This window comes from Strongylocentrotus purpuratus, unplaced genomic scaffold (assembly GCF_000002235.5).
Source record: "Strongylocentrotus purpuratus isolate Spur 01 unplaced genomic scaffold, Spur_5.0 spur5_contig_867, whole genome shotgun sequence".
In the NCBI taxonomy this organism is placed as follows: Eukaryota; Metazoa; Echinodermata; class Echinoidea; order Camarodonta; family Strongylocentrotidae; genus Strongylocentrotus; species Strongylocentrotus purpuratus.
In genome coordinates, this window is record NW_022145576.1 from 1,991,646 (window position 1) to 2,235,438 (window position 243,793).

General features: G+C 38.8%; 10 protein-coding genes and 4 long non-coding RNA genes across 17 annotated transcripts; 6 read left to right on the forward strand and 8 right to left on the reverse strand.

The window, feature by feature from the left end:
• Positions 1-50,407: 50,407 nt before the first annotated feature.
• Positions 50,408-70,232, reverse strand: LOC100891755 (zinc finger protein 436). Its single transcript, XM_030975440.1, has 4 exons — positions 69,641-70,232; positions 63,538-64,370; positions 62,353-62,442; positions 50,408-51,490 (listed from the first exon to the last, which is right to left on the reverse strand). Exons 2-4 carry the CDS (start codon positions 64,130-64,132, stop codon positions 50,520-50,522), a joined length of 1,656 nt encoding a protein of 551 aa, XP_030831300.1. The 5' UTR covers positions 64,133-64,370; positions 69,641-70,232; the 3' UTR covers positions 50,408-50,519.
• A 19,060-nt stretch (positions 70,233-89,292) lies between these two features.
• Positions 89,293-102,539, forward strand: LOC105444785. Its single transcript, XM_030975448.1, has 10 exons — positions 89,293-89,424; positions 89,567-89,686; positions 89,854-89,973; positions 90,466-90,585; positions 90,751-90,870; positions 91,047-91,166; positions 91,752-91,865; positions 92,162-92,239; positions 99,980-100,040; positions 101,191-102,539. Exons 1-9 carry the CDS (start codon positions 89,418-89,420, stop codon positions 100,021-100,023), a joined length of 843 nt encoding a protein of 280 aa, XP_030831308.1. The 5' UTR covers positions 89,293-89,417; the 3' UTR covers positions 100,024-100,040; positions 101,191-102,539.
• An 8,716-nt stretch (positions 102,540-111,255) lies between these two features.
• LOC105438557 lies at positions 111,256-118,325 on the forward strand. Its single transcript, XM_030974999.1, has 5 exons — positions 111,256-111,295; positions 111,841-111,935; positions 112,709-112,812; positions 113,958-114,086; positions 116,136-118,325. Exon 5 carries the CDS (start codon positions 117,375-117,377, stop codon positions 118,323-118,325), a length of 951 nt encoding a protein of 316 aa, XP_030830859.1. The 5' UTR covers positions 111,256-111,295; positions 111,841-111,935; positions 112,709-112,812; positions 113,958-114,086; positions 116,136-117,374.
• Positions 118,326-120,380: 2,055 nt separating this feature from the next.
• LOC105437750 (uncharacterized protein K02A2.6-like) lies at positions 120,381-124,575 on the forward strand. The gene is made up of 2 exons (XM_011664721.2): positions 120,381-120,430; positions 121,032-124,575. The coding sequence occupies exons 1-2, from the start codon at positions 120,381-120,383 to the stop codon at positions 124,573-124,575; spliced, it is 3,594 nt and encodes a 1,197-aa protein (XP_011663023.2).
• Positions 124,576-128,355: 3,780 nt separating this feature from the next.
• On the reverse strand, positions 128,356-131,570 carry LOC115920210. The gene is made up of 2 exons (XM_030975455.1): positions 130,827-131,570; positions 128,356-128,759 (listed from the first exon to the last, which is right to left on the reverse strand). The coding sequence occupies exons 1-2, from the start codon at positions 131,418-131,420 to the stop codon at positions 128,430-128,432; spliced, it is 924 nt and encodes a 307-aa protein (XP_030831315.1). The 5' UTR covers positions 131,421-131,570; the 3' UTR covers positions 128,356-128,429.
• A 200-nt stretch (positions 131,571-131,770) lies between these two features.
• On the reverse strand, positions 131,771-136,003 carry LOC115918369. Of its 2 annotated transcripts, XR_004062254.1 has the most exons (4): positions 135,733-136,003; positions 132,969-133,071; positions 132,329-132,423; positions 131,771-131,789 (listed from the first exon to the last, which is right to left on the reverse strand). It is a non-coding gene; the product is annotated as an uncharacterized LOC115918369 (long non-coding RNA). The 2 variants fall into 2 exon arrangements; XR_004062253.1 differs by lacking the exon at positions 131,771-131,789 and having other exon boundaries at positions 132,188-132,423; positions 135,733-135,998.
• Positions 136,004-136,099: 96 nt separating this feature from the next.
• On the reverse strand, positions 136,100-145,441 carry LOC100891941 (zinc finger protein 271-like). The gene is made up of 4 exons (XM_030975009.1): positions 145,354-145,441; positions 143,241-144,092; positions 141,586-141,675; positions 136,100-137,820 (listed from the first exon to the last, which is right to left on the reverse strand). Exons 1-4 carry the CDS (start codon positions 145,439-145,441, stop codon positions 136,232-136,234), a joined length of 2,619 nt encoding a protein of 872 aa, XP_030830869.1. The 3' UTR covers positions 136,100-136,231.
• Positions 145,442-152,929: 7,488 nt separating this feature from the next.
• Positions 152,930-184,735, reverse strand: LOC100891787 (zinc finger protein 271-like). Of its 2 annotated transcripts, none has more exons than XM_030975469.1 (4): positions 184,535-184,724; positions 174,175-174,996; positions 172,349-172,438; positions 152,930-153,477 (listed from the first exon to the last, which is right to left on the reverse strand). In XM_030975469.1, exons 2-4 carry the CDS (start codon positions 174,929-174,931, stop codon positions 153,473-153,475), a joined length of 852 nt encoding a protein of 283 aa, XP_030831329.1. In that variant the 5' UTR covers positions 174,932-174,996; positions 184,535-184,724; the 3' UTR covers positions 152,930-153,472. The 2 variants fall into 2 exon arrangements, with proteins under 2 accessions (XP_030831329.1, XP_030831335.1); XM_030975475.1 differs by lacking the exon at positions 152,930-153,477 and adding an exon at positions 165,993-168,449 and having other exon boundaries at positions 184,535-184,735.
• Positions 184,736-194,296: 9,561 nt separating this feature from the next.
• On the forward strand, positions 194,297-195,339 carry LOC115920215. Its single transcript, XR_004062261.1, has 2 exons — positions 194,297-194,502; positions 195,229-195,339. It is a non-coding gene; the product is annotated as an uncharacterized LOC115920215 (long non-coding RNA).
• A 1,482-nt stretch (positions 195,340-196,821) lies between these two features.
• Positions 196,822-202,212, forward strand: LOC115920062. The gene has a single exon (XM_030975017.1). The coding sequence runs from the start codon at positions 196,822-196,824 to the stop codon at positions 202,210-202,212; it is 5,391 nt and encodes a 1,796-aa protein (XP_030830877.1).
• A 4-nt stretch (positions 202,213-202,216) lies between these two features.
• On the forward strand, positions 202,217-204,059 carry LOC115920216. The gene is made up of 2 exons (XR_004062262.1): positions 202,217-203,222; positions 203,949-204,059. It is a non-coding gene; the product is annotated as an uncharacterized LOC115920216 (long non-coding RNA).
• Positions 204,060-204,154: 95 nt separating this feature from the next.
• On the reverse strand, positions 204,155-238,785 carry LOC115920212 (zinc finger protein 271-like). The gene is given in 4 exon segments (XM_030975482.1): positions 204,155-206,867; positions 209,941-210,030; positions 211,123-211,347; positions 238,685-238,785. Coding segments are annotated over 4 exon segments (3,024 nt in total). The 5' UTR covers positions 238,746-238,785; the 3' UTR covers positions 204,155-204,219.
• On the reverse strand, positions 216,111-222,708 carry LOC115920217. The gene is made up of 2 exons (XR_004062263.1): positions 222,679-222,708; positions 216,111-216,229 (listed from the first exon to the last, which is right to left on the reverse strand). It is a non-coding gene; the product is annotated as an uncharacterized LOC115920217 (long non-coding RNA).
• LOC115918234 (zinc finger protein 271-like) lies at positions 232,175-243,231 on the reverse strand. 2 transcript variants are annotated; one of them, XM_030975499.1, is made up of 5 exons: positions 242,620-243,231; positions 239,001-239,444; positions 238,460-238,600; positions 236,147-236,206; positions 232,175-232,345 (listed from the first exon to the last, which is right to left on the reverse strand). In XM_030975499.1, exons 1-5 carry the CDS (start codon positions 242,666-242,668, stop codon positions 232,341-232,343), a joined length of 699 nt encoding a protein of 232 aa, XP_030831359.1. In that variant the 5' UTR covers positions 242,669-243,231; the 3' UTR covers positions 232,175-232,340. The 2 variants fall into 2 exon arrangements, with proteins under 2 accessions (XP_030831359.1, XP_030831352.1); XM_030975492.1 differs by lacking the exon at positions 242,620-243,231 and having other exon boundaries at positions 232,180-236,206; positions 238,783-239,121.
• Between the last annotated feature and the right edge of the window lie 562 nt (positions 243,232-243,793).

Genomic DNA, 243,793 nt, shown 5'->3' on the forward strand with positions numbered 1-243,793 from the left:
CCAAGACAACCCGCCACAATACCCTGGACATCCCGCCACAATACCCTGGACATCCCGCCACAATACCCTGGACAACTCGCCACAGCCTCATCTTTGATGAAATTGTCATTTTTCATGATTTTTCGTGCTTTTATAAACACAGTTATGACAGGAAACATGGAAATTGTGATTATTTTGAGAGCTGTTCTAAAGAATAAAGATGATTTTCCTTGCGCTTGCAACAAGAATCTATTTTGGACGAACCCAAGCCAGGCGTACGACTACGAGTTACGACTACGATCGCCGTATAACTTCTCGATTGTTTAAGCAACGTACTTAGCAATTTGGTGTGATGGACTGAATATCGATTTTCGAGCAAGCGAGCTAAAAGTATAAGGTCCCATTTGAAAAATTACATGGTGAATATTAAAGACAATCTAATGAAGAAAGACTGATAAGTTCTTTTATGTAATTATGAGTAACATTATAATTAAAACATCTGAGAAAGAAAAGTCGGCACTTATCAGAAGGGAAAAGGACATGTACAAAGTGATGAGGGGGCACTTTAGGGGAACCTGAAAAAATGGAGGCACAGTGCCCCCCCCCCCCCCAACCAAGAATGCCGCCTCTGACTGTGGGCAAAAGCGCGAAACTAACCCAGAAAATCTAGAAATAAATTTTATTTCGCGGGTCAACTGCCCCCTCCCCCATCAGTACGCCAGTGCTTCCAGTAGGCCTATCCTTCCATGAATTCCTACCATTAAAAATTATCAGAAGGGAAAAGGACATGTACAAAGGATAAGGGGGCAATTTAGGGGAACCTGGAAAAGTGGGAGCACAGTGTTCCCCCCCCCCAAACCAAGAATGCCGCCTCTGACGAAACTCACCCAGAAAATCTAGAAATAAACCACATTCCAATTTTATTTCGCGGGTCAACTGCCCACCCCCCCCCCCCCCATCAGTACGCCAGTGCTTCCATTATCCTACCATTAAAAAAAATCTGGGACAGAAAAATGCAGCTGTTATAGACCTCTAGATCAAAAGTATATTATTGTTACAAGGGAAATCAACTTTATTCTTTATTCTTTGTAATGACTGTGTTTATAAAAGCACGAAAATCATGAAAAATGACAATTTCATTTCATTTTAGATCTAGAAATCATGATGGGAAAAAGTGTGGCGAGTTGTCCGAAAAGGCTGTGGCGAGTTGTCCAGGGTATTGTGGCGGGATGTCCAGGGTATTGTGGCGGATTGTCTTGGGGCGGGTTGTCTTTGTGGCGAGTTGTCTGGACCCCGTCTGAACAATGGTCGTGTTCGCTACGCCTACCTTTACCCCGACCGATTTATACCTGGATTTATCCAGAAGTAACGCGCTGACACGTCTAGAGGGTAGCGTATTAAATTTGACCGTGTGGATGCTCTCACTTTGCACTCGGAGTATCTTCGCCCAGAATTCGAACGGTTTAGATGCGGAAGGTGGGTTGAGGTCGACTAGTGCGGACGCCACCACTTCCAGGGGTAGATCCAGGATCCCCTTTTACCTTTAACGAAAATCACATCAATAATGTTCAGTTTACTCAGAAATGTGTATCAGAATGTAACATAGAGCATCTTAAAATGCACGACCCTACCCCAAACCGTAAAGACTTCGCGTTTGCAATTTCGTACAAATCACACCCCCTCCCCCTCCCCCTCCCCACCCCTTTAAAATCCGTGATCCGCCCCTGACTTCTGGAAGTTACACTGAGTAAGACTGGGTCGGCGGTAGGTCGTGTTAACTTAATCGAGGCTAGTTGGTCCGAGTAAGAGGGTGTGGACAACTAAAGGTGTAAGTCAAATATTCACGAGGTATTTACTGCTGCAGAGATTAACTTACGCTGACTAGGAAGCCACGGTCTAAACCTGGCTTATATCAAGCAGACCTAAAGAACAGTGTTCATTTTTAAAGGACATATAACTTTCTTTGTGTAAATGGCACCAGTTATTCGAGGTGTGTATTAATATACTTAGTCTATTTCACAGTTAAACAGAGAAGGAAACCGTCTTTTAGATAGCATTACTCTCATTATCATGAACGGGATTATTTATGAACATGAAGGAATAGATTTATGGTGAATTCATAACCCCTCATTACGGAGATATATAGGGCGTCAAGTCCATCCCGTGATTCAAGGTATAGATTAGATTTACGGTTGATATCAGATACACTTCAAGATTTTATCAACAGAGTAGATTTCCAAATGTGGGTAGTGGTCATTCAGCAATAGTGTTGTATGTACGAGCTGGCAATAGGAAGAAGATATCCAAATATATCAATTGGCAATTTAATAATTCGTTTTGTAAAGATGGATATTTTTGCAAGAAATGCCAACTAATATGAATGAATACACAGTTTCAGCAGCGGATCCAAGAATTTCAGAAAGAGAAGGCGAAGCCGTGGTGCACGCGAGGCTACTGGGAAGAGCCGCTTGATCCTCCTCTCAACTCTCTCTCTTCAAAGTCACTGCATCTCCCTCTTCTTTCGTTTGTATCTTTACCCTTTTCTCTATCTAAAACGTTATTAGCTTCTCAGTGTTCCATGAACCTAACTATACTCCTCCCTCTTCTCATTCTGTTCTCATTTCCGTTGTTTTGAAATTTTAGTCTATCAGGTGGTGCATATATATATATATTTTTTTTCTTCTTCAATATATATATTTTTTATTGATTTCAACGACATTTTCATTACATAGATTGTACAATTGGTGAAAACAGAAATGAAATCAGTTGTAACATAAAACAAATAACCCCATCCAGCCAAACACAATACTACCCCCACCCCCCCCACACCCCTACTCACCATGCGACAAAAACACCACCCGACCACACTTCCACTACACACTGTTCCTAGCCTCCTCAAAATAACCCAAATACATATGTTATCTCTTAACTGTCATATCTCTCTCTCTCTCTCTCCCACATACACACACAAACACTCCTATCTCCCTCTCTCTATCTCTCTCTCTCCCACACACACACACACACACAAACTCTCTCTCTCTCTCTATCTCTCCCTATCTCACTCTCTTTTTCTAACTCTCTCTCTCTCCCTGTCTCTCTTTTTTCTCTCTCTCCATACCCTGTGTAGCTTTTCGAGAAATGAGTTTCTGTTTCCTATGAATGGCTAGGACAAATAATTCATACTTGGGATCCTTGAAATTGAAAGTGGAAACTATATTCAGTTTTAATTTACTAATGGATTAGTAATGACAAAATACAATATATATTTCGAATCGTCACGACCGATTAGAAATTCATTATCAATAATTCATGTTCAGGTAATACACCGACTGCAGTATACTGTAACGTGATATACAATCATACTTAGAATTACCGTGGTGCATAAAGATAGAATTAAATTGAAATGAATTGAAGTCGAGATATACGGGAAAAGGAAGGATGTCATTAGCATGTTGCGTGCGGTTATTGATGCAACTATGTGCGCAGACGCAAGGCGTTTCTTGGCGCTGAAGATTTTACTTACTTGTAACAGGGAGGTGATAGGGAAGGAGTGGAATGAAGCCGCCCTCTATTTACCCCATGCTCCAAGCCGCAGGAAAGTTATGCGCTAATCTGCAACTGTTGACCAGGTGGTGAGATATAAGAGCGCATGAAATATCATGGTTTAGAATTCCTACATCAGAAAATGGTATCCCAGCAAATGTTCGCTGTCCATTTCAATGATTTCTCATCAATTTTTGAATGTGTAATGGGTTGAACAATTGAACGCAAACTTTTGCAATTTCATACCTTTTTTTTCCAATCGCAGAAATACAAAAATAAACACGAAAACACGCATTAGCAAACTTATAGTTACTAACTTACAAGCTCATGCATTCTTAGCGCGGTCAGGTAAAACAAACGAACCAACCATCTCTGATTAATTTAATACTAAAGTTGCCTCGAATGTCATAGCTGAGAAGATGAAGAACACTTAAGATTACTAATTTACTAAATTACCTAATTTACCCAGATCAAGTAACTTTTTTAAAGAAACGACATGTCGGAGAGGTACCTTGATCAATCATGGATATGTTATTTACCACAATGCAAAATCTGCCTGCTATCATTCTCAGTTTGGATTCTAAAAGAGAATTAGATTCAGTTAGCCATCCTATTGTCTTACAAATATTGGCCTTTTAAGAATTTCGGTTCTAACTTTATAAATCAAATTAAGGTGCTTTATACAGAAAGCTATACCATTAACCAAGGATCATCTACAAGTTCTTTTACCAGTTAAGAGATAAAAGTGACCCCATATCCCCTCAATTAAAAAAAATACTTCCCAGTAGTTACGATCAGAGATCATGAAGAAATTAAACTTATATTGTTTGCTTATCATGTTACACTTTTTATCTCTGACATTGGTTGTTAAAAAAATAATCTAACACATCCGGCTTAATTTGTTAATGTGAATATCTCTTAATATCAATTTAAGGAAATATAAGGCAATGTAGGTTGGCTCACTCAGACAAAACGAAAGTAACTATTTGGTCCATTTAATTGAACTAGAACCTTGCATGTATCATATTTTTAATTTTAGATACGACGAAATATAATTGAAGTAAAAAAAAATGATATGAATATGGGGAAAATCCATTTATTATCTTTAAAAAGGTAATATTCAAATAGTGTGATAAAAGATAAACTTGAGTTCTGGTAATGCGATTGCATTGTGAAAGATAAGATGTGGAATGGATCAAAAAAGGTTGATCTTCTACATGTAGCATATAATATTGGTGTGTACTGCAAGGTTCTGGAATCATCAAAATCATCATAAATTTGGCAGAGACTTGGTAGAGTAACAATCACTTACACAGAAAGATGTATATGGGACAACACACATGGTATCGGGGCTAGTACTACCCTGATTTCCTTATCTTTCTATGCTCATTACTCAGCCAGTATACACTTTCTTCCAAAATTGTTTGGCACATGACATTTATTTGTATTCTTGAACATTCAGTGTAAGTTTCGTTAGATTCTGTGAGAATTTTTTTTCTTTTTTTTACCAGAACTCAAGTTTATCTTTAAATCGTAGGGTATTTCTAATTCTGTTTATCTTGCTATCGTGTTACCTACGCCTCCAGGAGTGATAAAGGGATCATTACCCGTTTCTGTATTAGTTTGTAGGGGGCGGTCCTGACATAGCCAAAGAGGGTAATATAAATGAGGGTAGTGGATTAAAAATAAAATGCATAAAGTCAGTGATACAAGCCCCAACACGTGAAATATGTTACAAGATACTTTGCTTCCAAAGAACTAAGGCTGGAAAAGTATTTTGTCTAATGGTATAAGGTTCTTTCGATAAACATTTAGTTTAATTTGTAATCATGATGTTGACGCTCTACACAAGCGAAGCTACCAATCCAGACCAAAGAACAGCTGCAACATATCTTTCAACAAAAAAACTTATGTTATCACAATCAGACATTTACAATTGAATCTTGGCATCCCCCCCCCCAAATAAAGGAAGCCTATATCATCCAAACTGGGCGCTTCGATGATACGAAGGCGATTAAAGCAATGCCACTTCCGGATTCACATAACTACGTATAAACACACGATAACTGATCGATGGCAGCCATATTATCATCACTTTTAATGATTAAGTAGCCATAAAATGAGTGAATTCAGACCAGACAGTAACTTTGATCTGCAGTATATATCGTCTGAATTCATTAACGCTGATATTGATGATATCAATGGGCAAGCTTTCAATTAATTAATTCTGAATTAAAAATACGTGTTTATATTCAAACGACGTAATGCCCCCCTCCACCCTTCCATCACTCTGGGATCGGAGGGACTGCATTCATGTTCCCAAAATCTCCGGTAAAGGGGAACTTTTTGGGCGACAAAGTCCCGCCCAAGATTTGTCTAATTGTAAAAAAAAAGGGGGTGTATTTGACTTTCCCACCGGAGATTTCTCTAAAAAGGGGGTGTTTTTTCTCTTTCTCTCTCTCTTTGGGTTCCTGAGAAATTTAAAAAGGGGGTTATAAACTATTAAAAAGGTGGTGTTTTTGTCTCTCTCTCTCTCTCCCTCTCTGTGGACTCCTGGGCAATTTTAAAAATGTTGGCACTCCTGAGATAGGGGGTGCTTTCAAAGGGAGGGAACAAGCATACGCGTACCCTAAATAACACTGAGTGGGGAGAGGGGGGCCGGGCGTAATGTACCATCGCAATTTTGAGAACTTGCTTATCAAACTAGACGGCAGAGATTGGAATTGGAAGCCGGTGGAGAAGACGAGTGTTAAGAGGCTAAAAAGGCTAAAATAGGTATTAATATTGACAACAAAGAGTGTTGGGAAATTTGTTTCAATTAGCCTTCACTGACCAATATACGACAAACACTGCGCGATGTTTGATTTGATGTGATTTTGTTGATCAGTGTGATTTGAGCACGAATGATGACCTGCAATAGCGATCGCAATATAGTGTTGTTAAATTAAGTGATCTGCCGCGAAGCATGGCAGAGCACCTATTGATTTCGTCAGAATCTTCTTTTTTTCCCCGATTCTTTCTGAATGAATTTTGTGTTGTGAGTATCTCATGTACATGAAACTCTCATGGCATGTGGCATTATGTAAGGTTATTGTGCCTAACCAAGAGATTTTGTTTTTACCAATGCGTGACGTCATCTATGAGCCATTTTGTTAATTTCTGATATTGGCCATATTTCATTCATACATTGTCATTTTTTAATGATTAAGTATAAACAAAAATCTTAAATATTTTTTTCTCGATTTCTGAGGTCATTAGCTTTCAATTGATATAATTATTTGGATAGAATCGCTGCTTTAAGCTATTACTCAAACAAAACATTAGAAGACGAAAGCCATATTCTCAAAGTCTGAAGGGAATTGGACGGAGGTTTTTGATAAATGATGAATAGCGGAGTGTTAATACAGATTTGATTCAAGTAACATTTATCTTCAAATATTTACAAACTGTTTATATCTTGTAGTTTATGTTACTGTGCTCCCAAAATTGTTCACATCTTCGTTTCCTTATTTTCTTGTAACCATGATTTGTTTTTTCCATTTGATATTTCATACTTTGGTGTATATACGGATTCAGCTCTTACCTAGCACAAGTGGAGAGCCACAGTGTTACCAAACACGCCTAGGTAAGATGGCTTCTATATCTCAATATGAATGAATGTTGAGGAAAAGTGTATGCGAGATGAGAGACCAAAAGCTTCAGACTGTCGAAAGTTACGGTCTCTTAGAGGTTGATCTTTTAGTACTGTTCAGAGTGTAAGTGAATCAAATATTTGAGGGGCGGGGCAATGAATAGGTTTCAACCGTTTCCAGAAGACGGTGGAGTGACAGGGGGTATACATGATTGAAACCCTTGACATTTTCATGGCTCTCCCCCATGAAAACCGGGATGCCCCTGCTGATAAATATTTAGGAAAAAAACTCCTAAGAATATCCTATAAGTAAAAGTACCTTGTTTATTGTGACTCAATACGTGGACTTTTATGACCTAATTTGCCTACGATGACAATGGAAGATTAAACCATTGTGCATGCCTTGTTCCCCAGAGAAACTTTTGCTGCACTCACTTGTTGTTAATGTAGTATTGTACCTATCGCATATTTATTCTTCGGTGGGGGGGGGGGGTCCCTTTTCTTTCTTTTCTTTCGAAAAAGCATCTTATACAATGTGAATGTATACTGTAGGCAATCACTATTTTGTTATGTTTGATTTGCTGCAAAGATACCGCAGACAATCCATGCGATCCAACATTCCCTGCATGTCCAGAAGGCTCACTGAACACCACCCAGGTCACCAATGCTACCGTGACGGTCAACTCAGATGACGGGAATGGAGGGACTAATACATCGACTGTGGATGCCACGGAGGCGGCTAACAGCATTGTTCACTGTAACACCTATACGTGTTGGAGTCTGGCCTATATCCTAGTAGCTGACTACTCTACCCAGTACTGCTTGGGGTTTGCACCAGTCCAAGGTGATGCGATGGACGTTGGATACATCTTTATCGATGCAGTCGTGTCTGTAGAATACACAGGTGATGTATACAATCGTAAACATAAGTGCATGGGTTGTTTGATGTAAGCGTTTCTTAATTGCCTAGCCAATCTTAATAACTAATCTACTCAGTTCTTCTTGATTGTTAAACCAAGGCAAAGCTATGTTGGTGGACGTTGGAAAGTCTTTATCGATGCAGTCGTGTCTGTAGAATAAACAGGTAATGTATTCATTTATAAAATTAAGTGCATGGGTTTGTTGATGTAAGGCCTTTTTTTAATGGGGATGACCTTTATAGCCTTTTAAGCTAACGAACGTGTTTGTTGCGTATGAATACTAGCCTTCATATATAATGGAAAGTAAAATTTAAGTTTTTTGCCCGATATGAATGTAGCAGGTAGGCCTTTAATTAAACAAAACTTATCAATAGCACTACACTTACGGCTACTTGTTCTACCATTGCTGTTGATGTCATTACTCTTATTATTGTAATATCGTACTTGATCACATTATCATTATTAGTATCCATATCTATGTGGTTATAATAACTAATACTGCTACTATCATTAACAATACTGTTATTAGTGTGATAATCATCATCATCATCATCATCATTTTATTACATTTGATCATAATCTTTCATCGTGACTAAAAATGCGTATCTTGGAATTTGTCGACTTCAGCTACCTGGCCCGCCTTTTCGTTAACCCACACCTATTTGAAAAAGCCTAGCGAAGTCCGCGTATGGAATGTACAGTTTCGTAGGATATTGGAGGTAAAAGAGATGAGGTTTGACAAATCTTGATTCATCGAGTTAATTCAAATTTATGGTTAATAACTTAGGAATAGAAGCTAGGACAATACTCCTCCGTGATAGAGTTATAGACAACACAACGAAACGAAATATGCGTAATTTACAGGTTCTATCTTCATATTATTTATCGGTGCTCTTTATTGATGTACATACAGGAGGTTCAGGAAGATCTCTGTTCAAAGCAAGCTTCGACGGATTTTTTGTTAGGTCTAAGTATGAGGGTAACCCCCGCTGCACTGTCTTTGGCATCGATAACACGCCGACTATACTCACATATCCACCAGATGGATCTAGGCTATCGACATTTTCTGACTGCACGTCATCTACAGACTCACCAGCCAATGAACCCACCACGAGTGTACAGTTAGAAACGACTTCTCCATCCCTCACCTCCTCATCTTCGCCTCCATCCGACCACACCTTGACCGCATCAATGAGTTCTCCTCCAGATATCACTGCAGTGTCTACACATACATTTACATCTTCTACACCTGGTCTAAATGCTTCATCTACACAGCAGACTGAGGTAACATCTCTCAAGAGCCACGCTACTATGACAAAAGAGCTTTAATTAGGGAAGAGTCGTGAGTCCCTACTCTAAGCACGACAGCATAATGCTAGGAGTCCACTGGGCCAGACCAGTTGGTGCCAGTTCGCGCCAAAGATTATGTGTTTGGCGCGTAGTGGCTCGCTGTGGCGCCGAATTAATGTCCGCTCGGCATGTGTCGCCAAGTGGAATAAACTGGACGCCATATGGCGTGCGCCAAATGCCACCCGGCTTGCTCCAAAATGTTTCGCCAGTTTGCGCCAGTTCGCGCCATTACACGGCCATTTGATTCCAAAATTCACCCTGTTGGCGCCATTCGCGCCAATAGACGGCTACTTTGCGCCACTTGGTGATTAGTTTGTGCCAAAGGTCGCCAAATTGGTTTGAACTTGCCGCCGCTTGGCGCTACTTGCCGACTATATAAATACCGGCCATCGGCTACCTGGTTCAGACCCTCCTCAGCTGCAGTATGAACAACATCTCTATTAAATATTTTCAATTTTGATAATGTTGGAGTGATGATGCTGCTCCATTAGAAGATGATGAGAGATGCTAAGGTGGCCACTGCCTATTTGGCCATGTGGCGCGAAATCTCATTGGCGCAACTTGGCGCGCGCCATTACATTCCAGTGGATCCCAATAGGCGGATTGTTTGCGCCAAAGGGCGATATGTTCGCGCCATTTGATGCCACTTGGCGGACACTTGGCGCTGATTGCTCGATGCAAGTGGCGCGACGAAATATTCAAACATTTTGAAATTTTCTTGCCGCCACATTCAAATTTGGTGCCGTTACGGGCCACCACGAGCCAGTTGGGAGGCAGTTTGAGCCACTCATGCTAGGAGTCCACTGGGCCGGCGCCAGTTTGCGCCAGTTTGCGCCAATGCAATTTACTGTGGCGCCTAGTGTCGCCAATAAGGTGCCTAGTGGCGTGTAGTGGCTCAAACTGCCTCCCAACTGGCTCGTAGTGGCCCGTAACGGCACCAAATTCGAATGTGGCGGCAAGAAAATTTCAAAATGTTTGAAATTTTCGTCGCGCCACTTGCACCGAGCAATCAGCGCCAAGTGTCCGCCAAGTGGCACCAAATGGCGCGAACATATCGCCCTTTAGCGCAAACAATCCGCCTATTGGAATCCACTGGAATGTAATGGCGCGCCAAGTGGCACCTTGTTTGCGCCACTACGCGCCAAATAATTCCAACAGAGGCGGATATTAATGCATGTATTTTTTTCTTAAATTACTATTTACTTTTGCTATTTAATAATTTACCAAACAGCAAAAGTACTTAGCAGTTTAGGAAATAAATTACATTTATGAATATTTGGTAGACATTTTCTTATTTAACTGCTAAACATTAATAAATATTGCATTCTACAAATAACATTTCAGTACCACACCTTTATCATTTATAGGACATATTAACACAAAGAAATAATTGTCATGAGTGTTGGGCTTTATAACAATGTAATAAAGTTGAGGTTTTCATAACACAATTCAATATGACAAATGTTTTCATTCTCTTCATCATCATGGGGAAGAGGAGCTGGATCTGGGATGTCTAAAGTGCCAGCTTCAATGCACTCCTTCAGTTCACTGTTGTTGTAGATCTGGGCATCAGACTGATGGCCAACCCCACCCACATCGATCCACAGCAACTGGTACTTTGAATCTACCAGAGCCATCAGGACAACCGAGAAGAACTGCTTGTAGTTGAAGTAAAGGCTGCCTGATTTGTTGGGCTTCTGGAGACGGATGTGCTTTCCATCATAGGCTCCCAGACAGTAAGGAAGATTCCATCTGGCTTCAAAATCACCTGCAACCTCAAGCCAGCCTTCATTGGTTGTGGGGAGGGAGATGACTTCTGCAGCATACTCATCCACTATCGCTCTGGCTACACCAGGGACAAACTTCTGGATGGTTTCCTTGCCCACTCGGAAGTTGTAAGACAGCTCGGCATAGGTGGCCCCAGTGGCGAGATGGCGCAGAAGACGGACAACTTGAGACCAGGGGGAATGGCCTTCCTGAAGTGGGTGTCCTTCTTCTGCAAGTGGGGTGTAAGCCTGACCAACAGGTCATCAAACATCTCTGGGGACACCCTGGTGTAGTTCTTGAACTTCCTCCTGTCTTTCTCCCTCAGCTCTTCCATCATAGTGTGGTACTGTTCACGTTCGGCTCTCAACTGTGGGTGGAGCATGGGTCTAAACCACCAGTTGTGCTTTCTTTTCTTCTTAGGAGGCTCTTCTTCTTCAGGATTGGCCAGCATAAGTTGATAGGCAGTGGCCACCTCAGCATCTCTCATCATCTTCTGATGGAGCAGCATCATCACTCCAACATTATCAAAAGCCTCAGACATATCAAAATTGTAAATATTTAGTAGAGATGTTGTTCATACAGCAGCTGAGGAGGGTCTGAACCAGGTAGCCGATGGCCGGTATTTATATAATCGGCAAGTAGCGCCAAGCGGCGGCAAGTTCAAACCAATTTGGCGACCTTTGGCACAAACTAATCACCAAGTGGCGCAAAGTAGCCGTCTATTGGCGCGAATGGCGCCAACAGGGTGAATTTGGGAATCAAATGGCCGTGTAATGGTGCGAACTGGCGCAAACTGGCGCAACATTGTGGAGCAAACCGGGTGGCATTTGGCGTACGCCATATGGCACCCAGTTTATTCCACTTGGCGACACATGCCGAGCGGACATTAATTCGGCGCCACAGCGAGCCACTACGCGCCAATCACATAATATTTGGCGCAAACTGGCACCAACTGGCGCCGGCCCAGTGGACTCCTAGCATCAACGCCACTAGGCACCTTATTGGCGACACTAGGCGCCACAGAAAATTGCATTGGCGCAAACTGGCACCAACTGGCGCTGGCCCAGTGGACTCCTATCATCACATGCAGAAGAATCGATTCGTAGCACGAAGCGCGTACAGGTCCATATCCATTCAAAAATAACACCAAACCATTTCACATGTAACATCAACATCTGGCCTGCCCTGCCCTTCTTTTTGTTAAAGCATGCACATTCCCTGCGATTTATGCGGTGTCTCTTCCAATTCGGGAGACTTCATATTTCTTCTTTAATTTTAAGTAAGTCACATGTTAATAATTTTGAAATAAATACTAGGAAATTTAACAATCATGTTTTACGTGTTAATATATGACAGGGGGTTCTGTCAAAAGCATGCATAGTCCATGTGCATTATGATGATATCCATTGAAAACAATAGAAAGGTTTCGAGAAAAAGAAATTGTTGTTAGTTCTGTAACGCTCTGCATTCTCGCTCTCGTGTAAAAATTATACTTTCAAGAAAAAGACTGACACATTTTCGCAAATTCTTTAAAAGCGATTATAGCATTTTGTGCCTTTTTTTTAATATTTTGTTATGTTTTATACACACAGCAATCTCCTCCAGCCGAGTGTACTACAGAAGTAAGTCAGAGAAAAATTGTCTTGATAGTATTGAAGGTCTTTGGTATAGGTCAAAGGGATTACATCGTCTTTTTTTATTATCTCCGAAATAGAGAACTCTTAAAAATGAATGCTTTGGTGATCATTGACGAAGATGCATTAATGTTATACATTTGGGGGGTATTTATAGCTGTAATGGATAAGATGTACAGGTTATGGTTAATTCTTTTAAATTCGTAAGAGAAAATGAGCAAATTAATTAAAGGCTCAACATTGAATCTAATATACAGACAAGGTCATTAAAACAAAAACATCATGATGGATGAGATCTAGTTAGAAATATTTTGTTTGAAACTGGTTTCTGGAAATCCTGAAGGATTATAATAAGCGAAAGGATACCCGTTATCCAATTAGACTCATGGACGTCTAATTGGAAAAGAGAAATGTAAAGCGACCTGTATGGGTAGCAGTTCCATACATTGAACCGAGTTAACATCTTCTCTAGATAACAAAATTACTTTACCTATATTAAAAATATAAAAAATCTACAACATTTGTACCAATATAAAGGTGGCGTGGTTTTCAATCCAAGGTTTATGGTTCTAATTACAGCCCGGCACTGACCTCTTTGGCAAGACATTAATCCACATTTGCCCTTCTTCACCCTGGTGAAAATAGGTCCCCGGAAATCACTTGGGTGATGGTAAGAGGAGGGCCCTCGGAATGAACAGTGTCGATGCTGATGCCGCTGTGTCTGTAAATAGATATGAATATATGTTTAATAATAATATTCGGCTTTTATATAGTGCCTAATATCAAAATCAACGATGTTTCTAAGCGCTTTACAGATATAATATTACCGCTGTCAATTTAGGATAATATAACAAGATAATTTTTGCGAGTTATTTTGAGATCCTGGGAATGCGAAAAATAAAATATAAGATATGTGTTATACACCATACATCCCTACCTTATGTATTTCTTTAACTAGATTGAGCATTAAAGCTTCCGTTGCTCTCTTCGTCTTTTGCCACAAGTGTGTCATTTTGCACAAAACAATATGGGATCAAATAAATTGAATAATTGTTCTTTGCAACCCAATGGCTTTGCAAAAGTACCCGTTTCCGGTCTTGATTAACTCTATGATGAGTTTTTTCCCACCGGTACAGAGTATATCTTGCACTGTAAACATTTACTCTTAATAACTATGAAGCGTTCGGTATATCAATCCCACGATAAAGACATTGTGGCACAGGGATATCATTTGTGTAGCATGTAAAGAGTTAATAGCCAGTTAATTCTTGATGTTCTCATTACTTTCCTGCACATTATGTAACCGAGAATGGTCTGCTAGACGAATCTCAGATATTATAATAACAATAATAATAATAATAATTACAACAACAATGATAAAATTGGGTTGTGCATAGCACCCATGTCTGCTATACTTGACCTCCCTGACGCTTCACAACTAGAAAATCATTAGAAGATAGAGAACATAGCGCGTACCATATTTCATGCGAAATCCAGTTGAGCGTGATAACTTTGCTAAGATATATACCCCATCCCACTTTCAACAATCATGAAGGCTATATATATATAGGAATTATTTATATTGGTTATATTAAAAGATATCAGATTTCTTAGCCAAAGGAAATTAAAAGGTACTTCACCAAGAGAGAAACCAGGAATCGACTCGGATTTGTATGTAACTTAAAAGTCCGTAAATTTATCACAACACTATTAGTTTTCAACTTTTTCAAACGATCTCGTATACACCGCATTTTAGAGTGTTGTGTCAGAAACTGTAAAATCAAAATATATCATAATAATGGCGTCCATCTGTTTGATATAGGATAATCTTCAGCTTCTTCTGAACCCTGACATCATAGAGCAGAAGGTCCTCGATATTGGAATGAATCTCAGTACAGGACAATCAATCGAAGTCAATAGTAAGTTGATCATAATTGTATTTTTGTGCCTAAAGATAAAGAAAGCAGGAACTCTAGAATTAGGAGGTTGGGATTTGCCATAATCTTGGGGGTGTTATTAACATGCAGGGTGCATCAAAAAAAGAAAATGCATCGATATTTTAATTACGAAAATCTCAAAACGTGCTTTTAACACTTTCGAAGTAATGATTTATTGTTGTTTGCAAACCTTCATGTAAATGTCCCTGTGATCTACGCTAAACTGCCTAGTTTTCACGTGAATGCATGTCTTATAAAGAGTTGATACCAATGGCAACTATGTACTCAAAAGAGAACGAACTGCAAATTGGCGATTGATTAGAGGACTTTCGATTGATTTGGATCAGTCGCAACTCTCTATAAGACGGGGCCCTAGTAAATTTCAATGTTAATAGATTAAGAAAGTGCAATTCAAAAGCATCGTTTACAATAAGCGTATTTTTGTTTCTCAAGATTTTATGGCAAGCTCACAAGTTGACTGTAATGAACCAGCTTTTGTTTTAAACATGTCAACATATCAATTATAATAAAGGTCATTATAATTGTTGTAAAATTAATAAATGTTAAATTTGTATTTAACGAGATTTATGTAAAAAAAATCATTCTAAATTGTAATATATTTTTGGCATGTTGTTGGTGTTATACACTACCAATGAGACTTTAAATGAAATTTGAATCTGAATTTGAACTGCGATCTTAATCATAGAAGAGATGTTTTTTACAATCTATACTTTAAAAAAAGTGAAGGATTCGGTAAATTTGATTGAGATAATCAAATAATGTTAATCAGCTTCTCTACATCCCTCAAGAGTTTGAGGGATGTAATTTGAGGGATTTTTGTAATATGTTTTCTTCGTGATATGTCATATTTGATCAGTTATTTATTTTCAAGTTCATACCATTATATAGCTACACATTTTATGTTCTTTTATCACTTTTTATCTGTATTCATTCTGTTCTCCATTCCCATAATACTGTTCCCTCTTTTCACGCTAGATATCTATGTATACCGATCTGTACTCAAAGATGTGTGTGCTACTGAATGGACGGGCACCAGCCTGAACGGGAATCGATTCTCTTTGCCCGTAAACTATTTCTGTGAAAAGAATAACAAATTCAAAGGTATGGTGTCATGATGACATGGATGACAAAATCTGCTTTTAATCATTCGATTCATGTCACTAAAATGATCTTTTCACTTGACGTTCATACATTCTCCTATGATCTAACCCGCAAACATCCTCATTTCTACCCACATAACCCACCCACACCAATAGAGGTTAGTTCAGTATCAATATAACAATACAAATAATGCTATTATACTGTCAATGATGATAATAGTTACATCTGTATATTGCTTACTACTACGTTTTCAAGTCCTTCGCATTGTAATTATCATTACCTCGGTCACTGGATTTGCTAATCCATACATTCCAATTTAACCAATCCAACAACATTAACGTTTGCATCCTACCGGTACCCATTTTTAACAACTAGCTGGAGAGTGGCAAATGTAGATTAAATTTAAACCTCCAGCCAGCTACCTTCTTACCTATACCTCAAAGATTAGTCTAGTATCAACGAAACAAAAGAATGTTCGTTCACTATCCAAACACCTACACACCCACATTCTCACCTACATCAATACAGACGCAGATGTGTAGGCCCTGACATTTGAAACTTATAGCCACCTTATATACGAACTTGTAATAACTTTTTGTTATTTAAAAAGAAAATGAAGGAATTATTTCTCTCCAAATATGTATTATAATTTTTGAGGTACACTATCATAGTGCTATTTTTGTCAGAAAGAGGTAATGATGTGCATTCCACTGTTTTGCTCCTTATTTGAATACTTTAAGTGGCATACTTTTGATTTAAACGTTTATTTTATATCTTTTATTTTTATTTTTGTAACGGCAGAATATCTTGTTTAAGCCATGTTATATCTCAACCTAATAATTATCAGCTATGTTATCTTAGCAACGTTGCGCTTTAAACATTATTTGTTCATGCACAGTTCCCACTATGTTTTATATCTTGATGTTACCCACTGAATTGTATTATCTGTAAACAATTATTTTACATGGTGAATAAATAAAACAAACAAACAAATCTTAGTTCAGTATCAATGGAAAAAATTAAACGCATTTTCAATTGCATAATTGTTTTTGTTGACGGCATGACCATTCTATCCTCTTTTGTCTTCTCCCTTTTCCCTGTTCATTTTACTTCATAGTTTTTAGTTTGGATTGGGTCAATTAAAAAAGTTCCAATCCTTAAAAAAATGGAATGAATATTAGAACATTTCTAGAAAGAGGATAAAATTTTAGTTATCGATTTGAGTGATCTTAAATGGATTATAAATGGATTCTACATGGATTCTACACCCTCTGCAGATGGAAATGACCAGCAGCCTGTCACTATAGGGATTGTTACGTCCGCACGTCTTGCTGACCTCCTTAATAACGTGACAGCTAACAACGCCACCACCGGCAATAATGATGTCTACCTTCGAGTTGCAAGTAATGTCATAACGGCAACTGTATTCATTGATCACAAGTTGGTGTCTATTCCATTTAGGTTTACGCTCATCCACTCTACAGTGAGTACCTCGGGATCTTCAATCTATTCAATCTCGCTGATTTCTTTTTATCTGTCATGTAATGTAAACCCTTCTGTCATGCATTTCCGTACCATAGTGACTGGTACCTTAAAACCCTCATCTCGATTGAAATCAGTAATTCATATCTTGACATTTGTTTTGAATTTTGGTTATGTTTAGATACCTAAATATATATTTCTTTCAAAATATATCCTAGAATAATCAAGCTTATAATGGTAATCAAACATTTTGAATAAAATGAATATATTTCGACAGTTATACATGTTTTTTTCATTATTATAAATTTTTTCTTTTCCATATGGCTCTGAATAGTCTCATTGGACAACGCCCCCTATCATGAAAGTCCAGCAGCCTATACATGTTAGCCTATGGACTTTTACCCCCAAAATCGTTAAAAAATCTTTTTTTTTTTAAACGAATAGCACATCCACCCCGACGTACGTTGACACTAGCTCTTTCATTGGAACCCTCATATTCCATTGACTTTTGAAAGTTCACCCACCGTAATTTGGTCAAAATAGGTCGCTAGCTCGCTATTGCCTATATAACACATGGGAAAAAAGTCGAACTTTGGACCCAATTTGCCACGCGATTGTAAGAATCATATTCTACAGGAAACTCTTTATACAATTGGGCAATTCCACGGTAACGGAAGGACACTCAGACAAGATTTTTGAACTTCAGGTTCATACTAAAAGAACTGTTTTATTAGTATAAGACGTGAAACAATACAGATATAATACCTATATAAGTGCCTTAATTCTCCCCCCAAAAAATTGTCATTATAGTTAAGTAGTTTAAGAATGTGCATATTAATTATCTCGGTAACGGAAGGACATAAAAATGGACATGGTTTTTCCAGTTAATTAGTGTTTATCCAAACTTTGTGAAGTTGATGAAGCTTTCCACTTGACTGAAACACATTTTGTTCCCCATAGTTTAATACATACAATAAAACATTTCTTTTAGTATGAACCTGAAGTTCAAAAATCTTGTCTGAGTGTCCTTCCGTTACCGTGGAATTGCCCAATTGCAACTTGCAAGTGTACTATTAGCATTTATTTATCACTTTTCCTCCTATTTCACTGCAGATGATTGGTCAGGAATACTTTTCACCAACATGCAGTTTCTGGGACATAAAGACCAGGTATTATTTTGAAGGCAATAAAATCATGTTATCAGAAATGATTTTCGAAAAAATTTTGCCTTTCATTTGATTTCTATATGTACTTCTTACATTAATAAATTGATATATTCACACTTCATATAGTTATCATTCCTCATTGTTTCATGAAGTGGAGATGTCTTTGTTGCTAAAATATGATAAAAAAAGTACGACAGGGCAAAATAATCTCCAGAATATTTTGGGAATGTTGAATTGATATCATAAGATTCGATAGATCGTAATTCTTTTTCTTCTTCATCATGTTTTACATTCTCAAAGGTTCATGCGATTATGTTGCGAATTTGACATGTATTTTCTTTTACGAGCTAAAATAAACCAAATATGTTAACACAAATGCAACTGAATTTTTTTTTTTTTTACCAAAACGCAAATATAATCATATTTTCTTAAAGTTATTTTGAAATGAAGTAAAATGTAATACGACAAAAACGTACGTTGTCCCTTTCCACATCGTAATCCTTGATTTGTTTATAAGCTAAATACAAAGATGATTTTGTTTCTGTAGAATAAACAAAATACTGCTTCAGAAAATGACTCGTGTTATTTTTTATCTAAAATAATACCAATTGCTATAGCCATGTATGGTGTTGCAAGAATTACATCTATTCCTAGCGATGTGTTTACTTTGGCACTTTCGTGCATTTTGTTTTTCTGTCAACTCCCGAATACTAGATTATATAATGTGGTTCTTATATTGGAGTGTAATAGATTATGACTTTATTTTTTAGAAATCGTTACAGAGAACAAAATTCATCACTGTATCCAAACAAAATAAAGTAATTTTTTTTAATCTGGTCATATTTCTCATCTGCCATGTTTTTTTAAAGGAAGTGGAGTTCTACCGGCTGTCGAGAAACCTCGACGGACAACGTGAATATGACGTCATGCTACTGTGATCACATGACCAGCTTTGCCATTCTCGTGAGTTTGCTGCCGAGTGAGCTGGTAAGATATAATTATGATGTATATATTTGAGCTTATCACAATTTGAATTAACGATTTTTTAGCATTATAACGTTTAAATGTTATATTGGCGAGTTAATTGTGAGAATATTCATATCTTTTAATAAGAATATAATCGAAATGATCCCTTAAGATGCAACGATATTTCAAAAGTTTGAAATATTTCCCATTTTCCTGGAATGTGCTTCTCCTAAAAGCCTCTTTCTCATGATAATAATTTTTGGTAATGGGATACATTTGTACAAAATGAGTGAATTAGACTTACAGATATAAAGTCCATTGTAATATTTTGTCTTCGACAAAAATATACATATCAATTCTTTACGAAAAGTATTAATAACTTTAAAAGCTATTTGTTAAACAATACGTTTCAGGATGGAGATATCATCAGTGATATTCTAACCTGGGTTGGCCTTGGATTATCTGTGACGTCACTCGTTATCGGTCTGATTACGTTCTTTATTCTCAGGTAAACATATCAAGGAATTTGTAATTCAAAATGGTTGACAACCCAGTATAACTTTTTGATAATTTATGTATCATTTTTCATGTAATTCAAGTCTAAAATGGGTAGTGCTTTATTTGAGTTAAAATATACTTATTAGACTAAAAGAAATTACGTAGCAAGAAGAAAATATAAAGACAATGAATATTCTTCATTCTAAAGTTTATTTGTTGGTGTGATATATGTATTCTGTTTGAAATGAAAACAATTAAGTGTAATGAAATGAGATAATCGGGCACTGACCGTGGATTACCACATACTATAGAAGGTAGGGTTTATTGCACTCACTTCGTGCACTTTGCGTATGGAAAATCAGAATTTAGGGTGCAAGGCATGATACGATCAAAATATATTTTTCCTCAAATTAATATATTTAACCAAAGGTCGAAATTCTACAGAGTTGTTTTGTAATCCTATAACACAGTAGTTCCAAGGAACAAATCTGTAACTAAATAAAGGTGAATTAAACATCTTCTTTTTTTCTTTGTGCCATGGATATAATATGAATAACATGCTTTGTAAACCAATAAACGAACGCAAATTTCTTTAACTTGGATAAAAACTCTCTGTAACTCTTCGGGTGTAATTTTCACTTTATACATAGACGATCGTTGACAGCTGACCTGATTATAATTCATGCAAACTTGATGGTCGCCATTCTATTTGTCGATATCACCTTCTTTGCCGGCATCAATCCTATTGAAATTGAGGTAATCTTGATTATTTTGTATTCAGGGGTTTCTGGAAGGCTATCCATATCCCATGTTTTCATAAATGAAGCCGTGTGCTACCAGTAATATATATACATTCAAAAATGATATTGAGCAAATACAAAAAAATGGACACTACTTCATCTTAAAAATGTTCATATAAACCATCAATAAAATATATTAAAGTATATTTCAAATTAAAGAAATATTTATACTCTACCAACATCAATTAAAATCAAGTTTCGAATTTTCACGCTTGGATGGGCACATTCATTTAACGGTAAGTAGGTCTGATTAAAAAAAATGCAACAGCACAAAATAGAGCAAATAGCCATTCAAATGCTAATGAACATGTGAATCTGTGGGACAGTCTTGCTCAAAAGTTTAAAGGAAAAAGAGAATGAGAAACGATGAGGACGGTCGATCTCTGGATGCCAGATGTAGTCTCAGAACTGCATGGTTTTGACAAGCACGGTCAAGATGCCTTTCCTTTCCACCCGAGATCGTGGACGAGCTGTGGGATACCTCCAATGCTCATCACAATTTGAGTGGTCAGATGCCCCATTTTTGAAATTTTCTTTCAGATACTCATTCATTGTTAAATTTGTATACTCTCTCAAGCATGAGTGATATTAATCCAGTTGCATAACATCTTAAAAAGGATTAATTTATGTTTATTTGGGTATATAAAAGGTAAGTTTAATATATAAAATACATATTTGAAATCTTAACTACAAATTGTGTTCACTTTCTTTTTTGGTGGATATATAAATGCTGAGTGTGCCAATATAGTTGTTTCTGGTGTCTGTCTCCGTGGTCTAGCTATTAAAGGATTTGGCGTACGCAACCAAAGACCTTGGTTTGATTCCCGGCAGAGACGATTTTTGAAACCTTTGCAGTTGATTCCTTTAAAGGAAGGCATTAGGGAGGAACAACGAAAACGCGACGCAAAATATTTCTGTCATGTAATTTGTTTATATGTTCAGTATATATACATATATACCTTACAGCGTCATTAGACGGACATGTGTAGTGACAAAATGAGTCATTATTAAAGTAGACATGGTCAATGATTGAACGATATAATTACTGCCCTCTCCTAAAGCACGTTTGCAGGCAGAGGGAACTTATAGGCCTCCAAAGAAACAATTGGTGCATTCATTTAATAGTCATTAGTTTAATTAGTTATATTGTTTTGAATTAAGGGTGAGGGTTAGGTTGTGATTAGGGTAAGGGAAATATGCCAGTTTTTATAATGTACTGTTAATTTAGCATTAAGGGTTATACATGTTTATATATATATATCCTGTTTATACAACATGTAACGCATATATATATAAATATATGTACATGAACATATAATTCACTTTCATTGGATAATCTTTCGTCACGGTAATATAAAAATAATGGTTAAAAGCAAACCTAGAGATTTCACTTCTACACTATTTAAACAATAGATATAAAACCATTCAAAGCTAAGAAGTAAACTCTCAAGAAAGGTTATTTCGATTGTTTAGATCAGTGTATATATGTTACACTTTTCTAAGCCTTTACAGAACTATAAAAAAAAACGTCGAAAATGACATAGTATACATTTTTGTAAAAATAACACTTGTCCATTTTATCATCGCTTTATTGCTCCCAACCATTCCCTTGAAGACAGGGACCTCATGACCATGGGTTTCGTTACAGCCCTCATGATTACTCCTTGCAGTCATTTTCTAGTTCGTTTAAATGATTAAAGGAATTAAGAATTACAAAAGCCATTTAACATTACATAATATAATATCTTATCTTTTATGTGGACCTCTTGCATAGTCTGCATGCAAGGCATATGCTTTCATCCTGCACTACTTCTCCCTAGCAATGATGTTTTGGATGCTCGTCGAGGGTGTACATCTCTATCGTCAGATCATCCAAGTTTTTGATTTAGGAAATCCTCGAACTTGGGTTTATGGAATCTTAGGATGGGGTAAGATAATCATTCACAGCATTTATATGGTGCCATATTTCTGCATCAAAAACTGCATTCTGCATTAACAAAATAATTCCGTTTCTTTGAATATCAGCCATGGAAAAACAAGACGACCTGATGTACGGTTGATCGTCAACGAAACGGAGTTAAGTCCTTTGTTAACTATGTGTGTTGCTACGACAGGCAGCCAGTGAAAACAAAAAGTTTAATCAAATTATGGAAATGCAAGCATTACTTTAAACAAACAGAACGTTGTTAGTCCTGACTCATTTCTCCTGATCGATGTGTTATATTAAAAGGCAGAAAATGAACTTTCTAGAAAGGCGATTTTCTCTTTAAAATTCAGATACCGCCCGCCAAACGTATTTTTAGTACCCTCTCTTCAAATTGTTTTAATCACTCATGCGTGAAATATGCATCATATGAGTTGCATCAAAAGAAAGAGGAATTCGTTTTCACTGGCTGTCTGCTGTAGCAACAAACGGAATTAACAAAAGACTTAACTCCGTTTCGTTGACAATCAGCTTTAGATGAAAGACTGAATGTCAACGAGACGGAGTTAAGTCTTTTGTCAATTCTGTTTGTTGCTACGGCAGGGAGCCAGTGAAAACGAATTCGTTTGATGAAATTATAGAAATACAAGCCCTACTTTTTTCATGATTGAGGTGTCATATGAAAGGGCAGAAACTCAATTTTTAAAAATGTGATTTTCTCTTTGAAATTCAGATACCGCCCGCCAAACGTATTTTTTGTTTCCTCTCTCCATAGTCATTTTAATCACTCATGCATGAAGTATGCATCATATGAGTTGCATCATATGAAAGAGGAGGATCTAAGCTTTTCAGATATGTGTCATTTATTAATTATAAATGTGACTAAGTTATGATAAAACATCGATAATTCTCGGTTTCGTTTTTTCTGGGACGCACTGTATAATCAAACTATCACATCCGCCATTTGCAATATATTATACTATTTCCTTCTTTCGAAGGTGGTCCAGCCGTGATACTCATCATAACTGGAGGCGTAAAGCATCAAAGCTATGGCTATGAACAAAGGTGAGTATAATTTTATTTTAAAAACTATTATTATCAATGTATATGATAGTCCACGGAAATCAGTTGCATTGTAATATCATAGTTTAAGTGTCAAATATTTACAATGGTACCCAAAATGAATGCAATGAATTTAAACTTTTGCATAATTGAAGTAAATAATTTATCTTTATCAATCCGATTTAAATTACAGTTGCTGGCTAAATCCAACAGATGGGACAATATGGGCATTCACCGGGCCAGCTATGGCAATCGTACTCGTAAGAAACTCGTAATATATTGTGCGATTGGTTTATTTGTTATTTTGGGGTTCTTAGTATGTGATGTTTTAATTTTTTAATTTATTTTGGTCGTACTGCAGGTTGGAAAGCCTGGATTTTAGTTTGATTTCCCTTTTCTGACGAGTTGGGTAATTCCCTCCAGAATACTGATATGAGAAGATTCGAGTAGTGTTTTGCACATTATCTTGTTGTTTGACACCACCTTTTATAATAGTTCAATTTTGCATTTTAAATTGTACAATAGCAGCACTCTTAAACAAAGTCTATAATTTTCCTCTCAATTGAAACTAAGCAGCTCTTTCAATTCACAAGCTGCAACTTTTCAAAAATAAAAAATCTGCCGTATTTTGATATATACTACGTAAGATTCAAACTGTGGAAGTACTGCAAATGCGCATTTGAAAAGATGAATTTACATTATGAAATAGAAGTTCATTGTTGCAAAATGCTCGTTATATCTGTTTGATTGCAACTCCTATTGCTGTGAGTAAAGTAGATTTTTTAAAGAAAAATAGGCATAATTATATTTAATCGAAATATAAATCTCGTTAAGTTTCATATTTTATGCCGCTATTTTAAATGTTAAGACCTACGTTTTTATATCGTCGCATCGTGATATCTGAAAACAATTTTTATTCTACGCATGATTGCCGGCAAAAGAAAACCAAGTTAACTATCGACAATTCCTTATTACTGAAATGTCAACGTTTGAAGCTTGCCTTGTGTCTGCGATGATATTGATTAGAATCTCATCATTAGCAGAAAAATTATCAAAAATGTATAATTTATTTTACACTTCTAGGTCAACGTAGTTATTCTCCTACTGGTTGTAAAGACAGTTGTGTCTGCATCTCGAGGTCAACTTGACAACGATAAGATCAAGCAAATCAAGTAATAACCTAATTACTTTTTAAGAAATGTTTTCATTTACGATATATTCTTGTTTCTTGTTCAGAAAGTATTTTTTTCGGAGTAAATCATCTACATTATGACTTTGTATACTTACTTATAAATTATTATGAACGCAGGTTTACGCCTCTATATTCAGTTCAAAATTCCTTCTTCATGTAAATTTTGTCAAATCATTTTGTTTTTATTCAGAGCTGATCTTTGGAACCCTCCGTTTCTCCTCGTATTGCTTGATATACATTGGTTATTGACTCATTAATCGTTGAGGAATGTATGTGAGTGTGTATGTAGATTGTGGTGGGTTTGGAAGGGTGTGTGCGTGTTTGTGTGTATGTATGTGGTGTGCGCGTTTGTGTGTGTGTGTATGCGTGCGTGTGTGTGTATGTGCGTGTGCGCGCGTGTGTTTGTGTGTGTGGTTTTTGATAGGTGTGTGTGGGTTTGGATATATGTGTGTATGTTTGGGTTTGGATAGTTGTGTGTGTCGGTATTTTGTTAAACTTGTGTATAAATTTGGATAGGTGCGTGTGGGTAACAATGTTTTTGTATATGTTTGTAAAAAATCACTGTGTAAATTCTGTTTGTCACTGCTTTGCAGAGCTGGACTTCGGAGCACTTTGTTGCTCTTCCCCCTACTTGGTATCGCTTGGCTATTGACACCTGTAGTGGCAGTTTTCCCTCACGTCAAGGCGTTGGAATACACCTTCAACCTGCTCAATTCTCTTCAGGTATCTTCTAATATCAGTGCTAACCTGGCGTTGTAATCCAACACTATGATGTCAGTGTCATGATGATTTTATTTTTCAATGTAAACAAAATGGAAACTAAAAGAAAGAAAGAGAGGGTGAGGCCGATGAAACGAAGATAATCCTACCTTTTCTTTAAAGAGAAGGTTGAGCTCTTTGGCTCTGTAGAAGTGAAAACAAATAATTTGAAATATTCAACATACCATTTCACAATAAGGGAAAATATCATATTGAAAATCTTGAAAAACCATCAAATTCCTAATAACTAAATATATCATAACTTTGGACCAAAGTTTGATCCTACTAATTTCTGTAGTGCCGTACCATGTTTGTGTGCACTGATTTTCCATCTGACAAGAATTTTCGTTTGTTATTTTCGAAAAACGTCACAGGCAATCAACGCAGATTAGGTCCTAGATAATTTCTGCCTTCTTGATGTAATGGTCTGCTCAGTACTCAAATACGATTTTAACCATACACGGGCATGTGTGTCTTCAACATTTTTACTTGTATTTTTTAAATTTGTTTTACTACTACGAGACGTTCATATCTAAGTTTAGTGCTGTGCATGTATCGTACTAACGTAGATAATTTCTGTTGTATCCTTGCAGGGGTTCTTCGTCGCATGGCTCTATTGCTTTCTCAATTCGGAGGTATGTAATGAAATCATAGCTGGCATCAGACATTCAAAACAATTTTATTTCGGGAAATTTGCTCTGTAAAGAAGTAAAGATGGGCCAAAAGTGTAAACCTTACGCCCCACAATATGCTGCTTGTAATTCGTGTTTAGTGTATAAAGGCAAGTTAATTTCATCGTGTATTTTGTATTAGAAGTAGGCTATATATAAAAATAATATTCGAATATTGATCTCCCAACCGCCTATTTAAAGAAAGAAAATCTTCAAAACTGCGAGTGTCCGATAGTCCATAGTAAATATGTGCAACTCCTCGAAACAGGCAGGACAAACAGTGCACACGATATGGCGCTTCCGATTTAGCCTTTAACATGAAATCAAACAGAAAGTCTCTATTATTGTGATTTTGTATTATTACAACAGGTTCGAAACGCCATCAGAGAACATGTTCGCAAATCTCGTGAAAGCAGGGCTTCGATCACCAATCCCAGTACAGTTTCAACAACTGAAGTAAATAAAGTTTAATTTTACACTCTATCTAATTATGCAATAATTATATTTTTTTCTTTCTATTGCAATAATAGCATATATCTGCCCAGTGTTTTTGTACGCGCATGTGTGTAACCGCTCGATTCTGATTCGAACAAATCGCGCATCGAACATAATTTTTTTTTTTTTTTTCTGGAGTGGGGGGGGGGGGGGGGGGGGGGGGGGGCGTTTGTTATACGTGATGATGCTAGAAAGAGGGAAACAATACTGGGACAATTTTAGTCTGATTAATGTTTTCATGAGCCTCAAAATGTTATTTTTCGCGTGAATTAGTGTGCTGGTATGAGAATTATTGTTTTTTCAGTGTTAACTGAAAGTGCAAGAAAGAGGGGAAAAATATTGGGAAATTTAAAGTCTCATTAATCTTATTCATGAGCCTCGAAATTTTTATCTTTCGCATGAATTATTATTGTGCTGGTATGAGAATCTTTGTTTGTACAATGTTAACTGAAATGACACGGCCACATTGTCTTATGACACTTCTCTCATGAGTTTGTTGGGGCGAATGAATAACGACGTTTTGTATAACAAAGGCGTTTGTCCAGTGAAATGCTGCTCCCCAAATTGAATGTGTGAAAATTGGCATTGTATGGTTGATTCATATGAAAAAATATGTTGGCTACATTCAAATGTAAAATTGTTATATTCACAAACAAACGTGTGTAGAGGTGTCGTGTTCTTTTATAGTATTATTATTGTTTTAGTATTCAGGATCTAATAATATGCATTTTTATTTTTATTGCAATCATATATGGTTACTTTCTACCCCTCTTCTTCTTCTTCTTTTTTTGGCGGGGGGGGGGGGGGAGATATTACTTTTTTTATTTTAATTATGTTTTCTACCATTTTGTTTTGTTATCTACCATTTTGTTTTGTTTTCTACCATTTTTGTTTTGTTATCTACCATCTTGTTTTGTCAGGGAAGTGCAGCTAAGCCTGGTATGAGGTTGATCCGAGTCGCTCCAGCTCCAGTAGGTCTAACACAAAACCAAGCCGGTGTCTCTAGTCACTCAACCTAAGGCCAAAGCAGTAACACCACGTCCTTATAAGAGGTGCCCTAAATGAGTACCTCAAATACGTGATTGAGCATATGAAGGTTGCGGGTACGAGCTCCTACAAAGCAACGGTGTCCTCTTTAAAGACATTGATCTACATTTGTCACGCAACACCCGGATTTACTATATAAGTTGGTAGGCCTACCTAAAAGGATTTGCTTAATTAAATTCACTATGCGGTGATGATGCTTACTGGTGACAGTATTTCCAAAGTCTTTAGAAAGCGAATAAAGACATTGTATCATAAAGAACAACATATTTGTTGCAATTAGTGTTATGCAGTAGTTGTTTGTACGGTAATCTTTTCATGATTTTGATTGGAGGTTTAATTATTTAGCGTTTTTATTCAGTTTGAGTTCTTTGATTAACTTTTTCTTTTGAACTTGTTGTTTAATTCAATTTACGAGAGGTTAATGTAATAATTACGGTATGTTTTGTAATCATTTATTTGTCTACTTCTCTATAACATTTCTGAGCCGAAACTATAATTTTGATTTAAATCATTGTTATGTCTCTGGAGTCTTTTTTTTCTCCAGTCTTTAAACATCTTCTGGATATTTTCAACGGAGTTTCTTTATAAATTGTTTGTATACTATAATATAAAATAATTATGAAGTATTTTTTCGTTAATGTATTCGTTCTCCTAGTGTTTTTAATTACTCGCCTGAAGCCTACTAAGCCTATGTTTATATTTACTTCCTATACCATGTTTTTTAAACTTCTATATACCGGTCAACCTGTATGATTTTAGACATTCTTGTCATTGCGCCACTACATGTTCTCATATTTTGTTCTTTTCTCAGTTTTATACTACATGGTTTCAGTTTACCTACTTGACATTTCATGCAATAGTTTTTAAGTCAGAATTAATTCCTCATGTTTATGTTTAGTATCGTGTCATGACCTAGTGTCATCAAAAAACAAAAAATAAATAAAACAATTGATTTCCTCCTTGTGCCTTGTCTTTGTTAGCTGTTTTTAATGAAATGCAATACATTCTATTACCTTCATGCTATATTTTGCAGGTCTTCTGGTGCACCAGTTGGTCGGGAAGAGGAACCATTAGGTTACAGTGATTAAGTTTGCTTTCCTCTTCCCCGGCAGCCAACTGATACACTCAATAGACCTCCAGGAAGATTGTGCATTTATAATTGACATTCTCGTAATGTTTGTTTAATCATATTCACATCGTTATATTTCTTGTGAATTGCCGAATAAATAATGATAATAATAATAATAAAACGTGGAGTCTTATTACCATGACAATTATACATTTGATATATAGATTTATATTTAGCTATGTAAAGCGATATTGATCTGAGAGTCAATGGTGTGGTGTTGTTTATGTTGTTGAGGTTAAATCGGATTATTTATAATTTTTGGCTGTTTAAAATGTTGTGCTAGGGGGAACCGAACAAAATAACAATCGCGTTATGCAAAAATATTGAAAAATCCTTGTTAATGAAGATTTTGTTTTCTCCTTGTGCATGTTGTGACCATATTGCTTCGGTTGTCTCATTTTTGACAGCACAAACGTAAGCTAGTTCTTATATAAAGCAGACGGCAATCGGCGAATCAGACTACACTTGATAGTTATTTTGTATGTGAGATTGCTTTGCTAAATATAAAATACAAGAATCTTTCCATATCTTTAAACTATCATTGATATCTGATAATTAAACAGTTAGTAAAATAAACCTGCCAAACTACATAATACAATGAAATACTTGACTGAAAGTAGGCGAGTTTGATGTGGTGCCCAATTGCATCTCTCTGTTAATAATCGAATAGTCCATGGTGTTCATGAATATTCATGTTTTTACTTACCTCGGCAAAATGCATGCCTATACTAAATGGAAAAATTACGATGGGGGTGGATGAAATGACATAATGAACAAATCAGAACTGATCTGTGATAATTAATGCTTCTTATCCTTCGTGTGCTTCACGTATAACCTTACAATCGCATGGCAAATTGAGTCCAAAGTTCGACTTGTTGTACATGTGTTATATAGGCAATGGCGAGCTTGCAGCCTATTTTGATCAATCTACGGTGGGTGAACTTTCAAAAGTCAATTGGACATGAGGGTTCCAATGAGAGAGCTAGTGATAACATACGTTCAGTTCATTCATTTTCGCACGGCACCAACTTCAGCCAAAGGCTGTTCTTCTGTAGGTCTATGCGCAATATAAAAATTACATGTACATTTATAACATAACACATATCATAACATATGAAATATAAAAAAAAAACAATAAAAAAAAAACAAGAACACAAGTATACAAAAAAAAGGAATATGTACGAACCAAGATACCACTATCTCCACCCCCCCCCCCTCGTCGGCAATAATTCTTCCAAAACAGCGTTTATTTAAGATTTTATAGTTATATAAGTAGATATTTAAGCGGTGGGGTGGATGTGCTTTTCGTTTAAACAAAAAAAAATTGTTAACGATTTTTTTTGTGTGTGTAAAAGTCCATACGCTAAAGTACATGTTAGGCAGCTGGACTCTGCCGCTAGGGGGTGTTCTCAAATGAGACTAAACGGAGCTATATGTACGTGTATAAAAGGTTGCTAATTATGTCATGGGTTTTCCGGCCAATTTCGCAAATTTACCTATCTAATTTATTGTCCTATTTTGTGTTGTAAGGTAGGTCAGCAAGTCAACATTTGTCCTACCTAGTAACGACTTATGTATGAAGTTTGAATTCTGGCTCTTGAAACACATTTGTTTGTAACAGGTAAATGCAATAATTCGTAATGAGGCACCTAACCAAAACTTATGCATTAAATCTGATGACATTACGAAAATGGCCTATTGAATGAACGTTTTATCAAATAGACTGAAAAAGCATCGAAATTAGTCGGAAAACCTGTAATAAAAATAGCAGCTTTTTCTAAGAAAGTATGAAAATTAAAGTTCTATTTTCCAAAGCACCATATTTTGCTTAACATGTAAAATTGTAGTGTAATAGTTTTGTTAGGAAGAAATAAAGAAGTAAACAAATTCGTTTCTTTGAATGCTGTGTGGTTGATGCTTATTATTAGATCGGTGTTAATGATTGAAATTTTTATTTTTACCATGATAGTGGGTAGCCATGTCATACGTAATGAAGCTAACAAGAGAAATTTAATTACCGAATTGTCATTAATAATTACTGTACAGGTATATCATTGCATTAATAATAAACCGAATTTTGATTTATTTCTTAATGAATAACAAAAATGTCATAGTGGTTCATGTTTAAACAATGCTTATAAGAAATAATGCAGTCCCGTTTTCAGGATCTGTTCATGTCGGAAATGTCTGACAATTGAGTTTGCAAATGTGTTTTTTCGAAGTAATCAGAGGGTAGAGGTTACGTACAAATCTACGAAAGTATGCACAATTTCTTTCGATTGTTATTTTAAGGACTATCTAGACAAATTTGGGAGAAGTAATAATTATCAACTAGGATAGCAGAGACAGGTAGGCTGAAAGAAAGGCATGGAAATGGACCAAGAATTGACAAAATGGCTCCTGAACGGACATGCATGAGTGATTTTTTTGAGGAAAACAAGTTTTGTGGGATGCTATGACGCTACATTTGTTCTGCTTTCACACTAAAGAAGTTATTATAGAGGTTGGATAAGCAAATCAGTTTGATGATTCATATTTTATGTCCTATGTGGTGTTCTAAATGTCCAGCAATAACTTACACTTAGTCCTATTCCATTCACCTGAACTGTTTCATAACTAGTTTTTTATTTGCTATTAAAACTCGCCTCTCTTTCAAAGTATGCATGGCGGCTGTGTTAGACACGGAGAAAGGGGTGTGGGAGAGAGAGTATGAGGGTGGAAAGAGGGGTGCTGGAATGAGATGGGGAGTGAGAGGAAAGTGTGACGTGTGAGTGAAGTTGTTGGAACGAACGAGGGTAGTTTAAGGACTTTCGGAAGTTGTGTTGATGCTCATCTTAGCTTGTAGGGCCAGCTTATTACGTATTTACTTTAATAGTCTATATCGATCCTGAACTAATCTCAATAGACTGTTGCTCTTAAAATGTATTTTATCATGTATCAAAATTGATTGGCTTTTGGTTGGCTGAGAGGTCGTCACGTGACCAGACGTATTTCAACTATTTTAAGATTGCTCTGAAAAAGTACTATTTGGGAGAGAAGTACTATTTGGGAGTTGCCCTTTTTCCTAATCGTAATTTAGTATCTTTCTTATATTTTTTAATTCTTTTTTAATAGAAATTGTAATTTTTGAAATTTTAATTTGTTGAAATTTCAATACATATATTTTTTTTGTGTGTGTGTGTCTTTTTTTACAATTTCGATGCAGGATTTAAAACAAATATGCCATGCCCTTTTTTCGAGGAACTGATTGAAACTGTGGGCCTCGGCGACTCTGATAGTACCATTTGCTTCGGGACTCCCCTCAGCAAAGAGTACTATTGGAGTCACCTCTTGCGCCTACTTTTAACCAGAACCTCTCAAGACAGTGTTGAAGGCTGTTGAAAATTCAACGATAGTACAGGATTTCAGATGCCTCCAGTGGGCAACTCCCAATATATGTCACAGCGCTCACGCCGTGCAATCTAGCTGAGCCGCAGTCAAATAAACTGTGCTGCACTACTGCCGTACCTGTATAGCGCCAGCTTTTATTTGTCAACATTTGTCAAGTCGCTGGTTGCACAAAGCACAACATCAACCACTCCTTGCGGGCAACAAGTTTTACTTTGCTTGATCATGCAGGGCAAGCATCGAGTGACATCATGTCCGTTTCAGGCCATTGTTCCGAAACATCAATCAAAACTATGTTCGTACGTCCACTATCAGGCAACCAAGGCGTGAACATTTGAAACTCTTTCTAAATTCATCTTCGACTCATTATTGCACAAAGCCATGCCAAATTTCACGCTCCAATGTCTATGCAAAATATAAATGGCGCCCTCTAAAGTTTTGGGAATCGGCTTTCTTTCTGTGGTCGTATCTTTATTGTGTCTTGGCAAACCCGTACCATTTTTGGATTTAGATACTTGAAGATATGCCCTTTCCAGCCATATACAAAATTATATACCCTAACACTGATCAAATTTGAGAAAATTACTCTCCAAATTCGCCATTTTCAAGAAAATTCCGAAATAACTTCAACTTGCTCTAAAATTACGATCCTTATATAGTACGTCAATGAAACTTAGCAGATACATGTATCCATATACGTATTCATCATGCACGAAATCTCATTGGTTCAAGCTCACTGTATTCTACGTTCTCCGGAATCTCTCATGCGTGACCGTCCAGGCGCCATTTTGTCCATTCAGGCCGTTTTAGTGGCATTTCTTTCGCCCTACCTATCTCCACTACTACAGAAGCTACATACTTCTTACAAATTGCTCTGGATAGTCCGAGAAAAGCTGTTTAGTTTGAACTATATCAACACGTGTGTCATTGCACGCACATCGATGTGACACGATTGCATGTCTAGTTTTACATTTCTTTATGTTATCTACCATTTTGCATTTTCAGGGAAGTGCAGCTAAGCCTAGTACGAGAATGATTCGCGTCGCCCCAGCTCCAGTTGGTCTAACACAAAACAAAGCCGGAGTCTCTAATTACTCAACCAAAGCAGGTGCCCTAAATAAGTACCTTGAACACTTGAACACTTGAATCTTTTTACTAATACTGAATTAATATATACTATTTCAAGATTTCTATAACAAAAAACCTTACAATAAATTATAACTCCCGTATACTCATACAGGTTTTTTGTTTCAGACATATTTACATCAGCATATTCTCATTTTTATTTTCAGTACTATCACCATCACCATCTCCATCATCATCATCATCACCATCACCATCACCACTTTATCATCAACCCCCCCCCCCACCTACCCCCTCCCCCAACTCAAACTCACACGTATCACGCTATCAAGCAACCTGTTACTGTTAAACCCCTCCTTAATCTGCGGATTTCTTAATAAATAATTCTTGGTATTGTGTTCTCATTTACATATCGTTTTAATGCCATCTACTATTATTTGTATTGTTATTATATTTTGTACACGTTCACAAAAAAATATTATATTTTGTATATGTTGTATGCTGAAATGTGATTTAATTTCTACATCGCAGAAGAAAATAGATACATTTCAATTAGATTCAATCTCTATTATCACCATCTTCATCATCAAAATCACCATCATCACCAGCATCATCTCCATAATCATCACAATCACCACTATCATCATCATCATCAGCAGCAGCAGCATCATCATCTCGATCGCCATAACCACCATCACAATCATCATCACCGCTATCATCAACATCATCATCACCATCATGATTGTCAACATCATCATCATCATCATCATCACCAGTAACACCATACATATAGCATTCCTCTTTTATCTTTCAGTTACCAATTCGCACTCCAATAATTACATATAAAGTCTGATAATTGATTGATAATTTTTATTTAATATCTAAGTTTAGTGACTTACAAACATGACAAAAAGAATTGAAAAGAATGTACCATTGCGTCAGTAATCAGTTAATCAATAATCATTTCACATTTCACATTTTAACTGTCTACGTCTTAGATGATTATATACATTCGTAATCTTACAACAGACAGAAGAGTATACACTACCAGCAATATCAGTAACTTGAAAACTAAAATATACTCAGATGGAAGAAGCTCGCTATATGTGATTGAATGTCAAATTAATACTTCAAACAGTTATTCTTTCTTTAGTCTGCCAGGTTGCTACGTTCACTAACAAAGTAATATGTCAGCTTGTACTACTACGGCTAATTTACTATTCTATTTAGCATCTCGTTTCTGATTACAAACATAATACAAGGAACTGTATCATTTGATATCATCATTCTGATCATCGGTAAATTTACCGCTTTCCGATGATGAAAATGATATCGGCATAAATTCAATCCTTAGTTCAAGAGAGTTAAAAAGATGAAGAAAGTTTAGCATGCATGCTATTATATGTTCTAGTCTCTGAACAACCTGTTCAGTTTTGTAAAACCAAAAGATGTGTTTGGAAGATGACAAATATTTTATAATTGTTCTTACCAGTGAACTTGTAGTCAGGAATTAATGTTTTAGACTGATGTCCAAAAAGTTCAATGGTTGATTTCACCTCAGCGATGAAGTCTTACGTTTAAGCTATGGTCACAACCCCCAAAAGTAGCCTGCTCGGCGGCCGGGCGGCGATTTTTTTTTTGCCAATGTCGCCCGTTAGGGCATCGCTCGGTCGCCGCTGAGGTTTTAGCGTTAAAATTCGGAGACGCCTGCTCACTTTTCACTCGCCGACCTAATCGAGCGTTCGTCGTCGAGCGTTTTTAGGTCGAAAATCGAAGCTGCTGGGTCAAATGCTGTCGAGCGGTCGCCGCCCGGTCGCCGCTGGAAGATCAGTCTGTCACTGGGCGGCGAGTTCCAAATCGGTCGGCCGCTATGATTTTTGACCTAAATCGCTCGACGGCGAACGCTCAATTAGGTCGGTGCCCGGACGGCGACTGCCCGGTCACCGAGCGTATGTTGGTGCCCCGCCGATCACCGACCGGCCGGCGGGCAACTTCTTTAAAATCAGCCAGTGGCCGGTTGGAGACCGCTCGGGAATCGGTGGGTCATCAGTCGGTCACTGCCGGACGCCGCCCAGAGAAGCTCCGCGATTTCGCCTACTTTTGACCTTAAATCTACCGGCGACCGACGGGAAATCGACATGTCATCGCCCAGGCATCGCCGGGGCTCTACAGCCTCCTCGTCTTCTCCAAAAATCGTTGGGCGATGCCTAAATTCCAGCGGCGACCGAGCAGGCTACAAATTGGTCGGTGGCCGCTTTGAGTTGTGACGATAGCTTAAGATCGACAAGTCCGGAAAAATAACAATGACATAACACTGCATGAATAAATGACAACATGAAGGAAAATTACCTCCTATAAGGCTTACCTATGTTGAGTAGGGTCATTACATAGTAATATGCAAACAAATTTTATAGCAATTGACAATACGATAATAATAATGATAACAAAAAATTAACACATAAAAATAATAATGACCTATGCTTCATTAGCGCATTTCATCTTAGTAAATAATATCAATGCCTTAAAATAATAACACAACAACATTACAGATGAAAGATTCCAAAACAAAACATACCAAACCCAACAGTGGAATACAATCGAAGGCTACGCATAAACAAATCAAACTTAAGAGATATTTATAGATATTCTTTAGTAAATAGTTTGCTGTATTGGGATTTTTTTTTTAAAATCCGTCTACATTTTAGAAGTGATTTATATATATATATATATCATGCAGCACGACAAGTTTATTTGAATTTGTTCCAGCTCTAAACACTTTCATAACTATTGTTTAACTCCATATACGTTTTTCTTTATCTACCTGTTTTGTATCTGTTTTTGTACAGGTCTGCATTGTCAACAGTATTTGATTGTTAGTAGTGAGTTATCAGTGTAACTTTGAGATTTATGGTTTAAAATATCTTGACAATGTTATGATAATATATTTCCTTTTTAATAGGCATCACCTACAAATGAGCTACACTCCGAAGCAAATTTATTTTTGTTTTGTCAGAGAGGCACCATGAACATAAATACACACTGTACAATTTATATTGTTAATATGTGAAGCTTTATAAACATATTCAGTCGGTTATCCACTACATGCATCATTTCAAGATAGTCCCACAACTATTCAAATAACGTTTTTTCCGCTCGTTCTCCTGTTTTTGCAATTATTTCCCCCAGTAAAATGATTACAAAATAACACAAAAATGTACACACACTTGTATTTCCACACTTCCATACTCAGACTAGAAAATAATACCGATCTGATTATATGCAAGTCCTATTTATAGGCACGTTTAATTATAAATGTGACTAAGCTAAGATAAAACATCGATAGTTCTCGGTTTCGTTTTTTTCTGGGACGCACTGTACAACAAAATATAAGAAACCAAAATAAAATGCCATGTAATCGAAGACTATGCAAAAACTAGCCAAACTGACAATGAACATGAAACTTAACAGATGATTACAAATATTTTCCAGTACATATTTCTTGTATTGAGACTCGTAAATGTCGGAGATTTTTGTATCTCTACACATGGTAGAAGAGATTGATAACATGCATCACGACAGGTTAATTCCCATTTTATCTAGCTTCAAACACTGTCATAATAATTGGTTTAATTACATGTATACGTTTGCTTTATCCATTTGTTTTGTATCTGTTTGTTTTTCATTCATTTCAATTTTACAACGTTTCGGTATCACTTTCAAAGAATTTATATTAAAGCAATCCCATTTTTCACAGTGATAACACACGACAATAACATACTTTTACATTGATAAAGTTGTTTTATTTTCAGACCCAATGATTGTACTTTGCATTTAGTATACGTAAACCAAAATAATCTTGCAAATTTGGTCATGGAGTTGATAAGAATTAATATGATAATTTGTTTGCTATTTCAATAGTGTAGAGTCGAAATACAGGGGTGCGTATTGTTCGGTATATAGGATAGCTTAGTGAGCAACAAACAAAATAAATCAAGAGAACTGGTGGCATAGCTACGGGTGAGGGGGCAATCGAGACAAAAACGAAGAGAAAAGTGCAATTTTGGACAATTAAATTATTTAATTGGTTTTCGTGTTCTTATTACTATACAATTTTTACGTACTTAAAATAGTTGTACTATAGAGAATTGTATGACCGTGAATTTTTTTTTTAAAGTGTTGTCCGGTAAAGGTCTCCGTACTTTAGAAGACGACTTTTATTAGCAGTCGTCTTTCTTGACCGTGAAATTGATTACAAAAGAGTAAGTGTTATGGTCCGGTAAAGGTCTCCGTACTTTAGAAGACGATTTTTATTAGCAGTCGCCTTTCTTGACAGATAGATAGATAGATAGAAACGTTTTTTTATTAAAAAAGATCATCGCAGCCAATGGCTGAATTGCGATCCATTTCACAAGGTTATATACAATACAATTGCAATTCAAATTGAAATAACACAACATATGACATAAATCAATAATCAAACATATAGACATTTCATAAAAATTCATTGATCAGATTCAAATTTTTGTTAAAAAAAGAAAGAGAAAGGGAGAGGTGTAGGAGAGGGAGAGTTAGAATGATGACAAAGAGAGAGAAGGAGAGAAAGAAGAGAAGGGGGACGGGAGAGAAAGACGGAAAGAGATAGAGAGGGAGAGAAAGAGAGAGAGAGAGAGTTGAAGAGAGGAAGAGACCAGACAAAGGGTACCTTATCATTACAGATGAGGGGAGATGGCAAGAAATATTCAGTAAGGCAGAAATTGAGATAAAAACTATCAAAATTTATTCACATAGTTCAATCATGGACTGTGAAATTCTAAAAATATTGGTATTACATTTTATTCAAAAGATTTATAAAGTAAGGAAGAGAGCTGCACTGGAAGCGTTTTGTTTTACATTGGTATTGTTTAAACTTTGATTGAGATCTTAGAGAATAAGTGCTTTGTTGTCTAAGAGGTAAACATTCTTTAAATTGTTGGTGTTTGACAAGTGCATTTGCAAAGTCTATACATAACTGCTTACGTCTTGCTTCTAATGAACATAGATTGCACGTTTCCAATGCTGCTTCATAATTTTCATACTGACGTCCTAAAATGATTTTGCAAGCTCTTTTCTGAATACTGTACGTTCTAAAATATATACATGAGTTTTTGTTAAATTACCCTTAAAAACCGGTACCCCATAGTCTAAAATCGAACGAATGTATCCTTTATATATAAGTAAAAGGTCATCTACAGGCAATCCATACTTCTTAAGGCAACGAAACATAAATAACTTCCTATTACACCTTTTTGTGAGATCGGATACATGACTATCCCACTTTAGGTTTGATTGTAAAATAATTCCGAGGACTTTGGCTTGATGAACATAAATTAATTCTTTGTCGCCAATGAAAATTGAAGTTTGTTCATCACAATTTTTCATGAATGTTATAACCATAGAGAAACACTTGGACGGATTCAATGTCATATTATTTTTAGCTGACCATTGGGCATTGGTATAGATCAGTGATTGCATTTTGTAGTTTAGACTGAGATGTTACTTTTCGGCTTTCTACAATCGTTAAGTCGTCAACATATTTATAAATTGGTAAGTTAACATCATGACGGTAGCTCCATACCGGTGCCTCAGTCAGTATTAGCTGTTTCCCAATAAATGGAAACCACAGTCATTATATTACACTTAACACTTTTTATTTGTATATATCTCAATATAGAAAATTCCTTAGCGACAACAAAGTTGTTTACTTCTGTTTTTGTCCATACGACTTGCTCTGTTTCTGGATGCGTATAAGCTAAACTGTAATTTGTCGACACAAATTTATTATATTTTTAATATCACTAATGTTGGGTGAAATTTCGATAAATATAGAGTGGATATACAGAACTTGTTAAATGTAAATTTAGGACATCATGATGTTCTGATTTCTAGATTCTATAAAGTAAGGTGGTAATTTGCAAATTGACCTGTCTATAATAGTGTCTATTTCAGATTTTGGTATTTGATTCTCTTTAACCTGATTTCAATTATTATTTTGTTCAATTTATTTTATTTTCCATTTCTGATAATAAACTCACGATAACAAACATTTACAATACAAAGTCAATTCAAACAAATAAAACAACAGAACATAAGTATCAAAATGTGGGGGGTGGGGGGGGAGAGGCAAACAAAGGCCAAAAGACCTATCAAAGGCTTGTCCCCAAACTATATAAATAATTAAATATAAATTAAGCGATACAACAGGAAGACAGAAAACAAGACAAACGTACCGCTTTGCAGACTCAGAGGGTGTATGATTGAAAAAGGTTAGATTTATATATTCTTTTAAAAGTAGATAAGGAATGGCGGTTCTTTATATCCGGTCCAAGGCTATTCCACCATTGAGGACCACTACATTCGATTGTGGTACGGGAAAATTCATACTTATATTTTGGAATTCAAATGTGGTTGGAATGTCTAATAGAGTATGGTATAAAAATATCAATTTACGGGAAAACAATCATTTTAAAACATTGGCAGCAGACCGTGCCAGTGGCGGATCCAGGGGGGGGGGGGGCCCGGGGGGCCCGGGCCCCCCCCCCCTTGAGAAAAAAATCATGTAAAATCACGTGATTTTTACCTTTATTGGTGGTTGGGCCCCCCCCCCGGCGCTCAAGGGGGGGGGGGGGGGTGCAAATTAATTTTTTTTTGAGGATCAAAAAAAAAAATGTGCTCACTACCCCCCCCCCCCCCCCCCCCCCCCCCCCCCACTGAGCGAAATTTTTGGCCGGCGCGTTTTTCAATTTTTCAGGAGCCAAAAAAAAAATAAAAAAAATTGTGCTCTGTAACCCCCCCCCCCCCCCCCCCCCCCCCCCCCACTGAGCGACTTTTCGGCCGGCGCGATTTTCAAATTTTCGGGAGCAAAAAAAAAAAGTTGGGCCCCCTCCCCTAAGAAATCCTGGATCCGCGCCTGGACCGTGCAAGTACGAAAACACAAAAATGGCTAATTGCAAGTTGTGTATATCTACTTTCAACTGTTTAATTTAATGAGGAATCTACATAATAATCAGGATGATAAAGGGTCTGTTTGTTTCTTTCTTTGTTTCTATGTTTGTTTCTTTTTCATTTTGAGATTAGGTCCTTACTGCTCAATCGATGGTTGTAAACTATGCCTAAACATATTTAGGTTATATTCATCAAAATGGTTATATACTTTCAAATGTAAACTCATGTGCCACTAGGCATACATAATGTATCTGCGAGACATTTCATCAGAATCCTCAATATAGGACATCAAGGACGTAGTGGTAATTCAGTGTACGTCAGGTTGTTGTTGTTGTTGTTGTTGTTGTTGTTGTTGTTTTTTGGGGGAGATGTGAGTATGGGGTATTGTTATAACGAGGTTTGATTATATATATATCTTTTTTTTTTTTTTAAATAATTAGCCGGATGTCTGTTGTTGGCCTTAATCCACCATATCTTATTGGTTTATATCCGGCAGTAGTTTCCTTTCAATAAAAAAGGAAATCCTAAAAAGCTAAATCGTTGTTAAACGTTGAAACAATAGTATTTGTTTATATAAAATCTTTCTATTTGTCAAGGTCGCGTGGTCAATAACTGGTCACTTAAATGAATTCAATTTAAACGAATTCCTTATGATAGTTGGTGTCAATTTTGATATTGTTTTCAATATTTGCCTCTTAGAAGTTGTTATTCAATATTCAAACAATTACATAATTTCGCTTACAATTTAGCAAATCAATGGAACATCAATAATACACAAATTATTTATTAAAAATAACAAAGCAAATTCGCAGGAAATTTCATATTTTGTACTTTCAAATGTTCGTTTATTATTATTCTGCTAGTCATTTCTCTCTTAAATAAATAAATCAAATTAGAATCTCTATTATCATAACCATACTTATTACGAAAAAATAATCATTTTATAAAGAGACCAACAAGGAATCGTCATTATTAAATCGATATCGGTTTGCGAATTCATTTTGAGTAATAAAACAATATCTATCTCTATTTTAAGATTGAAAGCATGTAAAACTAAGTCCTTTAAATATTCAAAGATTCAGATTCAGATTCAGATTCAGATTAATTTTATTGGTCAATTTGGAAATTCATTTGTTGGCATTACATAGGCACATGAACAATATACAATAGAAAATAATATACACAAATAGGTAATATACAGTAGCAAATGTACAATGACAAATTACACATTCATATGGAAACATGTACAATGACAAATTCATATGGAAACATTAAATCGTTTTTACATAGTGGAATTATATAAGAAAAGTAAAATAGATAAATTAATGGACATCCAACACTATTGAAAATGTACGATTGCGTAGAATTTGGAAGTAGTATTGTTGTTATATTTTATTATTATTATTTTATCATTATTATCATCATCATTATTAACGTTATCATAATTATTATTGTTACTATTATTATTATTATTATCATCATCATTATCAACAGTATTTATTGCATGTATCATTCTTTGTCACGGTTTTATAGCTGAATCCTTTCTTCTTTCTTTCCTTCATGAATTAAACGGTATATAACTACAACTTGGAATAACATATGGCATCATAGGGTATTAATTATTTATTTGCTCGTGATACTGGTACATTCGGTTGAAAAGGAAAGGGTACAATGCAAATTGATGACTAGCGAAGTGGCAAGATACAGGCTAATTCAAATTGACTGGAGTTTTTCATTGTATTTACGAATGGAAAGCGGGACAAAGGAATTAAGGAATCGTGAGGTTCGAGCGTTCATTGATCTGTACCGCTTCCCCGATCGCATTAGGGTATAGCAGTGATGAAGGGGGTGGTTAACATTTTCCAAAATCTGGGATACCTGTTTCAATATTGTACACACGCATTCCTGTTTCAGATCTGTCACTTCGCCAGTCATCTTGCTAGCATGATTGGATATTCTCTGCAGTTTCTTAAAGTTATCCTTTCTGCACCCACCGTACCAAACCGCACAACTAAAAAGCATTACACTTTCTATTACTGACTTGTAGAATAACATCAGAATGGTTCTGTCAACATGGAACGAATTCAGTTTTCGTAAGAAGTACATTCGTTGTTGAGCCTTTGCATACAGAGATTGGCATTGGTCTTTCCATGAGAGTTCGTTATCAATTATTGTACCAAGGTACTTAAAACTCTTGACACTCTGTATATCCTCTCCTTTAAGCATGATTGGATTTGCTTGACCTTTGTTTGTACTAAAATCGAAAGTCATCTCTTTCGTTTTAGCTATGTTTAGTACCAAGAAATGTTCTTTACACCAATTCTCAAACAAGAATAGCTCCTCCCGATATTGGCGTCCATCGTTGCCTTTGATCATGCCAATGATAGCTGTGTCATCAGGATATTTGACAACTGAGACATTGTCATTTGACGAGATACAATCGTTTGTATACATGATAAATAATGGTGCTGACAGCACACAACCCTGGGGGAACCTGTACTCGTAGTAACGTAATCAGACAGAACGTTATGCAATTTTACCCTTTGAATTCTGCCCGTTAGAAAATCATGAAACCAGAGTATTAGAGAGGATTTTACATTCATAGCGGTAAGCTTATTCATCAAGAGATGGGGCTGTATTGTGTTGAAAGCCGATGAAAAATCGACGAATGTTGTACGAACATAACGACCCAATGTGTCAATATGCTGTGCAACCAAGTGAATTAACAATAACACAGCATCATTAACAGATTTGCGTGGTTGGTAGGCAAATTGTAGAGGATCTATTTCAGGCAGTATCTGTGGGAGAATGTGCTTCTGAAGAATAATGCGTTCAAAACATTTCATCACCAATGAGGTGAGGGATATTGGCCGATAGTCATTGGGTTCAGATGCTTGGGGTGTTTTGGCTGCTGGTATTATTGTCGATGATTTCCAGCACAATGGGACATGGTTTTGGTTCAGAGATTCTTGGAAAAGAGTGACAAAAGGGTGGCTAATTGCCAGGCACATGTTTTGAGTACTTTCCCACAGATACTGTCCGGTCCCATAGATTTTCTTGGATTAGTCTTTTTGAAGTACCTGACAACATCATTGTACTGACATACAGTGGGTGTATCATTGAACTGTTTCAAAGTATTTACAATCCTATTACTTTCGGCATCAAAAACATTTGTCATCAAATCTTGCATAAAACGTATAAATTCATTGGCTGTATCATAAACAGAGCTAAATTCTGACACTGGTGGAGATTTCTGCTTCTTTTTATAACCTGTCATCGTTTGCATACACTTCCAACCTTCACGTGGATTATTAGATCTGAATTTACTCTCTAATTGTTCTCTATATTTTCCTTTCGCATCAACAATTTCTTTCTGAATGCTAAGATTAATGTCCCTGAGTTCATCATCATTCTGGTGTGAGAAAGCTCTGTTTCTTTGCACGAACAAATCCTTCCAATTCTTCCTGACCCATGGTTTTTGGTTTGGGAAAACCTTTATTTCTTTATCCTTAATGTGTAAATCTTTACAGAACAAGATATAACCGTTGACAATTTCAACTGCTTCATCCAAGTTTGAAGCGCTATAAATAAGTAGATCCCAATCTGTGATGTCATAACATGTCTGAAGGTTTTCAGACGCAACTTTGTCCCACACTTTGATTTTCTTTATCTGAACCTTCTCCCTTTTGATCAATTGCCTATATTTTGGTAAAAGATGCACGGTAAGGTGATCTGACTTGCCAATACTATGACGTACGTTTGCCTTATAAGCCTCCCGTATAGAGCAGTAACATCGATCCAGGACGTTGTTTCCTCGTGTTGCGCAGTCGACAACTTGATGATAGTTCGGTAGGGTATTCTCCAGGCGACAGTGGTTGAAGTCCCCTAACACCATGATTGGTGCGTCAGGGGATGCCGTTGCTAGGGAGTTGACCGTGTCCGCAATCGTAGCTGATGCGCTCTCTGCATCTCCATCGGGAGGGACATATACAAGCAGGATATGGACTTGTCCGAATTCACGTGGGAGATAGAATGGCCGGAATGATATACATAGAAGTTCAATATTTCGTTCGCATACTTGAGATCTGATAGTAAAGTTTCTACACCACTTTTCATTCATGTAGATACATACCCCGCCGCCTTTCGACTTCTGTGTCGTTGCCTGTGATCTATCCAATCGGATGAGCTGAAAACCGTCGATGTCGATAGCGTCGCTCGGGAAAGATGGAGTGAGCCATGTTCGGTGAAGCATAATAAACAAGACTCCCTAAAATCACAATTGTATCCTACTAGGCCTCTTATCTCATCGATTTTGTTAGGAATAGATCTGAGATTCGCCATAGTGATAGTCGGTAATGGGGGCTTGTTGCCACGGCGACGCACGCGTTGTCTAACGCCACCTTTCTTCCCTCGTTTACGTCGGCTATGGTTCGGTGCACAACTGACGTTTTCATCTTGGTCTCCTCGCAGGGGCACCCAGGCCGGTAAATCAGGCGGTTGGAACCCCGGAGAATCCACTGTGTTGAGCTCATACATGAACTTGGGTTCATATGAAATCCGGTTTCCATGACCATAACAATAACATTTGGGCGATATAAGTATAGTTATCACGATAGCAGTAATCCATGACACAAACCAGACGTGTACAGACATATTAAAGATGATAACGAGAAACAAGACGACACGTGAACGTACAAAAACAGTAAATTAACTCACTTTTTACTACAAAAACAAGAAAGCCAACTGGTCGCCACTGAGCAGCGCCCTCTTAATTTGGTGTACAATGATTACCCGAAATATCACTAGAAATGGCTTGTTGCATTTCATCTTTGTCTCAGTTTACAAATCAATTGTACCATGTATGTTGGTTGCATATGCAACATTATCATTAGACAGTATACATGATTTGTTTTTTAAATCTGCTCTCAAGCAATGATTGGTATTACTGGAGAGAAAAAACACGAATTGATCTGAAAAGAAGAGGGGAAAATAAATGTTGTATGTTTTCTTAGATGTATTGCAGTTCACTGGATAATGACTGCTTACATGTGCTGTTTGTGCCCTTGTTAAGTTTTTTTTTAAGTAGAAAATAAAAAATTTCTGCTTTTCAAGTTATAACTTGAAAAGCAGAATTATTTTCTACTTTAATCGTGGCTTTATAACTAAATTACTTTTGTTTAAGGAATCTGATGTAAACCTTTAAAAATGTTTTGAAAAAAGAAAAAAAAAAACTCACATAGATATCTGTCACATGAAAATCGTGCAAACCTTGTTACAGCTTTTTTTCAAATCAGATGTTCTAAACTTGTCATGAATGCATTTAATTTTTATATTGTATGCTTAGAAAGTATTCAGCAGTTGTTGCATGAAAATAATTTGCACTATACATTCCGACAAGAATAATAGATTGCTGTAGAGTCACGGTTGATTTGAAAAGAAAACAGGAATGGTGCAAGCATGTTTTCTTAGACATTAACATAAGTGTTGCAGTTCACTGGATTATGACTCCTTGCATATGCAGTTTGTGTATTTGTTTTGTTTTTAATGTTTATGACTAGAAAATGATTTTTCTCTTCCAATTTAAAATCAGGGTGGCTAAATAACTGAATGTTGTTTTTGTGGAACAAGATAGAACCCTCTAAGCCTTGACAACTTTTGCAAAAGAAGAATATTCACATGAAAATGTGTTTACTTAATGAAAATCTTGCAACATTATTACAGATATTTTTCAAATCAGAAATTTAGAAATTGTCATGAATATGTTGAATTTTGATGCTGTATACTTGGAAAATATTCAGCAGTTGTTACCGTGTAAAGAGAATCTGAATGAAAAAAATTGCACTATATAACCCAGCAAGAATAATAGATAGCTGTTGATTTGAAAAGGAAAAAAGGGATGGTGTTTGTGCCTTTGCTTTTTTCTTTCTTTTTTTTCTTCTTTTTCTTATGGTGAGAAATATTTTTTCTCTTCAAGTTATAAGCTAAGTGGCTGAATATCTAAATTATGTTTGTTTCAAGGAATCAGATAGAAAACTCTAAATACATGTATAATCAATTGTAGATTTCTCAGGTTCATTGTTCTTGTTAAAGATTTCATGAGTTTATCATACTTGCATGCTTAAATGATTTTTTTCCTACTTCTAGCAAATCGCTCTGTTGTTGTATTATTTCTTCTTAAGATATAGTATACAATTGCAATGTAATTGTGTCTTGCTTTTTTCACATCTGTGATCATATAGTGCCTGTCTTGATGAATGGTGAATAGTTTGATGAATAAGACATAAGAGCTTCCAAAATTAATATTACAACATAAATGCTTTCTCAGTGAACAGTAAAATGTCTTGTTGAGGAGACTACCATTACTTGTTTTTTTAGGCGTGGTTTTCTTAGTTTCAGTATTTTTTATTTCTTTAAATAATTGATAATAAATATTGTATGATTCAAATAGTATTATTCTAAAAAGATATGTGTTTAATTTAATATTTCACATGTATATGTACAATTTTACAATCATTACAATCATTACTATACATATGTTTGTATACTGTTATTGTATTATGCAGGGCTACCTTGAAAAGCAGGTCCACTAGCAGTCTTCCAGGGGATCTGAATAAAATTACCTTGTTGAAAAAAAATCATAAATAAATAAATAAATATTACTTAAAGCCCCACTGTACTACTTGTAGCTAATTACTACTTGGGTTTAGTGCGAGCCCTATATACACAGGGTTTTATGTTATCCCAGGGGTCTCAGTCATGTAGAAATACTGTAAGCACGCATGACCACAGGTTTTCCAGACACGTACCTCCTATAAACAAGGATTTCTTCTCAAGCCAAAATACACACCCTTAACAGGTTTTTTACAAAATTTTACTCCTAAACAAGTATTGCAAACTTGTAACCCCTCGAGTGAGCGTTTTGAAGTGCGATAGGGATTACCATTTAAGTTGTTGACAATCATATAAAATGAATCAAACTGCACTTTTTATGTAAAATTCACAATATAAAAATGTATTTCAATAGAAAAGGAATAACATCAACCTGTACACTTCCAAATGGGTTTAATACACAGCCATCAGCCAATCATAAGTCCTTTCTTTGAAAAACAGAAGTACATTTCAAATTTGGTCTATATTATATAAATACGTACATGTAGTGTATACAAAAAGTACACAATATACAATGAACAGCTACTATTCTACTATTCAAAACAAAATATAAATGTATAGCCCGGTAATACCTGAGGAACACATGTACAAAGTTACCGGTAGGCAAGCAGCAAGTCAGAGTCGGGGTCTAGCAAAATATCCCTAAACGCATACAGCAGGATTTTGAAAAAGTACTCTTTTTCTTGAAAATGGACGTTTTTTAACCCCTTAAACGCGGCACCGCGCAGACCCCATGACTTTTACAAGCCGATTGCCTGTTTGATTATCAAGACATTTATGATTGGAAATCAAAGTTTCAAAAAACGTTTTCCTAAAGTTTTTATAATACTAGTTTATTGGGGAAAATGAGTATGGTAAAACCCGTCACTCAAAGATGATTACTTTTTTGAGGCACTTCTCGATCACTTTGAAGCCCAATAATTTCAGGGCATCAATTTCACATCATATCACAGACACTGATAACGCTTAGGGCCATGCATCTCAGATTTAACATTGTTAAATGATGCCTTTAAAGGTAATACAAAGTTTTTGTATGGGGTCATGAATTTGGTTCAAATGAACATATTGGAAGCATATGCGACCCTACAATATGCAGTCATCGTTGTCGCGGTTGAAATCGAGTCTAAAGTTATGAAATTGTAAATAATGTTTTATAGCTCCCTCTCAAGGTCAAGATATTAATTAAGCTATAAAACAATGTTTCTTGACTAAAATCGGCCGATTAGCTATTCCTGTTTGGAAATTATATATCACAACTACATATTCTGAGATTTTCATGGAAAAGTGTTTTAGGGGCTAAATTTTCTAGTGCTTATACTACATCCACAGGGGAATCCAAATACATCAAAATTGTAAAGAATCCCTATCCACCCAATTTTCAAAATTTCCCAAAACTATGTACAGTCAAACCTGCTTTAGTGACCACCTGTCTACAAAGACCACCTGTCTACAAAGGCCACATTTGTTGTTTCCCTTGAAAAAGGTTTCTCATTGAATCATGTACTAAAGGAACCTGTCTACAAAGACCACCTGTCTACAAAGGCCACTTTTTGTGTTTCCCTTGGGTGATCGCTAAAACAGGTTTGACTGTATTACCTTTAAGAACGCTTTTCAGAGAAACCCTTTCTTACAGTGTGAACTGTGTCTTTGTACGTACTCAATGGGATTGCTTTTCTGATAAAATCTTTTCTCACATTGGGTGCATTTTATGGCTTCTCTACTGTATGTGTTACTATATATGACAATTGAGTACACTTTTCATAGAAAATGTTTTCTTACGGTGTAAATATTCATATGGTTTTTCTCCTCTATGTATAGTCATAGTGAGATGAGAATTAACTTTTCTGATAAAATTCCTTCTTACAATAGCAACATTCATATGGCTTTTCTTCTGTATGTTAGTATGTGACGATTGAGTTCATTTTTCTGAGAAAACCCTTTGTTACAGTATGAACATTCATATGGCTTTTCTCCTGTATGTGTTAGTAGATGACAATTGAGTACGCTCTTCTGAGAAAATCTTTTCTTACAATGGCAACATTCATATGGCTTTTCTCCTGTATGTTTTCGGAGATGACGGTGAAGAGTACTTTTCTGAGAAAATCCTTTCTTACTGTGTGAACATTCATATGGCTTCTCTCCTGTGTGTGTTAGTAAATGAATATTGAGTGCACTTTTCTGAGAGGATCCTTTCTTACAATAGCAACATTCATATGGATTTTATCCTGTATGTGTTAGTAGATGACGATTGAGTACACTTTTCTGAGAAAACCCTTTGTTACAGTATGAACATTCATATGGCTTTTCTCCTGTATGTGTTAGTATATGACGATTGAGATCATTTTTCTGAGAGAATCCTTTCTCACAATAGCAACATTCATATGGCTTTTCTCCTGTATGTGTTAGTATATGACGATTGAGTACACTTTTCCGTGAAAATACTTTCTTACAATAGCAACATTCATATGGCATTTCTCCTGTATGTGTTACTATATGACGATTGAGATCACTTTTCCGGGAAAATCCTTTCTTACAGTGTGAACATTCATATGGCTTTTTTCCTGTATGTATTTGTATATGTTGATTGAGTACATATTTCTGAGAGAATCCTTTCTTACAAAAGCCACATTCATATGGCTTTTCCCCTGTGTGTGTTCGGAGGTGTTGGGTGAGATTTCTTTTCTCAGAAAACCCTTTATTACAGTGTGAACATTCATATGGCTTTCTCCTGTATGTGTTAATATATGACGATTGAGTACACTTTTCCGTGAAAATCCTTTCTTACAATAGCAACATTCATATGGCATTTCTCCTGTATGTGTTACTATATGACGATTGAGATCACTTTTCCGGGAAAATCCTTTCTTACAGTGTGAACATACATATGGCTTTTCTCCTGTATGTATTTGTATATGTTGATTGAGTACATATTTCTGAGAGAATCCTTTCTCACAAAAGCCACATTCATATGGCTTTTCCCCTGTGTGTGTTCGGAGGTGTTGGGTGAGATTTCTTTTCTCAGAAAACCCTTTATTACAGTGTGAACATTCATATGGCTTTTCTTCTGTGTGTGTTAGTAGATGACAATTGAGTGCACTTTTCCGTAAAAATCCTCTCTTACAGTAGCAACATTCATATGATTTTTCCCTTGTGTGTGTTCGTAGGTGTCTGATGAAATTACCTTTGTGAGAAAAACTTTTTTTACAGTGTGAACATTTATACGACTTTTCTCCTGTATGTGTTCGGAGATGACGTTTAAGATTATTTTTCAGAGAAAAACCTTTTTTACAATAGAAACATTCATATGTCTTTTCTCCTGTATGAATTAGTATATGACGATTGAGTGCACTTTTCTGAGAGAATCCTTTCTTACAATAGCAACATTCATATGGCTTTTTCCTGTATGTGTTAGTATATGAATATTGAGTGCACTTTTCCGTGAAAATCCTTTCTTACAATTGCAACATTCATATAGCTTTTCTCCCGTGTGTGTTAGGAGGTGTTGGGTGAGATTGCTTTTCAAAGAAAACCCTTTCTTACATTGTGAACATTCATATGGCTTTTCTCCTGTATGTGTTCGGAGATGACGTTTGAGATTATTTTTCTGAGGAAATGCTTTCTTACAATAGCAACATTCATATGGCTTTTCTCCTGTATGTGTTAGTATATGACGATTGAGTGCACTTTTTCGAGAAAATCCTTTCTTACAATTGCAACATTCATATAGCTTTTCTCCTGTGTGTGTTAGGAGGTGTTGGGTGAGATTGCTTTTCAAAGAAAACCCTTTCTTACAGTGTGAACATTCATATGGCTTTTCTCCTGTATGTGTTCGGAGATGACGTTTAAGATTATTTTTCAGAGAAAATCCTTTTTTACAATAGCAACATTCATATGACTTTTCTCCTGTATGTGCTAGTAGATGACAATTGAGGAGGCTTTTCTGGGAAAATCCTTTCTTACAATAGCAACATTCATTTGGCTTTTCTCCAGTATGTATTAGTATATGTTGATTGAGTACACTTTCCTGAGAGAATCCTTTTTTACAATAGCAACATTCATATGGCTTTTCTTCTGCATGTGATCTCAAGTGGAGATGGGGATGACTGGCCTGACATGATCTCTTAATGCAACATGGACACTGATGTAGCTGTTCTCCAGAATGTATCCTTAGGTGAATGTTGGATCGATCTGTTGTGGGAAACACCTTGCCGCAATGTGAGCAAAGATGAGATTTACCTCCACTGTTGATTGACATTCCACTCTCTACCGTCTCTTGTCCTTTGTCAACAATATCACCTGGTGGCGAGAAAGAGAAAGCTCATGTCATCAAAACCTCAGATACAGTGTAAGAAATTACATGAGTGTCCTGTCACTTCATATTGAGACAGAAGTTTTTGGATTATGTTCTGAACTTCCGAGAGAAAGATGAATATGCCAAAATGGATTCAATGGGTTCAAGCATGTAGGCCGTCTAATTGGTCAAATGACACCACATGACAATGCATCTTTGTTTCCAACCATGCCTACCCTGCAAAAAAAGTTCCCCAAAAATTCTTGAACTACCATATGGTTCCATCTACATGTATAATTATGCTAGAAACAGATCACATGTTATTGCCTCCTACTCACCTTTTTAAGTAATAAGTGGAGGGCCAAAGTCAAATATCATGCTTGGTTTTTTGAGCTGGTTGCCACTACCAGTATACCACATGAACTAGAAATATCGCAATCTGTATTGGTGCTCAATGCAATGTATCCCCCTGCAGTGACAGCGAATTTGTGTCATCCTTAAGTTCGAAGCCTAGGGGCAAAGACCCCCTATGGTCAAGACTAGGAGCAGCATCACCGAAATAATATGTGTGTAAAAGACATCCACCACAATATTACCTTTGACCCTATAACAGACGAAACACAGGTGGCAGCATCAACAAACACTAAAGATTTGTAGATTATACTCGGACACACCTCCATACAACATTCGAGAGAAATCCGTCAAGAAATGTGGCAGTTAGTACGCATAAAAGACATATGACCTTTGAACATATAAAACATGGAATAATGAGGGCAGCATTTCTCAAAAGTGTAGATGTGTAGATTAGAGTATAATGCATCTTTGCAGAAAATTTGAAAGAAATCTGTGAAGAAATGTGACAGAGAGCATAAAAGATATGATCATTGACCATATAAAAGACGGAACAATGAGGGCAGCATCGCCCCAAAGTAATAGGTGTGTAGACTGTAGTAAGAAACACCTCCATACAAAATTTGAAAGAAATCCGTCATGAAATATGACCTAAAGAGCGCACACTAGACACCCACCAAAATATAACCTTTGACCCTATAAAACACAGAACACTAGTGGCAGCATCACCAAAAATAGTATAGAGGCAAAGAGTTTACTTTCATACTCAATTTGAAAGAAATCTTGTCAAGAAATGATGCAGTTAGACCGCACGCAAGAGAGTGCACACAAGACATCTATCAAAATATGACCTTTGACCCTATCAAAGACGGAACACTGGAGGCAGCATCACCAAAAAGTTATAGGCTTGTAGATTAAAACAAGATACACCTTCATTGAAATTTTCAAAAAAATCCCTTGAGAAATGTGGCCTATAGAGCGTTCACAAGAATATGACGGGGTGGACGCTGCAACAGGGTAACACTGCTCAATCCAAAGTACCCCACCGGCATACAACTAAGCACACCTTGTTTATTCAAAAGATTTTATAATAATACACAATATTTCAGAGTTGTCTTTTTTTTAATTTGTAGTGGTCACCCCTAAGTCCATTACGGTAAGTGGATGCAAAATAGACAAAAGACAAATGGTAATTGGCAAGATGCACTTTCTTTCTTATTACTTGTTTGGAAAGAGTGGGCTAAAGGACATGCTACAAGCTTAAGCTATGGTCAAACACCAAAAAGTAGACTGCTCGGAGGCCGGGGGACGAGTTTTGAGCCAATTTTGCCCGGGCATCGAGTTTGAATTTGAATTTGAATTTGAATTTGAATTTATTAACAACAACACATCACAATAATGACAGTACATATGAACAATCATACAATGCAAAAAAATAATACTGATACATGTATACATAACATAAGAGTAATGTTGATTGAACAGTAATGGTTTTAAAACGATATTTTTTAGACATACATCTGCATACTATTAAATGTACAAAAGATATATACGTAAATATGTTTATTACTATGTTTAGGTGAAGTTGTTAATGGGAACTAGAAGTTTGCACAAGTGCTAGTCGAGCCTAGTTCCATTCTTTGGCAAGATTTTTTTCTGTTAATTTGTTTTTACATATGAATGTAAAACTTGTTTGTTTTGTATTTACATATATACAACAAAATAATACAATATCATGTAACTTTTTTTCACTAAAATGAAAAAATAAAAATAAAAAAGCTTAAGCGTTAAAGCATTATGATGAAAGAAGACAAATCTTTGAAGAAATAAAATCATCAATGTGTTCATGAAAATGAAAAGGATGTATTAATAAAAATAATCATACACATGTACGTACATGCACAAATCCTGTAAAAGCTTAAGGCCGCTATAATCGTTAGCAAGGAAGTGTATACATATATAAAAGGAAGACAAGTAATATAAAAGGAAAAAACGAAGGGGGATGGGAATGGGATTGAGCCCACGTCATTTACATAGAAGTTAGGTGGAAAGATGTCTCCGAAAAGATAACCTTGATGTTTTCAATCTAATTTCTTCTGGCATATCATTCCACAGCTTTGTTCCTACAAACGAAATACAAAATTGCCCTTGCGTTGTCTTACATTTTGGTTGATAAAGTAAGCCACTTTCTTTTCTCCTAGTTGCATATCTGTGCTGTATCATCTGACAATATCCACTAAAGAGTGTGGTACAAAACCTTTTACCAAATCGTACATAAATGTTGATACAAGAAGTTCATGAAGTTGAAAAATATCTAAAATGTTCAGACTTTGGAGTCTGTTCTAAGTGGACTGAATGTAATTGCTCTCATTGCCATTTTTTGACTTAAATATATACAATTTAGATTACTTTTGTAAGTGCTCCCCCATACTTCTACTCCATAAGAGAGGTGAGGCTGTATAAAAGCCTTATATAATAACACAAGTATATTCTTGGGAACAAAATGTCTCAGTTTAAACAGAATACCTACTTTCTTTCTTACGCATTTGTTTATTGTCTGAATATGTTCTTTCCATGAAAGGGGTGACAATCAATTTCAATTCCTACAAATGATGCAACAGATACCTCTTTAATATCTGATCTTGATATTCTCACAGATCCCTTTTTGTCTATTGATCTACCTTTGGATTTCATAATCATATAGTTTGTTTTCTGTAGGTTAATTGTGACTTCATTTGCATTACACCATTCCTGCACCTTCATTAAATTTTCACTTACAATTTCTAAATCAATTTCTTTTTGTCTAGGATTAAAAGTATGAAAAAGATTTGAGTCATCAGCAAATAATCTGAAATTGAAAAAGTTTGTGGAGTAAGGTAAGTCATTTATATATAGTAAAAATAATGTTGGTCCAAGAACGGAGCCTTGAGAGACACATGTTATATTCAATTTCAAAGACATTTTGGCCCGTATTCTGAAGTCGTGTCTAACTCCTGTTTAACTAAACAGTTGTCTAAGTCCTGTCTAAGTCCCGTCTAACTTTAGACACGAAGTCGTGTCTAACTTTTTTTGTATTCTGAAGTCATGTTTAAATAAAGTTAAACACGAAGTCCTGTCTAAGTCCTGTTTAACTTTAGACAACTGCGAGGGATTGTTTAAGTCCTGTTTAAGGGCGCGATTCTGCTGCTTTTCAATGTCGACAGTACACTCCACTTGCTGACCCTGAACTTGCGGGGGAGAACGATGGTACGTGCATTCTCTAAAATTTCAAATACGTTTTGCAGGATTTTTTCTCGTGTAGCCTAATTTTTTTTCTCGATAATATTAACTATTCTTATCTACTGGTGACATCTTGGAAATTTCATAATCTATAATAAACTAACCATTCTATTGGAGAAGTTTCTTTTCTGGTTCTTCCGAGCACTGAGGCACTGATAAGTAGTGTGTTTGTCAAACTCAGTGTACAGTACGTGAACTACGTACGTACGTACACAAAGTACATGCAGTCCAGTCATTACGTCACAATCACATCACCATGGTACCAGCACGCGCACAGCTACCGTAAATAACGTTGTATTAACCGCACTTTTTTTACCGCCGGTAAACATCAAAAGTTGGGGGTGCGGTTTATACACGTTACAGACATAAATCATGCTGCAAATTGTGAGAAGTCCGTCTCTACTAATGTTGTTTTACTTATTCCATTGGTGGTTAGAGCATGTTATAAACAAATGATATGAAAACGCCAGTTTATTATTTAATATGTAAACTAAATTTGATAAAAATATAAGTGGAAAGACGGCACATTCTGGCCGAGAAGCCACGCTATCTAGAGCGGGTATTGGCAGCCCATCGCGCACCGAAGCCACCCCTAGCCGTCCCCGTGCCCAGACAAGTCCGATCTCCTCTTAATCCGTAACCAACTGGAGAGAAGGACAAAAGAGATAACATGTACTAGACATTGATTGACACTATCCAAGTCAAAATGTTCCCTATGTTTTGTCCGAGATGTCCATTGTTTCATCTTAAACATCGCTAAGACTCACCGACCTTTTGGGCTGAGTTAATCTCCCAATAACAATAAAACGATATGGCTGTCCACGTCCGCCGGCGTGCGTCCCGCTCGATTGATCAAGCTAACACAATAGCAGGCTTTCTTTCACAACCGCATGCTTTGATATCGTTACTGCTTTTAGAATGCGCTTGTTTATCATGACATGTTTTTTTCCTGGCGCGATGCGCTGTACTAAAGTGAATCAGGGATAACTTTGAATCTTAATTTTAGTCTTCATATTTTATTGATAATATGAAGAATATTCTAACAACTTCTTTTATCATTATTTTGCAGGTATCGGAAGTCGATAGGCATTGTTGAGTTACACGAGGTTGGAGCAATTTAGCCTCGACATAATAAATAGAGCTATAATGTTTTTATTAGGATGATTAACCCCATTATGAGAAACCTTTCATATTAATGCTAACAGTAGAATTATTTTATGACATGTGGCGAACATATTTAAAACAAATTGAGAACTATATGCATGATCCATGTGATAAATGGATTGAAATGCGATAATGAACTTAAAGAAGAGAGGGAGAGGGAATTAATCTGTTAATGACAGTGAGAAGAACATGAAGAAGAGATTGCTTAGACTACATTTGGTATGTTTCAAACTTATAAACGTAGATTATAGATTGAAATGAAGACACGTATATTATGTACTTCTTCAAGGAGAGAGAGAGAGAGAGAGAGAGAGAGTGAAAGAACAGAATGTCAGATGATAGGAAAATGCCGTTATGGTTTTGTTGAAACCTACGGTACAATATTGATGGATTGAAACTTCAAAGAGAGAGAGAGAGAGAAAAAAACAGAATGAAAGATAATAGGAAAATACGGTAATTATTTTGTTGAAACCTACGGTACATAAATTGAAATGTGGAATAAATGTGCATGCAATTTAAGGAGATAAGATGGTACGAGTCAAAGATCAGAGCAAAATGTTTTGGTGATATCTACCGATAGGTGTATTATCAGGGGGGTGGGGGGGGGGGGGTGCTCGGTTATCATTTTTATACAAGTCACAACCAAGAGGAAACACCGAATATGAATTAAATGGTCATCTGGAATCAATCAGGTAAGGCAATGATCGATATTATATCATACGTAGAAAGCAAGAAGTCGTCAGCGTGCCTGGCTACGTGCTATAATTATAATGCATGTCGATCTCGTCATGTACGGTACTAAATGATGACCCAAGTTTACACACCGTTACAACATGGTGATTTCCCTCGATTAATTGAACATAATAAACCGTAGACCATATCTATTTCTTGACGGATTAATCTACCTTGCAATCAATAGCATTATATTTGCGGCGCGATAAGTAATTTCTTACACATTTCACTGGCTCTGTTTGATTGCAAATCGTAGCGGTACTTGTACATGCAAGCATGCCATGGTATGTATTGCACAATATCCGCCAAGCTAGTTGCGCTGGTGGAGCCGGAGACGGCGCCCTTTTTTTTTAAATTATAAAAGGGTTACTTTTCGATAAATGTAATAATTTCTGTCGGCTACCAAAAATATTACAACTCTTCAATCAAATCGAAGAAATAGTAGCTTAATATTTGTCACTGTTAATAATAATAATAATAGCTTTATCTTAAACTGTCAATCGAAAATTAAGAAGCGAGTACCGGTACGATAAGGTATATGGACATACACCGGGGTTTATATATTTTTTTTTAAAGAGAGAGAACGGATGTGTCATAATAGCTTTATTTTAAACTGTCAATCGAAAAATTAAGAAGCGAGTACCGGTTTGATAAGGTATATAGACATACACCGGGGTTTATATATTTTTTAAAGAGAGAGAACTGATGTGTCATAATAGCTTTATTTTAAACTGTCAATCGAAAATTAAAAGAAGCGAGTACTGGTATGATATATACCGGGGTTTATATATTTTTAAAAGAGAGAGAACTGATGTGTCACAATAGCTTTATTTTAAACTGTCAATCGAAAATTAAAAGAAGCGAGTTCTGGTATGATAAGGTATACGGATATATACCGGGGTTTATATATTTTTAAAAGAGAGAGAACTGATGTGTCACAATAGCTTTATTTTAAACTGTCAATCGAAAATTCAGAAGCGAGTACCGGTGTGATAAGGTATATGGATATATACCGGGGTTTATATATTTTTTAAAGAGAGAGAACTGATGTGTCATAATAGCTTTATTTTAAACTGTCAATCGAAAATTAAAAGAAGCGAGTACCGGTATGACAAGGTACATATATGGATAAATACCGGGTTTTATATAATTTATAAAGAAAGAGAGATGAGTTTCGTATGTTTAGATCTCTCTATATTTTGTATTTGTTTGTAAATTGAACATTTTCAGCCTGCGAGCTGCTTGTATGCTGTTCTTTTGCACTAAACCAAACTAAACCAAACCAAACCAAATCTATTGTTCGTTCGTTAAACAATGCGCACAAGAAAACAACTTCGCTACTTAAATCACTTCCTTTGTAAGGATGAGCATTAGCGGTGTCCATTGATATCGCTCGCGGATCCTTTGATGACTGATCTTGGCTGTCACCATCTCCAGCTCGAAAAGTATATAAGACGGGATGATTGCCTTGTTAATCATGCGTTCTTTCACTCTCATCGGTAAAGACATCATTCTCTCCGGATTCAAGTTCATCGATCTGCCACCAAGCTACCTATCAACCACCGTGATTCAATCGTACTACCCATAGCGACAATGCCTGCAAGGCGATCATTCTCAGCGGCCATCAAACTCTCCGTCTGCCGGTATGCAGAAGAGTTTGGTAACCGAGCGGCAGGACGGCAGCACGGGATTGACGAGTCGGTGATTCGGCGTTGGCGAGAGGGAATCGACAAGATCAAGGCGATGCCAAGTAGGAAGAAAGCCAGGAGAGGGAAGACTGCGAAGTGGCCATCGTTGGAGGAGAAACTGGTCGAGTGGGTCCACGAAAAGCGGAAGGAGGGTCTCGCCCTTTCAACTGTCGAGCTCTGCATCAAGGCACGGTGCATTGCTGAGGCCGACGGTATCGATGACTTCCCTAGCTCTCGGATGTGGGCTCATCGCTTCATGAGTCGCCATGACTTGTCCATCCGCCGTCGCACTCACATCGCCCAGAAGCTTCCCGACGACCTTGACGAGAAAATCACAAACTTCCAGCGCTTCATCATCCGGCAGAGGCGAGAACATCAATACCCGCTGAGCCGTATCGGAAACGCCGACCAAACCCCGCTGACCTTCGACTTGCCACGGGCAAGGACCGTTTCCAAGAAGGGAGAGAAAACAGTGACGGTGGTGACCACAGGTCACGAGAAAGATCGGTTCACTGTTATGCTCTGCTGTACGGCTGATGGGGGGAAGCTCCCTCCCTACATTGTTTTTAAGCGCAAAACAATGCCTAAGGTGACCTTCCCGAAAGGTGTCATCGTTAGGGTCCAGGCGAAGGGGTGGTTTGACGAGGAAATCACCAAGGACTGGGTTAGGACGGTGTGGGCTCGGCGAGATGGCGGCATCTCGAGAAAGCGAAGTCTGTTGGTCCTTGATGCCTTTCGTTGCCACAAGTCGGAGCCAACGAAGAACGTCCTGCGGCACCATAACACCGACATCGCCATCATCCCTGGGGGGATGACATCGTTGCTGCAGCCCCTTGATGTCTCCATCAACAAGCCTTTCAAGAGCGGCCTGCAGCAGCGGTGGACTTCTTGGATGATGGAGGGGGAGAAAACTCACACCAAATCGGGGCGGACACGCAAGGTGGATCTGCCAACCATCTGCCAATGGATAGCCGACGTGTGGGATTCGATCCCAACCGAGATGGTGAGGCGTTCCTTCCTGAAGACCAGCATCTCAAACAACCTCGACGGGACTGAGGACGATCTCATCTGGGAGGACAGCGACGACGGAAAAGACGACGACGAGGCATCGGATGGAGAGCTACGGGGAATCTTCGAGGACTCCTCCGACGAAGAGGATTTCTACGGGTTTTAAATAACCGAATACCTACCGGTACACCCAAACGGCCCTTTTCAGGGCCACAAATGATCAAGAAAGATACCAAAATAAACACTTTTGTTTGTCCTTTCACTTCTATTTTTCCCGCTTTCTCTCTCGATCAGTCTCTTTTATCGGCATTCATTTCCTTCATTCATTTCTTTCATTCCATCGGCTTACTTTTTGTTATAAAAGCCTTATCAAACATCAGCGATATTTAATTGTTTTTGCTTTCCCATTTTCTCTTTCTCTCTTTCTTTCTCTCTCTCTCTTTTCTTTCTTTCCGTCGGCTTACTTAAGTTATAAAAGCTGTATTAAACATCAGCGATAATTAATCGTGACACTCTCTCTCGTTCTCTTTACTTTGGCATTGATTTCTTTCTATCCTCCCGTCGGCTTACTTATTCTAAATGCCTTATTAAATATCAGCGTTTGTTTTCGCTTTCTCTCTTCGAAGTCTCTTCCTTTTCTCAAACGCTGTTGGTATCTGCAATTTTTTTCATTCATTTCTTGCTTTCCGTCGGCATGCCTCTTGTCGCTTCCCTCCCTTCGATCTGTCTCATTTTGTCCTCAAATGCTGCCATGGGGGTATCTGCAATCAGTTTCTTCATTCATTTCTTTCTTTTCGTCGGCTTACTTTGTGTCATAAAAGCCAGTAAAATCGGCGATATTTAATTGTTTTCATTTCTCCCCAACCCACGATTCGTCTTTTTTTTTTGTTGATATTTAAGTGGCACTCATTTCTTTCGTTCCGTAAAAGCCAGTAACATCAACAATTTAAACTTTTTTTTTTTTCCCGCTTGCGAAAAAAAAAATAGAAGGAAAAAAAAAAAAAAAAAAAAAAACATTTTTTTTTTTTTTTTTTTTTTTTTTGAGGGCGAAAAAGAGGGGTGCGGTTTATACACGAGGGCGGTTAATACAACGTTATATACGGTAGCTGTGTGCGTTAATTTATTTATCCGGTGCGCGCACGCATGCGCATTGGGTCTTTCGTCAGAATTAACGCCTACTGGGCATGCGCAGAAGTCATGACTACGAGTTAAACACAACTTGCGCAGAGCTTAAACTGTTGTTTAGTTAAACACCACTTAGACAGGACTTAAACAGTTGTTTAGTTAGACGAGACTTAGAAACAACTTCAGAATACGAAATTTAGTTAGACAGGACTTAGACACGACCTCACGTCTAAGTCCTGTCTAAGTCGTGTCAAACTAAACAGTTGTTTAACTTAAGACGTGGCGGCTAATATAGACACGACTTCAGAATACGGGCCATTGTCTTTATATTGTATAAACTGTGATCGTTTACACAAATAATCTTCAAACCATTGCAAGGCTAACCCACGTATTCCATAGTGTGACATTTTTTTGAGGAGAATGCTGTGGTTTATAGTATCAAATGCCTTTGAGTGGCAACCGTGCGGCGACCGCCTGGGCACCCCTTGTTTTTAGGGCGTCGCTCGGTCGCTGCTGAAGTTTAAGCGCGGAGTTAAAATTCCGGCGGCGCCTGATAACTTTCACTCGCCGCCTAAACTAAGCCTGGTGGCCGGGTGCCGACCTAATTGAGCATTCGCCATAGAGCGATTTAAGTTAATTACGGCCGTCGAGCAGTCACCGCCTGGTCACCGCTGGGAGATCAGTCGGTCACTGGGAGGCGAGTCCAAAATTGGTCAGGACTCGGCAGCCTTTGATCTAGCGGCTTCGATTTTTTACCTAAATCGTACGATTAGGTCGGTACCCAGCCGGCGAACGGCCCGGCACCGAGCAGTGACCGGTCAGTGACGGGACGCCGCCCGGAGAAGCTCCCTGATTTCGCTCAGTCTTGGCCTAAAATTGACCAGCAATCAACGGGAAATCGACAGGGCATCGCTGGGATTCTACAGCCTGCTCGACTTCTCCAAAGATTGTTGGGCAGGCTACTAATCGGTCGGTTGCCGCTCTGATTTGTGACCATAGCTTGAGCTATAAAGATGCATGAAGTCTGACAATGAATGAGTTAACATCTGCATGAACTGAATTATATCAAAGCAAGCAGATTATGGTGATAGGTCCTGATCAGAACTCATTGATAAAGATAATGATGACTACTTCGATAAATTGCTCCCAAATCGTTCTGTTATGAAAATGGAAAATGTATTTGAAATTTGTTGCAGATGTAAGTCAGACATTGACGATATATGCTAATGAGCCTGCCTCGACTATTTCATCTTGCTATTGGGATTGCTCGGCCAATGATTTTTTTTGAAGCAAGCAGAAACGATAACATCTGTAACCCAATAATTGCACTTCTTTGAAGTGAAGCAGTGACAACAGTGTTTGACTGACACAACTAAAATTTTTCTGGTGAAAATTGGTGAGGTCTTACCACTAAATACATCTTGCAATATGCACATATACTTTATCGTTTATTCGTTATCATTATCAATGTGGTCTGACCAGGCCTTAAAAAACCTCATTGTACTATAGATTAAACCTACCTTCTGAAGTAGAATGTTCAGATTCCTCGTCTCCATCAGTACTTGACACAGGATTATGGGTTGTACTACCAACTTCATGACTGATTTTACCTGAAATAAATCATTAGTGTCAAATTATTTAAAATCAGTCTTTTTTTATTAAATGTTAGTGCAGTCCTTCAAGTTCCATCTGTACGTGTACAAGGAGATCACAGCAAACAAAACACATTCATTGGTCCATTTCTGCACTTACAAATACGGCAGTCACACCCTCAATGGAAAAGAATTAGTAAGTTTAAAATTGCTGTTGAGGCGATTTATTAGGTATCTTTAGTATTTTTCATTCTGATGATCTGCAATGCACAATCACTTTGTGTTTAATAGCTGATAAAGTAGATACTTGAAACCTCTTAAATGTCAAGGGACTAGAGACTGCTAGAAGATTTTGTTGGAAAACCAGGACAAGTGAATATGAATAACTCACATTGACTGTGTCTTGATACATATCATCAGTTAAATTCTCATTATTTTTAGCACCACTTAAAAGAACTACACAACGAAAATTCACTAACAACTGATAATTAGAACAAATTACATATGGATGGAAAGATTTTCTCTTGAAAAACATGAATGATTTGCTGAGAAATCATATAGATATCATGGAAAGGCGTAAAATGCAATTTTTCAAGACCCTTCTTAGACCCCCAAGCGCCCCTGAACATAAGCCAAACACACGGGCATAGCGAGCTCTGAATAGTGACGTCACACACTGGAAAAACAGCTCGGTACCGGAGTCGCGTGTGTATTAGTCTGCAGCTAGCCAGCCGTGTCCCGTGTGTGACGTCACAAATATTGACGCTCCACGAAGGACCGCTAAAGGCAGAAAATCTGGATCTCAAAACTAACATTTTTGAGAGTTGATTACTGCGGGCCCCAAACATGTTTTGAAGAGGAGAGTTGTTGGATTTGATCAGTAAGGCTTCCCCTTCTCAATGATATGAGTTTTGCATCAATTCAAAACACTTTTGATTCTTCGTGTGTCTACTTTAACAGATTGCTTCAAGAGAGCCCAAGGGGCCTTGCCAGTCATGTCCTAATTCTGAACGTCTGTATTTACATTACCATTTGTTTATTATGACCACTTTTTTGCCTCCCTTGAGCAGTCTTTGTATACAGGTTTCACTGGAATATCAATTCAAGTAATACCTTCTAGACTTGATGGAACACCTTCCTCTTCACTTTCTTCTGTAGGTTCTTGCTTGATGTTGGTTTCGAGGGGCAGCTGATTGATTTCCTCTCCAACAGTTGAGAAGGCCTCTGCTTCTTCCTTGATGAGAACTTCTATGACTGACGGAATGAATACATTCATGGGTGACAGGTAATGAACGGCATTGCTATCAACCTCTTGCTTGATGAGAACTCCTTCAACAAATGGAATAATTTTTGTTGAGCTCCTATTTGGAGTTGGCGAAGTATGTAAGGTCCAACTCTCTGCTTTTTGCATACTGTGTTCTGGGACTGATGGGGCAGTTTCATCTCTGGAGGTCTTACCTTCCATTTCTTGCTTGTTAGTATGTCCGAGGGTTGTTTCTATGCACATATCTGTAGAACGCAGTGAACTCAAGGTCCTGCTCTGAACTTCTTGCTTGACATTATCTTCTGGGACTGACTGACCACCTTCTGCTGCACTCCTATCCATTGTTCTGAGAGGATTTGATGCCCCTCTGGGCCCTCTCTCTGCTACTTGCTTGATCATATCTTCTCGGCCTGACTGAACACCTTCTGCTGCACTCCTATCCATTGTTCTGAGAGGATTTGATGCCCCTCTCTCTCTGCTACTTGCTTGAAAATATCTTCTGGGACTAAATGGACACTTTCTGCTACACTTCTATACGTGGGTTGGTGATGATCAAGTGTCCCTCTCTCCATTTCTTGCTTGACTTCTGGGAATGACTGAACAGTCTCTGCTGCCATCAGATCTGCAGGCTGCACTGAATTCAAAGTCCTCACATCTGCTTCTTGCTATAAGCCTACATTCCCTGAAAATAGCGAGAAAACAAAGGTGTTTTACAGCATATTCTTGCAAATGGAGATAATTAAGCAAAGCTTTCTTGTGAGAAATCAATCATACTCTGAGCACTACCAATATATTAAAAATGTATAGTAGTAGAACATAGTGGAAGAAGTAGTAGAATTAGTAGTAGTAGTTTCTTCTATTATACACATGGCGTACCACAAGGTTTTATCCTAGGTCCTCTACTGTTTTTAATTTATATTAATGATCTTACACATTCTTCTAAAAACGACACTGTTATTATTTGTGACAAGTTCACTAGCACAAATCGGCGCCTTCAACTGCACCTCGCAGTTAAATGATAGTCCTTTCCCACGGACTTGGCTTGACGCCGAGTTGGCAGTAATAGTGGTAGAAATAGTGGTAGTAGTAGTGTTTTACACGGCATTAAAGCGAATACATAAAGAATCAGAAAAAGACAATAAACATGTAAAGATGAAGATAATGCAACCACTGGAATGCCAGGGACAGATTAAGTTATCCTACATAGTTATGTAATAACTGTGGCACAAAGTCTTCTGTCCCAGTTTCAGTGGACGTTAACATAAAATGATGATAAAATACATAAAATACACAACATACATAAAGTTGGATGTCCTGACTTTTTACAAGAACATGTAATATAAAACCCCAATATCACATCATCCACACTTCCACATACTTAAGGTTGGATTCGAACCCAAAAATCTTTGGTTTAAAGGGGTCCTAGAGGGCGCGGAGGTTAGCTCACTAAAATCCTTCTCAATGACTGAAGGTAGAGCCTTAAAATATGGAATCAATTTAATATCAAAGAACTTTTGATAAAGATTAACATATTAGATATGCACAAATGTCACTTTTAACAACTAGAAAATATAAAGAAAAAAGATTATATCTTTTTAAATACAGATTTTTACAAACTGCACATTCGAAGGTAGATAGAGTACGATGTTTCTGTCAATCTTGCGTTGGTTTGAGGCCGATAGCTACAGCCATCTCAAATTGAGAAGAAAAATTGTTCAAGCCCAAAATAGAAGTCTTGCGACATCATAATATGAATATGTATGAGCTCCGGTCCACATCACACGCCAGACAAATCTCTTGTAGTCTCAGACACAGTACCTTATTCTCAAAGCACTAATATCGAGTGTCGAGCTTGTGCAGTAAATCATGCATGAGAAATGTTAAAAAAGATATTTCAGTAAAAAAATATCTACGTGAGCAGTCTATACTCCGATTGAGAAGTGGATGAAAGGGGTCGACGAAAGGTCATGATGTAGTCGATGATACATACATGTAGTTAGTATTACGTATAGCTAAACAGAGAGACAGATCTAAGTTAAGTACGCATGCAATGCGATATATGCATGCATATATGTACATAGTATCATTCCTGATTAATGTGTGGATCTCGCTATGACTTGGATTTTGGAGGTCGTTCTACATGTAGTTGATTTGTACACTAAACTGAAATTATAGAGGTCTAATACTCATCAGTATACGGAAGTGTGAGGTGATCCTGTTGAAACTTCCCGTCATTTCATTGAGTGGTGCTTCGTTCAAAAATGAACCTGAACTATTTTTGCTAGCATGGGGGGTGGACGCACATATAAATTTTATGGAAGCATTTGGTGCTGAGAGGACCAATGCTTGTCCAATCTAATCTTGAAAGAAGTGATTGAGGATGAGGAGATGACAGATGTAGGAAGACTATTCCAGGGGGATGTTTCACAAAGATTCTAAGTTGAACTTATCTCTAAGTTGGACTTAAAAATTATGGAAAGCCATTAGCATCTTTGAAAATATTTTGTAAAAGTTATTTTGAAAGGCATAAAATGTTGATTCAAATCATTTATATTTTCTATCATCAAGGAGAGTTCATGTTCTGGATGTGGAATTTATAAAAAGTCCAAAATATTTGAATTTCTGCTTTTGAATATATTTCGTTTTAAGGCTCCAATGGCTGTCCATAACTTTTAAGTCCAACTTAGTGTTAAGTTCTACTTAGGATTTTTGTGAAACACCCCCCAGGATTCTACTACTCTCTGACTGAAGCTGTTTCTTCTTAGGGTAGGGTGTCTGAACGATTTTTCAATTTTCGATTTGGGATCGTTTTTCACCATTTTTGTTTGATATTTGAATAAAAAATGTAATCAGAATAATACATTTCAAATTTCAAGTCTCGCCAATGTTTCTATCAAAAGATACAGCCCCTCCAAAACGCTGGTATATTCATATCATTTTGGTCAAAATCAACAAAAAAGACGTCCACGCAAGAGTGATGTTGTTTTGCTAAATTCAGACAAACAGCTGTATCGCGCGATATGCAAGCGTATGCATATAGTACGCATGTTGCCATGCCAATGCCCGACTTGCAGCTTGAGCCACGCTGTCTCCGCGATATGTGCCATTGACTAGTATGGGTGGCCGTTCGCGCCATAGAACCCGGAAGTGAATACACGTTGTAGTCAATGGCAATATCGCGGAGACAACGTGCACGTTGTCTCCGCGATATTGCCATTGACTATAACGTGTATTCACTTCCGGGTTTTTTGGTGCGAAAGGCCATCCATACTTTCATTCACTATACGCGCAGATGTTACGCGATGTAACCATGGTTTGGACTGAGCAAAGCTCACGCCTCCCTAATTAGCTGATTCCAAAAATGTGGGAAGGGTATTTTCAAACTGTTGTAACAAATGATCCCTTGGGGCTAGCGAAAAAAAAAGCACCTGGATATTATCCTTACGTCTAGCCCTACTTAAGCCGCGGGGGCGCAGCTCAGGAAAGTGGCAAATTTTGGAGCTACATGTAGGATGCAAACAACATTTCAATCGCTGTTTTGACCAAGATATTTTTAGAATTCTGGGGGTGGCCCTCTATGAGGAATATGGAGAAAAACCTGCTCTTTCATATGAGTTTCACCTTCAGGATCATTTGTTATAAAGGTTTAAATTTCAAATTTTTTCATAAAATCATTGACCAATTTTGCATGGTCGCGCAATGCACGTAGACCACATAGGGATGCGTACAATCTCTATGGGAAGGGTTTTAGCACACAACATCGGGTGCGCGATCAGACACCCTACTTAGGGCTGTGTTGCTCCTTTGCTTATACAGCTTCTGGTGGTGTCCCCTTGTAGCTTCATGAGGAAATCAAGTCATTGGAATAACAATCTAAGGTAAATATTAATGAATTAAATCTAGTTCTTTCCTTCTTTTTTTTACTCGTGGATCTAGTTATTGTCGTACATACATTGATGGTTCGATTTCAACTTCAGCCTGTATTGCGGCTTGCGGTTTCGGTGTGTGCGACCGATTCAAGGCTAGCCGGTGATGATGAATGTACTTTCGCGCAAAGTTTTGAATTTGTTGTCAGGGCAATGATGCGCCTATTCCCTCGGGCCCGTCTAATTCTCAACGTAATTTTGGGGACCATGAAATTGATTGTTTCAAGGCTCTTGCGTACGGCCAGGCGTAGATTGAAAGGCCTATAGAGTAAAACCACCAAACTTCGGACATTGCCAAACTTCGGACAAAAATTACTTCAACGGCTCGAACGCAAAATATGAGCCTAGCTCAGGCGGGTAACTTGCATGCATTTGATACTACTACTAACCTACATCGTTAGTACAGAAAGTTAGGGCAGGTTGCCGTCTGCAAAACTCACAAAAAACATCGAATTCAGAGACAGATTTCAGGTTACCTGGATTTTTACAGTTCCTTAACAGGGGAGTTAAGGTATAGAGCCTCCAATATATCGATTAAAAACAAATCCTTGGCATATTTCAGGTGGTTTCTGCCAAAATTATGGGAGCTTATGAGATACTTTTTCACTCTATCGCGAAATTTTTCTAATGGCGGCCGTTTACCACGGACCTAGGGGTACTATACAGGTACTCCTACCAGAAGATGGCGCTCTTCCAAACTTTGGACAGGCAAAATTGAGTGTCATTTTGACTACGAAAAAATAGCGCTTTCGTAAGATTTTAGCACCAAAATATTGTGTGAGTGTTGTTAAAAACACCTTTCTGATAGTTCTACCTAAAATAAATCTACCAAAAACGAGAAAATAATATTTTTTTCATGAAATCAACGCAGTCAAACTTACCCCCGTCGAACGATTTTTGATCCGGTTTCCAAACCTCCGATGAATGCGCACTATAGCGCATGCGCTATACGTGCGCTGTACGTGCGCTATGCGCTATACGTGCGTTATACGGGCGCTACAAATGAACGTCCGAAGCTTAGCAAGTGCGTCCGAAGCTTGGCATGAAAAAAGGTTCGGCGGGTAAGTAAATAATTCTAGTTTTCCATTTCCTTTACTAATTTTCTTTTCATGACATACATAAACAGTATTTGCACAATAATAGTATATTTGATCTTTCACTAATTAAAAAAAGAATTTAATGTTTTCCCCCGGTTTGTCTTAAGCAGTAGGGGCGCTGGTCCGAGAATGAGGATCGTCCTCATAAACAAGGATATCCTCATAAACGAGGACAAAATGCGTCCTCAAAAATAAGGGTTGTCTGCATTTTCGAGGACGTTTTTTTTCATCAGCGCTCTGGGGGTTTCATGTTACAGAACGGCCTGCTGGCGATGCCAAAAATGGATTCCCTGGGGGAAAATAACCCTAGTTCACCATTTACTTTTATGGGTTGTCCGTCTTCCCAAGGATTTATTGCTTATAATGTGAAGGCCTCTGTACAATGTCAATGTAAAATGCATCAAGAAAATCATTGCAGAATCCGTTTTTTGGATCGCCAATGTGCCAATCTAAAATATGAAACGTCTCCAAAAATGCAGACGGTCCTTATTTTTGAGGACGCATCAGTCCGTGTTTACGAAGACGATCCTCGTTTATGAAGACGATCCTCATTCTCGGACCAGCGCCCCTAGGGCTAGAGCCTAGGGCCCTACTGTTAAGTGTCCGAAGTTTGGCGGTCTTTAATTACTCTAATTACAAAAGAGCTGGATATCTCCTATTTTATGGAAATTCTAGAGTCGGCAGATGGGTGAGTTGTCTTAGTGAAAGAAAATGCTTTCTTTTAATGTTTGTTTTATTATAAACAAATTAGTAATTAAAAAGTTAGATTTGGGCATTGGCCTCCCTACCAGGAAGCTCCGACGCCGACGCCTTAGGCATCAGAGCTTCCTGGAGTAGCCTAGGCCACTCAAGGAAATCATAGAGTCAATGCTAACTCCAACTTCCAAGGAGCTCCGACGCCGAGTTACATAGAATCTATGTTTACTTACGTTCATTCTTGGCGTAATATGGAGGAAATGGCGGTTCCCATCAAATTCTTTAACAAATTAATTTGAGAACATTTGAATGTGATCTCCTCTCAGGTTGTTCACGGATCCGAGTATTTATCGCTCATTGAAAGCACACGACCAATAAGAGGAGGATAGCCACCAATAATGGGTCCTATAGTGTCTCTAAATCGTATAATCGAAAAGGAAAAGGAGAATTTTGCACGTCTAGGCTGACGGTATAACAACAATAGGAAATCTAATCTCTTACTAGTAAGGGATTAGATTCGCATGTTTTTAAATTTATCTTATGATATTTAAACTAGGTCTAAATGAAAAATAATCGCATGGGGTGAAATATATGAAAAACAATGGAGCGAATTTGCGACAGATCGAGCGACCAAGCGGGGGTATAGCCTCTGGGCGGAAGCATTTGCAACGGGATTTGCAAGTTGTACCACATAATAGGCGCATTTTCAGACACTTCCTGGAAAAATATGACGTAAAATTGATTTCTCCTACCCCCTCCAAGAGTAGGGATCTTTTGCAGTTTGAGAACCACATTTGGCGCATATATCCACCGGCACTTCCTTGAAAAAAGCGAGGCTTACTCATTGGTTCATCATAAAGCTCCGTTTAATCTCATTTCACAACGCCCCCTATCGTCAGAGTCAGCAGCCATACATTTTAGCCTATGGAATTGTAAACGAAAATCGTTTAAAAAAAAATCCTTTTTTTTGTTTAAACGAAAAGCACATCCACCCCGACTTATATACGGTATCACTATATATAGCTCTTTCATTGGAACCCTCATGTCCCATTGACTTCTGAAAGTTCACCCACCGTAGTTTGATCAAAATAGGTTGCAAGCTCGTCATTGCATGTGAAACAAGTCGAAATTTGGACTCAGTTTGCCAAGCGATTTTAAGATTATAGGTCAAGCACACGGCGAAGAATAAGAAGCATGAATTCCCAATTGAAACCAATTGAAAACCAATTGAATTATCAATTGGTTTCAATTAGTTCCAATTGGTTTTAATTGGTCTCAATGGCAGGTTTCAACGGGACTTTAATAGGACTTCAGATGGTTTCAATTGGTCCAGATTGGCCCTATTGGACCTATATTGGTCGACCCATTGGCCCCATTGGCCTAGCTAGGCCTCATTAGACTTTAATGGGACCCCAATTGGTTTCAATGTTTGGTCTTATGTTGGACTTTAATTGGTCCAATTTATTGAAACCAATTGAAAACCTTTTAAAGTCTAATGGGGCCGATGGGTCCAATTGAAATCCCATTAAACTCTAATAGGGCCAATTGAAACCAGTAAAAACCAATAGGACCCTTAGAAACCAATAGGACCCATATTGCTCCGATTGTCTCATTTTCGCTCGCGTGAACATTGCCAGCACAAACCACTGACCTATACCTCCTGAACGGATCATCGCCCATTCTTATTCACTATACGTTACGTACTAAAAGGCTGTATTGTCTGACCGTTCATGAATATTCATGTTTTTGCTAAACTCGGCAAAATGTTTGTTTTTACTAAATGGAAAAATTACGGTGGGGGTTGGATGAAATGGACATAATGAAATAGGCAGAAGTGATCTATGATAATTCATGCTTTTTATGTTTCGTGTGCTCGACCTATATAATCTTCAAATTGCTTGGTAAACTGAGTCCAAAGTTAGACTTGTTTCACATGTTATATAGGCAATGAAAAATTACGGTGGGTGAACTTTCAAAAGTCAATAAGACATGAGGGCTCCAATGAAAGAGCTAGTGATAACGTACGTCGGGGTGGATGTGCTTTTCATTTAAACAAAAAATGAATTTTTAACGATTTTTAAAAAAAAACGTCCACATGCTAACATGTTAGGCTGCTGATCATGCTCTGACGATAGGGGGCGTTGTGAAATGAGACTAAACGGAGCCATATGAATGCTAAATAGAAACCAATTGGACCAATTATAGAAACCAATAGGACCAATAGAAACCAATAGGAACAATAGAAACCGATAAGACCAATAAAGCCCATACAATTAATAGGACTAATAGAAATTAATAGAAACCAACGGATCTACGTATCTCATGCATATTCATTATTCCTTTACACGTGTCACAGAAAAATACATTTATCGTGATATTTTGTTCAGCAAATTATGACAATTCACATCAATTTTGTAATTTCTATTTTCCTTCGGCAATTATTAACCAATAGATTATTTTGTCTCATCATGTTACAATTACATTCACGTTTTAGCAATAGATATATTATGATTACTAACCAAGAAACAATATGCATGTGTACGAGCCTGTGACACTTTAAATATTACTCTTGAATTCACTTTAAATGATATGTGATGGAGTTAATGCAGTTGAGATTATAATATACCTAATTGGTGGAAAGTTGCCAATATCGACTATGAAATAAGTATCAGTAATTTATCACTGGTTCTTCTACCTGGATCGATTTACCAATCCCCATTGAATGTCCCCATTGAATCCTAATTGAATACCAATTGGCAATTGGTCCCCATCGGAATCAATTGGCAATTGGTCCCCATTAAAACCAATTGCTAGTTGAACAAATTTGACCCACATTCGGCCAAAAGATCAATGAGGCATTTTGTGTACCTCCCACACAGACGACGAACGATCGAGTGCACTAGAGCGTAACACCAAGGTGCTGGACTCGTCGATTTTTATGAAATAGGGGTTTATCGTAGAAAACTGGTGAGAGTGTGAATGTCAACACCGCTGTGCGAGCGTGACTTGTCAACTCTCTCTCTCTGTTCATGTCCATGCTCTATCTCTCTCTTCCCTCTTCTTCTCCCGAAAAAAAGAAAACAAATCAGGAAATTATATATGTTAGTCTAGTAGATGCAGATGCACATCACAATGCATAAGTCCATTGTAATCCCTCCGTCTAAGATGGGCGGGATCACCCTGCAATATGAATACGCGATTCCTTCACTAGCAGATCGACCATGAATATTAAGATCTGCTCATAAAGCGAGTTCAGAGTGCCATTAATTAGCTAAATTTCAGGAAAACTAAAGAATTCAGTGTCTCGTGAAAGATATAATCTAATCCCTACACACCTTTTTTGTAAAAGATCGTCCATAATATCTAAATTCCCTTCAGTAAATTGCTGAAATCAACATAAAATGTGTCTTTTCCATCGCCGCGGAGCTGAGTCAAATGTGTGGTCGAAATACGCACGGCTGCGAGCACGGTGTGTATGCCTCATTGTCCGTAGCCTCTTGTCGATGCCCTCGCGCTGTTGGAGTCTCTAAATTCTGACGAGCGAAGCGAGTCAGAGAAACCGAGGCGCTTGCGCGGAGGGCCTCTTGACAAGTGATCTGAATTTCTTATGTTTTACATTGTTTGGCGAATATTCCGACCCAGCAGAGTTCGGTGAAAGTCATCCAATCAGAGAGAGCTACTATGACGTAATATCTACCGCTCTGTGCGAATTCCCTCCGTGAGAGCGACACTGGCCGCCTAGTTGTAGTCTGCAAGCACAAACCCTGGTCAGTCCTAAAAGAGAGTGTGCACTATAAGACTACCATATACCATGTACTATAGCTGCTCCTGACCTATATTGGTACAACCAGTAGGTACCAGCAGATAGCTGGGCTAGGCTTCTCTCAAGGCACAATGATGTTTTGATAAAGTGTCAAATTAGGGTCTGTGCTTGCAGACTAGCCTAGTTGGGCAATCCCGAACACACACGTACACACACACACAATCGCTGCGGTCTAGACATGCATAATTCAGTAGGAAATCGGGTCTCATGAATATATAATTCAGATCACTTGTCAAGAGGCCCTCCGCGCAAGCGCCTCGGTTTCTCTGACTCGCTTCGCTCGTCAGAATTTAGAGACTCCAACAGCGCGAGGGCATCGACAAGAGGCTACATTGTCCGCTGTGTAAAAACTTCGCTTACGCACAATGCATAAATTACGGAGGTCGATGCGTAAATTTCAGAAAGCTTCTTTTTATTGGATTGAAATTGGCCCTAATTTTTCGACAACCAATCAAATTATGTGTTACATCAGACGGTAGGGGATTACATATCCTCTGTTTTGGCGCCCGAGCTGGCCCAATAACAAGTCGCAGTTTCGATCATTAGCTACTTGAAGTACACAACCCCAGTGAAAAAGGCGAATTTTCATGTGACCTCCATAGAGAATTCACAAAGAAAATGATTGTTGTCCCCTTTTGAAGACGAAAAGGCCCTAATTTCCAGTGAACAAATCACTTCGAAATTGGTTTCAATGGAAAGAACAGTAATTGAATATGTGATTTCCACCCGAGCTGATGTGAAATCAAAGTTTCTTTTCATTGTAGGAGCATTTCTTTGCACACTTAGCGCATTTTCAAAGAAGATTTCACGTGTTGTAGACCGCGGAGCGAGTCCGCGTTTAGCAGATGCCCGAAATTTGTTCATATGGGGATTCAACTTTTCGTCTTGGGATATCATAGATCACTTCTGCTTGGTTCATTATGTCCATTTCATCCAACCCCCACCGTAATTTATCCATCATAAAGCAAACATTTTGCCGAGGTAAGCAAAAACACCCGCAAAAACATTAATATTCATGAACGGTCAGACAATACAGCCTTTTAGTACATAACATATAGTGAATGGGAATGGGCAATGATCCGTCCAGGAGATGAGGTCAGTGGTTTGTGCTGGCAATGTTCCAGCGAGCGAAAAAGAGACAATCGGAGGCAATATGATAGAAGTTAGAGAAAAGTGATCTGTCACATCGCGAGACGTGCAGGGTGAGTCAGAAAGAATGTCCCACTTTTTAAAAGTTGTATTGTTTGAAGTATGAATATTTAATTAGGGGTTTAATGATATGTCTTGATAGAGTTATCCTCCCAGTAAATTTAGGTACCATTTTCATTTAAATCCCTTCACGCATGACATCAGACAGTCTTTACAAGACTGCCAGATTTGCGCCAACTTACTGGGTGATGAATAAAACAGTGCATTGAACAAAGACCCCGGCCCCCCACTCAGTGTTATTTAGGGTACGCATATGCGTGTTCCACGACCCCCCCCCCCCCCTTTCAGCAAAAGTCCGGTGTGTAAAGTCAATACGGCTCGACCTTTTTCTTTTGTATACGAGCCTTTTTCAGCACCTCCCCCCCCCCCCCCCCCCCCCCCCCCCCCTTACAGCAAAAGTCCGGTGTGTAAAGTCAATACGGGTCGACCTTTTTCTTTTGTTACGAAAAGGACATTTTGGCAACACGCATGGGGTCCGTCCGTTCTCGGAGTGGGGGGGGGGGGGGGGGGGGGGGGGCGGGACAACGACAGGCAGACAGACACACACACACATACACACACACACACACGCACGCACACGCACACACACACACGCGCGCGCGCACACGCACACACACACACACACGCACACCATCACAGATAACACACAAAATACAAATGTCTCAGAATTGTTTTTCTTTTTTTTTTTCTGATTAAGCATTGATTTTTATCAAGATCCCTGGCATTTCCCTGACAATTTTCCCTTTAGTACACATCACTACCACCATTATCATCATCATTGTCATCATCTTAATCTTAATCATAATCATCATCATCGTCATCATCAAAATTGTTTTTGTTTTTTATTTACCGACGTTTGCGGTATTTGTCTGTGAGTGTGTGCCTGGGTGCGTGTGCGTGTGTTTGTGTGCGTGTGCCTGTGTGCATATGGAAAACTTACGCGCATCTGCTCTGCGCCTCGTCGCTTATCCTGTTAAGCACGGGGAACGTACACCAAAAAAGCCATGTTTTGATATAATTGCTGGTATTACGGGAAAATGGAAATTTGTTCAAAAAATCTTCGGACGGTTTCTTATAATTTGAAATGTCGTCTTAAAAATGATACTAAATTTGGGATTATTCTTTCAGGGGAAACGGTAGCCATTTTCACCTAAAAGTTTTGACTTTTTCAGCCTGCCTATGGAGATTGCACTGTTTTCCCCTTTTTTTGTCCGGTTTCGCTCAGTCAACCAGTCGGCAAATCTTACACGAGTGACGTATAAAAAATCTTCGGACGGATTCAGAAACCTTGACATCCCACCTTTACGTTGGTATAACGATTGTTTTCATTCGTGGAGAGGAAACGGTAGCCATTTTCCAACCAATAAAAAGTAGCTTTTCATACTAAACCAAGGTGACTGGGATAGTGTAGCGCTATAGCTACTCACAACGAGTGCGCCCGTACCGTACAAAACAATGCACAGTTATAGCTTCCGTGCAATCGCTGTAGAGGTCAATGTGTGTATTTAACGCAGTGCGTATTATACAGAGTGTGTGCGTTGCGCTCAAAATCTCGGAGACCGCATCATGTCTATACATGCGCACCCGAATGGGTCATTGCACTCCAACTAGAGGGAAGTCAGTATAATCATTGGAAGAGGGAATGAGTTAGATTTCGTCTACGGTGTGATGGCAAACCTCTGCTTATGTAGTCTACCGTAATTTTGCATTTATTTAACTAGGTGAGTTTCATTTCTAATTCTAGTTTGTTAGTGTTAGTAAGTAGTCAACGAGAGCAAGCGCTCGCACCCCCGCTTTGTCGCATTGAACTAGTCCGATCAGTGTACTTTCACGCAAGAGTGCACTTGAGCGCTCTCTCTTCGTGAAAGCGGTTGTTTAGTGCGTATTCTTTTATGCGCGTTTAGGGCTAAAAGTTTTCCATATGGTGTTTGTGCGTATGCGTGCGTGTGTGTGTGTGTGTCTGTCTGCCTGTCTTTGTTCAATGCACTGTTTTATTCATCACCCAGTAAGTTGGCGCAAGTGAAATCTGGCAGTCTTGTAAAGATTGTCTGATGTTCAGTCATGCATGAACGGATTCAAATGAAAATGGTACCTAAATGTACTGGGAGGATAACTCTATCAAGTCATATCATTAAATCCCTAATTAAATATTCATACTTCAAACAATACAACTTTTAAAAAGTGGGACATTCTTTCTGACTCACCCTGTATAAATTATGTTTCGTTGCTGCACATTAGGCCAAACAAAAAATGTTTGGTTGTCCTCGACCGCCCGCTCGTCATTTTCGGGCTGCTCGTATTTTTATTTTTTTTTTAATTCATTTTGTGTGTGTCTTTTTTTAATTTTTATTTATTATTTTTGTAATATGTTTTGTTTTTTGTAATATTTTGTTTTCCATAAACAAAACAAAAATCATTGGAATTGTCAAGCATTTAAACAAAGTCTATAAAGCACTTTGGTTAAAGACCGGTTTAATGTACAATGAATATTAAGACCAACACAGAAAGTATTTTGGGCTCTGAAATACAGCACCTTTTAATTCTCCATTGTACTACTTACAGCTACTTGCGCCCTCTATGTAGCAAACAATGCCTAATTTGATTTGATTTGATTTGATTTTATTTATTCATCATCAATAACATCAGTGATTAAACATTTGAATACATCGGGAATGGTACATGTTCATAAATGAATATTATAGATCATATTAAAGAAAAACCTAACAAAGTATTGATATGCTAGACATATGTCTTTTCTCATAGAATATAGAAGGTGATGAAAAGGAGCCAAATAATAGCACATGTGCTAGTCGAGTCTGGCCCCTGTTCTTAGCACACACTTGGCAAAAATAAATATATCATTATCAAAAAAAAAACTTGACAGTAGAAGTATACATGTTGAGTAATACCGTAGCACAATTTCTACACTCCAAATATAATTATGAAGAGGATATACCAGGTTAAAAAGTCATAGATACATGTATCTACAGATTATTTATACAAAAAATTGCATTTTTTTGACAAAAAAAAAAACAACAAAAATGTAATATGGAGATTATTTACAATATATACATGTGTACTTGCATAATTCAATCACTTATTCATCTAGTAATCGTTGAGATGTTTACGAAAAGTGTTTCTAGACCCTTTGTTTTTGATTTCATCGGGAAGTTCATTCCATAATCGGGTTCCTACACAAGTTACTGAAAATTTGCCTTGTGTTGTTTTATACAGTGGTATACGTAGATGGCCCTTTTCTCTTTTTCTTGTATTGTATCTATGCTCAATTTTATCACAATAATCCGTCAAACAGTGAGGTAAATTATTATGTACTAGGTCATACATAAATGTACATAGAGACAACTCATAGAACTTGTTAATATCTAAGATTTTCAATTCGTAAAACAATGGTGCTGAACGACTCGTAAAATGGCTAAATGTGATTGTCCGTATGGCCATCTTCTGTGTATACAGTATGCAATTTAAGTGAGACTTGTAAGTGCTCCCCCACACTTCAATTCCGTATGATATATGAGGTTGAATAAAGGTTTTATACAACAACACTAGGATATTTCTAGGCACAAAATGCCGTAAGCGGAAGAGGATTCCTACTTTTTGTCTGATGCATTTATTAACCATTTGTATGTGGGGTTTCCAAGTCTAATCGGTGACCATTGGTCCCCCATGATCCTCTTTATCTTATATGAACTGAGAGCTGATTTGATGAGATAAGCACCTGTCCAGTGACCTTGCAGGGTGGTCTAATCCCTCCTGTAAACTAGTACAGATGGGCTTTAAAATGATTTTAAGAATGCTCAGAACCTGATTTGAATGAACGGCATTTTGACATAGAAAAATAAAAATGGCAATTAAGTTAAATAAATACCTAATTGCGTACTGAAAAGCTAGACCAAACTGGCAACGGGACGCATAATTTTGATCCTTGCAAATGCATGAAATGGTATATTTGGCATTTAAGATTGCTCCCCACCCCCCCCCCCGAAAAAATAATAATAACAACAACAAAAAATGAATAAAACAAAAACAAACTTGAGCCCGCCCCTACTCCAGAAAAGCAATCGAGGACAACCAAACAATTTTTGTTTGGCCTTATTCAAAAAGACGGTGGTCTGGTACTCACCTCTCTATAGTTGCTGTAAATAAGCATTGTTTAATGATGAGAGGAAAAGGGGACACTTATCGAAACGGATAAGACAAATTAACAAAAAGAAAAGGAGCACGTCGTATCAAAGTACATGTCACATTGCTCCCTCTATATTGCTCCCTTCATCCTCTCTTCCTGTCTCTCTCTCTCTAACCCACCACTTCTCTCCCCCCCCCCCCCCCCCCCCCCCTGAGGGTACGCATATGCGTGTTCCCTCCTTTTGAAAACACTATGGCCCGAATTCACAAAGCAAGGTTTGAGCTCAAACCTCCTTTTGTTTCGCCAAACCTCCTTTTGTTATTTACAAACCTTGTAAACCTTGCTTTGTGAATTCGGGCCTATGAGTCCGGTGTGTAAAACGGGCTTTTGTGTACTACGAGCCGGACTTTGATGCGTGAAAATTACTCCTTTACCGGACATTTTGGTAAAACGCATGGTATCCCTCCGATCACGGAGTAGGGGGGGGGGGGGTCAGTTCTTCTCTCTCACTGTGTCTCTTTCCCTAAACCACCTGTAAGATACTAATCTCTGTTTGTGAGGACATTTTTTGTTTCAGTTGACGATCGGAGTGTGACGTCAGTAGCGATGGTTTTTTGGTTGAATTTTTGGTCTGCCGAGTGGGGGCGTAACAATTTAGCTGCAAATGATTCTCAATTTTGGGAAAAGTCATCCTTCTGATTGCGATCAATATTTAGTATTTCCAGACAAGCCCAATGTTGTTGAACCGCCTTTTGTGAACGGTATCGCATCATGCTTGAAATTGTCGCTATTTATTGAAGTGCAGTCAGTCCGATTGGTTGGTTATACGCTACATTAAGTTCAACAACAGTGCTTTAAGTCAACATGAGCGATATGTCCCATCAAGAGTCCGTCAAGCCCGGGGATTCAGCATGCCAGACTGGCAAGAGCAGCACAAGCAGTACCTCCAGAGCTAGAGTCAAAGCAATGGTGAAGAGAGCGGCCTTGGCAGCCCAGGCAGCAGCTCTCAATGAACAACAAGCTCTTGAACTGGAGGAGTTTAAGCTGAAGCAGAGAAGGAGTAAGCTTGAGCTACAGACAAGACTCAGCATGGCAAAAGCTGAGGAAGAGGTTTTCTCCCAGCATGGAGAGAGCATGACTGCTGCTGCAGATGAAGATGTCTCCCAACAAAGAGGGGCCTTGACGACGGAGCCCAGCATGGCTACAGATTTAGAGAAGGGTGTCTACCAGCTGAGACAGCCCTCACAGGTGCAACCTAACAGGGTCAGCACTACAGACAAGGACTTCTCCCAGCGTGGAGAGAGCATGACTGCTGCTGCAGATGAAGATGTCTCTCAACGAAGAGGGGCCTTGACGACGGAGCCCAGCATGGCTACAGATTTAGAGAAGGGTGTCTACCAGCTGAGACGGCCCTCAGAGTTGCAACCCAACATGGTCAGCGCTACTGTAACAGACAAGGACTTCTCCCAGCATGAAGAGCCCTTGAAGTATGATACCACCACTAATCAGAGTGAAACCACAGAACAGAATGGCTCCATATTAACTGGGTCAGAAGCAAGTTACGGAATCGCCATAGGGGCCGGTATGCGATGTGTACTTCCCATAGGTCCAGTGCATGTTCAGGCAGCAGATGGAGATATATGTGTTCTTACCTACGCTCTACTGGACTCTGGTTCGACCACTTCCTTCTGCACAGAGAGCCTAGTAAGGAAAGTGTCATCACAGGGGGAAGAGCGCATACTTTCCATATCAACCTTGGACAATCCTGATGGAGGGATCCAGACTCAAGTTGTGAGTCGTATGGTCGACACAGGTCTCATGACAGAAAGAGTGAAGCTTCAGAAGGTTTCTACCAACAGGAAGACCGACTTATTGAGCGATGACATGGCCAGTATGCGAGACTTAGAAGGATGGCAGCACTTAGAGGGGCTGGATCTACCATTTGCCTGCGGACAAGAAGTAGGACTCCTGATAGGGCAAGATGCGCCATTTGCCCTGATGCCCTTAGAGAATGTACGTACTGTACTTGTATGGTCCTTGCATGGCCCTGCTGCTGCTATTCCAGACAAAGGAATGTCGGTGAAGGACAGAAAGGCACTTGACATACAGAATGAAGGGAAGTGCAAAGAGATGGAACAGTACCAGTTTCACATACCCTTCAAGGAAAAACGACCTACATGTAGCTTGACAGACAACCGATGGGTAGCAGAACAAAGGTTGCAGAGTCTCAGAAGGAAGCTAGGTAGAGATCACGCTCTGCACTACAAGTACACTGAAGGTTATGCCGAGGTGGTGGAAGAGCAAGATTGTCAACCAGGTGATGTAACATGTCGATACCTCCCTCATCATCCAGGTTTACGATTTGGTACTGGTGGTCGACGAGCACTCACACCGCAATGTTTGGCCTTTGGGAAGAGTCCTTCAGACATGGCCAGAAGAGAAAGGCTTCGATCGACAGTGTGAGTGAAGACCCGAACCAGCGTACTGCGGGGAGACCAGTAACAAAGCTCTATTTAATATGGAGGCAGATTCTTAGAGACATTTTAGTGTTTCTAAGATGAGGGGTCAAGCCTAGCGCTGTCCCGTGCCAATTGTAGAGGTATTTGTGTTTTGTGTTCTTAAAACCAGAAAGCGGAACTGACACTGGCGTACCTATGGGGGGGGGGGGGCAGGGGGGGCAGAGTGCCCCCCCTGACGGGCTCCAGGGGAAAAAAAGAAAAAGGGGAAAGAAAAGAAAAGAAAGGAAAGGAAAGAAAAAGAAAAAAAGAAAAGGGAAGAAAAAAAGGAAAAAAAGAGAAAAAAGGAAAAAAAGAAAAAGGAAAGAAAAAAGGAAGAAGAAGAGAAAAGGAAGAAAAAGGGAAAAGAAAAGGAAAGGAAAAAATGGGGAAATTTAAAAAAAAAAAAGACCATGGCCGTACGCACCAGGGGGGGGGGGCAGTTGACCCCAGATATTTTGAAAACGTACAGTTTTTTTTCCTGAAAATGTAGTGTAGGCCTATACCAAATCCTTCAATTCTACTTTTGAAAATGCAAAAGTACCCTCATGACCAGTTCGGTCGCCCGAACTCCCTTCACTCTTTTTGCTTTTGAGATTCTTCGAAAACTTTTAAAAATAGGAAAATATAAGTGATATAACAAATTCGAAACTCTTCGCTGGCGCGAACTGCTTGCTAGCCTATTTTGTATTAAATGTTTTCACTGGCTCGTCCCCCTGAAAAAAGAAAAGGATTAGCATTGCCTAGAATACAATTGTGCCTGCCCCGACGGGCCCCGACCTGCAACCATGGCAACAATAACACACAGTGTATGTACCAAATGTTACTAAAAGAGAGTAATTCATTTTTCTCGCTCGCTACACTTGCTCGCGAATAAAATGAATAGATATTGCTTTGGAAACAATTGTGCCCACCCTTGACCTGCAACAATATCATTAAAAATGGAAGAGTTTTTTCGCCCTCTCGCCAAAAAGGAATTGAATCGCGTTAAACGCGATTGCGTCCATCCTGACCTGCACCAATAAAAACAAGTTTATTTATTAATTTCTATTAAAAGAGAATTTTGTTTTTTGCTTGCTCGCTATGCTCGCTCGCCAAAATGGAATTGACACCGCTAACGTGCCCGCCCCAACCTGCAACAACCAGTTAATAATTATGTACCAAACGTTATTCAAAGAAGTTTTGGTGTGCTCGTGCTCGCCAAAACGGAATTAACATCACCTTAGACATGATTGTGTAAGCCCTGCCCTGCAACAAGAAAATTTGAAATTTATGAACCAATTATCATTACAAAAATTTTGCTCGCTCGCTACGCTCGCTCGCCAAAATAGAAATAACACCGCTTTTAATAATCACGTCCCTGACATGGAACAATGAACCCAAGTTTATGTACCATATTTTCCCTATAAAAGAGAAGTGATTTTTTTCGCTCGCTCGCTACGCTCGCTCGCCAAATTAGAAATAACACTGCTTTTAATAATCACGTCCCTGACATGGAACAATGAACCCAAGTTTTATGTACCATATTTTCCCTATAAAAGAGAAGTGATTTTTTTCGGTCGCTAGCTCGTGGAATTATGTGCCCACCACTAACCTGCTACAATATCATTAAAAAGAGAAATATAGAGGGTTGCCTGCCCGCCAAAATGGGATTGACATTGTCTTAAACACGATTGTGCCCGACCCCGACCTGCAACAATGAAACGAATTTTATATAGCAATTCATTGAGAGAAAGATGTATTTTGGCTCGCTAGCTAAAATGGGTATAAAATTACCCTAAACACAATATTGTTCCCGCGCCCTGCATGGGACAATTGAACCAAGTTTAAGTGGCAATTATTAAAAAAGAAGTGATTTTTTTTCTTGCTCGCTACGCTCCTTTGCAAGAAAATGAAATTAACGTCGCTAACAAGTGATTGTTCCCACCCCCAACTTGCAACAATACCAGTTTATATACCAAACGTTACTTAAAGATTTTTTTTGCTCGCTCGCTCGCCAGAAGTGAAAATTAGCATCGCCTTTTTTGTTTGTTTCGGTCGCTTGCCCCCCCTGACGGAGTACCCCAGGTACGCCACTGGGAACTGACATTGATCCTTTTTCGCGTATTAGAGTAACATTGATCAGTCAAGAAATTGAGGAATTTTTGTGCGTCAGCATCATGGACAAGGTGTCAACATTTGAGCAACTTTCAGAGAATTTTTAGAGACTTTGACAAGAAATTTGAGGAAAGGACAGCGTTTTAGAAGAAGTCCTAAGCAAGAGAAGAGAAAAAACTGTTGCCAGAAAAGGTTGATATTTAGTCAGAAGAGGAAATACATATTATACTGATCCTCTAATAACTCAGAGAATGTCAAAGAACAAGATTTTTGAAGAAAATGGATTATACCATAATGCAAGACTGACATGGTGTACTTTATGTTAGCATGATATTGGAAAGTAACGTTTTTGTTTTTCAACCTTCTAAACAAACTCTATATTCATTAGATATATGGTAAATGTGCTTTTCCTTTATATTCATATGATGAATGCATTTGTATGTATTCTATATTAGGTTTATTTCCAGAGGAGAAAGCTTAAAGTTGCAGAATACATTCAATTCAGTTATACGTGTTGATGATATGTCATTTATTACTGTTTCCATGACAACCAAATTACATGGCATTGGCTATTTGGTAGAATATGTAATACCAGGATCGATAATGTCATATATGCAGATTGTGGATAGAAAGATTGAAATGGTATATGCAGATTATGCATTTGTCTATGTAGGGACTTGGAATTGTTGACTAGGAAAGTTTATATTTTCTAGCAGATGATGTCTTGTGAAGATATAATTGGGTACAACAACATGACTCTATGTGTACTGGAATTGTTATGTGAATTCAATTCAGTTTAAAACAGTATCTGTGAAATCGTACATAGTGTTGATTATAGAATCAATATTTCCTTTTATTGGGTGACACATAACAAGATTTCTTTTTTAGTTTGTATGGGATTGAAAGAAGTGGTTGTAGTGGTAACAGTTGCCAACAGAGATATTTCAAAGTGAAATTTTGGTTTTCGTGATATACGGTTTTCATATTCTAATGTAGGAATTTATAAAGTTAATATTGAAGCATGTTATACATTGATACAGGTAGTATGACAACCAACTTTGTTGTAAGTTTATTTGAAAGGGAAATTGTAGTCCTTTTTGGTGTTGTAACAAGGAAATCTAGACATGAACAACTTTTTTCTTTTTCGTTTGCAAAGAAAGTTGTTTGGTAGCTTAGGTGTTCATGAAAAAGAAAATTAATGTAAATTAGATTATTTGTTAATTGGTGTATGAAGGCATTCAGTATAGATAGCTATGTTTTAAATTTTGGGATTCCTTTGGAATTTTGGATAAAGTATATACCTGTAAGTCCAGGTTGAGAATAAGAAGAGATTAGAGAAGTAAATGTTCAGTAAAATCTTCACATTTAGGGGCCGGAATGTAAGATACTAATCTCTGTTTGTGAGGACATTTTTTGTTTCAGTTGACGATCGGAGTGTGACGTCAGTAGCGATGGTTTTTTGGTTGAATTTTTGGTCTGCCGAGTGGGGGCGTAACAATTTAGCTGCAAATGATTCTCAATTTTGGGAAAAGTCATCCTTCTGATTGCGATCAATATTTAGTATTTCCAGACAAGCCCAATGTTGTTGAACCGCCTTTTGTGAACGGTATCGCATCATGCTTGAAATTGTCGCTATTTATTGAAGTGCAGTCAGTCCGATTGGTTGGTTATACGCTACACCACCCCTCCCCCCCCCCCCCTCTGTCTCTCTATCTGTACGGCTCGCTCTATTCACCCCTCCCTAACCCGCACTCTCTCTCTCCCTAACCTACCCCTCTCTCTCTCCCTAACCCACCCCTCTCTCTCTCTCTCCTAGTCTCCCTAACCCACCCTCCCTCTCTCGACCCTTCTGTATTCCTAACCAACACTGTCTCTCCCCCTCACACAATCTGTCTCTTTTCCTAACCCACCCCCTCAGCCCTCTCTCCCTAACCCACCCTCCCTCTCTCGACCCCTTTGTCACCCTAATCAGATCAGGGAGGTGTTTTAACTCTCATATCCCTGCCCTAACCCAACCCTTTTTCTCGACCCGGATCCCTAACCCATTCCTTTCTATCACTCTCTCTCTCTTTCCATGACCCATCCCTCTCTCCCTAATCCACCCTTCCCTCTCTCCCTTACCCATCACTCCCTCTCTCCCTAACCAACCCTCTCTCTCGATCCCTTGGTCTCCCAAACCCACTCCTTTCTCTCCCCCCCCCCCCCCCCCCCCCCCCCCCCCCCCCCCCCCCCCCCCCCCCCCCCCCCCCCCCCCCCCCCCCCCCCCCCCCCCCCCTCTCCCCCCCCCCCCCCCCCCTCTCTCTCTCTCCTAAATAACATACTCCTTTCTCTCCCTTACCCACCCCTCTCTGTCTCTTGATCCCTCTCTCTCTCTCAACCCAACTCAATAAGATTTGTACACAGTGTAAAAATAAAAAATATTTATTTTATAAAACAGAAAAGGAGCAATGAAATTAATACTTTGTTACAAAGTTCAAAGATGCATTTCTGAAGGTTTTAAGGAATCAAAATTAAAAGAAAATTTACACGACTTTCAATACAAGTAATAGACCTAAACAGGATACTTTACAGTAAAACAATCACCAAAACATGTTTTGATCGTGACGCAAGGGGTTCCATGGGGCTAAACTCTCTTCAAATACTTATGAGCTTTCAAAATTAATATTACAACATAAATGCTTTCTCAGTGAACAGTAAAATGTCTTGTTGAGGAGACTACCAGTACTTGTTTTTTTTCAGGCGTGGTTTTGTTAGTTTCAGTATTTTTAATTTCTTTAAAAAAAATTACCCTGTTGAAAAAATCATGAATAAATGAATACATATTACTTAAGCCCCACTGTACTACTTGTAGCTACTTGCTCCCTCTATATAGAAAACAATGCCTAATCGGTGACCATTGGTCCCCCATGATCCTCTTATTCTTATGTAAATTGAGAGCTGAGTTGATGAGATAGCCATCTGTCAGTGACCACCCTGTTGGTTTTATCCCTCCTAGCCAAACTAGTACAGCCGGCCTTTAAAACAGACATAGAACACTCTCATAAAATAGGGCGCACATGAAACCCAAGTACAACTTGGGTTTAGTGCGAGCCCTATACCGTGTAAGTCAAAAAAAAGTTTACACCTAGAAAGTTGCTAATTATTTTAAAAATCTTCTATGAACAGTAAATTATTATACATCTTATGAAAGAGTGTTTTATCCCAACTCATGGTATCATTTTTTGTGTGGCATGTATTCATGCTTCGATGAACAGGAGGCATTGTTTGCAAGAGTGCAAAAATCAACTTGTGCCAAAGTGATACCAACAGTATGTATTATGTTGGGATTAGCAGAGTGAGAGAATGAACTGAATGTATCAAATGAAATGCATTGCATTTGCTATTTGCAGAAGCAAAGTCACACACACACGCCCACAAATCGTCGCGGACTTTACGAACCGGCGAATAGTCAAATTTCAATGAAATTTTCAATTTTGTAATTTTTACATATTTTGATAGTGCTTACAAGGATGTATCAAAATGCCAAATTTCAGGACATAAAAGTGAATATTACTGAAATTATCAATGTTTTTGTATATTGACCAACATGATGTCCTAAATTTACCAAAAGTGAAAAAAAAGGGGTTTTACGAACCGGCGAATAAAATATTCGTCGGTTCGTAAAAACCGATGGGATGCGTGGCGCTGTAGTGTATATGCGTTATCGACTACACTTAACTAGAAAAACTCGCGGGTTTTACGAAGCGACGAAAATACAGTAGGCCTATTTCGTTACTGTATCGTCGATCTGCAGAGCCTGAAACATTTTTATTATTTTCTGTTATTTCATCGGAATTGCCTGGAATAAGTTCGTCATTGTAAAAAGGGTGAGCTTTAAATGATTATGTCACATTATTATAGTTTTGATTAACCTCACATTCCAAATTTCAACACTATTAGTATTAAGACTTAAATATAATATTTTCTTCGCTGATTGAAACAATGTTTGTAGCATGGTCCCAGATGCCTTAATTTATGTTAGTAGGTGCAAGCAATCGGCGCTAATGCTGTTTCGCATCGACATCCGGCGAAAGATAATTACTTAACTTAGGGTTAAGTTTAGATATATAGATCTAAGTTTATGGTTAGGGTAAGGGTAACCTTACGTTACATTAGGTAGCCTTATACTAGACTATGTAATCTTAACTCTAGATCTAACCCTAACTTAGATCTAGATGTAACTTGGATCAGTATTCTAAGTTTCAAGTCTGAGCCTGGCCTGGGGCCGCCGATTTTTCTAGAAATAGAATCTACAATTTTACATTATTTTTTGTATGGATCTAACGTTAGACTAAGGTTAAAAGTGTTAAGTTAGTTAGATTCTAAGTAGATCTAGCGTTAGTCTAGATCTAATAGAATAAACAAATAGGGTCTATATGTCAAGACTCAAGTCCTAGATCTAATTGTTACTCAAGTTCGATCTAGTTTAGCCCAAGTTAGACTCTAGAGTCTACTTGAGTTAAGTTTAAGCCAGGGCAAGGGACAGGAGATGGATGTAACGTTAACATTAACAGTTACTCACGTAGATCTAACGTTAGATCTATGTTAACTTAACATCTACCAAAGATCCTAGATCTACATCTATGACAAAATGGCATGGGTGAATTCAATTTAATTTGAAATAGCGTCTATTTAAAAGAGGGCGATTGACTAACAAAAGTTAGGGTTTAAATCTAACTTAGATCTAGATCATCTAGTGCAACCTAACATAGATTCCAGATGAACAATAATCTAACGTTAAATCTAAGTTAGATCTAAGTTAGCTTCGTTGGTCAAAGTACTGTGAATAGATTTAGATCTTACTAACTAACGTTAGATCTATATCTAATTTAGATCTGTTAGATCTAACTGTTAAGTTAGTTCCCGCTTAAAATTTAATATCATAGATAGATTTACAACAATAACATCTAGACATTTAAGTTAAATGTCGATGTTGTATCGACGTTGTATCTAATAAAAAGAATTGTATCTATTTGCTTGGAGATCTGATCTAATTTAAGTTAGACCCAGACTATAGATCTAGAAAGTTAAACCTCTACGGGCTCTAGATCTATGAGACTCTGGTCTATTTTTTTATTTTTTTATTTCAAGTGATTTTCTTGTGACATAGATCTAGTCATAGATCTAACGTTAGATGTATGGTCAACTCTTGCCTTGGTAAAATGTCAGGTTTAACTGTTATGTTATGAATTTTTTTTCTTTCTGCTGTTCCCTTATTTTCAGAAATGGATGTGTTGGTAAAGTGGAAGAAAGATGGGAGCCAGAATATTGTCAGTGCTGAAGACCTGCATCTGGATGGGAAGCGCTTAATTAAGAAGGGTGCAACTGTTCAGATGAGGGGGAAGTATTCTTGGTGGAAAGGGAAGGTCATCTCCATATTTCAGAGAATTGGTTAGATTATTAGTATGAATAATTCTTTTGTATTAGACAAAATATGAAATTGATATGAAAATCAATTGCGAAAGGTAAGATGATTTAAAATACCATGAAAACAGATTTATTTTCCATAAAAAATTTATATGAAAAAGAATTGACAGTGTGAGAGAATGAAGTATAGTAATTAGGATTAATGTCAAGTGATACTACGAATGGTGATGACCCAATATCTGATGACGATACATCATTTACCACAATGACTGGGAACAAATCATTTTTAGCTCCAATTTGATTATTGTTTAAAAATAAGAAGGACAGCACATGTTAATAATAAAAAAAAAGAAAGGATAGGAATGTATTAAATAAAAAAATATGTATGATACACATTATTAGGATTTTGATTGATTTACATTATTTTACATTCACAGTGCCAGAACGAAATCAAGGTCCCATAGGTCCAAGTGACTCTACTGGAGTGCTTCCACAAGGTCCCAAGGACTCTGCAAATGACGGTGAGGACGAAGATGATCTTCCTCTGACAATGCTTGGTACGAAACATTCTTATCTTCAATTGGATTATTGTTTCAAGCCTCAAATAAGAAGGATAGCACAAATTAATCACAAAAAGAAAAGGAAAAAGAGAAATGTATGAAATGAAAAATCTGAATGATAAACATCTATGGGACTTTGATTTACAATATTCTACATTCACAGTGCAAGAACGAAATCGAGGTCCCATAGGTCCAAGTGGTTCTACTGGAGTGCTCTCACAAGGTCCCAGGGACTCTGCAAATGATGGTGAGGACGAAGATGATCTTCCTCTGACAATGCTTGGTAAGAAATGTTCTTATTTTCAATTAAGAAGGATAGCACAGATGAATCACGAAAAAAAAGGAAAGAAGAGAAACGTATGAATTGAAATATCTGAATGATTAACATCTATGGGACTTTGATTTACAATATTCTACATTCACAGTGCCAGAACGAAATCAAGGTCCTATAGGTCCCATAGGTTCAACTGGAGTGCTCTCACAATGTCCCAGGGACTCTGCAAATGACGATGAGGACGAAGATGATCTTTCTCTGACAATGCTTGGTAAGAAACATTCTTATTTTCAATTTGATTATAGTTTCAAGCGTCAAATAAGGAAAGCATAGATGAATCGCAACAAAAAAAAAAAGATAGAAGCGAAATGTATGAAATGAAATATCGGAATGATTAACATCTATGGGACTTTGCTTTACAATATTCTACATTCACAGTGCCAGAACGAAATCAAGGTCCCTTATGTCCAATTGGTTCAAGTAGAGTGCTCTCACAAGGTCCCAGGGACTCTGCAAATGTTGTTGAGGACGAAGATGATCTTCCTCTGACAATGCTTGGTAAGAAACGTTCTTATTTTCAATTTGGTTATTGTTTCAAGCCTCAAATAAGAAGGATAGCATAGGAAGTATTCTTGGTGGAAAGGGACGGTCATCTCCATATTTCAGAGAATTGGTGAAATTATTAGTATGAATAATTCTTTTGTATTAGACAAAATATGAAATTAATATGAAAATCAGTTGCGAAAGGTAAGATGATTTAAAATGCCATGAAAACAGATCTATTTTCCATAAACAATTTATATGAAAAAGAATTGACAGTGTGAGAGAATGAAGTATAGTAATTAGGATTAATGTCAAGTGATGCTACGAATGGTGATGACCCAATTTCTAATGACGATACATCATTTACCACAATGACTGGGAACAAATCATTTTTAGCTCCAATTTGATTATTGTTTATAAATAAGAAGGATAGCACATGTTAATAAAAATAAAAAAAGGATAGGAATGTATTAAATGAAATATGTATGATATACATTACATTCACAGTGCCAGAACGAAATCAAGGTCCCATAGGTCCAAGTGATTCTACTGGAGTGCTCCCACAAGGTCCCAAGGACTCTGCAAATGACGGTGAGGACGAAGATGATCTTCCTCTGACAATGCTTGGTAAGAAACGTTCTTATTTTCAATTTGATAACAGTTTCAAGCCTCAAATAAGAAGGATAGCACAGATGAATCACACAAAAAAAGGAAAAAGAGAAATGTATAAAATGAAATATCTGAAAACTTAACATTTTTAGTACTTTGATTTACATTATTTTACATTCACAGAGCCAAAACAAAATCGAGGTCCCATAGGTTCAAGTGGTTCTACTGGAGTGCTACCACAAGGTCCCGGGGACTCTGCAAATGATGGTGAGGACGAAGATGATCTTCCTCTGACAATGCTTGGTAAGAAACGTTCTTATTTTCAATTTGGTTATTATTTCAAGCCTCAAATAAGAGGGATAGCACAGAGGAAAATTTACCCCCCCCCCAAAAAAAAAAAGAAGAGAAAATGTATGATATGAAATATCTGAAAGATTAACATCTTTAGGACTTTGATTTACATTATTTTACATTCACAGTGCAAAAACGAAATCAAGGTCCCATAGGTCCAAGTGATTCTACTGGAGTGCTCCAAAAAGGTCCCAGGGACTCTGCAAATGACGGTGAGGACGAAGATGATCTTCCTATGACAATACTTGGTAAGAAACGTTCTTATTTTCAATTTGATTATTGTTTCAAGCCTCAAATAAGAAGGATAGCACAGATGAATCACAAAAAAAAAGAAAAAGAAAAAAAAATCATTGAAATGAAATTAGTTATAGGTCCACAAATATGCTTTGAAACAGAATGCTATCACTGCAGTCACATAATAGGATTGTGTTCGATAGTGTGTGACAGCAGTGAAAGCATTTTCTCAGTCTTTCATCCTCTTACAAAAACTGGCAAAAACTTTCTTTTTTACCCGTCACCTTCACTTGCAATGTACTCAGTTATGCGTGACATTTATGATGCAGGAAAAGTATCATTGCAAAGGTGAGAAGTTCCTCCTTAATTATGTTACATTTAAATTGCCAGAATAAATGAGCTTGGAATATGGCCCCTGAAAAATTGGACTATCTTTATTATGATACGCACTTTTATATATATATTACATATTGCAGAGATGTTAGAGAGCTTTTTACTCAGATTTGGACATGACAAATATGAGCTCTTGAAAAAATGTTTTACTCTTTTAATTTCACATGGCAAGTTATATAATGAGATTGATATGTTTGTGATTACAGAGTTATCACAAGATCTGATTGAACTTGAGACATTTATGTCTATACCAGACATGCCAGGTGATGATGACGCCAGCCAGGATGACGCCATGTCAGTTGATACAGAATCAGACACAGGTAAATGGATATACTGGGGAAAACCATAAATGTGTGTCATGTATGAATAATCAATTATCATCAAACCTTACTATACAATCTGCATATAGTGTGTAAAGATTCAGGCAAGTACTTTTGATAATTAATAAGCACCAGATTGATTTTAATTTGTTAACAACTGAATATCATTGCTTTGTTAGTGAAGTATTAATTTGCATTTTGATACTTTGTTCAATGGTTTTAATTTATTGCATTTCTATCTTTGCAAACACCTTTCATCTTGTTCACATTTTAAAAATCTTATATTTGTTTTAAAGATCTCCAAGTTATCAAGTCTTTGGGGGAAGTTGACAAGCATCCCGGTGACCAGTGTTGCGGCAGTCTGCATTGCAAAGGTAATGTGTTTGCAGCATGCATCAGGTGTCAGACTTTGATGTGTTTTGAACACTTTGACAAAGGTGAAGAGTGTAAATTTCATGCTCAATTTGAAAGGGAAAACCCCCCTGAAAGTTTTGTCATAGAGGAATCAGTTGGAAATGACATCAATCCTTTGTTGGATACATCCCAAAATATACCAGTCAAGACTCCTAAGTAAAAAAATCGCCTTGTTAAAGATGCTAGGAACAAAGGTAAATCCTATTTCTCTGAAAAATCTGACAAGTTTGTGGGAGGGCGAAAATTTGTAGAGTACAACAAGTGTGACTTGTCACGAAATCACAAAAAGGTTTCATGTGGTATCTTCACTGAGGAAGACAGGCGTGAAATAAGGTATGACTATTACAGAGCTGCCAACTAGTACGGATTTTCCGTAATTGGTACGGAAATCAACGGCAATTACGGAAGCACGGAAACCCCTTCAAAAATTACGGATTCCCCGATTTCTGGACATGCCTATGTATTAACACATGCATTATGCATATGCGAGTGTTTTAGCGGTAATGATCGCGATACTTCCCGGGCCTCGGCCCGGTGGTTAACTTTTGAGCGCACAGAAATATCATCCGCGCCTCAGCCACGACCACTGCACACACATGTAGCTACCATCGAAAGATATGCACACCGCCCTGCCTATATGGGCTGCGTGTGCTAGCTTTCAGCATGCAATATATATCGGGGAGACGGCAAACTCGTCCCAAGTCCATTTAGCCACCTTGCAAACCAACCCGTACGGTACCATGTCCATGTGTAGTTTATAGCAGGTCTACAATTTTTTTCCCCTTAGTGATGGGTTCTCATTGTTATGATAATAAAAGTACGACTCGACTAATGATGAAGATGATGATGACGATGATAATGATGATAATTGTCATAAGGAAAATGAATGTACTTCCTTGATTAAACTTGAATTTATATTCAACAATTATTGTCATTGTGTTTTATTTCACATTATTTGTTGGATCATGTTTATTCATTTCATTTTATTCATATACCCCTTTTCATTGTTGATAACAAAATATGATACACGAATAAATTTTGAATGAGCTGACACACAAAGTTTTGACCGATACGAAAGCGCATGCATGGTGGATGTGCTGAAACAAGTGGCACGATATTTATCTGGGCGAAATATGCATTGGCCGAGTGTTACACTACCGCATGTGCAGCAGGTCGGCCGTGGTCGCGTCAAACTTCGAGTAACCGACGGAGAAAAATGACTTCAACTTCATCGAAGAAGCGTTCTAAAAAACTGCAAACCTTCTCAGGTGATTACACCAAGAAATGGTCATGCATTGTTCCGTCGAAAAGGAATACAAACAGTGCCTGTTGTACACATTGCTCATCCGATTTTGGAATTGGTCATGGCGGTTCGAACGATATCCAGGTACATCTGAAGTCGGTGAAGCACCGGACTGCAGCGGCGGAGGCAAGTTCCAATTCCCGCAGTCATGACATCGCCCAGTTTTTCGTCGCAAAGGACAATTCTGTCACGAACGCCGAAGTGAAGTTTACTCAATTTTTGATAGAGCACAACATCGCGTTTTCAGCAGCAGACCACCTTTCACAACTTGTCAAAAATGCCTTCCCTGACAGTAAAATTGCAAGTAAATACGCGTGCCGTCGCTCCAAGGCTACAGCAATCGCAAGAACTTTGGGACAGGAAACAAAAGGTAAATAAATATTGAAAATTGCATTTTAGATTTAAAGGGAATCTACTGTCGTGGGAAAAGTGACAAAAGTTATTGTGAGCTTCCAGATTAATATCATGGCATGCTATTTAGGAAGAATATTATAATAAAAAGGCCCACTGTCAATGATTGCTCTTAAATTGTTCTCATACATGTACATGTAGTCGTAATAATAATATGACAATAAACAGCTGAAATGTGCGGGCCGCACAGTTGAATGTAGTCCCATACATGCATTTCTGTGTGCAGTGCATGTGACTCTCATCATAATTGAGTTAATTTCTTATTATTTTGGTCATTCCAAAACCTTATAGCATACAACAATTCTTAGTTGAAGTGTAATCAACCTTTCCCAATCACTCAGAGAGTTTCTTCCACAATTAAATTTCACGACCACGACAGTAATTTCCCTTTAAATTGAACATGTGAAGTACATAATGGGAATGAAAGCCAGGGCTCTGTCTCAAAAAGAAATGACAATTATTAACCTAAAAAAATTATTGTGTGTAGATTAGTTGTAGTCTGTAGAATTTGAAGTTAGATTAAAAGTAAAGACACTATGATTATCACAATTGTTGTGTTATTGTTAAATAAATGCTCAGGTCAGAATAACATAATTTTATATTGCTTGCTTACTTAATGGTTGTGTGTATCCCTTCTCGCCATGCCCATTGTAAGCATTTAATAAAAAAATTATAAGAAATAAAATTCAAATTTACACAACAATGTCCCCTTTGACTTTTTTTGGTGCAGTCAATTATCAAGATTTAGATCATGTCGCTACAGTACAGGTGTTGATATATGTACTATGTTTGCCAATTGTGCCGATAGGCTTTAACTGTGCACAATATTCCCCCCCCCCCCCCCCACTAAACGCAAGTGGTATGCATCTGTTCTCAATGGGAAATGCACATGTATATTAAATTTAAAAAAAAAAATTTGTTCTGTCATAAAAACCAATGATCAATATAATTAAGTTTTTACCTGTTAATTCCTCACTTCTGTAAGGGAGACCTTGCCCTGTGCATGTTGAACACGTTATAATGCTTAGTAAAAACAGATATCTAATGCATGAACTAGGGAATGTGAATATGCTTATCCACATTTATCAACAAATTTTATCTGACCTGATCGTCATAATGTACATGTTTTCCCTTTTTACATTGCAGGGGACATCATCCGCAAGATACGTGAGAAGCCCTTCTCAATTTCGACAGATGGGAGCTCCGATAGGGGGGCAGATGAGCAACTCTACCCCATACTTGTAAGATACTTCGATGATGATGCACAACATGTTGTGACCGTTCTCTTAGAAATAGCGACAACAAAGGGGAGTTCCACAGGGAAAAATATCTTCCAACTTCTTGATCAAGCACTCACAGAGAACAAAATTCCATGGAAAAATGTTACATGTTTTTCTGCTGACAACGCGGCTGTAATGATGGGAGTGCACAACGGGGTTGCTGCTTTTGTGAGAGAGAAGAATCCTGAAGTGTATGTTAATGGCTGCGTATGTCATTTGCTTCACCTAGCAGCTGAGAAAGGGGCCCAGCAACTTCCATCAAGTCCAGTTGATCTCCTGATACCAATCTTCTACTACCTAGAGAAATCTAGCAAGAGGCACAAGGCATTCCGTGAAGTGCAGTCATGCTGTGATGTCAAGCAACATGCAATTCTTAAGCATGTGTGTACCAGGTGGTTGTCCTTGGAGCAGGCCTTGAACAGACTTATTGAACAATGGGTTCCTCTGGTTGAGTTCTTCCGGAGTGAATCTGAAACTTCATCATCTTCTGCGCAAAAGAAGAAGAGTGTCCAGTCGAAGACTACAGCTAAAAAGGTTCAACCACAACCCCAACCCCAGAAAAAGAACACTGGAAATGCCAAAGTTTCTGTGACCAGTTCTAAGCCTGTGTCTGGAAAGGCAAGCACAAGTTCTGAATCATCATCTGGAACAAAGAGAAAGATTGAAGACTCACATCAGAATAGAGGGAAACAGCTAAAACCTTCTAGTAGCCATCAAGTCCATCAACCATCCCAGAAGAAGAGCTCTGGCTATATAATTCCCCATATTGCCAAAACTTCAAGCTCAAAGCCTGCATTGGGAAAATCAAGCACAACTCCTGCATCTGTGTCAAAGGCATCAACGAGTAAAAGTTCCCCTGTGGTCACAAAAACTTTGTCTTCTCATGGTACAGCTCCAAGTACATCTGCATTTCCCTCTACTTCTTCTATTGGGAAGAAAGCCAGTGATGTGACCAAAAAAGACCTCCCTAAAGGAACCAAAGTTGGATCAGGAAAGGTGAAAATGCCACCCCCAAGATCAAGTTGGGCTCCATCATCACAGAAGACAGGTCAGGTGTTTGCAGGCACAGAGCATGCTGTGAGCAAGACCTCCCAAGAAGTCCCAGCAACGTCTAAGGCAGCTGCTATCTATGACAAACTGACAAATGATGAGAATAAACTATATTGCTTATTTCTCCAGCACAACATTCCTTTGTTCACTGTACTGAATTTAGAGCTCCAAGAAGAATCACCCAAGATTCATGTTCTACTTGATAGACTTCAGGCCTTTCTTCAAAATGTTTTGACAAGATTTGTTAAGCCTAAAGTGCTGATGGCATCGTCTCAAGAGTGTGACTACAAAACAAATGACAATCAGCGTGAAGACAACGACTTGGTGATTGGTTCTAAAGTGAGAGAGTTGCTTCAAAGCGGAAACTTCAGTGATGGCCAGAAGAGGAAGTTCTTCTCATCCGTGAGACAGTACTATATATCAGTCTGCAACTATGTTCTGAGCAAATTTCCGTTGAAGGATCCACTTCTCATGCATGCTAGAGTGGCCAATCTTGAAAGGCGACAGGAAACGCCCTTTGTGTCAGTGGAGTATTTTGTTTGGAGATTCCACTTCATGGAAGATGATATTGAAACACTTGAACAGGAATATGCCTCCTACCAGAGTGATCCTTCCGTGGACAAGATTGATGCTTCAAAAGCAGACTTGGCATGGGATGCAGTATCTCAGCTCAAAGATCCCACCAGTGGGCAGTTTCGCTATGCTCATCTAGTGCAAGTCATGATGCTGATTCTTTCGATATCACACAGTAATGCTTCAGATGAGAGGCTGTTCAGCTTGGTGAGGAAGAACAAGACCGAGTTTAGGGCCAGTTTGAGTACTGCAACATTGAGTGATGTTCTCACTCAGAAGGCAACATGCCAGTCCAAAGGACAAAACTGTCATGACATGAAATTCAGCGATCAACTGCTAACCAAATGTAAGGGAGCTGCAATGGCTTTCTGCAAACAGTGATAAACTATTATAACCAAATGTAAGGGAGCTGCAATGTGTTTCTGCAAACAAGCAAGCTACAGTGTGACTGGACATTTATGATTTGCACATATTATTACATGCAATTCAGTGATAAACTCTTAACCAAATGTAAGGGAGCTGCAATGTGTTTCTGCAAACAGTGAGAAAGCAAGCAAGCAAGCTACAGTGTGACTGGACATTTATGATTTGCACATATTACCCGGCCCCCCCACTCAGGTTTCGAAATGACCGCATGCGTGTTGCCAAAATGTCCGGTAAAGGGGTACTTTTCGTGCGACAAAGTCCGGCCCGAGAATTGTAAAAAAAGGGGTGTATTTGACTTTTCACCCGGAGATTTCTTTAAAAAGGGGGTGTTTTTCTTTTTTTCTCTCATCTCTTTGGAATCCTGAGAAATTATTCCGAATTTAGGGGGGTACATTGAGCATTTTTCCCGATTTAGGGGGGTCTCCAAGGCAGGAAAAGCCCGCGAAAAGCCCGCGAAAGGGGGGTTCGGAAATGTTGGCAGTCCTCAGATAGGGGGTGCTTTCAAAAAGAGGGAACGAGCATATGCGTACCCTAAATAACACTGAGTGGGGGGGCCGGGACATATTATGACATGCAATTCAGTGATAAACTCTTAACCAAATGTAAGGGAGCTGCATTGTGTTTCTGCAAACAGTGAGAAAGCAAGCAAGCAAGCATACAGTGTGACTGGACAGTTATGTTACTTAGGTAAGAGTTGTTCCATTATGTTTGTAGAGCCTCTATGTTAATTGTAAAAACCTGAAGTGAATATACACACGTAAGTGAAACAGGGTAATGATACATCAATCCTCTAATAACCATTGTTTTTTTTATAGCACTTAAAATGATGTTATAAACAGAATGTTCTTGTTTTTACTTCAAGTCCTGTCATTCAGAGTGATGCTATTACCATGGTACTAGTAGTTTGTGTTGTGGTGTTGTGTGCAGCTCTACAATGTACGTGCAAATGCAGTCTTCTTGATGTTGAAAGCGCCGCGCTTGAAATTACTGATTTCCATCCAAAATTACTGATTTTTAGCTTTCAGATTACTGATTTTGGTTTCAGAGGTTGGCAGCTCTGCTATTATGGAATGGGCAATCTAGCTCTGCAGAGAGAATGGATTGCACGACATGTATCTCACAAGGCCCATTCACATGTGAAAAGTCGTAAGAAACAGACAATGAGGTATACTCTTCCTCGACCTTCTTCATTTTCTTATCCTGGAGAAATTGTCACTGTTTGTCGTAAGATGTTCCTGAACACTTTGGGAATTGCCGAAAGGCAAGTGCGAACTGTACTTGGAAAAACAAAATCTGGCACTGGTGTCCTGGGGAGGGAAAGAAGAGGTGGGACACAGAAACCTCAAATCCAAAAGCGACAAAAAAATCATTGAACACCTACAGTGCTTCCCACGAGTGGAGTCTCATTACTGTCGCTCTTCCACAACATGCCAGTATCTTTCTGGGGAACTGACAAAACGAAGGATGTTCAATATGTTTGAAAATGAAAACCCAGGGTGTGCCTCTTACTCCCTGTACAAAGAGGTTATGAGAGAGCTCAAACTCAAATTTCATCGACCCAAAAAGGACAAGTGTGGGATTTGTGAAACTTTCCGCAAGTCTAATGAGGTTGAAAGAGACCAGATCAAAGTGAAATACAACATGCACAGACAAGAAATTTCAAAAGTAAGACAGATAAAGTCAGAGAGCAAAACTCGTGCCCAGCATGATGACAAGCATATGCTGCTGCTGTGTTTGATCTGCAGCAAAACATGTACTTACCAAAATCAAATAGGGGTGAGTTGTTCTACAAGAGAAGATTAGCATGCTACAATTTTACTATTTACAATTTGGCTAATCATGCAGGAAGTTGTTACCTTTCAAATGAAACAGTAACAAGAAGGGGAGCTTGTGAGGTATCGACATACGTCCTTGACTACCTCAGCAATTGTGATAAGGAAGGAAAGACGTCAGTTGACTTCTTTTGTGATGGCTGTGTTGGCCAAAACAAAAACTCAATTGTCCCATCGATGGTACATAGGTTTGTATCCGAGGCCAAAAGTGTGCAAGTGGTAACATTCTACTACTTTGAAACCAATCATGGCCAGAGCGAGGGTGATAGCATGCATTCCACCATTGAAAAATGTCTTGCTCGCTCTGAAGAAGTTTTCCATCCTTGCCAGCTCTCTTCTATAATCAAGGAGGCAAGAAAATATCCATGCCCATACACAGTCAGACATGTTCAAACCAATGACATTTTGGACTGGAAGACATATGGCCATAATTTAGGTATCCTGAAGTGCAGACAGGCGGATACTGGTGAGGCAATTGATTGGACGACCTTCAAGCAGATTAGAATAAGCAAAGAACTTCCTACCTCAATTCTTTTCAAAACATCACATAATACTAATGATTTCAGTATTCTTTCACTAGGCAGATCCCGCAGCCTGCGTTCTACCACTCCTGCAGTTCACATTGTTCCTCCTTCCCAGCTCTACCAAAGCAGACCCAAACTATCTGCTGGGAAGTATAGCGATCTTGTCAGTCTATGCAGAGGCACATATCCTGTCATTTCCCAACCGGAACTAGTTGATTACTATATTAATCTACCTCATGAATAGATTACAGTCACTACCATGTCCACCTTTTAACTCTACTTTTTGTTTTTGTTTTTGCAGGACGAGGATCACTACCTGAGTTGGACAATCATCTACATGTATAGACTTTCGATGACTGCTGGTTTGTATCATATGGTTTAAGGGAATGCTCTATAGATTTGTTTTGATTTGTTTTAAATTATTAATGCTTAGGCCGATGTCCAAACTAAAATTCCAATAGTATTGCAATGCAAGGCTGGAAGTCATTGGATATAACTGCTTGCATAAACTTGCACACTAATATTTTGCACCTTAGCCATGTTAGTAGCAGAGGGCTGGAATTCTTTTACACAGTTATGGGATCTAGAGTCAACTCAGTATCACTGCTTCTATTAACTATCACTGCTTTTGTCATCTTGCACACTAATATTTTTGCACTTTGGCACAGGACTACAATTCGTTGACTTGGTTATGGAGTCACAAGCCAACTTTGAAGAATTGCTCTGCCGCAAAATATACGATATTTTGAAAATACCACTGCTTATATATTAACTTGCACACTAATGTTTTGCACTTTAGTACAGGAATACAATTCGTTGACTCGGTTATGGAGTCAAAAACTAACTTTGAAGAATTGCTCTGTAACAAAATATGCAATATTTTGAAAATAACACTGCTTATATATTAACTTGCACACTAATGTTTTGCACTTTAATTAGCACAGGACTACAATTCGTTGACTCGGTTATGGAGTCACAAGCCAACTTTGAAGAATTGCTCTGTAGCAAAATATACAATATTTTGAAAATAACACTGCTTATATATTAACTTGCACACTAATGTTTTGCACTTTAGCACAGGACTACAATTCGTTGACTTGGTTATGGAGTCAAAAGCCAACTTTGAAGAATTGCTCTGTAACAAAATATACAATATTTTGAAGAAAAAAAAAACACTGCTACCCTCCCTGGTCATAAGTATTGCAACATAGCTAAAATGCATGCATTTTTGTTTTTATTTTACAAGCCTTTCTGTATATTGTTATATTTCATTCATAACCATAGTGTTGTCGACAATTTGTGTATATTTTGAAAGGGAAGACTTGTCCCATTTCATTCATGAGAGCAGTAAATGATCAGACCCGGTCATTTTTTAAACAAAGGGGAGGATAACAGAACAAAGGCAAACAAACAAAAAAAAAATTGGGGGGAGGTGGGGATTATCAGTGAGCGAAATCATGATGATCTCGATTTTGTGTTAACCTGATGTCCTCTGTGTCGATTCTCTTACAGTAAGCCAGTATGCGACATTCCAGGGGGAACGTGAAGTGCTATTCTTGCGGTCATTACTTCTCCCACAAGAGAAGTTTGGAGAGACACATTCAAGAGAGACATCGAAGAAGGGAGGAACACAAATGCAGAGGGTGCGACAAGTCTTTTTTTTAGGAAGGACAACCTGACGAGGCACGTACAGAGTCGACACGAGGGGAAGACAACAGAAGACAAGCGGCAAGACGCACCTGTGGTAACCCCTGTAGCAGCAGGTGAGCTGAGTATTCATGCTTCGAAGGAAACACTCTCTTCAGAGAACGGGAATGCATCGAGGCCGACCGGTAAAGATCTCAGCATGCTGTTAAAGGAGAGGGAAAGTGAGACCTCGTCGGTATCGTCAGAATCAGAAGCTGAGGTGGAGGACTGCCCAACCCCAACGTTTCGGAAGATCCAGATGGGAAGGCCAATGCAGGGGTTGGATCTGCGACGCACTCTTCCGGGCACCCCTCTGCAGGTAGAAGAGAGGTCTTCCTCAACACAGTTCTCGGGGGGCAAGAAGCTCTTTCAGGAGGAAAAGGTACGAGAGTACAGCGTGGTTTTCCTGCATGGGTGTGAGAAGGAAAGTTCGCCGGCGCCTACAAAGTTGCATCACCTCGCATCGGATCAGTCGCTAGGTTCTCCGATGTCCGTACAGGAGCTGGAAAGGGCCCTGGTCGGCCGGGTTAACAGCATTACTGAAGTCACCACAAGACGATCTTTTTGTGATGGGATTCTGGTAGTGGAGGAAGAGATCAGGACCAATTACAGTATTAACTTGAAGGCTGGAGCAATCTTACCAGAAGTTTAACTCATACATGTATATCAATTCAGCTATCATTAATATTGCAATTACTTGGAAACCTGTTTTCTTGTATTTTATGCTGCAATTAAAGTTCATGGCGGAACTCATTTATATTCCTCTTATAGTGATTAAATTTTCCTTACATGTAACTATTGATGTTGTTGTTTTTAGTTTTCACGGCGCTATCATTGAAAATATGAATATTTACGCCAGAATGAATTCCTATGATCTATTCCACCAAAGATGATAATGCGTGTGTATATATTACTTGTACATAACTCTTACCTCATGTTTAACTGCAGGCTTATTCGAGGATAGTGGTACTGCGTACATACTGATAGTACAGGTTGAAATAGTTTAAATTTGGAAAGGACTTGATCTTTTCCCATCTTGTTCTTGTACAATTACATGTAATTATTGCTATACGTGAAAGTATTCCAGCGGATTTTTCGGCCTTTAATTGCAAAAATGTATTTATAGATGTTGTTCGCAGGACAGAATGATTAATTGAAATAAATGTATAAAAGTTTTATCTATGTAATTTTGCCTCATTCTTGCCAAAAGCATGTATTAAGACGATTTTGTGTTTTTGGTCAGAGGACTGCCCAGACTTGGGGCGGGGTAGTGTAACGAAATCGTTATTTACATTACCTAGCCTTTAGAGGGCGTTAGTTATTGTAATTGTTTATTGTTATTGTAGATGTCGCTATGGTTACGTCGCGCACTGCGATGCGCATACGTGGGGTTAATCTTGTGGGCAGTTTGTGTTGAGCTGCGGAAGAAGGAAGTTGTGCCTCAATTTGTTTGGAAGTTCAGATTATTAAAGTTCTTGGAAACATTACTTGATCTGTAAGTGCATATTATTTCCTGTGTTGGTAACTTAATTTAGTTAAGTGATTGTAAGCTGATCTGAGAGTGTCTGTTGCACAATATATTTTTGTGAGAACGTCGAGTACAGAGAAAGAGCGGGTTCTGACTGAAGAAGTGACGCTACCCAGAGAGTGAGAGACCCGTTTTCGTTACAATATGATAAGATTGGCTGATAAATCAATACCTTCTCTTACTGCTATTGTGAACACCAGCTATGTACATTATGTATATTATACTTATGTAAATATGTATGGTAATGTTATATCATATAGGATAGACAATTATTTTCATTGCAAAATCTGTTAAAATTCAGTATTTTACACATAATATGTAGAAAGAAGTATTGATTATTGAAATTTCAGTATATCCAATTTGATCCAAGATTTTGTGCTTGCAGTTTTTACATATATTTATGAAGATGAAATGATAAAATTGGCTGATAAATCAATATATTCTTTTACTGCTATTGTGAACACCAGCTATGTATGTATATTATATTTATGTAAATATTTATGGTAATGTTATATCATATAGGATAGACAATCATTTTCATTGCAAAATCTGTTTAGATTTAGTATTCTATCAAAAAATATGTAGAAAGAAGTATTTATTATTGAAATTTCAGTTTAACCAATTTGATCCAAGATTTTGTGCCTGCAGTTTTTACATATATTTGTGAAGATAAAATGGTACGATTGGCTGATAAATCAATATATTCTATTACTGCTATTTTGAACACCAGCTATGTATTTATATATTTATGGTAATGTTAGATCATATAGGATAGACAATTATTTTCATTGCAAAATCTGTTAAGATTCAGGATTCTTACACATAATATTTAGAAAGAAGTATTTATTATTAACATTTCAGTATAACCAATTTGATCCACAAGATTTTGTGACTGCAGTTTTTACATATGTTTATGAAGATATTAAAATGATAAGATTGGCTGATAAATCAATACCTTCTCTTACTGCTATTGTGAACACCAGCTATGTATGTATATTATATTTATGTAAATATTTATGATAATGTTATATCATATAGGATAGACAATTATTTTTATTGCAAAATCTGTTAAGATTTAGTATTCTTACACATAATATGTAGAAAGAAGTATTTATTATTAACATTTCAGTATAACCAATCTGATCCAAGATTTTGTGACTGCAGTTTTTACATATATTTATGAAGATAAAAGGACAAGATTGGCTGATAAATCAATACCTTCTCTTATTGCTATTGTGAACACCAGATATGTATGTATATTTATGTAAATATTAATTTTATATCATATAGGGTAGACAATTATTTTCATATCTATGCATGTAGCAATCTTACGTACAACTTGCTTTGCAATGATGTGTAACTGTCAAATATATCAGTTGTTTTAAGATTAGGTAATCCGATTTGTATTTACAATCTGCTAAATTATCTAAAGTGCATGGCAACTATGTAATGTAACATGAACAATTGCATTGTACGTTGAAGACTATTTGACGATTAAAGATAATGCGATTTATCACATGTTTGTATGTAAATTGTCTTACAGAAAAAAAAAGTGTTTCTCGAAATATGACTTGATTTGCTGTCAATGTTGAAAATGTCAGATCACAAGAGTTAGCAAAAAGTTGGATGAAAAATAAGGAGAGGGTATGACATTATATGATTGAAAAGAGAGAGAATGGACGAAAAACAATTATTTTGGACCTCCGGCCATCCTCAAAAAAAGGATCATTAAAAAAAAAAAACGGCCGCTCACAGATAAGCAGGGGGAGGGGGTCATAAAAATATTTTTAAAAAAACCCAAACAATTATAACGAAAATATAAATAGATATGCCATTGCAGGTCTTATTGTTGGGAGGACAATATCCTTCAGGGTTTTGCAAAACATGACAAAAATTGGGGGAAATGTAATTTTCCCCATTTTGGGGGCCGCGTCCCCCTTCCCCCAACTGACAAAAATGGTGGGGTGACATTGCATGGTATGATGTCCCTACCTTAAGAAAGAAAACAAAAACGTGTCAGCCATCCCCCCCCCCCCCCGATTGACGCCAATATCTGAATTAGCTATAGGAAACAACAAATAAACTGCAAATAACGATTTAAATGAGAAAAGTAGGCCTAATTAATGTGTGTGTCTTTTTATGTTATTAAAGTTTCTAAGCATTTACCCGAAGAAAACGGTTAAATAAAAGTTTATCGAGATAAACATGAACGTGAAACTATTCGCCCCTTCGTAAAGGCCGCATTTACGTTGCAATATGCGCACGGGCAGGGCACCGAGTGGCATTACGAACTGGCGAATGTGTACATTCGTCACTTCGTAATATACATGCTTATGTGTATTGTGCGCGCAACCGTGGCTATACGTTGGACATTACGAACTGACGAATGATTTATTCGCCGCTTCGTAATGTCAGCGCTTCAGTACATAATACGCGCAAACGTATAAAACGCGTGGTATTACGAACCGGCGAATGTTGTTTACACATGGACAGCAGGCTCGCTAGTTTAGTTTGCTATAATATTTGTAAATCACTTAAAAGAGCAACTTTTACACTCCTCACCTTTTAAATATTTTTGGATTAGGAGTAACGTAACCCCTTTTATTTGGCGATGTAGTAAGTGCAATTTTCTTCAAACGCGATTATCTCCGAATGATGTTTGCGCACTAAATATTAACATTCGCCGGTTCGTAATGTCCGCGACGAAATGTTCGTTTACATTTGATATTCATTATTTGATATATGTGTGGCATGATTAATTGTGTTAGGGATGTTATTTGGATCTGCAAAGTCCTACCGGTAATTAATACCCAAATCCCAATTGTTTTATTCAAACATCACATAAGCAACTTTGGCACAAGTTGATTTTTGCACTCTCGCAATCAATGCCTCCTGTTCATCTAACCATAAACACATACCGCACAAAATGATACTAAATGATTCGGGATAAAACACTCTTTCATAAGATGTATACTTATTTACAGTTCATATATGATTTTTAAAATAATTAGCAATTTTCTAGGTGTAAACTTTTTTTTTGACTCACACTGTATACACAAGGTTTTATGTTATCCCAGGGGTCTCAGTCATGTAGAAATGCTGTAAGCATGCATGACCACCGGTTTTCTGGACACGTACCTCCTAAACGAGGATTTCTTCTCAAGCCAAAATACACACCCTTAACAGCTTTTTCACAAAAGTTTACTCATAAACAAGTATTGCAAAATTGTAACCCCTTCGAGTGAGCAATTTGAAGTGCGATAGGGATGGATTACCATATAAGTTGTTGACAATCATGTGAAATAAATCAAACTGCACTTTTTATGTGAAATTCACATTATAAAAATGTATTTCAATAACAGCAATAACATCAACCTCTACACTTCCAAATGGGTTTAATGCACAGCCATCAGCCCATCACAAGTCTTTTCTTGCAAAAAAAGAAGTACATTTCAAATTTGGTCTATACATGTATGTAGTGTATACAAAAAGTACACAATATACAATGAACAGCTACTATTCTACTATTCAAAACAAAATATAAATGTATAGCAAGTCGGAGTCGGGGTCTAGAAAAATAGCCCGAAACGCGTTACTCAGGATTTTGAAACAGTACTCTTTTCTTGAAAATGGACGTTTTTAAACCCCTTAACGCGGCACCGCGCAGACCCCATGACTTTTACAAGCCGATTGCCTGTCTGATTATCAAGACATTTATGATTGGAAATCTAATTTTCAAAATACGTTATCCTAACGTTTTTTATAATACTACAGTCTATTTGGGAAAATGAGTATGGTAAAACCCGTCACTCATAGATTATTACTTTTTTGAGGCACTTCTTGATCACTTTGAAGCCCAATATTTTTAGGGCATCAATTTCACATCATATCACAGACATTGCTAACGCTTAGGGCCATGCATCTCAGATTTAACATTGTTAAACGATGCCTTTAAAGGTAATACAAAGTTTTTGTATGGGGTCATGAATTTGGTTCAAATGAACATATTGGAAGCATATGCGACCCTACAATATGCAGTCATCGTTGTCGCGGTTGAAATCGAGTCTAAAGTTGTGAAATTGTAAATAATAAACTCTTTATGTTTTATAGCTCCCTCTCAAGGTCAAGATATTAATTAAGCTATAAAACAATGTTTCTTGACTAAAATAGACCGATTAGCTATTCCTGTTTAGAAATTATATATTACATTACATATTCTGAGATTTTCATGGAGAAGTGTTTTAGGGGCTAAATTTTCCAAGGGGCATCCAAATACATCAAAATTGTAAAGAATCCCTATTCTACGGAGCCCGGGAAGGGACATGGTAAAAATATTTTTATCTCGTTAAAACGAGATAGTTATCTCGTTTTAATGAGATAGTATCTCGTTAAAACGACATAGTATCTCGTTTTAATGAGATAGTATCTCGTTAAAACGACATAGTATCTCGTTAAAACGAGATAGTTATCTCGTTTTAATGAGATAGTATCTCGTTAAAACGACATAGTATCTCGTTTTAATGAGATAGTTATCTCGTTTTAATGAGATAGTATCTCGTATAAGTCCATTGCATACTGGAACCGGGTGGTCCCTGTATTAAGCCTATGGGAGTGAGAGAATTCAGTAGTCCACGGGTTAACAACATAATACCCGCGAGGCTAGACTAGACTGCGCGCGCTGGCGCTAGCGCGCTCGCTGCTTAATGCAGTAATAGCGTATATAGCCAGGCGGCCATGCCATGCCAGGCCTTGTACGTATGTACTACTAAGTTACGTCTACGGTAGATCGACTGAATTCAACCAGAAGTTGCCGGTTGCAATCGCGAGGATTGAAGGTTAGTTCACTTCTTTTACTTATTTATGGCCGGGTCATTCAATGTAAAAGTGAACAAACAGCTAATTTAACCGATTTGCTCTTTTTCGCGATCAGTTCTAGATCTGTGTAACGTTAATTTTAAGACTGCTCAATTAGCAGACTGCAGTCCCCATCGGAAGCGCCCTGTTCTGGGGCCCGACGCTTCAGGCTCTCCGCGGTCTGGGTCTGGGACCCTGGCCTTGGGCTTGGCCTGCTGGGAAGGCTGTGGTCATTTTGCAAGCTAGAGACAAAGTAAATTAGATCTAGACGTTACTTTTTTACGTGCTCGCATTGCAGTAGAAGTGTGGAATTTTCGTATGTATAGATCTAGACTAGTCTAGATATACGAGGAAAAAGCAAGCAAATGTCAGAATTGTAAAAAAAAAAAAAACCTCATATTCCACGGCTATTGATGTCTAGTGTGTAGAGTCTAGATCTAGATTCAACTATGCAATATGCAATACACCGCAACTTAGTCTTAGTATAGATCTAGATCTATTTCAGCGGCGCGGCGGATCCAGGATTTTTCAAAAGGGAGGGCCGAAGTTGGACCGAAATATCAGCCTCTATTTGGCGTTGACGTTGACGGTTGGATCCGCTGAGATTGCATATCTGGCTTCTCTAAATGCCTCTGAGCTCTGTCATTTTGTCAAAAGAATGCCCCCAGAAAGATGGTTATTCCTGTCTAGGCCGAAGTATGCTCAGCCTCAGGGCCTCATCAGGCACCAGAAAAATTCGCTGACCAGCGAAAAAAGTGGAAAAAATGATCCTTAGCTTTTTCAAGTGTCTGTTTAGATCTAGTCTAGATCTACCCAAAATATTCCTTGACAAGCAAACAAAAAGGAGAAGGGGAGGGCCATGGCCGATTCCCCCCCCCCCCCCCCTTGATTCCGCCACAGTATAGATTCTATGACTATGTTGTTCAAATTATTTGCTAGGTACCAGTTTACTAGTAGGTTTATTGTCACCCTTAGTCCTTACACTTCTAGCCATGTAATAACATTAACAGTAACTGGGATTTTGTCAAAATGTTTACATTTACGTATCTAGAGGCTAATAAAAAAACATCAGTGCAACACTGTTGAGTATGTTGAAGCACTAAAAATAGAGGATTTATTTATTTAATAAATTTACTGTCTTCATATTAACTTTCATTGCTAACATGTTGAGCTATTTGATAAAATTATTTTTTTATTTTTTTTTTCTCAGTAAATTTACAATATTTTAATGTTTAATGTTGCTGAAATAGTTACTTGACAAATGCAAAGTAAGATTAATAAACAAAAACCAGTGTGCATGAAAAGTTTATTTAACCAGTTCTTTGGGGGGAAAAACACTGTTGCCTGTGCGTTTTAGATAGGTATACACCATGGGGCTAACGTAGTGAGCCCCATGCCTGCAGGGGTGGTTTATTGTACTAGTAACTACGAGTGTAGAAAATCAATAAGTTTTGAAATATTATAAATAAGGACTAGACCTAGACTGCATGCATGGCTGGAATACTCCCCCAGGGAGTGGAGAATGTGCATACATTGTGTGCGGGCAATCCTGATTGAATCCGATGACCGGGGACGGGGTAATAATAATCTGTAAACTGCTTAGATACATTATTAATGTCTTACTCTTAAGCACTATAAAAAAGCGGATTATTATTATTATTGATTGTGTTTTCAATATTTTAATTTTGTATTCATTGTATTTCTTCAGTAACTTAATGCCTGGCTAAAACATCGACAAACTTAAACTAATGTCATACATAAGTGTTAATACATGTGTAGGATCTACATCTATATAAGTTAGTTGGGAGTAGACTCTAGACCCTATATCATACATGTATGTATATGGTCCATCCATGCATGGACCACATACTCATCTCCCATCTTCCAAAAAAGAATAGCTAATGATTTTGGTAACAAAAAAATTGCCTCACTAATCATCACTGCTTCTTTGTTTTCTGTCTTCAGCGTGTTCTTCGGCAACACTGAGGCAGCATTTGAGAAGAAATATCCCTCAGGCTCAGCTCACCAATTGAAGGACAACCCATAGGAAAGTGAAAAGTATGCCGCAGACCTGCCGCAGACCTGCCGCAGACCTGCTGCAGATCTGCCGCAGACCTGCCGCAGACTTTTAGTCTGCGGCAAAGAGTATGCCGAAGTATGCGGCAGAAAGAAATTTTGCTGCAGACTTGCCGCATACCAGTATGCCACAGGAACAGTCTGCGGCAGGATGAAATTTTGCTGCAAACTTGCCGCATACTAGTATGCCACAGGAACAGTCTGCGGCAGATCTGCGGCAGATCTGCGGCAGGATGAAATTTTGCTGCAGACTTGCCGCATACTAGTATGCCACAGGAACAGTCTGCGGCAGATCTGCGGCAGGATGAAACTTTGCTCCAGACTTGCCGCATACTAGTATGCCACAGGAACAGTCTGCGGCAGATCAGCGGCAGGATGAAACTTTGCTCCAGACTTGCCGCATACTAGTATGCCACAGGAACAGTCTGCGGCAGATCTGCGGCAGGGCGAAACTTTGCTCCAGACTTGCCGCATACCAGTACGCCACAGGAACAGTCTGCGGCAGGTCTGCCACAGGAAATCCCATTAAAGTCTAATAGGGCCAATTGAAACCAATCATCTCATGCATATTCATTATTACTTTACACGTGTGACAGAAAAATACATTTATCATGATTTGTTAAGCAAATTAAGACAATGCACATCATTTTTGTGACTTCTATTTTCCTTTTGCCATTATTAACCAATAGATTATTTTGTCTGATCATGTTACAATTACATTCACGTTTAAGCAATAGATATATTGATTACTAACCAAGAAACTATGATTACTAACCAAGAAACAATATACATATTTAGTATATATATGTGTACGAGCCTGTGTCACTTTAAATGTTACTCTTGAATACACTTCAAATGATCAATGTGATGAAGTTAATACAATTGAGAATAGAATATACCTAATTGGTAATATATATATATATTGGTATTACCTAATTGGTAATATCGATATTGCCAATATCGATTATGAAGTATCAATCAGTTTATCACTGGTTCTTCTACATGCATACTTTATTGCCACGTACTGGATATGAAAGAGTATGCGGCAGGTCTGCAGCAGGTCTGCAGCAGGTCTATATGAGATATGAATATTCATGACGAAGAGAATATATACTGAAAGAGTATGCGGCAAGTCTGCAGCAAGTCTGCGGCAGACCTGCCGCAGACTCTTCATCATACTGAAAGAGTATGCGGCAAGTCTGCGGCAGACCTGCCGCAGACTCTTCATCATACTGAAAGAGTATGCGGCAGGTCTGCAGCAAGTCTGCGGCAGACCTGCCGCAGACTCTTCATCATACTGAAAGAGTATGCGGCAAGTCTGCGGCAAGTCTGCGGCAAAACTAATTTGCATGTGAAAAAGATGACTGTCTGCGGCAGGTCTGCTGCAGATCTGCGGCAAGTCTGCCGCAGGAGTATGCGGCAGGCTCATTTCTTTCCTATGGGAAGGACAAGGGTTCTATCCAGAGTTTCCAAGTAAGATAATTCCTCTTATAATCCTATTCAGTGTAAGTGTTAAAAAAAGAAACTGAATTGAAATAAGAAATTAAATTAGATAGAAGAATAGGCAGCAAGATGAGGGGTAATGGAATGTAAGTTCTAGGAAAAAGTTTTGAAAACACTTGTAACGATTTCTGGATCTGGATGTATACGATGCTGGACCAGTTGGTATATGATTGCAGCAGATGAGAGAGGGTGCAAAGAATAGATAGTTGAATCGTAGGTGGCTCTTCTCAATCTTAGACTTGAACACCTTTGATGATGGACAGACTATTGATTACTTATTAGAGTACAGACTCAGTAATTTTGAATCCAAAGGACCTGTAGATGGTACGTACTGAACTGATAGACTCTTAGAGCTGTAGCGTACCTTTAGGATAGACCTAAACAATCCAATTTTCTGGGCATTAGTTGGCACATAACCTTATTCTTGAAACTTATGACCTAATTCTTGTGCAGCCCTGATATGGGTATTAATTGCACAGGTCACTTACTGACTTTTTCTTAAATTCTCTTTTTAGGCACAATTTTTGTAGGGTGTTTTCTGCAGCTGTGACCCATGCATACACACCCTAGCCTCCAGCACAGCATTGACCACCCAGCTAATCTCATTCAGGTATGACTTTCTGGGATTGATTTGAAGCTCAATGAACAGAAGGCTCAAGATTAGCTATTGTCACCTTCATCAGGGGTGGGTTCATTAGGATCAGGGGTGGGGGCTAAATGGAAAAGGGAACAGATTTATCAATTTTTTTGGTCAAAATGCATGATCACATGTAACCAAACTTGGCAGGAATCATTCAAAATTCTACCCATGGATGTACAATTTTTAATCATGCATGTAACTCAATAAATGTCTTAGGATTGTTCTAAAGATAAAAGAAAGGGGCTAAAGTGTGGTTCGATTCACCTCTCATTCCATGTGTATACCTTCACCATGTACAAAGTCTATGGCACTAGACTATGGAAATGGTAAGCTGTCACTGGCAATTCAATGCCAATGATGAAATAAATGGCAGTGCTTGGAGTGGTGACATTAACCATAATGCGATTGAAGTAAATAATGAAATGTTTCATGTATTTAAAAAAAAAAATGCATTTTCAGATTGTAACCGATATATGTATGACTATAGGAATCATCCATGAGGATAGGAGCTCAATGTAACTTAATTCAAACTCTCTGCAAGTGAGAATCAGCAACAGGTAAATTATTCACAAGTTGCATATTATAGTAAGTTCATACATGTACCTCTTCAAAAAACAGAAAGACTAAACATTTTATTATATTTCAAGAAATGTAGGTAATTGTTAGTCACTACCTAAGCCCCCCCCCCCCAAAAAAAAAATGCATCATTAGTCGTCACTGTTCCCTCCTTTTTTCATTTTCAGCATTTTCCTTGGCAACATTGAGGCAGCATTTGAGAAGAATTAACCTTCAACTCACCAACCTGCTCTTAGGCATTTTCTTCAAGGATGCTATCCACAGATGCCAAGTAAGTGGAACAGATATACGAGGTGTGTCAGAAAAGTTCCAGGACTGATATCACAAAAGAAATATATACCCAAATTACAGACTTTGAGTTTTCCCTTTCGAAGCAATCCCACTGGAGTCTTACACAATGTCCCATCTTTCTCTGCCATGCCTCCATGCACTCCTGAATGATTTTTCTTGGATCCTCTGCAGCTTTTTCCGTCCTCATGGCCATGTTTACATCTTCCACATTTGTAACTCTTTGTGCGACCAACCATGAAACCCCTGTGTGCCCCATTATTTTAGGGAGTGACAATTTTGCCGCATTCTGCCAGACACTCCTAATTCAAAGGGCTGTAACTTTTTCTGCAATCGTTATGAAGAAAAATTGTGTCCAGCAAAGTTGTCTAGTTTTGTATTGGCTTTCCAGTCATATATATTTCTCCCAGAGAAACAAGAATTTGGTCATGCAATTTCAAGCATATTATTTGGTTCCAGAACTGAAACATTCAATATAACATTACTACAGTGTTTAGATACCTATACAAGTGGAGAATAAAACTTGTTCATGACAGTTCCCAGAGTAGCCCAATGGACTCGTGTTGGGTAACAGTTTTTTGTTTGTTTTGTTTTGTTGTCGTTGTCGTTGTTCTTTTTTTTTTTTGGGGGGGGGGTTATTTGAATTAAATGTGTTATTATTGTAGAGATAGGTAATGCAAGGTTGTGCAAATGGTAATGTGGCCCCAATGAGGTCCCATATCCTTAGCAGCTCCACAGGGAGCATGTGAATTCATCTGTAAGCTCAGGTGAGCATTAATCCCCTTATTTTTCCCAGTGCACATGTGCACACTTGAATTGTTTCCTTGGAAACATGGAATGCACATGGCAACTATTACAGTTACAGTCCTCTTCTTCTTCTTCCTTTTTTTTTAAATGAGACTTTTCCTTCTTTTGAGATGCCCCTCAAAACTCATGATGCATCTTACCAAATTCTCTTTCCATTCTATCTTTGGAAGATGTATAAGCATTCTTTCTTTATTAGTTAGATGTTTGAAGATTTGTGAGAAGGATAAATTAAGACTTGGACATTATGTTTCTTCATTGATTGTAAACTTCCTGATTTTTGCATGTAATATTTATAAATCTTATTTTTTAATTCCCCTGCAGATAGCTACAGATTGTGTTAAGGATATGGACTCCGAAAACATGGCGAAAGGTGGACAGAAATCCTTAATAGATTTCCTGAAGGAACGACAAGTGGAGGAAGCTTTGCTCAGAGCCATGGAGAAAGATAAGGTAGCTCTTTGTGTATACATACTGTTCATATCTCCTTTTTTAAAAGAATCAAAAGTATTGGAAAAGGCACATTATTATGTGACAGAAATGATGTAAGAAACTGGTAATGCCTTTATAATACTCCAGTGCTGCAAACAGATTTCATGTGTGCAGGCTAATGTCTGTTTGTTTCTTTCAAAAGTAATACCAAAGCCAAAAGAAAGTGCTCTGCATATAAATGTGCTTACTGTCATATGTTGAAGTGTAGAGATAAACATTTAGCTATGGAGATTTGTCACAAGAAAGTCAAGCATCCTATTTCTTTTGGTGATTGCAGTATTATACCTCTGCATATTCCATTGTTATGGGTAGAAAGATATGTGACCGTTTGGTATAAATTTTAGAAGTTTTTAAAAGCAAAGTGAGATCAGGTGAGCCTAGTGGTTGCTCAACCCCCTTGTTTGGTGAAATTAGCAAAAAAGGGTACTTCCAAGGGGGCATCTCGAAAATAGTACCATAGGTTTATGTACATCGAGCACTTTGTCAAGTACTTTAGGTAGGGTTGATGTTGCTACATTCTTCTTTAAGTAGATGGATGAAAATTCTCTAATTCAACAAAGATTTTACAGGGCAAATTGGAAAACAAAACTTGAAAATTAATGATAAAACTACACCCAAAATCTCACAGAACAAAAAACCTAAGTGGTATCGACAATTTATAGCTATAAGGTGAGGTAAGGGACTCCATTGTAGTAATTCATTTTGATGAGAATTTTATTGATAGCCAATGCTTACATGTGATGCTGGTCCAATATGTAAAAGTCAATGTCATAGATCACTCAACTTTGGTGAAGGATGTCTGTTTTCCAGATATTTACAAAAATCAAGATATTTTGCTGATTCCAAGAAATGTACCAGTCTTTATGTGTTGTAAGTAATGTAATGTAAGTTTACATACAGACAGGCAAATATTTAGGCTTAACCCTAAAGAGGCCGAGTTATTTAGGCTATCTCACAGCAGGGGGGGGGGGGGGGGGGTCGACTGCGCAATCGCCACAAAAATCGGCGTGCACACGATGCTTGTGACATAATCTACAAAATTGTATATTTAATTTTTCTGAATTTATTGAATTTTATTTTATATTAATTAATTATGCTAATTTATGCATGGAATCAGACATTTTGCTCTAAATCACTTAAAGGTCCAAAAGTGCTAATTTTGGTCTAAACACTCTACGTAGTATTTTTAGCAAATGAACTTGAAAAAAATTCCCGTATCAATCTGAATTTCTTGTGTATTTTATTGTCTTTAAAATTTCTTATGTATTTCTTTGTTTTTTTATTGTTTTTTTCGACAAAATTTGTCGGTGACACTTTTGCGATCATAAACAACATAGAATTAATTAATTTTAATCAATAGAAGTAAAAATATTCATACATCTATGAATTTTCTCTGAAAACACAATTTGTATTGAAAATGTACATGAAATCACGTTTTTTTAGCAGTTTTTGGTCCGACGTGCAAGTGCCAAATGTTGTGTAACTTCGGAACCGCGCGCCCAGGCATTGCAAATTTGGTGTCAAAAGATGCGCGAGGTTTGAAAGAAAAAAGTCCTGAAACTTCGCGGTAGAATTTGTTTGCGTTGCAGACATATCGCACGAAACGTCCCCCGGCCCTGTTAGGGTTAAAGAACAGATAAAAACAGCAGTGGTTCAATGGGCAAATAATTTATTCAGTTCACCCATGATCTTATGTATGTAGGTCAAAGGTCATAGCTCATCAAATATGCAAAATAGCTAATTATATATGCAAAAATGTGGTTTCCATTCGATAACGTAAGTAATGTTGTTGAGTATATAAGTCAAAGGTCAAAGGTCACAGCTCATTAAATTGCAATAATTGCTAGTTATGTAAATTTGTACCAGGCTAGAGGATGCTACGCTTTGCGTTGCCCTTGTTAAAGAGTAATTTGGGGTTTATTGAAGTATGGTTACCATGTGTAATATAGAAGAGCATTCGCTTCTAATCTCCCATCTGAAAGATGTTTTTTTTTTTTAATTCCTTCTCAGATTGACTGCCATGCCTTGCTTGAAATGGATGATGAATGCTTGAAGGACTACCTCCCTGCCTTCGGTGATAGACTCGCTGCAAGGGCATTCTGCAGGTGTCAAACTAAAGACGAAAACCATCGTCAAGCCTTCTGGAAAGGCTGAGAACAAGACTTTCAAGAAAAAAAAAGTCAGTTGATGACAATCCCCCCTCAAAAAAACGTAACAATGCACACAAAGATACACAAAAATTAGAAGTAGGGTGGATGGATTTTGACTATGCAACAAAGGAATTAAAGCAAGTGAGGAGTCAAGGCGGAGGAGGGACAAGAGAAATAAGAGCAAACAAGAGCGAAGGACTAGACAACCTTCTTGCAACTGCAAAAGGGCTATTTTTCCCTGATGGTAAATCCAAAAGGGGTAAAATTGAAGACTACGAAGTGGACATTCAAGATTTTAGAGGATGTGAGATGGGGAATTCCACTGTAGGCGAACTGTATGAAAATGCGAAATCACGTGTTTTGAGACTATACCTGTGCACCAAAACAAAAAATAGAGACCAACCATCGACAGAAACCTCTTCAGACAATCAAAGTGAAAACCAGCCAGAAGAAGAAAGTGATTCAAGTGACTGTTATGTTGTCCAGTTTGGGAGAAAAAGTGATGAAGGCACACAATCTCAGCTAGATGAAACATTACCATTAAACCTTGAATATGTTGGAGGTTGCATGATAGATGATGATTGTGAATTACCACCAATACATTTGGGATTCTCGGACTTTGAAGGTCAATCTGTAAACCCACAACGATCCACTAATATTAGTGCCGAAATTCAACCTCCAAACCAAGCACAAGCCACTGACAATGGTGCTCACACTCAACCAAGAAACCAAACACTAGCTACTGACAATCGTGCTCAAACTCAACCAGGAAACCTACAACAATCCACTGACAATCGTGCTCAAGCTCAACCAGGAAACCTACAACAAGCCACTGACAATCGTGCTCAAACTCAACCAGGAAACCTACATCAAGCCACTGACAATCGTGCTCAAACTCAACCAGGAAACCTACATCAAGCTACTGAAAATGGCGATCACACTCAACCAAGAAGCCAACAACAAGCTGATGCTCAAATTCAACGTGCAAACCCTGCCATAAGCTGCCATAGATTATGATCTTCAGTTAGATGATGCGGGAATTCCTTCAGATACAAAAGCTCTGCAAATCCGTTTACATCGAAGCAATATCCAAGCTGAAATGATTGCACTTTTCAAGACGCCTGAGATCCTTAGTATCCAGTTGAAGGTAACTTTTGTAGAGGAGTTAGGAGTGGATGCCAGAGGAGTATCTAGAGAAGCATATAGTGCATTTTGGAACTCCTTTTTTAATACATCTGCAGATGGCGAGGATTACAGGGTGCCTTCATTGAACCCTGAATACGGTTTGGAGGAATGGCTGTCCATAGGGAGGATTTTGTCAAAGGGATACTCTGACCATAACATTTTCCCTGTGCAATTGGCCCCAGCCTTTCTAATAGCCGTCATGTTTGGAGAGGAGACAGTGTCAACTGAGGACTTACTTGAAACATTCCTCCTGTTTCTTAGTCCACTTGAAAGAGCTACAGTGAAGCAGGCTCTACAAGGAGATGTTCTGTCAGATGACGAGCAAGACATATTTGAAGACATTCTAGACCGTGAGGGATGTCACTCTATCCCTAAAGGGGAAAATGTCCGGCCCACAATCTACCAACTGGCCCACAAAGTTATCATACAGAAGAGTATGTATGCACTGGAGGGCATGAGAAAGGTGGTCAGAGATGCCCTACACTCAGCTTTTCCAGATGTTAACTCTATCAAGATAATGTATGGCTCTCTAAAACCTACTCCTAAGAAAGTCTGTGATTTACTTGCCGCAAATCCTCAAACAAGGGAGGAGGCCCAGTCGCTTAGATTTTTGCAGCAATACATCCGAGCCCAAAACGAAGAAGGTCTAGGCACATTGTTGAGATTTTTGACAGCTTCGCCTGTAATGACTGCCATACAGATTTCTGTACAATTCACAAATACCACTGGATTAGCTCGAAGGCCAGTGGCTCACACATGCGGACCAATGCTTGAGCTGCCAACAAGTTATACTTCATATAGAGATTTCAGATCAGAGTGGCAAGCGGTACTTTCAAGTGGCTACCTCGCCATGGACATTGCATGATTTTTTTTTTGTGTTTGAGGCTGTTCACACCGCAATGAGATAGCGCGGTCTATCGTAGCACCCCCTTTTTTCTAGCGCGTGCTAGACCGCGCTATCTCTCGTGGACCACCCCCAAGAGGTGCTCCAGTGGCACGCCGTTTTGGCTCGCCGTGGCTCGCTGTTGGGCGGACCGAAAAGACGTTGTACCTTCCACACCGCAGAGATAGCGCGGTCTAGCGCGCGCTATCTCTGCCGGTGTGAACAGCCTCTTTGTTGTTTTTGGTTTGTCTCGCGCATACTTCAAAGTTAGGAAAATTGGTGTTAACCTGTATTTTCGAAGAGATGTTTTTAAGTGTTTAAATAGATCTTCAACATGTATTGTCAATCGATATGACACAAACTTTGGAGGAAATGATCCTTAAAATGTCAATACCAAATTTCTTTCATGATTTAAAATATAAATATGAAGTATGGTATTTCATAAAGAAAATTCATAGCTTTCATTTGACTCCAATATCTAACTTTAGTTTATTGGCAGCGGAATGTTAAACATTTGATTGTCTTGCTTTAAAACTCGTCCAGATGTCTGCATGAAGTACGAATAGTTTCAAATTATTCTGTAGCAGGTCCCTAACGTCCCTGTCATAATAATGGCCTACCATCAATGCACAGTACACGTTGCATGGTGTGACATGCATTACATGTAATAGCAAGTTCACCTTTACTTGCACTTTTTTTCCCTTCTCTAATGATTATTTTAGTTTTCTTAATTCTTTTTAAATTCCTTGTTATAGATTCTTTTAAATGCTGTGACATCGCTCAATGGCAGTGAATACGGTTTTTAGAACAGGAATTTTTTAATCAAAATTCATGACGATTTTTACAATGCATTATATGGTTGCTAATAACATTGCCTAGGTTTTGTCAGTTATTCCTCCAGCTTAGTGAAGTTTAATTTAACCCATAGAGATACAGAGCTTTCTTCAGGTCTGAATTAATCAGCTTTCACTCCTCAAATTGGCAACAATTATTATCTTTTTCCTCTCATAGTCTGAAAAAAAAATTAAAATGGATATAACATTAATCAAAATGAATAATAATTGCAAAATTTAATGTAAAATTGCCAATTTTCACATGTAAATAGTGATTACATATTTTCATTGCATTGCCAATTGAGTTTAATGATTAGTTAAAGTTAAACTGCTCGTCAGCATGCCCTTATGATAACTCTTTATATGCACCCATAATTCTTATGTTGGTACTCCTGTTTCCAGATATGAATATATTTGTTATATTACAGGTTACTTTGGAGGAATGGGCTAGAGTGGAATAACCGTAACCCTGAAATTCTGGGAAAAAATAATTTCCTGAAATCATCCATTTTGTTCACGGTCAAGAACAAAGTAGCAAGTTTTGAGTTTGCCCTTGTAGTTTGTTATATATGGTTTAGAGTGGCAGTGCGCCCTCTTGTGTTATGTACTGACTTGACAACCAGAATGAAGATTACTAGAATAAAGCACTAACCAGTTGAAGTTGTAAACTTTAAACAGACTTTATTGCCTATTATGTAGAGTCAAACAAAAGCATAAAACATGGTGTCAGAAGTGTAGTGACCATGGACTCATTCCTGAAATCGGCGTACAGCCAGGAAGAATAATTTACAGAGTCGAACTGTTCACGTTCCGAGCAAGTTTGCAGCAACCGAGTACACGCGAAGTCGTCGTACAGTGGACAGATTAGCGAATGGTTCGTAGTATAGCATCCATAAACGCGACGTCGTTGAGCAGCGGTGAATATGACTTATGAACATTGTCGCAATAGACTTGACTCGTCAGTCGATGTAATGTGAACTATCAATAATAATAACGATGTTTAGTTATTTTGGTTGTTTTACGTGTGCATTGTTTGGAATGAAATGGTGTGGATTTATGGAAAGAGTGCATTAATATCAGAATTAATACTCGATAAGTCCAATCAGTCTGGTTCATTCAGTGGGTTTAGCAGTATAGTTTACTCCGTATTAGAATTTGCTGATTTGTTACTGTAAGTGTAATTGTATAGGCGGTAGAGATAACCATGTCTAACACTGAGGCAGTACAAGATCCTCCCCAGAGGGGAAGTGAAGAGTCAGAAGGAGTAAATGAAACTGGGACTAACCAGGGTCAGGTCTTGAGTGATAACAATACTGATAATGATAGTGTTAGGACCAGAAATAGGCCGGGCAGTACAAGTAGAACAAATGTGCCACTCCCAAGACCTCTTTCGGTAAAAGGGGATATGAAGAAAAACTGGGGTATTTTCACCCAGATGTGGGACAGTTATGAGGTCATAACTGGGTTAGAACACGAAAGTAATAAAATTTGTGTGGCACATTTCATAACGGCACTAGGAACTGATGCATTGGAGATTCAACAAGGCCTCCCTTTCAGAAATGAGGAGGAAAGAAAGTTATAAATGCATAAGAAAACTCTGGTCTGAATATTGTGTCGGGCAAACAAACATTACTTTTGAAAGATATCAGTTCAATAAGTGTGTTCAGAATACTGATGAGTCAGTTGAGAATTATTATGTGAGGTTAAGGTCTCTTGCAAGTACTTGTGAGTTTGGTACTCTAACTGATGACCTCATCAGAGATCGAATCGTTCTAGGGATTAGAGACGATAATACAAGAAAACGTCTTTTGCAAGAGCCAAATCTTACTCTGTCTAGTTGTTTGGATATCTGCAGAGCTATGGAGTCGTCCAAAGCTCAGAGCAAAGCCATGGAGGAACCAGTATCTGCCTATGCAGTGTCCCATAAACCAAAGGTTTGGAAGCATAGTGGGGGTAAGGGCAAGAAGCTAGCTCCTAAATTGATTAATTGTGGTTTCTGTGGTAAGCAGCATGAAAAAGACAAATCAAAATGCCCAGCTTATGGCCAAAAGTGTAAGCTGTGCAAAAGAGAAAATCATTTCGCTGTGAAATGTAGACAGAATAAGAACAAGGCTCACAGAGTAGAGACAATTGAAGAGAATGAAGATTCTGAACAAGAGTGTGTATATGTTTCTCTGATAGGCACAGATGAAGCATTTCAGGTATCTGCTGATAGTAAGAGTCCAAATTATCAGAAAAAGATCATTGCAAAGTTTAGAATCAATGACGAAGACGAGATTGGTATGCAGGTTGATTGTGGAGCGACATGTAATGTTATCCATCTAGAAGATGTTCCATCTGGGACAGAGTTAACTAGTACAAATCAGGTTCTGATTGTGTATGGTCAAGGAACAGTACCAGTTGCAGGGAAATGCAAGTTGCATCTTAGGAATGTAAAGAATAACAAGAGGTACTTAGTTCCATTTGTTGTTGTGAAGGGCGAAGTCACAAGACCACTGTTGGGAGCTAGTACAGGCCAGCAGATGAAGTTGATCAAAGTACAGTATGAAAACATTGAAGTTGTTCATGCAGTAGCTAATGATGATATTCTGATCCCATACAAGGAGGTATTTACAGGGTTGGGTAACATGCCAGGAGTAGTTCATTTGACCTTAGAGGCTGAGGCAAAGCCAGTAGTGATGCCCCCTAGAAGGGTCCCTCTTTCAATTAAAGAAGATTTGAAAGAAGAGTTGTGTAGGCTTGAAAAGCTGCAGGTGATTGAGAAGGTAGAAGATCCTAGTGATTGGGTATCTAGTCTTGTAGTAGCTAGGAAACCAAGTGGTAAATTGAGAGTATGCATCGATCCGCAACATCTTAATAGGTCGTTGAAGCGTGAGCATTACCCATTGTCAACGATTGATGATGTCCTACCACAGTTAGCGAATGTGAAAGTTTTCAGCAAGGCCGACTTGAAGGAAGGTTTTCTACAGTGTAAGTTGGACGCAGAATCATCCAAGCTTACAACATTTCAGACACCTTGGGGTAGATATAGGTTTCTTTGCTTACCCTTTGGTCTATCACCTTCGCCTGAGCTCTTCCAGAAGCGCCTAGATCAGTGCCTTGAAGGCCTACCAGGAGTATTCGTCATAGCAGATGACATTCTCATAACTGGACAGGGTGAGACACATGCAGAGGCCTGCATAGACCATGATCGTAACATGACTAGTTTCCTTCGCCGATGTCGCGAGCGAGACATCAAGCTGAATTCTAGCAAGCTTGAGTACAAATGTAAGGAGGTGCAGTTCATTGGTCACCGACTGACCAAGGAAGGTGTTCGGCCCGATCCTAGCAAAGTCGCAGCTCTCGTTGACATGCCACAGCCAGTAGATATACCTGGAATCCAGCGATTTGTGGGAATGGTTCAATACTTAGCAAAGTTCTTGCCATCATTGTCGGGGCTCAGCGAACCGTTACGTAGGTTGACCCACAAGGACACTCCCTGGAACTGGGGAGAAGAACAGTCTAGAGCATTCATCGCGATCAAAGGACTTGTTACAGAAGCACCGGTTCTCCGATACTTTGATCAGCAGTTGCCGGTAGAGGGTCAAGGTGATGCCTCACAAAAGGGCCTGGGTTTCGTGTTGACTCAGAATGACCAACCGGTGACATACTCAAGTAGAGCGTTGACTGAGGCCGAAACTAGATATTCTCAGATCGAGAAGGAACTTCTTGTGCAAGTTTTCGGACTTGAAAGAAACCATCAGTACGTGTACGGTAGAAAGGTGATCCTTTGGACAGACCACAAACCGCTAGTGACAATAACGCGTAAACCGTTGGCTTCTACACCAAAGAGACTGCAAAGATTACTATTGCGAATGCAACAGTACAATGTAGAGATCTTCTACAAGCCGGGTAGAGAGATGTACCTAGCAGACACCCTGTCGCGAGCATACTTACCGAACTCCGAGCAATCGCCGACAGAGAAAGAAGTTGAAAGCATTCACATGCTTGAGGACATAGCGGTGTCGCAGAAGACGTTAGCGCTCATCAGGATTGAAACGCAACAGGATGAAAGCCTACAAGCGGTAAAGGGACTGATCCTTGAGGGGTGGCCCGAAGACAAGTCTCGTCTGCCACCTGGGACTTCTCCATACTTTGACATCCGTGATGAACTAACGTATGATGAGGGTATAATCTTCCGCGGACAGCGTTGTGTAATTCCTGTCAAAGTGAGACCTCGTGTGAAACAGCGACTTCATAGCGCACACACAGGAATACAGGCCACACTCGCAAGGGCCAGAGAATATGTATTTTGGCCAGGGATGACAAGCGATCTTACAGACTATCTCTCACACTGTGAAGTCTGTGCAACCTTTGCTCCGAAGCAAAGAAGTGAACCTCTGATCAATCATGACTTGCCGAAACGTCCGTGGCAGAAACTCGGTATAGACTTATTTGAGTTGAACAACAAGAACTATGTTTGTGTTGTGGACTATTTCTCAGACTACTTTGAAGTTCTTCCTCTGCCACACAAGAAAGATACCAGAGCAGTCGTCAGGCGACTAAAGAGCATTTTCGCATGTCACGGTATCCCAGAAACCATTATGTCGGACAATGGTCCCCCATTTAACTCTCAAGATTTCGCGACCTTCATGCAGGAGTATGAGATTGAGCACATCACGAGTTCCCCATATTATCCCAAGAGCAATGGGAAAGCGGAGAGTGCCGTCAAGATTGTGAAGGGTCTCTTACGTAAGACAACTGAAGCTCAAGAAGATTTTCAGCTAGCTCTTCTAAATTGGCGTAACACACCCACAGCAGGACTTGATAGCTCGCCAGCTCAACGCCTGTATGGTCGTCGCACTCGCACTCTTGTACCAACCGCGTCCAAGCTTCTGATTCCACGCACACAAAATAGAGTTGTCGCAAAGAAAGCGGAAAAGCAGAAGCAAAAGCAGTACTACGATAAGAGCACGAAAGAGCTACCACCATTGAAACGCGGAGATATTGTTCGTGTTCAGCCGCAGTCTAACGCACAGAGTAAGCGATGGCACAAAGCGAGAGTAGAGAAACAAGTTGATTCCAGATCATATCTAGTCAGGTCAGAGAATGGCAATATAGTTCGACGAAACAGGAAGCACTTGCGCACATGTAGTAGCACATTCAGTGACCAGTCAGATATATTCTCCACGCCTACTAGCGTAACTCGCGAACAACCAGAGCCATCAACATCCGAAGCGAAGCGTAGCGACACAAATTCACCAGATCACGTAGCGAAGTCTCCTCGTCGCGAAGCAAATAATGATATTCGCGAACCCCAGCTCGCTGAAGAGACTCAAGAACCACCAAGACCAGCTCGCCGTAGTACCAGAGCTCGCCATCCACCAGCTCACATGAAAGATTTTGTTGTTTATCATTAAATAAACATTATGTGTAACTACTTTATATAGATGTAGACAGACAACTATATATTTGTTTCATTAAGAGAAAGTTAATTGTTTATACAGGAAAGTCACCTGTTAATTAACAAGAAAGAAAGTTAGTATGTTGTTTATATTGATTGGTTGATGTTGTTTAGACAAATCAAAACAAAAGTATTTGATTTTGGATCTATTTGAAATTTGATGAAGATGATACATAATCTAAGCCAGTGTTCCAAAGGACTAATCGAGAGAAAACAGAATTTAAGCTCATATGTATTGTCTCAAAAGAACAACAAAACCACTCAAGTGTAATTATGCATCCATGCTGAAGTTGATTTATTATGATACTATTTCTATAAACACAGATATTTCCAGAGGATTTATAATTAGATTTATGTGTACTGACATGGGCATTCATACATGCATTTCAGGCCGACAAACTAATATACAGGTATTAACTTCTTAAAGAAGGAAGGATGTTATATATGGTTTAGAGTGGCAGTGCGCCCTCTTGTGTTATGTACTGACTTGACAACCAGAATGAAGATTACTAGAATAAAGCACTAACCAGTTGAAGTTGTAAACTTTAAACAGACTTTATTGCCTATTATGTAGAGTCAAACAAAAGCATAAAACATAGTTGTCTTTTGTTAGGTATTTTTCTTTTAAAATTATTGTTACATTTCCAGCTCACCTGAGCCAAGGACTCGCATCCTGTCAGTTGTGCGCTGTCCATCCTGCCGCATCTGGGAACTTTTTTTACATTTTTATCAAAATTGAATTGTTCAGTTTGAAGTGATGATATACATGTGGGGGCTTGACAAGAAATAGCGTCAAGTTAATTAATTAGCATGCTGAGAAGAGCATCTATCCCCACAGGGCTCTTGTTAATGATGTTACATTTTTCTGACATTGTTTTGTTTCATAATTTTTCTGTACTAGTTACATGTATTGTATTAATTATTAACTTATATCAGTGCCCGATGCACTTGTTTTTTAGTTCATGGTTATTACATGAGAAGAACGGTTTTGTCCATTGATAAGTCTTTTTAGTACTGATCTGCTCTATTCTCTTAGTAAAATTGACCGTGTCCAAATACGTTGGAAAAGGAAAGCCCTAGGATAGATCTTCAAACTTGTTTACAAATTGCTTCCTACGTCATTATGCGAACACATTTCTTTAAAAGGATGTTCTTACGGGCTCAGAAATTCCGGCCATAAACTATCTTTAGGAAAACTCAAAACAAACAATGGGATTTATCTATACGGGTGTCCAATTATACAACGTGTTGCCTGAAAGAGTATCTTTTCTCAAATCGTAAGCTCTTTGAAGCAGAGGTAGATGCATTGTACCATTAAAGTGTCAGTCTCCCCCCAACCTCCACCTCCCTCTTTCTCTTCCTCTCTCTCTCTGTCTTATGTTCTCCCCTTCTCTTCCTCTTTCTCCTCAGACTTCCCCCTATATGCTCTCGCGTCCTCTTCTTCCCTCATCTTTGTTCTCCTTTTCCCTTCAGTTACTATACAAATGACACAGACATCTTACATGTATTGTTAGGTTTTCTTGTTTTTATTATGTTTCTCTCATTGTTATCGTATTCATTTCATTATCATGCTTAATTAATTATGCTTATTATTACTAGGTTGTTTCTCTGTGTAGTTCTATTCAATGTAATTTCTGTATGATTTATGTTTAAGTTTTTTACCGTGGTTAAATAAATTCAATCAATTATTCAATGAAGACTTTTTTTAATTGGTCCCGACAGATGAGCAAGCTCCCATTACATAATAGGTATACTATTATGTTCCCTATGGCTAGCCATCTTTGTAGAGCCACCCAGGTGGAGTAAAACTAAGAGATCAAAATGTCATCTGTCCATAGTGCTTACAAAATGTGAATAATTTAAAAAAAAAAAAAAATTTGGTGGGTATATTGTTCATGCATGGGGACCCCCATATTTAGCCAAAATCAAAGGTCATGTAAGTATTTTAATATTCCAGCTGTCACTTTAAGGACAATTATACCCATACATCATTAAAATAAATATTTAACTTTTAAGCAGATTAGTGAAAGTTTGAGCAAAATTAGATGATCCATTCAAGAGTTATGATTTCTTGAAATTTGATAAATTCCACGTCGCCCTCTCTTGATAAGAATTTGTGATGTCATAGGCGAACAGCAATAATATACAAAATTTAGGGGAAAAAAAATCACAAAAGGTCATTTTTCTTGGTAATCAAAACAAAACTTGACCTATCTCATTCAGAAAGCATACAAAAGATATTAACCTCTACATATTTCAATAAGATGTTGAGGGATTCCTCACTGATTCCATGTTCTGATTCCTGAAATCAAAGGACTGTGTTTGTATAAATCAGTCTGTTGTCGAAGTGTTATTTTTGTTTACTTGCAATTAAAGTTATACCTGTCATTCATCTTGCTCGTTTCCCAAATGTCTTATGTGACAACAATAGTGTTGGATGTCCATGTTTTTGCCTTCTGTGTCAATTTTTTCTTCTTCTTGTAACGTTGCTTTTCATGTGTGTGGGTGCCTATTTTCACCTTTACATCTATATCTATTGAAGATGAAGTACCACTGTGGAGCAGAGAAATAACTGTTATGTAACAATTAGATGGAAATTTATAGAAATTCGAAGACAAGTAAAAAAAAAAAAAATCACAATTTCAGACATGTAATTGTTCAAATTCAATAAAATGTCTTTTCAACAGAAATTTCAAAGCATACAATTGGTAAATCCTTACATTAGCAATAACTGAGTGAAAAATCTTTTCCAGCACAAATTGACAATGCATTGATCAAGAATGTGTTTGTTTTTTAATTCTTAATGTAATGCATCACTTTTTATGTACCTTCATATTAACTTGTTCTTGGCAATTTGATAATAGAATTCCCCCCCCCCCCCCTGAAAATAACATTTTGAGTCTCTGCCACCACAAGGCAATTCAGGTAATTCCCTAAATTGTGGATTGATGTTTATTGTAATTTTAGTTGTCAATATTGTGATGGTGGTTATTACGATGATGAAGATGTAACAAGTCGACTTGCAACCATTGTATCTTAGCTTCCTAACTTTAAGGTATATATATTGTACTTGAAGGGGACTTCCAGACGATTTTAAAGCTTTAGTGTCTGGTTGTACATGTACTGATCTCCTTGACAAAGAATACAAAGTGCACAATTCTTGAGCAAAAAGAAGATGCAGTATTTTGAAAATTTGTAATGATGACACAGGTTCACATTAGAATGCAAATACATCGGCTCCTCGAGGAAGCATGAAGAAGAGAAAGGTACAAGTTCAAAACACACAAATTCAAACGGGTGAATTGGTTCAGAAAGTAGTAATGCAGTAAAAACAAGAGCAACGCTAAGCGTCGCATCCCCTCGCCGAGTACAAATTACCTATACGTTAAAACAAGTTACCTCCAGTAGACTTACTATTATATTACTACGCAAGGAAGTTACTAATACCTGGAGATTGGATGTACAGAAAGTTTACTACTTTATGGAATATCAAATTTCATTAAAATCTGTCAAACATTACTAAAGTTATCGAACAGAAACCATTTTCGCATATTTAATGAGCTATGACCTTTGACCTACATACTCCGAAATCGAACTTAGGCTGTACTTTGATACCATGTACTTTCATATGAAATTTCATTGCGAGATCTTTTTGCGTTAAAAAATTATCACGAAAAATGTCGAGGGGGGGGGGGGGCTAAATTTAGCCCCCCCCCCCCCCCCCCCCCCCCCCCCCCCCCCCCCGGGCTATTGAGGGTTAAGATATATTTTGCTTCAGGGGTTTCAGCTTAATTTCCTGAATGCATATATTTAAAGCAACACAGTAATCTCCTGCTTCAGATGGATGTACAATTCTAAGGCATCCTGGACTTCCATTGGTTGATCAAGGTTGTCTCTTTTCATAATATACACACACAAGTCATATACATCTTTGTCGCATGGTACGGTAGATCGGAATACAGCATCACTTATGCATGCAGCCAGATCGTCATCATCAACATTGGTGCAAAGCTGATCTTCAGTACCCCAGATTTGTGGAGTATGATACATCATCATTGGATGGCCACTTGGTACATGGAGATTCACAGAGGGTCGGATACGGTGATTGTTCCATATATCAGCCATCTTGTCTAGCTCTGTCTGTAAAATAATTTGTGAAACAATACTACCATGGTGAAATTACTGTGTGCAACGAATCTGATAAATACAACTTTAAGTTATTAGTAATCCAATTACGGCAATATAGAACTACTTGATTAAGAACCTGATATATTATACAACTTTAAGTTATTAGTAATCCAATTACGGCAATATAGAACTACTTGATTAAGAACCTGATATATTATGGCCATATTCTTGGTCTAAGTCCTCTGCAGTTAATTGTATTGTGCACTCACAATATATTGTACGGTACACATATGCTACTGAAATGCCCCAATTTTATGCCCTAAAAATTCTGATGCATGTAACTTTCAGATTAATTACATGGCAAATTTTCATATTTTTGTTCCAGAGCCCACAAATGTTGACAATAAGTGACAATACTTCACCTTTTCAATTCCATTGAATCATGCTTCGTCTTTTATCCCAAACCTTCAAATGTGACACCGGGCTGCCTCAGAGGAGCGGCTGCCATGTGAGGAATGTAATTCACATGGATAAGAGTTCTTTGCATATCCAGCTTTTGTGGCAAGTAAACTGTTCCAAAGCATTACATTATTCAACATGCCTTTACATAGTTAAGTCAGATTTAGATGTAGTTCCAAAGCACATTTTGAGGTCTGAACTCCTTGGATCTTTAGTTCCAGTGAACCCCCATTTTTGGTGAGCCCCCTAATTTTGCCTCTGCTGTACTTGTGGCACATATACCTACATGTACATGTACCAGCATGTGGGGTGAATGCCCCCAACCCTCATAAAATAAAATATATTGTAAATGTAATAAGAAACACAATTTTTTCAATGACTAGATTCCAAGTTCTGTCACAAAGATGCATGGTAACCAGTGCTTTTCTAAATCATTAAGAAGAGTGAAATGCCTGGCCAGAAAAATTAATTATCATTTGGGCATCACTAGTAAAGTAAGACATCATTTGGGCATCAAAAAACATCATTTTGGTACGGTAAGCAATAGGCACCATTTGGTGATCAGGAGGCATCAATGGTCATCAGAATAGGCACCATCAGAAACTGGCATCACAGTCATCATTCAGGCATCACGGCATTATTTGTTCAGAAGAAGGCATCATTAGTCATCACTGTGAAAGTTTCTAGGACAAGGCTTTATGATGCCTCCAAAAATTTAAGTTTTAGTCACTAAAAAAGCCTTAGAGAGGAAGCCTTTTTGATAGCACAACTATGAACAGGTTATGAATGGAAGTTTATCTGACTTGACTCGGGACGTGTACATATACAAACAACATCATGGGGGGGGGGGCTGGAGCAACCACGCCCTTTCTGATCTCGGCCGTGGATCGATGCAACATTTTCCACCAATGTACAGTCTGATGCAAACTACAAGACCGTATAATAAATTTTTCAAAAACTCTATTTTTAACTAATTATGCAAATTTATGCAGAAAATCATATTTTGCCATCTAAATCAATTTAAAAAGGTTGAACATTCCTTATGACATCTGTAACAATTTTCTTAACAAAAAAAAATGCAGTAGCAAAATATTTCTTTGTCAAATAATGTATTGTTTAATGAATATCTTATGTATTTCTTTGTTTTTGCAACCTTTTGTTTTATTTGTTTATATTTTGTATAATTCTACTTAAGAAACTTTGATAATTCAGAACAATTTACATGTATTTGTCAGTCAGGGTCAAATGTTACATTGTATGGGTCGGAGCAGGTCAGGAGAAAAAAAAAACCTAAATGATTTACATGTATGACCATTTTCCTGATATCATTTCTCTAATGCCAATTTGATGACTTCTGATGCCAATGATGACTTATGATGCCTGATGCCAAATGATGGCTCCTGATGTCTGTATGATGTCTGATGCCAAATTATGCCTTTTGATAACTGTTTGATGCCTATTTGGCCTATTTGCCATTAAATCTAATGTTATTTAGAACTATTATTTCAAGGGTTTCAAGGGTTCCAATTGCTGCCTTTTTGATGACTCTGATGCCTCCATTGCATCAATGACTTGTAAATCAGTCATCATGATGACTGTTCTTTCTGGTAGGGTGCTCACCTGTAGAATGCTCATGAAACAGAACTGAACAAGATTCTTGTCTAGAAAGTCTCCAGTGAAGTCCCCTCTGTCTGACAGCCTTCTGAAGGTCTCAATCCAAAAATGTGTACATTCCTTCCGCAAAAATGCCCACCAGTATTCAATCCTTTGATTGCTAGTGCTTGATCCTTCGATGTACACTCTTCGTTCTAAGTCATAATTATGATGAAAGAAGTTTTGAAAGGCACAAATGTGTCCATTTTCGGTGCCACGATCAGCACGAACTTTGCAAGGGAAGCCACCACATTCCATAACAGTTTCCAAGAAGTATCCTCCTACTAATTTTGGATCATTGTTTGTATTATACACATTCAACCACATTACTTTTCGTGAATAGCCATCTATGCATCCACTGATGCATAATCCAAACGGCTTTAGTTTATCATATCCATCAACGTGCCACACATGATTTGGTCCTTTAGCAAAGTAAGAACGTCTGGTTAGTCGTCTAGCTGTTCTGGCTGCTACGCCTTCTGGATCCAGATACTTTAAAATGACACGAACATCCTCCTTTCTCACATGCATACCATTCTGTCTGCATTTAGCATGCATCATGCGGTATCCGTGCAACTGACCTGACCCTTGAAGCTCATGCTCAATAAACTGTACCACATCAGCTAAGTTAGTGTAATGTCGGCGACGAAAGTTATTCAGAGCTAATATCCTCTTGAGATGTCTTTCACTAAGTTCTATGCCATGTTCTTGTGCTAATTAGATATAAATGATTTCCTTATAGGACATTCCCAGGTTAAAGTACAAACTGATCAAATGATCACGGCCAGCCATTGACTGTGTTCAGCGGAATGCTGACGCTGATGCTAATGCTGATCTTGGCTTTGATTAGTTCTAAGCTTTCCAACCAAGTCAACCGACTATTGGAAATCAATCTGATGTCGATGTGCCAGAACATATGTATGAAGGAACCTAGAAAGATAAAAAATAACAAAATATTATAACAATATAACAATAATGCTATTAGTAAAATAATAACATTTTAGTCATACTCATAATAATCATAATAATAACTAGAAATATCACTGAAGGTGATTAATACCCCCGCCCCGCGCAGTTATTCATTGCGTCACAGTATGTTTTGTTTTTCAGTTTTTGGAATAATATGCCGTTACCATGGCAACACACATTCTGTCACTGTCCCAAAATGTGTCCTACACATCTACACTTCAAAGCAAACATGTGTGCCAAGTTTAATTTGAAAATGCATTTTCCCCTCAATTGTTGGCATAATATGTCGTTACCATGGCAACACATTTTCCCCCATTCTTAAAAAAGTTTCTTGCACATCTACACCTCAAGGCCAACATGTAAAAAAATTGATAAATCTGTTCCCTTTTCCATTTAGCCCCCACCCCTGATCCTAATGAACCCACCCCTGATGAAGGTGACAATAGCTAATCTTGAGCCTTCTGTTCATTGAGCTTCAAATCAATCCCAGAAAGTCATACCTGAATGAGATTAGCTGGGTGGTCAATGCTGTGCTGGAGGCTAGGGTGTGTATGCATGGGTCACAGCTGCAGAAAACACCCTACAAAAATTGTGCCTAAAAAGAGAATTTAAGAAAAAGTCAGTAAGTGACCTGTGCAATTAATACCCATATCAGGGCTGCACAAGAATTAGGTCATAAGTTTCAAGAATAAGGTTATGTGCCAACCAATGCCCAGAAAATTGGATTGTTTAGGTCTATCCTAAAGGTACGCTACAGCTCTAAGAGTCTATCAGTTCAGTACGTACCATCTACAGGTCCTTTGGATTCAAAATTACTGAGTCTGTACTCTAATAAGTAATCAATAGTCTGTCCATCATCAAAGGTGTTCAAGTCTAAGATTGAGAAGAGCCACCTACGATTCAACTATCTATTCTTTGCGCCCTCTCTCATCTGCTGCAATCATATACCAACTGGTCCAGCATCGTATACATCCAGATCCAGAAATCGTTACAAGTGTTTTCAAAACTTTTTCCTAGAACTTATATTCCATTACCCCTCATCTTGCTGCCTATTCTTCTATCTAATTTAATTTCTTATTTCAATTCAGTTTCTTTTTTTAACACTTACACTGAATAGGATTATAAGAGGAATTATCTTACTTGGAAACTCTGGATAGAACCCTTGTCCTTGTCCTTCAATTGGTGAGCTGAGCCTGAGGGATATTTCTTCTCAAATGCTGCCTCAGTGTTGCCGAAGAACACGCTGAAGACAGAAAACAAAGAAGCAGTGATGATTAGTGAGGCAATTTTTTTGTTACCAAAATCATTAGCTATTCTTTTTTGGAAGATGGGAGATGAGTATGTGGTCCATGCATGGATGGACCATATACATACATGTATGATATAGGGTCTAGAGCAGGCCTTCTCAACTAGTTTATTAGAAGTGCCAAAACGAAACGAATTTGTAGTTGAAGTGCCACCCTGTATGGTTGACTGAGCTGCGAGGGAGCGTAGCGACCGAGCCGAAAATGGTTGGGGTCCAGGGGTGAAGCCCTAACGGGGGTAGCAGGGGGCAGAGCCCCCTGAAGCTGGTGGCTGGTGGCTGGTGGCTTTCTAAAGGCCCTAATGGGGCATTTTTAGCACCAGTTCATTCCACAATATAATCAATCATAATTTCATATTGATGTGACAAAATTAGTACAATTCCTGGGTACAATTACACTGGAGGTATATTTATATGTAGTGTTTTGTCTGCAATAAACATAGGAAATGTCAAAATAAAGTGAAAATCAAAAAAAAAAAACAAGATGTTTCCAGAGATTGGCAATGTTAAAATTGGTATCCCATCGTAAGCTAATTGTTGTTCAGACCTTAGGTTTAGATTCGTATAAAATGGTAAAAAACAATAAATTCCCCTTTCTTCATGTTTGTTAAGCAGGCATTTTGGGACCAAATTCGACTGCAACTTCTTGATTTAGCTGAGTATTTGATTCTAAAATATATATTTTCTTTCTTTCCGTTTTTTGTTTTGTTGTTGCAACAGTCGCGCGCCACTCCGACTGACCGCAAGCGCCACAAGTGGCGCGCGCGCCGCCAGTTGAGAAGGCCTGGTCTAGAGTCTACTCCCAACTAACTTATATAGATGTAGATCCTACACATGTATTAACACTTATGTATGACATTAGTTTAAGTTTGTCGATGTTTTAGCCAGGCATTAAGTTACTGAAGAAATACAATGAATACAAAATTAAAATATTGAAAACACAATCAATAATAATAATAATCCGCTTTTTTATAGTGCTTAAGAGTAAGACATTAATAATGTATCTAAGCAGTTTACAGATTATTATTACCCCGTCCCCGGTCATCGGATTCAATCAGGATTGCCCGCACACAATGTATGCACATTCTCCACTCCCTGGGGGAGTATTCCAGCCATGCATGCAGTCTAGGTCTAGTCCTTATTTATAATATTTCAAAACTTATTGATTTTCTACACTCGTAGTTACTAGTACAATAAACCACCCCTGCAGGCATGGGGCTCACTACGTTAGCCCCATGGTGTATACCTATCTAAAACGCACAGGCAACAGTGTTTTTCCCCCCAAAGAACTGGTTAAATAAACTTTTCATGCACACTGGTTTTTGTTTATTAATCTTGCTTTGCATTTGTCAAGTAACTATTTCAGCAACATTTAAACATTAAAATATTGTAAATTTACTGAGAAAAAAAAAATAAAAAAATAATTTTATCAAATAGCTCAACATGTTAGCAATGAAAGTTAATATGAAGACAGTAAATTTATTAAATAAATAAATCCTCTATTTTTAGTGCTTCAACATACTCAACAGTGTTGCACTGATGTTTTTTTATTAGCCTCTAGATACGTAAATGTAAACATTTTGACAAAATCCCAGTTACTGTTAATGTTATTACATGGCTAGAAGTGTAAGGACTAAGGGCGACAATAAACCTACTAGTAAACTGGTACCTAGCAAATAATTTGAACAACATAGTCATAGAATCTATACTGTGGCGGAATCAAGGGGGGGGGGGGGAATCGGCCATGGCCCTCCCCTTCTCCTTTTTGTTTGCTTGTCAAGAAATATTTTGGGTAGATCTAGACTAGATCTAAACAGACACTTGAAAAAGCTAAGGATCATTTTTTCCACTTTTTTCGCTGGTCAGCGAATTTTTCTGGTGCCTGATGAGGCCTAGACAGGAATAACCATCTTTCTGGGGGCATTCTTTTGACAAAATGACAGAGCTCAGAGGCATTTAGAGAAGCCAGATATGCAATCTCAGCGGATCCAACCGTCAACGTCAACGCCAAATAGAGGCTGATATTTCGGTCCAACTTCGGCCCTCCCTTTTGAAAAATCCTGGATCCGCCGCGCCGCTGAAATAGATCTAGATCTATACTAAGACTAAGTTGCGGTGTATTGCATATTGCATAGTTGAATCTAGATCTAGACTCTACACACTAGACATCAATAGCCGTGGAATATGAGGTTTTTTTTTTTTTTACAATTCTGACATTTGCTTGCTTTTTCCTCGTATATCTAGACTAGTCTAGATCTATACATACGAAAATTCCACACTTCTACTGCAATGCGAGCACGTAAAAAAGTAACGTCTAGATCTAGTTTACTTTGTCTCTAGCTTGCAAAATGACCACAGCCTTCCCAGCAGGCCAAGCCCAAGGCCAGGGTCCCAGACCCAGACCGCGGAGAGCCTGAAGCGTCGGGCCCCAGAACAGGGCGCTTCCGATGGGGACTGCAGTCTGCTAATTGAGCAGTCTTAAAATTAACGTTACACAGATCTAGAACTGATCGCGAAAAAGAGCAAATCTGTTAAATTAGCTGTTTGTTCACTTTTACATTGAATGACCCGGCCATAAATAAGTAAAAGAAGTGAACTAACCTTCAATCCTCGCGATTGCAACCGGCAACTTCTGGTTGAATTCAGTCGATCTACCGTAGACGTAACTTAGTAGTACATACGTACAAGGCCTGGCATGGCATGGCCGCCTGGCTATATACGCTATTACTGCATTAAGCAGCGAGCGCGCTAGCGCCAGCGCGCGCAGTCTAGTCTAGCCTCGCGGGTATTATGTTGTTAACCCGTGGACTACTGAATTCTCTCACTCCCATAGGCTTAATACAGGGACCACCCGGTTCCAGTATGCAATGGACTTATACGAGATACTATCTCATTAAAACGAGATAACTATCTCATTAAAACGAGATAACTATCTCATTAAAACGAGATACTATGTCGTTTTAACGAGATACTATCTCATTAAAACGAGATAACTATCTCGTTTTAACGAGATAAAAATATTTTTACCATGTCCCTTCCCGGGCTCCGTAATATGTTGATTGAGTACACTTTTCTGGGAAAATCCTTTCTTACAATAGCATCATTCATAGGGCTTTTCACCTGTGTGATTTAGGAGGTGTAGGGTAAGATGGCTTTCCTTAGAAAATCCTTTCTTACAATAGCAACATTCATATGATTTTTCTCTTGTGTGTGTTCGTAGGTGTCTGATGAAATTACCTTTGCGAGAAAAACTTTTCTTACAGTGTGAACATTCATATGGCTTTTCTGATGTGTGCATTCGGAGATGACATTGAAGATTATTTTTCCAGGAAAATCCTTTCTTACAATAGCAACATTCATATGGCTTTTCTCCTGTGTGTGTTAGGAGGTGCTGGGTGAGATAGCTTTTCTGAGAAAACCCTTTGTTACAGTATGAACATTCATATGGCTTTTTTCCTGTATGTGTTAGTAGATGACAATTGAGTACGCTCTTCTGAGAAAATCTTTTCTTACAATGGCAACATTCATATGGCTTTTCTCCTGTGTGTGTTCGGAGATGACGGTGAAGAGTACTTTTCTGAGAAAATCCTTTCTTACAGTATGAACATTCATATGGCTTCTCTCCTGTGTGTATTAGTATATGTTGAGTGAGTATACTTTTCTGTGAAAATCCTTTCTTACAATAGCAACATTTATATGGCATTTCTCCTGTATGTGTTACTATATGACGATTGAGATCATTTTTCCGTGAAAATCCTTTCTTACAGTGTGAACATTCATATGGCTTTTCTCCTGCATGTATTAGTATATGTTGATTGAGTACATATTTCTGAGAAAATCCTTTCTTACAATAGCCACATTCATATGATTTTTCTCTTGTGTGTGTTCGTAGGTGTCTAATGAAATTACCTTTGTGAGAAAAACTTTTCTTACAGTGTGAACATTCATATGGCTTTTCCCCTGTGTGTGTTCGGAGGTGTTGGGTGAGATTTCTTTTCTCAGAAAACCCTTTATTACAGTGTGAACATTCATACGGCTTTTCTCCCGTGTGTGTTTGTAGGTGTCTAATGAAATTACCTTTGTGAGAAAAACTTTTCTTACAGTGAGAACATTCATATGGCTTTTCTCCTGTGTGTGTTATGAGGTGTTGGGTGAGAGCACTTTGCTGAGAAAACCCTTTCTTACAATAGCCACATTCATATGATTTTTCTCTTGTGTGTGTTCGTAGGTGTCTAATGAAATTACCTTTGTGAGAAAAACTTTTCTTACAGTGTGAACATTCATATGGCTTTTCTCCTGTATGTATTAGTATATGACGAATGAGTTCATTTTTCTGTGAAAATCCTTTCTTACAATAGCAACATTCATATGGCTTTTCTCCTGTGTGTGTTCGGAGATGAAGATTTAGAGCACTTTTCAAAGAAAACCTTTTCTTACAATAGCAACATTCATATGGCTTTTCTCCTGCATGTGGTCTAAAGTGGAGAAGGGGATGACTGGCCTGACATGATCTCTTACTGCAACATGGACACTGATGTAGCTTTTCTTCAGAATGTATCCTCAGATGAATGTCGGGTTGATCTTTTGTGGAAAACACCTTGCCGCAATGTGAGCAAAGATGAGATTTACCTCCACTGTTGATTGACATTCCACGATCTACCGTCTCTTGTCCGTTGTCAACAATATCACCTGGTGGCGAGAAAGAGAAAGCTCATGTCATCGACAGCTCAGATACAGTGTAAGAAAGTACATGATTGTCCCGTCACTTCAAATTGAGACAGAAGTTTTTGGATTATGTTCTGAACTTCTGAGAGAAAAATGTATATGGCAAAATGGGTGAATTGGTTCAAGCATGTTGAAATGATTTTTTTTTCTTCAAAATAAAAAGGACATTAATGTATTTACAATTTTTCCACTTACAGAGCAAAGGAAGAACCTTGGATTTTTTCTCGTACCCATCATGTTTGAAAAGAAGAAACGAGGACCAGTGGGCAAGCACAGGATGGGAGATGCATTTATTGACTGTCAGCTGGTGAGACTGATAGATGCATACTAAAAGTATTGACCTCTTAAGCTATGGTCACAAATCTGACCAGCGACCTACCGATCAGTAGCCTGCTCGGTCGCTGCTGGAATTTAGGCATCGCCCAGCAATTAGGTCGGTGCCCGGGCGGCGACCGCCCAGGCACTGAGCATATTTTGGACGTCGAGTGAAAAATGAGCAGGCGCCACCCAAATTTTAACTCCGCGTTAAAACCTCAGCGGCGACCGAGCGATGCCCTAAAAACGAGCGGTGCCTGGGGGGCCGCGGCTCGGTGGCCGGGCAGCCGCCGGGCAGAATTGGTTAAAAACTCGCCGCTCGGCTGCTGAGCAGGCTACTTTTGGGTAATGTGACCATAGCATAAGAAGGGAATTGAAATCCAGAATATTTAATGAAACTCACCTGCGAATTTTAGAACAAAATTTGATAAACGATATTCAAAAGATATATTTTTTCAAAGCTTTGATTGCATTTCATATAGTTTTTTTTACTATTCCTCATGGATTAGCAGCTGTGTGCTGTCATGGCCACACCAGTCCATTGGTTTTGTGCATAAATTTTTTACAATTTTTCACTTTGGGTGATTTATAAAGCTGTTGATCTGACTTATTGAGAAATGTGTGCGAACCTATATTGGTCCAAAAATTTCATTAACAAGTAGGGCTGCATGATATTACAGTAATATTTAAATATTGCGATACTGAAAAATCAATCAATAATCAATACTGGATTTTGTTAATATCCTATATATATCCCCTTTGGTGGTTAAAAAAATATTGTTATCCAATATTGCAATTTAGAATGATTGAAGCTGTTCACTACTTTATTCTGACAGAAAATTATAAGAAAGACATACAATTATGTAACGACTTTCATCGCATGCTGTAGGTATCTGCCATGTGGGGAAACAAATCACATGTTTTATAAATATTTGTAAGAGGATTATTCTCTGGAAGATGATATATTGTGATAATCGAATAATGAAAATTGCAATATCGCATAACCCTATTAACAAGTACAGGGATTTCGTATTTTTCATTCAGAAAAGCATTTCTGCAGATTTTTTTTTTGTTCAAAAATTTAATGTAGTGCAGCATGACTTACACAGTTGCCAACTTACAAGTGCACAGCAAGTGTATTGTCCCTCTAGTTTTATTCTCATCCCATGCCACTGCAATCCAGTTACAGTAGTGTAGAAGTTTGTGTGTATTATTGTTATGATTAGTGGGATACTTTTTCTGAGGGCATAATTTTGTGACTCTGTAATAACTATTTAATAACTATTTCTTATATGGCGCTTTTCAGGACCTATCAAAGCGCTTTACAGATACATAGATTATTACCCTGGTCATCGGATTCAGGCTTACCTGCACACAATGTATGCACATTCTCCACTCCCTGGGGAGCATTCCAGCCAGGCATCATTTCTACAAGCGCACACTTGCTAATCTAAGCACATTGGCTTTCGCATCCTACCGTCTCTCTTTTCTCACATACTCTCTTTCTTTGTTCTTTTCTCATCCCTCTTCTTCTTCTATCTCTATTTGTTCACATTCTCTCTTTCTTTGTTCTCTTCTCATCCTATCCCATTCTTCTCTTCCCCTATGCCTATTTATTAAAATGACACTTTTTTAATGACACATATTATCTATGTCTGTAATTTTCATTTAATATGTTAGCTTCTTACTTAATTTTGTTCTTCCTAATTTATTCATATGAAACCTTTTATATCATATATCTTTATGCTTGTTATTTTATTTGATGCAATAGTTTGTTATCTAAGTTTTGTATTTTATGCATGTATGTCATCTTTAACTCTTATCATGCCACAGGGCTAATCCCCATTGTGCTAAGCCCCAAATCCCCCTGTGCCAGGTTGTTTTGGAGATAATCTGATTAACGCGATGGTTCTTTGAATAGCGAGTGCCAATTACACAGCACAGTCCAATGAGCATGAACAATAACTGCTATTACGAATGCTGCATCGCACGCACATGGCACTCAAGCAGTAGCTCTCTCGCATGTACAAAACACTTTAACGATAGCGTGCATGCAGCCTTATGGCAGGCTATGAGTTAAGTAGTTTTCCTATGTATTTACTGATGTATATGTATTTGAGATCTGTTTTATGCTTTTTACACAAACTTGCTGAAAAGCAGTCTTTTTAGACTGATGAGAGTTTACCGTGAATAAATAAATTAATTCAATTCAATTCAATGTCCCTTTTGCAGCCAACATCAAATTCTGTACAACTTTGAAGGAATAATAAGCATGTCATGTATGTCGACTCTTATCGGTGAAATTAGAACGTTAGCAGTGTCCTAATATTCAAATTATGCAAGGAAACCCGTTTACCTGCTAGACTTCAATGTCAGACACTATTGAGTGACTGACTGGCTTTTTTTCTTCTTTGATAATTAACATCCATAAAATGAGCTGTAAAGGGTACATGAGCATTTGTCTACATCAATAACTCACTTCTTGTAATGGCCAAAATTTAACTGATTGAATCTTTGCTTAGCATAAAACGTACAACCATTCGGTACAATTACTTACTGGCTCTATAGCTCTTAAGTCGATTCAACAACTAATTGTTATTTTCCCCCTTAAAGACATTTCAAGCCCCAACTGCAATTTAGGGAAGTTTTAATTTAGTATAATCTTTCAAATGCCGTTGTAACTTAACCTTTTCATTTTTGGGGACTGCAAATTGGACATAGTATCTTCAAGTCAGTTGCTAATTACCATATTCATGAATACCTATTAATTAGCATATGAACAAAATGCCATGTGCTTCAAAAACCATGTGCAACATTTTCGGTTGTTGAGGCTAAAAACAAGTAAAATTATTAATAAATAGAGAATTAATATCATATTTCCTGTTTTTTACATATTTACCAGATGCCCATCTTATTTACCGGACGGTATTTACCAGTATTTACCGCCGGTAATTACCGCCACCGGTAATTATCGCCCAACCCTGTCCTGATCAGACCTTATTGATAAAGATAATGATAACTACTGCGATAAATTGCTCCCAAATCGTTCTGTTATGAAAGTGGAAAATGTATTTGAAATTTGTTGCAGATGTAAGACAGACATTGACAATATATGCTAATGAGCCTGCCTTAACCATTTTATATTGCTATTGGGATTGCTCGGCCAATGATTCTTTTTTGGAGCAAGCAGAAACGATAACATCTGTAACCCAATAATTGCACTTCTTTGAAGTGACGCAGTGACAACAGTATTTGACTGACACAACTAACATTTTTCTGGTGAAAATTGGTGAGGTCTTACCACTAAATACATCTTGCAATATGCACATATACTTTATCGTTTATTCGTTATCATTATCGGTGTGGTCTGACCAGGCCTTTAAAAAACCTCATTGTACTATAGATTAAACCTACCTTCTGATGCGGGATGTTCAGATTCCTTGTCTCCATCAGTACTTGACACAGGATTATGGGTTGTACTATCTACTTCATGATTGATTTTACCTGAAATAAATCATTAGTGTCGGATTATTTAAAATCAGTCTTTCATTATTAAATGTTAGTGCAGTCCTTCGAGTTCCATCTGTACGTGTACAAGGAGATCACAGCAAACAAAACATATTCATTGGTCCATTTCTACACTTACAAATACGGCAGTCACACCCTCAATGGAAAAGAATTAGTACTGGTAAGTTTAAAATTGCTGGAGGCGATTTATTAGGTATCTTTAGTATTCTTCATTTTGATGATCTGCAATGCACAATCACTTTGTGTTTAAAGGTATTACAAAGTTTTGGGACATTTGGAAATTGGGTGAATAGAGATTCTTTACAATTTTGATATATTTGGATGCCCCTGTGGATGTATTATAAGCACTAGAAAATTCAGCCCATAAAATACTTCTGATTTCAAGAAAAATTGAATATAGAAATATACCGGTGCTCCCGGTAAATTTGGATAAATTTCAAAAGCGCCTACTGCCGTACAGTGGTAGCTGCGACCATCAAATCTCAGAATATGTAGTTGTGATATATAATTTCCAAACAGGAATAACTAATCGGTCGATTTTAGTCAAGAAACATTGTTTTATACATGTAGCTTAATTAATATCTTGACCTTGAGAGGGAGCTATACAACATAAAGAGTTTATTATTTACAATTTCATGACTTTAGACTCGATTTCAACCGCGACAACGATCAATGAATATTGTAGGATCGCATATGCTTCCAATATGTTCATTTGAACCAAATTCATAACCCCATACCAAAACTTTGTATTACCTTTAATAGCTGATAATGTCAAGGGACTAGAGACTGCTAGAAGATTTGTGTTGGAAAACCAGAACAAGTGAATATGAATTATTCACATTGACTGTATCTTGATACATTTCATCAGGTAAATTCCCATCATTTTTAGCATCACTTGACAGATTGCTTCAAGATAGCCCAAGAGGCCTTGCACGGTCATGTCCTACAAATGATGGACATATGGTACTGTGGTTTGTAGAGTCTGAAGTACCTTGCGCACTAGGTAATGCGTGAGCCATTCATCACGTGAGTCACAGAGCCACGCCGTATTCACGCTACTTCATGCATCAGCATCTTGTAGCGTTTTACACGATCCCACATCTTCACCTCAGCCATTCATATTGTACGAAGGTGCGGTATGAATTCGTGAAACATTCATAGCGCTGTGTCCATTGACGAGGGGCAAGCTAGCTGAGCGTGGCGTGACATGCATCGACAAACTTGGTATCTAGTATTTGTCACTGTACTGATCATTGAGCGATCGCGAGTACAAGATTTGTTGGCAAAAGTTCGAGTTCGGAGACGCCTATGTTCAAATTTGAATTACGATAGATTGTTTTTGAGTGTGTGTGTACATGTTTTTGGAGTACTGTTTTAAGCCTTCTTTCATAAACATGATTACATACATGTATGTCTTTATCAAAACGATTAAACGAAACCACTCATTTAAAGTTAACAATTAAACATTTAGCAAAAGAAACCTTAATGACTCGGGGATATTTTGTACACAGGTTTCAATGGAATATCAATTCAAGTAATACCTTCTAGACATGATGGAACACCTTCCTCTTCACTTTCTTCTTTAGGTTCTTGCTTGATGTTGATTTTGAGGGGTAACTGATCGATTTCCTCTCCAACTGTTGAAAAGGCCTCTGCTTCTTCCTTGATGAGAACTTCTATGACTGATGGAATGAATTCATTCATGGGTGACAGGTAATGAATGGCATTGCTATAAACCTCTTGCTTGATGAGAACTCCTTCAACAAATTGAATAGTTTCTGTTGAGCTTCTATTTGGAGTTGGCGAAGTATGTAAGGTCCAACTCTCTGCTTTTTGCCTAATGTGTTCTGGGACTGATGGGGCAGTTTCATCTACACTCTGTTCAGTATGTTGCAAAGATTTTGAGGTCTTACTTTCCATTTCTTGCTTGTTAGTATGTCCTAGGGTTGTTTCTATGCACATATCTACAGAATGCAGTGAACTCAAGGTCCTGCTCTGAACTTTTTGCTTGACATTATCTTCTGGGACTGACTGAAAACCTTCTGCTGCACTCATATCCATTGTTCTGAGAGGATTTGATGCCCCTCTGGGCCCTCTCTCTGCTACTTGCTTGATCATATCTTCTGGGACTGACTGAACACCTTCTGCTGCACTCCAAACCGTTGTTCTGAGAGGATTTGATGCCCCTCTCTCTGCTACTTGCTTGATCATATCTTCTGGGACTAAATGGGCACTTTCTGCTACACTTCTATATGTAGTTTGGTGATGATCAAGTGTCCCTCTCTCCATTTCTTGCTTGACTTCTGGGAATGACTGAACAGTCTCTGCAAGATTTGCAGGCTGCACTGAATTCAAAGTCCTCACATCTGCTTCTTGCTTTAAGCCTACATTCCCTAAAAATAGCGAGAAAACAAAGGTGTTTTACAGCATATTCTTGCAAAGGGAACAACATATGGAGATAATTAAGCAATGCTTTCTTGTGAGAAATCAATCATACTCTGAGCACTACCAATATATTGAAAATGTATAGTAGTAGAACGTAATGGAAGAAGTAGTGGAAGTAGTACAATTAGTAATAGTAGTAGTAGTAGTAGAAGTAGTAGTAAAAGTAGTAGTAGTACAATTAGTAGTAGTAGTTAGTAGTAGTAGTAGTAGTAGTAGAAGTGGTGGTAGTGTTTTACACAGATTCACACACAAAAACAAAAAGTTTTGATTTATGCCCCTCCACCTGGCGCTATGCCTGGCAATGTCTCCCAGCTCAGTAATCTGTGTGTTGACTTACCACTCGGAAACTAGAACATCACTTAAATTTGTCATCTTGGTTGAAAGTAATTTTTCTAATAGATCTCAATATGTAGTTTATAATAATAATTCCTCCAATTTTCCTTCTATTCATATTCATATTTATTTCATTTCCAACAGAAAGGTAAACAAAGATATTACTTCTTTTTATTTCATACATAATTCATTTTTTCAGGAAACTATACAAATAAATTTTGAACATAATAAAATTATTACAAGAAATTCTTAATTTCTGAGGAAATGGGGGGGGGGGGGGTCCACTAAAAAGCAGTGCTTGTAGTTTGTGGATCCCCCAGAAAAAAAATATATAACTGTTTCAAATTTTGCCTACGAAGACTTAGAAAACACAAGACAATATTACAACACAACAGACAACCACGAAACGAACAAGGAGAAGTAAAACAGATAACAAGGAAAAGGGAAAAGGGTAAGAAGAAAGAAAGAAGCAGGGCAAATCAAGACCGGAAAAAGGAAGTTATAATGTTAATTTTGGGAAGGTATGGGCAAACGTGACAGAACGTAATTGCCGTGGATACGGAGTCAGATTTTTAAACTGTCAAAAAATTTGCCACAGCAGTCACGGTGCGGATGAGAAACCTAGTAGGCCGTAGTAAAAACTTGGAGGTGGTCCGTAGTGGGACCGGATGCCCACACATTCCCCGGCATCTTACGGACTTTTCAAAATTCAAGTTTTGTCACGTTCTGACATGTTTAGTGCACGTTTTGTCACGGTTGCTTCACGGTTGCTGCGCATTTTGTCCCGTTTTGCCACGGTTTTCACAGCAGGCCAGGGTGTATGGTAGCCGTTTTGTCGCGTTTAATCACGGCGCATCCCGGCGTCTGAAGGTTTACGTTCTGGCACCCGTGGTAGAACGCGGGCCAAACCGTAGTGCGCCTTGGAGCCTCCGGGACTCAGCATCCCCTTCACCCCACGGCCCATCACGGATACCGTGGTAGACCATGAGAAAACTTGGCAAGACCTAACAAAACTTGAATACAGAGATAAAATGGTTCTTAATCCCACGGCACACCACGCTTCGGGCAAAGGGGGCTGCTGTAGCCGCTGGAAACATAGTGTAAACTTTCTTTTAAACTTTGTTTTATTATAAATATATTAGTAATTAAAAAGTTAGATTTTGGTATTGGCCTCCCTACTCATCTTTATGTGGACATTTAATGAATATTTACTTCATTTTTGGTAGGTTTTAGTAGTATCTCCACGCCAGGCGCGGATCCAGGGGGGGGGGGGCCGAGCGGGCCTTGCCCCCCCCCCCCTTCCACAAAAAAAAAAAAAAGAGAGAAGGAAAGAAGGGGGAAAGGGAAAAAGGAGAAAAAGGGAAAGAAAGAAGAGGAAGAAGAAAAGTAAAGGGGGAAGAAGGAGATCGGGGGGCCGAAAGGGCCTTGCCTCCCAGGCTGTTAACCCCCCCCCCCCCCCAATCAAAAAAAATAAGAGAGAAGGAAAGGGAAAGAAAAAGAAAAAGAGGAGATACTGGCGTACTGATAGAGGGGGGGGGGGGGGGGGGGGGATTGGGGGAAATCAAATTCAAACATGGTTTATTTCTAATTCCACAACGGTGGATTACAAATAATGCTGAAATGACATAATTTCCGAAATTTTTCCTCACTTTTTTAGTAAATTATACGTTTGTATATGTGTTTGTTGGAAAATGACAAATTCCTAAATTTACAAACAGGCAAAAATATGATTCTTGAGATTCCTACATGTCAGGGCCCGAGGAACGGCGGGGATCGAGAGCCTCGAGGCATCAAAATATGCTCATCTGACCGTGATTAAATGCCTAAAACCCGTAAGTTTCCGGGGGCTTTGCCCCCTGGGTTCCATCTAGGGCCCTACGGCGGGCCCTTAGATGATCATCTGACGGTAATTTAATGCCTAAAACCCCTGATTTTTTGTGGCTCCGCCCCCTGGACCCCACGCCAAATAGTGACTTGCCAGTGTCGCAAAATAATAAGGTATACACAAAAATATGCTCATCTGACCGTATTTTTTTGCCTTAAACCCCTGAGCTTGCGGGGTCGGACAAGGTATCAAGATGTGTTTATCTGACCGCAGGCGCGTAGCCAGGGGGGGGGGTGGGGGTGGGGGGGGGGCGGTCCCCCAATCGGAAGAGGACGTAGGAAGAAAAAGGAGCAGACAAAGAACATCTTTGAAATTCAGACAAGGATTAAGAGTATAGAGAACGGTACAACGCATCGTTTTCTTTCTCTAATAATAAAACGTCAAAGCCTCGCGCAGGAGAGGAGGGGGGGGGACTGAATTGAGACGAGGAATCAGAGGAGAGAACGGTAATTCGAATCTTTAATTATTTAATGAAACGTAAAAGCTTATGCGCTTCGCGCGGGATGGAGGGGCAACTAAATTCCGATGAGGATTATTTTTGAGAACGGTACAATGAATCGTCTTCTTCTCTAATGATTAAATGAAGATTAAAAGCTTCCGCGCTTTGAGCGGGAGGGGGGAACCTGAATTCAGACGAGGATTAAGAGTCGAGAACTGTACAACGATTCGTCTTCTTTCTCTAATAATTTAATGAAACGTAGAAGCTTATGCGCTTCGCGCAAGAGGGGGAGAGGGGACTGAATTTAGACAAGGATTAAGAGTCGAGAACTGTACAACAAATCGTTTTCTTTCTCTAATGATTTAATGAAACGTAAAAGCTTCAGCGCTTCGCGCGGGAGGGAACTGAAATCAGACGAGGATAAGGGTCGAGAACGGTACAACAAATCGTCTTCTTTCTTTAATAGTTTAATAAAACGTCAAAGCTTCCGCGCTTCGCGCAGGAGGGGGAGGGGAGGACAGAATTTAGACAAGGATTAAGAGTCGAGAACTGTACAACAAATCGTTTTCTTTCTCTAATGAGTTAATGAAACGTAAAAGCTGTGGGGGGGGGGAAACTGAAATCAGACGAGGATAAAGGGTCGAGAACGGTACAACAAATCGTCTTCTTTCTTTAATAGTTTAATATAACGTCAAAGCTTCTGCGCTTCGCGCAGGAGGGGAGAGGGGGAGGGCTGAATTTAGACAAGGATTAAGAGTCGAGAATTCTACAACGAATCGTCTTCTTTCTCGAATAATTTAATAAATCGTAAAAATTTTCCGCGCTTCGCGCGGGAGGGGAAAAACTACATTCAGACGAGAATTATTTTGAGAACGTTACAACGAATCGGCTTCTATAATGAAACGTCAAAGCCTGGGGGGGGGAACTCGCCCCCCTTGCACCGACCCCCCCCCCCCCCCCACCCGCCACATTACGTCACTGTTGGTCACCATAACGTACCAATATTTGGTTCGCATAATTTCAAATTTGGGCCCCCCCTAAGAAATCCTGGATCCGCGCCTGCTCCACGCCGGAGTTACGGGTCATATTAAAGGGATCCGGAACAAGCGTCATCCACTCTACTAGCTCCAGCAAAGCATAGATCTAGGTCCCGTATTATAAAACAGTTATAATACGGGGCCCTGGTCATACTTGAGTCATTGCATGCATTGCTAACTCCAGCCTCCAGGGAGCTCCGACGCGATCGACGCCGAGTTACATAGAATCTATGTCTACTTACGTTCATTCTTGGGCTTAGTATGGAAGAAATTGCAGTTAATTGCCATCAAATTCTTTGACAAATTAATTTGGGAACATTTGAATGCGATCTCCTCTCAGGTTGTTCACGGATCCGAGATAAGTTAGCTCGGTATTATTCAGTATTTATCGCTCCTCGAAAACTGGCGACCATTAAGCCCACGACCAATGAGAGGAGGATAGTCACAAATAATGGGTCCTATAGTGTCTCTAAATCGTATAATGGAAAAGGAAAAGGAGATTGTTGCTCGTCTAGGCTGACGGTATATATTATATAACAACAATAGGAAATCTAATCTCTTACTAGTAAGAGATTAGATTTGGATTTTAAAACTATCTCATGACATTTTAACTAAATGATACGAAATCGCATGAGATGAAATATATGAAAAACAATGGAGCGACCAAGCGAGGATATGTCTGCAGGCGCGGATCCAGGATTTTCCAATAGGGGAGGGGGGCCGGAAATTTGAAAATCGCGCAGACCGTTTTGGCAACTCGACATACCAATACTGACAAGGTCATAAGAAGCAACATACCTGTACAATTTTTGACGTTTACATCGGGAGGGGGGGGGGGAGCCTCTTGCCCGAAAAAGTAACTTTCTGGTTTCACAATTCGGCTATAGTGAGCGAAGCGAGCGAGCAAAAATTTGAGCATAATATATATTTTGTGAAACTGTTATTTATCACCAAAATAAACGAGAAAAGATATCAAAAATCATATTCGGCCAGCTCGCTGTTCCCCCTCCCCCCCCCCCCCCCCCCATTACGCGTGAATTAGCGCAGAAGCTTTAATGTTTCATGAAATTATTAGAGAAAGAAGAGGATTCGTTGTACCATTCTCGACTCTTAATCCTTGTTAGAATTCAATTGCCCCCCTCCCGAGCGAAGCGCGGAAGCTTTGACATTTCATTAAATTATTATAGAAAGAATACAATTCGTTGTACCGTTCTCGACTTGTCAGAATTTTTAGAAATGTTTCTTTGTCTGCTCCTTTTTCGTCCTCTATGCCCCTACCGCCCCTGGTTACGCGCCTGCTTTAACCCTATTCCCATTGGGGGGGGGGCTCTTTAGGCCCCCCCCCTCGACATTTTTTGTGATAAGTCTGAAACGCGAAAAGCTTGCGCCATGATTTTATGTGACTTTTTTGTTTCAAGTCTCGCGCAACTTTTGAGACCAAATTTGCGACGACCGGGTGTGTGGTTACGACGTTACGCGCGTTTGAAGAAAAAATTGTCAAGCCAAAAATGGCTCAAAAACGTGAATTTCATGTACAAAGTCAATGTAAATTGTGTATTCAGTCAAAATTCATAAATCTTTGTCTATTTTTCCTTTCACTGGCTGAAACGGTTAAAAAACTCTGCTTTTTATGACTCTAATAATATCACCAACAATTTCTATCGAAAAAACAATAAAAATAATAAGGTTGAAAAAATAAAGAAATACATAAGAAATTAATAAAAACAATAAAATACATAAGAAATTAATTTTGATACCAATTTTTTTTTCTTGTTAATATATTAAGAACATTACTAAGAGTATCTGCACAAAAGATGAGGATGTTTGGAGCTTTTATTTAATGATTTATTTATATTTATCATTTTTATTGTTTTTTACGCATAAATTAGCATAATTAGTATAATGAGTGGATTTTAAAAAAATTGACTACGCAGTCTCGCAGTTTACATCACAGGCTATGAACATGCCGATTTTCGGCGCGATCGCGCGATTAGCGGCCGAGATCAGAGGGGGGGGCCAAAAAGCCCCCCCCCCCCCCCAATGGACTCAAGAAGTGATCAAAATAACCCAATGGGAATAGGGTTAAAGGGAAAATAAAACAATCATGATTGTGATAGCATACAATTAGGTTACTAGAAATGAAAGGGGAAAAAAAAGATCTATTATACCAACCATGGATAAATCACGGCGTCATAATTATCATAGTTTTGTGTTATCGGGCGGAGGCCGGGGCGTAGCGACCAAGCGAGATTTTGCACTGTTGAATGTTGAAATTATGCATTCTAGAAAATCCCTCAGCCAAATATGTACGTTCTTTCCGCTATATTTCTTTCTAGCTATATTTCTGATTTTCCTGGGGGACGTGTCCCCCTATCGAGCCCAGGATCGCCGCCCCTGTCCATGATTACTACCAACATGAGTTCAAATACAAGCACAAGCGAGTTGGTATGAGCTGAATCCAAATGAAGGGCAAAATAAGAGTTGCGAAGCGGCCCTACCGTTAATTTAAATTTTGACTGTTGAGTATAAAGCTTCTATTTAAAAGACATCCAAAATATTGTACCCTTTTCAAATTTATCACTAAAGAATGATGACCTTTGTAGCGCAGGGGCTGTTTTTAGCGTTTAACTTTGAATCCGCGGCTCGAGATATTATGCGGCCGGCCCGGCCCCCTCTATTCAATAAAGTTTCCCAAGCCCTCTGGAATGACCCCAAATCTCCCGATTACAGTTTTTCCCTTATTCGTCGTTACTGTCACTTAGCGCCATTTCCTTGTCTTTCCCCCTTACTCACCCGACTTTTCTCCCCCCCCCCCCCCCCCCCCCCCCCTCCCTCAGTATTATCTAGGGTACACGCATATAATGTTCCCCCTCTTTGAAACACCCCTCTGTCTCCTGTGTGTAAACTCAGTACGGGCCGGATTTTTGTGTATTACGGACCGGACTTTGTTGCGTGAAAAATAACCCTTTATCGGAGATTTTGGGGACACACATTCGGTCCCCCCGACCTCGGAGTGGGAAGGTGGGGGGGGGGGGGTTCTTCTTCTTTTTTCTCTCTCTCTCTCTCTGTTTCTTTTCTCTTCTCTTCTCTTTTTTGTTCTCTTTTCCTTTCTTCTCCTTTTTTTTTTCTTTTCTTCTCCTTTCTTTTTTCTACTTCTTTTCTTCCTCTTTTTTTTCCTTTTTTTTGCGCCGCCCCCTGGGTCCGCCACTGTGTCTGAGAGGAAGCATTTGCTATTTTAAAACCACATTAGGCGCATTTTCAGGCACTTCCTGGTGAAATATGACGTAAAGTTTCCTCTACCCCTTCCAAGAGTAGGGATCTTTTGCAATTTGAGAACAACATTTGGCGCATTAAATGTCAACTGGCACTTCCAGGAAATAAGCGAGGCTTTAATAGTTAGAAGTTAAAGAAAAGTGATCTGTCACGTCGCAACGGACGTTGTATATACTTCCTTGCTGCACATTATTCACAAAGACGGTGGTCTGGTATACTTCACCTCTCTAGTTGCTGTAAATTAGCATTGTTTAATGATGAGAGGAAAAGGGGACACTTATCGAAAAGGATAAGACAATTATTAACAAAAAGAAAAGAGCACGTCTTGTCAAAGTACATGTCATATTGCTCCCTCTATGCTCCCTCTATCCTCTCTTCCTGTCTCTCTCTCTCTCTCTCTCTCTCTCTAACCCACCACTTCTCCCACCCCCCCCCCCCCCCCCCCCGCCCCCACTCAGTATTATTTAGGGTACGCATATGCGTGTTCCCTCCTTTTGAAAACACCCCCAAGTCCGGTGTGTAAAACGGGCTTTTGTGTAGGTCTACTACGAGCCGGACTTTGGTGCGTGAAAAGTACCCCTTTCTTGGACATTTTGGTAACACGCATAGTATCACTCCGATCACGGAGTGGGGGGGGGGGGGGCACTTCTTCTCTCTCACTCTGTCTCTTTCCCTAAACCACCCTCCCTCTATCGACCCCTCTGTCATTCTAACCCACACCCGTCTCTCCCCCCTCACACAATTCTCTTTCCCAAAACCACCTTCTCTCTCCCCCTAACCCACCCTCTCTCTCTCTCTCTCTCTCTTTCCCTAACCCACCCCCTCTCTGTCTCTCCCTAACCCACTTTCCCTCTCTCGACCCCTTTGTCTCCCTAACCAGTAACCAGGGAGGTGTTTTAACTCATATCCCTGCCCTATCCCACCCCTCTCTCTCGACCCCCGTCTCCCTAACCCATTCCTCTCTCTCTCTCTCTCTCTCTCTCCCTCCCTCCCTACAACCCATCCCTCTCTCTCTTTCCCTGACCCATCCCTCTCTCTCTCTCTAATCCACCCTCTCTCTCGATCCCTCTGTCCCCCAAACCCACTCCTTTCTCTTTCTCCCCCTCTCTCCTTAACCAATCCCCCCCCCCCCCTCTCCCGATGCCTGTCTCTCTCTCCCTAAATAACACACTCCTTTCTCTTTCTCCCTTACCCACCCTTCTCTCTGTCTCTTTCCCTAACTCGTCCCTCTCTCTCTCTCTCCCTAACCCACCCTCCCTCTCTCGACCCCTTTGTCTCCCTAACCAGTAACCAGGGAGGTGTTTGAACTCATATCCCTGCCCTATCCCACCCCTCTCTCTCTCGACCCCCGTCTCCCTAACCCATTACTTTCTCTCTCTCTCTCTCTCTCTCCCTCCCTCCCTACAACCCATCCCTCTCTCTCTCTCTCTAATCCACCCTCTCTCTCGATCCCTCTGTCCCCCTCTCTCCTTAACCAATCCCCCCCCCCCCCCTCTCCCGATGCCTGTCTCTCTCTCCCTAAATAACACACTCCTTTCTCTTTCTCCCTTACCCACCCCTCTCTCTCTCTCTTTCCCTAACTCATCCCTCTCTCTCTCTCTCTCTCTCTCTCTCTCTCCCTAACCCACCCCTCTCTCTCTCTCTCTCTCTCCCTTACCCACCCCTCTCTCTGGCTCTTTCCCTAACTCATCCCTCTCTCCCTCTCTCTCTCTCTCTCTCTCTCTTTCCCTAACCCACCCCTCTCTCTCTCTCTCTCTCTCTCTCTTTCTCTCGATCCGTCTGTTTCTCAACCCAACTCAATAACATTTGTACAAAGTATACAAATAAAGGATATATATTTTATAAAACAGAAAAGGAGAAATTATATACTTTGTTACAAAGTTCAAAGATGCATTTCTGAAGGTTTTAAGGAATCAAAATTTATAGAAAATTTACACCAACTTTCAATACGAATAATAGACCTAAACAAGATTACTTTACAGTAAAACATCCCCAAAACATGTTTTTATATTGACGCAAGGGGTTCCATGTGGCTAAACTCTCTTAAAATAATTATGAGCTTCCAAAATTAATATTACAACATAAATGCTTTCTCAGTGAACAGTAAAATGTCTTGTTGAGGAGACTACCAGTACTTGTTTTTTTAGGCGTGGTTTTGTTAATTTCAGTATTTTTAATTTCTTTAAATAATTGATAATAAATATAAAAAAGATATGTGTTTAATTCAATATTTCACATGAATGTACAATTTGTTATTATTTCATTACAGTCTATACTTATGTTTATGTACTGTTATTGTATTATGCAGGGCTTCCTTGAAACGGTGGTCCACGAGCAATCTTCCAGGGGAACTGAATAAAATTACCCTGTTGAAAAAAATCATGAATAAATAATAATAATAATAATAATAATTGATTCTTATTGAGCGCTACTACAGACAAACTGATCAGAGCGCTATACAACAGAAAAGAGACATACAAATCATAACAATTAAACAAGGAACAGTAATTAAGATATTATGAACAAATAAATAAATATTACTTAAAGCCCCACTGTATAGCTACTTGCTCCCTCTATATAGAAAACAATGCCTAATCGGTGACCATTGGTCCCCCATGATCCTCTTTTTCTTATGTTAATTGAGAGCTGAGTTGATGAGAAAGCCACCTATCAGTGACCACTCTGGATGGTTTAATCCCTCCTAGCCAAACTAGTAGACAGCCTATAAAACAGACATAGAACAATCTCATAGAATAGGGCGCACATGGTACACAGGGTTTTATGTTATCCCAGGGGTCTCAGTCATGTAGAAATAATGTAAGCATGCGTGACCACAGGTTTTTTGGACACGAAAAAAGAGAATTCCTTCTAAAGCCAAAATACACCCTAAATGACGATTTCACATGGTTTTTCCCCAAAATTAACACCCTTAACAGGTTTTTCACAAAAGTTTACTCCAAAACAAGTATTGCAAAATTGTAACCCCTCGAGTGAGCATTTTGAAGTGCGATAGGTATTACCATTTAAGTTGTTGACAACGTAAAATTTCAATAGAGAAGCAATAATATCAACCTATACACTTCCAAATGGCTTTAATGCACAGCCATCAGCCCATTATAAGTCCTTTCTTTGAAAAAAAGAATTATATTTCAAATTGGATTTATATTATATAAATACGTACCGGTACATAACATTTAGTGTTTACAAAAAGTACACAATATACAATGAACAGCTACTATTCAAAACAAAATATAAATGTATACCCCGGTAATACCTGAGGAACATAGGTTCAAATTTACAGGTAGGCAACCGGCAAGTCAGAGTCGGGGTCTAGAAAAATAGCCCTAAAAAGTACCCTTTTTCTTGAAAATTGAAGTTTTTTAACCCTTTTTTTAACGCGGCACCTTCGCAGACCCCATGACTTATACATGCCGATCGCCTTATGGAGCTCTCACACTCTGCCGTGTAGGCCTACCGTCCACCTGCCGGGCTATTAAAAAAACAACAGAGTCCAGAACGTTGGGTTTTGAGCGAACTTGTCCCCGGCCGCAAAAAAAAATTCATAAAATTAATCTTTTCACCGTTTCGTTGCCATCTTCTGACCGTTCTCACCTGGCGCATACCGGGTGTTGAACGTGCTTCTACCGTCTTCATCGCCCAGATTGACTTTTGTTGAAAATTTTGGCCGTTTCCATACCGGGCCCATACCGGGTCTCGAACGTGTGCACCGGGTTTGTAGCAGCCACCTACCAGTCACTTAGCGTCCCCTCACCGCTCGGAGCGTCCTGTGAGCGAGTCCCCGGACTGCTGACGTCATGACACGACTGCCATAAATACCCCGATTTGAACGGCAACGGTCAGTCCGCTCTCCATTTTTCATCACCGTTCTGTAACGGGTTATGAGCGTGTTGTGAACGTGTTCATACAGTGTGACCGTTTTCATAACGTATTCATACCGTCCTCATACCGTTCAACACCGTCCTCTTGCCGCTTACTTGCGGCCGGTGCCAGCCGGCCAAAGTTTTGAACATGCCCAAAACTTTCGCCGGGTCCCACCGGGTGTAAATAAGCGCCAACGCCCTATTAACGTGTTGCCCGCTTTGATAACGAACCACCGTGTGCCCTCGCCGTTCTCCACCGTCCGCAGACATTTTCGCGCAGGGTGGCACACGGTAGGCCTACACGGCAGAGTGTGAGAGTCACTTTATACATCTTATGAAAGAGTGTTTTATTCCAAATCGTTCGGTATCACTTTTGTGTGGTATGTGTTCACGCTTGGATGAACAGGAGGCAATGTTTGTGAAAATGCAAAAATCGACTTGCGCCAAAGTGATGCCAACAGTATGTATTATGTTGGAATCAGCAGAGTGAGAGAATGAATTGAATGTATGAAATGCATTGCATATGTTTTTTTGCAGAAGCAAAGTCACACGCACACACACTAACAATATTCATTGATATTTTATATTCGACTTTTGATATGTGTGGCATGATTAATTTTGTTCGGGATGTTATGTTGATCTGTAATGACCGAAATAATACCTATATCGCAATTGTTTTATTCAAACATCACAAAAGCAACTTTGACGTAAGTCGATTTTTGCACTCTCGCATACAATGCCTCCTGTTCATCCAAGCGTGAACACAGTCATACCACACAAAAATGATATTAAATGATTCGAGATAAAACAATCTTTCATAGGATGTATAATAATTTACTGTTCACAGATGATTTTTTAAATAATTAGCAATTTTCTAGGTGTAAACTTTTTTCGGACTCGCACTGTATACCAAACTGTTTTCCTGGGAGCTCGATCACCTGTTCACCAGCGAGATCGTGACGAGCTCCCCCTTTTTCCTGTCAGCTCCCCCATTTTCCCAGAGCTCGTGGCGAAATCCCCCATTTTCCAGAGAGCTCGCCACCAGCTCCCCAGTTTACCCCCCGAGTTCGCCACGAGCTCCCGAGTTTACCCCCGAGCTAGCCACGAGCTCCCCAGTTTAACCCCGAGCTCGCCACGAACTCCCCGTTTTACCCACGAGCTCCCCCTTTTACCCATGAGCTCGCCACGAGCTCCCCAGTTTACCCCCGAGCTCGCCCACGAGCTCCCCATTTTACCAACGAGCTCGCCACGAGCTCCCCTTTTTACCAACGAGCTCGCCACGAGCTCGCCACGAGCTCCCCAGTTTATCCCCGAGCTCGCCCACGAGCTCCCCAGTTTACGCCTGAGCTCGCCACGAGCTCCCCCTTTTACCCGTGAGTTCACCACGATTCTGATTGATACACTGTCTGTAAAAACCCAATACACACACACACGGATGAATTGATCTTGTAGCAGAGTTTGGACATAAACCATATAGGTATAATACACGACAAGGAATCAGATTTCCCATAGGGTTGTACCAAACCATGACATTCCTCTCCTATATTATAACACGCAAAAAAGGGCATTTTATTACATTGTTTGTGATGATATATGATATGCTACAGTAGTCAAATTAACAAACGATTAAACATAGAATGAAAACAAAAAATTATTTAAAAAAATAAAAAAATTGACCCACCAGAAACCGACCTGGGTCACCAGAATAGAATTGAGTGCTTTAAACAACAGACCAAAATCTGTCTCATAGACATTACATGCAAAGCTGACAAACGGCTTTGCCAGTCGCAATTTCAACTTTCAATAGAAAATTTTGACATGACTACAACATCAGTGCATACATTCAATTTGCTTTTATCCTGTGTGTGTTAGATGACAGTTGAGAACACTTTGCCAACAAAACCTTCTAACAATAGCAACATTTCTATTGCTTTTCTCCTGTATGTGTTTGGAGATGACGGTTAAGAGTACTCTTCCGAGAAAACCATTTCTTACAATAGCAACATTCAATTGGCTGTTCTCCTTCGCGTTCTTGGAGATGACGGTTCAAAAAACTCTTCTTAGAAAATCCTTCCTTACAATAGCAACATTCATATGGCTTTTCTTCTATGTGTGTTAGGAGGTGTTGGGTGAGATATCTTTTGCGAGGAAATCCTCTAATACAATAGAGACATTTATGCAGCTTTTCTCCTGTGTGTGTTTGTAGGTGTTGGGTTAGATTGCCTCTCTGAGAAAACCTTTTCTTGCAGTGTGAACATTCATACAGCTTTTCTCCTGTATGTATTAGTATATGAAGATCGAGTATACTTTTCTTAGAAAACCCTTTCTTTCAATAGCAAAATTCATATTGCTTTTCCCCTGTGTGTGTTCGGAGATGACGCTTAACTCTTATCATGCCAAAGGGTTAATCCCCATTGTGCCAAGCCCCAAATCCCCCCGTGCCAGGTTGTTTTGGAGATAATCTGATTAGCGCGGTGGTTCTATGAATAGCGAGTGCAAAATGCACAGCACAGTCCAACGAGCATGAACAATAACTGCTATTACGAATGCTGCATTGCACGTACATGAAACTCAAGCGATGGCTCTCTCGCATTTACAAAGCATTATAACGATAGCGTGCATGCAGCCTTATGGCAGGCTATGAGTTAAGAGTACTTTTCAGACAAAACCTTTTCTTGCAGTGTGAACATTCGTATGGATTTTCCCCAGTGTGTGTTCGGAGATGACGTTTAAGAGTACTTTTCAGAGGAAACCTTTTCGGTCAGGAGGTCTGATGACAAAGCTACAAGTCAAAACCATCGAACATGTACAAAAGCATGCCCTTAGAATCATCCTTGGTGCAGAATATTACTCGTACAAGAGTGCATCACTCCAGTCAAAACTAGTGTCCCTCGAAGATAGACGGGTGAAACTCTGTCTCTCGTTCGCAAAATCCATGCAACTGCATGTCCTCATGTAAACTGCATCACCTTCTACCAAAAAGTGCGCCTTGTAACTATCAGACTAAAAACGCAATAGCCACTGTAGAGTTACGATGTCGTACTACAAGATTTAGAAACAGTCCTGTGCCTTCTTTGATCCGCGGCATCTCAACACTAATAGGATTGATTATAAAGAATAGGTTTTTTTAAAGGTGTTGTTTGTTTGTTTGTTTTTTTTAATTGTGTTTTTTTAAATTTTCATCAATATTACCTAATGAGAAGCAATATCACGAATATGAGAAATTCAATAATTTATGAATGCACTATATATTTATTTGGAGTACCCTGATTCAATTTTCTTCTTTTTATTATAAAATGTTATTTTTTTCTTTTTCAAAATACCATTTTTTTTTCTTTCTCTAATAAAAAAATATTCACATTTTATATAATGACAATTAACAATGATTTAATTTCATACTTTTAACTGAAATAACAAATCAGCCGAGATGTTTATAACAGTATTTGAATATTTATGTGCAGGTAGTGTAATCTATTTTATCATGATAATTTCAAGCATTCAGTGTTTATGTGTGTTCCCCTACTCTTCTATCCCTCTTTTCCCTCCATACCATCCTCCTTGTTTTTTAACTCTTTCCTTTCACCATTATTTCTCTTGTTAAATCACGTCGCACTTAGCGTATGCAATGCAAAGTGCGAGCACCGCACAGCTGACCGTACCGGTACCGCGACACTGTGACGATGCTGTATTTTCCCCATGATTTCGTGAATGGTGTTGTGTGTATGAGCATATAAAGGTTCATAAAGCCTGCTCAGAATAGCCTAATCAAGTTATAACTGTGCTCAATCACTGACACAGGGGTCTGCATAACAACTAAACTTAAGTTTAAATCTAAAATTAAACTAGATCAGAGGTGTGAGCATTAAACCTGTTTTCAGATAATATTAAAGGCCCACTGCACTACTTGTAGCTACTTGCGCCCTCCAGGCGCGTACGCAGGATTTTTTCAAAAGGGGGGGGGGGGGGGGGTTTTAACATTTATAAATCGGGCCGAAAATTTCGCAACGACTCAGCCGCTGAATAAGCGGGGGGGGGGGTAAGAGGACATTTTTTTTTTTTTTTTTTTTGGTCTCGAAATTTGAAGAAGAAAAAAAAATTAAATAAAAAAAAAAAAAAAAAAAAAAAAAAAATCCAAAAGGGGGGGGGGGGGGTTTAGAGAAATTTAGGGGGGGTTTACACACAAAAACTTACCAAAGAGGGGGTTTAACCCCCCAAACCCCCCCCCCCCCCCCCCCCGTGTACGCGCCTGGCGCCCTCTATATAACAAACAATGCCTAATCGGTGACCATTGGTCCCCCATGATCCTCTTTTTCTTATGTTAACTGAGAGCTGAGTTGATGAGATAACCACCTGTTCAGTGACCTTGTAGGGCGTTCTAATCCCTCCTGTAAACTATGGCAGATAAGCTTTAACAATAATATCTGGTGTGTGAGGAATTGTCACTGTCCGACATTGAGTGAGAGTGATCAACATTTTCATTGCATGAGACACGGGTGCGAGAGCGTACACAGGTATACGTGTACGAACCTCATCAACACCAGCCGGTTAGGACCTGTTCACACTAAGATTAACAACACAAAGATCTACACTCATTCGTATAATCTGTCGTAACCAATACGCACACATGAACATACACAATGAGTACCAAGTATCCAGAGATGAACTGGGAGGTACCAGACCTACCCGAAGAGTTCAAACTATTCAAGCAAAGAATGGAGCTTGTGTTGGCAGACCAAGAAGTAACTGATAACAAGAAAAAGGCTATCAAAATCAAAATCGCTGTAGGCAATGAAGGTTTGCGCCGAATCAATGCGTCAGGGCTATCAGAGGCCGACCAAGAAAAACCACAAGAGCTGTGGAAATTGTTTGAAACACAAATAAAGGTAAACATTAATTTTCGAGTCCATCGTCTTGAGCTGATGCGATATTGACAGAGATAAGATGAGAGCATTGATGCATTCGTCACTCGATGTAGAGACAAAGCAAACACTTGCCAATTCGAGGAATCCGAACTTGCCGAGCGAATTTCTAGAATTCCAGAAATTCCTATTGGACCAGCCTAAAGGATATCAAATCGAAGCAATTCTAGTAGAGGGTCATAAATACGAGGCAATTGCGGCGAGCAGAAAATGCCTAGAAACGCTTGATCCGACGAAAGAAAACATAGATTCATTCAAGTGGAACCAGGGACGAAAGACATGTGGAAACTGCGGACGTATCCACAAACCTCGTCAGTGCCCTGCGTATGCAGATGTGTGTCGTGCCTGTGACACAAAGGGCCATTGGGCCAAGTTCTGTAGAAAGGCTAAGAATGATGGTAGTCGAAAACCAGATCGTAGATCAGATGACCATAAATCTGATGACCTTAAACCGAAACACGGTACCTATCACGATCAAAATCAAAGGGTCGAAAGTATAAACCGATAAGTGAAATGGAAACTGAACATGATACTACCACAGATCATGATCATCAATCAACATCAGATCCATCGAACTTCGTACACTTTGACACCATACACATGATCGGACCACACACAGTGATCAACTCACAGGGTACAGTAGCTTTTGCAAACATTGACATCATATGCCCACAGAAATCAGGTCAGCATTACCTATACTTGAAAATAGACTCTGGGGCAAGCACTAATACTATCACAGTACGCACAGCCAAACAAATATATGGTGACAAGTGGAGGCAAGTAGTGAAATGTACACCAGTAAAGCTAGTAGCATATGGCGAAATATCAATACCATGCTTTGGTACACTAGACTTTAAGTGTAGATACAAGAGTCCAGAATGGTATACACATACATTCTACGTAGCAGACGTGAATGGACCAGCTATCTTAGGGTTGTTAGGATGCACAGATTTCGGGATTATCACAATCCACACAATGCACAAGGACACACATACATACACACCTATCACAAGTGTTAGTGACCTCAAACATACCCAGATCAGTTTGATGCCATAGGAAGCTTTAGCAGGAAAGCAATGCTGCATCTGAAAGATGATGCAGAGCCCACCATAGATGCACCGAGAAAGTGCAGTGTCCACCTGAAGGACAAGATCAAAGCTGAACTAGATAACATGGAGAAGCAAGGAGTCATCAGAAAGATAGAACACCACACAGATTGGTGTAGCTCGATGACCACTGTTGTGAAGAAAGATGGATCCATAAGGATATGTCTTGACCCCAGAAGGTTGAATGATGCCTTGAAAAGGTGTCCACACAAAATTCCAACCGATCTTCGCAGGAGCTCAATTCTTCTCCAAGCTAGACGCAAAGGCTGGATACTAATCAGTTCACCTAGCAGAGGAATGCCAAGACCTGACCACCTTCAGAACACCATTTGGAAGATATTGTTTCCAACGATTACCCTTCGGCTTATGCACAAGCCAAGACATCTTCCAGCAACACATGGCTAGGATCGTCCAGAATGTGCCTGGCTGCGTATGTATTGCAGACGACATTGCCATTGTCGGAAAAACAGAGGAGGAACACAACAAGAATCTCCACTTACTCATGGAGACAGCGAAACAGGAAGGCCTCGTGTTCAACAGCTCCAAGTGTACTATCAAGAAGGAAGCTATCAGCTACTTTGGATCCATGTACACAAGATCTGGAATCTTCCCAGATCCAAGCAAGGTTGAAGCTATCAATACAATGCCTTCACCCAAGGACAAGGAAGATGTTCAGAGATGCCTAGGATTATTCACATACCTAGCACCATACATACCTAATCTATCAGAGAAGTCAGCACCTCTTTGTGAAGTCCTTCACAAGGAAATTCCATTCGTCTGGGACGAGGATCACGAACATGCCTTTAATAGCCTGAAAAGCGCAGTCTCATAGGGTGCATGCCTGCAGTTCTTTGACCCAAAGAAAGAGACAACCGTGGAGGTAGATGCGTCGATGAAAGGGCTGGGAGCATGCCTGCTTCAAGATGGCAAACCTGTAGCTTTTGCATCCAAAAGTCTCTCCAATGCGCAGTCCAACTACTCGAACATAGAGAGGGAAACCTTAGCCCTAGTGTTTGGTATCACCCGATTCCATACATACCTATTCGAGAAGGAATTCACTGTGATAACAGATCACAGGCCTTTGGAGACAATTTGGAAGAAACCTCTAAGAAGCTCACCACCTCGTCTACAGAGACTACTGATCAAGGTACAAGGATACAGATGCCAAGTCAAGTACCGACCTGGGAAAGAAATGATTCTTTCAGATACCTTGAGCCGTCTTCCTAACCCCAAGGAAGCATGCGATGTTCCACTAGACGTCAGAGTGGAATCCATCTGCTCCGAAGTAGAAGACACTCATCAAATCGACTTGATCTTCTTCGGACAACACAAGAGAACAGAACTCCAGAGGGAAACATCCAATGACCCTGTTCTTAGGTCATTGTGGCAGACAGTCACTCAGGGTTGGCCTGAAACTCTCCGGGAGCTGCCGACATCCCTAAGGGAATTCTGGTCTTACAGAGATGAGATTGGAGTGTCACAAGGAGTACTCTTCAAAGGAAGTCGAGTGATCATACCAAAGACACTTCGGGAAGACATCCTTGGACAACTTCATCTGGGACACATGGGAATTGAGAGCACCAGACGACTAGCTCGTGAGACAGTGTTCTGGCCACACATCAACAAGGACATTGAACAGCTCGTAAAGCAATGTGCTGCATGCCAGGAACACCAGTCAAGGCAACAGAAAGAGCCGTTGCTCCCCCATGATGTACCTTCAGCACCTTGGACTAGACTAGGGACAGATTTGTTCATGCTCAACAGACAAAGACTATTTACTCGTCACTGACTATTACTCAAAGTATCCGATAGTCTACAAGCTGACTGACACATCAAGTGCTGCAGTAGCGAACGTGATGAGTGGAATCTTCAGTCTATTTGGTCCACCAGAGGAGATCGTATCGGACAACGGTCCACAATTTGTCGGGAAGCACTTCAAGGACATGTGCCGGAAGTGATCGATTACACATACAACCTCTTCACCTCACTATCCAAGATCCAACGGACTAGCTGAGAGAATGGTTCGTACCGTCAAGAATCTGTTGAAAAAGTGTTCACAGACTGGCCAAGACAGTCAACTGGCTATGTCACACCTAAGAGCAACACCTGTTGACAGTCACATGAGATCACCTGCAGAGATGTTGTTTGGAAGACCCATCAGAACAACACTGCCATTATCTTTCAAGAGAATCTACCACTACTGATCATCTCTTGAATCGACAGAGTAAGATGAAAGAAACGCACGATCGACATGCGGGTCCAGATCTTCCACCACTCCAGGTAGGACAACCAGTCAGAGTCCTACATCCATCATACTTGGATACCAGCCAAGGTATCAAAAGTCTGCGACGAGCCTAGGTCGTATGAAGTATCAACACCCAACGGAGGAATCCTGAGACGAAACCGATCTCACCTGAGGGAGATTCCATCGTCAACCAACCCAACTCCAAAGCGTGTTAGGTTCGACGAAGACTACACTTCATCTACTCAAGCAGAAACACCACAACAAAATGGCAACAAGCATCAACCAACTCAAACACCAGAAACTCAGAACATTCAATCTAAAGGACCAACGACAAACTCGCAAACCACAACTAGATATGGACGCAACATCCGTACCCCAGCGAGATATTTGTTTGAAGATTGAAACTGAACTCTTAAATTTCTTCAAAGAAGAGAGAAGATAAAGAAGAACACAGAAGACGCTTAGTTTAATGTAGTCTAAGAAGTTTATTGTTCATATGTATAATCATTGTACAGTATTTTTGGCATGACAAGCATAATGTTTACAAGTCTAAACAGATGCTAGCCCAAACATGTTTCATTTGGAAATTCATTTTTAAAAAGGAATCAAGTTATATCACAACTATGTTCAATCTTGCAGATCAACTGTGAAGTTGGAAGTGGAACGATATAATTATTTATACAGTTATACTCATTCGTTAATACAATACAAAGAAACGTATTGAAAACAAATCAATATTTTATGTTATATAACCCGATTGGAAAAAGTTTATTAGGAAGCAAATAATCAAAACTTGCATACTACCAAAAGTATTGTTATCAAAGCAGTCCATATTATTAATACGCAAAATCGCCGCGGGGGGTCCAACACGGGCCAAAACGGTTCCTCAAAAACGTCTTTCCCCGACCGCGCCCGCCTCCGCCGGGGCGCGGGGACGGCGGCACAATTACACGAGGCCTGTCTCCCGTAACCCGCGTGCCACGTCGACCCCGTGATCGACGTCCATGCCGTGCCGAGTCGGGAAGGCGTGCATCCGCCCTTTGTGCAATCAACAAAGAGACACACAGCGGACGAGAATCCACTTCTGTCAATGGGTGTAGCACATCACGTAGTAACGGGTGTGGCTTACCCCGAGTTTAGGCCTCTTGCTATAGGATACGCTTTGTAGCATGTAAGAGAAATACACATTAACAGATGACTCACCCGGGTGAGGGGATGTAAAAAAATGCACGCTCTCACGGGTTGGGCTTACCCGTGTTATGCATCTTTTTATATGATATGCTTTGTAGGCCAGCCGGACCTGCTGCGGGTACGAACGTACGTGTATAATGTATGCGATGATTCTACGCTCACCGTCACACGCACAGCTCAGTCGCTTCATCTTTTATTCTATGATGATTGCCGTGATTTATATATAGTTTACGCAAATAGAGGTATGCAAGCAGGGTTACTTTGGTATTATCCTGTTCATGTTTACTGAATTTTGAAAATCATTCTTCAAAGTAAAGTTTTCACAAGAAACTCATCGTAACTGACAGTTCAGTTGCAAGCTAGCTGCCGTGAGGCACGGGCAGTGCAGTGCGCTACTGCTGCCGAGCACTGTCGGAACTGTGACTGTGTGACTGTGACTGTGTGAGGTGAGGTGAGCTGAGCTGAGCTATTATAGAGTAGACTCGACACCATTTTGAAATTGCTCTTATTGCCCCTATTTCAATATAGTTTCGTGACTATAGAGGTATGAAACCTGAGTTTAGATTGTGATTATTCTGTCCATGTATAGTTGTATGCTGAATTTCGATAATCATTTTTCAAAGTAAAGTTTTCACAAGAAAATCAGACGGTCGTTTAAAAACATAGCCATTGGCATTGTCTATAGCTGGATAGAATACTTATACTATGATACAGTTCCTTCATCAAATCAATGCATTAAAACGGGTATTACGGTGCGCCATTCATGGTCAAACAGCATTATAAAAATCGTCTAGATTCTAGGCCTAGACCTTATATAAAAATAATCAAATTTTATTTTCGATAGCACATAGGGTCTAGGCCTCTTTCTATTTACCCCTCCCCTGCCCTCCCCCTCCCCTGCCCTCCCCCTAGAATCCCGTGGATTTTCCACGGCTCCTGCTAGTATGTTATTAATCATCAATCAGTGATGTTCACTGATTCCCAATCTTTCCAGAGGAAGGGGGATGTTAAGATATGCGATATCCGAATATCCGGTATCCGTCGTAGTTTAATAAACATGTCTCCATCACAACAAACCTGACTGCCGATTCGTCTATTATCATGAGTATCTACCAATAGGCCATTTTCGTAATGTAACCAAATTTAATGCATAGGTCTTTGTGAAGTGCCTCAATACAAACTATTTCATTCACCTGATAAGAATAATAGTATTTCAATAGACAGAATCCTAACTGCATACACTAGTTGTTGCCAGGTTGGACAAACATTATGGCTTGACCTACCTAGCAACACTTAATATATGCAGTTGCATTCTGACTATTGAAATACTATTATTCCTATCGGGTGAATGAAATAATTGGTATCGAGGCACTTCACAAAGACTTATGCATTAAATTTGGTTACATTACGAAAATGGCCTATTCTAAGACCCTCGACCTCATCAGTGTTGGGTGAGATTTCTTTTCTTAGAAAACCTTTTCTTGCAGTGTGAACATTCATATGGCTTTTTTCTTTTGTGTACGAGGAGGTTTTGGGTGAGATAGCTTTTCTTAAAAAACCCTTTCTTGCAGTGTGAACATTTATACAGCTTTTCTCCTGTGTGTGTTTGTAGGTGTCAGGTAAGAGTACTTTTCAGAGAAAACATTTTCTTGCAGTGTGAACTTTCATATGGCTTCTCTCCTGTGTGTGTGAGGAAGTGTCGGGTGAGATTGCTTTTCTTAGAAAACCCTTTCTTACAGTTTGAACATTCATATGGCTTTTCGCCTGTGTGTGTTAGGAGGTGTTGGGTTAGAGTGATTTTCTTAGAAAACCTTTTCTTGCAGTATGAACATTCATAGGGCTTTTCTCCTGTGTGTGTTAGGAGGTGTTGGGTGAGACTACTTTTCTCAGAAAACCCTTTCTTACAGTTTGAACATTCATATGGCTTTTCTCCTGTGTGTGTTAGGTGTTGGGTGAGACTTCTTTTCTCATAAAACCCTTTCTTACAGTTTGAACATTCATATGGCTTTTCTCCTGTGTGTGTTAGGTGTTGGGTGAGACTTCTTTTCTCATAAAACCCTTTCTTACAGTTTGAACATTCATATGGCTTTTCTCCTGTGTGTGTTCGGAGATGACGTTTAAGAGTACTTTTCAGAGAAAACCTTTTCGTGCAGTGTGAACATTCATATGGCTTTTCTCCTGTGTGTGTTTGTAGGTGTCAGGTAAGAGTACTTTTCAGAGAAAACATTTTCTTGCAGTGTGAACTTTCATATGGCTTTTCTCCTCTGTGTGTTAGGAGGTGTTGGGTGAGACTTCTTTTCTCATAAAACCCTTTCTTACAGTTTGAACATTCATATGGCTTTTCTCCTGTGTGTGTTCGGAGATGACGTTTAAGACTACTTTTCAGAGAAAACCTTTTCGTGCAGTGTGAACATTCATATGGCTTTTCTCCTGTGTGTGTTAGGAGGTGTTGGGTGAGATTGCTTTTCTGAGAAAACCTTTTCTTGCAGTTTGAACATTCATACGGCTTTTCTCCTGTGTGTGTGAGGAAGTGTCGGGTGAGACTTCTTTTCTCAGAAAACCCTTTCTTACAGTTTGAACATTCATATGGCTTTTCTCCTGTGTGTGTTAGGAGGTGTTGGGTGAGATTTCTTTTCTGAGAGAATCCTTTCTTACAAAAGTAACATTCATATGGCTTTACTCCTGTGTGTGTTCGGAGATGAAGCTTGAGTACATCTTTCCGAGAAAATCCTTTCTTACAATAGCAACATTGATAGGGCTTTTCCCCTGTGTGCGTTAGGAGGTGTTGGGTGAGATTTCTTTTCTCAGAATACCTTATATTACAGTGTGAACATTCATGTGGCTTTCCTTCTGGGTGTGTTAGTAGATGACAATTGAGTGCACTTTTCAGAGAGAATCTTTGTTTACAATAGCAACATTCATATGGCTTTTCTTCTGTGTGTGTTAGTATATGATGGTTGAGAGCACTTTTTTGTGAAAATCCTTTGTGACAATAGCAACATACATATGGCTTTTCTCCTGAATGTGTTAGTATATGACGATTGAGATGATTTTTTTGTGAAAATCCTTTCTTACAATAGCAACATTCATATGGCTTTTCTCCTGTATGTATTAGTATATGTTGATTGAGTACACTTTTCTGAGAGAATCCTTTCTTACAAAAGTAACATTCATATGGCTTTTCTCCAGTGTGTGTTAGGAGGTGTTGGGTGAGATTGCTTTTCTTAGAAAACCTTTTCTTGCAGTATGAACATTCATATGGCTTTTCTCCTGTGTGTGTTAGGTGTTGGGTGAGACTTCTTTTCTCAGAAAACCCTTTATTACAGTGCGAACATTCATGGGGCTTTTCTCCTGTATGTGATAGTTTATGACGATTGAGTACACTTTTCTGTGAAAATCCTTTCTTACAATAGCAACATTCATATGGCTTTTCTCCTGTATGTATTAGTATATGTTGATTGAGATCATTTTTCCGTAAAAATCCTTTCTTACAATAGCAACATTCATATGGCATTTCTCCTGTATGTGCTAGTATATGACAATTGAGTGTACTTTTCCGAGAAAATCCTTTCTTACAATAGCAACATTCATATGGCTTTTCTCCCGTATGTATTAGTTTATGACGATTGAGTACACTTTTCTGAGAGAATCCTTTCTTACAATAGCAACATTCATATGGCTTTTCTCCTGTATGTGTTAGTATATGACGATTGAGATCATTTTTCCGTAAAAATCCTTTCTTACAATAGCAACATTCATATGGCTTTTCTCCTGCATGTGATTTCACGTGGAGAAGGGAATGACTGGCCTGACATGATCTCTTACTGCAACATGGACACTGATGTAGCTTTTCTCCAAAATGTATCCTCAGATTAATGTCGAGTTGATCTTTTGTGGAAAACACCTTGCCGCAATGTGAGCAAAGATGAGATTTACCTCCACTGTTGATCGACTCTCCACGTTCTACCGTCTCTTGTTCGTTGTTAACAATATCACCTGGTGGCGAGAAAGAGAAAGCTCATGTCATCGACACCACAGATACAGCGTAAGAAAGTACATGAGTGTCCTGTCACTTCAAATTGAGACAGCAGTTTTTGGATTATGTTCTGAACTTCTGAGAGAAAGATGAATATGCCAAAAATGGATTCAATGGGTTCAAGCATGTAGGCTGTCTAATTGGTCAAATGACACCACATGACCATGCATCCTTGTTTCCAACCATGCCTACCCTGCAAAAAAAATTCCTATCAAATTTTTGGACTACCATCTGGTTCCATCTACTTTTTATATATTATATTAGGGACAGATCACATACATGTAATTGCCTACTCACCTTTTTTAAGTGGAGGGCCAAAGTCAAATATCATGCTTAGTTTTTTTAGTTTGTTGCCACTACCAGTATACCACATAAACTAAGCACACCTTGTTTATCCAAAAGATTGTATCATAATAATACACAATATTTCAGAGGTGTTTTTTTATAATTTGTAGTGGTCACCCCTAAATTGGTTACGGTAAGTGGATGCAAAATAGACAAAAGACAAATGGTGATTGGCAAGATGCACTTTTTTTTCCTTATTACTTGTTTGCAAAGAGTGGGCTAACGGACATGCTACGAGCTTAGCTATAAAGATGCCTGAAGTCTGACAATTAATGAATGGGTTAAAATCTGCATGAGCTGAATTATATCAAAGAACGCAGATTACGGTGATAGGTCCTGATCCAGGGTTGGTATATTTCCCGCTTCGGAGGCTTATTTCCCGGATGCCAGGAAATAAGCGGTATTTACCGGGAAATATATTTTTTCACTCTTTTGTTCATAGGGATTGTTCAATTTTGAACATTATAACAATGGTGGTGAGTATGGTTGCTCTGGTGTGTACTATTTGTGTGTGTGCGTGTGTGTGTGTTTGTTCGTGTGTTTGTCCATTATGAAATGCTTGAAAAAAATACAGGACAAAGATCCCAAATATACACCTAATCTAGATATCATGTTCTTCATTAAAGATATTTTATCAAAGAATTTTATTGAATGAAAAGAAGTGTGAATTCATGGTTATTACATCAAATCATAAACGAAGGTCATTTGATATAATATCAATATCCAGATAAACGGAATCCCTCTGAAAACTGTTAAGACAATGAAGTATCTAGGAGTTATTTTAAAAGAGAAAATGAATTGGCAAGATCAAGTCACACACGTAAAGAAAAAAAGCGTTATCCAGTATATATTGTTTAAAACGTTTGAGACCATATATTTCGCAAGATACAGCCGTAATGTTATATAAAACCCTTGTGCAACCTCATTTTGATTATTGTTTAGCATTATGGACAAATGCTTGCAAAGCTCATCTTAAGCAAATATCAGTAATTCAAAATAGAGCACTACAAATAGTTCTGTCTGTCGATAGCCGTTTCAACACAAATCTGCTCTATTCTATCCTAAAAGTTGACCGTGTTGATATACGTTGTAAAAAGCATGCCCTAGTACTAATCTTTAAACTAGTACACAATTTGCTTCCTAAATCATTATGCGAACGCATTTCCCTAAAAGAATACACCCACGGCCTCAGGAATTCTGTTAACATACTGGTACTCACTTCAGAAAATCCCAAAACCAATTTTAAACGAAAGGGATTTATCTACCGGTACTCAAGTGTCTAATTATTCAATGCCTTACCTGAAAGAATTTGTCTCTTGTCAACTACCCGACAATTTGAACTGGAGGTAGATGCATTGTACTAGTCCGTCACTCTCACCCTCTTCTTCTTCTATCTTTCTTTTCTCACATTCTCTCTTTCTTTGTTCTTTTCTCATCCCTCTTCTTCTTTTATCTCTATTTGTTCACATTCTCTCTTTCTTTGTTCTCTTCTCATCCTATCCCATTCTACTCTTCCCCTATTTATTAAAATGACACTTTTTTAATGACACATATTATCTGTCTCTGTAATTTCATTTAATATGTAAGCTTCTTACTTCATTTTGTTCTTCCTAATATATTCATATTAGACCTTTTATATCATATATCTTTATGCTTGTTATTTTATTTGATGCAATAGTTTGTTATTTAATTTTTTTATTTGATGCATGTATGTCATCTTTAAGTAGTTTTCCTATGTATTTACTGAAATATATGTAATTGAGATCTGTTTTATGCTTTTTACACGAACTTGCTGAAAAGCAGTCTTTTTAGACTGATGTGAGTTTACCGTGAATAAATGAATTCAATTCAATTCAATGTCCCTTTTGCAGCCAACATCAAATTCTGTACAACTTTGCAGGAATAACGAATATGTCATGTATGTCCTATCTGTGAAATTTAAACGTTAGCAGTGTCCTAATATTCAAATTATGCAAGGAAACCTGTTTACTTGCTAGAATTCAATGTCAAACACTATTGAGTGACTGACTGGCTTTTTTTCTTCTTTGATAATTAACATCAATAAAAATGAGCTGTAAAGGGTACATGAGCATTTGTCTACATCAATAACCCACTTCTTGAAAGGGCCAAAATTAAACTGATTGAATCTTTGCACAGCATTAAACGTACGACCATTCGGTACAATCACTTACTGGCTCTATAGCTCTTAAGTTGATTCGACAACTAATAGTTGTTATTTTCCCACTTAAAGACATTTCAAGCCCCCCTTTTTTTAGGGAAGTTCTAATTTAGTATAATCTTTCAAATGCTGTTGTAATTTAACCTTTTCATTTTGGGGGACTGCAAATTGGACATAGTATCTTTAAGTCAGTTGTTAATTACCATATTCATGAATACCTATTAATTAGCATATGAATAAAATGCCATGTGCTTCAAAAACCATGTGCAATATTTTCGGTTGTTGAGGCTAAAAACAAGCAAAATTATTAATAAATAGAGAATTAAAATCATATTTCCTGTTTTTTACAAATTTACCAGACGCCCATCTTATTTACTGGATGGTATTTACCAGTATTTACCACCGGTAAGACCTAAAATAAAAATTTGTTGGATTGCCCTTTGCAACAAACCCCAAAATCTGAAAATCTACGGTCAGCATTTTAAAAAAGTTTATTTTTTAAACCGTTTTTTAGATTTTTTAACAATTATTGAATAAAATAACATGTATTTTGTTTGTTTAATTGGGATATAAATGCATAAAATCAAATTATTCCAAAATTCTCACTCGTACAAACCATGGATAATTATGAGATGAATAAGATGTCAATGGAATGATGAAGATGTATTAAAGCACCAAAATAAATGAGAAATATCAGCCAAAAGAGGGTAGGGAAAAAGAAGAAAAAACAACAATAACATTCAAATCTGAAAAATATAGGCCCAAACGGAGGGTGACAAAAAAAAAGTTTAAAAAAACAAAAACTTTTCCGACTGACTGACCGACCGACCCATGTTTTGGCAACCAAAGGCCAATACAACAAGTTTTTATTTTAGGCCTAATTACCGCCACTGGTATTTATCGCCCAACCCTGTCCTGATCAGACCTCATTGCTAAAGATAATGATAACTACTGCGATAAATTGCTCCCAAATCGTTCTGTTATGAAAGTGGAAAATGTATTTGAAATTTGTTGCAGATGTAGGTCAGACATTGACGATATATGCTAATGAGCCTGCCTCGACTATTTTATCCTGCTATTGGGATTGCTCGGCCAATGATTTTTTTTGGAGCAAGCAGAAACGATAACATCTGTAACCCAATAATTGCACATCTTTGAAGTGATGCAGTGACAACAGTGTTTGACTGACACAACTAAAAAAAAATTTCTGTGAAAATTGGGGAGGTCTTACCACTAAATACATCTTGCAATATGCACATGCTTTATCGTTTATTCGTTATCGGTGTGGTCTGACCAGGCCTTAAAAAATCTCATTGTATTAGAGATTAAACCTACCTTCTGATGTAGGATGTTCAGATTCCTTGTCTCCATCAGTACTTGACACAGGATTATGGGTTGTACTATCCACTTCATGATTGATTTTACCTGAAATAAATCATTGACGGATTATTTAAAACCAGTCATTCTTCAATGTCAGTGCAGTCCTTTGATCTGTTTGATCTGCCTTTGTTTGAAGTACGTGTACAGGGATAAAGCTACAGTCCCATATACGTCCCGGACTGTCCCGGACCATCCCGGACCCCATCCGGGTAGATCCGGGATTCGGTCCGTGTTGACACCGTGTTGGCACCGGGATGGTCCTGGATGGTCCTGGTTGGTCCTGGATGGTCCTGGATGGTCCTGGGCGGTCCGGGAGTCGACCCCGGATGTTTTTGACGGTCAAAAACTGCCGGGGTGGTCCGGGACGGTCCGGGACAATAGTTTGATCCGGGGTGATCCGTGTAGCCACCGTGCTGGGTCAGGGGTCATCCGTAGTGGCGCCGGGGCGGTCCGTGTTGATCCGTGGCAGTCCGGGAGTGAGTTATTGACCGCCCAGGACCATCCAGGACCATCCAGGACCATCCAGGACCACCCCGGTGCCAACACGGTGTCAACACGGACCGAATCCCGGATCACCCCGGATGGGGTCCGGGATGGTCCGGGACGGTCCGGGACGTATATGGGACTGTAGCTTAAAAGTATCACACTTTTTTTAACAAAACATCCCGGACCATCCCGGATCACCCCAGACCATGGTCCGGGATGGTCCGGAGTGGTCCGTGCTCGTCCGTGCTGGTCCGGCTTTATATGGGACTGGGGCTTTAGATCACAGGGATAAGGCCACATTCATTGGTCCATTTTCTACACTTAAAAATACAGCAGTCATACCCTGTAAATTTTTGTAAATATGTTCACTTATTATAACTTGCATATTTGTTTGTAAATTGTAGTTTCATTGTTTAATATTCTGTTATTATATGTAATAACGGCCTCGCTGAAAAACAGCTATTGTTGAATGCGGGCTCAATTGTATTATGTTTTTAACCGTAAATAAATGAAATATACCATACCATACCCTCAATGGAAAAGAATTAGTAAGTTTGAAATTTCTGTTGAGGCGATTTATTACCGGTAGGTATCTTTAGTATTCTTCATTCTGATGACCAGCAATGCACAATCACTTTGTGTTTAATAGCTGATACTGTAGATACTGTATACCACTTAAATGTCAAGAGTCTAGAGACTGCTAGAAGATTTGTGTTGGAAACCCAGGACAAGTGAATATGAATTATTCACATTGACTGTATCTTGATACCGGTACATATCATCAGGTAAATTCCCATCATTTTTAGCATCACTTGACAGATTGCTTCAAAATAGCCCAAGGGGCCTTGCACGGTCATGTCCTACAAATGACGGACAAATGGTATTGTGGTTTGTAGAGTCTGAAGTACCTTGCGCACTAGGTAATGTGCGAGCCATTTATCACGCGAGCCGCAGAGCCATGCCCTCGCCATGATTCACGCTACTTCATTCATCAAGCATTTTACAGCGTTTTACACGATCCCACATCTTCACCTCAGCCATTCATATTGTACGAAGGTGCGGCATGAATTCGTTAAACATTCATAGCGCTGTGTCCATTGACGTGGGGGCAAGCTAGCTGAGCGTGGCGTGACATGCATAGACATGAACATGATTACATATGGCTTTATCAAAATGATTACCGTAAACGAGACCACCCATATAAAGTTAACAATTAAACGTTTAACAAAAGAAACCTCAATGACTCAGGCATACTTTGTACACAGGTTTCACTGCAATATCAATTCAAGTAATACCTTCTAGACTTGATGGAACACCTTCCTCTTCACTTTCTCCTGTAGGTTCTTGCTTGATGTTGATTTTGAGGGGTAACTGATCGATTTTCTCTCCAACGGTTGAAAAGGCCTCTGCTTCTTCCTTGATGAGAACTTCTATGACTGATGGAATGAATTCATTCATGGGTGACAGGTAATGAATGACATTGCTATCAACCTCTTGCTTGATGAGAACTCCTTCAACAAATTGAATAGTTTCTGTTGAGCTCCTATTTGGAGATTGTGAAGTATGTAAGGTCCAACTCTCTGCTTTTTGCATACTGTGTTCTGGGACTGATGGGGCAGTTTCATCTCTGGAGGTTTTACTTTCCATTTCTTGTTTGTTAGTATGTCCTAGGGTTGTTTCTATGCACATATCTGTAGAATGCAGTGAACTCAAGGTCCTGCTCTGAACTTCTTGCTTGACATTATCTTCTGGGACTGACTGAACACCTTCTGCTGCACTCCTAGTCGTTGTTCTGAGAGGATTTGATGCCCCTCTCTCTGCTACTTGCTTGATCATATCTTCTGGGACTGACTGAACACCTTCTGCTGCACTCCTATCCATTGTTCTGAGAGGATTTGATGCCCCTCTCTCTGCTACTTGCTTGATCATATCTTCTGGGACTAAATGGACACTTTCTGCTACACTTCTATATGTGGGTTGGTAATGATCAAGTGTCCCTCTCTCCATTTCTTGCTTGACTTCTAGGAATGACTGAACAGTCTCTGCTGCCATCAGATCTGCAGGCTGCACTGAATTCAAAGTCCTCACATCTGCTTCTTACTTTAAGCCTACATTCCCTGAAAAAAGCGAGAAAACAAAGGTGTTTTAAAGCATATTCTTGCAAATGGAGATAATTAAGCAAAGCTTTCTTGTGAGAAATCAATCATACTCTGAACACTACCAATATATTGAAAATGTATAGTAGTAGAACATAGTGGAAGAAGTAGTAGAAGTAGTAGTAGTAATAGTAGTAGCAGTAGTAGTAGAAGTAGTAGTAGTAGTAGTAGTAGTAGTCCAATTAGTTGTAGGAATAGTAGTGGTAGTGTTTTACACAGGTACAAAACAACAACAACAAAGTTTCGATTTATGCCCCTCCACCTGGCGCTATGCCTGGCAATGTATCCCAGCTCAGTAATCTGTGTGTTGACTTACCACTCGGAAACTAGAACAACACTTAAATTTGTAATCTTGATTGAAAGTAATTTTTCTAATAGATCTCAATATGTAGTTTATAATAATAATTCCTCCAATTTTTCTTCTATTACACACGGCATAACACAAGGTTTTATCCTAGGTCCTCTACTGTTTTTAATTTATATTAATGATCTTACACATTCTTCTGAAAACGACATTGTTACTATTATTTGTGACAAGTTCAATAGCACAAATCAGCGCCTTCAACTGCACCTCGCAGTTAAATAAAAGTCCTTTCCCGCGGACTTGGCTTGACGCCGGGTCGGCAGTAATAGTAGTAGTAATAGTGGTAGTAGTAGTAGTAGTAGTAGTGTTTTAAAACGGCATTAAAGCGAATACATAAAGAATCAGAAAAAGACAATAAACATGTAAAGATGAAGATAATGCAACCACTGGAATGCCAGGGACAGATTAGGTTATCCTACATAGTTATGTAATAACTGTGGCACAAAGTCTTCTGTCCCAGTTTCAGTGGATGTTAACATAAAATGATGATAAAATACATAAAATACACAACATACATAAAGTTGGATGTCCTGACTTTTTACAAGAACATGTAATATAAAACTCCAATATCACATCATCCACAATTCCACATACTGTAGGTTGGATTCGAACCCAAAAATCTTTGGTTTAAAGGGATAGTTGAGTTCTGTTTTCAGACCGAAAATGCCTTCAAACTCAAAGTGCATGATTATTGCTTTTATTCCTATCTATGACATTTCTAGTGCCCTTTTAGAACCTAAAATTGCTATGAAGGTAATTTTAGACCCCAAAACGCTCATACCAATTCAGCTCCACTTTCAAAAATATACGGTGATCGTTAATTTATTATTTAATTAAAAACAATAATACATGAGCCAGCTGGTGGTGCGTAATATAACCAACACGAACATGTCAACAAAAAAGCCAACATCGGCATTGGCTGAAATACAACGTAAAAGGCGCTATTTTTCAACGGCTTTTTCAAACTTTCTAATATTTGTGGTGGTACACAAGTATTACAAATTGTTATATTTATGGATATTTCAGCCGTCTCTGAACCGATTTTGACATTTAAATTGTATGTTCTTTCAAATTTGAAAGGGTTTGCCACGGTTCTCACGGCAGGCCAGGGTGTATGGAAGCTATTTTGTCACGTTTAATCACGGCGCATCCCGGCGTCTGACGGTTTACGGGTGCGGCACGTTGCGTTCTGACACGGCGCACGCGGTCGGGAGGTAGTATATAAAAGACGGGCGCAGCGGGAGCTTCATTCGAGTCTGAGCAATCAACGACACATTAATGCATCTACAATAGGAAGAAAGGTCAAGCTATGCCACCGAAGAAGCCAAGACGTTCGAAGGCCCTCTGTCCTGCACCATCACCACCACCACCACCACCAGGATACAATGATGGCTAATGCTTGGGAGGCCTTCTGTTTATACCGTGGGAACAATCGTGCTCCATGCAAAGCTGCCCAGCGTCCACGTTTCATCCGTAGAAAGCCTTGACAGAACGTGAAAAACTTGTCAGAACTTGAGAATCGTGAGGGACCCCATCAGAACGTGACGGGCCGGGAGGGAACGTTCTGGCACCCGTGGTAGAACCCGGGCCGAACGGTAGTTCGCCTTGGACCCTCCGGGACTCAGCATCCCCTTCCCCCCACGGCCCGTCACGGATACCGTGGTAGACCGTGAGAAAACTTGGAAAGACCTAACAAAACTTGAATAGACTACAGAGATAAAATTGGTCTAAATCCCACGGCGCACTACGTTTCGGGTAAACGGGGCTGCCGTGGCCGCCGGGAACATAGTGTAAACGTAGCATTAGTTTTAAAAAATACTTTATTTTAAACCTTGTTTTATTATAAATAAATTAGTAATTAAAAAGTTAGATTTTGGTATTGGCCTCCCTACTCATGATCTTTATGTGGACATTTAATAAAATTTAATTCATTTTTGGTAGGTTTTAGTTAGGGAGGCCAATGCCCGGGCGTAAGGCTTCTACACCTACGATTTGTGCGCTCGTCGTCCACTTTAAAAAATTAGCAGGGAGAAAAAAATGAAAAGAAAATACAATTATACATTTCACAACATACCTATAATCACGGATCTGTAACGGTCTTTCACGAATTGTTGACGATCTTGCAGATTTTGACGTATTTAAATCCAATAATTGTGGTAGCAGAAGAACATGACGCGCACGCACCACCGACTAAGAAAATCCTAGAGGGCGCAGAGGTTTGCTCACTAAAAACCTTCTCATTGGCAGAAGGTAGACCCTAAAATTATGGGATCCGTTTTGAGTAAAGAACTTTTGATAGAGATCAACATTTCAGATGTTCACAAATGCCACTTCTAACAACTAGAAAATATAAAGAAAAAAGATTATATCTTTTTAAATACAGATTTTTACAACCTGAACATTCGAAGGTAGATAGAGTAAGATGTTTCTGTCAATCTTGCGTTGGTTTGAGCCCTATAGCTACATCCATCTTAAAATGAAAAGGAAAACTGTGAACAGTGACATCACTGTTCGCGCCAAAAATAAAGGGTATTGCGACATACAGTGTATGTCTGAGCTCCGGTCAGATCGTGCGCCAAGCGTAGTCTTACTTATAGACCCTAGTACCTTATTCTCACAGCACTAGATACGAGTGTCGTGCAGTAATGTATGAGAAGTGTTAAAAAAGATATTTCAGTAAAAAAAAAAAGTATGAGCAGTCTATACTCCAATTGAGAATTGTGTTAATAGTGTATGATACATGGTTAGTGAGTGTTACGTATAGCGAGAGAGAGAGTGAGAGAAATAATATAGTACACGTATGTCTGCGTACGTACCTTGCATGCATGCTGCGCTGCAGTCGATTGTTGATTCCGTATTGTGTTCGCTGCAAGATAGATGTTAATTGGACCTCGTAACTTCTCGATCGTTGATAATGCAGTGTCAGATTGATCTTTACTCATGTCGTCATGAGGAATTACTATTGGATTTGGAATACCACTCAAAACCACTCTACAATCACGTAGATCTACGTTGATTCGTTTTCTCTCTGTCCATGTTTTGTCCCTCCATGACTCGATTTCAGGACTGCGGCTTGCAATGCTATTACCTGTGTCGGTGTATGCGACCGATTCAAGGCTAGCCGCCGATGATGAATGTATATAGGCCTACTTTCACGCGAAGTTTTTATCTTGTTGTCCGGGCAATGACACGCCTATCCCCTCGGGCCTGTCATTGCCTAACTGTCTAATTATGAACGTAATTTTGCGACATGCAATATAGTCTAGTCTAATAGTTTCAAGGCTCTTACTAGGGAGGCCAATGCCCGGGCGTAAGGCTTCTACGCCTACGATTTGTGCGCTCGTCGTCCAAGTCAGAAAATTACCAGAAGAAAAAAAAAGGGGGAAAAAAGAAAACAAATATCTATGGAATAAAATGTATAACAAATACACAATTACACACTACACAACATACCTATAATCACGGATCTGTAACGGTCTTTCACCATTTATTGACGATCTTGCAGATTTTGACGTATTTTGATCCAATAATTGGGCTAGCAGACGAAAATAACGGACGCACAAGAGAAACTAGAGGGCGATGAGGTTAGCTCACTAAAATCCTTCTCAATGACTGAAGGTAGAGCCTTAAAATATGGAACCAATTTAACATCAAAGAACTTTTGATAGAGATTAACATATCAGATGTGCACAAATGTCACTTTTAACAACTAGAAAATATAACGAAAAAAGATTATATCTTTTTAATTGCAGATTTTTACAAACTGCACATTCGAAGGTAGATAGAGTACGATGTTTTTGTCAAGCTTGCGTTGGTTTGAGCCCCATAGCTAGAGCCATCTCAAATTGAGAAGGAAAATTGTGAACAGAGACCTCATTGTTTCAGCCCCAAATAGAAGTCTTGCGACATCATAATATGAATATTTATGAGCTCCGGTCTCATCGCGCGTAAAACAAATTTGACGTAGTCTCACACATAGTACCTTTTTCTCAGCACTAGACACCAGTGTCGTGCAGTAATGTATGAGAAGTGAAAAAAAAGACATTTCAGTAAAAAAAAAAAAGTCTACGTGAGCAGTCTTTACTCCAATTGAGAAGTGTAATGAATGCCATGATTATGAAGGAAAAACTGTGATAACGCCATTACGAACGTGTAGATGGCGCACAGTTTTTCCTTCATAATCATTTTGCCTTCGGCGTAGACTAGAAGGGATGAGATTGATTTAGATGACTCCGGCAGCGGGAGTTTAACACGGCTTGCAAGATTTTCAACATGGATGTCGATTTTGACCCATAATTTCCTTAAAAGGGACCATTAAACGGATTATTTCAATCGAGTTAGTAAGTGGAACCGATGTATTATAGCCTAGGCCTAATTTACAATTGGATATGGACGAGGTAAAATGACATTTTGGGGGATTTTGGGGGCATAACCCTACGACCTGAAATGGCCATGGCGTTATCAAGGGAATGTGTATAGACGGTTTCCGTCTCTAAAGAGAGAGCCGGCCGACCCTAACCCAATAAGAGGCTAACGAACGAAAGAGACGGAAAATTTGGTCTATGTCGGTGTGTGCGACTAATTCAAGGCTAGCCGGTGATGATGAATGTACCTTCGCGCAAAGTTTTGAACTTGTCGTCCGGGCAATGACCATGATGACACGCCCATTCCCTCGGGCCTGTCTAATTCTCAACGTAATTGAAATTGATTGTTTCAAGGCTCTTACGTACGGCCAGGCGTAGAAGGAACCTCATAGGAACTAGCTGGATATCTCCTATTTTATGGAACTTCTGGAGTCGGCAGATGGGTGAGTTTTCTTAGTGAAAGAAAATGCTTTCTTTTAATGTTTGTTTTATTATAAACAAATTAGTAATTAAAAAGTTAGATTTGGGCATTGGCCTCCCTACTCTTAGTCTTACGTATGAAGGGGTGACCAAAGTTCGCGGATATTTTTCTTTTCTTGCATATTTCAAAAAATCCAGATCAACATATATCATGTTCCATACGTCATAAGATTCGTAATTTATCATATAATCAGATTATATAACATTCCAAGGCTTTATTTACTTCAAATCAATGATAAGACGAGAATATCGGAAGCCTTACCACTACCGACGTCCGTCAAAAAGTGTGACCTAAGTTTGCGCATGTCATTTACTGCCCTCTTGTGATGGGCTTTATATATGTAAACATTCCAAAAAGTTACGTAGTTTCAATCAGAAGCCGAACTTTATATTGAAACTTTGAAAAATATAATAATTTCTCTCTATCATTGAAATATTGCCCGATAAAAATACCCTTGTTAAATTTTGCAAATAAAAGACAATATTTTTCAATGTTTATGTGTTAATGTCAATGTAGTCCCTATCTGCATGTCATTTGTTTGTTTGAAAAAATTATCATGTGTCTCCATTTTATATGTCAGCCATACACGAGTTCTCGCTCTTTTCTCTCTTTGTCTCTCCTCTTTCCCCTTTTAAATTTGTATTCTTACGAACCATAGATTCATTGAAATTCACAAACACAGATACGGTGGAAGCAGGCGCGCAGGTTCCGTTTTTCGCGTAAGAAATTGGAATTTTATCATTATTTTTCGGAGTCGAGAGTAGAGTCTCCGGTGTGCGGCATCGCCCGGTTTGCGGCCAGGGGTATTTGTTTTAAAAATAAAATGAATATGACTCGATAATAATCATTGAAACCTACCGCGGATTCCACGGTAAGTTCTGCTTTGCCGAAAACGTCCGTAGCAGGTGCTCCTGTCGGTACGGAGTATCCGTCAGCGATGTCGGAAATCTACGGCACCAGTCGCCGATGAAAATTCCAGCAGGAGCTAACTTTTAAGTTAAGAGATCGAGGCATGACTAGATCAATATTGTAGCTCTATTTGTCCGATATTTGTCCGATTGGAGGTGAAATTTGATGTTTTTGTGGAAGTATGATGGCTGTGGTCTGTCTCCTATCGCAGATATTTTGATTGTGCCACCGCATGGCCAGTTGCATGGGGTGGCCGCAAACCGGCACGTAATTACGTGTTTTTTCTGGTTTGCGGCGGGGGGTGTTAATACACACATAACATGCGGGATCGTGTATGATGGTATGTGTGCTGATGTGTGTACCCGCTATGACCCGATAGTTTCTAGTAGTACTTACCCCCGGATGGGATGATCCATTCGAGGAAAAGGTGAAATTGTTTAAAACTTGACAAATTTACCGTAGCAACAGATAAACATGAGAATTTGGGTTACCCGTAGTAATTTGGTACATGCTTTCATCGTGACGTAGCGCATAAAGCTTTGTGACGTACGCGTGCCGCAAACCGGTAATGCGTGCCCGCAAACCGGGGAACTCAAAGCATTTCGAAACGTGGTCAATGCTGACCACGCTGTGGGTCAGTTAGGTTATTTGTGACTTCTATTGAGTAAAGGAGCCCGTTTTCGGCCACTTAAGACAAAAATCCTATTTTTAGGACTCTTTACTTCCTATTTATTATCATTTCTTGTTCAAATCACGAAGCAAATATTATTATTATTTAAACAAAAAATTGAATCCCAGAAAAAAATCACGAATTGCCATGACAATATTCATTTCAATTTTCACTGTTTTGGAGCCCGTTATCGGCCGAGCGTTTCAGTTTACGGCCGCATGTACAAAGTCAATAGGAAGCGCTCGCGCGCGCCGTGCGTTTCCGCGCTGATGTACAGCACAAGCGGGCGGAGCAGGTATCCCACGCCGGAGCTCCCTGGTGCTCGCCTGGCCGAAGACGGGCACAGCGGTGATCGGAAGTTGGAATCTGAATTAGACAGAGATATCGTGTGTGCGTCGCGGTGTGCGGCTGCATTGATTTAATACATGCGATGAGATACTTTTGAGCTTGCGACCAGCACAAAATCGGGCTTTGAATCTGAAAAATACTTGAAATAAAGCTCATTTTATGGTACCCATATTTCTTACAGACACGCGTAAGATACTCGATTTTTCAGATTTGGGTAGCGGGACCGGCGATTACATCGCTAAAATGTGATATTTTAGGATATATTTTCCATTGCAAATGTGGTTCTTCAGTGACACTGGCATGGTATGGTATGTGTGGGATATGTGTTATGCTATTATGCGATGTATTTTAGAGTGATTTTACCTTGCATCCAACCAATCGGCCGAAAACGGGAGCTGGCCGATTACGGGCTCCTTTACTCTATATGGACTCTTTATTGAGGGTATTGAAGTATTCTGTGAGTATTCCAATAAAAATAGAATCGGCAGTTCCCGCCGATCGGCCGCAGACCGGAGCCACTACTCGATCCCTCTAATAAACTGATTTTCATGTAAAAAAAAACACAATTTGTTATGATAAAAAGCGTGAAAAAGCTAGCTTATTCACATTTTTATGCCGCATTTTGACCTTTGGAGTTGTCGACGGTGCTCAAAGATTTCGTTGTCTCAGTCCCACACAGGCATCGCGTATCGTTCTCCTGTTATAAGCGCTTTTAGTGTTAGTACGCGAACTTTGGTCACGCGCGAACTTTGGTCACACCACCATACCTCTTAGCCTTAAGGGCTCTCTCGAAATGTTTTTTTAATGATATTATTCGAGAGAGCCTTAAACGGCTCCCATACCCCTGCACGGAGAGGCATGTAAACAAAACTCAAAAGTGGTCCAAAATCACACTTTCGCGCACCCGACCAATATTGGACAGTGGCTTTGATAAATTTTGTCCGAGTTTTGGTCTTAATTAGTGCTTTAATTTCAAAATCGGATCTAAAAATAACAAAATAAGAGCAATTTTCTTACCAGACCGATACAGCTCAGCTCCCTTTTCACGTGTACCGTGTGAATTCACGATGTCTACACAATGGTGATGACCTCTGACTAGCACTTCGTAAATGTGCTGCTTCCGTATAATGCGCTGAATAACACTCATACAGCGCATTATACGGAAGCAGCACAATTTACCCACAATTACGGAAGTGCCAGTCAGAGGTCATCACCATTGTGTAGACATCGTGAATTCACACGGTACACGTGAAAAGGGAGCTGAGCTGTATCGGTCTGGTAAGAAAATTGCTCTTATTTTGTTATTTTTAGATCCGATTTTGAAATTAAAGCGCTAATTAAGACCAAAACTCGGACAAAATTTATCAAAGCCACTGTCCAATATTGGTCGGGTGCGCGAAAGTGTGATTTTGGACCACTTTTGAGTTTTGTTTACATGCCTCTCCGTGCAGGGGTATGGGAGCCGTTTAAGGCTCTCTCGAATAATATCATTAAAAAAACATTTCGAGAGAGCCCTTAAGGCTAATACCTCTAACGTTAGAAGGAAGGGCCTACTTATTATAGCTGGATATCTCCTATTTTTATATGGAACTTCTGGAGTCGGCAGATATGGGTGATTTGTCTTAGTGCAAGAAAATACTTGCTATTAAACTTTGTTTTATTATAATTAGATTAGTAATTAAAAAGTTAGATTTGGGTAGTGGCCTCCTAGTTTAGTAGTATCTCCACGCCGGAGTTACGGGTCACATTATGGATAGGTTTCTGAACAGGCGTCATCCACTCCAACTCCAGCAAAGCATATCTAGACTATAGACCCTAGGCTATACCGGTATGCGTTATTTTTTTATGCGGCACAGATTGGGGCTTTTTTTTAAAAGGGGTCTTGATTTACAGACTAATAGTGGTCGTGTGCGTACTAGTAGTAGAGGTCTGTTTTTAATAGTGTTACATGTAATCAACTACCGTATGAAAAATCATTACATCAACAATTAAAATGCAATTGGAAATCTGAAGAGGAGGCAGCACGTCAATAAGAAGAACATCACAATAATTAGTCAATAAAACTTAATAAACTTAAACGAAGAGGAATGTTATCTAAACACATAGTTCGCGATGGATATTCAAACTTCTTCGCAGCGCTAATGCGCTAGCGAACATGCCTAGTCTCACGTACGTGCAGACATTATTCAGAAGGGAAAGAACGTACTTCCCATAGGCTCAACACGCACCATGCCCCAATCTGTGCCGCATAAAAAAATAACGCTACCGGCGTACATGGTATAGATCTAGATCATTGCTAATTTACTCCACCTCCAGGGAGCTCCGACGCGACGCCGAGTTACATAGAATCTATGTCTACTTACGTTCATTCTTGGGCTTAATATGGAAGAAATTGCAGTTGCCATCAACTTCTTTGACAAATTAATTTGGGAACATTTGAATGCGATCTCCTCTCAGGTTGTTCACGGATCCGAGATAATATTTATCGCTCCTTGAAAACTGGCGACCATTAAGCCCACGACCAATGAGAGGAGGATAACCACCAATAATGGGTCCTATAGTGTCTCTAAATCGTACAATCGAAAAGGAAAAGGAGAACTTTGCACGTCTAGGCTGACGGTATAACAACAATAGGAAAACTAATCTCTTACTAGTAAGAGATTGTATTTGCATGTTTTTAAAATGATCTCATGACATTTTAACTAAATGATACGAAATCGCATGGGGTGAAATAAGAAAAACGATGGAGCGACCAATTCAAGCGGGGGTATGTCTGGGAGGAAGCATCAGTTGCTATTTTAAAACCACATTAGGCCCATTTTCAGGCACTTCCTGGTGAAATATGACGTGAAATTGATTTCCTCTACCCCTTCCAAGAGTAGGGATCTTTTGCAATTTGAGAACCACATTTGGCGCATTAATGTCAACTGGCACTTCCTGGAACTAAGCAAGGCTTTCTCATTGGTTAGAAGTTAGAGAAAAGTGATCTGTCACCCGTCGCAACTCGGACGTTGTATATACTTCGTTGCTGCACATTATTCACAAAGACGGTGGTCTGGTATACGTTTTCCCCTCTCTAGTTGCTGTAAATTAGCATTGTTTAATGATTGGAGAGGAAAAGGGGACACTTATCGAAATGAATAAGACAATTAACAAAAAGAAAAGGAGCACGTTGTGTCACATGTCATATTGCTCCCTCTATCCTCTCTTCCTGTATCTCTCTCTCTAACCCACCACTTCTCCCCCCCCCCCCCCCATATGCGTGTTCCCTCCTTTTGAAAAGTCCGGCATATGGCTCCGTTTAGTCTCATTTCACAACGCCCCCTATCGTCAGAGCTTGGTCAGAGTCAGCAGCCTAACATGTTAGCCTATGGACGTTTTTTTTTTAAATCGTTAAAAATTCATTTTTTGTTTAAACGAAAAGCACATCCACCCCGACGTACGTTATCACTAGCTCTTACATTGGAGCCCTCATGTCTCATTGACTTTTGAAAGTTCACCCACCGTAATTTTTCAAAATAGGTTGCAAGCTCGTCATTGCCTATAATACAGATGTGAAACAAGTCTAACTTTGGACTCAGTTTGCCAAGCGATTTGAAGATTATAGGTCGAGCACACGAAACATAAAAAGCATGAATTATCATAGCTATTTCATTATGTCCATTTCATCCAACCCCCCACCGTAATTTTTCAATTTAGTAAAAGCAAACATTTAGCCGAGGTAAGCAAAAACATGAATATTCTTGACACACCATGGACTATTCGGTTATTAACAGAGGGGTGCAATCGGTCATCACGTCAAACTCCCCTAATTGCCACCAAGTATTTCATATAATTATATAGTTTGGTATGTTTCTTTTACTCACTCATGAATTATTAAATATCAATGATTGTTTAAAGAAATGTAAAAGAAATTTTAGTTGATATTTATTAACAAAGTAATTTATATTGTTTAAAGAAATGTAAAAGAAATTTTAGTTGATATTTATTAACAAAGTAATTTATATTTAGCAAAGCAATCTCACATACATATTTACTATCAAGTGTCGTCTGCTACGCCGATTGTCGCCTGCTTTGTTAAAGGCACATATTTATCGTTTGGACTGTAAGGTATACCAGGGAGATTTGTATTTTCCTGCAGTACAACGTATAGCAGGAAAATGTTGTATATGCGGATCCTTTTAATGATTACGTAATGGAAGTGGCGAGGCGGTATAGTTTGAATAACTTAGGCAGATGAAAGTTATTGTATTGAGATTCAGAAGGAAAGGAATGTTCAGAAAGGCATAGAGAGGGAAGTGGGCGTGGTAGCCATTCTAGCATTGCATCTACACCCGACGCGACGGCGCGGTGGCCTGTACTTATAGCGCGCGAACACATCACACCCAATGGCATACACCCGGTACCCTGCAACACAGTGGAACATTCTAAGAAATTTAAAAATTATCTACAAAATGGACCTCTTGAATCATCTGAGAAGTAACTTGCTCTATTCTGATGACTTCAATGAATGTCAAGATAACAATGGCTGCTTTTCCATCCAAAAATAAAACTAGTTTGAAATTAGAAATAGTCAATTTCTCGATAATTTCACAAAATATATTTGCCGCCGCATTCAATATGACGTCATTGACAGCTGATTGGCTAGTTTGGTACGACGTCGAACGAGCTATAATTATGTTTGTGCTGCAGTGATCGAGCGAGTGAAAATGAGACAATCGGAGCAATGTGTAAAACGGGCTTTTGTGTACTACGAGCCGGACTTTGGTGCGTGAAAAGTACCCCTTAATTTACCGGACATTTTGGCAACAATTATGGTATCCGGCCCTCCGATCCCCGGAGTGGGAGGGGGGGGGCACTTTTTCTCTCTCACGTCCCAAGACGAAAATCCAATTGAAACCAATTGAACACCAATTGAAATTTTAATTGGTTTCAATTGGTTTCAATTGGTCTCAATAGGTTTTAACAGGTTTCAATGGGACTTCAGATGTTTTCAATTGGTCCAGATTGGCCCCATTGGACAAATTGGCCCCATTGGCCCCATTGGCCTAGGCCCCATTAGACTTTAATGGGTCCCCAATTGGTTTCAATTGGTCCGGATTGGCCCCATTGGACAAATTGGCCCCATTGGCCTAGGCCCCATTAGACTTTAATGGGTCCCCAATTGGTTTCAATTGGTCCGGATTGGCCCCTTTGGACAAATTTGACCCATTGGCCTAGACCCCATTAGACTTTAATGGGTCCCCAATTGGTTTCAATTGGACCAATTGGCCTTAATTTGGACTTCAATTGGTCCCATTGAAACCAATTGAAATTCCATTAAAGTCTAATAGGGCCAATTGAAATCAATAGAAACCAATAGGACCAATGCTAAATAGAAACCAAATGGACCAATAGAAACCATTAGGACCAATAAGACCAATAAAAAACAATAGGACCAATAGAAACCAACAGAAACCAACAAATCTAGGCATCTCATGAATATTCATTATCACTTTACACGTGTCACAGAAAAATAAATTTATCATGATTTGTTAAGCAAATTATGACAATGTACATCAATTTTGTGATTTCTTTATTCCTTCAGCAATTATTAACCAATAGATTATTTTGTCTGATCATGTTACAATTACATTCACGTTTTAGCAATAGATATATTGATTACTATAACCAAGAAACATGATTACTAACAAAGAAACAATATACATATTTAGTATATATACTTGTACGAGCCAATGACACTGTAAATTTAACTTTTGAATTCACTTCAAATGATCTCTGTGATGAAGTTAATGCAAATGAGATTGGAATATACCTTGGTGGACAGTTGCCAATATCGATTATGAAGTATCAATAATTTATCACTGGTTCTTCTAACTGGATCGATTTACCAATTGAATCCCCATTGAATGCCCCCATTGAATCCCAATTCAATACCAATTGGCAATTAATTTGGAGTACATGGAAAGTGAAACAATGGGTACCCATTGAAACCAATTGGCAATCAATGGGGATTCAATTGGATTTTCATCTTGGGACTCTGTCTCTTTCCCTAAACCCCCCCCCCCCCCCCCGGCCCTCTCCCCGGCCCTCTCCCCCTCCCCCCCCCCCCCCCCCCCTGTCTCCCTCCCCTACTCTCTCTAACCCACCCTCGATCCCTCTCTCGACAGCTCGACCCCTCTGTCTTCCTAACCTACACCCGTCTCTCCCCCTCACACAATCTGTCTCTTTCCTTCAAGGGGCACGTTCCCGCCAGTGTAGTTATCGCTGCTCTAGTCATCGCCATCTTGGTTCCGAAGATCGACTTCTAATTTGTATACAGCTGTCAATCAAAGTACGCGCGTCCTGGCCTGCCTTCGCCAAGACAGCTGCCGATCGCGACGTCACGAATGTGGGCGGAAACAGCAGCCGAATCTTACAGCCGAACCGCGATTGGTATTACTTCGGCACATGTATGCGATAATCGGCATTGTGCGGGCATTCGGAACATGCCATCTGCGTAAGAGCCGTATTCTGTTGGTGTCAATATGCAGCTAGCACCGTCCGCCAGCGGGTACGTATTTTGAACGCCCTCTGGAATACCGCCGGGGAACATGCCCCTTTAAACCAACTTCTCTCTCCCCCTAACCCGTGCACCCTCTCTCTCTCTCTCTCTCTCTCTCCCTAACTCACCCTCTCTCTCGATCCCTGTCTCCAAAACCCACTCCTTTCGCGCTCTCCCTCTTTCTCCTTAACCGACCCCCCTCTCTCTCTCTCTCTCTCTCGATGCCTGTCTCTCTCTCCCTAATTAACACACTCCTTTCTCTCTCTCCCTTACCCACCCCTCTCTCTGTCTCTTTCCCTAACTCATCCCTCTCTCTCTCTCTTTCCCTAACCCCCCCCCCCTCTCTCTCTCTCTCTTTCTCTCGATCCGTCTGTCTCTCAACCCAACTCAATAACATTTGTACAAAGTATAAAAATAAAGGATATATATTTTATAAAACAGAAAAGGATTAATGAAATACTTTGTTACAAAGTTCAAGATGCATTTCTGAAGGTTTTAAGGAATCAAAATTAATAGAAAATTTACACTGACTTTCAATACGAATAATAGACCTAAACAGGATTACTTTACAGTAAAACAATCCCCAAAACATGTTTTGATCTTGACGCAAGGGGTTCCATGTGGCTAAACTCTCTTCAAATAATTATGAGCTTCCAAAATTAATATTACAACATAAATGCTTTCTCAGTGAACAGTAAAATGTCTTGTTGAGGAGACTACCAGTACTTGTTTTTTCAGGCGTGGTTTTGTTAGTTTCAGTATTTTTAATTTCTTTAAATAATTGATAATAAATATTGTATGATTCAAATAGTGTTATTTAAAACTAGATGGAATTCGACTGCGCGCAGTCGAAAATGATGCCTCCGTCATAGAGCAATTTTACAAACCGAAACGGAAGAAATTTTTCAAATTCAAGTTCAATTGTAATCCATTAACATGTTCTCAGAATATCGTGATTACAAGCAATTTCTCATAAACATATATGACCCTTTGATCTTTGACCTCATGACCCTAAAATCTACTCAGTTCATTGGCTCTGCAAGATTTCCTGAGTTAAATAGTAATCCATCTGTCAGTTCTAATGAGAATGCGTCCACAAGCTATTTTTGCATACATAATGAGCCCATGACCTTTGATCTTATGAACCATTCATTGGCTCTGCAAGATACATAAATGATCTAAGTTTGGCAGGAATCCATCAATCTGTTCTAATGATAATACGATCACAAGCTATTTTTGCATACATAATGAGCCGCATGACCTTGACCTTTACCTCATGACCCCAAAATCTAATCAGTTCATCAGCTCTGCAAGTAACATACATGACCAAAGTTTGGCAGGAATCCATCAATCGGTTGTTCAGATAACGCGATCACGAGCTGTTTTTGCATACATAATGTGCGCTGTGACCTTTGACCTCGTGACCCCAAAATCTAATCAGTTCATTGGCTTTGCAAGATACATACATGACCAAAGTTTGGCAGGAATCCATCAATCGGTTCTTCAGATAACGCGATCACAAGCTGTTTTTGCATACATAATGAGCCCTGTGACCTTTGACCTTTGACCTCGTGACCCCAAAATCTAATCAGTTCATCAGCTCTGCAAGATACATACATGACCAAAGTTTGGCAGGAATCCATCAATCGGTTGTTCAGATAACGCGATCACAAGCTGTTTTTGCATACATAATGAGCCCTGTGACCTTTGACCTTTGACCTACGTGCTCCAAAATGTAATCAGATTGTTTTCCTATAGTGATACACACTATCACTAAGTTTGAAGTTTAAATCTCCAGTGGTTCTTGAGATATCATGATAACAATCTCAATGTATGGAATTTCATAAGTTGACCTCTGTGACCCTTGACCTTTGACATACGTGCTCCAAAATCTAATCAGATCGTCTTCCTATGGTGATACATACTATCCTTAAGTTTGAAGTTTAAATCTCAAATGGTTCTTGAGATATCGCGCTAACAAACTCAATACAAGGAATTTCATAAGTTGACCTCTGTGACCTGTGACCTTTGACCTACGTACTCCAAAATCTAATCAGATCGTCTTCCTATGGTGATAAATACTATTCCCGAGTCTTAAGTTTAAATCTTAAATGGTTCTTGAGATATTGTGATAACGGTCAAACGGGACGGACGGACGTACGGACGGACAACCCGAAAACATGATGCCTCCGGCACCACCTTCGGTGGCGGAGGCATAAAAAGATATGTTTAATTCAATATTTCACATGTATGTACAATTTGTTATTATTTCATTACAGTCTATACTTATGTTTATATACTGTTATAATAACTGTATTATTCAGGGCTTCCTAGAAAAGCAGGTCCACTAGCAATCTTCCAGGGGAACTGAATAAAATTACCCTGTTGAAAAAGATCATGAAAAAGATCATGAATAAATAAATAAATATTACTTAAGGCCCCTTTGTACTACTTGTAGCTCATGTAGAAAACAATGCCTAATCGGTGACCATTGGTCCCCCATGATCCTCTTTTTCTTATGTTAATTGAGAGCTGAGTTGATAAGATAGCCACCTGTCAGTGACCACTCTGGATGGTTTAATCCCTCCTAGCCTAACTAGTACAGACAGCCTTTAAAACAGACATAGAACAATCTCATAGAATAGGACGCGCATGAAACCCAAGTACAACTTGGGTTTAGTGTGAGCCCTATATCACAGGGTTTTATGTTATCCCAGGGGTCTCAGTCATGTAGAAATAATGTAAGCATGCGTGACCACAGGTTTTTCGGACACGTACCCCCTAAACGAGGATTTCTTCTAAAATGACAATTTCACATGGTTTTTCCCCCACATTAACACCAGAGACGCCAAGTTCAAAGATCGGCAATGCGTGACATTTTAATTTTTCGGTATACAGTAGCCTTTTTTCTAAATCTAGCACGCGCGACGTGCTTGAGAGCATTTCCAGACCCTCCAATTAATGCGTGATGTCACGCCTAATGCGTGACACTTGGTAGCTCTGTAACACCCTTAACAGGTTTTACTCCAAAACAAGTATTGCAAAATTGTAACCCCTCGAGTGAGCATTTTCAAGTGCGATAGGGATTACCATTTAAGTTGTTGACAATGTAAAATAAATCAAACTGCACTTTTTATGTAAAATTCACAATATGAAAATGTATTTCAATAGAGAAGCAATAACATCAACCTGTACAGGTTTAATGCACAGCCATCAGCCCATAAGTCCTTTCTTTGAAAAAAAGAAGTACATTTCAAATTTGATCTATATATATAAATACGTACATGTAGGGTTTACAAAAAGTACACAATATACAATGAACAGCTACTATTTTACTATTCAAAACAAAATATAAATTTATAGCCCGGTAATACCTGAGGAACACATGTACAAATTTACCGGTAGGCAAGCGGCAAGTCGGAGTCGGGGTCTAGAAAAATAGCCCTAAACGTGTACAGCAGGATTTTGAAAAAATACTCTTTTTCTTCAAAATAGACATTTTAAACCCCTTAACGCGGCACCACCCCAGACCCCATGACTTATACAAGCCGATCGCCTGTCTGATTATCAAGACATTTATGATTGTAAATCAAAATTTCAAAAACTGTTTTCCTAACGTTTTTTATAGCACGACAGTCTATTGGGGTAAATGAGTATGGTAAAACCCTTCACTCAAAGATGATTACTTTTCTGAGGCACTTCTTGATCACTTAGAAGCCCAATTTTTTTAGGGCATCAATTTCACATCATATCACAGACACTGATAATGCTTAGAGCCATGCATCTCAGATTTAACATTGTTAAACAATGCCTTTAAGAACCCTTTTCAGAGAAAACCCTTTCTTACAGTGTGAACTGTGTCTTTGTACGTGCTCAATGAGATTGCATTTCTGCCTTTTCTAGCATTGGGTGCATTTATATGGATTTTCTACTGTATGTGTTACTATATATGACAATTGAGTACACTTTTCATTGAAAATGTTATCTTACAGTGTGAACATTCATATAATTTTTCTCCTCTGTGTGTAGGCATAGTGAGATGAGAATGAACTTTTCTGAGAAAATCCTTTCTTACAATAGCAACATTCATATGGCTTTTCTCCTGTGTTTGTTAGTACGTGACGATTGAGTTTACTTTTCTGAATAAATCCTTTATTACGATATCAACATTCATATGGCTTTTCTCCTGCGTGTGTTAGCATATGACGATTGAGTGCACCTTTCTGGGAAAATCCTTCCTTACAATAGCAACATTCATATGGCTTTTCTCCTGTGTGTGTCAGTATATGATTGAGTGCACTTTTCCGTGAAAATCCTCTCTTACAATAGCAACATTCATATGATTTTTGTCTTGTGTGTGTTCGTAGGTGTCTGATGAAATTACCTTTGTGAGGAAAACTTTCCTTACAGTGTGAACATTCATACGGCTTTTCTGTTGTGTGCGTTCGAAGATGACGTTTAAGATTATTTTTGTGGGAAAATCCTTTCTTACAATAGCAACATTCATATAGCTTTTCTCCTGTGTGTGTTAGGAGGTGCTGGGTGAGATAGCTTTTCTGAGAAAACCCTTTATTACAGTGTGAACATTCATATGGCTCTTCTCCTGTATGTGTTAGATGACAATTGAGTACGCTCTTCTGAGAAAATCTTTTCTTACAATGGCAACACTCATATGGCTTTTCTCCTGTGTGTGTTAGGAGGTGCTTGGTGAGATGGCTTTTCTGAGAAAACCTATTATTACAGTGTGAACATTCATATGGCTTTTGGCCTGTATGTGTTAGTAAATGACGATTGAGTTTACTTTTCTGAGAAAATCCTTTATTACGAAATCAACATTCATTTGGCTTTTCTCCTGTGTGTGTTCGTATATGACGATTGAGTGCACTTTTCTGAGAAAATCCTTTCTTACAATAGCAACATTCATGTTGCTTTTCTCCTGTGTGTGTTAGGAGGTGCTGGGCGAGACTTCTTTTCTCAGAAAATCCTTTCTTACAATAGCAACATTCATATGGCATTTCTCCTGTATATGTGTAAGTAAATGAATATCGAGTGCACTTTTCAGAGAAAATCCTTTCTTACAGTATGAACATTCATATGGCTTTTCTCCTGTATGTGTTAGTAAATGAATATTGAGTGCACTTTTCTGAGGAAACCCTCTCTTACAATAGCAACATTCATACGGCATTTCTCCTGTGTGTGTAAGTATATGACGATTGAGTGCACTTTTCTGAGAGAATCCTTTCTTACAAAAGCAACATTCATATGGCTTTTCTCCTGTGTGTGTTCGGAGATGACAGTGAAGACTAATTTTCTGAGAAAATCTTTTCTTACAGTGTGAACATTCATATGGCTTTTCTCCTGTATGTGTTAGTAGATGACATTTAAGGAGGCCCTTCTGAGAAAATCCTTTCTTACAATAGCAACATTCATATGGCTTTTCTCCTGTGTGTGTTAGGAGGTGTTGAGTGAGACTTCTTTTCTGAGAAAATCCTTTATTACAGTGTGAACATTCATATGGCTTTTCTCCTGTGTGTGTTAGGAGGTGCTGGGTGAGATTTCTTTTCTCAGAAAACCCTTTATTACAGTGTGAACATTCATATGTGTAAAGGCACTTCATACACCGTGCGGTTGTAATTGTCTATTTGGCATTCCATAATTTTATCGTCTGCGAAGATTGTAATTTTTGGCCCAAAACTGGGGCGCGTTATGGCGATGGAAAAGGAATTGCATCGTTAATCGGCATATTATTTATGCCTGCCTGAGACTTTGGTAACAAGTGGCACAGTGGTAAGCATAAATAGAACTTTTAGGTTTAATTTCAAGAGAACTCGCTCAGTATGCATACAGCAATCAGTGTTATCCTACTGTAGAACTTCAATAGCTCGTGTATCAGATTGATGCATTGTACGCATAGTGTGCAGGTCTTTGTGTAGTACTATAATTATGAAAATTTGTTTGTATGGAAATATACAGAAACTCTTAATCAGTATCGAATTTATTGTGTAATGATAACTCAACTAGATTAAACTCAAACCTCAGTCCTGAGGAAATAAGCACTCAAATACGCCAAAACTTGATATAAGATGGTTGACATTACATTTATTGCTCACATAACATTTTTGCAATTACATTGTCTATTTAAGCTGTTTTCGACACCCATTGTATACAGTTAAATACGTTTACAAATATTCCTTATTTGTAGGATATCAGTTTAGAGTTTATTTCTAATTTTCACAACACTTAGTGTATTAAATACTGGACAGTATTGCTATTATGATAATTTAAGTCCAATTACTTTAAATTGAAGTTAATTGTTATTCACCTTAGTATAATGTTTAGACTCATAATACAGTGGAACCTTATTATTAAAGGCACTGATGTGGCAGACTTTACCTATAACAATGTATCTTCTCTCGTCCCAAGTGCCTCGTTATAATGCAGTTGCACTGTAACATGCTTTGATATGATGATATACTTATGTTGGATTTTGTTCATTTGTTTGTTTGTTTATAGTTTTTACGGGAATCTAAGGAACAAAGTGAATCAGCAAGCCAAAGAGTCAGCTTTGACCATGATGAAGAGACTAGATTCAATAAAGCTGTTTTGACTATTGTTTACCCAGTATGAGAACACGTGCGAGCTTTCGTTTGTTTGTCGTCGTAGTCCGGGCAGGCACAGTAAAAACACTTCCAACGTAGCGTCAAAATGGCCTCATCATCATCAACAAGCCTGATTATCAAGATGGAGCCAATAAATAGACGCTAGACATTTGAGTTGAGTTCAACATGACATTTCAGCTGGATGAACCTACGAACATACATATGTAACTACGTTTGGCGACGAGCACAGGATATATGCTAGAGATCAGCTAGAATTGCACCATAACGCATGAATCTCAGAATCTGAGTGGATGTTGATGGATTTTGATTTGGATTGTGAAACGATGTTGTGATCCAGTCATTTCTCATATGTCTCAATAGTTCGAGGTATGTAGAGCTGTGTATGGACGCTATGCAGTTTGATCTACACTAATGTTACAGTTACAATGAATTATGGTTGCAATGCAGCAGTGTCATCGATTTATTATTGAGGTGTATTATGGACACTAAGCTGGAATCGGCCACAATCGTTATTATACACTGTTATAAAATACGTGGCTTTACCATAATTTGCACCAGCAGTTGGCATGCAGCCATAATGTAACAGGACTAAAGCCCAGTGTAGATGTTAGCGGATCAGCCAAGCCCAAGTTCAAGACTATTCTGTGTCACCCTCTCGTAGCAGCCCTAGCATAATTTATGAACTAGCCTAATCCAGCTGAAGTCCAGCTTGAACAACAGCCCGGGAATCGGCCCGGTCAAGCCATACAGCCCGGGAGCCAGCGTGGTTTAGTCTTGTACAGTCCAGGTCCAGCCAGGTTTGAACTTGAAGCATAAATCAAGCCAACAACATTGAATTTATAAATGAAACATTGGATCTGAACTTGATGAAATAAAAGTAGTTAGAACCAGAGCTATAAAAGGCTCTGTGAAACTTCAAGACTCTTGATAACAAATTAACAGAGGTCAAGTAAAAGTTGAATTTTAATAACTATTTCATGTATAGTAGTCTATTGAAAAGTGTTTCCAATATGATTCTGCAAATACTGCATGTTTTGTTTGCAGGTAGCCAGCATTAGTTTTGTGCTCAAGTGACAAGAAAGTTAAAGGTGTAATTTCATTACAAAGTGATATTGACATCGCAGTTCAGAGTCAAGCAAGGAAGGAATATGTGGCGATGTTGAACTTTATCGCATGATCGCGTGGTCTGCATTCAAGCCCTTTTGATAAGCGAATTTTGAGGCGTGCGTAAAGGCTTTATTGGGAGATGTAAAATCAAATTACTATGGAGTATTTGTAATTGCATTAGCAAGAAGCATTTTAAGCGGTTTTACATTGATGAGGTTGGTAGGCTTAGCGCTGTAGCTTTGCTTAAATTGATGTTTGATTTCACTCTAGTTGCATGACAATTTAATTTGGTCAATTTGCTGTACAAGGTGCAAGTGCATGGTTTAGCATAAGAGGCCAGCTCCTTATTACACTTCTGTTGTGTCAAAGCCAATTAAACATGGCAGATTCAAGAAAGTCATCAAGGGAGAGGCAGCCCACGGAAAAAATGGCCGCTCTTCAGGCCTCTGAAGAATCAAAGACAGAGCGGAAGTTTTTCAAGATGTATGGCTCCCTTAAGGCCACAGTAAAGGCAGCTAGAACAATCATTAAGACAGAGACAGAAGAAGGTCCCATCAAACAACAGATATCCATACTGGAAGCTGGAGAGAGGGAATTGATGGAAACCTACGAGATTTTGAGGAGACACAAGGTCCCCATAAGAGAGGCCACCACGAGGATGGACCGTGCCAACGCAATGGTCAGAGATAGCCTCAACGCCTTGGAAGAAGTTCTGGGATCCCTAGAAGGTCCTTTTGACGCCGAGGATCGGAAGCAGATAGCGAAAGAATTCTTGAAACAAGAATATGCTTCATCGGTCTTCAGCTCAATTTTAAGCGAAATGGACCAAGGGGTTGAAACCAGCCAACTGCGTGGAGCCACACCAGTAATTGACATTGATAGCAATCCTGGACAGCCTGTAGAATCTCGTAACACACCATCACTTCTTCCTCAAGACAAAATGTACCCAGGAGTTGGAGTAAACCAACCACCTGAAGGTATTCAAGGGCAGTCAGCAGAACCTCCTGCCAAGACGTCATCTCCTTCCCCTCAAGATGAGATGGGCCCAGAGTTTAGAGTAGGCCAGCTACATGATAGTCTACCTGATTCGCATGTGGAACCTCGTGACAAGACACCACTACAGCCGCCTCAGACAACGTCGGTTGACGTCCAGGGCTTATGTAAGGCTTTAGCAGAGATGTACCACACAAGACTTCCGATGCCAGTGCCACGCACCTTTAGTGGGGATCCGCTCGAGTTTGTAGAGTTCGACAAAGGTTTCAAGACTTTGATCGAAAACCGTGGCATACCACCAACAGAGATGCTGTATTATCTGAAGCAGTACCTGACTGGTCCGGCAAGGGAGGCCGTGGAAGGTTTCTTTTTCGGGGACTCCAAAGAGGCATATGATGGGGCATGGAGGTGCCTTCGACAGAGGTATGGTCATCCTTTTAATATCCAACAAGCGTTCCGGAAGAAGCTAAGTGCTTGGCCGAAGATATCCTCCAAAGATGCCATAGGTCTTCAGAAGTTTGCGGACTACTTAAAGTCTTGTGATGATGCTATGCCATATGTCACTGGCCTCCAGGTGCTAAACGACTGCTATGAGAATCAAAAGATGATAGCCAAACTTCCAGACTGGCTGATTAGTAGCTGGAATAGGGTGGTATCAAATGAGTTGGAAGGCGGCAGCTATCCTTCATTTTCTAAGTTTGTGAAATTTGTTGCTAAGGAGGCAAGGATAGCCAACAATCCCATTTCTTCTCTAGGTGCCCTGAAATCTGAGGACTCTCAAAGAGAATCAAGTCCCAAGACCTTCAAGATCAAGCGAGAAGCAAGAAATAAAGGATCTGCTTTGGCTGTCAACACCAAGGAAAGTGCCAAAGGCAAGAACATCCCAAACCAAGTCAAGAAGGCTCCAAAACCTTGCTGCCTGTGTAGTGAAACTGGACACAAGTCCGAGGACTGTGACAAGTTTTTGGCCAAGCCACTTTCTGAACGCAGGAAGTTTGTTCAAGAAAATCATGTATGCTTTGGTTGCTTACAGAAGGGGCATTTTTCTAAGGCATGTAAACAAAGGCTGAAGTGTAGTACATGTGGTAAGCGCCATCCCACGGCTCTTCATGAGGAAAACCCTACGATAAGAGAGGACAATGCGCACAAGAGTGAAGGAGCTTCTAGGGACAGGGCTACGTCTTGCCAAGTCCGTTCTGGAAAACAAGCTAGCACTTCGATGATTGTACCAGTGTGGGTCGCGGCAGAACAAGCACCATCGTCAGAGATTCTGACTTACGCCCTCCTGGATACCCAGAGTGATTCATCGTTCATTCTAGATGAAGTAGCGCAAGCCCTGAATGCTAAGCAGCAACCCATACGCTTAAAGTTATCTACTATGACTTCGTCATCGAACATTGATTGCAGCGTGACCTCAAGTATCTTAGTTAGAGGTATGATGTCGCCCTCCCAGCTCAAGATAGGAAAATGCTATACGCGTGACTTCATACCGACTGATAGAGAACACATCCCAAGCAGAAGTACTGCTGAGAAGTGGACTCATCTCCAAGATGTTGCAAGAGAGATGCCAGCACTTCAGAGATGCGAAGTCGGCCTACTGATAGGCTATAATTGCCCAAGAGCTCTGACACCAAGACAAGTAGTTACTGGTAGCGATGTAGAACCATTTGCTATTCGAACTGACCTCGGCTGGAGTATTGTTGGCTTTGCCGAAGAAGAGAATGCCATGGACTTCAGTAGCCAGTGTGGGAGGGTTTCTACTCGCGAGATACCATTTCCGAAGCCAAAGGAGATCATAGGGTTGCTTGAGGCAGATTTCGCAGAGGACAAATCGCCGGACAAAGCATGCTCTCAGAATGACCTACAATTCTTGAAACACCTTGAGACCAACATTGTACAATGCGAGGATGGTCATTTGCAGATGCCGCTGCCCTTCAAGACCCGGCCAAACCTTCCAAGCAACAAAAGGTTGGCAACCGTTCGATTCGAACACCTCCATCGAAAGCTTAAGAAGGACGAAGCATATAGAGACAACTATACAAGCTTCATGACAGATATCATAAATGGTGGCTTTGCAGAACAAGTAGAGACCAAGGCGCCGCCTGGAGAAACAAATTACATACTACATCATGGTGTGTATCATCCAATGAAGAAGAAGATGAGAATAGTGTTTGATTGTTCCGCGAAGTACGGCGGCACCTGCCTTAACGATCATCTGCTCAAGGGACCGGACATGATAAACTCATTGGTGGGAGTCCTTTGTCGGTTCAGGAAGCACAATGTAGCAGTGCTATGTGATGTTGAGAAGATGTTCTTTCAGTTTAGGGTCGCTGAGGATGACCGAGACCTCCTGCGCTTCCTGTGGTTCCAAGATAACGACATCAACAAGGAGCCAGTGGATTATCGCATGAACGTCCATCTTTTTGGTGCCGCTTCTTCGCCAGGTTGCGCCAATTATGGCTTAAAGTATCTGGCTAGACATTGCAGCAATGAATTTCCATTGGCATCTCGTTTCGTCGAGCGCAGCTTCTATGTGGATGATGGGCTGGTGAGTGTATCCAGTGAAGAGGAAGCCATTCAGTTGGCCAATGAAGCCAGACAACTTTGCAGCAAGGGTGGCTTACGTCTCCACAAGTTTGTTTCGAATTCTAAGGCAGTTCTGGAGAGTCTGCCAAAGTCTGAGCGTGCCAGTGATGTCACTGACTCAAACTTGGATTTTGAGGATCAAGTAGAGCGTGCTCTGGGGATAGTTTGGAATGTGGCCACGGATGCCTTTTGTTTCAGAATTTCCCTGAAAGAGAAACCAATGACATGGCGGGGAATTCTGTCCATAGTCGCATCCCTTTATGACCCTCTCGGATTTGTGGCTCCGGTCGTTCTCGATGGCAAGAGAATCCTTCAAGAAATGTGTCGTAGCGGGCTTGGGTGGGATGATCCAGTACCCGAGAACCTGCAATCAAGGTGGGAGCAATGGTGTAAGGAAATCCCGCAGCTAGAGGAGCTAAGAATACCTCGGTGTTATCATCCTGCCGAGTTTGGTGATCCTGTAACAGTGCAGCTACACCATTTCTCGGATGCCAGCAAGTCTGGTTATGGCCAATGCTCTTATTTGCATCTTGTTAACCAGAAAGGAGAAGTTCACTGTTGTCTGATCTTCGGCAAATCAAGGGTTGCGCCAACCAAGGTGGTTACAATTCCCAGGTTAGAGTTGACAGCGGCAGTTGTGTCAGCTAAGGCGCACTCTATGTTGAAAGAAGAGCTAGAGTATCATGATGCCGAAGATTTCTTCTGGACAGATTCCCAAGTAGTCCTGGGATACATCCACAATGATGCGCGGAGGTTCCACACGTTTGTTGCTAATCGAGTCCAGCTAATCAGAGATAGGACTTCTCCCGACCAATGGCATTATGTCTCGACTGATCAGAACCCTGCTGACCATGCTTCCAGAGGATTGAGCGTAAGTCAGCTGGGTAGCACAAATTGGTTCCAAGGACCAAGCTTCCTCTGGGAGAAAGACTTTGCAGTAGGAAGTATCTCTCCGACACTCGCCGTTGGGGATCCGGAAGTGAGAGCAACCAACCTATCGACAACTACTCATTCGGAACCGTTGAACCTCCTCTCGCGCCTTACCAGGATCTCTAGTTGGAAGATGATGATCAAGGTATTGGCTCGTCTACGGATGGTAGTGAAGGGAGCAAGACAAGGTTCCTTAGTTCGTGAGAGAAAGGACGCAGAGCTGTTCATTCTGCGGTTAGTTCAACAGGAAGCTTACCCTGAAGAAATCAAGGCTCTGACGTCGGACAAGACCGTTAAAACGACAAGTACCATCCATGACCTTGACCCAATAATCCTTGATGGGATCATGCGAGTGAAGGGCAGACTTGGCGAACTATCGACAGAAGTGGCTCACCCTGTTATCCTGCCCAAGCGTAGCCCTATCACTCGGGCGATTATCCGCCACTTCCATGAGGATATCGAACATCAGGGTCGAGGAATGACGCAGAATCACCTGAGAGCCAATGGATTCTGGATTGTAAACGGATCTAAAGTCGTTGCAGAGGTATTGCGAAAGTGTGTGTCATGCAGACGTCTTCGTAGGCCTCAAGAAGAGCAGAAAATGGCAAACTTGCCAAGAGATCGAGTAGAACCTTCGGCTCCTTTCACGAATGTGGGTATGGATTGTTTCGGTCCTTTCTTTGTAAGGAGAGGTCGTTCTGATATTAAGCGATATGGGCTTATATTCACATGTCTCTGTTCAAGAGGTATCCACATTGAGATGCTCGACGACATGACTACCGACGCATTCATCAATGCTCTCCGCTGTTTCATAGCAATTAGGGGAGCTGTCCGACAGATTAGGTGCGACCCAGGCAGTAACTTCGTAGGAGCAAGAAACGAGCTCCAATCTGCATTGAGAGAGATGACTTTAGACCAAGTGAATACGTACCTTGCAGACCAGCAATGTGAATTTGTCTTCAACGCCCCTCACTCAAGTCACGCAGGTGGCGTGTGGGAAAGACAGATTCGAACCGTCAGAAGTGTCTTAAGGGCTACCATAGACCTGTGTCCAGGAAGACTCACAGACTCCGCTCTTCGTACCTTGTTTTACGAAGCCATGGCAATCGTCAATAGCCGACCGTTAACAGTGACCAATATGAATGACCCAAGTGCGGATGCACCTCTCACGCCAAACCACCTCCTTACTCTGAAGAGGACGGTTCCGTTGCCCCCTCCTGGGCAATTTGTGAAGGAGGATGTGTACACGCGTAAAGCCTGAAGGGTTCAGTTCTTACTGGAACAGTTCTGGTCAAGATGGCGGAAAGAGTACTTGTTGGGACTTCAAAGACGACAGAAATGGACGATGCCCAGACGGAATTTACAAGTGGGAGACATTGTATTGCTCACTGACGATGAAGCTCCGCGTATGAAATGGCCAATTGCGATGGTCGCAGAAGCCACTCCTGATGAAGATGGTCTGGTCAGACGGGTACAGGTGCGCGTTGGAACGAAAGACCTTGACAACAAAGGTCGTCCAAACAAGAAGCTTGCCGAATACTGGAGGCCGGTTCAGAAGCTCGTACTGCTTCTGGAAAAGGTACCTCCATAGAGCAGGTATGTATGTACACTTGAGATTGTTTGGAGCGGGTACAAATGTTTGACCTTGCATTTGCACATGTACTTCGTTTTCTGGTACAGTTTAAAAATTTAGGACTCAAATTCTGATCTTGTTTGCTGCGAATTTTAGATACACAGCGCTTAAATATTGTCGCAACCTTTAAGCTTGCCTTACAACCTTTGCAGTGTGTGTTATAATCTTTTACAGCACATGTTATAAACGTGCATTGTTTGAGTTCCGCATCATCACTTGTGCCATTCTGGTTTGATCAAGCTATTCAATTGCCATGTTATTCGTGTTGTAGATTGCAAGTGTACCAATTTACATGCAAGAGGTGTATGGAGTGCTTGCTTAAAAATTTCCATATTATGGTCACATTATTTCACATGCACCACTTATGTAATACTAGTAAATGCATTTTCATATATATGTAAGTGTACTCATGCATGTGATTATGTTACCAGTGAAGGCAATTTTGGTGGGAGTGTAAAGGCACTTCATACACCGTGCGGTTGTAATTGTCTATTTGGCATTCCATAATTTTATCGTCTGCGAAGATTGTAATTTTTGGCCCAATACTGGGGCACGTTATGGCGATGGAAAAGGAATTGCATCGTTAATCGGCATATTATTTATGCCTGCCTGAGACTTTGGTAACAAGTGGCACAGTGGTAAGCATAAATAGAACTTTTAGGTTTAATTTCAAGAGAACTCGCTCAGTATGCATACAGCAATCAGTGTTATCCTACTGTAGAACTTCAATAGCTCGTGTATCAGATTGATGCATTGTACGCATAGTGTGCAGGTCTTTGTGTAGTACTATAATTATGAATATTTGTTTGTATGGAAATATACAGAAACTCTTAATGAGTATCGAATTTATTGTGTAATGATAACTCAACTAGATTAAACTCAAACCTCAGTCCTGAGGAAATAAGCACTCAAATATGCCAAAACTTGATATAAGATGGTTGACATTACATTTATTGCTCACATAACATTTTTGCAATTACATTGTCTATTTAAGCTGTTTTCGACACCCATTGTATACAGTTAAATACGTTTACAAATATTCCTTATTTGTAGGATATCAGTTTAGAGTTTATTTCTAATTTTCACAACACTTAGTGTATTAAATACTGGACAGTATTGCTATTATGATAATTTAAGTCCAATTACTTTAAATTGAAGTTAATTGTTATTCACCTTAGTATAATGTTTAGACTCATAATACAGTGGAACCTTATTATTAAAGGCACTGATGTGGCAGACTTTACCTATAACAATGTATCTTCTCTCGTCCCAAGTGCCTCGTTATAATGCAGTTGCACTGTAACATGCTTTGATATGATGATATACTTATGTTGGATTTTGTTCATTTGTTTGTTTGTTTATAGTTTTTACGGGAATCTAAGGAACAAAGTGAATCAGCAAGCCAAAGAGTCAGCTTTGACCATGATGAAGAGACTAGATTCAATAAAGCTGTTTTGACTATTGTTTACCCAGTATGAGAACACGTGCGAGCTTTCGTTTGTTTGTCGTCGTATTCCGGGCAGGCACAATATGGCTTTTCTCCTGTATGTGTTCGGAGATGACGTTTAAGATTATTTTTCAGAGAAAATCCTTTCTTACAATAGCAACATTCATATGGCTTTTCTCCTGTTTGTGTTAGAAGGTGTCGGTGAGACTTATTTTCTGAGAATACCCTTTATTGCAGTGTGAACATTCATATGGCTTTTCTCCTGTGTGTGTTAGGTGTTGGGTGATACTTCTTTTCTCAGAAAACCCTTTCTTACAGTTTGAACATTCATATGGCTTTTCTCCTGTGTGTGTTCGGAGATGACGTTTAAGAGTACTTTTCAGAGAAAACCTTTTCGTGCAGTGTGAACATTCATATGGCTTTTCTCCTGTGTGTGTTTGTAGGTGTCAGGTAAGAGTACTTTTCAGAGAAAACATTTTCTTGCAGTGTGAACATTCATATGGCTTTTCTCCTGTGTGTGTTAGGAGGTGTTGGGTGATACTTCTTTTCTGAGAAAACCCTTTCTTACAGTTTGAACATTCATATGGCTTTTCTCCTGTGTGTGTTCGGAGATGACGTTTAAGAGTACTTTTCAGAGAAAACCTTTTCGTGCAGTGTGAACATTCATATGGCTTTTCTCCAGTGTGTGTTAGGAGGTGTTGGGTGAGATTGCTTTTCTTAGAAAACCTTTTCTTGCAGTATGAACATTCATATGGCTTTTCTCCTCTGTGTGTTAGGAGGTGTTGGGTGAGACTTATTTTCTCAGAAAACCCTTTCTTACAGTTTGAACATTCATATGGCTTTTCTCCTGTGTGTGTTAGGAGGTGTTGGGTGATACTTCTTTTCTGAGAAAACCCTTTCTTACAGTTTGAGCATTCATATGGCTTTTCTCCTGTGTGTGTTCGGAGATGACGTTTAAGAGTACTTTTCAGAGAAAACCTTTTCGTGCAGTGTGAACATTCATATGGCTTTTCTCCAGTGTGTGTTAGGAGGTGTTGGGTGAGATTGCTTTTCTTAGAAAACCTTTTCTTGCAGTATGAACATTCATATGGCTTTTCTCCTGTGTGTGTTAGGAGGTGTTGGGTGAGACTTATTTTCTCAGAAAACCCTTTCTTACAGTTTGAACATTCATATGGCTTTTCTCCTGTGTGTGTTAGGAGGTGTTGGGTGAGACTTCTTTTCTCAGAAAACCCTTTATTACAGTGCGAACATTCATGGGGCTTTTCTCCTGTATGTGATAGTTTATGACGATTGAGTACACTTTTCTGTGAAAATCCTTTCTTACAATAGCAACATTCATATGGCTTTTCTCCTGTATGTATTAGTATATGTTGATTGAGTACACTTTTCTGAGAGAATCCTTTCTTACAATAGCAACATTCATATGGCTTTACTCCTGTGTGTGTTCGGAGATGAAGATTGAGTTCATTTTTTTGTGAAAATCCTTTCTTACAATAGCAACATTCATATGGCTTTTCTCCTGTATGTATTAGTTTATGACGATTGAGTACACTTTTCTGAGAGAATCCTTTCTTACAATAGCAACATTCATATGGCTTTTCTCCTGTATGTGTTAGTATATGACGATTGAGATCATATTTCCGTAAAAATCCTTTCTTACAATAGCAACATTCATATGGCTTTTCTCCTGCATGTGTTAGTAGATGACAATTGAGGAGGCTTTTCCGAGAGAATCCTTTCTTACAGTAAGAACATTCATGTGGCTTTTCTCCTGTATGTATTAGTATATGTTGATTGAGTGCACTTTTCCGTGAAAATCCTCTCTTACAATAGCAACATATATACGGCTTTTCTCCTGTGTGTGTTAGGAGGTGCTGGGTGAGACTTCTTTTCTCAGAAAATCCTTTCTTACAGTGTGAACATTCATATGGCTTTTCTCCTGTGTGTGTTAGGAGGTGCTGGGCGAGATGGCTTTTCCGAGTAAACCTTCTATTACAGTGTGAACATTCATATGGCTTTTCTCCTGTATGTGTTCTGAGATGACATTTAAGATTATTTTTCTTAGAAAATCTTTTCTTACAATAGCAACATTCATATGGCTTTTCTCCTCTGTGTGCTAGTAGATGACAATTGAGTACGCTCTTCTGAGAAAATCTTTTCTCACAATAGCAACATTCATATGGCTTTTCTCCTGTGTGTGTTAGGAGGTATTGGTTGAGATTTCCTTTGTTAGAAAACTTTTTCTTACAATGTGAACATTTATACGGCTTTTCTCCTGTGTGTGTTAGTATATGAGAATTGAGTGCACTTTTCTTAGGAAATCCTTTCTTACAATAGTAACATTCATATGGCTTTTCTCCTGTATGTGCTAGTATATGACAATTGAGTGTACTTTTCCGAGAAAATCCTTTCTTACAATAGCAACATTCATATGGCTTTTCTCCTGTATGTATTAGTTTATGACGATTGAGTACACTTTTCTGAGAGAATCCTTTCTTACAATAGCAACATTCATATGGCTTTTCTCCTGTATGTGTTAGTATATGACGATTGAGATCATTTTTCCGTAAAAATCCTTTCTTACAATAGCAACATTCATATGGCTTTTCTCCTGCATGTGATTTCAAGTGGAGAAGGGGATGAATGGCCTGACATGATCTCTTACTGCAACATGGACATTGATGTAGCTTTTCTCCAAAATGTATCCTCAGATGAATGTCGAGTTGATCTTTTGTGGAAAACACCTTGCCGCAATGTGAAGAAAGATGAGATTTACCTCCACTGTTGATTGACGTTCCACGTTCTACCGTCTCTTGTCCGTTGTCAACAATATCACCTGGTGGCGAGAACAAGAAAGCTCATGTCATCGAAACCTCAGATATAGTGTTAGAAATTACATGAGTGTCCTGTCACTTCAAATTGAGAAAGAAGTTTTTGGATTATTTTCTGAACTTGAGAAAGATGAATATGCCAAAATGGGTTCAAGCATGTAGGCCGTCTAATTGGTCAAATGACACCACATGACCATGCATCTTTGTTTCCAATCATGCCTACCATGCAATAAAAGTTCCCATCAAATTCTTGGACTACCATCTGGTTCCATCTACTTTTTAAATAATTATATTAGGGACATATCACATACATGTAATTGCCTACTAAGATTTCATAATAATACACAATATTTCAGAGGTGTTTTTTATTTTATTTGTAGTGGTCACCCCTAAATCGGTTACGGTAAGTGGATGCAAAATAGACAAAAGACAAATGGTGATTGGCAAGATGCACTTTTTTGTCTTATTACTTGTTTGGAAAGAGTGGGCTAACGGACATGCTACAAGCTTAGCTATAAAGATGCCTGAAGTCTGACAATGAATGAGTTAAAATCTGCATGAACTGAATTATATCAAAGGAAGCAGATTACAGTGATAGGTCCTGATCCAGGGTTGGCATATTTCCCGCTTCGGAGGCTTATTTCCCGGATGCTGGGAAATAAGCGGTATTTACCGCTTTTTACCGGGAAATATATTTTTTCACTCACTTGTTCATAGGGATTGTTCAATTTTGAACATAATAACAATGTTGGTGAGTATGGTTGCTCTGGTATGCACTATTTGTGTGTGTGTGTGTTTGTCCGTTATTATGAAATGCTGGAAAAAATACAGCAAAAAGATCCCAAATATACACCTAATCTAGATATGATGTTCTTCATTAAAGATATTTTATTGAATGAAAAGAAGTGTGAAATCATGGTTATTACATCAAATTGTTAACGAAGGTCATTTGATAAAATCAATATCCAGATAAATGGAATCCCTCTAAAAACTGTTAAGACAATGAAGTATCTAGGAGTTATTTTAAAGAAGAAAATGAATTGGCAAAATCAAGTCACACACGTAAAGAAAAAAAACGTTATCCAGTATATATTGTTCAAAACGTGCGAGACCATATATTTCGCAAGATACAGTCGTAATAATTGGGCAAAAAGAATTTCCGTCTCGGTTTAATAACCTCAACCTCATTTTGATTATTGTTTGGCATTATTATATCTTTATGCTTGTTATTTTATTTGATGCAATAGTTTGTTATTTAATTTTTGTATTTAATGCATGTATGTCATCTTTAAGTAGTTTTCCTATGTATTTACTGATGTATATGTAATTGAGATCTGTTTTATGCTTTTTACACGAACTTGCTGAAAAGCAGTCTTTTTAGACTGATGTGAGTTTACCGTGAATAAATCAATTCAATTCAATTCAATGTCCCTTTTGCAGCCAACATCAAATTCTGTACAACTTTGCAGGAATAACGAATATGTCATGTATGTCCTATCTGTGAAATTTAAACATTAGCTGTGTCCTAATATTCAAATTATGCAAGGAAACCCGTTTACTTGCTAGAATTCAATGTCAAACACTATTGAGTGACTGACTGCCTTTTTTTCTTCTTTGATAATTAACATCAATAAAATGAGCTGTAAAGGTCTAAGGGTACATGAGCATTTGTCTACATCAATAACCCACTTCTTGAAAGGGCCAAAATTAAACTGATTGAATCTTTGCACAGCATAAAACGTACGACCATTCGGTACAATCACTTACTGGCTCTATAGCTCTTAAGTCGATTCGACAACTAATAGTTGTTATTTTCCCACTTAAAGACATTTCAAGCCCCCCTTTTTTTAGGGAAGTTCTAATTTAGTATAATCTTTCAAATGCCGTTGTAATTTAACCTTTTCATTTTTTGGGACTGCAAATTGGACATAGTTTCTTTAATTCAGTTGTTAATTACCATAATCATGAATACCTATTATTTAGCATATGAACAAAATGCCATGTGCTTCAAAAACCATGTGCAATATTTTCGGTTGTTGAGGCTAAAAACAAGTAAAATTATTAATAAATAGAGAATTAAAAATCATATTTCCTGTTTTTTACAAATTTACCAGACGCGCATCTTATTTACTGGATGGTATTTACCAGTATTTACCGCTGGTAAGACCTAAAATAAAACCTTGTTGTATTGCCCCCTGCGACAAACCCAAAAATCTGAAAATCTACGGTCGGCATTTTAAAAAAGTTTATTTTTTAAACCGTTTTATAGATTTTTTAACAATTATTGAATAAAATAACATGTATTTTGTTTGTTTAAATGGGATATAAATGCATAAAATCAAATTATTCCAAATTTCTCACTCGTGCAAACCATGGATAATTATGAGATGAATAAGATTAAATGTATTAAAGCACTAAAATAAATGAGAAATATCAGCCAAAAGAGGGCGGGAAAAAAGAAGAAAAAACAACAATAACATTCAAATCTGAAAAATATAGGCCCAAACGGAAGGTGACAACAAAAAAAAGTTTAAAAAAAAAAAAAAACTTTTTCGACCGACTGACCGACCGACCCATGTTTTGGCAACCAAAGGCCAATACAACAAGTTTTTATTTCAGGCCTAATTACCGCCACTGGTATTTATCGCCCAACCCTGTCCTGATCAGACCTCATTGCTAAAGATAATGATAACCACTGCGATAAATTGCTCCCAAATCGTTCTGTTATGAAAGTGGAAAATGTATTTGAAATTTGTTGCAGATGTAAGTCAGACATTGATGTATATGCTAATGAGCCTGCCTCGACTATTTTATCTTGCTATTGGGATTGCTCGGCCAATGATTCTTTTTGAAGCAAGCAGAAACGATAACATCTGTAACCTAATAATTGCACTTCTTTGAAGTGATGCAGTGACAACAGTGTTTGACTGACACAACTAACAATTCTTTTCTGTGAAAATTGGGGAGGTCTTACCACTAAATACATCTTGCAATATGCACATGCTTTATCGTTTATTCGTTATCGGTATGGTCTGACCAGGCCTTTAAAAACCTCATTGTACTATAGATTAAACCTACCTTCTGATGTAGGTTGTTCAGATTCCTCGTCTCCATCAGTACTTGACACAGGATTATGGGTTGTACTATCCACTTCATGATTGATTCTACCTGAAATAATTCATTAGTGACGGATTATTTAAAATCAGTCTTTCTTTATTAAATGTTAGTGCAGTCCTTCAAGTTCGATCTGTACATGTACAAGGAGATTACAGCAAACAAAACACATTCATTGGTCCATTTCTACACTTACAAATACAGCTGTCACACCCTCAATGGAAAATATTTAGTGAGTTTAAAATTGCTGTTAAGGCGATTTATTAGGTATCTTTAGTATTCTGCATTCGGATGATCTGCGATGCACAATCACTTTTGTGTTTAATAGCTGATAATGTAGATACTGTATACCACTTAAATGTCAAGGGACTAGAGACTGCTAGAAGATTTGTGTTGGAAAACTAGACAAGTGAATATGAATTATTCACATTGACTGTATCTTGATACATATCATCAGGTAAATTCCCATCATTTTTAGCATCACTTGACAGAATGCTTCAAGATAGCCCAAGGGGCCTTGCATGGTCATGTCCTACAAATGACGGACATTTGGTATTGTGGTTTGTAGATTTGAAGTACCTTGCGCACTAGGTAATGCGCGAGCCATTTATCACGTGAGCCGCAAAGCCACGCCCTCGCCATGATTCAGGCTACTTCATGCATCATGCATTTTGCAGCGTTTTACACGATCCCACATCTTCACCTCAGCTATTCATATTGTACGAAGGCGCGGCATGAATTTGTGAAACATTCATAGCGCTGTGTCCATTAACGTGGGGGCAAGCTAGCTGAGCGTGGCGTGACATGCATAGACGAACTTGGTATCTAGTATTTGTCACTGTACTGATCATTGAGCGATCACGAGTGCAAGATTTGTTGGCAAAAGTTCGAGTTCAGAGACGCCTACAACGTGTTTGTTCAATTTTAAATTATGACAGATTGTTTTTAAGTGTGTGTGTCCGTATTTTTGGAGTTCTGTTTTAAGCCTCTTTTCATGAACATGATTATGTATGTCTTTATCAAAACGATTACCGTAAACGAAACCACCCATATCAAGTTAACAGTTAAACGTTTAACAAAAGAAACCTTAATGACTCAGGCATACTTTGTACACAGGTTTTACTGAAATATCAATTCAAGTAATACCTTCTAGACTTGATGGAACACCTTCCTCTTCACTTTCTTCTGTAAATTCTTGCTTGATGTTGGTTTTGAGGGCTAACTGATTAATTTCCTCTCCAACGGTTGAAAAGGCCTCTGGTTCTTCCTTGATGAGAACTTCTATGACTGACGGAATGAATTCATTCATGGGTGACAGGTAATGAACGGCATTGCTATCAACCTCTTGCTTGATGAGAACTCCTTCAACAAATTGAATAGTTTCTGTTGAGCTCCTATTTGGAGTTGGCAATGTATGTAAGGTCCAACTCTCTGCTTTTTGCATGTGTTCTGGGACTGATGGGGCAGTTTCATCTACACTCTGTTCAGTATGTCGCAAAGATTTTGAGGTCTTACTTTCCATTTCTTGCTTTTTAGTATGTCCTAGGGTTGTTTCTATGCACATATCTATAGAACGCAGTGAACTCAAGGTCCTACTCTGAACTTTTTGCTTGACATTATCTTCTGGGACTGACTGAACACTTTCTGCTGCACTCTGATCCATTGTTCTGAGAGGATTTGATGCCCCTCTGGGCCCTCTCTCTGCTACTTGCTTGATCATATCTTCTGGGACTGACTGAACACTTTCTGCTGCACTCCTTTCCGTTGTTCTGAGAGGATTTAATGCCCCTCTCTCTGCTACTTGCTTGATCATATCTTCTGGGACTGACTGGACACCTTCTGCTGCACTTATGTGGTTTGGTGATGATCAAGTGTCCCTCTCTCCATTTCTTGCTTGACTTCTGGGAATGACTGAACAGTCTCTGCTGCCATTAGATCTGCAGGCTGCACTGAATTCAAAGTCCTCACATCTGCTTCTTGCTTTAAGCCTACATTCCCTAAAAATAGCAACAAAACAAAGGTGTTTTACAACATATTCTTGCAAATGGAGATAATTAAGCAATGCTTTCTTGTGAAAATCAATCATACTCTGAGCACTACCAATATATTGAAAATGTATAGTAGTCGATCGTAGTGGAAGAAGTAGTAGAAGTAGTAGTAGTAGTAGTAGTAGAAGTAGTAGTAGTAGTAGTGGTAGAAGTAGAAGTAGTAGTAGTAGTAAAAGTAGTAGTAGTACAATTAGTAATAGTAGTAGTAGTAGTAGTAGTAGTGGTAGTGTTTTACCAGGGACATGGTACACACAAAAAACAAAAACAAAAGTTTAAATTTATGCCCCTCCACCTGGCGCAATGCCTGGCAATGTCTCCCAGCTCAGTAATCTGTGTGTTGACTTACCACTTGGAAACTAGAACAACACTTAAATTTTCATCTTGGTTGAAAGTAATTTTTCTAATAGATCTCAATATGTAGTTTATAAGTTCCTCCAATTTTTCTTCTATTCATAATTTCATATTCATATTTATATTTATTTCATTTCCAACAGAAAGGTAAACAAAGATATTACTTTCTTTTTTTTCATACATAATTCATTTTTTCAGGAAACTATACAAATAAAGTTTGCACATAAAGTTTGTGGATCCCCCAGAAGAAAAAAATATAATTGTTTCAAATTTTGCCGACGAAGACTTAGAAAACACAAGACAATATTACAACACAACAGACAACCACGAAAAGAACAAGAAGTAAAACAAATAACAAGGAAAAGGGAAAAGGGGGAAGAAGAAAGAAAGAAGCAGGGCAAATCATGACCGAAAAAAAGGTAGTTATAATGTTAATTTTGGGAAGGTAAGATCATAACACCTAATAAATATTAAATTAATCGAGCAGATGATGAAGACCTCAATGAAAAATTAAGATGATTACCAACTGTTATCAGATTATTCTTGTATATTACTATAAGATTTGAGCAAAAATGTTTTTAGATTTTTGTTGAAAGAATTTAGGGATGGACTATTTTTAATACCTTCACTCAGAGAATTCCAAAATCTAGGACCATCATACATAAAAGACTTCTTCGCTAATAAAGTTCTTAAGAAAGGTAGGTGATACTCTTTTGACCGTCTAGTTGGGTAATCATGAAATGACCTATTTAGGGGGAACATGGCATCAAATATATGTGGAAGGGTCTTTTTTGAATACCTATACATAAATTGTCCTAAGTGAAGTAGATACAGGTCATTTGTTTTGAATAGTCTGCCATTAACAAATAACGGGTCTATGTGTGAGAGTGGAGCAGAATGGTAAATAATACAGGAGACTTCTTTTGTAATAATAACAGTCTATTACTCTATTTAGTAGAGTTTGCTGTGTGTTGCCCTAAGCAAGTATCCCATAATTCAGATATGGTAAAATTAAAGATGAATAAAGCATAATATTCTTGGGCAGTGTGTCAATAGAATTACTAAATATATATATTTGTTTTTTGGAGGTTAAGGGATAGTTTGTTTGCTTTTATCCATTGGGTGACTTTTTCAAGTTCAGAATTTACAACATTGACTAGAGAATTTGGATTTCTATGGGAATAAAATAAATTAGAATCGTCTGCAAAAAGTATAAATGAAAGGACATCGCATAATTTACAACAGTCACTTATATAAATAATAAACAAAGGGTCCAACAAACTTCCCTAAGGTACTCCACAATTTATGTTTTGCATATTGGAAGTATGATCATTCGAGAATACATATTGTCGTCTATTGGATAAGTAACTCATGAACCACTCCAAGGCCTTCCCACGCACCCCATAATGAAGAAGTTTGAATAATAAGATGTCATGATTGATGGTGTAGAAGGCCTTGGAGAAGTCCAGGAAGATACCAACCAGGTGAGAGCAATTGTCTAAAGCATGGGCTACTTTGTCAATAAAATTCTATAAGGCATGTTCTGTATTTATTTTTCTCTAAATCCAAACTGAAAGTTGGAAAAAATACTATGAGTTTTTAAAAAGTAAACAGTTCTACGATAAACAACTTTTTCTAGAATTTTCGACAAGGAGGATAATAAAGAGATTGGTCAATAATTACTGACATTCAACTTATCACCTTTTTTGTATAGGGGTATGACTTTTGCGATTTTCATATTATCTGGGACTTGTCGATTAATTAACGATAGATTAAGAATGTGTACTAAAGGATTTACAATTGAAGATATTACACCTTTTAGAATAAAATTATTACCGGTAATATCATCATAGCCGGGACTCTTTTTGTTATTCAAATTGATACAAAATCAATGATATCTTCTTTAACTATAGGAGTGAGAAAAATAGTATTGGGGTTGGGTGTGCCTAGGTAATCAGAGAAATGTTTGGCTGAAGGAGGAATACCTTCAGCCAAGTTTGTCCCTATAGAGGAAAAAAAGTTGTTGAAAGTATTATTGGCTATGTTTTCAGGATCTTCGACAATATCATCATTATACCTAATTTTAGTTACCGGTATATCTGATTTGTTGATGGATAAATTCATTGCTTGTTTTAAAATCTTCCATGTGTTTTGAATATCGTTTTTATATAAAGTTAACTGGTTTGTAAAGTAATTTTGTTTTGATAATCGTATTGTTTTAGTTAAAATATTTTTATAACTGGTGTATCTAGCTTTTGCCTGTTCAGTACCTTTCATTTTACATTTAAAGTAAAAGTTATTTTTTCTGTTAATTGAACGTAAAAGTGATTTAGAAATCCATGGAAGTCTCAGTGATTTTTTGTAGGTAGTTCCTTTTTCTTGTCGGCGTACCACAAGGTTCTATCCTAGGTCCTCTGTTTTTAATTTACATTAATGATCTTACACATTCTTCTAAAAACGACATTGTTACTATTATTTTTGACAAGTTTGCTAGCACAAATCGGCGTCTTCAACTGCACCTCGCAGTTAAATGAAAGTCCTTTCCCGCGGACTTGGCTTAATGCCAGTTTTTTTTTTTTTTCCCTTGGCTCCAAAAATAGGGGTGCATCTTATACACAGGTGCGTCTTATACACTGAGATTTACGGTAGTAGGCCTAGTGGTAGTAATAGTGGTGGTAGTAGACTTAGTAGTAGTAGTAGTAGTAGTAGTAGTGTTTTACACGGCATTAAAGCGAATACATATAGGAATCAGAAAAAGACATTAAAGCCCAAGTCCACTCCAAAAATAAGTTACTTTCAATAGAACCAGAAAAATCAGACAAAGCAATCAAAAAAAGTTTGAGCAAAATCGGATGACTAATAAGAAAGTTATGAATTTTTAATGACATGAATTTTTTTTTAAATCACTGCACAAATTGGCAACTCACTCATGAGTCTGTGACGTATGGTCCTCACTATCCACTAATTATTTTCTTTATATTGATAATATAAATTTCCTATTTTCACCCTAAGAATCTTATTTCTTCACACCAGCATCCAAGTTACATTGTTTGTAATATGTTTTTGTGTGGATGCACAAATAAAGAGTAATTTTTGTCCAGTTAAATCATGAAAAATTGAATTTTGATAAACTATTTATATAAAAATCAATAATTATGAAATACAATATTCGGCAAATAGTATCAATTCTTCAAAATTCATAATTTTTGGGGGGAAATGTCATGCACGCAATATGATACAAATTAGGCTTGGGAGCGAGAGCCGAGTACCCGACTCTAACCGATTCTGAAATCCAGAACCGAGGAGTCGACTCCAATCTCTAGAGAGTCGATTACTCGAGCACGTCGGTTCCGAGAAAAGGAGACTCGGTTCCAAGATAAGAACCGAGTCTTTGGCGCTGGAGTCGACTCCACAGCACCACAAATCAAAGAGATACTTTGCAAAAAACATTGCCCGAACGAACTGGAGGCGATTCCACAGCATAGAGAATGAACACAATCAGCTCTGTCAAAGCAGAATGCATGCGAGAGATGGGCGCACTGACAGCATGCTGTTTTGATACACACATTTGTGTGTGTACCTTCTTGTAGTACTATGCATCAGAGTGAGTGAGGTGTGTGTAGCACTGCTGTGTGTTGCCCCTGTAACTGCCCCCCCCCCCTCCCAGCTGAACGTTTGACCTTTGATGAATTGCGCAAGAGTGTTGGAACAATGACCCCATTTTCTCTCCTCTTGGAGCGTGTGTGATAATGATCAAAGGAGTTGATTCATGCAGGGACATGCTTCCTGATTCATGTTTTCTCTCGTGCGCAAACTGATTTATGTGACTTTGTTTTTGCTCTCTCTCTCTCTCTCTATCCCTAGTCTCCCCTTCCCCTAGACATCAGACGTTTAGTTTTCTTCCTCAAATAAACTAAAATCACACAACTCACAATTTCCTCCTCCTTTCTCTCCCTTGAATTCTCCTCATCGGGTTTTTTTTCTTCTTAAAAATAAGTTTGACAGGTCTACAATTTACATGTACATTCCCCCACCCCCTATCTCTTGTATCCTTCAGTTATTTTTTTTCCTCGCGCCATCTCTAATAGTGGCTGAAAATGCAGACTAGTTATTCCAAAACCACGATCTAGCGCTGTTATCTGTTGTTTAGAGAGCACGTGGTTAGCAGTATCCATGGGAATGGAGTGCCACGCGCTGGGGCTGGTTTACACTTAGCTCTTAGATAAAGATAGGTCCCTGGGAGGAGAGCCAGCGGGCCAGGCATATTTCGGATATATTTCATTTATTTTAGGCAGGGAATCAGAATCTTTAGTTTTACATGACGACTTCTTACTCTGATAATGGATTGTTTACTGTAATAGTGGAAATAATTGTTCTGCATATCTTTTATTTTAGCAGTGTAAGTACTAGACCGAAAGCTTCAGTCTCTATAATCGTCGGTTGTTCCACTGAGACTACGTCTGGCTCCACCTCAGTGGAACAACCGACGATTATAGAGACTGAAGCTTTCGGTCTATGTAAGTACGAGTTGATTATTCCATCATTCTACGTTGAAGTTTAGAATTTAAAATAGACCTAGGGTCTAAAATGTTTTTGTTTGTTTACATTGTTGCCAAGTTACCATGAGTTATTAAATAATTAATTACTTTATTAGCAGTGGTCATGTTTCTTTCTCGATTTGATCGAAAGTAGTAAAATAAATCATTTCATAACTGTTTATAAAGGTCTGCACTTTGATCTTCTTTATTGTTTGCATGTAATTGTAGAGATATCATGAGATGAAACAGATATAAACACAACATCAATTTACACACACAAGTCACACATACAGTCATACTTTTTATACTCATTTTTCAAAGTAAAGTTTTCCAAAAAAATATCATGGATTGCTATCAGTGCCACTGCTGAGTGGAGACGACATGCACAGTACATAACGTACAGTGTGTAAACACCTCCCTGGTGTGTGTGTGGCCTTGTGGCTTCAATTACATGTACTGTATCTGGTAGCCAGCGGGAGTCGATTCCACTTGGAACCGAGGCCGAGAGTGGGAACCGGAGTCGGTTCTCATCAACAAGGGAACCGCCCAAGCCTAATACAAATCATATAACCTGGGCAAAGGCATGGGGAAATCAAGTTGTGGGGGATAAAAAGGGAAATTAATGGGATTAAACTATATAAAGCAATTGATAAGTTGTGAGGACATGACGTCACAAACTGATAACCATCTTGACAATTTGTGTCGTGATTCTCATTGTTCCATAGTTTTACATACTTTTTCAAAAATTCATAACTTTCTTATTAGTTATCCGATTTTGCTCAAACTTTTTTTGATTGGTTTGTCTGATTTTTCTGCTTTTATTAAAAGTAAGTTATTTTTTTAGTGGACTTGTCCTTTAAACATGTAAAGATGAAGATAATGCAACCACTGGAATGCCAGGGACACATTAAGTTATTCTACATAGTTATGTAACAACTGTGGCATAAAGCCTTCTGTCCCAGTTTCAGTGGATGTTAACATAAAATGATGATAAAATACATAAAATACACAACATACATAAAGTTGGATGTCCTGACTTTTTACAAGAACATGTAATATAAAACCCCAATATCACATCATCCACAATTCCACATACTGTAGGTTGGATTCGAACCCGAAAATCTTTGGTTTAAAGGGATAGTTGAATTCTGTGTGCATGATTATTACCGTTATTGCTTTTAAAGATGAAGTTGAGTTCTGGACATGCGATTGCATTGTGAAAGAAACGAGTGTGGAATCGACCAGAAAAGGTTGATCATCTAGCATATAAGAATTGGTGTGTATTGCAAGGTTCTGGAATCATCAAAATGATAAGAAATTGGCCAAGTCTTGGTAAAGTTACAAACACTGTACACAGAAAGATGTATATGGAACTACACAAACACGTGGCGTAAAAAACCTACCCCCCCCCCCCCCCCCCCGAGTTTTACGATGTCCATGACATATTTAGAATATGAAGGCATTTGAAGAGCCATGCTTTTCAGGGAACATCTTTTCTGATGTTCTTCCACACTTGCATAATAAGAATGATAACGCTCACAAATTATTTTTCACCTCTTCCCAGAACTCAACCTTCTCTTTAATCTTATCTAGACCTATGACATTTGTAGTGCCCTTTTAGAACCTAAAATTGCTATGAAGGTAATTTTAGACCCCAAAATGTGTGAAATCTAGCCAATATACGCTCATACCGATTCGGCTCCACTTTCAAAAAAATACGGTGACCGTTAATTTATTATTTAATTAAAAATAACAATACATGATCTGGCTGGTGGTGCGTAATGTAACCAACACGAACATGTCGACAAAAAAGCCAACATCGGCATATTGGCTGAGTTCCTTTTCTCAACTGCTTTTTCAAATTATCTAATATTTGTGGTGGTGGATCTGAGAGGATCGAAGACATTACGGTAGATATAACTTCACACAGGCGCGCGCCCGCCCGCAACCCACCATCGGTATGCACTTGTATTGTAGATCTAGGGGCCGTTTCTCGAAACCGTCATAACTACAAGATCAACGACATCTCGCCAATGTCGCACAACTTGTCAGCTAAGTGTTTCACGAAGCCGTCTTTGCCAAGATGAGCGACAACTTCCGCGACAAGCGAGTTGTCACTGCTCCGAACCTGTCATATCTTTTTAATTGCTGTAAAGCGCCATCACAAGTCAGTTTGTTGCCATTTCATGGGCCGAGAAATGGACGATTAGTTTCATTATCATTTTGAGAAAAATATAGACGAGTTCGGTACGTAATTCTCTGGGATGCGAAATGCAAATGTACAAAAGTGAGAATACAAATTATACAGAAACTTTAAAAAGCTGAATATAAACATTAAATCACAAATCATTAAACTATAACATATAAATAAGAGAGATAAGAATGTTACACACCGTTTTCCATAGTCGATCCATAGTCTTTTCTTAGGATACCGTCATACCTTTCGGGCCTATGTGCATTATTATTCCCTTTCTAATTACTTCTTCCAAATTATATTTTCAATATCAAATCAATTATATAACGAGTATTTAGGAGACTCTAGAATAAAAACTGGCTGAGAAAAGGCATTTTGCCTAAAATTCCTCGTCACAATAAACAAAAAAAGTACGTATTGATAAACTATCACATTACGGTATCCTTCATCTAACTTTTGATTCAACTGTCAAAAAAAAACACTCACCGGTTTTTCTTCAATTTAAGAATCTTTACAGAAATATGCAAATCGATTAATGATGTAAATATGATTATGACAATATTTATTATTTATTTTAGGAGAATTTATATGTATATCTTTCTTTTTGAACAATTTTAGACCCAAAACTTGTTTTGGGTTATTCTTCATAAATCAAATGGATCGTGACAAAGACTATCTTCTTGAGCTGCTAGTATCGCGATATATCGATATCATGTCTGTCATGGCTTTGTGAAACAGTTTATCCACTTCATGACATCTCCGTAGGTCGGCGACAAAGATATGACTGTCATGGTCATGGAGTTGGTTTCGAGAAACGGCCCCCTAGGCTACAGCGGTTTGCTGTGAAACCTGTGAAAAAATGTATACTAATCGTAATATCATTGTTTTCCCAAAAATAACAAGAAAATTGACATGAAACAGGTAATAAACATAACAACTTTTAACTCATGATCTTTATTTGGACATTTAATTAATATTTACTTCATTTTGGGTATGTTTTAGTAGGGTATCTCCACGCCAGAGTTACGGGTCATAGTTTGGATATATACCTGACTGAACAAGTGCGAGTTACTCGCGCTTCAGACCTACGGGTCAAATTTTGGATCCGTTTCTGAACAAGCGCCGATTTTGGTATTGGCCTTGAATTCCTACTCATTTATGAATATTTACTTCATTTTTCATGTTTTTGGTAGGTTTTAGTAGGGTAGCTCCACGCCGGAGTTGCGGGTCAAATTATGGATAAGTTTCTGAACAAGCACCATCCACTCTAACTCCAGGAAATTCCGACGCCTTCTTGACGCCTTCGGCATCGGCGTCGGAGCTTCCTGGAGTTAGATCCACTCCAGCAAAGCATAGATCTAGCCCACACATAGGAGCATCACTAATCCTGGCTGTGTAGTAAAAGCTGTGCTTTTGATTCTCAACATTTCAAACACCACTGTACAAAACTCAACCATGTCAACTGATAGCTGATTTCACTCAAAATTGGTACTTTAGTGACAATTGATGACACCTAAATAGGTCTAGCAGTAAAATACATTTTTTTCAACTTACTGATGTTAAAAAGAATAATTTAAAAATTCAAATTGTAAGTTATAAAGTCTAACGTTAGTGTCAAACTTTGCTTACAGCTGCATCGACATGATTGTGTACAGTCTATGCGATATTGTGTGGTGTGTATATTTGTGTATAGACTTAGGTCCCTGCCTCACAGCATGTATGCAGTGCTAGAGGTACGCTTTAGCATTGACTCTCTATGCTTTGCTGGAGTGATCTAGCCTAGAGTCATTGCTACTCCAGGGAGCTCTCACGCGACGCGACGCCGAGTTACAAAGAACGTAGATCTACTTACGTTAGTTCTTGGGCTTAATATGGAGGAAATTACGGTTATCATCAAATTCTTCAACAAATTAATTTGGGAACATTTGAATGCGATCTCCTCTCAGGTTGTTCACGGATCCGAGATAATTTAACTCGATTATTCAGGAGTATTTATCGCTCCTTGAAAACTGGCGACCAATAAGACTAAGAGGAGGATAACCACTAATAATGGGTTCTATAGTGTCTCTAAATCGTACAATCGAAAAGGAAAAGGAGAATTTTGCACGTCAAGGCTGACGGTATAACAACAATAGGAAATCTAATCTCTTTCTAGTAAGAGATAAGATTTGGATGTTTTTAAAACTATCTCATGACATTTTAACTAAATGAAACGAAATCGCATGGGGTGAAATATTTAAAAAACGATGGAGCAAAGCGACAGAGCGACCAAGCGGGGGTATGTCTAAGCATTTGCAATTTTAGAACCACATAAAGGCGCATTTTCAGGCACTTCCTGGTGAAATATGACGTAAAATAGATTTCCTCTACCCCTCCAAGAGTAGGGATCTTTTGCAATTTGAGAACCACATTTGGGGCCAGTCACCACGAAATGAGTCCAGTGTCGCATTAGGCTCAATAGCGATGTATAGTGTGTATGTACTGAAAATTGACCCACCTACCACATTTAAGATTTTTCCAAAAATCGACTTATTAATGTCTTGTAGTTTATGTCCCCAGAGCTTAGGTCACGAAAATATCTCCTTCTAACATTTTTTGGCAAATAATATAGGCTATGTTACGCATCATTAACTTTACACCTAATTATCTCAAAACTGGGTAATCCCATTGTTTATAAAGTCCAATTAGGTTTTTGTTCATATTTCTGGATATAATTTATCAATTTTAATGTGTGACCCCTTAATTTAAAGCTTATTTAATGTAGATTCATATAATACTTAAAAACAGGAATAAAAATTTTGACCAACTGGACTCATTTCGTGGTGACAGGCCCCATTTGGCGCATTAATGTCCACCGGCACTTCCTGGAAAAAAGCGAGACTTTCTCATTGGTTGGAAGTTAGAGAAAAGTGATCTGTCACGTCGCGAGACGTTGTATGTGCTTCGTTGCTGTACATTAGTAACAAAGACGGTGGTTAGGTACTTGACCATGGCCTACTTGCAAAAATTATCTAGAGTTTATAAACCGTGTTGCAGCAGGGTGTGACGGTCTGAATATTCATTAATGTTCAGATTTGTGAGGTCGCAGTGCGAAAATTACATCTCATAAAGAGGGAAAATCCCAACCATGATGGGGTTTATAAGCGCATTCTCATAACGGAAGACTGAAAAGAGCACATTTTTTTGTGTGTGTATGTCTTAAAATTTGAAAAATTGGCCGATAGATATTTCGTTCCGTTGGGGGGGGGGGGGGGGGGGGGGGCTTTTCATTCTTTATGAGAATATTTTTCTCTTCAAGTATGTTTTCAAGTATATTTTAAAATTAGTTTTCTATTGAATTGGTGATCAAATCACCATTTTAGGGCAGTTGTTTGACGTGCGGAACGATAAAAAAAAAAAATTGTTTAAATTTAAAAAATAATCCAAAAAAAACGTAATACCGTAATTCGGAGGAAAAAAACGGAGTAATTCCGACAATAACGGAATGGTGAGCAGCTCTGCCTAACCCATTCCTTTCTCTCACTCTCTCTCTCTCCCTAACCCACCCCCTCTCTCTCTCTCTAACTCACACCTCTCTCTCTCTCTCTCTCTCTCTCTCTCCATAACCCACCCCCTCTCTCTCTCTCCCCCCGTACCAACCTCTCTCTCTGTCTCTTTCCCTAACCTACCCCCCCCCCCCCCCCTCTCTCTCTCTCTCCCAAACCCACCCTCTCTCTGTGTGTCTCTCCCTGATGGGGCTTTCACATAATATACTCCAGGGCCCCGTACGGCGAGTAAAAACAGACATTTTGGGAATTTTCGGCCGGTATCCAGCCGGCTGCCGTAAAGTTCCGACGGGCGCCAGGACAGTTTTTTAAGCCGTGAGGGCGCCGGGGTGCTGAGTTGGCTGCTCCCAATTCTCCCGGCGTTTTTATCTGACCGTTAGGCCCTATAAAGCCCGTAAAGGGCCCGTAGAGCACCTTACGGGTTCCGTGCGGGCTCCGGACGGTGACCGGACGGGCCCCTCACGATTTTGTTGGGTAAATTGTCATGAAAAATCTTTACGAGCGCCTTGCGGTGCTCAAGGGTGCCGTACGTGTACCCTACGGCTCCCTCACGGGCCCTTCAAGACCCCTGTGATATGCACAACACCGGGCGTCTGCCGTCCGGGGGTCATTCGAAATGAATATTGCCCGTGCGGGCACCTCACGACGACATCTCAAAATGAACAACGCAGCTTTAAATACAGGAGGTGCGGATATCAGAGGACACATAGTTCAGTGCATGGCACGGAACCCGCCCGGGCGCCACGGGTGCACCTGCTCATGGGAAGGAGCCCGTAAGCTTACCGGCCGGTGTGACGGCAGATCTTGTTACCTTGGCGGATCGTGTTCTCGGAACAAAATCTGCCTAGCAGATATCGTGATCAGCAGCGGATATCGTACCCGCTACAACCAAATCTGCCGTTAGTGAACACGGCGGATAATGTGCATTGGCGGATTTTGTTCCTATATAGCTACAGGCAGTGGCGAACCTGGCATACCGCGTCAGGGGGGGGGGGGGGGGGGGGGGGGGGGGGGGGGGGGGGTGTTGTTTTTTTTTTGGGGGGGGGGGGTTTTCCCCCCTCCCACGGTATTTTGATGTTTGCGATCGCGCGATCGCGCGATCGCGCGATTTCATGCATACTATATTTTGATATATGTAAATCAATGAAGCTGTATATTTGTTTGTTATATATTTTGTACTGAATGAATACAATAAAACAATACTACAAAAAAAAAAAAAAAATACCCGTACCTTACTTATGTTTTGTTGATTTGAAAAGTCTTCATAATTCGAAAAAGATTGTTTTATTGGGAGGGGGGGGGGTTAGGGTTAGGGGTGTGACACCCAAATTTGCTGCCAACTTTTAAGGGTGCGACGTCATCCAAATTTGCCGATTAACAAATGCATAGCATCTACCACCCTCCTTCCCTATCCTAAATGTTAATTATTCCATGGTTTAATTAGGCTCTTATCAAATTAAAAAACCTTTTGAAGTAATCATTACCCCCTATAATATTGAAACATGCAACCAATTTGTTTCTACATCGTGATCGACCTGAAAACAAATACAAAAAAGTAATTAGCCCCCTTTTTGTATCTGAATCCACATATCAGTGATAAAAAATAATCATGCGAGCGCGAGGCATTACGAACTGATTTTTCCCTCAACAGTGACAGGAACTGGGCTTATGAAGCCCTTCAAAATTTCTGTCGGCAAATGCGTCACTCTTTTCCTCTTTCCTTCCCTACTTCTTTCATTTTTTTTCTCTCTCTCTCTCTCCTTTTTTCTTTCTCTTTTTCTTTCCTTTCTTTCCCTTTTTTCTTCTTTTCTTTCTTTTTCTTTTTCTTTCCTTTCGTTTCCCTTTTCTCTTTTCTTCTTTTCTTTCTTTTTCTTTTTCCTTCCTTTCTTTTCCCTTTTCTCTTTTCTTCTTTTCTTTCTCTTTCTTTTTCGTCGGGGGGGGGGGGGGGAGCAATCCGGCCCCTTCCCCCCCATAGGTACGCTAGTGGCTACAGGACATGGTCTGATAATTCTATCGTGAATAACATGGCGGATTGCTAGACTTAAATTGTCTGATTTGTTCGTATTGGACATCGAATCTGTAGGCTATTCCGAAAAGCATCCCCCCTTTATTGCATTGACGCCCACAGGCGGCAAAGCCTTGTTGTCTCTCTTTCTTCTTGTCCATTCTTCTTGTCCATCGTTCTAATTTTATGTTAAAACCAGCATAATTGACATTTTGGCATTTTTGTTTATTTATGCCCGAGTGGGTCTAATGGCCTCTAGAGGCCTATACATAAGACCTCCTCCCCAACTGCTGTTTTAACAGAAATAAATCATAATTTAATTACGTATTTATTTCATTTCATTAAACATTTTTCCTGTGATCCAGTCTCTGTGCTTTTTCATTTTCTTTCTTTTCATTTATAACTAAAATGAAGGCAGATATGGGAAGGGTCATGATTGGTCAGAGCAAATTGACGTGTTTGTTTGGAATCTTTCAAACTTTTGTATTACTGCATTTGTTAGCCAAGAAAACCTTTTAGAATAAAACAACCTGACTCCCATAGTAGCGTTTTAAACATTGGTAAGCCCCCCCCCCCCCAAAAAAAACCAAACAGATTCCTTTGATTTTATATGATAAATTGCAAGAAATAGAAATTATCAACGGCTTCGATCATTTCTTTAAAAATAGATTTATAAGCTAATAAAACAATATAGACCTAATAAACTTAAATTTGTTTTACCCCTATTTTCAAACTATTCTCGAATCCTTACAGAGTATAATTCAGGTTATTTTGCCACCTTTAGAAGTTGTCCGCATCCAATAGACGAAAAGGATTATATTGTATTTCTTTATCAATTTAAAATTTGCCATTACTGTGCTGCATCCCTTACAGATTTATAACATTTTTTTTTATTCGGTTGTACTGATTACGAAACTTGAATTGTGGGGCCGGGGGGGGGGGGGGTGATCGAGGCTCTTTGCATCATCCCATATCCTCCCTTCATTTTTTTAATTTTTTTTTTTTTTTGGGGGGGGGAGTGAACTTTAAGGTCACTCTACATGATAGAAAAAACAGATTTTAAATATCATAAACTATTTTCTTAATTGTAATGGGTTTCATCAGTATAGTTATTGTTCAATACTGTAAAGACAGTGTAGGACACGGGCGAGCTGATGTGGATAGCGAATTTTTGGAATCATTGGAATTTTTATTTCAAAATAATTATAGCGCAAATTCCCTCACAGTCATCGTCCTTTCATTAAAACTAACGGTGTAGCGTTTTGGGAAAATAAACCTTGAATTTCTGGTACACCTGCCCTCGCTTTCTATCAGCACAAATAGTGAAGATATAGCAATTCTGATACAGAAAGAGAAAAAGATTTGCGAGCGAGCGAGCAAGCCAAAATAATGAAGTTTTTTTTTCACAGAAATGTTTTTTCTTCTTTTTCATCCAGCATAATTCTATTGTCAAGGAGGGGTGTACAAATTGGCGATTATGGAGGAGGATTATTGTTTACTTTCCTTCATAAGACACAAAGTGTAATATACATGTTGGTCGCCTTTCTATCACAATGGATTACCATCTTTATCAGAAAGGAACTTGGATTATGATAATAATCGAGAACATACTTTGTGAGCAAGCGAGTGATCTGGAATTTTTTTTAAAACTTCGTCATAGAACGCTTGTTTTTATATCCAGAGATATTTTTTATTCATATATAGATTGACTTTTTGAAATAGTGATAAAAAATATCATCATTGTCTGGAATATACTGTTACAATGAAGATCCTGGTGATAAATACAATGAAAATAAATAGTGCTTGAATGAAATAAGTATAACTAGAGATGATATTCCTCTTTTAAGAGAAAACTCTTAATAAGAGCGGCCTCTTGCTCGAACTCGTACTCGCACTCAGCATCCATGGTGGTATACAGTATAGTACTACGGTACACATGCAATTGCAATCGCACGCAGCCTAGCCAGCATGCATGCATGCATGCAGCAAGCGGAGACCGTATACCACTCATAAAAACGATACCTTCAGAATGGAACGATAGCTGCAAAACGGAACACTATCTGCCAGCCACTCTGCGTGGTGGGTTACAATATCTGCCGGCAGATTTTGTGACGGGAACAATATCTGCCGGCGGATTTTGTTCCGCGAACACGATCCGCCAGTCACACTAAACGCCGTCACACCGGTGTGACGGCGTTTAGTGTGACTGGCGGATCGTGTTCGCGGAACAAAATCCGCCGGCAGATATTGTTCCCGTCACAAAATCTGCCGGCAGATATTGTAACCCACCACGCAGAGTGGCTGGCAGATAGTGTTCCGTTTTGCAGCTATCGTTCCATTCTGAAGGTATCGTTTTTATGAGTGGTATACGGTCTCCGCTTGCTGCATGCATGCATGCATGCTGGCTAGGCTGCGTGCGATTGCAATTGCATGTGTACCGTAGTACTATACTGTATACCACCATGGATGCTGAGTGCGAGTACGAGTTCGAGCAAGAGGCCGCTCTTATTAAGAGTTTTCTCTTAAAAGAGGAATATCATCTCTAGTTATACTTATTTCATTCAAGCACTATTTATTTTCATTGTATTTATCACCAGGATCTTCATTGTAACAGTATATTCCAGACAATGATGATATTTTTTATCACTATTTCAAAAAGTCAATCTATATATGAATAAAAAATATCTCTGGATATAAAAACAAGCGTTCTATGACGAAGTTTTAAAAAAAATTCCAGATCACTCGCTTGCTCACAAAGTATGTTCTCGATTATTATCATAATCCAAGTTCCTTTCTGATAAAGATGGTAATCCATTGTGATAGAAAGGCGACCAACATGTATATTACACTTTGTGTCTTATGAAGGAAAGTAAACAATAATCCTCCTCCATAATCGCCAATTTGTACACCCCTCCTTGACAATAGAATTATGCTGGATGAAAAAGAAGAAAAAACATTTCTGTGAAAAAAAAACTTCATTATTTTGGCTTGCTCGCTCGCTCGCAAATCTTTTTCTCTTTCTGTATCAGAATTGCTATATCTTCACTATTTGTGCTGATAGAAAGCGAGGGCAGGTGTACCAGAAATTCAAGGTTTATTTTCCCAAAACGCTACACCGTTAGTTTTAATGAAAGGACGATGACTGTGAGGGAATTTGCGCTATAATTATTTTGAAATAAAAATTCCAATGATTCCAAAAATTCGCTATCCACATCAGCTCGCCCGTGTCCTACACTGTCTTTACAGTATTGAACAATAACTATACTGATGAAACCCATTACAATTAAGAAAATAGTTTATGATATTTAAAATCTGTTTTTTCTATCATGTAGAGTGACCTTAAAGTTCACTCCCCCCCCAAAAAAAAAAAAAAAAAAATTAAAAAATGAAGGGAGGATATGGGATGATGCAAAGAGCCTCGATCACCCCCCCCCCCCCCCCCGGCCCCACAATTCAAGTTTCGTAATCAGTACAACCGAATAAAAAAAAATGTTATAAATCTGTAAGGGATGCAGCACAGTAATGGCAAATTTTAAATTGATAAAGAAATACAATATAATCCTTTTCGTCTATTGGATGCGGACAACTTCTAAAGGTGGCAAAATAACCTGAATTATACTCTGTAAGGATTCGAGAATAGTTTGAAAATAGGGGTAAAACAAATTTAAGTTTATTAGGTCTATATTGTTTTATTAGCTTATAAATCTATTTTTAAAGAAATGATCGAAGCCGTTGATAATTTCTATTTCTTGCAATTTATCATATAAAATCAAAGGAATCTGTTTGGTTTTTTTTGGGGGGGGGGGGCTTACCAATGTTTAAAACGCTACTATGGGAGTCAGGTTGTTTTATTCTAAAAGGTTTTCTTGGCTAACAAATGCAGTAATACAAAAGTTTGAAAGATTCCAAACAAACACGTCAATTTGCTCTGACCAATCATGACCCTTCCATATCTGCCTTCATTTTAGTTATAAATGAAAAGAAAGAAAATGAAAAAGCACAGAGACTGGATCACAGGAAAAATGTTTAATGAAATGAAATAAATACGTAATTAAATTATGATTTATTTCTGTTAAAACAGCAGTTGGGGAGGAGGTCTTATGTATAGGCCTCTAGAGGCCATTAGACCCACTCGGGCATAAATAAAACAAAAATGCCAAAATGTCAATTATGCTGGTTTTAACATAAAATTAGAACGATGGACAAGAAGAATGGACAAGAAGAAAGAGAGACAACAAGGCTTTGCCGCCTGTGGGCGTCAATGCAATAAAGGGGGATGCTTTTCGGAATAGCCTACAGATTCGATGTCCAATACGAACAAATCAGACAATTTAAGTCTAGCAATCCGCCATGTTATTCACGATAGAATTATCAGACCATGTCCTGTAGCCACTAGCGTACCTATGGGGGGAAGGGGCCGGATTGCTCCCCCCCCCCCCCCGACGAAAAAGAAAGAGAAAGAAAAGAAGAAAAGAGAAAAGGGAAAAGAAAGGAAGGAAAAAGAAAAAGAAAGAAAAGAAGAAAAGAGAAAAGGGAAACGAAAGGAAAGAAAAAGAAAAAGAAAGAAAAGAAGAAAAAAGGGAAAGAAAGGAAAGAAAAAGAGAAAGAAAAAAGAGAGAGAGAGAGAGAAAAAAAATGAAAGAAGTAGGGAAGGAAAGAGGAAAAGAGTGACGCATTTGCCGACAGAAATTTTGAAGGGCTTCATAAGCCCAGTTCCTGTCACTGTTGAGGGAAAAATCAGTTCGTAATGCCTCGCGCTCGCATGATTATTTTTTTATCACTGATATGTGGATTCAGATACAAAAAGGGGGCTAATTACTTTTTTGTATTTGTTTTCAGGTCGATCACGATGTAGAAACAAATTGGTTGCATGTTTCAATATTATAGGGGGTAATGATTACTTCAAAAGGTTTTTTAATTTGATAAGAGCCTAATTAAACCATGGAATAATTAACATTTAGGATAGGGAAGGAGGGTGGTAGATGCTATGCATTTGTTAATCGGCAAATTTGGATGACGTCGCACCCTTAAAAGTTGGCAGCAAATTTGGGTGTCACACCCCTAACCCTAACCCCCCCCCCCCCCCTCCCAATTAAACAATCTTTTTCGAATTATGAAGACTTTTCAAATCAACAAAACATAAGTAAGGTACGGGTATTTTTTTTTTTTTTTTGTAGTATTGTTTTATTGTATTCATTCAGTACAAAATATATAACAAACAAATATACAGCTTCATTGATTTACATATATCAAAATATAGTATGCATGAAATCGCGCGATCGCGCGATCGCAAACATCAAAATACCGTGGGAGGGGGAAAACCCCCCCCCCCCCCAAAAAAAAAACACCCTCCCCCCCAACCCCCCCCCCCCCCCCCCCCCCCCCCCTGACGCGGTATGCCAGGTTCGCCACTGCCTGTAGCTATATAGGAACAAAATCCGCCAATGCACATTATCCGCCGTGTTCACTAACGGCAGATTTGGTTGTAGCGGGTACGATATCCGCTGCTGATCACGATATCTGCTAGGCAGATTTTGTTCCGAGAACACGATCCGCCAAGGTAACAAGATCTGCCGTCACACCGGCACCCTGCCAACACGGGCGCCTTGCATTTCACCCGACCAATTTTCACCGGGCACCGCAGAAAATGTGACCACACAATGACGTAGAAATTAAAATCAGAAGGTTCCCGTACGGTCTATAAATCCACGGCAAGCCGCCGGGTAGGGAAAATCGTACGGGGCCCGGTTTATAATTTATGTGACCTAGGCATAACCCGCCCCTCTCTTTCTCCCTCCCTAACCCACCCTCTCTCTCTCTCTCTCTCCCTAACCCACCCTCTCTTTCTCTCTCCATAACCCACCCCTCTTTCTCTCTCTCTCTCTCTCTCTCTCTCCCTAACCCACCCTCTCTCTCTCCCTCGATCCCTGTCTCTCTCTCTCGCTCTCTCTCTCTCTCCCTAACCCGCCCCTCTCTCTCTCTTTCCATAACCCACCCTCTCTCTCTCTCTATCCCTAACCCATCCTCTATCTCCCTAACCCACCCCTCTCTCTCTCTCTCTCTCTCTCTCTCTTTCCCTAACCCACCCTCTCTCTCCCTAACCCCTCCCCTTTCTCTCTCTCTCTCTCTCTCTCCCTCTTTCCCTAACCCACCCTCTCCCTCTCATCCACCCTCTCTCCCCCTAACCCACCCCTCTCTCTGTCTCCCAAACCCACTCCTATCTCTCTGTCTCTTTCCTTAACCCACCTCTCTCTCCCTCTCTCTCTCCCTCTCTCCGTCTGTCTCTCTCTCTCCCTTACCCCCTCTCTTCACCCCTCCCCCTCCACTCTCTCTCTCTCTCTGTGACTTACTTATCCCCAACTCACAATTTACATTTGTACATACTGTTAGTGTAAAAATAAAGGATATTTATTTCATAAAACGGAGAAGGAGCAGTGGAATACTTTGTTACAAGTTCAAAGATGAATTTCTGAAGGTTTTAAGGAATCAAAATTAATAGAAAATTAACGATGAGTTTCAATACAAATAATAAACCTAAACAGGATTACTTAAAGGTACTATGTCCCATTTGCAGGCCAAAAAAATGAAAAGGTTAACTTCCAGCAGCATTTGAAAGATAATACTAATTTAGAACTTCCCTAAAGAAAGTGGGGCTAGAAAAAGTCTTCAAGTGAGAAAATAATGACTATTAGTTGTCAAATCGACTTAGGAGCTATAGAGCCAGTAAGTAATAGTCTTGACTTTTAGACCATTGCAAAGATTCAATCAGTTTAATTTTGGCCATCACAAGAAGTGGGTTATTGATGTAGACAAATGCTCATGTACCCTTTACAGCTCATGTTATGTATGTTATTACCAGAGAAGAAAAAAAGCCAGTCAGTCACTCAATAGTGTCTGACAGTGAAGTCTAGCAAGTAAATGAGTTTCCTTGCGTAATTTGAATATTAGGACACTGCTAACATTTAAATTTCACAGATAGGACATACATGACATATTCCTAATTCCTGCAAAGTTCTACAGAATTTGATGTTGGCTGCAAAAGGGACAGAGTACCTTTAAAGTGAAACAATCACCAAAACATGTTTTGATCTTGACGCAAGGGGTTCCATGTGGCTAAACTCTCTTCAAATAATTTTGAGCTTCCAAAATTAATATTACAACATAAATGCTTTCTCAGTGAACAGTAAAATGTCTTGTTGAGGAGACTACCATTACTTGTTTTTTTAGGCGTGGTTTTGTTAGTTTCAGTATTTTTAATTTTTTAAATAATTGATAAAAAATATTGTATGATTAAAATAGCGTTAGGAGGCGCGATAGCTCAGTCGGTAGAGCAGTGGTCTCGTAATCCGGTGACCCGGGTTCGAAACCAAGGCGATGCGCTAGTGCCCTTTGTTAAGGCATTATTCCTCATTACCAGGTCCCTCGGAGAGGACCTAAAGCTGTTGGCCGTCTGGTTGCTTACTGAAAAGCATTTATGCTTTCTTAGCTGTCAGGTAAAATAACAACCAGTCAACCACCACCATTTAAAAAAGATATGTGTTTAATTCAATACTTCACATGTATGTACAATTTGTTATTATTTCATTACGGTCTATACTGTATGTTTATGTACTGTTATTGTATTATGCAGGGCTTCCTTGAAAAGCAGGTCCACTAGCAATCTTCCTGGGGAACTGAATAAAATTACCCTGTTGAAAAAAAAACATGAAGAAATAAATATTACTTAAGACAAAGAACAATCTCATAGAATAGGGTGCACATGGTATCCAAGTACAACTTGGGTTCCCTGTGGGCCCTATATACAAAGGGTTTTATGTTATCCCAGGGGTCTCAGTCATGTAGAAATACCGTAAGCATGCGTGACCACAGGTTTTACGGACACTCCTTAAACGAGGATTTCTTCTCGAGCCAAAATATACCCTAAATGAGGATTTCACATGGTTTTCCCCAAAATTCACACCCTTAACAGGTTTTTCACAAAAGTTTACTCCTAAACAAGTATTGCAAAATTGTAACCCCTCGAGTAAGCATTTTGAAGTGTGATAGGGATTACCATTTAAGTTGTTGACAATGTAAAATAAACCAAATTGCGCTTTTTATGTAAAATTCACAATATAAAAATGTATTTCAATAGAGAAGCAATAACATCAACCTGTACACTTCCAAATGGGTTTAATGCACAGCACATCATAAGTCCTTTCTTTGAAAAAAAGAATTACATTTCAAATTGGATCTATATTATATGAATACGTACCAGTACATGTAGTGTTTACAAAAAGAACACAATATACAATGAACAGCTACTATTCTACTATTCAAAACAAAATATAAATGTATATACCCTGGTAATACCTGAGGAACACATGTACAAATTTACTGGTAGGCAACCGGCAAGTCGCAGTCGGGGTCTTTAAAAATAGCCCTAAACGTGCACAGCAGGATTTTGAAAAAGTACCCTTTTTCTTGAAAATGGACGCAGACCCCATGACTTATACAAGCCGATCGCCTGTCTGATTCTCAAGACATTGATGATTGGAAATCAAAATTTCAAATATCGTTCTCCTAAGGTTTGTTATAACACTACAGTTTATTGGGGAAAATGAGTATGGTAAAACCAGTCACTCAAAGATGTTCACCGTATTTTTTTGAGGCACTTCACGATCAGTTTGAATTTTTTTAGGGCTTCAATTTCACATCATATAACAGACACTGATAATGCTTATAATATAATACTAATATTTTGATATGTGACGGCATTAGAGGATGTACTACATTTTCCAATACGCATTTGATATCGTCAATTTATAGCTTGAGTTACAGAATAATAAGACAAATAATTTAGTTTCAAGGAGAATTTTTTTTCTTCTTCAAACCGGTTCGAGTACGCCGTATTAATGGAATAGACGAGTTTTTGAATGCCTGCTGTTAGGCTGTTGTTGTTAACAACACCTTGGATGTTAAGAGGCTTAAAACAATTTTTTTTTTAAAGAACAGTTTTCCTAGGCCTAAATCTCAGAGTTTTTTTGTTTTTTTAATTGATGAAATTGCTGATTGTAAGTGTGCACTATTATTAAGCAGGCAGCAAACCATGGTTGTACCATGCTTTGTTTATTGTGACGTCAGAGGGTAATTTTGTTCGATTAATTTGTTCCATTGCACAGTGAAGTCACTTACACCTCACAATATACTTTGTACATGTACATCAGTGCAATGGTGCAAATCGATCATACAGAATTGCACGCCTGGAGAATGATGCCGTTCAACATTACTTTTACCGCATGTAATGTGATTAAGAATTGACCAATGAGGTTTCAAGAATCTTAGGTGTTGTATAAATATATGACACTTTTCTGAGAAAATCCTTTCTTACAATAGCAACATTCATATGGCTTTTCTATGTGCGCGGAGATGACGATTGAGTTCACTTTTCAGAGAAAAGCCTTTCTTACAATAGTAACATTCCTATGGCTTTTCTTGTGTATGTGTTCGGAGATGACGGTTAAAACTACTCATATAAGAAAACCCTTTCGTACAATAGCAACATACATATGGTTTTACTCCATTGTGTAAGAGGAGGTGTTCGTTAAGACCCCTCTTCCGAGAAAACCCTTTCTTACAATAGCAACATTCATATGGCTTTTCTTCTTTGTGTAAGAGGAGGTGTTGGTTAAAAGTACCCTTCTGACAAAATCCTTTCTTGCAGTATGAACATTCATATGTCTTCTCTCCTGTGTGTGTTCGGAGATGAAATTTGTGCTCACTTCTCTGAGAAAACCTTTCCGTACAATAGCAACATTCATAGGGCTTTTCTCGTGTATGTGTTTGAAGATGAAGGTTAAGAGCACTCTTCCGAGAAAACCCTTTCTCACAATAGGAACATTCATGTGGCTTTTCTCCTGTGTGTAAAAGGAGGTGTTGGTTAAGATTACTCTTCAGACAAAATCTTTTCTTACAATGTGAACATTCATATTTCTTCTCTCCTGTGTGTGTTAATATATGACGATTGAGGGCACTTTTCTGAGGAAATCCTTTCTTACAATAGCAACATTCATATGGCTTTTCTCCTGTATGCGTTAGTATATGACATTTAAGTGTATTTTTCTGATAAAACCCTTTCTTACAATAGCAACATTCATATGTCTTTTCCCCTTCGTGTAAGAGGAGGTGTTGTTTAAGGTGGTATTTCCTAGAAAATACTTTCTTACAATATGAACATTCATATGGCTTTTCTCCTGTGTGTAAGAGTAGGTGTTGAGTGAGATTGATTTTCCGAGAAAATCCTTTCTTGCAGTGTGAACATTCAAATGGCTTTTCTCCTGTATGTGTTAGTATATGACAATTGAGGGCACTTTTATGAGGAAATCCTTTCTTACAATAGGAACATTCATATGGCATTTCTCCTGTGTGTAAGAGGAGGTGTTTTTTAAGATTGCTTTTCCGAGAAAATCTTTTCTTACAATGTGAACATTCATATGGCTTTTCTCCTGTATGTGTTAGTATATGAGAATTGAGGGCACTTTTCTGAGGAAATCCTTTCTTACAATAGCAACATTCATATGGCGTTTCTCCTGTATGCCGTCGTATATGACAATTAAGTGCATCTTTCCTAGAAAACCTTTTATTACAGTGTGAACATTCATATGGCTTTTCTCCTGTGTGTGTTCGGAGATGATGGGTGAGAGCACTTTTCTTAGAAAACCCTTTCTTACAGTAGCAACATTCATATGGCTTTTCTCCTGTATGTGTTAGTAAATGTATATTGAGTGCACTTTTCTGAGGAAACTCTTTCGTACAATAGCAACATTCATATGGCTTTTCTCTTGTATGTGTTCGGAGATGACGCTTAAGAGTATTTTTCCCAAAAAATCTTTTCTCACATTGGGAGCATTCAAATGGCTTTTCTCCTGTATGTGTTAGAAGATGACGATTGAGGAGGCTTTTCTGAGAGAAACCTTTCTTACAATAGCAACATTCATATGGCTTTTCTCCTGTGTGTAAGAGGAGGTGTTGGTTAAGATAGCTCTTCCTAGAAAATCCTTTTTTACAGTGTGAACACTCATATGGCTTTTCTTCTGTGTGTGTTTTTAAGTGTTGGGTGAGATTGCTTTTCAGAGAAAACCCTTTCTTACAGTGCAAACATTCATGCAGCTTTTCTCCTGTATGTATTAGTATATGACGATCAAGTATACTTTTCTGAGAAAATCCTTTCTTACAGTGTGAACATTCATATGGCTTTTCTTCTGCGTGTGTTTTTAGGTGTTGGGTGAGATTGCTTTTCAGAGAAAACCTTTTCTTACAGTGTGAACATTCATATGGCTTTTCTGCTGCATGTGATCTCAAGTGGAGAAGGGGGTGACTGGCCTGACATGATCTCTTACTGCAACATGGACACTGATGTAGCTTTTCTCCAGAATGTATCCTCAGATAAATGTCGGGTTGATCTGTTGTGGAAAACACCTTGCCGCAATGTGAACAAAGATGAGATTTACCTCCACTGTTGAATGACATTCCACTTTCTACCGTGTCTTGTACGTTGTCAACAATTTCACCTGGTGGAGAAAAAGAGAAAATTCATGTTATCAACACCTATAAGATACAGTGTAAGTCCTGTCACTTCAATTTGACACAGAAGTTTTTGGATTATGTTCTGAACTTCTGAGAAAAAAAAGGAATATGCCAAAATATACTTGACTCTTTAATCACCAATCCACATTTTTAAATATAATTATTCTTTATAGTTTGAGCCAAAAGTATACCAAAAAAAATTAAGAGTATTTTGGGCATTCTTTTCTTAATAGAAGCAGAGTGTAATTCAAGCAGTGAGGCTTGGCCAAGCTAACCCACATACAATTCAGCGAAACTATTAAGTGGACTCTTGTTGTAGATGTAGTTTTTATTATCAAATAACTTTATGTATATTAATGTTAGCTTACCTGTCCTATATAAAAATAAACATTAACAAGTACATGTATATGCAAAGCAGAGCATCCCTTCGCCGAGTACGCATGGCCTATATTTAACAATTTTTGCATATTTAAGGAGCTGTGACCTTTGACGTACATACTCAACAACAATTCTTACATTATTGAATGAAAGCCACATTTTTGCAAACCTGCACCCCACATTTCAGTTACCATTTACCTGAAGGATAAGTAGCCGACATCTTGGACATTTCTTTTTTCAACGAACCGTATTTGAATATTCAATTTACATAATCCCTACCTGGGTATTAAGTAAATCAATGAGATGTTCAACTAATCTAACAATAACTGAAATGTGGGGTGAACCGTGAAGGTTTTTATTCAAAGTCACAGATGTAACAAATAACAGTTTGTAACATGGAAATTACAGCATGTACCATCACCCCCATCCTGACTCCCATGAACACACCACTGAGTCTACCAGGGAAAGTTACAATGCTACAATAAAAAATGAAATTCTAGTTCACTCATGCATAAAAGTTTGGTTGAACAAACCATGAAATTCACTCTGCAAATCATGAATGTATCATATCACCCTCAATTTTGTAAGCTCCAAAGGATTTACCTCTCACAAATTGGAAGGCTATATAATCCCTGCGCAACCTAATTTTCATACCCTTTATAAAAGTGAGCAGTGCTCACCCAAGCATGAATTATTTTCGGACTTTTTGGTGTCATACGAAAGTTAGTTTATGAGCTTTCCATACATATAAAACTTTTTCCCCCAGAATCATTTATTTTTTATTCGGCAGCCCTTTCAAACGTGTATAGTTTTTTTTGGGATGCATGGGGGACGCACGGTATATCGTCCGGTCATGTCATAGGTTAGTGGTTACTACCATAGTTCGGATGCATGAACGTACCATTTCACGGTTCTGAGATAAAATTGGATAACTCATAAGTCCGTAAATTTCTCATTTAGAAATAGGTAATCAAAATTTGATTACTACACATAGGAGTATACAAATATACATAGTATCTGCTTTATAGATAAGAAAATTAGATCTAAATATAGAAAATTGGGGGAGAAAATTTCGGGAACCAAAAGAGGTTCCGCTTCGGCTCTATCTATCTGCCGGTGCGATTCGCCTGGGATACCGTCTGTGTATGGGGAATGTCAAAAAATTCAGTTTTATTAAAGAAATGACCCATACCCGTCTTACCAGACGGTTATTTCTGTCTATGCTAGCGCTAGCTATGTGACTTGTTTACTATTTTGCACGTAGTCCTAGGTATATTGATTTGTGTAGGAGTCACCCATAAATTGGTGTGATGCCAATGCAAATAGTCATAACAAATTTCTTACTGAATGATGATTACATGATGGATGACCGTCATGACGAATTCAGCACCTTTTCTAATGCCCAAAACGAGGGGTCTCTATAGTATTATAATTTATAGACGGCACTACTCCATCATCACATTCACAGAACAAGAGGCAGAGGCAAATGTAGCATGCACACGTACAAATTGTCCCTCTAGGGCCATTGAGTACAAAAAAAAAATAATAATTAACAAGCAAAGGTATACGTCCATTTTGTGGATTTTCACGTCTTTGACATGAAATCCACAAATTTGTTGCATAGGTATTATGTCAAATTTTGCGTTTGCGTGTCCCATAGGAGCCAACATACGGGTACCTCATTACACTGTTGTGCACAGCCTTAATCAAAATGACTGAATACTTGAGTGTATTTTCATAACATTTAAACCAAACCACCCATATAAAGTTAACAGTTAAATGTTTAGCAAAAAAAAAAACGTAATGACTCAGGCATACTTTGTATACAGGTTTCACTGGAATATCAATTCAAGAAATACCTTCTAGACTTGATGGAACACCTTCCTCTTCACTTTCTTCTGTAGGTTCTTGCTTGATATTGGTTTTGAGGGGTAACTGATCGATTTCCTCTCCAACTGTTGAAAAGGCCTCTGCTTCTTCCTTGATGAGAACTTCTATGACTGATGGAATGAATTCATTCATGGGTGACAGGTAATGAACGGCATTGCTCTCAACTTCTTGCTTGATGAGAACTCCTTCAACAAATTGAATAGTTTCCTCTGGAGGTGGCGAAGTATGTAAGGTCCAACTCTCTGCTTTTTGCATAATGTGTTCTGGGACTGATAAGATTTGGAGGTCTTACTTTCCATTTCTTGCTTGTTAGTATGTCCTAGGGTTGTTTCTATGCACATATCTGTAGAATGCAGTGTACTCAAGGTCCTACTCTGAACTTCTTGCTTGACATTATCTTCTGGGACTGACTGAACACCTTCTGCTGCACTCCTATCCGTTGTTCTGAGAAGATTTGATGCCCCTCTCTCTGCTACTTGCTTGATCATATCTTCTGGACTGACTGAAAACCTTCTGCTGCACTCCTATCCGTTGTTCTGAGAGGATTTGATGCCCCTCTCTCTGCTACTTGCTTGACATTATCTTCTGGGACTAAATGGACACCTGCTGCTGCACTCCTTTCCGTTGTTCTGAGAGGATTTGATGCCCCTCTCTCTGCTACTTGAATGATCATATCTTCTGGGACTAAATGGACACTTTCTGCTGCATTCCTATTCATTGTTCCGAGAGGATTTGATGCCCCTCTCTCTGCTACTTGCTTGATCATATCTTCTGGGAATGACTGGGCAGTCTCTGCTACACTTCTATATGTGGTTTGGTGATGATGAAGTGTCCCTCTCTCCATTTCTTGCTTGACTTCTGGGAATGACTGAACAGTCTCTGCTGCCATCAGATCTGTAGGCTGCAATGAATTCAAAGTCCTCACATCTGCTTCTTGCTTTAAGCCTACATTCCCTGAAAATAGAGAGAGAAAACAAAGGTGTTTTACAGGATATCACAAACAGTACTATATTTCATACAGAAAACTTTCATCAGTTGGGGATAATGATAACATGTAGTTTCTAAGCTTCTACCAACCTTAAATTTGTTATGCAAGCTTTCATCCACTCCTGTGGACTTTCGTAAGCTAGGTGATCAGTCTGAGTCACACGTTTGCTTTGCTGCACTGCCTGGTGTTCTGGGATCACTGGACCAAAGATCGTAGACAATAGGTACCCAGAGTCCCTGTTTAGTGATGTCTTAATCCTCTTAATCCATTTGACTCATTCACCTTTCTTGACCAGAAGTTACTTTCAAAGGCTATTATGAAAGCATCCGGTGTTGAGGGCGTGTTCAACTAATGCTGAATGGGATGGGTCAATCCGAGGGCTCTTTTGTGTTCTTTTAGACAACAGGCAGTGCAGCGAAACAAACGTGTGACTCAGACTTATCACTTAACTTGAGAAAGTCCACAGGAGTGGATGAAAGCTTGCATAACAAATTTAAGATTGGTAGAAGCTTAAAAACTATACAGTTGTATGTTAGTACTATTTTTTCTTGCAAAGGGAACCCCATAGGGAGGAAATCATATTCTGGGACTGGGTATTACCAATGTATTGAAAATGAATAGAGGTAGTAGTAGAAGTAGTAATAGAATGTAGTAGAAGTAGTAGTTGCACTGGTAGTAGTGTATTTGGCATTGAAGAAAATACATAAGGAATCAGAAATTGACAATTAAACATGAATACATGTACATGTAGATACCGGTAATGCAACCACTGATAAAGCAACTACTGGAATGCCAGGGACAGATTAAAGACCATCTCCAAACTGAAATGGATAAACCATATATCAAACTGGAGCTTATGAGCCATAGAATACAGTAATTGCTTTTACTTGCTCACAAAGTGTCACGCAGAGGAGAACAAATTGTTTGAAAGCTTGAATTCACAAGCATCAGAACCTAGAACTAATAATCTCACCAAAAAAAAAGAAGATGACTTGAAGATGTCTTTGTATTTACACTGTACAGGCTATAGCCACCGGTCGCTTCGTCACATGTGTTTATGTGCTGTCAACATGGTATGTATATCACTATGTGTTTACATTATAGTAGGGTGTCTGATCATGCACCGATGTTGTGTGCTAAAATCCTTCCCATAGAGATTACACGCATCCCTATGCAGTCTACATGCGTTGCGCGACCAATGCAAAGTTGGTCAATGATTTTATGAACAAATTGAAACTCAATAAATGAGGTGTCATATGAAAGAGCAGGTTTTTCTCCAAATTCCTCAAGGGGGTGCACCCCCGAAATTCTAAAAATATCTTGGTCAAAACAGCGATTGTAATGTTGTTTGCATCCTAGCTCCAAAATTTGCCACTTTCCTGAACCGCGCCCCCGGGTTTATGTCCGGCTAGACGTAAGGAAAATATCTAGCCCCAAGAGATCACTCGCCCTAAGAGTTTAAAAATACCTTTCCCACTATTTGTTGGATCAGCTAATTAGGGAGGCGTGCGCTCCGCTCAGACCAAACCATGGTTACATCGTGCAACATCTGCACATAAATATGCATTCGGACCGCGTACAAATGAAACCCGGAAGTCATTGCATGTTGTAGGGAACTGATGGCTTGCAAATGGCGCTCTCAAACCCGGAACTGAATGAACGTTATAGCCGATGGAGCCGTTTGGCCAAATTTAGCAAAACAACATAACTCTGCTTTTACGTCTTTTTTGTTGAGTCTGACCAAAATGATATGAATATTGCAGAGCTTTGGAGGGGCTGTATCTTTTGATAGAAACATCGGTGAGTCTTGACATTTGAAATGTATTATTTTGATTACATTTTTTATTCACATATATTTTTTTTAAATGGTGAAAAACGATCCCAAATTGAAAATTGAAAAATCGTCCAGACACCCTAGTTACAGATTTTTACATTCAAATATTGCAAACAAAATTGCAACGAATCCCCAATAAATATCAAACAGCTCTATACATGTAGTTTAATGAATCCTTATTAGTAAATGAGCTAAATCAATATGAAACTAGAAATATCGCAATCTGTATTACCGCGCAATGCGAATGTATTCCCCGGCAGTGGCAGTGATTTTGTGTCATCCTTATTGAGGGAGGGTCAAAGATCCCCTCTCCACTCCCTGGACCAGGCCTGACATAGAGATCACTAAAACAATATGTGTGTAGATTAGAGTATAATGCATCTCTGTAGAAAATTTGAAAGAAAGCTGTATGAGTGTTATTCACCGCATTATACGGCAGCAGCACATTTACGGAATGCCAGTCAGAGGTCAACGCCATTGTGTAGAGGATTGTGTAGAGGATACACACAAAAAGGGAATTAAGCTGTATTGCTCTGGTAAGATATTTGCTATCATTTCCTTATTTTTTTCCTCCGAATTTGAATTTCCGGAGATAATTTGGAGTAGAATTCTACTCCAAATTATCTCCGGAACTAGAATTCTACTCCAAATTATCTCCGGAAATTCAAATTCGGAGGAAAAAATGAGGAAATAATAGCAAATCCATCGAGGCCACTGTCCAATATTGGTCGGGTGTGGGAAGGTGTAATTTCGGACACATTTTAGCGTTTGTTTACATGGTTCTCTGCACGCTTGTATGAGAGCCATTTAGCTCGCTGGTAAAATAGCGTAAAACATTACCAGCGAGCCCTTAAGGCTAACCTGACCAGACACTGGAAAAAATAACAGTGGTAAAAATTAGCTTATTTTCTTCATACATACTCAGCTGCATTACTATCCTGGCTGTGTATTAAAAGCTGTGGCTGTGCTATTGTTGATTCTGATTCTCAACATTTCAAACACCACTGTCCACTGTTCAAAACTCAACTGATTTCACTAAAAATTGGTACTTTAGTGACGGTTGATGACACCTAAATAGCATTCAAACACAATTTTGTTCAACTTTCCGATGTTAGACTTAGAAAGGATAATTACAAATTCAAATTGTGAATCTACTGTCAAACTTACCGATCAGCTGCATCGGCATGATTGTGTGCAGTTGTGTGTTGTGAGTGGATCAACTTTTCATGTATTCAAATGCTGCCTAATAACACGTAGAGTGCAGTGGTAGTACTACAGTTAGACATGCCGGGTCTACATGTACTTACCGGGTACGTTCACTGTTGGTCTGAAAATGGAGGAAATTGCGGTTGCCATCAAATTCTTGAACAAATTAATCTGGGAACATTTGAATGTGATCTCCTCTCAGGTTGTTCACGGATCCGATATAAATAAGAGGAGGATAACCACCAATAATGGGTACTATAGTGTCTCTAAATCGTACAATCGAAAAGGAAAAGGAGAATTTTGCACGTCTCGGCTGACGGTAATACAATCTAATCTCTTATATTACTAGTATATAAGAGATTAGATTTTGATGTTTTTGAAAATATCTTATGGCATTTTAACTAAATGATACTGACACCATTTAAAGGTGAGATCTTTCTGCCTGGGTCTTACTGTTTCAGATTGAATCTAGGGCTCAAACAGGCATAGAATACGGGGTTTACCCGCACTATATACAGAGAATAATTGGGCAAAATCCGTTTCATACTTTGAAGGCTTTTAAAACTATCGTATGGCATTGAAGTAAATAATGACCGAGACCCTTTTAAAGTTGAGATCTTACTCTTTACTCCCATATATGTCACATGCCAAAGTAATTTGTCTTTGCAATTTTAGAACCACATTAGGCGCATACCCAGGCACTTCCTGGAGATTTTTTTTGTTGTTTTGTTATGGTCCGCGAAAATTTGAAAAAAAGGTTAAATTTAACGTCCCGCCCGACCTCTGGATCCACCACTGCCTTCTGATTGGTTAGAAGTTAGAGAACAGTACTCTGTCACGTCGCGAGACGTTGTATGTGCTTCGTTGCTGCACAAGTCACAAAGACGGTGATCTGGTACTACCCAAATTTTCACGTGTTTGGGACACATAACAATAAAAATCCCCGTTTGACACTTCATTAGAGAAAGAAGATGATTCGTTGTACCGTTCCCGACTCTTAATTCTTGTTTCGCCCCTCCCGCGCGAAGCACTGCAGCTATGACTTTTCATTTAAATATTAGTGAAAGAAGACGATTTGTTGTAACGTTCTCGACTCTTAATCCTTGTCTGAATTCAGTCCCCCCCCCCCCCCCCCCCCCCCCCCCCCCCCCCCCCCCCCCCACCGCGCGAAGAAGACGATTCGTTGTACTGACTCTTAATCATTGTCTGAATTTTTAAAAATGATTCTTTGTCCGATAAAAAGTCACAATTCGTAAGGAAAAAATTGCCGGCCGG

Coding starts and splice junctions, on each gene's coding strand:
- LOC100891755 (XM_030975440.1), bottom strand. CDS start 64,132: ATGGATAGGAGTGCAGCAGAAGGTGTTCAGTCAGGCCGAGAAGATATG. Junction 62,443..63,537: donor TGTTCCATCAAGTCTAGAAG/GTATTACTTGAA, acceptor GATTTATTTCAG/GTAAAATCAGTCATGAAGTT. Junction 51,491..62,352: donor TGAACATTCTACTTCAGAAG/GTAGGTTTAATC, acceptor TCTCGCCACCAG/GTGATATTGTTGACAAAGGA.
- LOC105444785 (XM_030975448.1), top strand. Junction 89,687..89,853: donor TCTTTCTCTGACAATGCTTG/GTAAGAAACATT, acceptor CTACATTCACAG/TGCCAGAACGAAATCAAGGT. Junction 91,866..92,161: donor TGATACAGAATCAGACACAG/GTAAATGGATAT, acceptor TTTGTTTTAAAG/ATCTCCAAGTTATCAAGTCT.
- LOC105438557 (XM_030974999.1), top strand. CDS start 117,375: ATGATTGCACTTTTCAAGACGCCTGAGATCCTTAGTATCCAGTTGAAG.
- LOC105437750 (XM_011664721.2), top strand. CDS start 120,381: ATGTCTAACACTGAGGCAGTACAAGATCCTCCCCAGAGGGGAAGTGAA. Junction 120,431..121,031: donor CCCCAGAGGGGAAGTGAAGA/GTCAGAAGGAGT, acceptor GGATATCTGCAG/AGCTATGGAGTCGTCCAAAG.
- LOC115920210 (XM_030975455.1), bottom strand. CDS start 131,420: ATGATGCATGCTAAATGCAGACAGAATGGTATGCATGTGAGAAAGGAG. Junction 128,760..130,826: donor GTTTCATGAGCATTCTACAG/GTGAGCACCCTA, acceptor ATTATTTTACAG/ACAGAGCTAGACAAGATGGC.
- LOC100891941 (XM_030975009.1), bottom strand. CDS start 145,441: ATGGGCCGTGGGGTGAAGGGGATGCTGAGTCCCGGAGGCTCCAAGGCG. Junction 141,676..143,240: donor TGTTCCATCATGTCTAGAAG/GTATTACTTGAA, acceptor GATTTATTTCAG/GTAAAATCAATCATGAAGTA. Junction 137,821..141,585: donor TGAACATCCCGCATCAGAAG/GTAGGTTTAATC, acceptor TCTCGCCACCAG/GTGATATTGTTGACAACGGA.
- LOC100891787 (XM_030975475.1), bottom strand. CDS start 174,931: ATGGCAGCAGAGACTGTTCAGTCATTCCTAGAAGTCAAGCAAGAAATG. Junction 172,439..174,174: donor TGTTCCATCAAGTCTAGAAG/GTATTACTTGAA, acceptor GATTTATTTCAG/GTAAAATCAATCATGAAGTG. Junction 168,450..172,348: donor TGAACATCCTACATCAGAAG/GTAGGTTTAATC, acceptor TCTCGCCACCAG/GTGATATTGTTAACAACGAA.
- LOC115920062 (XM_030975017.1), top strand. CDS start 196,822: ATGGCAGATTCAAGAAAGTCATCAAGGGAGAGGCAGCCCACGGAAAAA.
- LOC115918234 (XM_030975492.1), bottom strand. CDS start 238,978: ATGATCAAGCAAGTAGCAGAGAGAGGGGCATCAAATCTTCTCAGAACA. Junction 238,601..238,782: donor TAACAAGCAAGAAATGGAAA/GTAAGACCTCCA, acceptor TCATTCCATCAG/TCATAGAAGTTCTCATCAAG. Junction 236,207..238,459: donor TGTTCCATCAAGTCTAGAAG/GTATTTCTTGAA, acceptor TTTCTCCACCAG/GTGAAATTGTTGACAACGTA.